General features: G+C 37.2%; 1 protein-coding gene across 1 annotated transcript; it reads left to right on the forward strand.

Moving 5' to 3' along the window:
• Window positions 1-24,775: 24,775 nt before the first annotated feature.
• Window positions 24,776-183,232, forward strand: TAFA2 (TAFA chemokine like family member 2). The gene is made up of 4 exons (XM_054506954.2): window positions 24,776-24,881; window positions 132,635-132,787; window positions 133,884-134,008; window positions 180,980-183,232. The coding sequence occupies exons 1-4, from the start codon at window positions 24,776-24,778 to the stop codon at window positions 180,989-180,991; spliced, it is 396 nt and encodes a 131-aa protein (XP_054362929.1). The 3' UTR covers window positions 180,992-183,232.
• The last annotated feature ends 105,126 nt before the right edge of the window (window positions 183,233-288,358 follow it).

The raw sequence follows: 288,358 nt of genomic DNA on the forward strand, positions 1-288,358 counted from the left end.
TTGCTTTCACTTTGTATTAGCAAAACTTTTCTATTTAATGATGTATGGTATGGTGCAGTTGTTATGGGAAATGTTATTTGGGAATTTCTGGTTTCCATTTAGAAAAACTTCAGTTTTGATGTTACAACAGTTTAGAGGCTATTTTATACTTCCCAGATTCATGAAAAATAAAGGCAACCATGGGAAAGTAAAAGTGAACGCTTTTTTCCCCTAAACCAACTATCTAAAAGTAATTCATTTAGTTATCAAAACATCTTGAAACATGCAACTAATTTTACGTATGTCTCTGTTTATATGAATACATAATATCTGGGTAATTTTGGACAAACTAAAATGTAGGAAATTTATATGAGATATATTTGTGTACATGTTTGTAAATGGAGTGATTTTATAAAATTTGAAACCAACAGAACCCACACACAAATATGCAGTCTTTTTTCCATTAAAATGGAAGAATTGTTTCTACTACTCTTAAAAGTTAGCCTATCCATCACGGTTTGGATCTCGTCTCCTGTCAAGGGCTTTGGTCCCACCATTTCCCCGTCTCACCTCTGAATCATTCACTTCTCCCTACCACCAGATCATTCCCATCAACATACACACATCATCCTGTATCTCCCCCACCCTGTGTCACCCCATCGCTACCACCCTATTTCTGTATTTACTATTTCCATTTCTTCATCTCTTCATCCCACTGCAATGGGTCTCTTGTTCCTCTACTTCACTGTAGATGCAATTTGCAGGGTCATCCAGGCTTGCTTCCATGCTGCCAAATGTCATGGTTACTAGTTGGGTCCATGTTATTCAATCCCTGAGCAACAGCCAAAACTTTAGACTCAGTCAAGCTCTCCTTCTTCTTGGGCCATCTTTTTTCTCTTAGTGCCTGTGACCCCATACTCTCCTTATTGACCCCTCCTTCTAAGGCCCTTTACAGACACTTCATAATCTTCTTCCTCTGATCCACCTCTGAAGTTCAGAGTATACCAGGTCTTTGTCTTCTATATGTACACTCTTATCCTGAGTTAGGGGTGCCACATTTAGCAACTATTTAGTTGCATATTTAGCAAATAAAAATATAGTGGGCCCAGTTAAAATTGAATTTCAGGTAACTTTTTTTAGTGTAAGTTTTTCCGATGTAATATACACACACATCTATCTATCTATCTATCTATCTATCTATCTATCTATCTATCATCTATCTATCTATCTATCTATCTATCTATCTATCTATCTATCTATCTATCCATCCATCCATCCATCCATCCCATAAACTATAGGGATATAATTTAGTATAACTGTGTTCCATGCAATGTTTGAGAGATGCTTATACTAATAAATTATTATACTAATAAATTATTCATTGTATCTGAAACTCAAATTTAACTAGTGTTCTATATTTTATCTCTAATGCTATGCTGGGTGAGCTTATCTGGTTACTTGGTGTTAAATAGGATCTGTATGCCCCAGAATTTACCTTTCCCTAAGCTCCAGTTTTGTGCTCTCAATTTCATCAATAACATCTTGGATATCTGTCATCTCAATATGTCCAAAAGAGAATTATTCATTTCTACCCCCTCTCCATCTTACTAATGACACTGATATCCTTTTTAACATCCTCTCATCAAACCTTTGAATAATTCCCAAGATTTATATATCCAAAACAGCTATATGTACTTTTGTTTATCTTCACTGATACTTTCTTAGGTCAAGCCATCATGATAACTTGCCTAGACCATGCCCTAGGTTCCTAACTCTTTCTTCTGCTTCTACTACATCTACTGCCTACAACTCTTATCTTTTTCTTTTTTTTTAAGAGAGGGAGAGAGAGAAAGAGAGAGAGATAGAGGGAGGGAGGGGAGGGAGAGAGGGAGACAGAGAATCTTAAGTGGAGCCCAACATGGGACTCAGTCTCACGACCCTGAGATCATGACCTGAGTCAAAATCAAGAGTCGGATGTTTAACTGACTGAGCAACCTAGGTACCCCTACCTCTGACAGCTCTTTATCCATGCAAAATGCTTTTTATTTTTTATTTTTTTATTTTTTTATTTTATTATGTTAATCACCATACATTACATCATTAGTTTTTGATGTAGTGTTCCATGATTCATTGTTTGCGTATAACACCCAGTGCTCCATTCAGTATGTGCCCTCTTTAATACCCATCACCAGGCTAACCCATCCCCCCACCCCCTCCCCTCTAGAACCCTCAGCTTGTTTCTCAGAGTCCATAGTCTCTCATGGTTCATCTCCCCCTCCAATTTCCCCCCCTTCATTTTTCCCTTCCTACTATCTTCTTCTTTTTTTTAACATATAATGTATTATTTGTTTCAGAGGTACAGGTCTGTGATTCATCAGTCTTACACAATTCACAGCACTCATCATAGCACATACCCTCCCCAATGTCTATCACCCAGCCACCCCATGCCTCCCAACCCCCCACCACTCCAGCAACCCTGTTTGTTTCCTGAGATTAAGAATTCCTCATATCAGTGAGATCATATGATACATGTCTTTCTCTGATTGACTTATTTCGCTCAACATAATACTCTCCAGTTCCATCCACGTTGCTGCAAATGGCAAGATTTCATTCCTTTTGATGGCTGCATAATATTCCATTGTGTACACACACACACACACACACACATATACATATACCACATCTTCTTTATCCATTCATCTGTTGATGGACATCTTGACTCTTTCCATAGAGTTTATAGCAGTAATGTCCACAATAGCCAAACATGCAAAAATGCTTTTTGAAGTGATCCCTAAAAAATGTCAATCAGATCATGTCACTTGCCCTGTTGTTTAAAAGCACCTACTTCCACTTGACAATGACTTCTTACTTCACTTTGAATAAACCCAAATTCTTTATCATAGCCAGCAAGGCCTCCATGATCTGATGGTTGCTGGTGCCATTTTTTTTGACTCATGCTAACCTCCTCCAGCCACACTGCCTTTGCTCTACTTCACTATTTGTGTTTCTTTATTTTTCCCAGAATATACTTCCTCCTCTTTTTTTCTCATGGCTGGTTCCTTTGGCTAATATCATCACTAATATCTTTGTCACTATCTTACCTAATATTGCTTTATAACCTCCACCCCTCCATCACTAATTATCACATGACTCTGTCTTCTTTTTTCCATTGATCAATACTTGAAACTGTCATGTTGGTTTATTTAGGTATTCATTCATTTTCTCTCTCCTGGAACATAAATTCCATGAGGAGAAGGACCTTGGGGTTTTTTTGTTGTTGTTGATTATTTTATCTACAGTTTCCATGGTAGAACATAATAGGTACTCAATAAGTATTCATTGACATTTTAATTAGTGGTTTTCTGCACTAAATGTGAGCCACAATATATCATGAAAATTCCAGCATATTCCCCTTCCATGGGTTTGAAGATAGGTGTAGAATAAAAATATTTCCCCTGTATTTTTCCCCTCACTGGCACTTATACTATGATGTTGAATTGGATATGCTGGTGAAAAAAAACAGCAATCAGCACCAGTGAAAACACTGAAAATGGTTTCATCTGCTGGTATGAGCTGGTTCTGTCCCTGGGGAGAAGCCTGACATATTACAGCCAGTCAGGATCTTGCAATGTATTGTCTTTCAAAGTCAAATTTCAGCCTGTCAAGAGGTGGAGAAAATGATTTGTGACCTGAAGAGATGGTAGATTAATATTTTTGAAAAGCTGTGCACTAAACCCCCCGGAGCTACCTGTTTGTTCCACTATTAAGACCTTCCTCCCTCTGGTATAGGAAATGCTGTGCACGGAACAGCATCTTTGTTTTGTATATAAACACTTCCCCTGCCCCAAGATGGGGTTTCCCAGTGAGGTGTAACATTCATTAGCCCCTTTTGGACAATGCGGTTGCTGAAACAGACTCATGTCTGTCTCACAGCTTCATTTCAGAGTCAGACTGCACTGGATGTCTGGGAGGAAGCTGTGATGTATGAAGCAGAAAGAAGATTGATTTTCTACAAGGTACCTTGTACCTGGAGTAATGAGAATGGCAAATTACTTGCTCACTGAGCAAACATGACAGGAATGTCATAGAGCGAATTTATATTTATGCAAACACATTAGGGTCACATAGGTGGGAATTCCACAAAGTGACCTTATCTCTGGAAGATATCCCTCAAAATCACCACCTTACACGGGGAAGTCTCTGCTCAGCAAAATCTGAGTAATGGCTGCTTAAAAAACAAATACTTCTAATGAATAATGTAATGCTCATGGTACAGTAAGAAATAGGATAAATTGTGGTGCCATTTTAAAATGAGAGTCTTCAACTCACAGGCTATTTCTGGTGTTCATCTTGGATTTTGTGGCAGTGGGACATAAAATATCTACTTTAATAAAGTCAAAGAAATGGAGTGATTTATCCTCATCATTGTGGGCCTTTAGAACCTCTCCTTTGGTAATGGAAAAAAATCATTCGTTGATGGGGAAGCAGATAATTTTTCTATGTTTAGGCACTCCAATGCATAGAGAGCACAGAGCTTCTGAGAACATTGGAGGCAGACAAAAAAAATTTAAAAAGTCTTTAAGTGACAGAAGGAAATGGTGGTAATTCTCATTTTTAAACATTTCAAGATTTCCAACCTATGGGTTTACACAATCCACTTTAAGAAGCATTGCTAATGCTTTTAGCTGTAAATTATTAAAAGACCATTAAAATGACAATAATTTTGTTAGTGAATTTAAAAGTCTGCTGATTTTAGCAAGTAGTCCTGGGTTTGTAATAATTTTTTCTTGTTTGATATTCATTTGTTGATCATTATTTTCTGAGACCCTGGTTTGTGTCTGGGGCTAGGTTAAACGTAAGGCACAGAAAGATCAAAGGCATCATCTGGCTTATCAAGCAGCATGTTTCCAGGATCTCAGGTTGTAATATAAAATAAATCTAGAGAAAATGAACATTGGTAAGCCTAATTGTGCCTACTGCATCCCGGGGAACAGGGTGGAACACAACATTCTAAGAGAAGTGTTACTTATCTGCTTTTGCCCCCTCTGGTCTCCAGAGTAGTGACTGGAATATTCCATGGGGTCCAGTTGGTCTAAGTGTTCAGAAACAACAAATGGTGACATCCTTTAACTTGGTACCTTATGGCACAACAGAATGCGTGTGTTTTTTATGTGCCACGTACCATCCTAAATGTTTCATTTGTGTGAGCCGTTGATGCTGCTCCTACTAGGTTGCCAATGAGGCCAGGAGAGCATGAGATGAAGTAACTTTGCCAAGGTCACAGAGGCAGTTAGCGGTCAAGGCCGACCTGCTGTAAACACCTGTGCTGTACAGCATCCCATGACCCCAGGGAAGTGTAACCTCCTGAATCTACATTTTGGAATAAGAAATATATTCTAAAATTTACCACATGACTAAGACATGTTTACATCCATAACTGAATCTACATTTTAGAATAAGAAATATACTCTGAAATTTACCATATGGCTAAGATATGTTTATGTGCAACTCCACGTGGTACAGACTGGAACTTGGTGTTCATTTCTAGGACATAGTCACTAAGAATCTGGTAATACACCTTGGCCCACTGCGAAATTCTTTTCCTTTCAGTTCTTTTGATCCTCCTTTGTGTTCAGGCTATTCTTGCCTCATGCCACTGTGCATTGGATTGCTGCATTCTTGCTTAGGGCCCCTCATTTTTATTCTAAGAGTCCTTTTATCCACTTGATCTTTTAAAGTACAGTCTCTCACTGAATTTCTAAAAAGATTGCATCCTTTAAAAGCCTTGAAAAATGCGAGTTGTTATATATACTTGTTATGCTAACTTTGCCTGCTTTGTTTGTAGGAGGATGTGGCAGTGATTGCTTCCTTCTGATTTGGGTGATCTTTTCCATGGGGTGTGTTCTTTAGGCTGCAATTAATATTGCAGTTTACTTTTGGTGGGAAGAGTCCTGATTAGAGCCAGAGCTCATGGCATACTGCCCGTTTGTTAGAAACATGGATACCTCCTGGCTTTAATGGCTTAGGGACATTCTGGTTCCATCATTTCTTCTCCCTGCCTATTGTGTGGGCTACACTAATAATGAAGAGCAGCTAACACTTCAGTGTTTTCTGTATGTCAGGTGCCAGTCTAAGTGCTTTATGTGTCTTAACTAATTTAATAATAAGACTAACCCTATTAAGTGACAAGAATTATGTTCCACATTTAACAGATAAAGGGCTTTCACACAGGTAGGAAGCTGCCAAGCTAGACCTAGTACTCCAAACCTCCCTGCTGAACAGTGACTGATATAGGAGGCAAATCCAGCTTGTCCTGGAGAGGGTCAGAGATGCCTTCTTGGAAGAGTTAATAGCTGATTTCAACATGGCACTGATCTTTTCATTTGGTCTTCTCTGTACCTCTTCTAATTGTTATCTGGGGGGGGGCTGCCATATCTAACAAATATTTACTTGTTGAGCCTGTATTGTGAGTGAGGCCCTACTGTAAACACCCTATATGTGTTAACACATCCAATCCTCACAAGTTTTTAAGAAAGACATCATTATTTCCTCCCATTTCATAGTTGAAGAAATGAAAGCTCTTGCTAATTCTGTCCACTGACCCAGTTGGTCAATCGAACTCTGGTTCGATTCCAGGAAGTGGCTCCTCAGTTACAAACCCACTATTCAGTATAGCCATTATAATGTCGATGTCAAATAAGGTAGTCATCATTATAGCTGAATAATGCCCCAAAGCTTACCAGTTCATGAGTCATACTATTTTATTCTTTGATATTTTTAATGTCTTATGAGAGCTAACAAAGTTAAGAACCAACCTTTTCTTCTTATGTACATCTCTCTCAATTAGATTATAAACCCTGAGTGATAAATATCAGCAAGTTGACACAGATGAGGACAGTTGGAGTCCAGAACTAGATCTTGCCACTATGAGAACCTGATAATGGAATCTGGTCTAGCTTGGGTCTCAAGGGATGGTCCATTCTGGTAAGCAAAGCATGGTATCTAAGTGATAAGGCAAGGGCAATGAAGCCCAAGAAATCTTAGGGAGGGCTGGAGGGTATAAGCAGACAAATCAGTGTCAGGGAAGACTATCAGGAGGGAGCAAAGACTAGGGCTGAATTTCAGGGATAGCACTCCAGGTAGTTAGCAAGAGTAAAGTGAGATCTTATATGGGTAACTGAGAGAAGAAGTCAGGCCTGGGAAAATGGTAGAAGTTCAGTTTCTAGAGCTGCAGCACTATGAGATAGCTAGAATGACCAATGTGATATGAATCCCATGGTGTTGGGTCATATCTTCTTAAATTTCTTATTCCAGATGCCAGGGCTGATCCTAATTACTGGAGGAAGGTCTGAGCCTAAAGGAGAGGGGAGACAGGTTCTGGCTTTGGAAAAATGCTTTCTCGTATATCAAAGGAAGGCCTTATCCATATCCTCTCTCAAATGTTAACCAATTATTTGTCATAACTATAAGGGTTATTTCTAGATTTAGGTGCATTCCATTGGTTGTACTTACTAGGTTCCTTCCTGATTGGTTCTTGAGAAAGAGTGAAAACAGTATTTATAGACATATTGTCTTCCTTCCAGAGGAATAAACATTCTGAAAGAAGAGAAGTATCCTTTATATCAATATGTTATCCTTTGGCAGAAGGTGGGAATTAATCCTGTTTAGGCATGGCATAACGTCAGTGGTCAACTCACTGGCCAAGTCACTGGCATGGATGGAGGACAAGAGTGATGTCTATAAACCCAAATAGCAGAGATTGAAAATTGTTGCTCTTTATTATTAGAGACCATTGTGTAGTTGTCAGCATATAATCTCCTTAAATACATTTTAATATAGTGATCAGTTTTTATTCTTCATAACTTAAAATGGAAATAGTTAATCCAGAATAAGGTGAACAGTGAGGGTGAAGTGGGTGGAGGACACATGCTCCCCACATAATCCACAAATTGGGACATGTTCCCCAGTAGGTGAACACTTAATTGTTTTATCTTCATTTGATGTTTGTACAGTGTGGTGTCAGCAGATGGTATCAGGGGTTATGTGAATGTGATTATTGTTATACAGATCTTGGTACAGACTTAAAGAAGAGGAGGAAAGGAGCGGTACTGCCCTTCACTCTGGCATCATGTCATTGTTCCTCCTTTGTGCAAACTGGCACTAAGGTGAAAGCCAGGAACTCTTTCTAAACTCTTCATCCGGTGCGTAATATGTCCACTACCATTGCTTTAGGGACAAGGACCTTGCAGTCTGAAGACCTGGATATGGGTCCTAAAGCTATCCCTTCTGGGTATGTCACGATTGAGAGAGTCACTCCACCTTTCTTGGTTTTCTTATTTTTGAAATAGATTGTTTGAGATTTAGCTCTTATTACTGCTCCATTCCATAGACTCTGGGGTGAAGCCAAATGAGACTGCTTGCCTTACCTACTCCTTACATGTTTCCAGTTCCATGTCTTTCTCCAGACTGTTCCCTTGACTTGACATGCCGTTCTTATCTCTGCTTATTAAACTCTTACCCATCCTTCAAGGTTTAGTCCAATTATTTCCTACTTCAGAGCCAGGTTTAACACATATTGAGGATGTTCTAGTGTCAGAAGGAGGGAGGGTATCGTCTAATGTAATTACCAAAATCGTGGAGTAACTGATATTCAGATAAATCTATTCTATCCTGAGTTTTTTTCAAAAGGATTTGAGAAGGCCAGAAAGTTAGTAATGTTTTATCATTTTATTTTATTTTTTTAGATAGGAAAACTCGGTTGAAATAATTGGCTTCAGTTCATATACCAGACTTGGATGAAGACAATCAGGATCCAACTCAGAATTTTGGCTACTGGTCTGGCACTTTGTCCTATTTGTCAACATTTTCTGAAGGTATCTTTGACCCCTAAGTTGGGTGTACCTCTCTAAACCATTATAATCCTTCATTTAAAACTCCATGCATCATTCTCTACTTACACGACCTTACAAATTATTTCTCCTCTATTATGAGTCTTTGAAGGATGGAAGGCACTGGGGCTTGCTGATCTTGGTATCACTTACAATGCCCCCTATAGGGCCTTGCATAAAATAAACATTTAATAATAGCTATTTTAGATGAATACAGGGTATTTCCCCAAGCCAAATTTTGAGTAAGCAGCTGCATTTCCCTTAAGTTTGCCTGATAGCAAGTGTGTCTGTGCTGACTGCTTAATAATTACTATGTACTGATGACGCATGCATAGTAAACAGTACTTTGACTATGTGATTTTAGGCTGTGTCTGTTTGAATTTAATTAAGATACACTATTATATTCTTTTCTTTATGAAAATAAATGGAAAACAAGCAATGCTTTATCGTAAACTTATTTATAATCCTTTATTAGCTGAAGGATGAATTATTGTGTTTACTATGTTATTGTCAAACCTTAAATTAAGAATTTACAACTTTAGTCAGAATGTAGGCTCCGTGTGTGCAAAGATCTTGCCTATCATTTTCACAGCTGTATCGCCAGTAGATGTTTTAAAATATTTGTTGAATGGTGGGTGAGGTTGTAGTTTTCAGTGGATGATGAACCTTTTACTCTATGGATAACATGTTTTAGGTTATAAGGCACTTCCACATAGGTTCTTTTTTTTGATCTTCACAGCAACTGAACGAGGTAGTTAAGGCAAATATAATTACCTTCATTTGACAAAAAAGGTCAACTGAGGCTCAAAGAGATTAAATGACTCCAGAAATCATCTACCTAACAGTAGCTGGGGACCAGCACTTGAATCCAAGTACTCTTACTGCAAATACTGCATTCTTTCTATGTTTTCATGTAGAATAGAATGTTGGCAAGGGTAACCACATTAGATAGCCTTTTAAGGTGTTTTCTGGAAAGTTATATGTAATACATTGAAGTGGCTTTGGCATCTGAAAGATGGTATCACCAAGGACGTAATGTTACTGATTTCGGTGAAAGAGTCTGAATTTGAGGTAGTTCTGAATTGTCCTTTGAGCCTTAGCCTAGAAAGGAAACTAAGTACAGACACTTTATTTTCCATTTACTTCCTTGGCCTCTATTTTCCAGCTTGTGTGAACTATAAGCTATTTAAAGCTTCACATTTTTACCAAAATCTTCTAAATATCCTTTTGTACTCAGTAGTTTTTGTTCCTACCAGCTGAAAAGAACCAGCTGACTTCTTTGGTATTTTTATACCTTGTGCTTTATTGTTTTCCTCCAGTGTTTTCTACCCGTTGCCAAAGTGCAGATGCTGTGATTGCTACTTCTAGCTCAAGACATCTGCTTTTCAGTAGGTCCTTTTCTTTCTTTCATTCCCAATTACAATCTTTATGTGCCACTGCTAAAGTATAGAGTCAGATCTTGTCCTTGCTTGAATGAATACTCTGTTCTTAGCCTCTGGATTCTTGCATGGAAAGAAAACTGAGTTTTAAGATGTGTTCCAAATGAAACATCTTCAAATCCAAGGACTTTAAAATATTCCTATAAGCTCAGTTGTTTGATAAAAAAGCATTCATTTGAAATCTGTAAGTCTAGGCACAATTTTAAATTGGGGATAAATAAGAAGTACAGGGAAAGTAACTAATTGGTTTAAGGTTATTTTTGTCTTTATATGCTCCCTTCCTGTTTTGTTTTTTCTGATCCAAGTCAAACAAAATTTATATAGCATATGACTAGAAAGTGCTTTCTGTTCTATAACCTACCCAGAAAAATAATGGCTTAGATCAGAAGCTACATGCGGGCTGCTCAAGGGCTGTATTTGGCATGTAGAGTGTTCTTAAAGTGGAATTAATTGAGATCATTTAAAAATTGAGGGATTTCATATATGGTTCTGGATTTCTGGATCTTCATAAGAAATGGGAGGGTATGACAGAACAAAGCTTACATTTCCATGTATCACCAATGGACAGGAGATGGTTTCTGGAGGTGAATTAGATGGTGAGATTTATCCATCATTTCACTTCTTTACTGCTCCTACTGGCCCCATCATAGATCTATATACAGCTTTCTTTTTCCTTCCTTCCTTCCTTCCTTCCTTCCTTCCTTCCTTCCTTCCTTCCTTCCTTCCTCCCTCCCTCCCTCCCTCCCTTCCTTCCTTCCTTTTCTCTCACCCTCCCTCCCTCCCTCCCTCCCTCCCTCCCTTCCTTCCTTCCTTTTCTCTCACCCTCCCTCCCTTCCTCCCTTCCTTCTTCCCTCCCTCCCTCCCTCCCTCCCTCCCTTCCTTCCTTTTCTCTCACCCTTCCTCCCCTCCACCCCCACAGGCCCTCTCTCCTTCCACCCAGTATTATTTTGGCAAATAGTTCACTAAATATTTCCAGACATGGATAATTTGCATCTTTTTGAGGATTAAAAAAAAAATTTATGGTCAGGGTACCTTTTTTAGAAGCCTAAAAAAGAAATATAGTGGGACTTAGTTTAAAGTGTTCTATTTTAAAGCATGGAAAATATGACATTAATATCATTGTTTTCATTGTCATTCTTTTAATGGAAACAATTTTGGACCTGGAAGACCTGGTTTTGAGTTTTGGCTCGGCTACCTACTAACTTTGACCTTGAACAAGTCATTTAACTTCTCTGAGTTTGTTTCCTCATCTCTGCCAGGTAATTATTTCTGCCATGCTCATGGTCATGTGTATCAAATGTGATCATGGATGTGAAAGTTCTTAGTACACCATATAGCACTATGCAAAGGTGAGATATTTTATGGGGAAGCAGAGCTAGCATATGGTTTCTCAAAACTTGGAATCTAGTGTTAGAGACAGGACTTACATACAGGATAAAATAACAATTGAAAGTATCCTAGTGACTACAAGAGATGGAGGTATTTAATGTTATCAGACATGAGAAAAAGTGCATGATCATGTCGGCTAACCAAACTCAAAATTAAAAGGATATGTATAGTATTTCTTCCATTTATTAATTTATTTATGCCATAAATACTTATTCTGTACCAACTCTGTGACCAGAAGCATCATAAATGCTGGGGATAAAATAGTGAAATAGAAAGCCTAGATTCCTGCTCTAGAATTTGTGTTCTAGTAGGGGGAGAGAGGAAAAATAAAAAGGAAATAGATAAGCATTATGATTTCAAATACTGTTAAGTGCCATGAAGAAAATAAATGTAGATATATACTAGAGCTGATGAGGAGAATTATTCCCATTATGACTCTTGCTATATTATCATTTCTCTTTATTTTTACTGTGATTAGACAAACATAACTTGATTTTTATTTTAATCATTTTAACTGTACAATTAAGTAGAATTAAGTACATTCACAACGGTGTACAACTATGACCATTATCCATTTCTAGAACTTTTTCATCATCCCAAACAGAAACTCTATACCCATTAAACAATAACTCTCTATTTCTCCCTCCACCTCTGATCCTGGAAACCTCTCTTCTACTCTCTGTCTTTTTGATTTGGCCTATTCTAGATATCTCACATTAGTGGAATAATATTTGTACCTCAGCATCTGGCTTATTCTACTTAGCATGTTTTTAAGGTTCATCCATGTTGTAGTATGTATCAGAATTCCATTCCTTTTTAAGGATGGATAATAGTCCACTGAATATACACACCACAATGTTCATCCTTTGACAAAAGTACCTATTTTAACATGATTTGATTATGGGTCTAATTTGCAGAATACTTTACAAAGCACTTTAATGTCCACTGTACATGGCAAGAAGAGTGTTACTTTAGGGATTACTGGTTAAATTGTTGTAAAATCATAGTGGTTTCTGGCACATTTGGTTTGTGTAATATTCTATCTGATGTGTCTTGAATTCTGGTTCCCAAAAATGAAGTGAGGGTATGTACATTGGGAGAAAGTTAGGTCAGTAGTTTTCAGCAGGTATGAAATGACAATGGCTGTAGTTCAGACCAGTCTTACTCCCCTAATGTAGGACTTTACTTGGTGTTTTTGGAGCATTTTTTCAAAATAGATTTGGGTAATAGGCTTCTACCACCACCTTGGGACATAATTTGACAATCTAATAAGTCTCACTGTTGGGAGAATTTCTCAAGATGAACATATAACCCCCTACTTCTGCTTTGCAGTGTGATTGCATCCTGCTGGAAACATACTGCTCTGCGACTGAGAAAACCAAATTCATCCAAAAGGAAAATGTTAGGGATAGATAGAAACAGTTGTTGTCGGATAAAGTAGAGTTAGGGCATGTTAAATGATTGATGTTATTCAGAAAAGGAAGTCCCAGATATTGGGAAGGGTAAAAACATATGACTTAAGAAGGGGCTGAAAGCTTGTTGCAAAGGGAACAAACCAGAAAGCAATACATTATAGAGCTTATTGTGTAGACAGAAGTTTATAGAACACAGTGGTTGCTGCTTTGATTCTTAATCAGTTGAGTTCACAGCTATTTAAGCTATTAACTGAAAGCTGGGCATAGTACTTTGCTATATTAAAATCTGATAATGTTCCACTCTTCCCTCAGAAGGAGCTCATTAAGATATATGAAGTTATATACAAATATTGAACACAAACAAGGGGTGTATATAAAATGCAGTTAGAAAAATGCATGCATCCCAGTGTCACCATCTTTTTTATCATACATTGTGAAGTTGATGTGCTTGGAGTTTATATAAATCCTTGTCCAAAAATCTTGGCTAAAGAATTATTCTTAGAACAAAGTGTGGATTCTGGTGAACTCTTGATTAAACAGACTTTTCTTGGACCTCCTGCTGTTGATTTCTTTTGAGGACGTAGAGGGGCATGCCTTTCAACACATAGCTGTTACTATCTCTTTCATGTTTTGTTTGCTTTTATAATTTTTGATGATAAGGTTGAAATGCGTTAATATTGGTGTTCTTGAGGGGATGGTTATATGAGGGGAGGCCTTCACGGATACAACTTTAGCCTTTCAGTTCACTTACTTCACAGAAGGTTTTATGTTGAGGGGAAGGTCTGTGTTGTAATGGCTTTTTGGTAAAGGTGTGTTATTCTTCTGAATGTGAGAATATGTGTCCTTCTTGGACCACAAACTTCATCCTAACAAGAAACCCTTGGGATGCCTTAGTCGCTCAGTCGGTTAAGTGTCTGCATTCTGCTCAGGTCATGATCCCAGCATCCTGTGATGGAGACCAGCATTGGGCTCCTTGCTCAGGGGGAGTCTGCTTCTCCCTCTGCCTCTGCTGCTCCCCCTGCTTGTGCTTGTGTTCTCTCTCTCTCTTTCTGTCTCTCTGACAAATAAATAAATAAAATCTTAAAAAAAATCCTTTAAAGATTAATTTTTTTCATTATTCTCGTTCTTTCACTCTTTTGCTAGCATAAGGGAGAAGGAGCTGAAGCGGAGTAGATTTCTTCTGTGACCTAATTTCCCAAGAGAACAAGTCCACTAGAGTAAAAGGAAAAAAGTTCTTAAGTAGTCCCAGGGCTAATAGAGTAGACAAAAAGTTAGAACTGATTTCATGACTGTAAATTATTTGCTTTCTTACTTATACAAGTTTTATTAAATAAGGAAAGGAAATATTTTATTATGAAACCTGTATGTGGACCTTAGATGTATGTGCAGAGCTGGCTCTGTTTTTACCATACATACCCACAAAGTTAAATGGTAGGCCTGTGATTTAGCCACGTATGATTGGAAGGTTTCTTTGTTATTCTATTTAGTGATACTCTACCCAACAATTATGAAATGTAGCCATCTCTATATCATTCAGGAGGGGATGCTTTGTGAGTTGTCTAAATACTGCCTGTCTCCCACAACCTGTTCCTAGCCATCATGTAACATAGTCATTGCACTAAGATGGCGGGAAGAGGCAAATCCAAATTGTCCTTGTTGTTGACATTTTCGCCTGAAGTTTTTATAGGAGAAGAGATTGAATATGAAATGAAGCTTTGTGTTTTCTAGATTTCAATTATCCAGCCTTCTTCTTTATAAACATCATCAATGCACCATCATTTGGTGGTACACATACATTTTAAATTAAATGGTATAAGCTAGGTTTATTTACAATTAAATGGCTTTATTACATTTTAAGTTTCAGCTCAATTACACTCACATTTGCTTATGACTTATTGTTTGACATCGTATATTGCTTGTTACAGGTGGTTCAGTATGAAATCTCACTTATATATAAGTGAGTATATAGTATATAACCATACTGCCTTTTGTTTATTTTTAATTTAGGAAGAACAGATTTGGATCCCAGAAGCAATAGTCCATAATTAAAAAAAATCAATAAACAATGGGTAAGGATAGGGCCACTGAATACAAAACAGAAATTCAGAGAAAGGATGTAGCTTAAGGTTAATATGGTGAAATGCAAAGACCTATGAAATTTAAGTTTGATGGACACACAACCCTCTAACTGTCTAAAGCCACTGAAAAAGGAATAAATGCCTCAACAGGACATGTAAAAATGAAGGACACATCTTTAGTACTGGCCTCTTCATGCCTTGTGGTGCTCATCAGCCAGATATGGAGATCAGTCAACTGGCTTTTTCTTATTTAATGAGTCAATCAAGAAGACTGCTATATTACAGCAAGCATTTACAGATTGCTTACTATGTATCAGGATCTGTGCTTAATGCTTTACATAATGAACTCATTTACCTTCCCAACAGCTCTTTGAGGGAGTTATTATTATTATCTGCATATTTTAGAAGAGGAAATGGAGGCTTTGTGAAATTAAATAGCATGTCTCTAACAGTTGGTAGGTGGCCAAGTCTTGACATCCATGTCTGACTTCAAACATGCTCTTAATTGCCATACTATACTAAATATGCTACATTTTTAACCATATAAACAATTCAGAATTTTCAAAATTGGATAGCAGAACTGCAGCCAAATTGAAGAAATAGTTTTTAGTAATCTCTTCTTAAGTCTGCATGCAGAAAATAGTCAAAAAACAAAGTTCCATTATTTTAGTGTCTACCATCCTCTCTAAAATTCTAAGCTTGTTTTTTCTTTAGACAAGCATGTTTCCACTTAGAAGTCAATGTTAGTTTCTTGCTTAAAATAATATAGTTGAAAACTAGGGTAGAGTCAGCAAATTTGACAACTAACATTATAGGACACCTAGTTAAATGTGAATTTCAGATAAAACTGATTGGGGTTAATTTCCAAAATATACAGAACTTCTGCAGCCATTAGCAGAAAAAAAAAGATTAAAAAATGAGTAGAGGATCTCAGATATTTTTCCAAAGAAGACCTACAAAGGGCCAATAGATATATGAAATGATACTCAACATCAGTCATCATCTGGGAAATGCAAATCAAAACCACAATGAGATACCACCTCCCATATGTTAGAATGGCTATTATAAACAACAACAACAACTAATAATAATAATATGTCTCGGGGAGGATGTGGAGAAATTGGAACACTTGTATATGGTTGGTGGGAATGTAAAATAGTGCAACCACAAAAGAAAACAGTATGGAGGTCCCTCAAAAAGTAAAAAATAGAACTACCAAGAGATTCAGCACTTCTGGAAATATATCCAAAAGAATTGAGATCAGGATCAAAGGAGGTATCTGTACTCCCATGTTCATTACAGAATTATTCACAATAGCCACAATATGAAAACTACCCAGATATCCACTGACAGGTGAATGGATAAAGCAAATGGGGTATACACATACAATGGAATATTATTCAACCATAGGAAGGAAGGAAATCCTACCATTTGCAACAACATGGATGGGCCTGAAAGACATTCTGCTAAGTCAAATAAGTCACACAAAGACAAATATTGCATTATATTTTTATGAGGTATCTAAAATAGTCAGGGGGAGGAGGAAATGGGGGAGTTGTTCAGTGATTATAAAGTTACAGTTAGAGAAGACAAATAAATTCTCGAGATCCGCTGTACAACACAGTGCACATAGTTAACAGTGTGGTGTTGTGCACTTCGAAATTTGTCAAGAGGGTAGATCTCATGTTAACTATTCTTAACACAGACACACACCAGCAAAGGGACACAAAGAAACTTTTGGGGGTGACAGATATGTGTATACCTTGATTATGGTGATGGTATCTTGGGTATTTGCTTGTCCAAATGCATCAAATTGTATACATTAAATATGTGCAGTATTTTTGTATATCATTAGTATTTCAACCTGTAAAAAAAGATAAATTCTAATTTAAATTGGCATTCTATATTTTATCTGACAACTGTAACTAAGGGTCCCAGTCCTGATGTAGCAATTCCATTAGGTCTAATCTCAATAGGCTGGTGTCTGGTAGACGTTGGACACTTAGTTCTGGAAGTGTTAACTCAGCTTTCATCAGACTATGCAGTGTGTATAAATGATAAAAGGTGTACCATGTAAAGACTGGTCGTTTTATTTATAGCTCACAGTAATGAGATACAATAGTATTTCCTTTATCTGGTATCATGGCACTTAGGTGATTAAAAAAAAATTTCCAGATAACCAAGAGCTAACACTTCATTTTAGCCTTTTTCAGTGCACACCTGCCTAAAATGCACCATGTGCTTTTGGGACCCATTACAGAGAGTGTGGAACATTGTTCAACCACTGTCTCACTGAGGACTGAACCAGTGGGCAGATCTGGATTCAAGACTCCATTGCCACTTAGATCTTGTCTTCACATTATTCTTTCAGATTCTAATGTGTAATCTGGGGATATTAATGCATGCAGAGCTTAGTTGAAAAAGTAATCATGAGGATTTAATGATACATTAAAGAAGCCAATATATTCTAAGCCAGTGCATTTAAAACTGTAAAAATATATATAGTAGTATTAGTAACTTCACTTAGCATGCTGTGCTCTACTTATCCCTACGGGCATTTGAAGAGTATTTGTCTTTACCCCTAATGATCCGAGAATGCTGTATATTTATAGATTCGATATCTATTGTCTATTATCCCTGTATCACTGTTCATTTTGCAGAACCATCCGAAATCTCTGTTCATTAGCCCTGCCTCCATATTTAGTCTGTTGCTTAATATTCTCACCTTTTAATTCTGTAGACTTAGGATAAATTCCTAAAAGTAGGTTCACTTCTCACCTATGTTTAAAACATGTGAGCTCTTTTTTTTTGTTGCTCAAGGACTTTTTTATTTCCCACTCATTCCTAGTCAGGAAGCTATGTTCCAAATATTAATGATATAATAGCTACAGTTTCCCTGTCTATTCTGGTTTGTGGAAGATGCTTTATGTACATTGTTTTTATTTCTTACAACAGTCCCACCAATATGTAATCGTACCCATGCATTCCATATGTGGGCATTGAGACTCAGAGTTGTTAATAGATAAATGGATTTATTAAGTTTAGTTGTGTGTTAGAGCCAGTATGGCATGCGGGCAGGCATTTCTGACTTCTAAGCCCATGCTCTAAGAGAAGGACCCTAGAAGAAAGAGTAACACCTCTGATTTATCATATACCTTTTATTAAGTTCAAACTCACATGATTTCTTGTTTATTATAGTGATGTTGCTGCTTGGGGAAAAAAAGTGACATCCCTGTTTTATAGATAGAAAAGGAGAGTAAGTGATTCTGTTGTAGTAACAGATGCAAAGCAGTGCAGGTGTCTCAGGGGTTGATTTATTTTGTCTTATAGCATTTTTGTCTGTTTGGGTTATTAGAGCTTGGAGCCTAATCATTTAAATGATAATACATTTCTGTTTTTCTATCATTATGGTCTATAGGTGGCAAAGGCATTTTTTAAAAAAATAAACACTTTGGCTCTACATTGCTAGGCATAAAGCAGAAGTACCTCCTGGGTTTTTATACCCACCAAAATTGCAGTATTATGGCAAAAGGAATGTAAATATAAAATTGGGTGGAGGAAGAAGGCAGTTGTGGTTCTTAAATGAAGCTTGTATTTACTATCAGGCAAGCCTTAGTAAGAAACCACTGGAGCTTTTTTTGGCTAAATCTCCAGGGTTGACTTAACTGGATAAAATTCCAAATGTAGATTCATCGTGAAACACTGATGTATCCAATAAAATGAAAAATTTAAAGCAATTCTTTTAATTCAGAAAGAGTTGAGAGACTGATTAAGATTCCAAAATCTTTGTTTTGAAGTTACCTAAGGACATAGAAGCTAACCATATGACTGGCATATGAAAATGCAATTCTCTAAACTTGTGATCATAATTTACAAGATTGGAAGTCCAGATTCTAGTTGGTCAGCAGGGAGATTTTAATTTAAACATACTTGGTAAGTGTGGCATAAGTACTGTATTGTGATGATGCTGGATATAAGACAGAACATGAAAACAAAGTGGGAATAATGAAAATGTCTAGAATCAACCACCGCAGTTTCTGGATGATATAACTCATAGTGTAGGATTATTGATAGAGATACATGATTGTCTCTTAAATTTGTTACTATACATTCTTATATATGCAAAATACTTTAATCTTTAATCTCAGTGTTGATATTACTGTCTACCCTAAATATAATTTGCTATTTCAGTAAATAACTTGGATATACTAGATAGAGTCATAGTATTTGTCATAAAATGCTAGTCAGGTTTGACATGATTTTTGGATAAAACCAACAATGTTGTGAAAATTGTGGCTCTAGATGTCCTATGTAGTAGGGTTTTTCTAATCACCGGTCAGGAAAAAAAGGCTGTTCCAGATTGGCAGGTGGCAGATTTAATAAACAAGAGAACTTACATATGAAGCTTGTCTTGGGTGGCCACAAGCAGAGTAGATCTCTGCACCCACCTGCCAGACTCTTAAAAGTATATAGAGAGTCCTTAATGGGGTTCAGTCATGTATACCATTCCAGATGACCTCAACAATACCTTACACTCTCAAGAATATGTCCTTGAAACAGCTCCCACTATATAAATGATGGACAGAATGTATATTCCAAGGACAGGGGAGGGGTGAGGGGTCTCCGATTGTCTGGATTCAGCTCATGGGTCATTGATCAGTCACGTCCTCTCAATGACCTCCCCCAACAAAGGAACAGAGGGAAGGCCAGTGTGGCTGCAGTGTAGGGAAGGAAGGGAAGAGGAATGTGAAGTGAGGTCAGAGAGGCCAAGGAGGGAGATGATGTTGAGCTTTCTTTCAAGTAAGAAATTAAGATTTTACTCTTGTTTCAATAGGTAAGTAAATTCTGTGATTCAAAGCAAGGCGTGGGGTGCAGTAATAAAATCTGATTTAATTTTTTTAAAACATTCTGGTCCCTGTGAGGAGAAAATTGTGTTAACAAATTGTAGCATTCCTCCTCAAGGGTAAATTCCCATACTAGATGGGGCTGTTAGTCCATGCCAACACTGGGTTGTTGTAAATATTAGATCAATGTAGAGAAGACTCCTAAAGAGACCTTTATATATATTGTCTGATGTGGCCTTTATTTCCACAGAAGTGTCTTATGCTCAAGGGCTTTGCTCAAGGGTGGTTGGATTCTAGGTTCCAGCTTTTATCTCCATATTTGTATATAAGGCTTCCCCCCAACACCTCCCTTTCCCTCCCATCTTCTCCTCTTTAGATCAGCTAAACTTCATTTCTGTTTTTATGGGGAAATGATTTATCTAGTAGCATAATAGTTTTTCAGTCCTTGTTTATTTACAACTAAATGCACTTTCACATGGGTGGGGAGGCAAAGGGTTTCACAGTCATTCAAAAGACCGAATCTCAGAGAATATGACTGAAACACTGAAAGGGGTGGGAGAAAGTCTGAAGGTTTAATTGTCAGTCTTCTACTTTGACAACTTCTCAACATCCTTCACTGCCAAGGTTACCATTGCTCAATTATCCTGTTTGCCTTTTGCTCCTTGCAAGCTGCGGCTGCTTGAGGAGCAATTTCAAAGTTTCGTCCTCTGTGTGTATTTATCCTTCAGATTCCTGTTTCTTCTTTCCTCAGATTTTGCTGTTAAAAAACTCACATTTTGTCATTTTTACAGATAAATGGGACAATTCCGATAGTGCGTTTGGTCCTTGACTGTGGTAGACATGTTTAAACTGGGGTCTGGTGGTTACACACTGAATGAGAAGGGAATGCCCCCTCCTCTGTGCTCTCATAGGAAGTCAAGAAGAAATGGACATTCAGCTCTTCTCCTTTTTGATAATGTGCTTTTGTTGAAAGCCCTCCTTCACTCCATTACACTTCAGTTTGCTCAAACTTTATCGTTATTTAAAAATTGGTTAGAGTAAAACACATTCCAGATTGGATTCCTCCCTTTTTCTTCTTTTCTAGTGTGCCCTTTCTTGTCTCCCCCTACCCTACCTCTTTCTCACATTCTTCTTTTTGTTTGTCTTTTCCTAATTTTATCCTAAAGAAATGAAACATACTTGCTTCCTCCTCGTGTTGACAACTGTACAATATATTTGGCTCTAAGGTACCACCAACATTTAGGAAAGAATCATTTTCCAGTTACTAAGCTGACCCTTGGGTCAGACCCTAGGTATTCACAAATGTATGGAGCACAGTCCCTCTTCAGGAATCTTAGAGGACAGTGAAGGATGGAGATAAGTAAATGGAAATTATAGTAGTGTGGCTGGTGTGCATAAAGAAGGGTGCTCAACCTGGTCCTGAACAAATGTTATGGAAGGACTTCTAACCTGCACCCTGAACAATGAATAGAAGTTAGCATTAATGAGAGTGGACTGGGGGATGGAGTGGATAGCTGATATGTTTCAGGTGACATGGAGGTAAAATTTAGAGAGAGGACATTGAGGAAATGTAGTGAAGTTAAAATACAGACCATGAGTATGTGTGGAGAGGGAGATGGGGAAGAAAGGCAGAAAATAAGATTAGAGACAGTCCAAAAAAAAAAAACAAAAAAAACGTTTAACTTTGATTTAGGTTTCTTAAAATATCTTTCTGAGGGTTAAGGGTCTTTTCTTTTGAACATAGGGGGGAATCTTGTGAAGGTTTTAATCCTATAAAGGGTGTCTTATAATCATAGTTACATATTTGGCTACACTGTATCCCATTCAGTCAATAGTACTAGGCACTTACTGAGTACTCAATAGCACAAAGGTAGTCATGAGAAAAGGCAGACACAGACCTTGTCTTCAGTTCCAGAGGCTGACAATATTGGCTGTAAGAAGTCCAGCTAAGAGGCTGTGGCCCATGAGAAATTTTGGTGGTCTGAACTGCAGTACTGCAGTAGGGATGAAAATAAGTGTGTATGTTTAAGAGATATTCAGGAAATAGTGCTGACGGAAGATGGTAATTGACTGGAGGGAGTGGGAGAGGGGTGAGAGGGAGAAGGCAGGGGTCTCCACACATTTCCACATGTTGAACTGTATTCCCTTTCCTTTTTTAGTTTGACAGCTTGGTGACTTTGTGGGTGTTTCCATTTCCAGATGTCTAGTTATCAGTTTGACCAGCTGTCAGTTCTGTCATCCCATTTGGTGGGTGCACAGTGGTATGGAAAATACAGTGGGTTGTTGACCTTGTAGCAGAGACCATTTGCTATGGCAAAGCTATTATCAAGAATTATGCTAAGCAGCTCTTCTTGTCAGATGAGTTTTGCTAAATTGTTCATTCTGCTATATGATATGCAGTACAATAAGTTTGCAGGTATCAAATGTAGAGGGGGAGGCAAGATGGCTAAAAAAATGTTAGAAAAAGTAGACTCTCAGAACAAAACTAGTAGTAAGAGTGCTGAGAGTTAACAAAGGCTACATAACGGGTGATGTAAAATGGGTATTTGATTTTCTGAGAGAGAATACAAAACCAGATTATTTCCCTCAGAGGCTTCCCGAGAACACTAGTATCTGTGTTACTCTGTGGAGAAAGTTTTCTGGAAAATAGGTACACTCAAATATGCCTCTTGTTAGAAGGGGATCTGGTTACGTTTGTTGAAACTAGAGTTATACAAATATATTTGCCCCTCCCCCCCAGGTTGTTCACTAATACTGTATTAACATGCTGTGGAATTGATGCCTCACAGAATGCTCCGAGGAAAATGCTGGACTAACCAAGTAATGACTGTAGTAATGGTTAACGTTCACTGAGTGCTTATCATCCTCTGTGCATAGTGTTAAACTCCTTAAATTGACTATCTCAGTCTTCACACTGACAACACTATCAGGTGTAGATATTATTATCCTCATTTTAGTGACAACAAAAATACTCTAAGTTATGAAGTAATTTGTCAAAGTAATATAGTCGGGAGGCAGGAAACTGGATTTTAAACCAAATAGTCTAATCTAAAAGGTCCAACACTTACCCTTTGTGCAATATCTCAACATGTCATAAGACCAAAGTCCATGGAGGACTTGGTTGCTGTTGGTGTGACTGAAACTCCCTTCAATCATCTCATGAATGGGACTGACCTCTCATGCCCCTCAGGGACCAAAGGAACATCCAAATGACTGGAATGTTCTCTAATGTCATAGTCATTGAGCCCTTATTCATGGCAACCAATAGATCAGGCATTTCACATGCATTATCCCATATTATAGTAGAGGAAACTGAAGTAGAAGATCCAGAAGTCAGTGGAGCCTGGACTCAAATCCAAACAGTCAGACTCAGGAGTTAGTCATGTTCTTAATCATGCAACAATGTCTCCTCAGCACCTGAATTGGTGCACACAGTTTCTCCAGGCCAAGAAATGTTTGCATATATCTGTATTAAAATATATAATTCATTTTTAATACATTTATTCATATGAAAGCCTCCTCTTCAGAACTGTACAAATTATAGCCATCATTGTTACCACTGAATCATATTTTTAGAGATGGAATTTTGGAAGTAACGGTGTGAGGAGAAAGGTAATTTAGAGAATTCAAGAGGAAGAGGAATCAGACTAGGTCAGAAAGCGACCTCGTAAACCTGCCCTAGAGCTAAGGCAAGAGTCTCCAGGTGAAACAAGAATAGAGTTCCGTATAGGATTGGAATCTGAGAAGGCACTAAGTGATGGACATATATTTTATATACCTCAGAAATAAATACAGATGAATTATATTTTATATTAGTTTCACTTACCCCTTAACAAAGTAGTAGTTAATATAAGGAATTTAGAATTAGAGTAAAAATTCAAACCCAGAATTGCCTATCATTAAAGATGACCTTAGGCAAATTTCCAAATTTCATCTTTGAAATGGGGATGGACATATCCCACATTTGTTGTGAAGAACAATATAAACATTGTCACGTAAAGTGCTAGAGAAAGTAGATGCTGAGCTTTTATTATAGGTAGCTATTATTATATTAGAACATTGCTTTCTTGAGTTTTGTGAGTTCAACTTGAAAATGTTCACTTGGTATTTTTCATTCTGTTTTTCCATTTTTCTCCCACTTCTGATAAAGTACAGAGCAGTGGATTCCAATAATATTAAAATACCTGTGTGTCTCCAGTAGTGGAATTGTAAGAAGCAGTTGTACCAGGTGACTTTTTTTTTTTTTAAAGCACATTAGGAATAATAGATTTGAAATGAGTTTATTCTGGACAGGAATTCATTTAACACATTTTATCTAAACTGTTTACTCTGACCATTTGACTTGGCATTGAAGAAGAAATCTTTTAGAAAAAAAAGAGTAAGATAAGTCACTTATTTAAAGATTATTCAAACAACTATGCCTTGGATTTTGTGAATAAGTTAAATCTGTATTTATATGGAGAAAAATGGTAATGTTTCCCAGTTGATTTAGGCTATTGTTGAGTGAATGAAGACTGACTGAGGTAGGGCCTCTCTTATCTCTTGCATCATATCAAGGCACTTTGTTTGGAATACTTTTATTTTTTCTCTTCGGAATTTATACAGTAAACAGCATTTCAAATACAATAAATTCCATTTTCAGGTGTTCAGGTGTCATGAAAGCTCTAAATGTAGCACAATTATAATGGAAAAGCAGTGATTTCATATACTTAGGATTTTTACTATTTTTATTTTATTTGCAGGATGAGTAAGAGATACTTACAGAAAGCAACAAAAGGAAAGCTGCTAATAATAATATTTATTGTAACCTTGTGGGGGAAAGTTGTATCCAGTGCAAACCATCATAAAGGTAAGCTCTTCTGTTTTTTTTTTTCCCTCAGCTCTCTGTGGAAAGTGACTTCCTTTAACACAGACTCTCATGTTCTATCTTCACTGGTCCGTTAGTTTTACTAGGTATGGGTTCTCCCCTGGTAATTCTCTTTAGGTAAAAATGCAGAGAGTTATCCTTAATATGGCTTTGATGGGGGAAGCATGATTGTTTCCAGGATTACTGCCATTTCTGCAAATAGTGTTCAAAGAGTATAGAATCGTGACTCTGCCTTTCCCCGTCACTTCCATTTTTAAGATATTGATGCTAAAATGTTTGGTTACCATGTAATAAACATGAGTTTCAAATTGCAGTCATCCTGGGAATGAAAGCGTCTTTAATGATCTGTGTCTTAATAATATGTATCTATATAAATTTCTCCTCTGTGCTTTTTGTGGATTGGATTTCTTCATGCCAGAGTATCTCGTTGACCACCTTTTGGACTCTATCCCTAATGTGATATTCAGCAGGCTCAGTTCAGAACAAAGTGAGAATATTTGGTTTATACATATGTGTTAAGCCTGACAGTTCAGCCCTTTCTGTTCTCTTTCCTGAGCCGAAGACTCAGTATGATGAATAATCCAAATGAATTAAAATGGGGCTATTTCTGACTGGCCATGTCTGACACTCTGTTCTTACCATAATCAAGTATTCATAACCTGAATAGTCAATTTAGATTTTTCTGTGAAATATGATTTTACAATTCAATTTTCAGTCCTCTGTAAAGTCTAGAGATGAGCAACTTTTAAATTTTATTTTTGGGGGAAGAGGGAGTTAAGAGCGCCTTGAATTTTGTAACACTTAAATTAGTTACACATGTGCATTTAATTAGCATTACATAGAACATTAACACCAGGGAGAGGGAAGACATGGTGTGAGGGAGTGATACCTCTGAGGCAAAATCTTTTCCCCTGTGTTTAAAACCAAAAAGAGACATTTTTCAAAATAAGACAATTTTATGAAGAGGCCCTTCGTATTTCATAATCCTATTTTCACCCCACAGTGTGTGTGTGTGCCTGTGTATACATATTATATTAATTATATCATAGGTCTATTTTAGAATGTTCTTCTTTAATACAGCATACTGATCCACAAATCCTCTTTGATAATTGTTATTTGTTCAAAAATAAAAAGATGTCGAGGAGGACATTATTCCCCATGCCTCCAAATTGGCAACAATGGACCAAATCTAAGGACAAAGTAGTGTTAAATACTCACCTTTTAGTAAGACTTGCAAACTACTTGGGCTCAACAAGAGAAGACACACCATCCCTTCTGTGATGGGTGGCCACCCCCATGCCTTTTCCCAGCCTATAAAAGAATTGAGAGAAATGCGGAGTTTTATAGGAATGGTGGGTGTCACTCTGGTGAAGCAAGGGTTCATGGTAAAGATGCTTTCTCAGCTCCAAAGCCAAGTGATATGATCCATGCAAAATGCCCCTTTTGTTTTAAACTATTTTACCTTTAAAATAATAAGTATAATGTATATGTAAGTCATGTCCATAAAATGAATATGTGGTTCATACTCTCACCACCCAATTTAGAAATGTAACATTTCTAATACTCTGGTAACTGGCCATGTCTGACACTCTGATTTCATTCCTTTGCCTCTTTCCCCAGACAATCACTACTCTTAAATTTTGTGATTATAATTCTTTGGCATTTATTTCTAATTTCACCATGTATTTATATATATGTAAATACACATATTTATGTATATATTTATATATAAATATGTATATATTTTATATATATAAGGCATATTCCTTAATTATGACTGTTACTGAATTTTCATAATAGTATTACACTGTATTTTTCTGTAATTTGCTACTGTGCCCAACAGGTACTTGGGGTGTTCATTGGGGTTGATGGCATATAGCTAGAGTTTATTCTTTTTTACTGTTACTCCACATTTTATTGTATGAAGTCACCACAATTAATATATTTATATTCTTGTACATGAACACTTAGTATTTTATATTCCTGCCATTATGAATGGTGCTTCATAAATATTCTTGCACTTCCCCCCCAGTGCACATGTGCAAGAGTTTCTTGAGAACACAGTCCGAGGAGCAAAATTGCTGGGTCTCGGGGCATGCATATCTTCAGTCTTACCAGATAATGCCAAATGGTTTTCCAAAGTGGTAGTACTAATAAGGTAGTTCAGGGTATTTTCTTACTGTATTTGTAATCTTGCTGTATGTGTAGATCTCTCTCCTTTCTGGGTGATTAGTGCTCAGCATGTCTTATCTCTTTTCTTGATTAGTCTCACCAGAATTGGTCAATTTTATTAGTTTTCTAAGAATCAGCTTTTGCCTTTGTTGATCCTCTCCCTTGTGTCTCTTGTATGTCATTACTTTTGCTCTTATCTTTGTGATTTCATCAGTTGTGTTTGTTTTTGTTTATATAACCAGCACTTAAACTCAGGGTATGCCAGGTATTTGTGGGGAAGTGAAACTTCTTGGATTTCTCAGTGCTCCAAAAAGCCCTAGCCTCCTGAGTCTTTTCACACCTCTAGTTATTTGTGTAGTTAATTGCTTTGATTGAAAGGATGATAAAACTCCTCCTATCTCCTCAAGTGAGCTAAATGTTATAGCTTGGATTAGGTCCCTAGATTAAGTTCTCAAGTGCCAGAAAGATTGGGGCACCACCTGTCCGGGTGTGAAACTCCTGATCTTGGAGACACCTGGGGTTTACTTGGCCCTTAGAAAGATGTATTTACATTCTGAAAGATTCAAGTGAGAACCTAGGATCCTTTCTAACCTATCTCAAAGCAGCAAAAGCTTTTTTTTCCTTTCAGGATGGGAGGAGATGACTGTCTCTCCTATACATAAGTGGAAAAAAACCCATTCTACTCTGTTACTCACCTGTAGAGTTTTCAGCTACTTATGTAGGACATATGACCTGGCCTTCATCATGAGTAAGGCATAGGGCAAAGCAGGCCGATTTACTTATTTCTTACGAGATAATCACAAAAAATCTCTGATTCAGAGCACCTTGTATAAGCATTCAAGATAAAAGTAATAAAGATGAATATTAAAAACTCAACAGCACTATTCTAAGAGCTTTACAGATTTCAGCTCATTTAATCTTCATAACAGTCTCTAAAGTATGTACTATCGTTAAACCCACTTTGCAGATCAGAAACTACAGCAAGGAAAGGTTAAATAATTTGTCCTTGATTGGCTAGTTAGTAACGAGGAGGCAGGATTCAAATTTAGGCAGTCTTGCTTCATACAACCATGATATACAGCTAGTAGTGAATTTCTCTATTTATTTATTTATTTATTTATTCATTCATTCATTCATTCATTCATTTGACAGAGAAAGACAGCGAGAGAGGGAACACAAGCAGGGGGAGTGGGAGAGGGAGAAGCAGGCTTCCTGCCAAGGAGGGAGCCCCATGCGGGGCTCGATCCCAGGACCCTGGGATCATGACCTGAGCCGAAGGCAGACGCTTAACGACTGAGCCACCCAGGCGCCCCAGAATTTCTCTTTATACTATTTGTGGTTTAGTTGACTTCCTAAATCTATGGATTGGTGTCTTTCATGAACTTTGAAAAAATTTCAGGTATTATCTCATCAAATATTTCTTCTACACCTTTATCTCTACTATCTAGAACTCTGGTTATGTGGATGTCAGCTTTCTCACAGTGTCCTCTGTGTGTTTCAACCATTGTATTTTCTACCTTCAAGTCTCTCAGTGAATTCTGGGATATTTATTCACATCTTCCTACCACACTCGTTCTGTGTTCTCTTCAGTCTAATCTGCCCTTTCATCCATATATTGTGTTTTAATTTCATCTATTATAGGCTATTCACAATTTTTTTTTTTTTTTTTGGTGAATTGGCTTTTGATACTGATATATTTTTGTTCTAATTTATGTTTGTATTTCCTCTTTATACACTTGATATATGATATATATGTTTTGTATATGTTATATAGGTCTTTAAATATTATGTATAATTACTATATAATGTATATTAAAATTATGTATATTTTGTATATATTACATATGCAATATATAATATATACAAAACATATATAATATATATGTCATATATATTTTATACATTTAAAAGCATATATAATTATGATATATACTATATTAAAATTACATATTGTATGTACATTTTGTATACATGTTTCATATATATTATATATACATTTTATATTTGAGTTGATGATTCTATTTTATGAAATTTTTCTGTTCTCTTCCTGGTGAGTCTCACTCATGATTTTTTTTTTTTTAAAGATTTTATTTATTTATTTAAGAGAGAATGAGATAGAGAGCATGAGAGGGGGGAGGGTCAGAGGGAGAAGCAGACCCCCCGCCGAGCAGGGAGCCCGATGCGGGACTCGATCCCAGGACTCCAGGATCATGACCTGAGCTGAAGGCAGTCGCTTAACCAACTGAGCCACCCAGGCGCCCCGACTCATGATATTTATTTTAAAGTTTTGTGATTTAAAAAAAATTGTGAGCTAATAATGTTCATTGGAATCATGTATGTGATAATTTTTTTTAAATTTTTTTTTATTCTTATGTTAATCCCCATACATTACATCATTAGTTTTAGATGAAGTGTTCCATGATTCATTGTTTGTGCATAACACCCAGTGCTCCATGCAGAATGTGCCCTCCTCAATACCCATCACCAGGCTAACCCATCCTCCCACCCCCCTCCCCTCTAGAACCGTCAGTTTGTTTTTCAGAGTCCATTGTCTCTCATGGTTCGTCTACCCCTCCGATTTCCCCCACTTCATTCTTCCCCTCCTGCTATCTTCTTCTTCTTCTTCTTCTTCTTTTTTTTTTTTTCTTAACATATATTGCATTATTTGTTTCAGAGGTACAGATCTGAGATTCAACAGTCTTGCACAATTCACAGCACTTACCAGAGCACATACCCTCCCCAGTGTCTATCACCCAGTCGTATGTGAGAATTTTTAAGGCTGTGTTTAGGATGCATTCTTTCAGATGATTTGCATATTATCATATGTCTTAGGTAAGGTTCTTCAAAAGTGGAGCCAAGTCAGGAATTCTTGTTTATGTGATTTATTGAAAGTGCTCTCAGGAGAAGAGCAAGGGCAGCAAGATAGAGCAGAAAAAAAATCTAAACACAAATAGAGTCTCAGCTGGAGGACAGCCTAGTCAGATCCTATGGAGGGGCTCTGAAACATGAATTGCTCCATAGAGTTAGCCTCTCCTTGAGATTAGATAGACGGCATCTTCTACCCTTGTGTTCACTAGTCATTGGCTGTTGATCTATTCCCTCTGGCAGGAAATAGCCTTCCTGGGGAAGTGGCTCTTCTTTTGCAGAGGGTAAACCTCTAAGGAAAGAAAGAGCTATGAACTGTGGTCTGCTAACATTCACAGCAAATGGAGGAAAGGCGCATAGCTGATGAAAAAAGAATCTTGGTAATGTATCAGCATCTATATTCTACTACTCCATTTCTCATAGCCCTCACATCCATTTGCTGCTTAGATAAGTTCACTTCATCCAGGCAAAGCTTATCAAATTGGTCACAATTGGTTGCAATTTCCAAGAAAATGTACTTGAGGAGGGATGGTTCCCCCCCCGGCCCCGACTTAATAATGTAGTTGGTACCAAGGCCATTAATGATACTCATATCTGCCCACTCCCATAGCCATTTTAGATTTCCCTTTCCTTCAGCCAGCACTTCTGCTCATCTGGGAGGCTTGCTTGATGTTTTACCCAGACCTCATACCTGAGAGTTCTGAGCCATGGATGTTCTTAATGCTATGGTTGTACTTAAAAATTTATAGTTATACTGGGTATTTACCCCAAAGATACAAATGTAGTGATCCAAAGGGGCACATGCACCCCAATGTTTATAGCAGCAATGTCCACAATAGCCAAACTATGGAAAGAGCCTAGATGTCCATCAATAGATGAATGAATAAAGATGTGGTATATATATATGAATAAAGAAGATGTGGTGTATACACACACACACACACACACACAATGGAATATTATGCAGCCATCAAAAAAATGAAATCTTGCCATTTGCAATGATGTGGATGGAACTAGAGGGTATTATGCTAAGCGAAATAAGTCAATCAGAGAAAGATAGGTATCATATGATCCCACTGATATGAGGAATTTGAGAAACAAGACAGAGGATCATATGGGAAGAGAGGGAAAAATGAAACAAGATGAAACCAGAGAGGGAGACAAACCACAAACTGAGGATTGCTGGAGTGGCAGGGGGTGGGAGGGATGGGGTGGCTGGGTGATGGACACTGGGGAGGGTATGTGTTATGAGCACTGTGAATTGTGTAAGACTGATGAATCACAGACCTGTACCCCTGAAACAAATAATACATTATATGTTAATAAAAATTTTTTAAAAAATTTATAGTCATAACTGGGTATGGGGATGCCCAAAAATGGCCCAGTGAATCATCTGAGAGCCTAACATACTCTTCTCTGCACTCCCCCTCCCACACACAGCAGCCACTCTCTTCCTCAGGGTTATCAGTGTCATTTACCACATCAATATTAACTCCTTTCTTTCTTGTTGGCCTTTGGGGTTGACCAGGAAGCAGCTGTAGCTTTATGTTTAACAGGACTCTTACTGTTTCGCCTGGTAAAGGCATCCCCTTCCCGGGAATCAGTACCCCTAGACTCTTAGAGTCTCTTGGTAGTTTTCATAGGAATATTAAGATTAGTAATTCTGATGGAAAATTTGTTTTACTTGGTAATTTTCAAGTACCTGCAATAAGGCCCAAGAATATAGCAGCACATAAAAGAGGCAAAAATCTTTGTCTTTATGGAGTTTTTGTCCTGGAGGTAGGAAAACAGATAATAAAAAGAAAAAATAGTTTTATCATATAAATGCTATGAAAAAAATAGAAGAGGAGGTCTAAGAAGTGTTCAAGAGGGATTGTAATTTTAAATAAGGCCTTTGGGTAAGACCTAAAGTTTCCAGTGGAGCCAGCCACAGAAATATCTAGGGGAAAGATGTTCCAGGCAAAGCAGCAATAAGTATGAATGCTTTCAAGTAGGAGCATGCTTGGAGACAGTGAGTTATAGCAAGAAGGATGATATTCATAGAGTAGATTATCTAAGAAAGAGAGTGGTAGGAGATTAGGTCATTACAGAACAGGTAAACGTAGAAGATAAAAGAATGGAATAAATAACTCTCGAAAATATCAGTTGCTATAGCATTGTGCTCTCAAGAGCAACTAAATGGAGAATTGTGTTACTCTGTTTTCTGAACACGACATAGAAACACTAGAAATCCAGAGCATTTGGATTTGAAAAATGAGGTATCGAAAAATCAGAAAATGTTACCAGCTTAATAAAATATTCTGAACTTTGGGAACTAAAAGTCCCTCACACACAGATAAATAAGTTTATTGCTCAAACTGCCACGGAGGTTCAGTTCAGAATTCTTATGATTGTACTGAGCTGGACATTTTGGGAGGGGGTGGTGATTAACTCAGAGCATTGTGATAGCCAGTCAGAAAGCATAAGCTGTATATCCCCCTTGGAAACAATTACATTAGGTCCAGCTTCAGATATTAGGGATCAGAGAGGAAACATTTCAGTTGAGGACTCCAAGTTCCTAAAAGAAAAATATAGTCATTAATCTTAGAAGGCTAATATGTTTTCTTGCCTTTTCTTCCTCTACCCATCACGTCCAAGCTAAATTTAAAGAAAATGAGTCATCATTGGATATTTGGGTTGGTAAAGGATCTGTATTTAGTGTAAAAGAAATACACATGGGTGAGTTATATATAAAAAAGAAAATCAAAATTCATTAGCTAAGATTGAGTACATCATATCCTCATTGTCATATGAAGTAATTACTCATCTGATTTGGGACTTTTGATTACATGGAATTTTTTCAAAGGAAAAAACAATTCAGATGATTTTTAGTTCAAAGCCTGGATGGTAGAGCAGTCATTTAATTTTTTTAACCAAAAAAAAAAAGGTTTTTTTTTTGTCTGTTGGTTTGATAGTTTATTCAATTATCCAACCAAACTACCCGATAAACAAAATCTATTTTGAGGGTCTGTCAATCTATATTGAGATTGCTAATCTATTTTGAGGGTTGAGTTTTAGATCAAGTTCTGGAGATATGGTACAGCATAGGGGATATAGCCCATGGTATTGTAATAGCGTTATATAATGACAGATGGAAGCTACACTTGCGGTGAGCACAGCAAAAGGTATAAACTTATCAAATCACTGTGTTGTACACCTGAAACTAATGTAACATTGTGTTTTGACTATACTTCAGTAAAAATCAAAGTGAACAAAACAAGCATGCCCCATGTGCTATGAATCTTACAGTATAGTCAAGGAAAAAATTAATCTGATAATCAAATATTTAATTAAAATTGTATTAAAGTATTGTAAAAAAATTTCAGGATAAGAGTATCTAAACTGTAAAATGGCTGGAGGGTGGTCAGGAAAGTCTTTTCTAGAGAATAGATACTTGAACTGAGTTTTGAATGGGGAGTGGGAGTTAAGTAGGCAGAGGATGGGGCATCCAGGCAGGAGGAGCTGCATGTGCAAGATGCTGAGACATGAAGGCACAGAATGCTCTGGATCTTGAAGATTGCTGTGTCTGTAGGGAAAAAAAGAGGAAGTGGGTGGTGCTCATTCAGCTTGGAGAGGTGGCTGGGGTAGCTCACTGGGGCTATATTCAGAATGCTAGTTTACTTACAGTTAAAATTGATCCAATTTAGTTATGCTATTACTAGATTCTCTTGGGCTGGTTTGCACCTGATTATGATGTACACCAAAGTTTAAGAACCCTAATTTATAATTCAACATCCATTCATGATAAAAACTCTCAACAAAGTGGGCTTAGAGGGAACATACTTCAACCATTATAAAGGCCATATGAAAAGCCCTCAGCTAACATCGTACTCAATGGTGAAAAACTGAGAGCTTTTTTCCTAAGAACAAGACAAGGATGTCCACTCTCACCACTTTTATTCAACACAGTACTAGAAGTCCTAGTCACAGCAATCAGATAAGAAAAAGAAATAGATATTCCTATTGGTAAGAAAGCAGTTAAGCTGTCACTGTTTGCAGATGACATAATATTACACACAGAAAACCCTAAAGACGCCACCAAAAAACTATGAGAAGTAATAAATAAATTCAATAAAGTTGCAGGATACAAAATCAATACCCAGGAATTGGTAGAGTTTCTACACACTAATAATGAAGTAGCAGGAAGAGAAATAAAGAAAACATTTCCATCTACAACTGCACCAAAAAGAATAAAACACCTAGGAATAAGCTTAACAAAGGAGATGAAAGACCTGTACTCTGAAAACTATAAAACAATGATAAAATTCATGGTGTTGCAAGGATCTTGTTTGTGAAAACAACTGGATTAATGTTTCTAGAGAAAGAAAAATGGCCAGAACATAAGCTGACCTTATTCTGGACTTTTAACAACACATTTAATTATTTAGTTTTCAGAGAAATGTTTATTTGAGAAATTTTCATAACAAGAGAAGTACCAAGAAGACAAATAGGGACACCCATAATTTTTCCACATAGTAATTACTAGATGGCATTTGCATGTATTTTTTCTGATTTACTTTATGAACATATTAAAATGTCTGAGAGCTTGATGTTCATTCATTTACATATTATGTAAACACATTTATTGACGTGGACTTAGGTGTATGAGAGAATGAGCTGGTGATTCTGTTTTAAACCATGCAGATAGGGGTATTGTTTTCCTGGAATTTACCCTTTTATATCCTGATATTTTTTTTCTTTTTATTTTAAGATATCTCATGCTTGCAGAATAGTGCATAAAACATATATGTACCCATGAAAGAATAATTATAAAGCAAACAACTGGGCAACTACCAACCAGGACAAGAAATAGAATGTCAGCCCCTCACCATCCCTCATGCCTCACCCTGATTACAACCCCTCCTCCCACAGACATACTGTACTCTTTTCCTGACTTTCTACCCCTAAACAATAGAATATAATTTTATTTGGTTTTTAATTTTGTAAAAATGGAATCCTAGTGTGATTTTCTGCTTACCCTGAAGATTTTCTCTTGAGGTTCATCTATGCTGTGACATAGGACCCCACTCTATGAAAATATTGTGATGTGTTTATTTCTTTTACTGTTGACAGACATATGGGTCTTTCAAGTTGTTGGTTGTTTTTGACAATGCTGCTGTGGACATTATTGTACATGTATTTTGGTTTACAAGTACAAAATTTCCCTAGGATATATTTCTAAGATTGGAGATTTATGAGTCATATGATAACCACATATTTAACTTTTTTTCCCACTTTGTATAGTTAACAGTAAATGATGTGTATTTACTTATATATCTAAAAACTATTAAGAAGCACATAATTGGGGCATAAGAAAACATAATAATGTACTCTAAATTACTTTGGTAAATTACTTACCTCTAGTGTCAGATTTCTTTTTTTTTTTTTAAGATTTTATTTATTTATTTGAGAGAGAGAGAATGAGAGACAGAGAGCACGAGAGGGAAGAGGGCAGAGGGAGAAGCAGACCCCCTGCTGAGCAGGGAGCCCGATGCACGACTTGATCCCGGGACTCCAGGATCATGACCTGAGCCGAAGGCAGTCGCTTAACCAACTGAGCTACCCAGACGCCCTAGTGTCAGATTTCTTTGGGACTTTTTTGTTAGTACTAACATAAAATTTTTGTGCAATAACTATTTACATTTAATATTTAATAATTGTTCATTGGGTTTATTAATAAATTTTGTTCATATGAATTTCTTTATAGAGTTAACACTAATGAGAATTTCTGGAGTCAAAAAGAATGAAACAGATTTGTATCATTACACATTTACTCAGGAATGAGGAAATCATACTAAGGTGGTTTAAAATAGGGAATTGGTTACAAAAGTGTTGAAAGAGGAGGAGAAAGAAACAAGGAATGATGATAGTACTACTCAGACAGTGGTAACCGCAGAAAGCCATTCCTCCCCCTAGAGGTGGAGGAGCATAAAGAAGCAGAATTACCCAGAGCTCCTGGATGGATTTGCTGTTGAGGTCGCTGAAGCACTGCTGCTGCTATAGGAATCACTTCCATTGCCACTGAGCAGGAAGCCTGTTCCAGTTCCCTCATGACATTGCAGGGCCTGGGAGGCTGAATGCTGCCAATGCTACTAGACTTTGCTAATGCTGTGAACCGCCCCCCAGACATTTACATTATCCTCCCTTAGTACTTCTGAAACCAGAAGCAGGAAAAGATAATAGATGACTCTTACTCCCTTCAGTCTCCCCCCTCCTTTTTTTAAATTGTTATGTTAGTCACCGTACAGTACTTCATTAGTTTTTGGTGTAGTGTTCCATGATTCATTGTTTGCGTATAACACCAAGTGCTCATTGCAATACGTGCCCTCCTTAAAGACCCATCACCAGGCTAACCCATCCCCATTGCCCACTGAAACCCTTAGTTTGTTTCCCGGAATCCATAGTTTCTCATGGTTCGTCTCCCCCTCTGATTTCCCCCTTCCGTTTCCCCCCTTTTACTAATGTCTTCCATGTTATTCTTTATGTTCCACACATGAGTGAAACCATATGATAATTGTCTTTCTCTGCTTGACTTATTTCACTTAGCATAATCTCCTCCAATTCCATCACGTGGATGCAAAAGTTGGGTATTCGTCCTTTCTGATGGCTGAGTAATATTCCATTGTATATATGGACCACATCTTCTTTATCCATTCATCTGTTGAAGGGCATCTCAGCTCCTTCCACAGTTTGGCTATTGTGGACATTGCTGCCATGAACATTGGGGCATACGTGCCCCTTCTTTTCACTACATCTGTATCTTTGGGATAAATACCCAGGAGTGCAATTGCTGGGTCATAGGGTGGGTAGCTCTATTTTTAACTTTTTGAGGAACCTCTACACTCTTTTCCAAAGTCGCTGTACCAACTTGTATTCCCACCAACAGTGTAAGAAGGTTTCCCTTTCTCCACAACCTCTCCAACATTTGTTGTTTCTTGCCTTGTCAATTTTTGCCATTCTAACTGGTGTAAGGTGGTATCTTAATGTGGTTTTGATTTGAATTTCCCTGATGGCTAATGATGTTGAACATTTTTTCATGTGTCTATTAGCCATTTGTATGTCTTCTTTGGAGAAGTGTCTGTTCATGTCTTGTGCACATTTTTTGACTTGATTATTTGGTTTTTGGGTGTTGGGTTTGAGAAATTCCTTATAGATCTTGGATATCAGCCCTTTGTCTGTAGTGTTATTTGCAAATATCTTCTCCCATTCCATGGGTTGCCTGTTTGTTTTGTTGTCAGTCTCCCTTTCTTATGAGAGCCTTCCTCCTAGAAACAGGCTCCAAGATGGAATTCAGTATGTAAGAAATTTACTGGAGGAAACATTTTTGAAGTACAAAGGGGGCAGGAGCAGGAGTAGATGGGGGTGAGCCTTCAGACCATGAGGAAGGTCTGATCCCTGTGAAAGAAGAGAAGGAAGGAAGGAAGGTTGAGTAGGAAGAGCCTCAAAACTTGAGCCCAGTTTTGAAAACGTCTTATCCAAGCCAATTTGGAATCCTTGAGCAAAGATTACCCTTTGTCCCATAATGGGCTGTAGTATTCCTGTCATGCTCAGTCATTGACTGGTAGCAGCTCAGGGAATGTGTGGCCTTTGTTGGGGCCTATAATGGATCTACAGGTGGGGCAGATGGAGGTCACAGGTCAACTATGTTCTTTGCGATGTGTTCTTTTGAGGGAGATGGAAGCACACCTCTTATGGTTGTCATACCTTGATGGGCAAAATCTAAGCCACAAGGCAATCTGAGAAATCTAGTATCTAAGCTGCTAGCCCCCTTGAGTACAGAGAGGAATGAAAACAGAAAACTGTTGGAGAAGGGGTACCTGGGTGGATCAGTTGCTTAAGCACCTGCCTTCAGCTCAAGTCATGATCCCAGGATCCTGGGATGGAGCCTAAAAGCTGAGCAGGGAGCCCCCTTCTCCCTCCCTCTACCTCTGCCCCTTCCCCTGCTCATGCTCTCTCTCAAGTAAATAAATAAAATCTTTAAAAAAAATGTTGAAGAGGGGCGCCTGGGTGGCTCAGTCATTAAGCATCTGCCTTCGGCTCAGGTCATAATCCCAGGGTCCTGGGGTCGAGCCCCACATCAGGCTCCCTGCTCGGCAGGAAGCCTGTTTCTCCCTCTTCTACTCCCCCTGCTTATGTTCCTGCTCTCTCTCTCTCTGTCAAATAAATAAATAAAATCTTAAAAAAAAAAGTTGAAGAAAATGACAAATATCTACCACCGGAATATTTATACAGGAATTTATATTATTTATATAGGAATATTTAGATTGTCAAATTACTCTTTATTCCCTCACAAAGGTATATAAAACTTTGCATCTCACCAGTCTGAAAATATTGGCTACTAATTTTAAAAAATCTTTGTTAAATCAAAAGTTCCTGACATAGTCTTTTATTCAAGTTTTAATTAATATTTTTGAGTACTAATGAATGAATAAATTTTTGAACTCTTCATTTTCTATTATTTGAATTATTCATCAATTCCTTTGCCAATTCGATGTTTCTTTCTTTTGATCTGTTTGAAACCTTACATAACTCTTACAGCTTGATCATATTCATTGTGTATCTTCAGTATATACACTGAATTTCAAATTTAATGTTTTAAAATAATGTTTGTATTTCTCAGAACACAAAGCATTCCTACACTGTTGTTGGAGAAAATTTAGAAAATGTATAAAAATATAAAGAAACTTTAAAACACCTGTAATCCTATACATAAATCACTAATTACTTATTATATTATTCATATAATAATATCAAGAATATATTATATCCATAGGTTTTTCTCCTTTCTTTTTATATTGCCAGCATATCTTCATGTTTCCTGTGAAAATATTTAACCATACTATAGTACTGGGTATCTGAGCTGTTTATTTTTCTCTAGTAAGAATAATCCTGCAATAAACATTTGTATGTGCAATTGTTTTTCCCCATATCTGTTCAATTAGGCTAGATTTTTAGTGATAGAATTACTAGGGCAAACGGCTTAAATATTAAAATATTACTGTGTTTTGACAGTGGTATTTTTAACTATAAAAATAATTTGTGTTCATTTTAGAATATTTGGAAAATATAAAAGAAGCACTGACAAAAACAATCTAATATACTCACAGGATGTTCATTTATTAATATTTATATATGTTAAATGTATGCATTTTGATATATATTGTCATGTTGCAAACATCCCAATTTACATTCCCATCAGCACGGAATTTATACATTCTTGTCAACACTGAGATTTACTATTCTATTTGATCTTTGTCAACTTCATCCTGTTTTAATTTGCAATTTTTAATTACTAAAATGATACACATCATCATTGATTTATTGACCATTAGTATTTTTATTATCTTTGCATGTGTTTTGTCTGTTGTTTTTATTAGATGACCCTGTTTTTATTTATGGCTTTATGAAAGCACTTTATAAGGAGCTAATGTTTGGTGTTATGTTACCAGTGGTTTATATTTTGCCTAGTCACTGGATTAGCATGTATTGTGTATGAGCACAACTCAGAGTCCCAGTCTGTTTTAATCCAGGCTTCTTTTACTAACTGTAGGTAATGTTGCTTTCTTTTTTGGTTGGGGGGTAGAGTATCTGGATACTTCCAAGAGAGTTTCCTTTACCTTAAATTAAAAAAAGTATATTGCCAATATATATCTAGGTTTGATTTCTTTTAATTATGGAGTGAGTCTTTTCAAGCTTAGATTTCAGTTTTCAAAAAAAACCTTACTTTTACTCTGTATTTAATAATACTTTTGTCTTTTTGTTCTGTTTTGTTTTTTCCCTCCTCTGTTTCTGGATCCCCTATTGTTTGGATGTTTGGCCTCGACTTGTCTTCTTATAGTCTTAGATTTTCTGTCTTTCTGCTTTATGGTTTTTTGGGGTGTGTATGTGTGGATATCTTTACGTTTATTGTCTAAACCTGTGTAAAATTTTATATCTTCTTTTATCCTTTTGATTTCTCTGTGCTCTCCATTTTGTATACTGAATGTGCTCCTGCACCCCATTTATAAGTATTTTTTCTTGCATGGTCTTGCTTCTAATATTTTTTCCCTCCTTGTTCTTTTAGTTTCTGTCTTCCATGCTATAAGCTTTTCTCAGATAGCTGATAGCAAACTGTCTCCTCTGGAAGTTCTGAGCATGTCACTGGAGCTTGTAGAGTTTGAGAGTCAATTTAAGATGATGTGTCAGAACTTTTATTGGAGGACCAATGATGTCAGTACGTTTGAGTTTTCTTATTTGGACTGGCCAGATTTCTTTTCTTTTCTTTTCTTTTTAAAGATTTTATTTATTTATTTGACAGAGAGAGAGACACAGCGAGAGAGGGAACACAAGCAGGGGGAGAGGGAGAGGGAGAAGCAGACTCCCGGCTGATCAGGGAGCCAGATGCGGGGCTCCATCCCAGGACCCTGGGACCATGACCTAAGCCGAAGGCAGACGCTTAAACATCTGAGCCATCCAGGCGCCCCTGGACTGGCCAGATTTCTTAGAGAAGAATCCTTTAATCTCTTGGCTGGGAATGTCAGAGAGTTGAAAGACAAAAGCGGGTGGGGTGAGGAATTATGTCTCACTTCAATTCTATAGTTCATTCAGTATGGTGCCTACAACCTCTACTCTCTCTTGTGTTCCCCAGTCCTGAGATTACCTCTGTGTCTCTCCTCAAATAATAAACCAGGTTGGCAGGTGGACAGCTGCCTGGTGACAAAGAATGATGGAGAATAACCGAAGATTTAATTGCTTCTCAGACAGCTTTCACCAATGCTCCTAATTATTGCCCTCAATCCTATACCCTTTCCAGGCCTATCTGCTGCTTCCAGTCCCCCATTTTCTGATAATTCTGCACTGCCAGCCTAGAGATTCTCTTTTTTTGAGGCCAGTAAGTTAATTCTAAAATTTTGTTGCTGTTGCCTCCTACTTAAATGCGTTTTTCAACCAACATTTAAATCAGAACACTAATCATGTTTTATATTTTCTTTTCTGTTTTCTTCTACTTTTTCTTGTTAGGCTTTGTTTTACTTCCACATATCTCTTTTCCAATTCCACACTTTTGCTCCACATTCTGTTGTTGTAGCTCATTTTTCATCCTTGCTTTGATCAAGTGCATTTTTCTTGAATTATATGGGAGTACAAAGCAGGAGTTTTATAAACTTTTTAAAATGTCTCATATATTCTTATATGATGCTATGATATTGCTTTTAGAGTAACTATAATATCTTCCTTTCATTAAAAAATACCATTCTGCAGGCCTTGTTTTTTCTTCCTATTTTCTCATCCATTCCTATTATTTGTTCCAAAAGGGGGGGTGGGTCTTGAATTTTCTCTCCTCATGTGTATTCTCTTGGAATTCTATTCTCAGAATGTAGAATTCTGAAGCTATGGCTAGTTCTATTAGTTCCTGCTTGGTTTCTTAGTATTTGTGGAAGCTGTTGTGATAGGCACCAGATATATGCGTCTAACTGGGGGCTTGGTATTGGTAAAGCTGCCTTGCTAGATACACACGACATTCCCACCTTCTTCTGAAGGCTGCTACTGGTGAAGTCAAGGGAGGGTACCGTTATCCTTCTGGTTTTCTGTTTGGCCTCTCAGGACATCTGTTTAACCCTGAAAGTTTAGAAAGCATTCTCAACAGCATGCTGTCCACTCCACGGCTTACTCTTGCTATCTTCACAGTGGTTCAGGCCAGAGTCTTCGGCATTATCTTTGACCGCTTTCTTGCCATCTCCACTCACATCCAATCAATAGTAAAATCCTATTAGTTTTAATTCCTAACTGCCTTTCAAATCTGAATGTTCCCCATCTCCATGGTCTTTATCTTCTTTGAGCTACTGCAATTCACTTCTCATCCAGTATTTCCTGACTCTGATCCGTTATCTACACAGCTACGGAAGTGAGCTTTTAAAAGTAAATATTTGGCAATTTTACTTCTTTACTTAGAACCCTTAAGATAAAGTTCAAAATTTCTAACATGATTGACAAAGCCCTGTGTGATTTGTCTCTTGTCTTCTTCTTTAGGTACCTTCCCTCTTTGTATGGTCCAGACACATTCTCTTTTGCAGTTTCTTGAAGGCACTGGGTTCCTTTATGTGACCTTTGCCTCTGTGAGCTTTTTGCATTTTATTACTTTATTTGTCTAGCTAACTGTAAGCCATTATTCATGTTTATTATCTCCCCCAGAAAGCTTTTCATATTCTTGTAGGTTAGTTTCTCTGTCATATGGCCAAATAGTACCTTGCACACTTTATATCTCTTATCCTAATTGTAATTGATTATTTGTACCATTATTTGTTAATGCTTACTTTTCCACTTAGCTATAAGCTCTATGAATATAGATCCAAGTATATTTCTTAGATCAGCATTGCCTGTTCCTAACAGTATCTAACATAACTAAAATTACAACGTGATCTCTTCTTTTAAATATGCTCTTTAGATTTCATATTTTAAAACATTGAACAGAAATTTACAAATTTACAAAATTGCAAAAGAGTTTAAGAAATTAATAGCAATAGCAGATACCTTTGGTGTTTTTTTTTTTTCTTTTATTTTAGTGGTGGTAGGTCTAGTGTTCCAGCATTAAGTATAATGTTGACTTTAAAAAAATAGTTTAAAAATTACATTTAAGAAATCTTTTTTGCTATATTTTCTCTTATTATTTTAAGGTATTGGGTTTTGCTTTCTTTTTTTTTTTTTTTAAAGATTTTATTTATTTGACAGAGAGAGATACAGCGAGAGAGGGAACACAAGCAGGGGGAGTGGGAGAGGGAGAAGCAGGTTTCCCGCTGAGCGGGGAGCCCAATGCAGGGCTCGATCCCAGGACCCTGGGACCATGACCTGAGCGGAAGGCAGATGCTTAATGACTGAGCCACCCAGGCGCCCCTGGGTTTTGCTTTCAATTTAGGATGTATTTGGAAGTATAGAATTAGAGAAATTCTGAATATTTAAAGTTAAAAATTGATAATCATTATTTTTAGTATGACTTCAATACATTATTTACTTGGGCTTTCACTATCTCATGCATTCAAGAATTTTTTGGTAATAAACCTAAAGCAGAACAGGTCTACTATGAGGAGAATGAATCTTACTATTTCAAGAAATACAATGTAGTTTTTCTGATATTGGTGGGTTTAATAGTCACTGAATGAATTTATATATCATTATTGCATAGTTGCATGCTTAAAAACAGATGAAAATCATAAAGCATTCATTCTCTTTTGATTGTGAATAATTCATTAATTAAAAAATATGTAGTTATTTTCAGGCCTACACTGGACATTGTATAGCTATCAAAAAACATTCTATAACTTACTTATTTGGGGGAATTTATTTAATGTATTCCAATGACTGACCCTCATCATGTAGTAATAATCAAAGGAAGTCAAAGATATCTTGAATTAATTTAATTTAGAATTTGCTAATCCTTGTTTACTTAGAGGAGTGTTTCTCAACCATTTTCTCATTTTTGCCCTCTAAGGAGCTTTTTAGATTTTTTTTTCCTAGTTGACCCCCACTCTTTTGAGATTTTAATATCACAGATATACTGTATATCTGTTTATTATGTGCTGTATCTATAGCTATGATTTATAGTTAGTAAGATTTTTTCTCATGAATCAGTTTTCACCCCTATTGAAAATGCATGACCCAAAGTTAGTCAATTTTTCTTACTATGATACCTGTTTCATAGTATTATTCTCCTGTCATTAATCATCATTTTGAAAAGTCCCAAATACCATATTGACATAACAGACTTCAAGGACTTGGGGGAGCTAATATAACCTAGTAGATCAATCATCAACATTTTAATGAGTTCATATGGCAATGTATTTGAGGGAAAAAGTTGTTTCATATATCATATGATTTATTTCACATTTTTTTTTCATGAGTGTGGTAAGAAAAAACTCTGGCCTACTAATTTCTAGAATATTTGTTTAATCACACCAGCCTCCTGACCTTAGTCCTGTGAACACCTTTCTTATCAAGTTACCAAACCATACTGTTCTATAATTTTTATAATAATATAAGTTATCAGGCCACTGGGAAATATTATTAGTATCTTCTCTAGTTTCTACTTTTTCATATTGTGAGTTCCATGTCTGTATCACTAACATAGTGGATGTCCATATAATAGGAAGTCATTTACTTAGTAATTTAAGTCTAGTCATGATATTTGGATGTTAATAAAATAAAATAATTAGGACACAAAACTAGATATTAAATTACCAAACAAGATGACTACTTAGCTCATCACTCATGGTGAACATTTCTACTTTTCCAAATAAATCATTTATAAATTCACAATGACTATGGGAGACTGCATGTTTGGGTAACAGATCGAAAGACTAATTTGAAATGGTGCTTAATATACTTATCTGATCAGAGTGGTGAAAAGAAAAAAAAAAATGAGTCAGAAGAATTTAGGGTTTGAGCTGAATGCCCTTGGGTGAAACATATTATCTCTGAAATTTTAGTTTCTTTATCCATAAAGTAGGAATAATAGGTTCATATTTTCCTATACTGGATTGGTAGAGAGATAAAAAATGATAATGTGTATGAAATTTCTTTTAAAGTGCCATAAAATATGTTATTACAGTTTTTACTGTATATAAAATTTAAATTTTACTGATAATACTTTTATAAATATTGATTGTTTTGAAAGGTATTTCTTGGGAAATAAAATTAAAGTGTGAATCATAGAGGGAACATTTTCTTTCCCTTTTGAAATATGACTCACAAAATGATCAGTCCCTTAATTCTTTGCCCATACATTAAATTAATATGCTTTTGCAAATATATATCTGTGGGAGTATTTTGAGGAAACTCTTACCTGTCAGTAGAGTGTTACATGTTGTTTTGTAATGTATTTTCAAGTTATAACTAGTCACTGGAAGATTAATGATGAGAAAATCTTTTCTTGATTTAAAACAAACTGCATTTAAAAAGAAATGAAAATCAACAATAGATAAATATGGCAGCTTCACTAATAGAGGATTCAGGGAGAAAATATACTAATAAGTTATTAGGTTATTTATGTAGTATTTTTTGCTTATGTGTTATGTTCTAATTTTGCAAATGTCTTATCTCAAAATAGATGTTACTTCAGTAAAATCACCCTGTTGTATTTGTTTCCTGACAAAGATATGCTACTCTGACATCAATACAAAACACTGTAGGAAATACTCCTCCAGACTGCTGGTGCTGGCTAGACATTTAGATCAAAGACAGATGAAGCACTTTGTTTCTTTTGCCACTTATATATTCCTAAAATTTGTTAAATGAACTTTGTAAACAAGGTCATTTAAATAAACAGTGAAGAAATTTCATTCTTTCTAGGTCAATCATGTTGACATGTAATTATATCCCAACATATTTCTCTTACATATTTTATACATAATGGATTTTTTCCTAAGTAATATATACATATCAAATAGTGAAGACAATTAAGTTTCAAAAATAATATCAAATTCTGATTTTTTTCTTCCAAACATTTTGTTTCTCAGTAAATTATTTATCATTCATTCATCCAACAAACATGTGTTGAGCATTTATTATATGCCAGATACTACTTAGGCACCAGGAGATCATCACAATGAATTAGATCATTGTGCTCTTAAGTAACTCATCAACTAAAAGGAAAACACATTGGTGTAAGGAAAGTAGGAACACCATGAGTATTTAATAAAATCTTACCTATTCACAGTTAAGGACAAAGCACGTGCACATGTATATAATAACAACAGCAGAAGAAATGATAGAGACAGGTTCATATTAATGTTAACAAAAAGCACAATTACTAGAAAGTGCATAAATCTGTCAGCCTGAGGGTATCCATGTAAGTAGGAGATGGCTGATGTGTTCATGGATGAGTAAAGGACTTGTACGGGAGGCAAAGTGTAAGTGGTGAGACTGCAGCTAAGGGAAGGATGAGAAATCTGTGTGGGAAGTAAGAAGGAAGGGATGGCTGAAAGCTTTGATCACAAAACAACTTATTTGATGAAACACCCCTGGGAGATGAACTGGAGTCTTGTTTTTCCGAAGTAACAGCCTTGGAATTTGAAATTGTAGAACTTTTACCACTTTCACTGAACAGTTGTTGGAATCTCTTTGTATTTTTATGGAGGACATTAAATATCTCTATCAAAATGTGACTGCCATTCTCAGAGCTGTTTCTGGTCAGGTGGTCGTTTTAGGTTGCAATTAGAGTTCTCATTTAACAAAAAATCAAGTTTTTAACTGAAATAATATTCAGGTTATATAAGCAAAGACTATACCTCTGACAAAGTCAACCTTTATATCATAGAAACATTTAAAAACAGTTATCCTTTATGGTTTTCTTACTTCAATTTGTTTTGGGGTTATGATTTTCTTTTATCAGAGTACAGAGTCCTCAAGTAAGTCATAAACTTCTTTGAAATTGTCTTATATCACTTTGGTAGAAGTATTAGAATGATTCCCACTCATCTTTCAGAAGTATTTTTGAACTTGGATCTAATAATTTAGAAAATGCTCTTGGAAGTGAATATGTATATTTGATCAAAAGAAAAATTGAGCCCCAGATCTTAATAACTTGAAGAAAGTATGCTAAGGAATATGAGATGTCAAGCCACAATAATATTTACAATATATTAATAAGTACAGAAAAAAGTCTATCCATCTGGTATATCAGACGAGCAATGACAGCACCTATAAAGATACTCTTAATTACTATTGATCAGTCCTAGAATTGCTATTTTTCAAGATTCCCTTTGTTGTTCTTTAGCTAAAGTTTCATATTTCAAAAAGAGTCTGGACTCCCAATCTGAGCTCTAAATGTATTATTTTTAATTCTTTTTTAAAAGATTTTATTTATTTGAGAGAGAGACAGAGAGAATGAGCAGGGCAGAGGGAGAGGGACAAGCAGATTCCTGGGAGAGCACAGAGCCTGATGTGGGGCTCGATCCCAGGACCCCATGATCATGACCTGAGCCAAAGGCAGATGCGTAACCAACTGAGCCACCCAGACACCCCTATTATTTTTATTTCAAAACATAGATTGATAGTACTTTCAATAACATCATGAAAGTGAACAAAAGCTTATTTTATATAATGAATTGCCTGGTTAGTTCAACACAAACATTGCACTGAACTGTTAATGAAGGAATTATGGTCCTATAAAATGGGATCAGGCAACCATATATTCTGCCAATAGAAACATCCTGGACTCTATCCATATGGTATGTTGTGTTTTTTGTATTTTTATAGAATCATGTTTTGTGGATCATTTACATGAGTGCTAGGGGCAAAGGGCTTTAGACTTTAGAGTTATCAAATGATTGCTTATGCTTCTCAGACACACTGGGGAACTTTAAAATATGAAGTTGTAATTCCAAATGCTGAGATACTCTCTTTGGAAAATGGGTAATCTTTCAGAGGGATACTGACCTATCTCAATTCTCTAGGGGATTTTCTTTAATGTTTCAAATCTGGCTTCTCTCAAAGCCCTAATAACAACTCCTCATAGAGAAAATTTCTGTGCTAAAGAAATTCTTAATAAATCAGAGGTTGACTGTGGAGCCACAGTGTCTCATATGCTGTGATGTTTCAAGGTCTCTGTGTCATTTGTTCTGGCCCTATAAGGCAATGAGAAGTTTTGGGCTTGGATATTAGGATCTAGAATCTGGAGGTGACCAAGCTCTTGGGCGTATTTGGTGTCTCCATATGCTTTTCCTTTTATTGAGAGACAGTATCTCTGACTGAGTAAACAAAGGAATATAGGGAAAAACAATTAATAATGTAAATTCAAATTTATACTAAAAATTTATTTATAGTCTCACTGAATGATGTCACAGTGAAGAATCTCCTCTATTTTTGTTAGTGCTACAACTGCTGTGGACATGACCAGGCTGGAGCTCTTTCAGACACCAGAAATTTAAAATACCAACTCAACTAATTGCCTTGCAAATCTCTCAGCTTATTATTTGATTTTCATCTCTTCATGAAATATCTTTGCTCTCTGCTCCCTGTTTATCCAGGAACCCATAGCTGCCATGTCAAACAGACCATTTAATTATGCTTAATTCCTTACGACTTTGACTCATTTCTGTAGCTGGTCCTGAGCTCAACATGATAGTAACTTTCTTTGACTTTTAGTTGTCTATATGTATATTAACATATAAAAGTACACTGTATATATATTTCTAAGTTTTGTGATACTGCCGGATGAGTTGACTTTGTGGATTGTTTTTAAGGAAGGCAAAAATATACCATCTAGGGATGAGAAACTAGCTAGTTATTCCTCATAGACAGAGTTGATTTTCTGTAAACTAATAATAGATTTTCACATGGCTAATAATTGTTGATGAATCATGCTTTTTAGTCAATTTGTTACTTCTCTGTAATTGTGATTTGTGATATTTTGTTAAAGCACAATGACTTCTTTTAGCAGAACAAAATTATTTCTGTTTACTTTCATTTCAAATTAGATCATAATGAAAATCTTTGGGTGTAATGAGCTTTAAAACTTAGTTCCTATAAAAATGATCCATTTTAACCCAAATAATAAAGACTTAAATTTCTGTATCTCAAAGAAATAAAAATCATTTGAAAATATGCAGAAAATGCTGGGGTTTTTTGGTACTCTTGTAACAAGAAAGCAAACTTTTCTTTCTGTTTTTACAAAGGACTCCACATTCAGTTCTGAATACTGAAACATTGAAACTATACTTGACCAGTTTTCAGTCTTGCTGCAAATTCTTTGAAATATTTTCCAGAAAACCACTTAGATAAAAGTCTTTTTCAAACTGGAGATGCTTGCTACTCAGTATCAGTCTTAAGCTCAAGGCTAAAGTATTTCTTTATTGGCTAAAATGTAGAAGCAGTTTAAAGTGAAATTCTCATGGAGTCTCATTTGGCTGTTCCATGGAAGAAATTATTAAATGAATAATGAGAAATTTATAAAACTCTCACCTTGTAAAGCACCACCTGTCTCAATGATCTCCATTTCTGCATAAATTACTGAATATTTTTATTTTATTTATTTAATTTTTAAAAAAGATTTTATTTATTTATTTGACAGAGAGAGAGACAGCCAGAGAGGGAACACAAGCAGGGGGAGTGGGAGAGAGAGAAGCAGGCTTCCCACTGAGCAGGGAGCCTGATGTGGGGCTTGATCCGAGGACTCTGGGGACCTGAACCGACGTCAGGCACTTAGTGACTGAGCCACCCAGGTGCCCCCTAAATATTTTTAGCATTACCTCTTATAAGCCATGTATATATTGTTATTCACATTAAATATTTTCTTCTCCCAGGTAACCAATTGACCCAGAATTCCAGGATCGAAAACACAGAGGTCATATATTCTAGCCACTAATTCAGTGCGTGAATCCCTTCTGTAACACTCCTGACTAGTCTTCAGCTCTTTCTGTGTATTATCACAGCTTGCTTCACAACTTCACAAAGTCCACCTACATTATTTTTTGAACCATCAAATTGTTTGAACTTCTTTGGAAGTTCTGTCTCATGTCTTTATATATTTATATATTTGCTTACCTATTTACATGATATGTCCATATCTACTTTGGAAATTAGAAGTAATAACATCTGCATAACTGCAATTGAAAATAGATAATGAGGCATCACATGACTGTTCCTTCTATGTAATGGTCCTTTAAATATCTCAGACATCTATCTTCTCTTCTTTAGAATTAACATCCTCCAACTTTTTCAACTAATCTTCAAAACAGACTCTTTTCCTTATGATGCTTTGAGGACTTAGCTCTATGTATTACAGAATGCATTAATTATGGGCTGAGAACTGTTCAAAGCAGAGTAAATGGGAAATACAGTGCTCTGAATATTGTTCTATTGCTTTTCCTGTGATTGTTTGGTCAACCTCACTTTTCCAGCTTCCCTCAAATATAATTTTCCCATTTTCTTGAGTTCCAGTGCTTCCTAAATAGTATACCAACTTTGTTTTAAGAACAGAGCGTAGTAGAGTAATTCAGCAAACAAAGAAATAATTTCCTTATCTGACTCCGGTATCTCAGACCTGTAGTTATAGAGAGAAAAGACTTCACTGAAATAACCTTTCATGATTGCCCCCTTTTTCCTCATGTGAAGTAAATTTTGTTCTAAAGTTAGTCTCATTCTCCTGCAAGGTCTGACGATACAAAGGCAGCCATTCCCTTACTCTCCTCACATGGGGAGTAGTCTCAGCCCTCCTCTTGTTCCTTCTTCCTTTCAGGAACCTGTTGTTCTTCTCCAGGCATATATGGCCACCCATGAGCTCTCAAGTTTATACAACATCTGATGCAGCCACACATTGAATCTGAGACTAGTGCATGTCAATATCAAGTGAAAATTCCTCAGAGAGTTGCCATAAGTAACTGTGGCTGAAGTTTAAGTTTAATTTGTGTAGGACATTTCAAAGAGAAAGAGTATCTGCTTTAATGTTGACTAGCTCTTTGATTTGCTCCAATATTCAGCCTGTGGCTGCTATTATTTTATATTTTTCATTTTTGATGAAATTAAAATATTATTTAATGAGGGCTTCTCATACACTAGAGGTGTTTGAAAAATTTAGTATCATCCAAATTTTCCTGACCTAGAGTGTATGTTTTAGTTTGACTTCTAGAAAGTATTTCACTTGAGTCCATTGGGCCTTGGCATGAGCATCCTTTAAATGGGCTCATTATAAAAACCTCACAAACCTGAATAAACTCAGGTTCTTGCCCTCTTATTCTTCATACAGATTTATGCGATCCATTGTTTGGAAATTGAAAAGGTCAGGCATTTCAGAGGATTTGTACCTGACATTTTCAAGAACAACAGAGTTCAACTTAAAAAAAAAAAGTCAAGAACACACTGTGCTGAAATAGCATCTGCCTTTAGAATGAAGGCATTTAGTTGCACTCAATATTTTGATTCCCCCAAAATAAAGAGCAAGTTGCCCCATGTTGGAGGAGCCCTTTGATAGAACAAAACAGACCATATTTTCTTTTCTTTCTTTCTCTCCTATTTTTTGTCCCTGTGTACTTAGTAAATCCATGGAGGTGGTTGAGAAGATTCATGATCTACTGTTAAGTGTAATTATTTTCTATACACCTTTGAACTATGAACAAAAAGGAAAAAAATATTCCCAATGAAGACTGTGCCATTAAAATCTCCTGGTAGTTTTCTTAAAGCTTAAACTTTATCTGGCACTGACCGAGGAACTCAAATCATGACTTGGCTTATCTGGGCTCTATTTGGCCTTCCACCCCTCTGTATCATTTTTTTTTTTGACCAATTTGGATATCCTAATTGAATCAGCCATTGACATTTACCTTTCTATCTTTCTACTCTTCTAAACAGCCTCATCCTTAAGAAGTGTACTGGTTTGAGACAAGCTCTTCTAAAATACCCTTCTTTTGAGAAAAGAAGGCTGATGTTGACTCTTCTGATTTTGAATAAAGGGAGAGCACTCTGATGGAGTGCAATGCTGCTCTTTTGACAGCAGCTGTTTTCGATATGGTCGTGCACTATCCATGGCAGATGGCTTATGGGCCATGTTTATCCTGGGGCTCACCTACTGGTACAAGCCAACTGTGGGCTGACCTCTCACTAGTGTTGATCCTTGTTCCAGCAGGAAACATGGATATGCATGTGTGAATTAAGGACTCCATCAGTCTCCTGAATTAAATGGAAAGAGGCTTTGTGCCAGTATAAGATATTTTTTATATCTAGCATCTTGACTCTGATGTTGATGGTTGACCATGCTTAGCATTGGTTTCAGGTACCTCTATAATTTTGGCTTCTGACTGCTGGGCTTGCCCTTACCTAAATTCTAAATTTCCCTCATGACTCTAGCTCCTGATCCCTCAAGTGTCTGTCTGCCACCATCCTTACTTTCCCACTGTCTCGATATGAGATTCTCAGAAGAGATACAGAAATAAAACCCTGTAGGAAAGAAACATCATTGTTTTACTTTGCTCCTTTACTAGGAGGCTGGTCATGAAAGTAGTAAATGTTTTGTTTAACGAAAGATCTTGAATATTTAAAAGAGTAAAAGATCTTTAAGAAAAAGAAACAAGCCTGAAAATTTTCCCCAGGATAATAGATACCGAAGACAACAAGCTGTGTTGGGAGTTACCTTAGAAACATAGATAATTCCCTGGCAACTGATAGCAAATTGTTTTGCTCTCTACCTGAGATTTTTCAGCTGGCTCATTCGTTCTGTCATCTCTCAACCAATCCCTTTAGTAAGGCTCTGAGAATGTGAGCAGCTTATTGTCTACTCTTCGGTTGAATGGTGTATATTATAAATTAACATGTATATAAAATTAAAGGAAGGTTTGTCAAGGAACAATGGAGGTGGATGTTTAATATATACAACCTTATAACCAAAGTAAATTTAAGAAGTTTTAAAATATGCAAGGTTGATTCCCTGTGTCAGTCAAACTGACTGGTTGTGAAACATGCCAAATAACATTATCACTGATTTATCACACTCCCGATATAAATACCCAGGCACAGTGAAATACAGAACTGAGGAACTTCAGGCACATATATAAAAATAGACTTGAGGCATATTAAGTCAGAATTAACCTCAAAATGCCACTGCTTCCCACTTAACAATATACCAAATCACAACTCTGTGCTTTGTCAACTCGACTAGTGCAGCACTGCATTCGGTTTTGAATTACTTGCTGCTCTGAGTACAGCCAAGGACATACCCCTCCAGCATGATCTCTATTAGCCTTGCCACTTCTGGGGCTCTCTGCTTCAGAGATCCTGAGAACCTGAGCCCCATGGGCATTTCGTATGCTTTAACAGCTCCAGATCTTTGAATCATGACTCCCGATCTTTGCATATAAGGCTCTTTCTGTTTGGGAAATCTTTTTCCCATGTCTATGCCAACTTTGCCTGGCTAATTCCACCTCATTAGCCTGATAATGACTCTGATTCTTCTCTTACCTTCTTAGGCAGCATCTAAGATCTCTCTCCTCTACAAGAGTGTTCCTGGATCTCCCCAGACTGGGTTAGATATTCACTTCTTTGTTGTATAAGACTATGTGCTCCTCCGTATCTTAGTATTGACAGAATTGCTCTCTTCCTGTCTTTCTGGCCTGTGTTCCCCCACTAGACTGTAAGTTTCTTTCTTTTTTTTAGAGAGAGAGCACACATGCATGGTGGGGGGAGGGGCAGAGGGAGAGAGAGACTCTTTTTTTAAACTATTTTGTTTATTTTTTTTTAGAGAGGGGGATTGGGAGGGGTAGAAGGAGAGGGCGAATCCTAAGTAGGCTCCACCGCCCAGCATGGAGCCCAACTCAGGGTTCCATCATGACCTGAGCCGAAATCAAGAGTCAGTTGCTCAATGCACTGAGCCACCCAGGTGCCCCTAGACTGTAAGTTTCTAGAGGGCAAACAATTGTCTGTGTCAGGGCCCTAATGGCGGAGACGAGTTTTAACATCTGGCACAAGAAGCCTAAGTGAAGTCTCTACTCTTCGACTACTTTGTCTTCATATTTAATAGCTTTGATATCACCTGTTTCTTCCAAGGCAGGGTTTCTTAACCTCGGCCCTACTGACATTTGAGGGTAGATGATTCTTTGTTGTGGGGGCCTGTGCTGTGCACTGTAGGATTTTAGCAATATTCCTGAACTCCATCCCTCAAATACAAGCAGTCCCCTGCCCCAGCTGTGACAACCAAGAATGTATTCACGCATTGTCTAGTGTCCCTGGGGGGTGAGAGGTCTCCACCTCCACTGGCTCTCTCAGTCAAGAATCATTGCTCTAAGGTTATTCATCTTAATCTGTACAAACTTTCTATTTCTTCAAAACTATTGGAAAACGTACTTTTTAAATACTGTTTTCTGGGAAATCCAATGCGTGTCCTTCTCCCTGTTGCCCCACTCCCTGATACACTTTTGCACCAACTGCTCTATAATAGATGCTCAAAAATGTTTGCTGGAAGTATTAAAAATGCCTGGGAAGAACAGATTTTTCAATCATTGAATTCCTTTTTTTGTTCGTTTGCTTCTCTTTCTGCTTCAGTAGGAACAATGTGAAAATTGCTTGTAGGTTACATCCCAGATACTGTGCATGGCCCATAAGGCCCCAAATGATTCCGGTTCTTCCTACCTGACTACTCTCATCTCAGATGGTTTTTATTTCCATCTTGAAGGATTTTTTTCTATGTGTCAATCATTTGTCTGCCTTGAGCCTTGGCATATGTTGTCTTCTCTGTCTGGAATATACTGACCCCTTTTACCTGCTTATGTGAATTAGTATGCTTTGGGTTGAAAGTTACAGAAATTTATACTCAACAAGCTTTGGAAAAAGGATTCATTGGAGGCATGCTACAGTATCTCACAAGACTGTATGAAGAGCAGGATCATTGGGCCTTGGGAACAACTGACATAAGAAACTTAATTGCTGCCTGCATTCACCTGTCTGACCCCTCTGCTATCCTATCTTTCCCTCTCTGATACAAACTTCCCTCTCCCACACCTTTCTTCCTCTATATGCGAAGAACAGAGAGCCACAGTGGTATGCTGAGTCTCCTGCACATGTTGACTATTCTACCACCTATGAGGCATTGATTTTCTTCTCTTAGGTTTAGTCCTCAGAATTGGCTTACCTTAGATCAAATGTCCATGCCTACTTTAGTCAGCTCAGGCTGTGAGCTAAACTCATGTAAAACAGACGTGGCAGCACAGGGTTCTTTTCCAGATTTTGTGAGCTACCCAGCCAATCCCAATGTAGTCTACTCCACTGGCTAATTATTTCCAATCCTTCGGTGCTTGTCTCTGATATCATTTTCTCAAAGAACCCTAATTACAAGCTCATGGAGCATTTTTCACTTCTTCATAACGCTTATTAAAATTATAATTACTTTTTTATTGGTATGATTTGTTTGCCATCTCTCCTCCCCACTAAAATGCAAGCTTCAGGAACAAAGCAACCATGTCTATTTGTTCCATGTTATTTTCAGCAATTAGCACAAAGTCTTGCTAAAAGTACATGTCTGATTAGTAGTTACTGAATACAGGAATGAATTCCTGGACTGAGTCACAAAATTTCAAACCTAGCAAATCAGACATAGAAGTGATGTATTAAGGGGCACCTGGGTGGCTCAGTCGTTAAGCGTCTGCCTTCGGCTCAGGTCATGATCCCAGGGTCCTGGGATCGAGCCCTGCATCGGGCTCCCTGCTCTGCGGGAAGCCTGCTTCTCCCTCTCCCACTCCCGCTGCTTGTGTTCCCTCTCTCGTTGTATCTCTCTCTGTCAAATAAATAAAATCTTTAAAAAAAAAAAAGTGATGTATTAAAAAGGACGTGCCCAAAGATTCCAAATTAGTCACTTACAGGAATATTAGTGGATTCTATATAATATATACATTGTCTACATCAAGAGTATGACTCATATTTAAATACTATTCCTAAGATGATTATATACCAGAAGTGTTTTGCAATTTATGCAACTGTTAAGGTAGCACCCATAGGTTAAAGTTAGAATGTGAATAAAGAACAACATTCATTTTATCCTTGCAAGGAGGATGCTAAAGATTGGAGAAGGAATCTCATATGGACATAATAAGGTGTACCACATAATCTTTGATTGTTAAAAACTCAAATAGTAATAAAAGAAAAAATTTAAATGACTCTGAGATATTGGTTGCCATCCCTGGGCACCTGGGTAGCTCAGTTGGCTAAGTGTGACTCCAGATTTCAGCTCAGTGTCATGATCTCAGGGTTGTGATATCAAGCCTCACATCAGGCTTGGTGCTGGGCATGGAGCCTGCTTAAGATTCTCTCTCTCCCTCTCCCTCTTCCCCCCTAAAAAAAAAGAATATTGCTTGCTGTCCCAATGAAATCTGTTGGTTGTTGTATTACTCACAAGATACAGATAAGGTAGAGGGAAGTTTAGAGATGAAAGATATAGAACGATGGATTTGACTACATGAACAGTGAAAACTTTGATCGTTAAAAAAACACAACAAATAAAATTAAAATACATGAAACAGATTTCAACAATATTTATGACATAAAGGGGTAATAGCTTAATATATTAAGAATCTTTTACAAATCAAAAGGAAAAAAACCCCTGCAAATACTTGTACAGATTACCAGGAAGTTCACAAAGGAAGGAATACAAATTCCCAATAAACATATAAGTATACAGAAATTGGTTCCATTTCATGATTAATTTGCTAAAAGAATAACAGTGATATATATAATATAATATAACATAATATAATAATTATAATTATATTAGATATATATATATAGTTAGCAAATAATCTGAATACTTAGTGCTAGCTAATTTATGGTAAAAAGACACTTAAAAACTAGTTTTGAGGAATATAATTAGAATAACTTTCAAAGAAGCTTTTTGACACTATTTTGTAAGAACTTTGCTTTTGTTAAGGAATAGTTTTTTATTCAATGTCACTGAACCCAGCAGTAGTTAGCTAGCCAAACAGCTGGCTTAAGGAGGAAATTATAAAATTTAAAACTGGCAAAAATACATATTAATTCACCCAACTGTTATAGAGGGCTAAGGTCTTTTCTTTGAGATGGGTCCTCTAAATAGAGTTTTCCCTTATCTTCCCTGTGTAAACAGCATTCATAATGCATCCTCTAAGTTTCCAGGTTGGGATTCAAGAATCTAAAGTATTTGCAGAATAATCTGTCTGTAGAATCTTTCCAGACATCTTCACTAATCTTTTTTTTTTTTTTTTAACTTTTTTTATTAACATATATTGTATTATTTGTTTCAGGGATACAGGTCTGTGATTCATCAGTCTTACACAATTCACAGCGCTCACCATAGCACATACCCTCCCCAGCGTCTATCACCCAGCCACCCCATCCCTCCCACCCCCCACCACCCCAGCAACCCTGTTTGTTTCCTGAGATTAAGAGTCTCTTATGGTTTGTCTCCCTCTCTGGTTTCATCTTGTTTCATTTTTCCTTCCCTTCCCATATGATCCTTTGTCTTGTTTCTCAAATTCCTCATATCAGTGAGATCATATGATACTTGTCTTACTCTCATTGACTTATTTCACTTAGCATAATACCCTCTAGTTCTATCCACGTCATTGCAAATGGCAAGATTTCTTTTCTGATGGCTGTGTAATATTCCATTGTATATATATATATACCACATCTTCTGTATCCATTCATCTGTCAGTGGACATCTAGGCTCTTTCCATAGTTTGCCTATTGTGGACATTGCTGCTGTAAACATTGGGGTGCATGTGCCCCTTTGGATCACTACATTTGTATCTTTGGGGTAAATACCCAGTAGTGCAATTGCTGGGTCATATGGTAGCTCTATTTTCAACTTTTTGAGGAACCTCCATACTGTTTTCCAGAGTGGCTGCACCAGCTTGCATTCCCACCAACAGTGTAGGAGGGTTCCCCTTTCTCCGCATCCCCACCAACATCTGTCATTTCCTGACTTGTTAATTTTAGCTATTCTGACTGGTGTGAGGTGGTATCTCATTGTGGTTTTGATTTGTGTTTCCCTGATGCTGAGTGATGTTGAGCACTTTTCATGTGTCTCTTGGCCATTTGGATGTCTTCTTTGGAAAAATGTCTGTTCATGTCTTCTGCCCATTTCTTGATTGGATTAGTTGTTCTTTGGGTGTTGAGTTTGATAAGTTCTTTATAGATTTTGGATACTAGCCCTTTATCTGATACGTCATTCACAAATATCTTTTCCCATTCTGTCAGTTGTCTTTTGGTTTTGTTGACTGTATCCTTTGCTGTGCAAAAGCTTTTTATCTTGATGATGTCCCAATAGTTCATTTTTGCCCTTGCTTCCCTTGCCTTTGGCGATGTGTCTAGGAAGAAGTTTCTGCAGCTGAGGTCGGAGAGGTTGCTGCCTGTGTTCTCCTCTAGGATTTTTATGGATTCCTGTCTCACATTTAGGTCTTTCATCCATTTTGAGTCTCTTTTTGTGTGTGGTGTAAGGAAATGGTCCAGTTTCATTCTTCTGCATGTGGCTGTTCTATTTTCCCAGCACCATTTGTTGAAAAGACTGTCTTTTTTCCATTGGACATTCTTTCCTGCTTTGTCAAAGATTGTTGACCATAGAGTTGAGGGTCCATTTCTGGGCTCTCTATTCTATTCCATTGATCTCTGTGTCTGTTTTTGTGCCAGTACCATACTGTCTTGATGATGACAGCTTTGTAATAGAGCTTGAAGTCTAGAATTGTGATGCCACCAACTTTGCTTTTCTTTTTCAACATTCCCCTGGCTATTCAGGGTCTTTTCTGGTTCCATACAAATTTTAGGATTATTTGTTCCATTTCTTTGAAAACAGTTGATGGTATTTTGATAGGGATTGCAATAAATGTGTAGATTGCTCTAGGTAGCATAGACATTTTCACAATATTTGTTCTTCCAATCCATGAGCATGGAACATTTTTCCATGTCTTTGTGTTTTCCTCAGTTTCTTTCATGAGTATTCTATAGTTTTCTGAGTATAGATCCTTTGCCTCTTTCATTAGATTTATTCCTAGGTATCTTATGGTTTTGGGTGCCATTGTAAATGGGATCGACTCCTTAATTTGTCTTTCTTCTGTCTTGTTGTTTGTGTATAGGAATGCCACTGATTTCTGTGCATTGATTTTATATCCTGGCACTTTACTGAATTCCTGTATGAGTTCTAGGAGTTTTGGGGTGGAGTCTTTTGGGTTTTCCACATAAAGTATCATATCATCTGCAAAAAGTGAGAGTTTCACTTCTTCTTTGCCGATTAGGAAGACTTTTATTTCTTTTTGTTGTCTGATCGCTGAGGCTAGGAATTCTAGTACTGTGTTGAATAGCAGTGGTGATAGTGGACATCCCTGCCGTGTTCCTGACCTTAGGGGAAAAGCTTTTCAGTTTTTCCCCATTGAGAATGATATTTGCTGTGGGTTTTTCATACACAGCTTTTATGATATTGAGGTATGTACCCTCTATCCCTACACTGTGAAGAGTTTTAATCAAGAAAGGATGCTGTACTTTGTCAAATGCTTTTCTGCATCTATTGAGAGGATCATATGGTTCTTGTCCTTTCGTTTATCAATGTATTGTATCACATTGATTGATTTGCAGATGTTGAACCAAACTTGCAGCCCAGGGATAAATCCCACTTGGTCATGGTAAATAATCCTTTTAATGTACTGTTGGATCCTATTGGCTACTATTTTGGTGAGAATTTTTGCATCCATGTTCGTCAGGGATATTGGTCTGTAGTTCTCCTTTTTGATGGGGTCTTTGTCTGGTTTTGGGATCAAGGTAATGATGGCCTCGTAAAATGAGTTTGGAAGTTTTCCTTCCATTTCTATTCTTTGAAACAGCTTCAGAAGAATAGGTATTAATTCTTGAAATGTTTGGTAGAATTCCCCTCGGAAGCCATCTGGCCCTGGGCTCTTGTTTGTTGAGAGATTTTTGATTACTGCTTCAATTTCCCTTGTGGTTATGGGTCTGTTCAGGTTTTCTATTTCTTCCTGGTTCAGTTTTGGTAGTTTATGTGTCTCTGGGAATGCATTCATGTCTTTCAGATTATCTTATTTTTTGGCATATGGTTGCGCATAATATGTTCTTATAATTGTATTTCTTTGGTGTTGGTTGTGCTCTCTCCTCTTTCATTCATAATTTTTTTATTTGGGTCCTTTCTCTTTTCTTTTTTATAAGTCTGGCCAGGGGTTTATCAATCTTATTTATTCTTTCAAAGAACCAGCTCCTAGTTTCGTGGATCTGTTCTACTGTTCTTTTGGTTTCTATTTCATTGATTTCTGCTCTGATCTCTATTATTTCTCTTCTCCTGCTGGGGTTAGCCTTTATTTGCTGTTCTTTCTCCAGCTCCTTTAGGTGTAGGGTTAGGTTGTATATTTGAGACCTTTCTTGTTTCTTGAGAAAGGCTCGTATTGCTCTATACTTTCCTCTTAGGACCGCCTTTGCTGCATCCCAAAGATTTTGAACAGTTGTGTTTTCATATTCATTTGTTTCCATGAATTTTTAAAATTCTTCTTTAATTTCCTGGTTGACCCATTCATTCTTTAGTAGGATGCTCTTTAGCCTCCACGTATTTGAGTTCTTTGTGACTTTCCTCTTGTGATTGAGTTCTAGTTTCAAAGCATGTGGTCCAAAAATATGCAGGGAATGATCCCAGTCTTTTGGTACCAGTTGAGACCTGATTTGTGACCTGGGACGTGATCTATTCTGGAGAATGTTCCATGTACACTAGAGAAGAATGTGTATTCTGTTGCTTTGGGATGGAATGTTCTGAATATATCTGTGAAGTCCATCTGGTCCAGTATGTCATTTAAAGCCTTTATTTCCCTGTTGATCTTTTGCTTAGATGATCTGTCCATTTCAGTGAGGGGGTGTTAAAGTCCCCTACTATTATTGTATTATTGTCAATGCGTTTCTCTGATTTTGTTATTAATTGGCTTATATAATTGGCTGCTCCCACATTAGGGGCAAAGATACTTAAAATTGTTAGAGCTTCTTGTTGGATAGACCCTTTAAGTATGATGTAGTGTCCTTCCTCATCTCTTATTATAGTCTTTGGTTTAAAATCTAATTTGTCTGATATAAGGATTGCCACCCCAGCTTTCTTTTGATGTCCATTAGCATGGTAAATGGTTTTCCACCCCCTCACTTTAAACCTGGAGGTGTCTTTGGGTCTAAAATGATTCTCTTGCAGACAGCATATCAACAGGTCTTGTTTTTTTATCCAGTCTGATAGCCTGTGTCTTTTGATTGGGGCATTTAGCCCATTTACATTCAGGGTAACTATTGAAAGATAGGAATTTAGTGCCATTGTATTGCCTGTAAGGTGACTGTTACTGTGTATTGTCTCTGTTCCTTTCTGGTCTATGTTACTTTTAGGTTCTTTCTTTGCTTAGAGGACCCCTTTCAATATTTCTTGTAGGGCTGGTTTTGTGTTTGCAAATTCTTTTAGTTTTTGTTTGTCCTGGAAGCTTTTTATCTCTCCTTCTATTTTCAGTGACAGCCTAGCTGGATAAAGTAATCATGGCTGCATATTTTTCTCATTGAGCACCCTGAATATATCATGCCAGTCCTTTCTGGCCTGCCAGGTCTCTGTGGATAGGTCTGCTGCCAATCTAATGTTTCTACCATTGTAGGTTGCAGACCTCTTGTCCCGAGTTGCTTTCAGGTTTTCTCTTTGTCTCTGAGCCTTGTGAGTTTTACTATTACATGTTGGGCTGTTGACCTATTTATAGATTTTGAGGGGAGTTTTCTGTGCGTCCTGGATTTTGATGCCTGTTTCCTTCCCCAAATTAGGGAAGTTCTCTGCTATAATTTGCTCCAATATACCTTCTGCCCCTCTCTCTCTTTCTTCTTCTTCTGGGATCCCAATTATCCTAATGTTGTTTTGCTTTATGGTATCACTTATCTCTCAAATTCTCTACTTGTGATCCAGTAGTTTATCTCTCTTTTTCAGCTTCTTTATTCTCCATCATTTGGTCTTCTATATCACTAATTCTCTTTTCTGCCTCATTTATCCTAGGAGTTAGAGCCTCCATTTTTGTTTGCACCTCATTAATAACCTTTTTGATTTCAACTTGGTTAGATTTTAGTTCTTTTATTTCTCCAGAAAGGGATTCTCTAGTATCTTCTATGCTTTTTCAAGCCCAGCTAGTATCTTTATAATCATCATTCTGAACTCTAGTTCCGACATCTTACTAATGTCCTTATTGATTAGGTTCCTGCAGTCGGTACTGCCTCTTGTTCTTTTTTTTTTTTTTTTTTTTGTGGTTAGTTTTTCCATCCTGTCATTTTGGCCAGAGGAGAATAGATGAATGAGAAAACAAAATGCTAAAAAAAAAAAAAAAAGCTAAATGGTAACAACGACCCCAGAAAAATATACACTAAACAAATCAGAAGAGACCCAAAACCAGTGGGAAAACAAAGGGGGAAAAAAAAAAGAATATGATCAGGCTGGTGAAAATAACAGAACCACACACTAGATTTTGGGTGTATTTTGGTCTGTTAGAAGAAATTGCCTCCCAAATTTTTAAAGAAAGAAAAATTTATATATATACAAAAATAAGGGTAAATACGATGAAGGGCTGCATTATGACTGTAAAGATGAAAATTAAATAAGATTTTAAAAAAGGAATTGATAAGATAAGAGGTTGGTTGAAGAAAAGAATGAAAAAAAAAGAGAATGTGATAAGGCGGGAGACTAGCACAACGTCATACATTAGATTTGGGGTATATTTTGGTTTATTAGAAGAAACTCTGTCCCAAAATTTTAAAGAAAGAAAAACTTATATATATACAAAAAATAAGGTTAAATACAATGAAGAGATAGAATATGACTGTAAAAATGAAAAATTAAAAAAGATTTTAAAAAAGGTATTGTTGGTTGAAAAAGGAAAGAAAAATTCAACTAAAAAAATAGAAATAGAAAAAAAAGAATTTAAAAATTAACTTTGAAAGACTAAAGCGTCATGGGAAAAAAGCCATGCATTCTATGTGCTGTATTCCCCAAGCACTGGAGTTATGCCATTCTCATTGATCGGTAAACTTGGTCTTGGCTGGCTGTTCTTGATGATCTTCTGGGGGAGGGGCCTTGGGTCTCAAGTGTCTTTGCTGGAGGTGGAATTGCCCTGCCCTTGCCAGGTCTGGCTAAGTAATCTGCTCGGGTTTGCTCTCTGGAGCTTCTGTTCCCTGCAAGCTCTCCCTACAGCTTTGGAGGACCAGTGTGAAAATGGCGGCCTCCCAATCTCTGCCCCAGAGGAGCTGAGAACTCGGGGCCCCACTCCTCAGCGAGCCCCCAGAGAAAAGCAGTCAGTCACTCCCATCTCCCCGGTCTCCAGCTGCACTCTGTGCTCACCCGGCCTGTGACCGAGCATTTCTATCTCTGGCACACAACCCCGTGTGGAGTCTCCAAACCCAGCAGATCCCTGCGGTGTGCTCCCATGCTGCTCCTCCCGGGGGAGGAAGGGGAGTCTCCCTGGATCTGCCGCTCATTGGGTCCCTGCTGGAGGAGCAGTGGCCCGACTGTGCCATGGATCACGGTTTATGGCAACCCTGAGCTGAGAGCCCACACCTCTGCTCCGTTTCTGCAGCCAGCTTCCTCGCTCTGATGCCTGGGAGCTCTGCTGCACTCAGGCACCCCTGGTCTTCCTGTGACCCTGAGGGTCCTGAGACAACACTGTCCCAGCGAGGGTTCCACCCCCCACTTAGCCACTGGAGTGATGTCCCTCAGCGGAGCAGACTTCTGCAAGTTCCGATTTTGTGCTCTGCTGCTCTATCACTTGCCGGTAGCGGCTGACGGAGGCCCCCTCCCCCGCCGTCTATCCTCCCGAATATCGCCTCAGATTCATTTCTCCTCACGTCCCACCTTCCAGAAAGTGGTTGCTTTTCTGTTCAGAGAGTTGCTGCTATTCTTTTCAATGATCTCCTGTGAGTTTGTAGGTGTTCAGAATGGTTTGATCCCTATCTAGCTGAATTCCTGGGACCAGACGAAATTTAGGTCTCCTACTCCTCCACCATCTTGCTCCTCCCCTCTTCACTAATCTTTGAAAAAAAATTTTTTCACTCACACCTCACTCCTCAGAAATACATTTTTAGTAACTTGTGTTTCTTGAATCTTACCACAGCTTTTCACATTCATAGAGCATCAGTTTTTATAATAATGAAATGACCTAAGTGCGGTGGCATGTACAACTGATATAAACGTGTTTGGGGACACATGCAAGTGATTTTTGATAGGTACTCAACTTAACCAGTAGGAGCAAGTAGCCATTAACTAAGAGTATGCAGTCTTGATGTTGAGGAATCCATTAATCAGAGGCTAGGAATGGATGATGCCAGATCATCCAGAGTTGTCTATGTGGATGTGAGTTAAGGGAACATCCACTGTACTTACCATTATTTCAGTACTGAAGATGCTAAGTGCACTGTTACAGTTGACTCTGTCTCCTGCCGAACTGTGGACCCCTTCAGGATGGATGCCCCATTTTGTCCATAGCTATATTTCTTGAGCCTATTACAGTGTCTGGCACATAATAGGTGTTTACGTATTTTTTAAGTTGAATGAAGGAAAGAAACAGAATGTCTTTGCTCTTTCATTCAGTAATATTTCACTTCTGTAAATCTGTCTTAGGAAAAATTTAGACCTGTGGCAAAGATCTATGTTTAAAAATGTTTATTGAAAGTTTGTTTTTGACAGTTTAAAAATAGCTATAGGCTTACTCACTGAAGCACTGTTTGTAAGACTAAAAGATAGAAAATATCCTAAATATTCAATGGTATTAACATAAATTAATTGTGATAGTATCTGGTAAAATATTATACCATCATTAAAAATAATTTGTTTTTTAAAATATTAAAGTCTTTTTTTTCAAAGTACATGGAGAATGCTCAAACTTGGATATATATTTTTTAAATTACAGTGAAAACTGTATATAGCACTATCCTAATTCTAATAAACATTTATATCTACATATATCAAAGCCTAGAATGAAAAACATATTACTGTTAACAGTGGCTCAGTCTGGGTTGTGTGTAATTTTAGTTTTCATTTCGAGACCTGCCCACAGGTTTTATGTACTATTTTATAGTCAGAAGAAGAAAATAGTTTGGGGGTAGAACTGATTTTTTTTTCCTCAGGCAAAGAGAGGATATGGATTAGCCTTTAGTTAGAAATGCAGAAAACAGTCAAGACAGAGCAGCTGAGACAACAAAAGCAATTATGGAGGATCATAGTCACAGAGAAAGAAAAATTAACAAAGTGAGAGGGAAAAAAAAAAGATCGTGTTCCAAAAATTAAGTTTGGAGTGACTAGAACCATGACAGAAATAAATTACATGATTTGATGTAAGGAATAATTGCTGTGGCTTCAATAAGTTACACAGTATTATTGATTTTATTGAACAGAAAATGATAATAAAGAGAAATGGCTGTCATTTCATACAGAAAGAACAAGACTCTAGTCAAATGATAAAATCAACTGTTGGTAGGATTTCAAAGCTGGATATTTCTTGCAGTTTTTCCCACTTACTTTTATCTGCAAGGTTTGTGCACAGTTTGAAATGATCTAATTAGGATACTCCCCCATGAGTTGATGTCTTCCCAGGAAGGGATGTGGGAAAACATGTATTGACCTCTTAGCAAAACATTGTACAAAGCTCCGTATACTAGGTCAGTATACAACCGTAAAGAGACTTACCACCTGTGGGTGTGCTCTGTTGCAAATGGAGCTGCAGACTGGCCTGAGGCCCTGTCAGTCGTCCAGATTTCCCTCTGCAGAAGCCAATGTCACTGGGTCAGACTGAGGTCAACATTTGTGAATCAGAGGGGTTATTCATAGCAGAAACAAGAGCTAATGTGCAGGTAAGGAATCCAGTGGCAAGCCACAGCACCAGACAGCCTGATGCTATTGATCTTACTGACTTCCTGCTCACGCTGCCAAATTTTCATTTCTCTTGAGTAGCAAGAAGCAGCAGATCTCTGGAAACGAGACACATGTCCACAGCTGGACCCAGGAGCAAAATGATGAAATAGGGCAGAAGCCATAGCTAAACTATGTTGATTCATGGTGCTTGTGAGAATCAAGTGAGATCATATGTATGAAAGTGTTTAGATCAGTGTTTGACATATGAAATAAACCGTGTGAGAAAAGGGAGCAATAAATTTTAGTGAGAAAGGATCATGGTAAAGGGATATTCCCTGGGTTTGAAGGATTAGCAGAAGTTTAATGGATTCCGTAGGTGCAGTGATTTCCATCTTGGTGTATAGACCAACCTTGGCTGTATAAGAATCACATGGGAAATTTACTAATAATGGAGAATCTCTAGGCTCTACCCTAGACCTTGCAACAAGGCTATATCCTGTGCATTTTAGACCTCCCCCAATTATTCTGATGCACAGCCCAGTTTGAGATCATTGAAGTTGGAGCTGTGGGTGGAGAACAACAGCATAATGAAATGCAAGGAAGTGTGGAGGTTTGTGTGATGTTTGTACTGAGTCACTCCAGTTTATTTGAGGAAGAGAGTTCTGGAACACTATAGAGGAAGACAAATTCAAAAAGGTAGTTTGGGTTATTATATAAAGGATCTTGGGTGCTATGCCAGAGGGATGTGACTCTACTGGCTAGGTGATATTCACTGAAGATTATTGAGGAGAGATTAAGAGTGATGTTCTTGGTCCTGAGAATCAGGAATATAAATTTGAACTCTTCTCGAGGATGGGTAGGAAGAACAATGCTGCCGTTAAAGTCATGGTTATCAAATTAATTAAGACTTAGTTGCAATTAATAATAATCCCATTGGTGGCTCATAAGCAATAACTATGCCCTGGTCCCAGTCCCAGAAGATCTGATATAATTGTTACGGTCATGGAGTGTTGGTGTTGAAGCAAGTGAGGATTTCCCAGGTGATTCTACTATGCAACCAGGCTTGAGAACCTCTGCCATAGTCAGTTCACCTGTATACTGGTACAAGTATTTCACAATTTCTCTTTCTTTCTGAATGCTCTTCGTCTTCTTACCACATGACTTTTGGGTGTTGGCTTTGTTCTTTTTTTAAGAAAATAGAAACAATCCTTTCTCTTCTGCTAGAGCAGATGAACTAGCCATGGCCCTGGTCCCTCTTTAAGCTGACTCTCTGCATATAAACACTAGATAAATCCTCTCTTACCAACTCAAGGACTTCTTCAGTTTTTTATTTTTCTCCCTGCATCATCAACTATTTCCTCTCTATTGGATCATTCTTATTAACACAAAAACACACTTATTTCTCCACATCCCATATTCACTTGCTGCTTCATTTATTTGCTCCAAATTAGAGCAAAATTCCTTGAAGGGGTTGTTTGAATGTGCTGGCTCTACCTTTTATCTTTCTGTTTTCTCTTTTAACCACTTCAGTCAGGCCTTGGTTCCCATCAGTCTTTTGAATTTGCTCTCATCAAGGTCACCAAGGATCTTCATGTTGCTAAAACCAATAGTATATTTCCAGCAATCACTTTACTGGACATAACAGCAGATATTGACACAGAACACACTTTCTATTAAGATATTTTCTTTACTTATTTTTCTTGGAGACCCTTTCTTTCTTGGTTCTCTTCTAACTTCTTTTGCCATCTTTCCTCCATTTCCTTGAAGAATCCTCTTCATCTTTCTCACTCAGTCCTTGGATCTCCTCTTTTCTTTGTTTAGACTCCTACAGTGTGGTCAGCCAGTCCCATGGCTTTGAATACTATACACTCATGACTTCCAAAAAATTTTTTATCTTTAGCCCCAACTTTTCCCCTTATTTACATAGTCATACATCCAACTCTTTAAGTGACATCTCCCATTTATATCTAACATGCATCTCAAACCTAACTTTTCTAATATCATATTTTGACTCCCCAACTCTTGCCCTAAATCTACTCTTTTCTGTCTTCCCCATCTCCATTCTCCAGTTGCTAAGAAAAAGCCTTGGAATCATCCTTGACACTTCTCTTTCTTTCACATTCAACTTTCAATTCATCAGCATATCCTGTTGACATCTTCAAAATATATTCTTATATTCTTGTTTTCACCACCTGTACAGCTGCCATTGATTTCCAAGGTATTCTTAGTTCATGATGGTTAATAGCATTCCCTTTTAGTCTCAAAGGTGACCTAATTTGGATAATGGTCATCTTAGTTATCACCTTAACCCACATCACTATCATCTCTCTTCTGGACTATTGCAATTGACTCTCACTAGTCTCTCTGATTTTATTCTTTTGCCCTATAATCTGTTCTCCATACAGTAGCCAATATGAGCTTTTTAGAATATAAACAATCAAGTCACCCCTCAAGCCCTACAGTGCCTTTCATCCTTAGGGTAGGCCAGATTATACTACAGAAATACATCCCAGTGATGAGCCCCTTCCCCCTGCCAAACATTGTCACTCATACCATGTCCATTATGTGTCTGTCTGGGGAATGCAGTGGTGATCTCTGTTCCCAATACTCTGACCCAAGCTAATAGAGACTTTACCTTGTAGTTCAACCACCTGGAACTTGCAGCCATCTTGGTGGCTCAGGCAGATGAAAAGAGAGGCTGAAGAATCCTGCATGACATTTTTACTTTCTCAGCTGAAAAGTAACCTGTTGCTCCTACTCATATTCAGTTGGCCACATCTAGTCAAAAGGTCTTGCCCAACTGAGAAATATATTTTCTGTGACCCAAAAAGGAGAGAAAAACTGGAGATTCATGAATATATTTAACATTTCACACATCATCTTACTCAGAATAAAATCTAAAGCCTTTGTGATAGCCAAAAGATCTCATATAGTCTGCTTTCTGGATAACTCTAGCTACATCTTCTGCCACTGTCCTATTTCCTAACTCTACTCCAGCTATTCCTGCCTTCTTGTTATTTTTGAATGCTCTGATCACAGACCTCTTCCTGGAATGATCTCTCTATATGTATAGGACTGGATCCCTCATTTTATCTAGGTCTCTGATTAAATACATCCTATTAAAAAATGTCTTCCATTACCACTCTATATAAAAATAGTACCTCTCTGTCCTTTTCAACATGCTTTATATTTCTTCATATCACTTATTTCTACTTGGGCTCTTATATTATTGTATGCCAATTTATTTTCTAATATTCTATTTATTTATGCACCATCAGAGAAAGGATGTTATCTGTTTGGTATATAGCTATAAATATCCAGTCCTAGAATAGTGTCTGACACACATTGTAGGTGCTCAATAAATATTTATTGAATGAATTAATCAATAAATGAAGTGATAATTTAAATCCTAGCAGTGGATGAGCTAATGAAGAGGAGATAGCAGGGAAGAGGGCTAAAGAAATGACCTTTAGGAATGCCTTCTTTTAAGAGTTTGTTAAGGAAATGCACCACTGAAAAAGATTGAGGTAGGGAGAGAATCAGAATGTAGTATGTCATGAATATAAAGGTAGGACAGAGATTTATTTTTTTTAAAGATTTTATTTATTTATTTGAGAGAGAGACACACAGCAAGAGAGGGAACACAAGCATGGGGAGTGGGAGAGGGAGAAGCAGGCTTCCTGCTGAGCAGGGAGCCCGATGCGGGGCTTGATCCCAGGACCCTGGGACCATGACCTGAGCCGAAGGCAGACGCTTAACCGACTGAGCCACCCAGGCATCCCAAAGACAGAGATTTAAAGACTGGGTGCTTGCAAGGTTTAAGGGGATGAAAAATGTGTAGGAGACATTGGGCTTAGTAAGTAATAAAACTATGTATGTTCTGGTTATCTATTGCTGCATAATCAGCCATCTCAAACTTAGTGGCAGAAAGATAATTTTGATATGCTTGTCAATTCTTTGGATTAGGAATTTGGACATGGCATAATGGGGATAGCTTATTTGGGGTTTCAGTTGGGAACACTCGACTGGCTTAGAGTGACTTAAGGATTGGGGCTGGAATCATCTGGAGGTTTCGTTCACATGTCTGGTGCCTGGTCTAGCATAGCTTGAAGATGGGACTTAGCTAGTACTATTGACCAGGGCACCTATAGGCTTATCACAGCTTGGTGCCAGGGTTGTCTCTGAGAGGACGTGTCCAGAATGGGAACATCTGGTAGGTGAGCTTTCCAAGAGAAGCAGATGTAAGTTGCATGGCCTTTCTGATCTTAGGAAATCACAGAGTGTCATTGTGCTGCTGCATGATGTTGGGTATTATCAAGTAACTATGACCAGTGCAGATGAGGGAGGATAGTTAGACTCAAAATTGAGGGGTTGGGGTTGGAGATTCCATCTCTTGATTGGCAAGTAGCAAGACCACAGTGCAAAAGGGCATGTGGGGAGGGAGATTTTATTGCTACCATCTTTGAAAATACAATTTGCCACAACTGACAACTTTTGATAAAACTATTTATGTATATAGATTTCTCTAAGTTTGGTGTAGAAGAAAGAAAAGAGATGGACTGGATTAGACTTAAATGGAATATTTTAAACTTCTTATTTTCAAATAACAATAATAATGGTAATAAAAACCAACGAGTTGAACCAAAGAGATTAAGTGACCTGAGCGAGGGCACACAATTTGGAGGAAAGCCAGTTTCCAGAAAGCAGTACTCCGAACTCCTCCTGCTTTTTGATTTCCCATTCCTTTGCAATACCCTGGAATTCTGTAGGAGTTGTATGATCCAGAATCTGCTCTGGTCAGTGTAGAGGTGGACTAAGGGCCTTCCATCTTTGCTTCAACCAGAGCAGCTCTGAGTTGATCAGTTTTATATTGGGGTTTCATTTGGGATTGTATTTTGTTGCTAAAAAAAAAAAAGAAAACAACAAAGTAGATGTTCTCAAAATTCCCTTCATTTCCAACTTTCTATGTTCCTGTTTTTCTATATGGTTCATAAACTGACATTGACAGCAATTCCAAACATTGAGGACAGGCCAGGGAAGAAGAAAGTGAAAAGTACCAGTTGTTGCAGATCCGTACACACCAAGCACTGAGTTAGGGTCTTTACAGATGTGATCCCTTTAAGTCCTTTCACTCCTGCAAAATAGGTGTTGTTATCCAAAGGGTTCAAATAATTCAGATCACTTGTCTAGTGTCATTCAATGATTCAAAACTAAATCAGTTAGTCTACAAAGACAGTGTTCTTTTTTTTTCTCCTTCCTTGTTCACAAAAGACTTCATTATCTTGTGCTGCATACAGAGACCATACAGAAATCTGCATGGTCCACTTCACACTCAGTAGAATAATCTTCACTTTACTATATAAGTGAGTGTCAACTGTTTTATGCAACATAAAACTTTAGATTTATGATCACACCTCAGAATTTAATTTAATTCTATGATTGTGAAATATGACTTTTGCCTTGGCTTCAGTGGGCCAAATATGTATCCAGTGCACTTCTACCAGACATATAAGAATTTTTACACCTAAACAAGTATTTTATTCATAGCAATCAGTTGCAATAAATACATGGTCGGGTTGTATTGTGTTTTGTTTTGATGTTTTTTTCTAAATTGTGCTACGAAAAGTTTTTGAATTCTATTTTTGTTAGAACATGAACTGAAGTAGGTGGGGGAGCAAGATATTTTAGAGTACTACATTTTTCTCTCAGACTTTCTTCTTTTTTGTACTTTGTGTTATTTATGTTTGGATGGAAGATGACTTTAAGTAATTACAGTTTTTTTAGTGGTATCAATGCTTACACACTAAATAATTCTAGAGAGATTGGAATGATGATATCAGCTGTACTATTCTACCTTATTATTTATATTATTATTATTTACATTTCATAAAAACTTTTGGATCAAGAAAATATGTTCTTCCTAAAATTATCTAGCTAATGTGTTTTTCCCTGATTTTTATTAATCACATGTATTTCCCTGTTTAACTCTTTGGATGTTTTTTAATCATTTTCAACATAAAATTAGCCACTTTCATTATGCAATATAAATTGTTACAGCATTTTACTTTTAGAAAATATTTTAAATAAAAAGCACAAAAGAAGATTTCCTCCAAGTTACATATTCACATAGTAACAGTGGATTGAAATGATTTGTCTTTACTTAATTTATATTAATATTGTGATTAGAAATGATGGTTATCTACCCACTACATGATCATTGATCACATACAAGTTCAATGAGGCCAGAAATGGCATTGAAGTAGGCTTTTGACCCCTTGGCACTTGCAAGGTCATGTCTCAAGCCAAACCTAATAGCAGATTTGGGTGTAATACTGAGGCTGATGCTAAACTTTTGTCCACCCTTTTAAATGCCCATCTCCTTGTAAAAACATTAAGTATCAAACAAACAGCTCAGGAACCAAATGTATCATGAGACCATTTTTTCTTTTAAATAGAATTAATTAATATCCACAAATATCTTACCAATGTGACAAGACATTTGAATAAGTTTAATTTGAAATTATAATTGGGAAAAGAAATAAGAACACTATTAATTTATTCAAGAATATATTCATATTCAGAATCATACTGTCCATGTGGAGTCATTAGATAGCTATTCAAAAGTTTACATATTACTCAGAGCTCAGAGGAATCACTATTAACTCTCTTTAATTAAACTTCTGACATTTAACGTTGAGAGCTACCATTAGTGAGGTCCAAGAGATTTGATTGAAATCAATTTGATTACTTACACTTAGTGAATGCAGTTAAAAAAAATTTTTTTTGAGAACTGTATATTTGGTTAATTCATGAAAGGGTAGCACATGATTTGACTGAAAGCAACTTGGTCACACATAAACTAGCCAAGACAATAATACTATTGGAAAATTGGTCACAAAAAATAATTTACATACTTGTTTTTCAAAGTTGGTTATTTTGGTAAAGCAATTTTTAATTGTATAGTTAGTCACTGCTGCCACACATATTACTCTGTAGACTTACATAAATAAAGTTAGTTATACTGTAAATCCTATCATTTTGGTAGATCTATGTTGTTTTAAAATTTCTAAGAGACTATACTTTATTGACATGACTAATGAAATATATTTTTTTTTAAGATTTTTTTTTTTAAATCTATTTATTTGACAGAGAGAGAGACATCCAGAGAGGGAACACAAGCAGGGGGAGTGAGAGAGGGAGGAGCAGGCTCCCCGCTGAGCAGGAAGCCCGACGTGGGGCTTGATCCCAGGACTCTGGGATCGTGACCTGAGCCGAAGGCAGATGCTTAACAACTGAGCCACCCAGGCGCCTGTGACTAATGAAATATTAACGTGGCCCATACACATATGAATTTATGAGTGTATATTGAGGCAATAATTATTGATTAGGAGAATGGATATAGAAGACTAAATGTATTTTAGTTATATAATTCTTTGGTTTTGCAATTCTTGAGTTTTTAGTCAAATGGCAAGTAATAAAACTGATCGTGTTGGTTATCAGAAAATAATGACTTTCTTTCAATGATATTTGCTACGTTATTAGATGATTGAGTGAAAGCAAAATTTCCTCAATTTACTCCTTTCTGTCTGGCCTGTAGGATGCCCATGAAACTGACATCAATTGATTAAACACTGCAGCAGGGGGATGGGAACATTAGAGTGATTAGGTGCTAGTTGCTTCAAGCGCGTTCATTGAACTTTCAGATGCCATCACTGAACTAGCAAATAATCCTTGCTACATTGTGGCCAAAAAAAAGGTAAACATGGACACATTTAACAGAACCAATTAATATCTGTTTTAATTCATGTCTTCACTTTGAGAAGTGAAAAGTGGGTGAAATGGACAATCCTGTGAAGTAGCGAGCCTTCTGTTATTGGAATGTTATCTTAGCAAGAGTTGAAGAACTATTTCTTGAACATGTAGGAACTTATGCATTATCCAGTGATTAAAAATTCCCTGAAGAATGTAAGCAGAATAGCAGTTATAAAATGTTAATATATTTTGTGTTTAAAATGTTTCTATGTTCCATTGCTAGGGGAAAAAAGTTAAACATGTTCCTTTATTTCAGGAATGCTCATATTTTTGATATGCTAATATGCCTTGTGAATCTTAAAGAAGGGAATTAATTTTAAGTGTTTTCCAAACTTTTTTTGACTTTGATGCCCCTTATTCGTATCTCATGAGGCTACTGCCTATCCAATTAAATACACATCAGGAAACACCAGACTGCGTGTTACATAAAGCTCCTTACAGCTCTAAGATTTTTTGAATAGAATAGTTTTTTTTTTCAAAGTGGAACTGTGAATTTGGAAGGAAAATAAAATGAGCATGATGTCTAAGAACAAATAATGATGGAGAACCTCCTAATTTCCTCAGTAATATTCATGAGCTTTTTAGAGTTAAAAGGATAGACATTCAGCAACATGACAAGATCCAAAATAATGCTGCTTTAAATGAGAGAGAAGGTTATTTCATAAAATTCTGAAATGGTATTGGAGATCTGCTGCAGGAATTTATTGAGCCTGAGGATTCTTCTGCCTTGCTACTCCAGCCTCCTAGAGCAATCCCTTCATCTCTGTGGTCTAAGCTAGCAGAAAAGGGGAAGGAGAGGATAGCCACTATGTTTTATGGGCACAGCTTATAAATTGCACGTAATACTTCTACTGGCATCCCTTTGGCTACAACTGATTCTTATAGCTACCTGCAACTGCAATGGACTGGACCTGGTTTATTCTGGGGGATTATATGCCCAGCTAAGGATTGAGAACGTTCTCTTACTATAAAAGTAGGAGAACATGGATGTTGGAGAACAACCTGCAGTCTCTGCTGAACGAGCCATATTGTCAGTGCAGTTCCTTTTGATGATGTAACGTTTATTATTTTTAAATTAAAACAATTTTTTTTCATCATGATAAGTATACTCTTTAATTCCCGTCACCTATTTCACCATCCTTCCACACTCCTCCACTCTGGTAACCATCAGTTTGTTCTCTATAGTTAAGAGTCTGTTTCTTAGTTTTTTTTTCTCTCTCTCTTTGTCCTTTGCCCATTTGCTTAAATTCCCCTATGAGTGAGATCATATGGTATTTATCTTTTCTGACTAACTTATTTCACTTAGCATTATACTTCTAGCTCCATCCATGTTGTTGCAAGTGGCAAGACTTCATTCTTTTTTTTTTTTTAAGATTTTATTTATTTATTTGAGAGAGAGAATGAGAGACAGAGAGCATGACAGGGAAGAGGGTCAGAGGGAGAAGCAGACCCCCCGCTGAGCAGGGAGCCCGATGTGGGACTCGATTCCGGGACTCCAGGATCATGACCTGAGCCGAAGGCAGTCGCTTAACCAACTGAGCCACCCAGGCGCCCAAGACTTCATTCTTTTTGATGGCTGAATCATATTCCATTGTATCCATACACCACATCTTCTTTATATCCATTCATTTATCGATGGGCATTTGGGCTGCTTCCACAGTTTGGCTATTATAAATAATGCTGCAATAAACATAGTGGTGCATGTATCCCTTTGAATTAGTGTTTTTGTATTTTTTTGGTAAATACCCAGTAGTGCAATTACTGGATTGTAGGGCAGTTCTATTTTTAATTTTTTGAGCAACCTCTGTACTGTTTTTCACAGTGACTGCCCCAGTTTGCATTCCCACCAAAAACAGTGCAGGAGAGTTCCTTTTTCTCCCCATCCTTGCCAACACTTGTTATTTCTTGTGTTTTTGATTTTAGTCATTCTGACAGGTGTGTGGTGATTCTCACTGTAGTTTTGATTTGCATTTCCCTGATGATGAGTGATGTTGCGCATCTTCTCATGTGTCTTTTGGCCATCTTGATAACATAATATTTGTAAGGAAACATTGCCGCTAGAAATTAAAACTATATTTCTTTACTGATCTTCTATTATTCCCTTAAGTATACATCTAAAATCCAAGAAAATCTAGCAAAATATAAAATGTTAGTAATAGATCTCAGAGAGAGAGAGAGAGAGAATGTGCAAACACACAAGAGAGAAAATGAACAAATGAAATTATGAATGAATAAGGGGAGCACGGGCTAGAACATGCAAAATGCATCTCGCTGTGAGTCAACGCTGAGAGTAACATGTTGCATATAAGATGAGATTCCCTGGCCACTGGAAAATTCATATGTTCTGTTTCCAAAGGCCACATGTGCTGTCTGACTCCTAGCCACTCAAGTATTCATAAATTATTTTATTTATGATGGTGTTAATAATTTGTATTATACATAGCATTGATTCTAAACTTAGGACCGTTCCCTAATTTTTTTGTAAATGTCAAAACTTTTTGTCATTCAGTATTTTTAAGATAGCAGGTTTCTTCTAAGTATTTAATGAACAATTACTTTGCCTGTTATTTGACATCCATTTCCTCACTGAACACACAATTTCAAATTTACCAATACATACACATTTGTATATATATGCACATTATATATTATACAGATATAAACTAGTAAGTGGTTATAAGCACCTTATAACTATGTATACACTAATATATATAAACCATCAAGTAATATACATATAAACAGATATATAAGCTATAAAAAACTATGCATGTTTATATACAAACTAATGTATATATACACACACACACACACACACATATATATATATATATATAAACTAATAAGTAGTTGTAAGCACCTTCTCCGTATAGATTTGTGCTAAATGCTATGGAATATGTGAAAAAAGGTAGCACTTGGTCACTGTTAGGTTGTGTGCCACACATACTCTAAAAATAACATAGGAAACAAAATTTTCTAAAACAAAATTCAAATTATAGGACTAGTAGGCATGGTGTTATCTGCTTGTCAGGACCTAACACTCATCATCAAGAAATAACTTGCTTTTCATAACTGAAAACGTAGGTGTTATAATCTTACATCTAACTGTCATTGCTTCAATTCTGGGTGCTGTATTAAGAAATGGAAAGCATGTCAGAAAATTGCCCAAAGAAGATATATATAAAATAACTCCATATTTTTCTGAAATTTCACCAATCCTTTTACACTCATAATGGCTATGCGTATATTCCATTTTTATAGATGTGTCTGTCTTATATTACATTCAAAATCAGGACAGAACGTCTATTTTTTCCTTTAATTTTCCCTAACAGACAAGAGAGCTGCTATGTACCAAAGGGCATGTGCGTCAAAAATAACCAAATTATATTTAAGATTTTTGCTGTGTGTATTTCAATGGACTCTTCCAGATACAATACTTCTCATTTTTTGAAAATACTCAGACCAGAACTCTCCTTTGACTTGTAGGAAGACGTACCCTGAAAAGCATTTAAGTAACTCCAAACTCCTTTTATTTTTTCCATGTCCTTATTCAAGATCCTTGTTGCTCTGCTGCCTTAAAAGTGTCTTGTATGTAGCCAGTGAGTGTCCACATTCTCTCTGAACTTGTGTCTTTATTCACTTTACACCCAATACTCAAGAGAGATTGCGTTTTATCAGGCTTCCTCATTGCCAGACCTCCTTGACCTCCTTCTCCTCACCTCTCTTCTCACTCACTTCTCCCTTTAAGTCCAGCACGTACCAGATCCACCTGCTCCCTCTGCAGAAACCCGTATTGCCTCTTATCTCCCCCACATCTTCTAATGATGCTTCTGTTCCCTCTCATGCAGGTTTGAAACTTCAAAGTCATTTTCAGTTTGTCTCTATCATCTGTCTCATGCAGTCAGTTGTCCTGCTTCTTGCAGGGTCCAGGTCCACAATGTCCTTCTCTTCTGTCGGGATCTCCTCTTCCATTTCCGCCTGGTTCAAGCTTTCATGATTTTTTAATTGATGCTATATCCTGTGCTCTTGCTTTTTCCAATAAACCATGATGCCTTTCTAGCCAAAATCACTTATTCTCTGAACATGCCCCCCCCCTTTTTTTTTTACCTCTAAGTGCCTTCATACACTGTTTTCTATGGGAAATAGAATGTTCTCTTCCATATATCCAGTTGTTGAAATATTACCCATCCCTTCATAAGCCTTATGGTCATTTAACTGAAGCCAGTTTTTTTTCCCACAAAGATGGTATAGGTCAGTTCATACAAGCAATTTTGCTTTTCTATAATGAATTTATTTTCTGCTGTTCTGAAGCTATGATCCTTTAAGATACATGGTATTACAAACAACTTAAACCTTTTAACATTGACAACATATTCTCAAGACTTAGTGCAACAGGGGCACCTGGGTGGCTCAGTCGTTAAGCGTCTGCCTTCGGCTCAAGTCATGATCCCAGGGTCCTGGGATCGAGTCCCACATCCAGCTCCCTGCTCCGCGGGAAGCCTGCTTCTCCCTCTCCCACCCCCCCTGCTTGTGTTCCCTCTCTTGCTGTCTCTCTCTCTGTCAAATAAATAAATAAAATCTTAAAAAAAAAAGCGCAACAACTTGTAATTTCTCTTAGGGCACGAGCCATGTCTTGTTCATATCTGTATTCCCCAGAGCACTTTTTACAATTTCCACAAAATAGAAGTGCATTAAATATTTGATAAATGAATGAGTGAATGCATTTAAGACTTGTTACTATCGGTACTTTTGGACCCTAAATGCAAAGAATGGCCAGAGACCTCACTGTTACTTTGAGAATAAGTTCTTCATTCATTTTCTAAGGTGTGTTTTATTTCGGTTTTCTGAGAGAATAAAATGTAATGACTTTTTAAGAAATAAAATAGCTATATGTATCATTTTTCTAGAGGAGATAAAATGGATCAGTATGCTTTTTACTTCCTAAGTGTGTGGCACTAATGAGCTCCCTACACAAAATGCAAGCATGAAAAGACCAAGGTTACCTTCATAATTGTATGAGTTACCTATTGCACCATGAAAAATTAACACAAACTTAGCAGCTTAAAACAACACACATTTATTATCTCATGGTTTTTATGGGTCAGGAGTCCAGACAAGATATAACTGGCTTCAGTGCTTCAGGATCTCATCAGGCTTTAGTCCAGATATTGACTGGGTCTTAGTCTTATCAGAGGCTCAATTGGGTAAGAACTTATTTCCAAGCTCACTCAGGTTATTGGCAATTCATTTCCTTGCAGCCTAGGGCTGAAGCTACCATCTGCTCCTAGAGACTACTAGCAGTTCCTTGCAGCATGAGCTTCTACTTTATGGCAGCTTGCTTCTTCATAGCTGGCAAGGAGGAGAGATTGTACAGCTACCTTGCTAACAAGACAGTCTTACATAACATAGTCATGCACTGACATCCCATTACTTCTGCCATCTTCTTCTGGTTATAAGCAAATCACAGGTCTCACCCACATTCAAAGGGAGAGGAATCTATAAGGTTGGAGCACCAATAGTTGGCTATCTTCAGGGCCAACTTCAAGTCTTTCACCACAATGATGGCTTTAGCATGTGGCTCCTGTTTGTTCATGCATGTCTTGCTTCAAGTTCTGTTGTAGGTTTATTCTAAAAACTCTCCCCTACCTCTGTGTTTTTTTAAATTTTATGCATGGATTTACAATGAAAGGATATAAAAATTGAAGGACCTGATAGGTTTGCAGGGGGCAGGAAGACAATCTTTATTTACTGGTAGCTTAAGAACTGAAACTACTGCAAAGTCACACTAAGATTCCTGAAAAGGATATGTCAATACAGAATGCTGTGAGCAGGACAGAACCTGTGAGGTCGTCTGATACAACTACTCACTTTACTGACTTGCAAACAGAAGTACTCAGAGGTTGAGTGATTTGTCTAAGATTGAAGTTGAGAATGTGACCTACCTGGGGACCCTGAGCTGAGCTCTTAGATAGCAAAGTTAATGAGTACCTGCACTGAAATTAATTCAGTTAAATATAGTTTATGGAGACAGGCTTTGATCCAAAGAAACAGGTTCTGGAACATTTTTGATAAACATTTTTTAAAATGGTGTAATAGAGTAAAAATTATACACATACTATGCTTATTTTGATACATAAAGAATAAAATTAAAAGATTCTTTGACATCAATTTTAAATATTTTATGCAGATGATAGCTGTTAGCTTATTTGTAGAGTAAAAATATAACTATCATGGTATTTCCTAAAAATTAGCTATAATTCTATAAAGAAATATATGGAATGAATGGTCAAAATTATCAATCATAAATACATGAAATACCTTGATCTGAATCTTGATTATACTCCTGGTTCTTTTTCTGATCCTGGCTAGGCTCTACTCCCTAGAGAACGTATTTGTGATTCCCACAATGTAAATCATCAACTCATTTACTTAATTACATATTAATGCAGCTTAGTATATACTACATCCTAGACATTATGCCAGCCCTAGGAATACAAAGGTCAAGACTCAGTCCTTTTAAGTATTTCATAGTCTAGTGGGGAAGAAGGAAGCATAAACAAAATTATTATACAGTATGCTCAGAGTATGGTGATATGAACTAACCCTGGTACAAATCCATAGGCAAATCTTCTGTGTCTGAAGAATTAGAGACCTTCAGAGAAGTGACATTTAACATCAGGAAGGTGCACAGTGAACAAGTATCTTGTTTTCCCTACTGGTTTCTTAGTTTTCTAGCAGTTTTACCTTAACTACATTTTGCCTCTTCACGGTTGCATGTTTATCCTGATTTGGAATATTTAGGTGGCATTGAAGTTGTGACAGATTAGAGTTGGGAGACAGGGAGGAAAGCACCACTTAATTCCCCTTACAACTTGATATTGCTTCCAACTTAATGCTATTCATGACCTCATAGCAAATGGGTATATACACTGATGTGCCTAATAAATAGGTGATTTATTTTAGATCTATGGTGTTCAAGTAATGAGATTTAGAGGTGAGAGAACCATTTCTCAGTATCTTGAATTCATGTTTTTCTCATCATCAGTGAAGGATAAGATGAATGTTTTTACATATAGTAGCCACAGACTGAATTCGTACACAAATTATATCTTTTAGTGCAAATGACTCCCTAAGAATAAATAAGAAATTAAATTTGCAAAATATTTTCAAAAGAGAGATTATTCATAAAAATATATAAAATTTCTTGCATTTGTGGCTTTATAACTGATATTCAATTATAAAAGTATAGCTAATTTTTAAATTCATTTAATCACTTGTAACTGTGATTATCTATAAAATGGGGCTAACAATTCTGATTTACCCTGTAGGTGGATTGTGAAACTCAAAGATCATGGTTAGGAAAATTCCCTACAAATTAAAAGCTCTACAGAAAGGAATACCATTCAAAATTTAGAAATATGAGTTCAGAATTTTTCATTTCTTAAGTTTTGAGAACAAGTTTTAAGCATGGCAGAAAATGAGTTAATTTAAAAAAAATTTCTCTGAATTTAAATCCCATAAAGTCAGTTATACATTGTTATAATTAACATTCTCTTGGAGAGGTGCTGGTGGAATTTTAAGGATGGAGGATAAATATGTTCTTATTAGAGTTCTTACTTGCAAATTTATGTTAATATGAGTCACAGTCCAAATGACACACAGTTTCCTAGAACAGCTCTGAAATAACACTTGTTTCTAAGGGTCTCTCTTCCCCCCTCCCTGTCTTTCTTCTTCCCTTTCTTTCTTGCAATCCACTTTATTAAAAGATAACCCCCAGTAAGCTATCTCAGAGTGAAAACTCCAATTTCGGTTCTGAAAGGGTACTCTTACTTAACTGTAGATGTATTTTGATTTTCTTTTTATTTCCTAACTACTTCCTAAATTGGATATTAAAAAGAACTAATAAAAAAAAGATTCCATCTAATAAAAATTTGAGAATCTTCAAGCCATTCACTTGTATTATAAATACTTAGTCATCAATATGACTATGTCAACATTTTACCCTTTAGCTAAAGAAAGTAAGGTAGGATATATGTTCATTTAACATACAGCAATTAGTTCAAATTGCAATGAGATGTTTTAGTGAACTCATTTGTGTGATGTGTGTGTGTGTGTGTGTGTAAAGCTCTATCAAATAGGTAGTAATTCTTGAGGAAATAAAAGGAACTAACCAATCATTGAATGAATGCCTAATGTGTGCAGGCAATAAGAAAAGCTGTCTCTCCCACCAACAAATTAGCAAAGGTACAGACATCTTCCCAAGGTTTAGTATATAGATATAACTGGTGATTGCATAATATTTCTAAACAAAGAACAGGAGTTTCCATATATGCATATATCCCCATATATATACACCCTCATAGAATTACAAGTTAATGTTAGAATTACAAGTCATGTAGTCTCAGTCCTTCATGTTGTGTATGAAATCCAGAGAGGCCAATGAGTTTCTGAATATTCTTGCTAAAGAAAGCACCCTGGATTAAAATCCATCTCCTTTCCCAAGTAGAATTCTTTTCACTGTATTTTCATATTCATTTATTCACGGAGTCATCAAATAATCAGTATCTTGTTTAGTAGGACAGAAAAGGTGGTATAATAAAGCTTGATATCTCTCCCTCCTTGTCTCCCTCCCTCCACTTCTCTTCCTCTTTTTGAATTACTTACTCTAACTGACATTATTCTGGGTATTGGGAGTTCCTAAAACTCACAGTTAGGTAGAGTTCAAGAAAGCCAGGTAGGCAGGTAGGAAGGTAGATAGATAGAATATTATTATTCTTACATTACTTTTATTAGTACTTATTAGAGTTTAGTGAAAATCAGTGAGGGAATAAATGTAGATGTTATAGTCAACAAAAGCTGTTTCCCATATTATTTAGATATACTGAAACAGATTTGAGGAGAGAACACAATATAATATTACTGTTAGTGTCCAGTTATTTCAACTATCCATGCCCACACCACTGTTTTATAAATTTTTCATATTAAAGTAAATTATATAGATGCTCTATCACTATGTCATCACTGATCCACAGAGTAATGTCATCCTTGACACTATGAAGGGTGTTAGCAACTATTGGAGTAGGAGAAACTAATACAAATGCACTTTTCTTTAAAAAATTCAACAATCACCAGTAAGACTTATGCAAACATTTTTTTTCATGTTTTCAGGGTAGGGTAGAGTGGCTCTTTTCAAGATCAGCTGAACTTTTAACAAAACTCGGATACTTGGTAAAATTTTATCATTATTCCACAAATTTGTCCATGGATTTTTGAAAAGAAAAATGTACAATGATTTTGAAACTTAAAACTTTTGGGGAGGAAGTTTTTCTATCCCAGATGTTGGTGCATTTATGAAATTTAATAAAATTTCATGGAAATGTGCAGTGAAAAATGCCTTCCGGGACATTTGTCAGATTCTCTGTATCGATTCATGAAATGGAAACCAGAAGCTGTTCTGAGCTGTCGTCATTACGTAATAGACAGTAAACATGTGTTTTTGACAAGTGAATAGTTAGCAAATTAGGCATCTGGATGGAGTGGAATTTTGGATTCTAAATTGCATAATTCACCCTGAACATCTGCCAGAGGAAAAAAGAGCAAAGATAACATAGAATCTGAGGAAAGATATAAACTGATAAACAGGGAATGATAATGCAGTATCTAACAAGTTTTTGAGTTCAGATCCCTAGTATGTTTTCCACAACTATGTTATTTCTGTAATTATCCAGAGGTATTTGGATTTGCAGAAGAGGTGTTCTAAGGACATGGAATTCAGCTGATTATGAGAAGAAATCTGATTATTTTTATATTTTATTACTGGAAATATTTTACAAGTGCTAGTATTCCAATCTGTGCTATGGACTCGATGGTATTGGATGGGTTAATATGAATTAAAAATATATTCTTTGAAGTAATATGTTCAGGTAATCAAAATTTTTCTAGTCCATTTAAAAGCCTTCGTTTTTTTTTTTTTAAAGCAATGTTAGGTTTGAAAACTTTTAACTATAAATTTATCAATACACTCCTCCCCATTTCTCTCTTTATTCAAAACAATGGTTTCTTAGTGATCTCTGCAAACCTACTCATTGCTGCTGTTCTATTTTTTACTAGGATAAGTAAATATAAACATCCACCATGGATCAGATATGTTGAACACCTTCACAACACGATATGTAGGAGAAATAACTAGTGATAATTGTTGGATGAGTCCTAGGTTAGGAAGAGGTGATTGGGTGTAGAGGTAATGTACAATAGTGGAAGAAGAAAAGGTTTAATCCCATCCCAGACTTCTTACAAAATAGGTAAACTTAAGGTACAGTCCTTAATCTGTCTTTCCATTGGTTAAAATGAGTATGATACTATTACTGGGGGGAGTTAAATGAAATACTGCTTATGGAACATTTCAATAAAGCAAAAGTTAGTGCTCAACAATATTATGGTTTCTTTCCCACTCAATTTTTCTTCCTATGTAACTATGTTGAATAGAATTTTTGGATAGTTGAGCTAGAAAGTGACTTATTGATCCCTTAGTTCAAAGATGACCATGTGCTCCTTGGAGTCTTCTGGGTTGGAAGTATCTCAGGGACCACCATAAGAAAGGGTGATGATACACCAAGGGGGCAGGGCTCTGGAATCCCATTCCAACCTGTATCAGGTGGTGCTCTATTTGAGTGATTTTTTTTATATACATAGGCATACAATAGCATTTAAAGAAAGAATCTCACTATTTAATGTAATTGTGAAATCCAGTAATTTTAGTCCACTCCACCCCAATTTTACTGATGAGAAGGACCCAGGGATGTTATATTACTTATCCAAATTGAATAACTGTTTTAGCACAGTTATTTCCTATTAAACACAGGAAAAGAACATGAGCACGGAAATGTACATTTTTATGTACATGGAATGGGCTTTGGCAGATTCTGTTTGGTAAAGGAAAAGAGAGATGTGACAATATAGAACACAGAGAATGAGTTGAAGATTTAATGACAGGTAAGAAGGAGAGAGAAAGTTGGCGCTTCATAAAAAATGATCAGAGTCAACTGGCTGAAAGTGTCAATGGAGGAAGATGTGCATTCCATTTTTGTGGTGAGGATCGCAGGCATCCTGCTGCTGACTTAGGAGGAGGAATGATGTAGCTGATGTTGGATGCTCGGGAGAGCCTGTTTTGGCTACTTGGCAGCCTTGGGTGTTGCTGAAGAATGATGGAAGCAAGAAGTGAAGGTAACTGAATAGCAGAGGCTCCCCAGAGCCTTAGCAGTAAACCTATCCTCCTGTCCTACCTGCATGTGACAGGGCCAAGTCAATCACAAAGTGAAAATAGTAATTATTATCACAGTAAAAATAATTCCTTTTAGGATAATCATTAGGATAACCCCATTAAGAACCTAAAGAGCCAAAAAATGCCCTAGAGATACAGACTATATGATGAAGAATTTATATTATATGGTTTTGATTTACTAGAAATCTTAAACATACACAGTCAATTCCTAGACACGATTTTTTCCCCCAAGAGAGAGCTTAAGCCTCAAAAGTTAAGTTCCTTGTCAAGGTCCCCAGTCCTTTTATGTGCAAGGTCAGGTTTGAGAATCTTGTCTTCTTAATACAAGTACACTTTTCATTCACTTTATCAGGATGTCTTCATTTAGCACACACTGTAGTAGGTACACATCATGCTCCTTGATGTCTTGCCATCTGGATCACTGTGTTTATGTATAGTCTCTCCAAATAGATTGTGAGCTATTGGAAATGGCAACAAAGTCTTTTTCTTTCTTTTGGTCTCCCAAACCTTGTAGACAGTAAATACTTATTATTTGCTCATAATTTTTCAAAGGCATACATAATAATATATATCATAATAATAGCTACCTTGGTGCCAGACTGCATACAAGAAAAGAAAAGGCGGTATGTTTGTTCTCCAAGTGGTCAGCGTCATGGGAGAAGATAATAAGTATGGCTGCTTACTGTCATTCAAGTCTCAGTTTAAATGCTTTTTCAATAAAGAAGTCTCTGGTCTTCTAAGGATGCTCTGCTCTTCCATATGCTAATATATTTTGCCAATTCCTGAGAATGACCTTTTCCAACTGCTTTATTTAAAACGTCTCAAGACCCCCACCATCTTGCTTTATTTTCATTATAACACTTATTCCTACTTATACACTTATTTATTAAGTGGCTTATTTATTATATGACTCATTTTACTGGAATAAAAGCTTCATGAGAGTAGGGACAGTTTTGTCTTGCTCACTACTGTATGTCCTGATCTTTGACAAGCGGTTGCTTAATAAATATTTAGTGCTTGAAGGAGTAATTTTAGCTAGCCTCATAGCTTTAAATACCACCTAAATAGTGATGACTCCCAAATTCTAAGTAAAATTCACTTATTTTTACTTTTTTATTTTTTAAGTAGGCTCCATGCCCCACATGGAGCCCAACACGGGGCTTAAACTCATAACCCTGAGATCAAGACCTGAGCTGAAATCAAGAGTCGGAGGCTTAACTGACTGAGCCACCCAGGTGCCCCCTAAAGAAAATTTAAATCTCCACCCCCTGCCTCTGCACTGAGCCCCAAATGAATTTAACCAACTGCCTACTCCTTATCCTCTCTTGAATATCTAATAGGCATCAAAAACTTAGCACTTGCAAAATAAAACTGTATTTTCCCTTTCTCCTTCTTTGCCCAACCTGTTTCTTCTACAATTTTCCCAACTTAACACATATCTTCATTATTTGGCTACTTGTTTGAGTCAAAACTCTTAGATCTAATCCACTGCCTATCCTATCAGATCTGCCTAGAAAAAAATATATCTCAGGCTTATTTACTTCTCTACTATTTCTGCCACCACCACTCCACTTCAGGACACTGTCATCTCCCATATTAATTACTTAATATAAAAGTCTTGTGTATTATTTTTCTTATTGTTGCTCTAACAAATAACCACACATTTAGTGACTTGCAACAACACAAATTGATAATCTTGTAATTCTGGAGATCAGAAGACTAAAATGGGTCTCGTTGGGCTAAAATCAAGGTGTTGGCAGGGCTTTGTTTCTTCAGGAGGCTCTAGGGGAAAGTCCATTTCCTTGCCTTTCCTAGCTTCTAGAAGTCATCTGCATTCCTTGGCTGGCGGTTCCATTCTGTATCTTTATTTTATTTTATTTTTTTTAAAGATTTTATTTATTTATTTGACAGAGAGAGAGACAGTGAGAGAGGGAACACAAGCAGGGGGAGTGGGAGAGGGAGAAGCAGGCTTCCCGCTGAGCAGGGAGCCTGATGTAGGGCTCGATTCCAGGACCCTGGGACCATGACCTGAGCCGAAGGCAGACGCTTAACCGACTGAGCCACCCAGGCACCCCCATGTGCTACTTTTTAAAAAAAATTAAAAAGCATAGTTTTATTACGTCATATGCTCTGAGACCCAATCAACTATACCTGAAGTGCATCTGAAAGAACAATCTTCACATGAATATAGCTCTTTGAAAAAAGAAAAAAAATGTCAAGAATAGTAACTAATGTTTATTGATGCTTACAATGTGTAAGACAATTTGACAAATACTTTTATTATTCCAACTGATCTTCTAAGTACTATTTTAATGCCATTTCAAAGATAAGGAGGTTACTATCATTATCAGTATTTTAAATATGATAAAACTGAAGCTCACAGTGGTTAGAGAACTTGCTCAATATTAGCTAACATGTATGTATCAGGGCTCCAATATGATAAACAGGAAGGCTGACTTTGGAGTTGCTCACTGAACTCTGCTCTCTGCCTTTCTATAGGTGTGGTCTTGTGCACACATGCTTTCAAACTCAAGTGTCTGTGATTCATCAGTTTCCTGTAACCACCATTTCTAGATGTCTTTACCAGACTTTCCATCTTGATATCATAGTTCATTCATTTATGCCTTCATTCAGTATATACTTACTGATTGCATATTGTGCTGCAGGCACGCTGTAGGGATGTGAGGTTGCTGTGAAAAACACTGATTCATTGATTCCAATCTTTCCCTCCTAGAACCCATCTAGCATTACTCCTTCCAGATCAACAATCTTTCAATGTTGCTTTCATTCTGGAAATTTAAGCTTTTCTGCTTAAACTTAATGGTTTTTTTAAAATTTAATTTATTTATTTGTCAGAGAGAGAGAGAGCGAGTACAAGCAGAGGGAGTGGCAGGCAGAGGGAGAAGCAGGCTCCCCACTGAGCAAGGAGCCCGATGCAGGACTCGATCCCAGGATCCTGGGATCACGACCTGAGCCGAAGGCAGACACTTAACTGACTGAGCCACCCAGGCGCCCCAAACTTAATGGGTTTTTAAAGTAGTGATCCAATCTTAATTAGGGGCTAAACGACATGTCCTTTCCTCTCTTTTCCACCTCCATGCCTTCATACATTGCTTTACTCTTCAGTTTATCTAAATTCTAATCATCTTTTAAGGTTTTCCCATGGGGTTGCTATTCCCTAAGAAATAGGCAATGCACACATATATAATTATATACTATTTTCTAATCGGTGTATATTTGTATAAAAAAGTATAAAATAGAACAATAAAAACCATACATGTTCCCTGCAAAAATATAACACCATGTGGGAGAAACCAGCTGTCTTCTTCACCCTCTCCATCCTTCACACCCAAGTAACCAATGTTAATAGTTTGTTACTCCCTTCTTTCTTTTTCTCCATGTGTTTCGATTATAGGGACTATATCTTAAGGATGCTTGTTTTAGCACTGTAGTACATAATAGCAAACAATTTAATCTGTTAATTTGTTAACTCCACTAAGATGAAACCATCAGCAATTTAGGGTAAAATCCCATCCCAGCTTTAGGGTCTATAAGTAGATTATTTTCCTATTAAAAACATACTAATGAGTTCTGCTTATTAGTATCTCTGTACTTTTAAGAGGTAAAATTAAATAAGTTGCTATTTCCACATTCTAGTGGATATGGTTTCTTATTTCTGCAGGTATGAATTCACTCTGGAAATTAAAAAAAGTTTTGCCTAGGGCATCTTGATGGACAGATCCTGCACAAAAGAATTACTTAACATAGTCATGAAGTCGCCATAATATCTATCACAATATTTAACAGTGTTTAACATTTGAGCAATAAGCTTTAAAAAACTGTTGGCAAAAATAAAAATGCACTGTAGAGCATTTTTTAAAAATAATAAATATATTATTCTAAGTCTTGCAATATGAAATCTTAATATTCATTGAAGTTTTAGCTTTTGAATTAAAATTAGATGTTTTCACGTACAATCGTGAATGAAGGAAGGAATAGAATCTCTTCTAGCACTGCTATTGTGCTATAGGTCTCTGTAGGTAATAATCCTTAGAAATGCCAACTGCTGGTGTGTTTTGACAAATGACTATTTAGTGGTTAAATGCTGTGGCCAAATCTTATATATTAGAAAGAATTTTCCCTTTATTCTATCCATTTTACTTCTTTAGACACTATTTTAAATTAAATTACTAAATCATCCTTAAAATAAAATTTTGGTCACAGTATGTGTTATCACCTATAAATTCAGGATATATACCCTTTATAGATAATACAATTATTAATTTTGTGCAAGGAATAATCAGCATTCATGCTATATGCTAATTTTGTTTTTAGGTGTAATTGGTCACATGTGAAAGTGCATTGTCAAGCTTGTCCTACTACCTGGTTTACAATGTCAAGTAAGAGTTGTAGAAATAAGAATGGTATAGGTAACTTTCTAAATACCATTGGAATTTTGAAATTTTGTTAATTTGGGTCTTGGTTCTTCCAAATATGAACTGTATAATCTTAGGTAAGTTACTTAATTTCTGTGTGTCTCCATTTCCTGATTTGAAAGGTGAGAATAATGGGGCACTTGGGTGGCTCAGTTTGTGGAGTGTCCAACTCTTGATTTTGGCTCAGGTCATGATTTCAGGGTCGTAGGATTGAGCTCTACATTGGGCTCTGCGCTTAGTGCGGGGTCTACTTGAGGTTCTCTCTCTCCCTCTCCCTTTGCCCCTCCCCCTGTTCTCACACACACACTCTCTAAATAAATAAACAAAACCTTTTTTAAAAAAAGTAGGAATAATAATAGGTATAGATGTGAAAGTTTACTGTAGGTTTAAATGAGATAATAGGTATAAAACACTTAGAAGAATGGGACCTAGGAAGTGCTTCAAAGATATTAGAGTTTATTAATTTTTAAAAGACTTCCAGGAATAATGATTCTATGGAGCACTTATTGTAGAATCTTGTTTCATAGGAACTTAACTTGGCTAAAGAATCTTGGCCCACATATATTCTATAAATGGCACTCCGAATCATTGTAATATAAAATGCAATCTCTGACTTGATTCCCTGCTCCAAACTTGACCTAATCCATTTCCTGGATGGTATTAGCACAAGTTTATAAGTAGGAACTATTTGCAGATGGCATGGTAATATATATAGAAAACTCTAAAAACACCACCCAAAACTCAAGAAATAATAAATGAATTCAGTAAAGTTGCAGAATATAAAGCCAATATACAGAAATCTGTTGTTTCTGCACACTAATAATGAAGTAGCAGAAAGAGAAAATAAGAAAATGATCCTATTTACAGTTACAACTAGGAATAAATTTAACAAAGGAGGTGAGAGACCTGTAGTCTGAAACTGTAAGACATTGATGAAAGAAATTAAAGAAAACACAAATGCAAAGATCTAATATGCTCATGGATTTAAAGAACCAGCATTGTTAAAATGTTCATACTTCCCAAAGCAATCTATAAATTCAATGCAATCCTTATCAAAATACCAGTATTTTTTTCACAGCACTAGAATAAATAATCTTAAAATCTATTTGGAACTACAAAAGACCCTGAATAGTCAAAGGAGTCTTGGGGAAGAACAAAGCTGGAGGTATCACGATCCAGATTTCAAGAAATAATACAAAGCTATAGTTATCAAAACAGTGTAGTATTGGCACAAAAATAAACACACAGATCAATGAAATTGAATAGAGAGCCCAGAAATCCATGCTTATAATGGTTATTAGTCTACAACAAAGGAGGCAAAAATATACCATGGGGAAGACATTTTCTTCAATAAATAGTGTTTGGAAAACTGAAAAACTACATGCAAGAAAATGAAACTGGACCACTTTCTTTCACTATTACACAAAAATAAACTCAAATTTGATTAAAGACCTAAATGTGAGCCCCCAAACCATAAAACTCCTAAAATAAAACATAGGACATCAGCCTTAGCAACATTTTTCTGGATATGTCTCATCAGGCAAGGGAAACAAAAACACAAACTAATGGGACTACATCAAACTAAAAAGCTTTGCACAGTGAAGGAAACCATCAATAAAATGAAAAAGCAACTTAACGAATGGGTGAAGAGATTTGCAAGTGATGTATCCAACAAGGGGTTAATATCCAAACTATATAAAGAACTACAACTCAATGCCAAAAAAACAAATAATTTGATTAGAAAATGGGCAGGGGGATGGGGTGATGGGTTAGCCCGGTGATGGATATTAAGGAGTGCATATATTGCATGGAGCACTGGGTGTTATAGGCAAACAATGAAACATGGAACACTACATAAAAAAAATTAATTTTAAAAAAGAAAATGGGCAAAGGACTTGACTAGACATTTTCCCAAAGAAGACATATAGATGGCCAACAGATACATGAAAATATGCTCATCAACACTTACCATCAGGGAAACCACAATAAAATATCACTTCACACCAGTCAGAATGAGTAGTATCAAGAAGACGAGAAATAACAAGTGTTGGCAAGGTTGTGAAGCAAAGAGAACCCTCATGCACTGTTGGTGGGAATGTAAATTGGTGAAGCCACTTTGGAAAACAGTATGGAGATTCCTCAAAAAATTAAAAATAAAAAAAATCATACCCTCCAGTAATCCCTCTACTGGGTATTCACCCAAAGAGACAAAAATACTAATTCAAAAAGATAAACGCACCCCTATGTTTACTGCAGCATAATTTACAAAACTGAAGATATGAAAGCAACCTAAGCATCCATGAATAGACAAATGGATAGGGAAGATGTGAGACACACACACACACACACACACACACAAATATTACTCAGCCATAAAAAAGAATGAAATCTTGCCATTCATGACAACATGGGTGAACCTAGAGGGTATTAGGCTAAGTGAAGTAAGTCAGAAAGAGAAAGACAGATACCATATGATTTCACTTATATGTGGAATTTAGAAAAACAAAACAAATGAACAAATAAACAGAAAAAGACTCATAAATACAGAGAACAAACTGGTGGTTGCGGGGGGTCGGGGGGTAGGGGGATGTATAAAACAGGTGAAGGGGATTTAGAGGTACAAATTTCCAGTTACAAAATAATGAAAAAGGGGACAAAAAGCAGAGCATAGGGCATATAGTTAATTATATTGCAATAACTTTGTATTGTGAAAGATGGTAACTACACTTGTCATGGTGAGCATTGCAGAATGTATAGAATTGTCAAATCACTGTACTGCACACCTGAAACTAATGTTGTATGTCAACTCTACTTCAGTAATTTAAAAAAGTAGGAAGTAGTTGAAGTACTATTCTTGTCTGTCTCTCTCTCTCAGAGAGGACCAAGGAGAATGTGCCTGCTGAGCTAATTTGAGTCTCTCTGAATTTGACATGGTGAGAAGGGGGCAGCATAAACCATATGGCTTTGTTTATAGCAAATTCTTGGCAGATATGCTTGTAAATGTTTGGAATTAGTGACAAATGTTTTTGAAGATGGACATAATATCCGATATGTTAGCAACATTAATAGTGAATGGAACATTTGTGTCTGTTGTTAAATTATTGAAGGCTCATGAAAGAGAAACATGAGTTACACGTTTTTAAATTTGAAGTATGCAAGGCTATTATATTCTAGTCTTGACTTGGATGGAAAACTGTGGAATGGTGCCCAGGTCTCAGAAGTCTTCACATTGTCACTTGAAGATGTTGAGTATTTTGAGTAGGAAACTTTGAACAAATGCACTGAGTTCAGTACTATCTTTCTTCCTCAGGTTTACTGAGTGAATAATAATGTATTTAATAATAATACTTTTCTTGTAGGCTTATTATAAGTATTGAAACAGTTAATATATATAGGATGCATAATATTACACTTGGCATTTAGGGAGTGATAGATAAATCTTAGCTATTGTTTTTCTCATTATTCTTGAGTGTGTGCTCTTTGTTATATCTGTGGTTTCTAATAGCAAATCTCTTGAGAACTCATTTAGCTAGCCATAAAGGAAGAAGTTATGCTTCATATCTTAAAAATTAATAAAAATATTAATTTGAATAAGTCAATGAATGATAGTTATGCATTAGAAAGTTGAGTAAGATCTTAGGAAAAAAACAATTCTTTTTATGTTCTATTCAAGTATTTATGCCAGTATAGAGGTGACTGATATAACATGCGTAAGGGAATTTAGACTAATTTTGTTATCCATAAGATGTATAATAACTGACACAGTTTGTTGCTTTTAATAATAGAAAATTCTTATTTAGTGCATATAGATGGAAAGGACCATCATTGCTTAAAGCTGGGCACAAAGTTCGTTGCAGAATCTGAATGAAATCCACCTATATGAAATCAGACATTGTTTTGTGTTATTGGACAATTAATTTTATTAGTTTTCCACTAATGATTTCTCTTTTATACTTTCAATTCTACTGCATGATAGACTTACAACTCCAAGGTAGCTTCTCTCTAGTCAGAGATTCTGAACTAACAGAAATTTGGGCCTTAGAGATGAAATAGTAGGCATCCTCAATAGCAAGTCTTGCCAGCCATTTAATATGTCTTTTATTCTTATCAATTTGTTCGTCTTACTTATCATTTGTAATCCATAGATAAAAATATTGGTCATATCTATATTCCATAGGAAGAAAAATACTATTTTATTCATGCTATCTATTTTTTGGTTAACTTTTTTTATTACTATCACTGGACTTGTGAAAAAGAAAAGTTTCAAAAAAATTTTTTGAATGTAGTTGACACACAAAGTTACATTAGTTTGAGGTGTACAACATAATGCTTTGTTAAGTTTATACATTATGCTATGCTCACAAGTGTAGCTACCATCAGTCACCATCAATGCTATTATAATACCATTGACTTTATTTCTCATGCTGTACCTTTTATTCCCATGACTTACTCATTCTGTAACCAAAAGCCTGTATCTCCTCCTTTACTTTATCCATTTCGCCTATACCCATGGTCCCCTCCCCTTGGCAACCATCAGTTTGTTCTCTGTATTTACATATCGGATTTGGCTTTTTGTTGTTTTTGTTTATTCATTTGTTTTTGTTTTTAGATTTCATATGCTATCCATCATTAAAAAATGGAATATATATATTTTTAAAGTTCAAAAACTGCTGTTAAGGAATTTAAGTTTCAAGGTTCAAGTTATAATTGCTTGCAGTATAGAACACACACAGGAGGTCTCTTTCACTGAAAATATCCAGCCCAGTGGACTCCTGTGAGGCATTCTTCATAATTGACATGTATTACAGTGACCCTTGCTATCTTACAGTAAGAGGGTGATAAATGGCATCTCATTAACTTTTATCTTTTTGCTCCATGTGGAGTCTAGTTCTGATCCTATAACTTGTAAGTGTTCTCTTGTGGGTCAGCAGAGGACTCTTTCCATAGCGTCCTCCTTAGCCTTTCTGAAGCATTTGACATTCTGTGCCAACAACCTCCTTCTCAAAATCTGTCTTCCATTTCTTTCTCTACCTGGCATTATCCTGTTTCTCCTATATCTCTAAACATTCCTTCCCTTTTGCTGCTCCTTCTCTTCCCTTTCTGAAATTCTGCCTTCTGAACCCTTATCATTGCTCATGCCTTCTGTACTCTTAAAATGTCATAGATTGCACCTTTGTAACAAATGTCTTCCCATCTCATTTCTCAGGCCAATCAAGTTCCTGAAAATTTGCCCCCCTGCTTCCAAGTGTTTGATGAATTTCTCCTCCAGTATTGGCTGGTACCACTAATTCAATATATTTAGATAAAGCCCTCTCATGTTTTCCTGATTTCAGTTATTGAATCAAAGGTTCTCACCTGCAGCTTCCTCCTAATAAATATAAATTGCATAAATCTGTCAAATTTATCCTCCTAAAGAAGGTTTCAGTTATGCACTTTCTTTCTTCAGCAAATTTTAAATTTGAATACAGAGTACCTGGCCAAGAATATTACCAACTTCTTAGGGTTGGAGTGAAGATGGACAAAGACATCAGAGGTACAGGTGGCCAACAGTGTATCTGGCATACAGAATAGCCAATGTATTATTCATGATGATGGTTGATTACATCTGATCATTAATTTTATTAATTCAAGTACACTTTGCTTCTTTTTAAAAAAAATTATTAGAGAGAGAGAGAGCACAAGCAGGGGGAGGGGCAAAGGAAGGGGCAGAGGGAGAAGCAGACTTATTCCCCACTGAGCAGGGAGCCCGATGTGAGGCTCAATCCCTGCACCTTGGGATCATGACTGGAGCTGAAGGCAGATGCCCAAGTGACTGAGCCACCCAGGAGCCCCAAGTACATTTGCTTCTTAACATTTAAATCAATTTTATTTCTTCTCAGTTCTCGTTTATGTAAGAATATCCATTACTTGCTTACAATTCCAAACGGTAGTATTTATTTATGAGCAATGTAATTTCCTTGGTTTTATGCAGTGCTAATCTAGAAGGAATAGAAAGATTCTTTTCCAGAGGGAAAGAGAACTGTACTAGAACCCCCAAACCTCTGCATTTGTTCAGATTCCAACACTTGGGTGAATCACTCTATCTTCTGGATTTTTAATTTTTCACCACTAAATTGGAGATAGAAAATATTTTTTGATTGTTTGCCTCATAGAGGTCTGATGAGCTTCAGACAGGGGTCCTACCCCAAAAGAGCCTTGGTTCTGGGCCCTCGGAGGGCTTTCTCCTTTGCCTCAGTTCTCATGCAAGCCCCTCTCATCACACATACCAAAACATGATCCCAAAGTAGGACCAATGTCTTTAATGACAAAGATGACAGAGTCTAAATGCTTGATAACACCTATTATGTGACTTCTTCCCGAAACAGTGAACTAAAAACAAAATATTAATTTGTTACAAGAAAAAAGGGGAACAAACACATGCTGTTCGAATCACAAATGGACTCTATAATACTGTTCTCTGTCCACAAAATATTATCTGTCACATGAGTTTAAAAGTGAAAAGTGCATCTTACACATTTGGTAATAAAGCATATGTGCAAATTTGGTGCCAGTTGTATAGAGACCCAGTGGAGTTGAAACGAAGGGAGCTGTGTTTTCTGTCTGCTTTTGTTTCTTGGCTGAAGGCTGTCCTAGAATATGCTGCTGCTAGTTGGGTTCAAACTCTTGGCACTTGGCCCTGTAAGGAAAAATGGAGAATAAACACTGTTGGTGTTGGGCATTTCTCCTGAAAGATCACTGAGTCAGTTACCTTGGACAGCATTCTCTAGAACATTTTAAATATCTCATGTATCCTAGTAGATCTCTGTATCACTGATCTTTAATATCTTTTTATAAGACATTTAACTATACAATATGTAAATATGATAGAACTTTGCATTTTGATGGTGGTTCTATTATATGTTGTTCACTCCTTGTCCAGTTTCACTTTTTCCTCACTGCACATATATTCTGATTGTCCTATTTCATAGAACCATTATGCCTTAAAAATGTGTCACAGGTCCCTGAAGTAGTCAAATTCAAAAAGACAGAAAGTAGAATGGTGTTAGCCAGGGGTGGGGGGAGAGAGGGGTGGTATTTAATGGGTACAGAGTTTTAGTTTGGGAAGATGAAGTTCCAGAGATGGATGGTGGTGCTGGTTGCACACTCAATGCCACTGAACTGTACACATTAAAACAGCAAATTTTACATGTATTTTACCACAATAATAATAAAAAAAAGAAACCCATTGTCGAGAGCATTATTTTTTGAACCTCAAGCCACAATTCATTAGTTGATTCTGACAGCAATTTAGTAGGTCATGATCAGCATTTGAACAAACAAAAGGAAGAGTAGAATGGAAACAAGAAACAAATAACCTATAAACGCATTGCTCATAGTAAGAATAAGTACTGCTCAAACTTCATTTCATGATAATTTACCCAGTTGACACTGGTATGATGATAACAGCCTGTGTACGGCTGATGTTTTGGTCTCTAGTTAATGCACCATTCTAATAGATTGATGCCTATAACACACTGTTAAATAGTTGGAAAATCACCTCTCTATGTACTGTGTACTGGATCATGATATAAAATATATTCCTTATTGTGGTTGAGAGTCAAAAAGTTGAAAGACAGAAGTTCCAGACTGGAGAAAGTCTAATTGGCAGCAGACTCTTGTATCGACAGGTATAGGGAATTGGTGTCAGCCCGTGCCTGTACCTTTAATTACAGCATTGGCAATAAAGCTTTATCTGTCCCTGTGGCCATGGAGGGGTCCTGATTTTGTGGAGTGAGATCACCTATTCAGAGAAACATGCTTTCCCCAGTGCTGAAGGACTGATTGAATAAAATGAGTCCTTGTAAAGCCAGGAGGCTGAAGTCAGAGGGCTGAAAACTGGCCAGGTCCTAGAGTGTCTACATGGAGTACTCCATCTGTGGCTTTATGTTTTTTACTTTTTTGGGGGGCGGTTAAAATGGACTTTTGTGCCCAGCTGAGTCTAGGCCAATTTGCCATTGTAATTTGTATGAACCTTTGCCTGACTCAGCAGCTATAAATCCATCCCACTTGCATTGCAGCTCGTGGGCAGGGTCCCAGGACTAGTTGGGGCTTAATTTCACTAGGTCATTAGTGTGTAAACTCCTTAGAGAATTGCTTACATCTGAGTTTTCCTGGATTTTTTTCCAAAGAGAAAAAGTCTTCCTTGACAGATGGCTGTTACTGGTGGCTGGCAGGCAAGCTGATGGATGAGAATTTTTTCCTTTGGCAATGTGCAGTGGAGAGCGCTTGGCAATGTGGATCAGGCAAACCATTTGTTAGCTTCGCTTTTAAAGGCTACTAGAGATGCTGCTGGTGTGTGATTCTGTGTGAATTCTGCTCAACATTCTATATCCAACTGTACTAAATGGGTTAAGTGCTTGGTGGAATCAGCTCTTCTGATGTAAATGGCCTAATGTCTATATAGTAAACACTTACCAAGAATTAATTCTTTGAATTCATAACTGTCTCCCTGGAATTAGAAGTCTGATTGAGAGAGTTCTGTAACAGCTAATTAAAAAAGGTATGATAAAGCATATCCTCTTTACCTGTTATTTCTTGCTAGTTGTTAGATACGTTTCTGCATTTTTATTTTTGTCAAACTGTGAGGTCAGTAAATTTCAGATTCACAAAGACTCACTGCCACTTCCCATAATTTGGGAACAAGAAGGTGTTTGACAGAATTATTCACTAAAGTTAAGACAAGATGAATGAAGCCACCATTTTCTCATCTATTCATCATGAACACAAATAACTGGATTTAAAACTACTAAACACTCAGGACTTTTTTTTTTTTTAAAGATTTTATTTATTTATTTGAGAGAGAGAGAATGAGGGAGAGCACATGAGAGGGGGGAGGGTCAGAGGGAGAAGCAGACTCCCCGCCGAGCAGGGAGCCCGATGCGGGACTCGATCCCGGGACTCCAGGATCATGACCTGAGCCGAAGGCAGTCGCTTAACCAACTGAGCCACCCAGGCGCCCCAACACTCATGATTTTTCTCAAGTCAAAGCATGCTTGTAATAATAACTTTCAAATCTCATTTCTTGATTTTCTTTTTTTTCCATTTAAGAAATTCCTTTCTCAGATTATTAGAATAATGTTATAATTCTTTCTTTGTTTTCTTTTTAAAAATCTCTCCTTTCTGCCCCTCCCCATCTTGCTGTAGCTCCCGGTTCCAAGGAACCAGTGATCTGCTTTCTGTCATTATAAATTAGTTAGAATTTTTCTATAACTTTTTATAAATCTGGCTTCTTTTTTTTCAACATAATTATTTGAGAAGCATCCATATTGCTGTTTGTATCAATAGTTCATTTCTTTTTCATTACTCAGTAGTATTATACTACATGGTTACACCACGATTTATTTATTCACCTGCTGATGGCCATTTGTGATTAATGTATGTGTGGATCTGCTATAGACATTTTATTTACAAGTCTTTATACAGACACGTGCTTTTATTTCTTTCAGGAAAATACTCCAAGTAGAATGACTGGGTCATATTGTATGTATAGCATTCTAAGAAATTGTCAAACTACTTTTCAAAGCGGTTGTTCTATTTTAACATCCTTACTGGGGGTATGTGAGACATCAGCGTCTTCCATTTTGTTCACATTATCACCAATACTTGGTCTAAAGCAATAGTTTTAGCAGTTCTAATAGTGGGTAATGATATTTCCTGGTGGTTTAGTTTGCATTTCCACAATGACTACTGATGTTGAACATCGTTTCATATACACATCCACCACTCATATTTTTTTTGTTATTGAAGTGTCCATGTTGTGTATGGATGGCCATATTTTCCAATACCATTTGTTAAAAGACTGTCTTTTCCCACTGAATTGCCTTTGCATTTTTGTCAAAAATCAATTGATCATATATATGGGGATCTATTTGTGGACTCTTTATTTTGTTTCACTCACCTATTTGTCTTAACAGTCAGTACTATACAGTCTTGATTAATGTAGCTCTGTAAGAAATGTTGAGATCAGGAAATACTAGTTCTCCAACTTTGCTTTTCTTTTTCAAAGTCGTTTTGAATATTCTAGGTCCTTTTCATTTCTGTAGTAATTTTAGAAGCTGCTTGTAAATTTCTACAAAATCTCCTGCTAGGATTTTAGTATTAACTAGGATTGCAATGAATCTAATGATCACTGTGGGGAAAACTGGCATCTTAACAATATTAAGTGTTTTGACACTTGAACAAGATCTATCTCTCCATTGATTTAGATCTTATCTTCTTGCAGAAATGTGTTATAATTTTCAGGGTATAGGTCTTGCAATTTTTTCCCTCAGTTTTATCCCTAAAGTATTTCATAGTTTTTGATGCTATTTTAAATGCTGTTAAAAACATTTTGAGTTTTTAATTGTTTATTGCTCATAAATAGAAACACAGTTTATTTTTATATATTAATGTTGAATTCTTTAACCTGGCTAAATTCACTCAGTTCTAGAATCTTCTTTGTAGATTCCATAGGGTTTTTTACATAGCTGATCATGTTGTCAGCAAATACAGTTTTACTTACTTCTTTCATTCTGGATGCCTTTTATGTCTTTATCTTGTGTGATTGAACTATCCAGAACTTCTAGTAAAATGTTCAGTAGAAGTGGTGAAAATGGGACATCTTTGTCTTGCTACTGATTTTAGGGAGAAAATACTTAGTTTCTCACAGTTGCATATGGTAGTTGTAGGTTTTCTATAAATATCCTTTATCAAGGTTAGGAAGTTGTCTTCTATTACTAATTTGCTGTAAGATTTTGTCATGAATAGGTTAAATGCTTGTTCTATATTTATTGAAATCATTTTTCAGTTTATTAATATGGCAGATTACATTGATTTTTCAAATGCTAAACCCTGAATTCCCAAAATAAACCCCACTTGGTCATTCTATATTATCATTTTTATATATTGTTAGATTTGTTTTACTAAATTTTTGTTTAGAATTCTTGTATCTATGTTCATGAAGAACAGTTTTTTATAGTTTTCTTTTTTTAATTAATTTATTTTGATGTAGTGTTCCATGATTCATTGTTTGCATATAACACCCAGTGCTCCATTCAATATGTGCCCTCTTTAATACCCATCACCAGGCTAACCCATCCCCCACCTCCTTCCCCTTTAGAACCCTCAGTTTGTTTCTCAGACTCCATAGTCTCTCATGGTTTGTCTCCCCCTCCAATTTCCCCCCCTTCATTCTTCCCCTCCTGCTATCTTCTTCTTCTTCTTTTTTTTTTTTTTTTAACCTATAATGTATTATTTGTTTCAGAGGTACAGGTCTGTGATTCAACGGTCTTACACAATTCACAGCACTCACCATAGCACATACCCTCCCCAGTGTCTATCACCCAGCCATTCCATCCCTCCCACCCCCCAGCACTCCAGCAACATATGATCTCACTGATATAGTTTTCTTTTTTATAATGTGTTTGCCAGCCTTGTTACCAGGATAATGAGGGCAGGGCCTCATAGAATGAGTTGAGAAGTGGTCTCCCCCCTTCATTTTTCTAAAAGAGTTTTGGCAGAATTGGTATTATTTCTTCCCTAAATGTTTTGTAGAATTAATAAGTGAAATCATCTAGGCCTAGAGCTCTCATTGTGGGAAGGTTGTTCACTAAAAATTCTATTTCTCTGATAGATATGGGCTATTTGGGTTATTCAATTTTTCTTCAGTGAGGTTTGGCGGTTTATATTTTTCAAGGAATTTTTCCATTTCATGTACATTGTTAAAATTATTGGCACGAAGTTATTTACTTTTCCCTTTTTAATATCTATAAAAACAATAGTGATATCACATTTCTCATTTTGTTTTGGGTAATTTTTCCCCTCATATTTGTTTCTGATAACCCGGGGTAGAAGTTTATAAATCTTACTGAACTGCCAAAGAATTAGCTCTTGGTTTTGTTGATATTTTCTAGTTTTATATTTTCTGGCTCACTAAATTTAATTCTAATCTTTATTATTTCCTCTCTTCTGCTTACTTTGGACTTAATTTCCCTTTCTTTTTATAATTCCTTCAGATGGAATCTGAGGTCATTGATTTGAGATCCTTATTCTTTTATAATTTTGGTGCTTTTTGTTATAAGTTTCCCAGCATCCCATAAATTTTGATAGATTATATTTTCATTTTAAGATTCAGTTAAAAACAAGTTTTATTTGTTTTTCTGATGTTTTCTTTGACCTATGAGTTATTTAGAAATGTATTTTTTTTCAAATATTTGGGCAATTTCTAAATAGTTCTCTATTATTGACTTCTAATTTAATTCAGTTGTGGCCAGAAAATATGCTTTGTATGACTTGATTTTTTTTAACTGAAAAGAATTTTTTACTGAGATATAATTGTCATATAACATTATATTAGTTGCAGCTATACAACATAATGATCTGATATTTATATGTTGTGCAGTGATCACTACAAAGAGTCCAGTCAACTTCCATCTCTATATAGTTACAGTTGTTTTTTTGTGATGAGAACTTTAAGATTTACTTTCTTAGTACTTTCAGATATGCAATACAGTATTACTAACTAGAGTCAAACAATCTGATTAAAAAGTGAGCAGAGGATCCAAATAGACATTTTTCCAAAGAAGATGTACACAAGGCTAACAGGTACCTAAAAAGATGCTCAACATCACTAATCATCAGGGGAATGCACCTCAAGACCACAATGAGATATCACGTCACATATGTTAAGAGTGGCAATTATCAAAAAGACAAAACATAACAAATATTGGAGAGGATGTAGAGAGAAGGGGGGAACCCTTGTGTACTCTTGGTGGGAATGTAAATTGGTACAGCCACTCTGGAGTCTCCTCAAAAAATTTAAAAAATAGAGCTATCATATCCAGCAATTCTACTTCTGGGTATTTACATGAAGAAAATGAAAACAATAACTCAAAAATATATGCACCCCACGTTTATTGCAGCATTATTTACAATAGCCAAGATATGGAAATAACCTAAGTTTTCATGAATGGGTAAATAGATAAAATGTGGTATATATGTAGAAAAGTGCAATATTTAGCCATTAAGGAAAAGGGAATGAAATCTTGGCATTTGTGACAATGTGGATGGATCTTGAGGGTATTCTTTTTTTTTTTTTTAAATTAAATTTATTTATTTGACATAGACAGGAGAGGGAGAGAGAGCCTGCACAAGCAGGGAGAGCCACAGGCAAAGGGAGAAGCAGGCTCCCCGCTGAGCAAGGAGCCCGACGTGGGGCTTGATCCCAGGATTCTGGGATCATGACCTGAGTCGAAGGCAGATGCTTAACCTACTGAGCCACCCAGGCATCCTGAGCGTATTATTCTAAGTGACTTAATTAAGTCAGATAGAGAAAGGCAGAAAATAGTTGTATCTTGTGGTTTTAACTAATCTCATCATCTCTGCCTTTCAATTAGAGCACTTAGACTATTTTATTTAATGTTATTATTTATATGGTTAAATTTAAATCACTGATCTTGCTCTTTGTTTTCTTCTGTTCTTCATTTTTTTTTTTCTGACTTCTCTTGGATTAATTTTTATGACTCCCTCATATCTTATTTGGCTTGTTAACTGTAACTTTTTGTTGTTGCTGTTATTTTAGTGGATGCTTTAGAGTATACAGTACACATCTTTAACACTCTACCTTCCAGTGATATGATGCTTTATGTACAGGTTAAAATCTTACAATAATGTACTTCTGTTTCTCCTTCTTGGTCTCTGTCCTATTGCTGTCACATTTTACCTCTTCATTTGTTATATATACCTCAAACCTCACTGTTATTATTTTTGTTTAAGAAGTCAACTATCTTTTGAAGAGAATTTAATTACCAGAAAAACTTACATATTTTTCACATAAGACCACATCCAGGATTCTTGTTCCTTTGTATAGATCCATATTTCCATTGGGTATCATTTTTCTTATGTCTAAAGGACTTCCTTTAAGATTTCTTGTGGTAAAGCTCTGCTGGTGATGAATTATTTCAACAGCTTTATGTCTAAAGATGTCTTTATTTTGCTTTCGGTTTTAAAAGCTATTTTTGCTGGGTATAGAATTATGGGTTACAGTCTTTATCTTTCAGCCTTGAAAAGATGTTGTGCCACTACTCACTTGCATTGTTTCCAGTGTATAATCTGCTATCATCCTCATCTTTGTTCCTTTGTACCTAACAAGTATTTTTTCTCTGGCAATTTTTAAGATTTTCTGTTTATAAGGATAATATATTTATAATATTCCTAAATGAAGTTCTTTCATATTTTTTGTGTTTGGAATTCGGTGAACTTTTTTGGATCTGTGAGTTTATATATATTTTTATCAACTTTGGGGGATTTTTGTCCATTAGCTCTTATAAATATTATAAATATAATATTTTTTCTATCCCCCAATAACTCTCCTTTCTTTCAGAAATCCCAATTACACATACTTTACACCCACAAGTCACTGACCTTCTATTTGTTTTTTTAGTCCTTTTTTTCTCTGTTTTATTTTGGATATCTTCAGTTACTATGTCTTCATAATTACTGATATTTTTTTCTACAATGTGTAAATCACTGTTAATCCTATCCAGTGTATTGTTTCATCCTCAGACTTTGTAGTTTTCCTATCTCAGAGTTCAATTTAGATTTTGTTTATATTTTCTTTTTTTCTATGTAACATGTTCAATTTCTTTTCCTAACCTCTTGAACATATGGAATGAGGGTAATAACAGCTGATTTACAGTTTATCTGCTTATTCTAATATTTGTGTCAATTCTGGATCAGTTTCAGTTTTAATTTTTTTATTATAGATTGTATTTTCCTGTTTCTTGGAATGTCTGGTAAGTTTTGACTGGATGGAAATCTTGTGAATTTTACCTCTTTTCAGAGCTGGATTTTTAAATTATTATCATAAATACTATTCTGGGACACAGTTAAATTGCTTGGAAATAGTTTTGTTCTTTCTGGGTCTTGCTTTTAAGATTAGGAAGGCAGGACCAGAACAGTATTTAATCTAGAACTAATCAGCCCCTACTACTGAGGCAAGACCTTGTACTCTATTCTGTGCTTCAAGAATTACAATGTTTTCTAGTCTTGCAATTGAAACCAGACACTATTCCCAGTCCTGTGTGATCTCTGGCTACTGTTTCCTTTAATCCTTTCATTTTTTTTTAAAAATAGATTTTATTTTTTAAAGAAGTTTTAGGTTCACAGCAAAATTGAGTGGAAAGCAAAAAGTTCCCATATACCCACTCTCCCCACACATGCACAGCCTCTCCCACCACAGTCAATGAACCTACAATGACACATCATCACCACCCAAGTCCATAGTTTACATGAGGATTCACTCATTGTGTTATGCATTCTATGGGTTTTAACACATGTACCTACCATTATAAAAATTCTCATTGCTCCACCTATTTTTCTCTCCCTCCCTACGAATCCCTGGCAACCACTGGTCTTTGTACTGTCTGCATAGTTTTGCCTTTTCTAGAATATCATATAGTTGGATTGGGTGTTTCTTTCCCTTGCCTCAGAGAGTTTCCTCAGAAGCATGTGGTGATCAGTACTGTGCTGAATACTCAAGTTCTCTCTCTGTACAGCTTGTGCTCCTGGCTAAACTACTCTGTGAATTCTAGCTGCTTTTTTCTCACAACTCCATCTCCTCAATTCAGGGTGTCAGCCAGTCCCCATCTGGGTTTCTCCTCCCTAGTTTGGTTTTTTTGTTTTTTAAGTTTAAGATTTCATTCTGAATGCTATTCTCCTAGGGATTAAACTGTCCTTAGAATGGGAATTAGTTTCCTTTGAAGAAAGAGTGAAACTAGTTCTTTGGTCACCTAAAAATTTTTAAGTAACTTTAAATATGCCACAGTTAGCATCAGGCTTATAACAAATATTTGGCCATTTTAGTAAGTGAATCAATCCTTTTCAATTGTGTAAAACTAGGATTTGGCACCTGAAGACCTCAGTTTCCATCCTGGCTCTATGACTTATAAGCAATAGGACTTTGAATAAATTGCTAAACCTCTCTGAGCCTCAGTTTCTAAAAGTGTAAAGTGTGCCAGGCTTTCCTTGCCTATGCCTCTATGTAGTTAGGAAGTTTATACGAGATAACAGAAATAAGAGAAGAAATGTATTTTGCTATTCTGGACTCTTTGTAAAGTTAATACTTGGGTTTTTTAGGGTATCAGTTGAGGAAAAGGATCTCATTTAGGTCACAATATGAAAAAGTACTCAATCATTACAAATCAATTACATATGAGTGACTGTTATAGAGGCTTAGAGATGAAAGTTACCCTTATGTGTGCTTTTTATTTCTGTGCTAGAAGAGCAAGTCTTGATAATATGACCTTTATTTCTTGTAACTTGAAAAAGTATCTTTAAGACTTCAATCCTCTTTTAAACAATATATTTTGGTAAAACACTTATTTCTTCTTTTGTACCCAATTTTTAATTCTCTCACATGTCCAATATCTCCTCTTTTTAATTGATAATTATATCCTATTTCCAATATTTCTTACATAGGATTTTGAGAGAAATCATGTATGTATATATAAGGCATTCATTTCTCACCTGTATCTGAGTCAATAAACAATATAATGCAAATTTGCTCATATACTAAAAGTGCAGAGATATTATACTCCAAATTCTTATAGAAAGTTCAAGGCATGATTGGTAACTTTTATAGTTACAGTTTTTTTTTTTTTTTTTTATGCCAACAAGTAGAAATAATCTGGGCTTTGGTATCATAGAAAAGCTACACTATAGTAAAATGTTCATTTCCTTTGATTCTTTCCTTAAGAGTCACAAAAGGAAATTTAAAAAGGAAAGAGAAAATCAAATAATTAAAAATGACAGAATTTAAGACTAAATATGTAAAGCTTCCCTTTTATTACTTAAATTTGAAATACAATTTTTTGAAAAATGGGAGGAGATATTACAAGACATACTGAACCCCCCATTTAGTTTAATTAGAGTTAATGACACACTCACACATAACTTTGTTGTCTTTTGATGACAAAAAATTCTTGAACACTCCAAACTTTCATCTCTAGCATCTTCTCTTTCCCTGTACTGGACTGTGAGAAATTCTCCCCATAAATTCTCTTCCCAAACTGTAGTTTGGAACCACTTCCATGAAGATAGCATTGTGGCAGTGAAACTCAGCAGTTAAAACCTGAAGCTAGAAAGGGTTCTTCTTACTTCTGATCTGAGACTCTATGAGGACCAGGGATGAGTCATGCCTCACCCCTTTCTAAGGAGGCTTCTTTTATAGCTCTTAATATACTTGGCAGTTCTTTTGTTATGCTGATCACTCTTTGAGCAAGAAAAATAACTTCTGAGACCTTCCCCAGTCACCTAAGCTTCATGACTTAAAGTGGGAGGGAGTTTCTGCTAAGCACTGAATGCTTGTGTCCTCCCTCTCTCCTCCCACAAGTTCATATATTGAAGCTCCTAGTCCCCAGTGTGATGGTATTAGGAGATGGTATTAGAAGGCCTTTGGGAGGTATTAGGTCATGAACACAGGGCCCTGATGAATGGGATCAGTGCTCATTTTATAAGAGACATGAGACCGAGGACTTCTCTCAGCCACGTGAGGATACAGTGAGAAGTCAGCTGTCTACAAACAGGGAAGCAAGCTCTCACCAGATACCAGACCTGCCTCTGGAAGTGTGAGAAGTATTTGTTGCTTAGCTGGTCTATTATCTTCTTGCTATAGCAGACCAAAGTGAGACATCCTCCTGAGTCTCTTACTCAATATCATCTTCCCTCTTCGCTTTCATATCTCTCTATTGCATGTGCTTATTTCCAAACTATCTAAAAGAATTAGATTATGACCTTTCCTTTTCCTATTTTCCCTCTCTTTTCCAGAGAAGGACTCAGTCTCACAGGAGAAAGCATGACCACCCAAACAAACCTGGTTTCATAAAGGAGCCATCCTGTTTGTATGCCTCTGGCTTCCATTTAGTTTTCCACTTCTACATGATCTGAAGTTGATTGTCTTGGGTTATTTTAGTAAATATACCAGTATATAAATCTCCTCTGACTAAATGAACTGTTAATACAAGCCTTGAAATGGAACATTAAGCTATATAAATATATAAAAGACATGCTTCTTTCCCTCCTTAATGGCACTGAATTTTCTTTAGAAAATATAAATATAGGGTGTTGAATTCTGCAGTTTTAATGAGGTCTTGTTCATTTTGTCTTAGGACTGAAGTCCCAGTGAGTTAGATTTTAAAAGAATTTAAAATACTAGCCACCTATTGCTTTACTAGTTTAAAGAGCAGATCCTCCTGACCCCTTCCCTTTTTGGAAGTCGTTTTCTGTTACTGAAGTACGTAATATCATGTCTGGGATAAGGAAGTGAAGAACAATGTTGTTGACTTCCTGTCTGGCATATGCTTAGTGTTCATTAATTTTAATTCAGTAGATATTTATTGAACACTTACTCTGTGCCCAATTCAAGAAATCTCAGTCTTAGAGGAAGCGAGTTCTTACAATACAGTTTGCTATCTGCCTGAGCACATGGGTCAGGACAAAAGAGGAGTTGTCACAAGTTCTTAATTTTATTACCAGAAATAAACTTGATTCTGTCATGTATAATTAGACATGTGAAATCAAAGCCTATTCATATGAACTTGTCTTCATCAAAATAGGGAGGCGTTATTCAACAATTCTCTGTACAGTGAATACTAATTTCTGTATTCCTTACAATATCCCTTTCTGGCTTTGTTTTCACATTTCTGATTGATCTTTTGTGGGCTCCAAGCACTTCAGACTGCCTTGCCTGGGGCTGTCCATCAGGTAGTTAATGATCTGTAAGCAGTATTTTATGTAAGTAGTTTTCAAACAACTTACTGACCCTTTGATGTAAAAGTATATCGAAAACTAAATATGTAAAGTATTTTAACATAGATTCTCCAAAAATAAATGTTTTCCTCAAGCTTTAAGATTAAGTTCTTAAACTTCCTAGACAAAAATAATATGTCAGCTGTGCTCTTCATTATGAGAAAATGAAAGCGCTCTTTGGAATGTTCCTAGTGGAAGCAGGTTTCAAGACTTTGCTAAATATCTTAAATAAATAGGAAATAAATACCTTTACTTCATCTAAGCTCATAAATACTGCATCACATACAATGGCAGCTTTAGTTGAAACCTCTTCTAAAGAGTTTCTGAATTACAGAGGAGCTTGAAACCTGATTAAATAAAAAAAGGATGAAGAAATCTTTGCAAGCTTATTTTTTTAGGCCTAGAATTTAAGCTTACACCTTTGGGCTCAAATATTTACATGCAAATGTAGACACTTTTAATAGTCATTTACACCACTATGTATAACACACAATTCCTCTTGGTCTCAAATTCCCTATTTCCTAAGGGATATCCCAGTTCAAGAGGTATGAGAAAAAATCCAAACACACAGAAGAACTGTATGAGCTTCACACATACATGAATGGTGAATGGCATGAAATCTCAAATTTCCACTTTTACTTCTTTTATTAGCAACTATACCTATGCAAAAGTAAAAATTGCTGGTCTTCTTGACTTTTAATTATAATTACTGTTAGCTCAATTATTTTGTTGGTTGTAGGTTATTTAGTAAAATCTATTGGTTTTTTTGGAATCAATATAATTGTGTTACAACATTTTTCCTAAAAGCTTTATTAGTGACTTTAAAATACATATTTGTGGTTTCTTTCTTTTTTTTTTTTTTAAAGATTTTATTTATTCATTTTGACAGAGAGAGAGAGAGAGACAGCAAGAGAGGGAACACAAGCGGGGGGAGTGGGAGAGGGAGAAGCAAACTCCCCGCAGAGCAGGGAGCCCAATGTGGGGCTCGATCCCAGGACCCAGGATCATAACCTGAGCCGAAGGCAGACGCTTAACGACTGAGAGCCCTTGTGCTTTATTTCTAACATTCTTCTTTTTTTTTTTAATTTAATTTTATTATGTTAGTCACCATACAATACATCATTAGTTTTTGATGTGGTGATCCACGCTTCATTGTTTTCATGTAACACCCAGTGCTCCATGCAGTCTAACGTTCTTATCCCTGAGGGCTTTTTATTTATTTTTTCAAAATAGCAATATATGGAATGGAGGGGGATTGGTAATTCTTGCCTTGACTAAGGCTAGGATGTGTGTGTATGTATGCACACATGCACACACATGCACACACATGTACATGCACACACACACAAATTTGCGCATGCCCTAGAAAGAAAAGCAGAAAAACAATGTCAGATTTCAAGTACAGTGATATTCTAAAATCTAAGCTACTTTACAAGAAGTCAGAAGCGTTTAATAAAACAAACCCCAAACATCTTCATTAATCAAGCCAAGTGTGGCTGCCTGTGTTCGCAGCTGCATGACAAAAATACCTAGCCCCCAACTTCTTTTTATCCTAACCCAGTTGGAGGTAGATGAGGCAGACTCTAGGCAAAGCTGTAAATCCTGTGAAATTTCTTTGCCCTCATTTTCTGCCTTTTTTCCTCCTCTGCACTGCCTCCCCCAACCCCCTTGTCTTTCATTCTTCTCAGGCTTCCTGCTCCTCAATCCAAACAGGAAAGACTTTTGTAATGACCCATTTATACCTGTTGATTGGCTGATTACACCACCACTAAAATGCCTTCACACTGAAGCATTACCTCAACCAGACTTTTATCTTTGATTGTAGGAGAGGCTGATTCCTTGTTAGAAAAATTTTGTTTTCCTTTGCGAACTGGTGAAGAGATTGTTTTTGGAGAGTAAGGTAGGAGGAGGCTCTTTGGAGTTCCTGAAATCACAGTTGTTGTAGTCAAGCAAATTTAATTTACAGTTTATGATGTTTTCAGCTGTCCAAGCAGATGCTCTACAGTAAGCCCCCACAGAAGAAAAACTGCACTGGACACTTGGTGAAAATGGCAAGGAAGACTTTATTCAAGACTGTGGCAAAAGGGTGGAAAGACTGAACTCTACTGAAATAAAAAGGCAGGAGGATTTTTAAACACTGGGTGAATGAGTGGGAAAGTATTAGAGGACATGGAGGGGAGATTGGTCAATGTGATTATCTGTGGTCACCTGTGTTTGCTAATTGGTGAATATCAAAGTTAGGCTCCTACCCTCTCATGGAGACTGGGAGACAGTGGCTCTGTCTTCCTTGATGATTACATTTCAAAGGGGGATGGCTCCAGGGTCCTTGAGGAAAATGTTCTTCGGTTGTTAAACGGGCAAGAGTCTGGGAGAAGATTTATATCTTAAAGGGGCAGAGAAAGGATCTACAATTGTGTGTTTTCTAAAATAAGTGCTATAAGAAAAGGGAGGTCAGAGGCATATAGTCTGGGCAAAGCCTGTCTCAAGTTTAGTCAAGCTGAAGAGAACCTTGTCTGTCTTGGTCATCCACTTTCCACACTCTTTCCCTCTGTAACTCCACCTCCAAGATCTCCAGCCCCCTGAAGAACATTGTGAAGTGTCTGGTTCTTACTGAACTGGACTGAAGTTGACCTGATATCCCCGCATTATTAACTTCTTCCCTTTGTGATACAGGTCCTGCCCTAGCAGAGGTATGCCTGTTGGCATTTATCCTACCTCAGAACCTTGTGTGCCTTCTCTCCTGATTTTAATCTAATCTCTGCCATCTGTTCCATATGCCCTCTGGCTTGGAACACATACATTATGTTCTGGGATACTTGACATTGTTTTCATTTGCATTTAATGATTTGACATATTGTAACTTTCTGTATTTGATATCCTCAAACACACCTCTTAGCATAATGTTATTTATACCTCTGGTTATAAGGTTTTATCTCAAATCAACATAATATTGGGCTGCATTCCCTTCATTAATAGAGATGTTATCATATTGGGGATTAGTATCTATAGTCACAAAATAAAGGAAAAGGGGACCTCAGAGATGCAGACCAAGAGGAAACCATTTGTGTTGTATCTGGGAAGCATCAAGCCCAGCAGATATAATCTAGGCTTTTCAGAGAAAGCATGTGGCTGATTTTTCAGAGTGCAAGACCCCTGTGTCCATGTAGGAAAACCTGTTCCATACCAATTGATTTTAGTCTCTCCTAGGATTTTAGTCTCCCCCTATCCCCAGTGGGAAAGTTCATAGGACATAATGACGCACAGTAGCACACTTTCAAAAGCCTGGATTTGTAGCCTAGAATAAGACCATAGTTAGCAAGGGCAAGTTTTAGCAGAACAGTTCAGGGGGAACATTGGCAGTGATTTTATGTTCCAGTTTGCATCCAGACAGCTTCGGTTAACAGCTATTATTCCAACATAATCATTAATAGCAAATCCATTTACTTTCAAAAGGGTCCTGATTTGGATAATAAATTATATGGTCACTTGAGCTTGGTCACTCTGAGCACTGACCCCTTCTGAGGGTCCTCTCCCAGTGTGTAGTGAAGGTGTACCTCCTTATTCAATCTAGCTTTCAGATGTGCTATTGGATTAAATTACCTCATTCTCTGTGTGTCTGTCTCTCACTCACGCACATACACACACCCCCCCACACGTGCACACCACTACTCAAGGGAAAAATGTGCTTTTTAGACTGACTACATTTTAAGCTTAATTTAAGAAGAAAAATGTTGTCTTAAATACAACTTGATATGTAAACGTCCCTGTTCACCGTGAACACAGAGCTTTACATTACGATGCAAGGCACAGTTCATTCTCCAATGGAGCTCACTGCTTTGTGTTCTCCAAAAACAAAGATGTGGTGGTGACCTTTTATTAAACAGAAAAATTGGCCAAAGCTTTGAAAAGATAACTTTCCTTTTTTTTTCCCCTCCTTTTTAACTGATCACATTTTAAAGCCAGTTATCCTCTCCCATCAGTCTCTGTAAGCAAAGGGTAACCCGTAAGATGATTTATTTTCCTTTCTTGGTCAGCAGCAAATTCCCAGAGGCAGATAGGGCATGGATGGTGATACAGGAGGGTTATTCTTCTAGTTACAAGTGGACTTTGGTATTCACATTTCCCAAAAGTAGGAACTGAAGCTTAGAGCAATTACCTAATTTGTTCAACAGACAGCTAAGAAGCAAGAGGACTGGAGCTCAAATCCACCTTGATCTAATTCCACAGCCTGTGTCCTGAACCAGTCCCCTCCCTATACCACCATCCACCATCATGGCTTGTTTAATGTTTATCTTCTCTAGGAGGGCCGGAACCTTGGCTTCCCTGTGTTTAGCATACCACAGGTATTTGATAAGTATATGAATGATTGAATCATACATGAGAAGGAAAGGGAATAAGAATGAAAGCTGGAGTTGGTGGGAGGCACGGATGTGAAAGACAAGGTCAAGGATGGTGGCAAGTGTCAGTGTATGTTCACAAGGCATCAGGAGGACACTCACTAAGAGCCCTGGATGAGAACCGTCCAGCACTGGAGGATGGATATAATGAGGTAATAAGGTTCATGAATGGGGGGTTTGGTGGTAGAACAGTTTGACAATTTTTCTGAATAGTTTCCTTGCCCCTTAGAGACAGTGCAGGGCAGTGGTCAAGGTATGAGTTTCAAATTGAATTAACCCTAAGGTTGAGCCCTTTAAAAATCTCTCCTGAAGTCCAGTAGAGAGGTAACCATTTTACATTCAGGATCTCATTTCATCCTAACAACAGTTTTATGAAGTAGATACTGCTATTCCTTTTTTATGACTAAATCACCTGAGACTTTGGAGTAAAATAACTTGAGCAAAATTCATGCATAATAGGTCAGTTTTCCAGTTTGGGTCTGTCTGACCCTAGAGGATGAGCTCTCTCAGTTGTCTTTTTTCCTCAGGGGTACTTCATGAAAATGTTGTAACCCCCGAGGTAAGAAGTTACCACCAGTGCCAGTGTCCCCCTCACTCCTACTTCTCCAAATGCTGTTAAGCACAATGTCACTTCTATCAGTAGCAACCATTTATAGAATACTTACTGTGGCCAGATGCCGTTGCAAGTGCTTTAGATATATTAATTAAGTCCTTAAAACAGTGCTATGAGGCAGGCACTATGATTTGGCCTTACTTTACAGACGACAAAACCGAGATGAGATCACAGAACTTGTCAAAAGTTATGCGAAGTAAATGGCAGAGCCAGAATTTGAATCTAAATAGTCTAGAATTTGCGTTTTCAACTACTATACAACTATTTGTTATCTACCGATCCTTATAAAAAGGTAACTTGCTGAGGACTAAATCCTTAAGTTAGCTACACTTAAACAAAACCATTGCCCCCTATTGTACCTCTCATCCTAATGAATGTTCTCACAAGGATAATAGGAGTCTCTGGATTAGTAATAACAATGATAATAAGAACAGCCCATAATCACTGAGCACTATCTACACATGCTGCTCTTACTTATTTAATCTTCCCCACAATAATGTGAAGCAGGATGATTATTCTTGGTTTGCAGATGAGGAAACTGAAGCTTGAATGTTAATTTGCTCAGTCACACAGCCAGTAACAGCTGTGTAAAAGCTGGCATCTGTCGGATTTTCCCCTGGAAACCACCAGACGTTCTGCAGCCTCCCACAGAGGGCTGCTTTAGCTTTTGATTCATTAATTAGTTTTGCTGGGGGGCGTCCATTTTTTGCTGCCCAGGAGGGCATGCTACTGTTCATGCTCACTTTACCCTCAGGAGAAAAAGGCAAATTACCAAAAGAACAAAAGAATACAAGAGACGCTTTCAAGAAAATAAATTCCTGGGAGGCCACTTGGTCAGTTTCCACTTAGTGCTACATTTCACAACACACCTTGTAGGCTTTTTTTTTTTTTTTAATCTGTATAAAGCTACACTTAACACACGTGAGGACTGGATGCTTATAATCATGACCGAGATTAATATTGAAAAGTTAAATGATATTTAGGAGATGTTGTTTAAAAAAGCAAGATAAGTGTTTTAGAAAGTTTTATATTAGAAATATTTCAATATACGGTTCTGGATAGTATATGTAAGATGGTTAAATATACACATATGTAAACAAAACAATCGCTTTTGGGATGGTATATGTTCTATGGTTAAATGTACACATATATAAACAAAACACATATACCTTTCTGTATTGTTATTAAGGATGTACATAAAATTATATACATTTACAACCAGAGGTAACTTGGAGATCATGTAGTCTAGATCAGAAAACTGAGTGAGGCCAATATTGCTGACTTCACTTGGCAATATTCAGGCATCTTGCAAAACTCAAATTAAGCATCATCATCTTTAAAAAATATTTCTTACTCTTCTTTATAAATTATTTCCTATCTCCTTTCTCATGCTGCCCCTCACTGGGTGGAACTGACTTTTTAAAAAAAATCTTAGTACATTCCGTGGCTCTTTGCATCATGGCCCCTTTATCACTTTACTTTTTGTGTACATGGTGCCCTCCCTCTACAGCTTTCTAAGCTCCTTGAAAGCAGGAAGGGTTTTTCCTTTGGTTTTATATTCTGGGGAGACAGTACGGCACGTGGCACCGAGTCAGTGCTGGATGATACTTCAGTGTGTGAATGAGTTGGCGGAGCTCTCTAGGTTAGTTAGTAATGGAGCACAAATGAAGGTGTAGATTTTCCAACTCATCGACCAGTGATCCTCTCATTACACTTCGTGACTTCTCTATTCTAATTTGTATTTCACATCATTAATGAATTCTAAAGTCATTTTTTAAGAGGACATTTTCAGACGCTATCAACAACAACAGAAAGCTTAATTGATACGACAATGTAAAATCCTTATCCAGTGAATGGGTAGTATGGCATGTAATTTCTCAAAGAGTTACTAGCATCTTCTAAAAACTAAAAGAAAGCCTCATCTAGTCTTCCTTAATAGTTTCACTTAAGATTTATATCCTTTTGATCTAGAGTGACAGTCAGAACCTGGATGTTCCATATGGAAATTGCTGAAGTGTAGAGGAAAGATAATCTAAACTTGTTTTTCATGTCAATCACTGGGAACAAAGCAAATCTTCCATGTGTGAGAAAGATTTTGTTGGAAGGCAAAGATTTTGTTCATTCTTGAATGATACTGATTTCTTCTGTTTATAGGTGTCTCGCTGGCTTCAACGTAGATGTAGAAAACCTCTTAGTATACAGTAGGTTATAGAATTATGAATCTGCAAAATTAGATATAGGAAACAGTACAGGTTGTCCTTGTCTTAGGGGATAATCATCTCCTAAAATTAAATGACTTTAGTGTCTTTATCCCTCTAGATTTCTACATAGCGCACAAGAGAACACATTTTTAGAGAGGATAAGGTATTTAGAGATCCTTTGAATTTTGTAGTTGAGGAAACTAAAGTCCAAATAAGTCAAGTGGTTTTTCGAAGAACTGTCCTGGCCAATTCGGGACTAAAACCAAGGGCTTCTGGGGGCAGAGGACAACGTCATGCCACTCAGATGAATAAGCTTTCATTGACTATGTTGGAAGCTTCTTCTATTATATACAATGCTACTGGTTGAGATACTTTTAGCTGACATCACACTTTTTTTCTTTACTACACGATACTAAATCTTCTGTTATATATGGCTAACTTCCTTACTTTACAGATGATAAATTGTGATGTAGGGAGATTAACCGATTTACCGAAGATTTAATAGTCAGTTCATGGTAGTACTATAAATAGAAGCTAGGGCTTTCCACCTCCCCATCCGGGGCTCACTGAGTGTATCTCTCCTCCTGAGACCTGACTTGGCTCTCCAGTAGAACAAATTAAGCACATAAACACACACAGCCACAAAATAGCAAGGTCAAATGGTTTTACAATTTCTAATAAGTTCACCTAAGCCTGGACTTGGAGAAATGATTAAATTTACTGTTTTGGTTTTTTTTCCCCTTTTGAGAACCCTTGTAGTAAACCATTCATTTATTCATTTATTCATCAAGCATATTGATTTTTCTATTATGGATCTCAAACTGTGCCTCAAGCTGGGGATTCAGAGATGAATAATCATGAATTTGGGTCTCACAATTTAGTAGAGGGAAACAGATGTAAAAAGTAAATATAGAAAACTGTTACAGGTATTGCAAAATAAGTAAGAAAGTGTTAATCAGAGGACAGAGTGGTTCAGTCTACCTGAGGGGTTGATTAACAGATTCATAGAGTAAGTATTATGATGTTCTGAATTTGAAAGATGGGGTGGATGTTTCCTGGAGGTAATAAGTGGGCCAGGATTGAAGAGTGGTAGGTAGCCTGAGCAGAGATATAATAAGATTCTAAAGATAGTTTATAGGATCTTTGTGGGGTGTGCAACAAGAGTGCCTAGGAAATTGAGGCCGGAAATGTCAGAAATGGGCCAATGGAAGGATGCTTGTGCTGTGCCCAAAGTGTGAATTTATCTTACAAAAAAATGAAGAGCCAGGAATGGTTTATACTCTGGGCTTAACTCTAGGAAGATCTACATAGTAGAATGCATATGTTTATGTGTGTGTAAGGGAACATGCTAGCAAATAGAGAGACCAGTCTGGACCCCTCGTGGTTGTGCAAGGGAAAAGATGCTAAAGATACTTAAGCTAAGTCAATATAAATGAAGATGTGGAGGGCATGGAAATTGAGGAGGAGTATGGCGGTAGAATGAGAGGAATGTGGTGAACAGAGATGTGGGGGTTAGGTAATCAAAGTGACATGGAGCTGGAAATTAAGAGAGCTGAGTTCTTTTGTTCTAATTATGGATCTTCCACTCTCTAGCTCTGTGATCTTGAATTAGTGAAAATTGTAGATGTTTTTTTCTTTTTAAAGATTTTATTTATTTGACGGTTAGAGACATAGTGAGAGAGGGAACACAAGCAGGGGGAGTGGCAGAGGGAGAAGCAGGCTTGCCGCTGAGCAGGGAGCCGGACGTGGGGCTCGATCCCAGGACCCTGGGATCATGACCTGAGCCGAAGGCTGAGGCACCCAGGCGCCCCTGTAGATGTTTTCTAACTATCAATTTCCTTTTTGTAAAATGGCAAGGTAGGATTTTATCTCTATTATTCTTTAAGTCTCTACAAATTGATGATTCTCTCTTAGATACCTGTATTACATAAATAGATTCAAGGGTCTAAGCAGGGTTGTCTTAGCCTCCATAATAATTATACCTAACATTTATTCTTCATCAAATATAAGCATTGTTATGAATGTTGATTCAGTTGATCCTCATCGCAACCCTTTATGGTAGATGATATTATAATTATCATTTTACAGATGGGGAGCTGAAGCGTAGAGAGTTGAAATAATTTTTTCAGATCCTATCTTTTTGTTCTCTATTAGTCCATTCGGGCTCTATAACAAAATACCAGACACTGGGTGGCCTACAACAAGAGAACCTTATATCTCACAGTTCCAGAGGCTGGAAGTCCAAGGGCAGGGTGCCAGCATGGTACAGTGAGGACCCTCCTTTAGGCAGGCGACTTCACGTTGTATCCTCACATTGCAGAAAGGGTGAGCAAACTCTCAGGGGCCCCTTTTGTATCAGCAATAAACTCAATCACCTTTCAAAGGTGCTACCTCTTAATACCATCACCTTGGGCATTAGGTTTTTAATATTTATCTGAAGTTTGTGGGGTCATACACATTCAGACCGTAGCACTGCTCTTTTTATTCACTGTATAAATTCCCTTAAGAAGCATTTGGATATACCTGACTCCTTCCTAGTCCATTAATAGGAATATTATTGCATATTCATTAATACTTGCTATTGTAACAGATACACCTGTAAATCTCATTGACTTAACACAGCTGATTTCTTGTGCATGTGAAACCAGTTAGCGTCAGAGGCTGGATCTCTCCTTGATACAGTCATTCAGGGATCCAGGCTGATGGTGGCTCTTCAGGGCCACCTTTGGCACTGACATCTGTCTGAAAGAGGAAGAGGGAGAGTGGCTGACACAGTAGGAGGTCTTTATAGGCCTCCTCCTAAAGAAATATAACTCACTTCTGCCTACCTTCCATGTGTCACATGCAAGAAAGAGTAAAAAATGTAGTCCAGTTGTATGCCCAGAAGAAAAGAAAAGGAGGCTTGGTGAATAGTTAGGCACTCTGGGAGCTGGGATTTGAGCCTAGACCATCTGGCATCAGAATCCTCACCCAAACCACTGTGCTCTGTTACACTTTGGACTTGATTGCTCTCATGGAATCGACAGTAATCAAATGGTTTTGTACATAAAGCAATATAAGGATGCAGGATGACTTTATAGTGCATATTATTTCTGTGTAGTTAAGATTTGTGACTTCATACAGATAGGAAGTAGATTCAAAATATAAATTTTAGAAACTCCCTTCTCTGTTTCTCATTAAGCTCAGTGACTTAATGAAGTTAATTTATGTTACTTTGAAGCAGTTCAAAAATCTCTTACTTTCACTCTCATTTTCTGATAGGTCTAATATACTCTACCCATTATAATGAAACTTAATCATTTCATAAACTCACAGAATTTTAGAAGTGGAAGAAACTGATTTCTTCATTTTGCAGAAGAGGAAAAATACCCAGAGACCTTAATGACCTACTCCATAGTACACTCTTCAGGGACAGAGAACTATGCAGGAGAGCCCAAATATCCCATCTTTCTTTTTACTGCTTCTTCCACGCACCATGTCATTTTCCTCAAGAAGCGCTTGGGCTGCACTGCCCTCCCTCCAAGGGACACTTACAGGAATCTGATTATCATAAAAGAACAGCATGACTCTTACAGTTTATAGGAATTGGGGATGTTCTGATTTTCCACATTTTTTCTGTGTATGTAATTTGGGATTAAGCAGAAAATCTGCTTTTAAAACTTTGACATTAGAAACATTTTAAAAAGCACAATGGGCATTTTCCTGTCTGAGTAATTTGAGATGGCCTTGGGGGTCATCATTGGAAATGTCACTTTTCACTCCGAGGGAAATGTAGAAAGTGCAACTGTTGGATCGTGCATTTCCTGGATCCTACTTTGAAGGTAGAAACTTGTCTCCTGCTCTTAAAAGTGGTGACTGAGATGCTTCTGCCTGATAATTAGCTTTTGTTAATAATAACTTTAATTTAAAAAAGGAGAAATAACCTAGTCAGCACATTTTTGGGTCAAGGTACAGAGACAACATCGAATTACCTCAGGAAAAAAGAGGTTCATTGAAGTCTTGTATAAAATACTTCAGGAATTCTGGAAAACCTCAGGAAGACCTTGAGGAAAGGCAAACACCAGGGCAGCTTGTGAGACTCCCTACTCTCCTATCTCTGACATCTCTTTGTATCTGGGCTTAGTTCCCTCTTCTGTCTGCTTCCTCGGAGTCCCATCACCATGAGACATAGACCCATCTCACCACGAGTCACCTAACTTCTAATGCCACGTGCCCATTTCCTTGTGGCAATTCTGTGACTTTTGGTTCAGATTTCCAGACAGATGGATTTGATTTGTCCAGTTCTTGTTTTTCAGAGCAGGAATTACAAGCAGAAGTTCTGGTAGTTTATAAAGGGCCCTCTATTCCATGAGATTTGCCTTCTTCAACATCAATTCTCATTTAGAATGAGGAAGTAGAAGATGTTCATGATTAAGCTGAAGGGCAATGAGTCTAAAATTCTCTCAAGAGTGAATCTTCTGTAATGCCTCTTTCTCTTAGACTGGGGGACATCCTGTGATTGAGAGCTTGCTTTTGTTAATAGAGACTGTACCATCATTATTAGGGTTATTATCCTTTAGTGACAATCTTTTTTTCCTCCAATGACTATTTTTTTTTCATATAAAAATGGAGCAGTTTTAGAAAACAGGCTCTGTAAAAATGTCATCGGCACTTGGCTATTTCCTCTCTGATCATTTTGACTTCATAAATTATGTGAACTTTTGAAATTTCATTGAGCTCTTTAAATAACCATTTATTTTAATTAGATTGCTTCATCATGAAAGTCTAAAAATGTGCCCTATTTTCTCATTGTAATGAATTAAAGTGAGAAATTAGCTGTCTCAAAAAGTTTTGTTTCAGCACATTTTTTCCATTCAAAGTGATTTACAGCAACCCAAATCCACTAACTAGCCTGCATTTCAGATGTCTATTGGTGCATGTAGGTGATGCTTTATTTCTGCTTGGAAGGTGTAATGCAGACTCTCTGGGGAGCTAGTCAAGCTGGGTAAAACTATTAAATAGGAGTGTATGGAGACAAACAAAATTTTAGAATCAATGAGACAAATCAGAATACAAATAAGAACTGAAATCTAATGAAAAGGAAACCAAGTAAGAACAAATTCACAACTTGATGTTGAATTTACTCTCTTCTGTAGTTTGTGTCAAATTAAATATTTTTTTACATGCATCTCATGTCAACATAATTAAGTATATATAGAGATTTTTTTAAAAGATTTTATTTATTTATTTGACAGAGAGAGACACAGTGAGAGAGGGAACACAAGCAGGGGGAGTGGGAGAGGGAGAAGCAGGCCTCCCGTGGAGCAGGGAGCCCGATGTGGGGCTCGATCCCAGGACCCTGGGATCATGACCTGAGGTGAAGGCAGACGCTTAATGACTGAGGCGCCCCTAGAGATTTTTTGAAATATGAAATTAGAACTTTTAGAAAATGTAGATAATTTTCCCTAGCAGCTATGTCTTTGTAACTTATATGTTCCATCATTTTGTATTCACTAATTACAATAGTAAAAACAAGGAGAATTAATATTTAAGTAACGTTATACAATTTAAAAGCAGTTTCATATGTTTGGCATACAGTGAATATTCAATAAATGGTAGCAATTGTCATTATTTTATACATCATTTACAGAGTGAATGAATGATTCATTTGTACAGAATGTGATATGCATAGTTTTGTGCTCTTATTAACCTAAGGCCAGCAACCACTACTCACGGTGAAATGATTTGCATAAATATTATTCTATTGTGTACTAATTTTTCATACCTATGTATTTATAGTTCACAGGTGATGAATAAAATGTGATCATATTAACACATGTATAAACAAGTGTGTGTGTGTATATATATATAAAATTACAATTATGTATGTGGGCATATAGTTTTTAAAAATCTATGCAAGCATACGAACCAAATGTTACTTAATTCAGATTTTTCCCTTTGGAGAAGTTCCTTTCAGTCAGTGAAAAAGCAGTTGAAAACAACAAACGTTTTGCTAAAATGCCTTATAGGACTTCATATCAGAATATACCAGTCACAGTAGCTTTAGAAAATGCTCAGAAAAAAAAGAAAAAGAAAACTTTCAGAGATCTTGAGACAGGGTTTAAGAGGCAGTATCTTTTTTTTATTATTATTATGTTATGTTAATCACCATACATTACATCATTAGTTTTTGATGTAGTGTTCCATGATTCATTGTTTGCATATAACACCCAGTGCTCCATGCAGAACGTGCCCTCTTTAGTACCTGTCACCAGGCTAACCCATCCCCCCACCCCCCTCCCCTCTAGAACCCTCAGTTTGTTTCTGAGTCCATAGTCTCTCATGGTTCATCTAAGAGGCAGTATCTTAGGCCTCATTTCTGGGGGCACTCAAAGGCTAATGATCCTATTGTTGAAATGAGACATAGGGTAATAATCCCAGAAGGCCGCAAGTAGAGCTGGGTAAAACTTGGTATCCCCATTTTCATAAGAATGAAAACTCCGTGTCTCTAGCAACCTTTCATAAAAATGTAGGGGGCAATATTGGCGTTTATGCATCACATCCAGGGAGGACGGAATAGAAGAAAGGTGGTTTTGTTGGTTGGTTTGTGACTTGGGAATTGTGACATGAAGAATATTGTTTATTTGTTCTTTTTTCATTTAAATCTTCTCCAGGGAGTCTTGCATCATTTTAATATGATGCTAACTGTCTGTGAAGCTTATTTTGTTAATTTGGAAAGCCCTAATATTTGATTAGGTTAGTTTATCAAGAGCTCTGTCTGAATCCGTATAGAGAATTGTAGTAACTGCTGGAATTTCCTACAGTCTCATTAACCTTTTAAAGGAAAACCATGGGAATTAGTTTTACCTTCTTAAATTGCTTGTTTACCATTTATTAAATACATACCACATGCTGAACAGTTTACATGAAAAATTAGTCTTTGTTTACAAGAATCTGGTTATCCTAAGAAGATACACAGACAAATAAGAAAACTATACATATGTCTACGTATGCCATGCTTAGGTGAACGAAACTCTGCTAGAAGATTCATTTCTCTGTTTTGAGGTATCTGGTTTCACTTGGCATATATCAAAACATACTGAAGTCAATATTCTTCCTGCCCATGTCTTCAAACTCTTTGAGGATAATATTACCCATCCATCTACTTGCCTATCATCTGTTCTATTTTAAAAAGGTTAATTATCCCTCTCTCATTCCTCCACAAAAAAGCTTTACAACTTCAGTTTTAATAAGAACAGAGGCTGAGGTTTTTTTTTTTTTTTTTTTTTTTTTTTTTTTTTTTTTTTTACTAAGTCCCATTTTTCACCAGGAAACTCAACCTGTATGTCTTTACATTTTCTTTTCTTTCTTCAATGAAGAGAAAGGTCAAGGCAGCAAAACCTGTGTCTATCAGGCTTGCTCTTCCTGGTCAGCTTTATTATTAATCTCTTCACATTTAGTACCATGTGCTCTGAAGGGGAGGACATGTCTGTCAGTCTTCCCAGGGCAGCTCCTACTTTACCCTCCTCTTCATTATACCATACAGGCATCATTCTTACCTCCTTTTTCCTCAAACAAGAAAACATACTTTCTTCACCAGAGTCCTCACATACCAAACTTAACCAAAGTAATTATCCAATTGTGGAATAACTCTTTGTAATCCTTTAAATTATATAATATATAAACATTTTCCTTTATTTAATTTTTAAAAAAGATTTTAGTTATTTATTTGTCAGAGAGAAAGGGAGAGCACAAGCAGGCGGAGCGGCAGACACAGGGAGAAGCAGGCTTTCTGCTGAGCAAGGAGCCCGATGTGGGGCTTGATCCCAGAACCCTGCGATCATGACCTGAGCTGAAGGCAGACACTTAACCGACAGCCACCCAGACATCCCAAACATTTTTCCTTTAAATATTCATTTTGCATTGACTCACACAAGCTAGAATGATATATTTTGAGAAACCATGCTTCACTGGCTTATCCTCCAATTAATGCATTTGGAAAAAATAAATTATACTAAACAATCTAGGAAGCAGTAGAAAGTACTACTATGTCCTCAGAGTGGGATAAGTTTTGAAGCAGTAACAAAAACCATCTCAAACTTTTAGAGGCTTATAACAGCTTAAGGCTTATTTCTCACTCCTAAGTCCATCCCAGTTGGTGGAACTCTGCTTCATGTCTCTTCACTTGAAGACTCAGGTCGATATAGTTTCCACTATCAGAAACATACTTGGTTGCTTGGGCTGGTAGGGAAAAATGTGGTGAATTACACACCACCTTTAAAGCAGCCACACAAACTGATCTCCTTTGCTTTTGCTCGTAAGTGATTGCTAATATTTTAGCTTTCATTTCATTGGCCAAAGTAAGTCACATGATCTTGTCGAAGGTTAATGATCGGGGTGAAGAGGTACAATATTACCATGTGTCCAGAAGGCAGAGAGCCAGAAATATTTGGCAAACAGCACTAATGTTTACCAATGACTACCACAACTGCTTTATCCTTTTATATTTCTTGTCAGGAAAAGTAGAAATGAATTTTGATACTGACATTGGGAAGGGGAAACCAGATGCCGAGTTTTCACCTATTCCTTTCCAATGTACGATAAAATCTCCTTAGAACAAATAGTAAAATGGCCTTCGTGGATGCTAAAATAGTGCCTCTCCTCCCAGGGGAGAGGTCAATGGAATGTCACTGTGTGCTCCTGGCACTGGGAGAAAACAGAACCCTATGGAATAGAGCAGAACCCTCACCACCTCAGGCTGTCCCCGGAGCTGTCTCAGCTCAGTGCTGGGCTGAACAGCGTCAGTATCTGAAGAAGCCCTAATAATCTCTTGTCTCCAGCCTGGTTTCCATCCAAAGACTCGTACGACTGACCTCATGATCTACATCTTTCTCTCCCCAAATCACTATCAGAGGTCCAAGCATCCCCAATCATCATCACAGAGATGTTCATCTCCATTCTGCTCTGAAATTCCTCATCTTCTTCCATCCTCTGGAGTTTACAGTGTGTACCAGCCAACTCCCTGCAGGCATCCTACTACTCCTTCCCAGGAAATTTACTTTGCCTCTTTCTGAGAGACCTATTTTATATCCTCATTTTTCTTTTCAAACATCTCTCATATTTCATAGCAAAATTAGGTGAAGTCAAATAAGAAACTGCCTCATCTCCTCACCACCTAATCCATTCACACCTACCTGCCTCTGTAGCTACACATCCCACTCACTCTTGTTAAAATGGATTATTTCTACATCAATTTATTGTCAACGCCCCCCCCCCCCAGTGCCCTGAATCTCAATTCCCTTTTCCTTCTCAAGAACATTCTTTTGTAATTACCCATTTTCTTTCCTATATTGTGCATTTCTCTACCAGATCATTCCAGCAAACAAGCATGCCTTTATGGCATTCATTAAAAAAGATTCCCTTGACACCATGCTTCATTCTGGTTATTGCTCACTTCCTTCTTCCCTTAATAGAAAAGCTTCTTGGAAGAAATTTGTATAATTGCAGTTTTACATCCCATTCTCCAATAAACTTACTTTAATCATGCTTCTATTTTCATCATGCCACTGAAATGATTTTTACTGGATCAAATGCTAATAACAGCTAACACAGAGGGCCTACTATGAGGCAGGCAGTGCTCTAAATACTTTATACCCATTAACTCATTTCATCCTCAAACCAACCCTATAAAGATGGTACTATTAATATCCCCCTTTTAGAAAGGAAAAAAATGCTACTCAGAGATACTAAATAATTTGCCCAAGGTCACACAGCTATTAGGAGGAGCTCAGATTTGAATCCAGCTACTCTGGCTTTAAAGGCTATGCTCTTAATTAGTACATGATATTACTTTTTTAATGGACAGTGATTTCTCTTTGTTTATTGAACCTTTCAGCAGCACTCACCACAGTTCATCAATCCCTTTTTTTTTTTAAATTTTATTATGTTATGTTAGTCACCATACAATACATCATTAGTTTTTGATGTGGTGATCCACGATCCATTCTTTTAGTATAACATCCAGTGCTCCATGCAGTACGTGCCCTCCTTAATACCCATCACTGGGCTAACCAATCCCCCTCCCCCCTCCCCTCTAAAACCCTCTTTGTTTCTCAGAGTCCATAGTCTCTCATGGTTCATCTCTCCCTCCAATTTCCTTCCTTTCATTTTCCCTTTCTTCTCCTAGTGTCCTTCATGCTATTCCTTATGTTCCACACATAAGTGAAACCATATGATAATTGACTTTCTCTGCTTGACTTATTTCACTTAGCATAATCTCCTCCAGTCCCATCCATGTTGATGTAAAAGTTGGGTATTCATCTTTTCTGATGGCTGAGTAATATTCCATTCTATATATGGACCACATCTTCTTTATCCATTCATCTGTTGAAGGGCATCTCAGCTCTTTCCACAGTTTGGCTATTGTGAACATTGCTACTATGAACATTGGGGTGCCAATGGCCCTTCTTTTCACTACATCTGTGTCTTTGGGGTAAATACCCAGGAGTGCAATTGCTGGGTCATAGGGTAGCTCTATTTTTAAATTTTTGAGGCACCTCCACACTGTTTTCCAAAGTGGCTGTACCAACTTGCCTTCCCACCAACAGTGTAAGAGGATTCCCCTTTCTCCACAACCTCTCCAACATTTGTTGTTTCTTTCCCTGTCCATTTTGGCCATTCTAACTGGTGTAAGGTGGTAATCTCAATGTGGTTTTGATTTGAATTTCCCTGATGGCTAATGATGATGAACATTTTTTCATATGTCTGTTAGCCATTTGTATGTCTTCTTCAGAGAAGTGTCTTTTCATATCTTCTGCCCACTTTTTGACTTGATTGTTTGTTTTTTGGGTGTTGAGTTTGAGAAGTTCTTTATAGATCTTGGATACCAGCCCTTTATCTGAAGGGTCATTTGCAAATATCTTCTCCCATTCTGTGGGTTGCCTCTTTGTTTTGTTGACTGTTTCCTTTGCTGTGCAGAAGCTTTTTATCTTGATGAAGTCCCAAAAGTTCATTTTTGCTTTTGTTTCACTAGCTTTTGGAGATGTATCTTGAAAGAAGTTGCTGTGGGCGATGTCAAAGAGGTTACTGCCTATGTTCTCCTCTAGGATTTGGATGGATTCCTGTCTCACATTGAGGTCTTTCATCCACTTTGAGTTTATCTTTGTGAATGGTGTTAGAGAATGGCCGAGTTTCATTCTCCTGCATGTGGCTGTCCCATTTTCCCAGCACCATTTATTGAAGAGACTGTCTTTTTTCCATTGCATGTTTTTTCCTGCTTTGTCAAAGATTATTTGTCCACAGAGTTGAGGGTCCATCTCTGTTCTCTATTCTGTTCCATTGGTCTATATGTCTGTTTTTGTGCCAGTACCATGCTGTCTTGGTGATCACAGCTTTGTAATATAGCTTGAAATCGGGCAACGTGATGCCCCCAGCTTTGCTTTTCTTTTTCAACATTTCCTTGGCGATTTGGGGTCTTTTCTGATTCCATACAAATTTTAGGATTGTTTGTTCCAGCACTTTGAAAAATGTCATTGGAATTTTGACCGGGATGGCATTGAAGGTATAGATTGCTCTGGGTAGCATAGACATTTTAACAATGTTTATTCTTCCGATCCATGAGCATGGAATATTTTTCCATCTTTTTGTGTCTTCTTCAATTTCTTTCATGAGTGTTCTGTAGTTCCTAGAGTATAGATCCTTTACCTCTTTGGTTAGGTTTATTCCGAGGTATCTTATGGTTTTTGGTGCTATTGTAAATAGAATCGTTTCTCTAATTTCTCTTTCTACAGTTGCGTTGTTAGTGTATAAGAAAGCAACTGATTTCTGTGCATTGATTTTGTATCCTGCCACATTACTGAATTGCTGTATGAGTTCTAGTAATTTGGGGGTGGAGTCTTTTGGGTATTCCACATAAAGTATCTTGTCGTCTGTGAAAAGAGAGAGTTTGACTTCTTCTTTGCCAATTTGAATACCTTTTATTTCTTTTTGTTGTCTGACTGCTGTTGCTAGGACTTCTAGTACTATGTTGAACAACAGTGGTGAGACTGGGAATCCTTGACGTGTTCCTGATCTTAAGGGGAAGGCTCTCAGCTTTTCCCATTGAGGATGATATTTGCTGTGGGTTTTTCATAGATGGATTTTATGAACTTGAGGAATGTTCCCTCTATCCCTATACTCTGAAGAGTTTTAATCAGGAAAGGATGTTGTGTTTTGTCAAATGCTTTTTCTGCATCAATTGATAGGACCATATGGTTCTTCTCCGTCCTCTTATTAATGTGTTCTATCACATTGATTGATTTGCGAATATTGAACCACCCTTGCATCCCAGGGATAAATGCCACTTGGTCATGGTGGATGATCCTTTTAATGTATTGTTGGATCCTATTAGCTAGGATTTTGTTGAGGATTTTGGAATCCATATTCATCAGGGATATCAGTCTGAAATTCTTTTTGATGGGGTCTTTGCCTTGTTTGGGGATTAAGGTAATGCTGGCCTCATAGAATGAGTTTGGAAGTTTTCCTTCTGTTTCTATTTTTCGAAACAGCTTCAGTAGAATAGGTATTATTTCTTCTTTGAATGTTGGGTAGAATTCCCCAGGGAATCCATCAGGCCCTGGACTCTTGTTTTTTGGGAGGTTTTTGATCACTGCTTCAATCTCGTTACTGGTTATTGGCCTATTCAGGTTGTCAATTTCTTCCTGTTTCAGTCTTGGCAGCTTATAGGTTTCCAGGAAGGCCTCCATTTCATCCAGATTGCCTAGTTTATTGGCATATAGTTGCTGATAATAATTTCTAATAATTGTTACTATTTCCTTGGTGTTAGTCATGATCTCTCCCCTTTCATTCATAATTTTATTAATTTGGGTCCTTTCTCTTTTCTTTTGGATAAGTCTAGCCAGTGGTTTATCGATCTTATTAATTCTTTCAAAGAACCAACTTTTAGTTTCGTTGATCTGATCTACTGTGTTTCTGGTTTCTAATTCATTGATTTCTGCTCTAATTTTAATTATTTCTCTTCTAATGCATGGCTTAGGCATCGTTTGTTGCTTTTTCTCTAGTTCTTTAAGATGTAGAGTTAGTTGGTGAATTCAGGATTTTTCTATTTTTTTGAGTGAGGCTTGGATGGCTATGTATTTCCCCCTTAGGACCGCCTTTGCAGTATCCCACAGGTTTTGGACTTATGTGTTTTCGTTCTCATTGATTTCCATGAATTGTTTAAGTTCTTCTTTGATTTCCTGGTTGACCCAAACATTCTTGAGCAGAGTGGTCTTTAGCTTCCAAGTGTTTGAATTTCTGCCAAATTTTTTCTTGTGATTGAGTTCCAGTTTTAAAGCATTGTGGTCTGAGAATATGCAGGGAATAATCTCAATCTTTTTGTATCAGTTGAGACCTGATTTGTGACCCAGTATGTGGTCTATTCTGGAGAAAGTTCCATGTGCGCTCAAGAAGAACGAGTATTCTGTTGTTTTAGGATGGAATGTTCTATAAATATCTATGAGGTCAATCTGGTCCAGTGTATCATTCAAAGCTCTGTTTCCTTGTTGATTTTCTGCTTAGATGATCTGTGCATTGCTGAGAGTGGAGTATTGAGGTCTCCTGCAATTAATGTATTGTTATCAATATGACTCTTTATTTTGGTTAACAGTTGGCTTATGTAGATGGCTGCTCCCATGTTGGGGGCATAGATATTTACAATTGTTAGATCCTCTTGTTGGATAGACCCTTTAAGAATGATATAGTGTCCTTCTGTGTCTCTAATTACAGACTTTAGTTTAAAATCTAATTTGTCTGATATAAGAATTTGCTACTCCAGCTTTCTTTTGAGGTCTGCTGCCATGGAAGATGGATCTCCATCCCTTCACTTTCAGTCTGGATGTATCTTTAGGTTCAAAATGAGTCTCTTGTAGGCAGCATATGGATGGGTCCTGTCTTTTCATCCAATCTGCAACCCTGTGCCGTTTTATGGGAGCATTTAGGCCATTCACATTGAGAGTGATTATTGGAAGATATGAATTAATTGTCATCATGTTGCCTGTGAAGACGTTGTTTTTATAGATTGTCCCTGTAAATTTCTGTTGTGTATCACTCTTGGGTTCTTTCTCCTTTTATAGAACTCCCCTTAATATTTCTTGCAGGGCCGGCTTAGTGGTCACATATTCTTTCAGTTTCTGCTGGTCGTGGAAGCTCTGCATCTCTCCATCCATTCTAAATGACAGCCTTGTCGGATAAAGTATTCTTAGCTGCGTGTTCTTCTCATTTAGTACCCTGAATATGTATTACCAGGCCGTTCTGGCTTGCCAGGTCTCTGTAGATAAGTCTGACATTATTCTGATGTTCCTCCATCTATATGCAAAGAATCTCTTCCCCCTAACTGCCCTTAAGATGGTTTCCTTGGTTCTAAGATTTGCAAGTTTTACTATTACATGCCAGGGTGTTGGCCTGTTTTCCTTGATCTTGGGAGGGGTCCTCTCTGCCTCTAGGACGTGAATGTTTGTTCCATTCCCCAGATTAGGGAAGTTCTCAGCTACAATTTGCTCAAATACATCTTCTAGTCCTCTCTCTCTCTCCACTCCCTCCGGGATTCCAATTATTCTGACACTGGAACGCTTCATGGTGTCACTTAGTTCTCTGATTCTATTTTCATGGATTCTGAGTTGTTTTTCCCTGGCCTCCTCTTTTCCCTTTTTATCTATTATATTGTCTTCCAGGTCGCTTATTCATTCTTCTGCCTCATTTACCCTAGCTGTTAGATTATCTAGATTGGATTGGATCTCATTGATAGCATTTTTAAGTTCTGCCAATTCAACTTTCATTTCTGCCCTTAGAGACTCTATGTTGCCATTAATTGATATCTCCATTCTAGCCATTGTCTCCACGATTGCTAGCCTGAATTCCATCTCCGACATCTTGGTTATATCTGCATCCATTTGTAAATCTGCAGCATAAGTCATAATCTCTGAGTCTTTTCTATTTTGGGGGCTCTTCTTCCTCCTAGTCATTCTGTTGATGGGTATTTGAGGGAATGTATAGAGTCCAAATTATTGACCAGAACCCAAGCAAGATGCACCTGTTTTATTGGGACCTTAGGGTTGCTGGCCTCTTGTTTTCCCAGCCTGTCTTCTGAGGGAGGGGCCTGCCGCACTGTTACTCAGGCAACCCTGTTTGGGCGGAGTTGCCCTGCCCCCCGTGGTGGGCGATGGGCTCAGTGGGAATCAATGTTTGGGGCTTTTATTCTCTGGCGGCTTTCCCTGGCGTCTTTCCGTGTCTCTTCCGTGAGTCAGAGCAGAAGAGATTGTTTCCAACCCTCTGCCTCAGAGTGGAGAGACTGCAGTCTGTTCTTCAGTGAGCTCTCCAGGCCACACTCTCTCCGTTTCTGTCCGTGCTGCTATAAACTGCAGCATCCTGGGTTGTGCGCCCCTCCGCAGCGCTCCCAGTCATGCCTCCAGGTCGGGGCACGTCTCTGCCCTTTGTGCTTCTAAAACCGCCAGCTGCCCCCAGTTCACCTATGCGACCCCACCGCTCCAGGTTTCCACCCTGGGAGCTGCCCTAGAGTCCTTCCCCGCTGCTACAAGTCTGCAAGTCTGTGCCCTGTCTGCAGCACGCGAGGCTGTCGCTCACCAGGGGTGTAGGATTCCCACGGCCAGGCACCCTCTGCTGCCATTTATCCTCCGATATCTGCCCGTGGAATCACTGCTCCCCGCTTCATACCTCGAAACCAACCACCTGCGATATTTTGTTTGTAGAGATCCAGATCTTCTTACATCTCAGGCTGGTTTCGTGGGTGCTCAGAGTGGTCTGGTAGATATCCAGCTCAATTCTGGGGACCGGTTGAAATAGGGTCCCCTACTCCTCTGCCATCTTTCCTAGTCCCCTGCTCTCCCCACATTTCTGACACAGTTCACTAGATCTCCCAATTGTTCAACCGCACTATTGCCACACTAGTCATATTGCTGTCCTGGGAACACATCACACATTTTCCCATTTCAGCTCCCCACCATTTGCTGCTGCTCTCTTTGGAATGCCCTTTCTTTCTTAGATCCTCATAACAGATGCTTCCCTCTCAGCACTCAGGTCATCATTCTGATTATTTCACAGGGGTCCTCTCTGACACAAAAATACACTTTCCCTCCCTGATTACTTTCCCCTTACTCTACTGCAGTTCCTTCAAGAGCTTAAAAATCTAGTATTGTCTTAATCATTAACAGGTATTTATAATTTGTTTTCTACACAGGAATATGAGCTGAGGGCAGGCTCTATGTCCCTCCTTTTCATCATTATATCCCCAATACTTAGAACTATACCTGAGGTGTGGTATTGACTCAATCAAAATGTGCTTAAGTGAAGTGCAGTACAAAAAGTTAGCATATTGACTTGTATGATATAATGCAAAGTATTCAATAAATTAAACCAAACTGAAACATCCTTAGCTAAGAAAATATTTTCTAGAGCAGAAGAAGTAAGAAGTCTGGCTCTCAAGTTTTTAAGCTTTCCACAGAGATAGCCTTATGTTTGAGTTAAACATAGAGAAATCCCCATTTGTATCTACAGTGGCAGGAAAATCTTTGTGGCAATGGAAATGGTATCTGTTTCTTGAAAGTTCTTTTGAGGATCACATGTCAAAGCCATATGTCACACCCAAGTTTCTTGGTCTTGCATGGAGGGATGGACGATGTGTGATTTGTTTTCTCTTGCAAGAAAAATCTAAGCAAGCTGTCTAACCTGAGTTCTGCACAGTGATACTCATCCCCAAGGGGAAGATTAATACATGATATACTGTCTCATTTACAAAATGGGTCTTGATATGTTTATAACGTTAAACAGTTTCAGATCTGGTTTTTATAAGACATTTTTTAAATTTCTGAAAGCAGTGTTTCAACTAATGTTTGATTTTAAACTTTTTATTTTTAGTAGATGAAACTTCTGCTTTATTGTTTCAAAGTAGGGTTAATACTCTGAAGATGAAATGGTTCCAAAAAAAAAAAAAAAAAAGTAAAGGCAAACTAGAACCCTATCATAATGTGATAAGTGAGGTCCACAAATCTCAAGCACCCAAAGCATTCAGGCGCCTTTCTGCCAGGTTAATGGGCTGGGTGGGGGGAGCCCCACAGCTTATTGGATGGGGCTCCCAGGCTAGATATAAATCTATCCACATTCTGGCTACAGTTGTTGGCTATTGGTGGCAGTTGTTCCCTCAAGGCAACATGGGAAAAAAAGATTTTTAGGACTGACACTGGCTGGGACTTTCAGGAAAATGACAGCAATTTCAAGAATTCCCAATTAGCTCATTCCCAGGGAAACTGGGCAGAGGAATACTGAGGAGATGGGTTCCACCCTTTACCTCCTTGCTTTCTGAAAAGAGGTTCCCTGTCTGGCCTTTGCACTCACCCCTAGAGGAACAATGTAACCTTAGCCCTCCCGCACTTTGAGAAGAGGTCTGTTCTTAGCCCCATTGCAGGGCGCCTTGTCAAGGGGTTAGCTTTTCTTTGATTAACATGTTGGACAAAAAAGTCATATGCAAATAAGTATGTTTTTGATGGAGCCACATATTGTCTCTATATTTCAGACCGTTCTAACAGCTCATTCTAATCTGGTCACTAATTGTTCCTGCTTCACCAAGCATTTACTGACAGAAATGGTCCTTGCACATTTAGAAAAGAAATCAAATCTGCATATGGAGTCAGCATCGTTGTGTTTCTAGTTTCATGCATGGTGGATCCCTTATAGAGCTATATTTAATGTACTTCTAATTAAAAAGAGGGGGGAGAATCCAAAACTTTCTCAATGTTGTCTTATCTCTTTTGTTTGTGCAGCTCACCATGTTAAAACGGGCACTTGCGAGGTGGTGGCACTCCACAGATGCTGTAATAAGAACAAGATAGAAGAGCGATCACAGACAGTCAAGTGCTCCTGCTTCCCTGGGCAGGTGGCAGGCACCACGCGAGCTGCTCCATCTTGTGTGGATGGTGCGACTTCTTCCATTGCTCATGGTGGTCATGTACCTGGGGACTGGTTAGAACTGGAACTCCACTATAATGCTGTTGACTGTGGTCAGTCCTGAGGGACCATTCCATAAATCATGTGGTTGATGAGAGATTATTTAGGGGGGCATTCTGAAATCTAAAATCCTCTGGAAGAAGGTCTAAGACCTTATGCAGTTTTGTAACAAAAGGCATTCTAGTGAGGTTCCAACAAGTCCATGTGCTTCTTACTTTGATACCATGAAATACTGATTTACCTGTGGAGGGCATGTGTGTGTAAATTAATTGGGAAAGGAGAGATGAAAATAGAGGATTAAACAGTATGGTGACCTAAACCCATGGATGATTCTTAAGAATGAAAAAATAATAAGCACCATACAAATGAGTGAATTTGTAATTGTACCTTGAATTCACATGAAATATTGATTTTTATGGAGATCCATCAAAATATTAATTTCTTCATTGGAGGGTTCACCTAATTACAATAGGACATACATCTTTGTATGGATCTATTTAGTTACTGTTACCATAAATAATAATTTAAGTATTCCTGTTAGCATGGCTCATTCCTTGATGATGGTTACTGCCCACAGTTAAAAAAAATTGCATTAACTCTAGTATCCTCCTAATTTTAGCCTACTTGTGGGAAGTATTACATTGACTCTAAACTGGTCATAGGTTGATTTTCTTATATGTTTAGGTAAATCAGTGCATGCGTATGTCTACATAAGTTTCTTTCCAATATATTAGTTTTCATGAACCCTGTACATTCACATGAAAAAAAAAATCCTTCCATAATGTGCATTTAATTAATTAACAATACTATTTGTTATGAGGGTAGAGCTCATGTTAGGTGTTCTTACCACAATAAACTAAAATAGAAAATACAAATTCTTTTAGTCAGAATATCTAGAAAGATTTAGCCTCTGTGGACAAAAAGAGAAGCATGCTTCAAAGCCCAATCTACCTAATAGTGGGAAAGATCGGTGCCCTTTGTTCCTCTTTAAATGTGCACCCGGAGAATTAACTAGCCCAAACAGAAAACACTGAATTGATTTTTTTTTTTTTAAATCTCCTGTAGCTTCAATAGTGGAACAGAAATGGTGGTGCCATATGCAGCCATGTCTTGAGGGAGAGGAATGTAAAGTTCTTCCGGATCGGAAAGGATGGAGCTGTTCCTCTGGGAATAAAGTGAAAACAACTAGGGTAAGTGGACTGCCAGCTTGGGATTGCAAAAATGTCTCTGAATTTATAGAGCATGGACATGTGCAGTAACATCGTTAAGTGATGGTTGTAGAATGAAGAGTATAGTTTTCCATACTACATTCCCCCCCCCATTTTCTTCCTAATTCATTTTTTCATAGCACATTTTTTTTGCCCAGAATACCATCTTCTATGGATTGCCATCAACTGTCATGTTATTTAATAAATCAATGTTGTGTGTTCTTTCATGAGATACTGATAGTAATGTGAAACCTCCCAAGGATGCATGGTAAATGCTGAGAAGGTGACCTCAATCCCTTATTCTTCTAATGGACAATAATTTGAATATATTCTGGGAAAAAAGAATTTATTTTACATATGACTCAATACAATTTCACAACTAAGAGTCTTTCATTTTTATGAAAGTAATTATTTTGATCTTCCTGATTTCTGGGTCAATAAATGGTTTTCTAATGGTTAACTTTGTAAGGAGTTACTGAGAGCAGTTTCTAAATCTCAGAGTCAGTATGAAAAGAATACTCTTCAGACAATGATGTCTTTCAGCTTGCACTGATTGACTTCTGGGACATGGGAGAGAAGTGAAAAATGGTTAGCTTTATTCTTTGCTTTCCTAATTAGCTCCATGGATATTCTGGATTGGCAGAATTTAAATTTTCTGTAGAATCAGCAAACAAAAGTTCTGTCTTGTTTTGCTATTTGCTTTTAGGGGAAAGCAGACTATTGATCAGAATTGGATAATTGGGGACTAGAACAGAATAATGATATAAGATGATATTTTATAAAAAGTAACGTAAAACCAGAGACTGGTTAATTTACCACATTGTTTAATAATAGTTCTGTTTTTTTTTTTTAAACCTCTCTGGACATATTCAAGAGGATTATTTTTAAATCCTATCAGATATATAATTCAGTCTCTTGAATAATATGTTTAGTGCACAGTCTGTTCAGACACACAAAAGTAAGTTTCTAATAGCATAAATAATAAGTTCATATTTTTCAAATTATTCATGACTCTTTTTGTTGGCTAAATGCTGACATACTTTTCCCAAACCCACAGAGTGCATGATCAGTTAATTAGAATAATTGTATTATTCAGTTAGCACATGATATAAACCATATTGATTTGTTAAAAACATCCTGGCAATATGAAATTTACTTATGTTTTTTATAGCATGAAAATATTTCCTTCCCTAACACTATAAATTCTTAGTCCAAAATAGCACTCAGGGAAATTCATTGAAGATTTGAGATTCTGAAGCAAATTAAAAAAAAAAATAGCACTCTACGACTAAACTCTGTTTTTTATTACTTCAGTGGACACGAGGAAGCTAACATTTATTGGATACTTAAAACATATGCCATAAACCGAACAAAGTACTTCATGTGAATGAGCACATTTAATCCTCTTAACAGCCCAGTGAGGAAGATAATATTATTATCTCCTTTTTACAGATGAGTAAACCAAAGTTTCAAAACCTTCAGTGACTTCCCAAGGTCACACAGCTAATGGACAGGGAAGCCAGGGTTCAAACCGAGCAGTCTCATTCCAGAACCTAATCTCTTAACCTGTAGTTTAAACTAGATAATTTAACTTATTCTTAAGTAATAGTGAGGAAAGCTTCCTACCGTTCTATTCATATTAGGGAGACCTTTAAAATTATCTTTAACTTTCTGGATCGTTGAAATGAAAAGGTCAGGACCATGCGATCTAAATTCCCACAGTAAATTGTGTTAGAAGTGCTGCTTCCCTCTGGGCTGTGCCACATTCTCAGCGGTCCAAACTTAAAATTCAGTCTCCGCAATTCTTCACATTTAGCTGGTTTTCATCTTGTAATTAAACAAGATGGATGAGAGGCGTGAGGAAGACCATATCTAGATCCTCCTGAAAGATGGAGTTTCTTGAATACAATTAAAGTAAATGATTATCTTTTGTTTTTCTTCACAAGAAAAAGACTGCTGGTGAGTAGGAAGCTATGTAGACATTTCCAACTCAAGGGACATCATGGTATTCCAAATGGCTAGGCAAAATTATGTGCAATTTTGAGTGTTTTTTTGGTTTACCAAAACAATTTGGCTACATTTCCCTGAGGCCTCAAAAAACAAAGTTTCCGAGGTCATCAGGTTATTACTGTTCTGCTGTCTCCACTGAAATAGTACAAAAAGTACAGGAGATACCAATTTTTGAAATAGCTCTGGTCCAGTATTACTTTGTACACCGTGGAAGTGTTGGGCAGAGGTAGCTCCTGCCATACATAAATAGCAGCAGTGGAATCGAGAAGAATTCTGATCGTTTTTTGATTCATTGGCATTATTGTTCATTTGCCAGGCTTAAATAAGTTAGCCATGGCTGTGGGAAGCCAAGCAGCCACTGCAGTCCTGATTTGGCAGGTTCCAGCCACAAATGGGGAAAGTCCAGAAGTTAAGCATGAATAGGTTAAGTAACCGAAGAGTTGCTTGCAGTCAAAAGTCATCTGAGTTTCTTATGCAAGAAATGTTGGTCTTGTGGGATTATGACTGCAAGCAAAATGGCTCGAGAAATGATTAAAATTTGCAATAATGTACACCCTTCCTTTTAATTGCCCATATTCAATCTGGAGTGCTCCGGTAGGCCGAATGTTAGAAAAAAAGCAGTCAGCTAAAAACAGCAATGAGACTTGCTTAGCCTCAGCAGAGATGTGGTGGTTCTTTCCAGAATTGGCTACAGATTATGGGCTGGGTGAATTCCTCATTTAAGACTAATTTGGAATTTACATTCCTACTATAGGTGTGAATTATACCCCCCTCTGTCTTTGTACCAGATTCAGGAAGCTTATTGTTCTGATCCATTTTCTATTTGTCCCAACAAGGGAGAAAAGGCAAAGAATGGACAACCCCTGTTGGAATATCAGTATTTTGCAGTCATGTTCTTCAGTACCCCAAACACTTAATCTGGAGGAAAAGGAGGATGCAACCTTTGTTTCCTGAACCCTATTTCTTACCTTAAAGGTGGAAACTTATGACTGCCTATGACCTCTGTAACCACCTATTGTATTACTTTTAAGAACTCCAAAGTTAAAAAGAAAGAAAGGAAAAGTCATGAGAGCCCTTCGATTTCAAACTCACTTTCAAAGATAAATAATAAAGAACTTTTCAAAGAGTCATTAATAAAAGAATACTCTTTCCAGTGTGAAAGAGCACATAATTATACTCTATATAATACAAAAGTAGCAGGGGGAAAGGTGCTGTAGAGCTTGTAAGATTTGAGAAAAAAAATCTTTGATAACATTGTTGGATCCTCAGAAAAAATAGACTGTGATTCATTTCTTTGAGTGTTGTGATATTCCTTCTCTGTGGAACATCTCCTAAAGGAAGTCACATTTTGATCTTAGAATTCACAGTCCGAGGCCATGGTTATGGGTTCTAAACACCAATGGTCATGCAGCTCTTAAGTCTGGTTCTTACCTAAAGAAAGATGACCTTCAGAGTATACAAGATTCTGTATTTTCATTAGAAATATTATCTTTATGAATCACAAATCCTAGGTCTATTTACTTTTCAGATACTTGACACATTTTCTGGGTAATTTTTAACTAATTGGAATTCTTTCATCTTTACTAATTTACTTAAAGTGCCTCAAGCAGATAAGAACTCTTTTTCTAAAGTCTCTTCAAATATAAGTGGATTTTAAGTGTGTAAAATATGATTTCATTTTGGCAAATAATGCAAAGAAAATCAGCAGGTATGAAGAATTTCCCATGCATAAACATCCTGTAATAATAACAATGCTCTTATTACAATCAAAGCAACAAAAGCATATATGAAGGCATTCACTTAGCTCTTAGAGTGTACGAGGCACTCTAAGTGTATTGCAGGTATTATCTTAATTTCCCAAACCACAGTAGGCACTAATGAGAGTACAAAGATGTATGGTATGGTCCCTGCCAACCAGGCGTATGCCCTAGAGTGGGGGAATGAATAGTGTACAGTTGCATTATTCTAGTCATCCATATACAGTCCACTGACAAACACTGGAATCATGGATAAATATAAGAGTAACATTTTTATAATAATGGGGATAGTATAAGCCTTTAGTTCAGCATCCTCATCTGCAAAATAAATGAGGATATTGAGTTAGATTCAATTTCGAGTTCCTTTAACCAGGATTTATTTTTTGGTTCCACGTGCCAAGGACATTTCTAACTTCCTCTCCAGCTAAATTTATATGACACTAATAACTGGCTAATCTCAGAAGATGGATAAGTATTTGGGTTTTTAATCCTTTCCCTGTAAGGGAGAAAAGAAACAGCATTTTAGGATGCTTTGCTGATTAAAGCCTCAAGTCATCCTCTTCCAGATGTTGCTGGATTTTATACCAAGACTCAGTGACTATTCTGTGATGGGGGGTGGGGGTGGGGTTCTGAACACTGTCCAGGGGCACTATTCCAGCCCCAAGGCCAAAAAAAAAAAAAGAAAAGAAAAGAAAAGAAAGCAAGCAAGAGGAAAAAGGTTCATTTCCTCACCTTAAGATGGTGCGATTTGTGTGAATTCTTCAACCATAGTGCTCTCTCTTGCCTTGCAAATTTAATCACAGATGCGGGATAGTGTAGTTCTTTCCTGATCAGCCCTTTCTTAACAGACACATTCACCATTCATTTGTCTTCATCTCACCTCTGGTCAGGCCCTAAATTGCATCCTGGTCCACAGCATAGAGTACGGTGACCTTTAGGGCCCTTGTTTTCCAATTATTTTGATGGTACTTAGAGTAAGAAATACATCTTACAGTGTGATCCAGTGTACACACACACTCATATACCCCACACTAAAATTAAAATTCTAAGGGTTTTTTTGTTTTATTTCCTTCCTTCTTACCTATCTCAACCCCATAAATTGTCTTTATGACCTGCCAATATGTTACAACATGCATTTTGAAAACCAGTACATTAGGAGGTGGTAGCCAACCACCACTAACTTCAAAGATACAAACTACTGATTAGACCGTTTTCAAATCAACTCACCTTTTACATTTTTAATATTTTTTCTTCAATGTTTTGGGGCAAAAAAATTCTATCATCTCGTAAAATACAGATTTCATGGGAAAGAATGCATATGCCGTGTATATTCATTCATTCAACAAGTATTTATTGTCTGTTGTTGTGAGGTGTTATTCTAGGTTCTGCAACACAGCATGAAGAAAACTCTGAGGTGGGGATCCATGCCCTCATAGAGCATATACTGGTTTTCGTTTGCTGCCTTTGCAAATTCTGGGACTTACCATAACATTCATTTATTCTCTGTAGGTAAGACTGGGCCCCAGCCCGGCTCCATGGTCTCTCGGCTCCAGGTTTCACAAGGCCGAAAACATGGGCTGTTTCATCTTTTCACAGCAGGGCTGTGTTTCTTGCTGGAGGTTGTACGGGGAGAATCTGCTTCTAAGCTCATTCAGTGTGTTGACAGAATTCCGTTCCTTGTAAGGGCACGACTGAGGTTTCTATTTCTTTAGTAGCTGGCATCAGGGAGCCTCTCTCACCTCCGTCAAAATGCCTGCTCTCCTGGTCACATTCATTTTCAAACCAGCCATGACACGTGGAGTCTTTCCCACACCTTGAACCTCTCTGACCACCGTTCCCCCATCTCTCTTCTGCCTTACTCTTCTGCTTCTGAGGGTCAGGTAATTACATTGGCTCCACCCAGAGAACCCAGATGATCTTCTTATGTTAAGGTCAGCTGTTGAGTAACTTTAATGACCTTGCAAAGTCCCTTCACAACAGTATTTAGATTAGTGTTTATTTTAATAATGAGGGGACAGAAATCTCTAGAATTCTACGTATCACATAGAGGGAAACAAAAATAAGTAGGTGAAGTAGATAGTATGGTATATGGTGATAGGTGCTATGGAAGAAAGGAAAGCTGGAGGGCAATGGAGAGCGCTGAGCAAGGGAGCTTGCGTATTTGCCTGAGGTCTTGCAGGGGATGAGGGGATGAGGCACATGGCTACCTAGAGGACAGGCTCTCCAGGTAAAGGGAAGAACTGGTACAAAGGACCTACCCTGGGCACTGCTGTGGGAATATCACAGTCAAGGGTCAGCAATGATGCTGGTGTCGCTAGAGTGGAGTGAGCATGGGCAACTGGTTGAATTTCGGATCGGAAGGGTAACAGGAGGCATATCACAACTGACTTAAATTTTTGTCCTGAGCACAGAGAATGATGAAGTTGCCAGCAGGTGAAATGGAGATAACCATGGGAAGAGTATGTTTTATGTATTGCATTAATATCCACTAAGTCTAGGTCCTTTAATGGAAAATTAAATACAGTAGAACATCTTGAACTTTATATTCATTAAGAAGAATAGGTAAAAAGTTTTTACTATAGTTAACAATGCAGATATTGAGTGACACTGATATTACAAAAGGTTTAAAATCTCCAATGGTGGGGACTTTGGAAAAGTATTTAAGGCCCTATATTATTACTATGATAACATCAAGGTTTTTTTTTTAAAGAGAAGTGGACAGAAATGGATTAATATACAGAAGCGTTTTTATTTTTTTCTCAATTAGATAATGAGTCCATAGGTAGGTAGGTAGAACAAGTTAGTTAGGTGTCCATGTAGTAGCACTAGTAAAAGTAACATTTAAACCTGGTGTTTTAAATTTAAGAGCTGCTTAATTAATGATTTAATAGGGCCAGGAGTGTCTCCCTGAGAGTGTTTCCAATAACTTCTTTAGAGAGTTATTGGAAATTAAAGCAAAGACTTAAACAAATATATCATCATGGCTAGGTTTTTCCAAAACCTGGCCTATAGTTTTACAATTAAAATGAAAAATGGGCAACATACGAGTACTTTGAAGTTCTTTTAAGATTTAAATGCTTCTATAGTTTTTGAGCCAGGTGTTTATTTCTAGGTGTTACTCTGAATATTGTGATTAGAATGTTCACACATGGTAATAGAATCTAGTTTGGGGATGACAGAACTTCATTAGCAACTATGAGGTACATCTTTAGGCTCTTGCTTATGTCCTGGGAATTAAGTGGTGAGGACAGCATCTCTCTCTCTTATCTGAGGGCTGAGGATTAAAATTCTGTCAGGGATTTATTTTTAACACTGCAGAGCTTGGTATTTGTTCAGAGGTAACTACTCTTGGGAGAAGCAACACTGTCATCTGTTTTTGGTCATCTGGAGTGCCTTAATACCAGGTACCTCATGGGACTTGGAGAGGATAACGGAAAGTTCAAGGAACACCAGCTGGTGGGGGTTGTACGCCTTCTCCTTTTCATATGGTGGGTGACAGCCCTATGAAGAACTATCGATAACCTTCCCTGTATACATTCCCGCATGGCTCTTTCTCTCCTCTACTCTTCATACATTTTCTATGGAATCTAAAACTCATAATGATTTCAGATCCAATTTGATTTTCTTACTTTAGGCAACAGGGTGAAAGTACAGTGGAGAAATAAAAAGGTAATTTTCCCACAAACTCAGAATTCCAAATGCTTTTTGAATGGTGCTGAGATTGTATAGGAAAACAAAGCTGGGGCCTAATTCCCCAACTCTCTCTACAATGAGAGTGAATCCCAGCTCCTTGCTGTGCAATCCACCTCTGAATAATGGAGAGCTGGTTAGGAGGTGTGTGTAATACAAAGGGCAGAGTCAAGCTTCACTCTATCATGGTCAGACCTCATCTGGGGTACCCAGGAAAGTTCTTGATGCCAACTTTTAGCAGGCTAGGATAAAGAGAGTCCTTATCTAAAGGACTTTGTGGATATTTACCTTAGAGAATAGAAGCACTAGGAGTATCATGTTTTAAATTATTGGAAGATCTATCATATAAAAGAAAAAAATTAGACTTGTTCTGTTTGGCCACAAGGAATACAATTAAGGGCAAGGAATAACTCTTGTGGTGTCAGTTCTAGATGATGTTAAATGGGCTGCCTTGGGAGATAGTACATTCCTCATTTCTGGAAGTCTTCAGAGTTGGCTAGTCCACTTTACCATAACAAACAACAGCTTGTGCAAAGGCATGGAGGTATAGAAGATCATGTCTTTGCTCACAGAAATCAGTTCATGGGGTAACCATGTGTGTGAGGGGAGTCATGGCCGACTGAGTTTAACAGTCTTTTAAATGCCATGCTAAAAGACCTGGATGTTATTCTCTAAGAAATTATAAACTACAAAAGAACCTCGCGGAGAGAGAAGGGTCTGGCTAACACTTTAGAAAACCTATTTGTCTGCAATGTCTCAACTGCAAGGAATTGAGAGGAATGTGGGAAAACAGGCCTGAACTAAGATAGGAAAGTGACACCCTGGAAGTGGAATCAATAGGGCTTGGTAATTAATTAAATATAATAATTTTGTTAAAGGAAAATTTCACAAAGACTCCTACTTTTGGCCTAGCCTATATGGTGATATTGATAAAGACACAATGAGATGAAAACTGAAGTTTGAGAACAGTTACCCCCTAGATGATGGGGAAATGATTAAGAAGGCTGTCTCAAAAGGAATGTGCTGAAAGAGAAGAGGATCAAAGACATTTTAGCAGGTAATGTAGAAGAAGGTGCTGGCTGAGGAACAAGAAATGTGGGCAGAGCGATTGGAAAACCAACAGAACCTAGAGTCTGAGAAAACGCAGAGAGTTCCAGGGAGCCAGGGCTGTCAATTGATACAACAAACACATAGAACCTACCAGATAATGTGGACTTTAAACTTTCCGAACATGACATTTATAAGAAATATTAAAGTTCACAATCCGTTAGTTGAATAATCTTAAAACTTGCCTCCTCATTGGATGGTGTCATTGGCAACACATTGAAAATACTGTAGAATGTGCATCTCTTTAAAGTAAAATGAAGTATAAGAAATATTTTTAAAATAAGAATAGCACACCTGGGTGGCTCAGTCATTTAAGCTTCTGACTCTTGGTTTTGGCTCAGGTGGTGATTTTAGGGCCCTGAGATCAAGCCCTTTATTGGGCTCTATGCTCAGCAGGGAGTTTGCTTCAGATTCTCTCTCCCTCAAATAATAAATCTTTAAATAAAATAAGAATCTGGTAGAATTAAACTCCATTCAAGGGGAGCTTGTCCATTCATTTGTTCATTTACTCTGTAAAGATAAATTGCATGTCTGATATGTAGCCATGTGCTTGATATTGTGGTCGGCTCTGGGGAGGCAAATTTTGAAAAATCATGGCTCTTTGATGTCCAAGAGTTCACAGTCAGTTGGAGACAAAGTCAGTAAATGACTGTCATGTACAGAAGCGGTAGAACAGAGATTTGTCCTGGTGTCAAGAATACACTGGCAGTTTAATCCTGCATGGTCCCTAGCCCTCGCCAAACTCAAAATAACAGATTTTGATGCTATTCAAAGGCAATTTACTCAATTGATCTCCTTAATATATAGTGTCTAAGCACAATCAAAATATGATGTTCCATGATGTCAAGACTAAACTTGAATTGTATCTGATGGTATACTATCATAAGAAAACAAAGCTTTTTGGATTAGACTTTTAAATCATTTTAAAGTTTTCTACCAGTTACAAAATATGAGAGAGAGGAGAGGGAAAGAAGGGGCCATAGTAATAACTAATTAAATGAAAAATACTTATTTTTCATTTAATTCACGTTATTTTGTGTACAGGGCCACAGTAATAACTAATTAAATGAAAAATACTTTAAAATTGTGGCCACCAAATAAGAATACTGGAACCTTATAACACTGGCAAATTTATTAATGCTTTAAGCTTATAGGATACTTTCAAAATCATTGAAATATATTAAAAATCAGGCATTCATTTGAAAAGGTATAAAACTCAAATTACCAAATTAAAACAAAGACGAATTTTTATTGTTTATACTAAACCAGGGAATTCCATTTCTTACGATGTTTAATACTGAACTTTAATATTAAACATCAGAGTTACTTAGCTCTTGTATGTACCCTCAGTTCTTGTGGTTTAGTATTATTGGGTTTTGCTCTTATATCAAGTAGCAATATTGGCTTTCCATGATTTATGGTGGGATTAGCCTACAGTCAATAAAGGGCTATTCTGTTGAGGTTCTGCTTACTGTTGACTACTCTATCTTACTGCTTATTCTATTCTGGTGGCAAACATATTTTACCTTCCCCTTGAATCTCCTAGTTTTCTTTTAACAGGACTGGGAAGAGAATAGGAATGAGAGAGAGACAGACTTGATAATACCAGACAGTGTAAATTCATTTTCAAAGGATGTTTGAAAATAACTGAATACAATCTCTACTTTGCAACTTTAAAATAACTATTCTTGAAAGGGATGCTGGAATAATTGTGGGGAGAGTTGATTTGGTCAGACTGTTTCTAGGATTTGTATACTGAGATGCTTTTATTCTATCTTGAAAAAAATAAAATTGAATATTCTCCACAGACACTTTGGCTGACAGAAAAATTTAAACAGGTATCATGATTAGAAATCTCAACCTCCAACTTCAATTACAACATATGATCGACTCATGAGATTACTGAAGGCAAATGTCTGGCAGATAGTCAACCACTGTTTGATATTAAATTTCACAAGTGAAATCAACTTGTTGAGAGCACCCTTGCATATATAACATAGATTTGAATTAACTGCCTCCACATTTTAACTTTGAGGATTTCTTATAGGACCTGTAAGGGAATTCCTTATGAACAGGTTTAGGATAAAAGCTGTTAATGTTAACTTTTGACAAGTTGACATTTCACCTATATAGTGGTTTAAGGAGACCCTATTCAGTGAAACTATATCATATTGCTATTTGATACCAAAGGTATCATGACATGGAAGTGTTCCTATCAGTGGACTAAAAAAATCTAGGGTAGAATCATTTTTGGTAGTACCAGTAACCTCTCACTAAGGGTTCAGCCTTACTGAAGTTACTGAGATTACAGAAAGATGAAGACAATCTCATGCTGGATCAGGTGATTTTTAATTCACCATAGCCACTCATGGTTGCTTTGTGATGATGTTGTCAAGGTCCCACAGGCCTCATAAACCTAATATCCTCCTTCAGTTTTTTCTTCACTGTGATTCTCTCAGCCTCATCCTCACAAATGTATACCAACTCTGTCTCATGATGAATGCTTTACAGAGCATGCTGTGCTCTTCCAGAGTGCTCCTGGGTGAGTTCTGCTAAAATGAGGATAGGGTATTAGTGATGCATCCAGTGTTTATGCATAATTAGATATATGTCATTCCTATTAAGTCTTGTTAATGATTTCACATATCTCTTGGTTTGGAATAGGAATACCAGATTCTCCAAAGCATTTCCCTTCTTTTCTCTTTTTATCTAGTGTAAAATAGGAGTTCTATAAACCAATCATGAAAATAGACTAATCCCTGTTCAAAATGCAGATGTCAACTACCTCTTAAAAGGTTTTATAAGAGGAATGGTCATCTTAGGAGTCTCTTTCAAGTTCCACCAGAGAGCAGTTCAACAAGTATAGCTGTTGCTTAGTCATCAGATAATCTTGTTTCTTCACAAGGTGGTAGAGTATAGGAATTGGATGTTCAGAAAGTCAAGGGCAAGAATTAGTTGGTGTGATAGGAAATCTTGTGTGTCAACTTGTCTGGGCCACAGTGCCCAGATACTTGGTCAAACATTATTTTAGACATTTCTGTGAGGGTGTTTTTAGATGTGATTTACATGTAAATTGGTGAAATTTTAGTAAATTTCACTAAATTTGCCCTTCATGATGTGGGTAGACCTTGTCCAATCAAAGCCCTGAATAGAAAAAAAAGGCTGACCACCTATGTCCCGACTAATACACTTGGGTATTTTATTTGCAACAGTATTCAGAAATGGATAGAAGATATAAGATAGCAATTACACTGATAATACCTGTCTTTGGATGAGTGACAACTTTTGCCAGGTACTGTGCTATATCATCTCAACAAAATATTTCTAATAATTACCACCCTGGCATTATAAGTCTTATTATTCCTTAGTACAGATGAGAAAAAGAGGCTCAAGGAAATTAACTTTCTTAAAGTTAATTAAACTTTCTTAAAGAAATTTAAGAAATTTAAAGTTAATTAAACTTTCTTAAAGAAATTAACTTTCTTAAAGCTACATAATTAGTAAGTGACAAAGGTCAAACACAAATCTGATTCCAAAGAGTATACGCTTTCCAATTAAATATATTGTTTCATAAGAAGTGGAAAAACTCTAGGTGCCATGTAACCATTACAATGTAAATATATCTTCGGTAATATTTTCTCAGAAAGTTCTGCCTAATATTGACATGACTATCATCTGTTCTACAAATGTTATGACTGCATAGTTGATGTTCTTAGAAGAAATACTGTGAATGTTCAACATTATGTGCATGTATAATCATCCATGTATAGTTATAAGGGCTAAAGAACTAGGGTCACCAATAAAAGGTCAGATATTTCTATAGTTAGAAGCCAAATAAACTGATGATAGTAGTTTTCACAAGGTATTATTGTGAGGAATTGGCAGCTTTCATGAGGGAAACAATACCATTCGTCAAGATCCATCTGTTATACACATTTACAGGGAAGAACTTTTGTACTAAGATGAAAACAAGGAAAAAAGTCTTATGTATCTGATGAAGCAAAGACCTCTTGAACAAGACAGGCATGCAAAATTATAACCATTGCACCAATATTAAAGTGAGAATCTCTGGATACCAGAAATGCATTGTAAATCACTTAAGTAACCTTTTCTCTAGCACTTTCAATTGCCAACTGCTGTATTTGCTTAATGGATGGTCTATACAAAATTTGTAATTGTAATTCATTGAATCTGTTTTAGGCACCCATATAATAACCCCTTTTGATCAGGTTTCTAAGTTAAACATCTGACTCAATTTCTATGAATTACAGAATTTTCCAGTGCTGTTTATAAACTGTTTCTTAAAATTTTAGGTATTGTACTTCATTTTGATGTTGCTTTGATAAAGATTTTTTTTTCGGTTATTAAAATAATATTGAATACCTACTATATGTCAGGGTCCATACTAAACCCTAGGGATACATATATGAGTAAGACATAGTCTTTGCCCAGGAGATGTTCCCACTCATGATCTGATGGGATAGACTCTATGTTAAACTAGCCTAAAAAGGAAAAAAAAAAAGCTTCAGTAATTTAAAACAACAAAGATTTATGTCTTACTCAGGCTGTATCCTCATCATAGGTGGCCTAAGGTGTCAATTCTGGGTCTTCCTCTTTCCATAACCAAGACTGAAGTGCAGACATGGTCTGATATATTGTTGGTTGCCATGGTGAAAGATAATTCTAGAGGGGTTTGCACTAGCAATTATATAATCAGCCCCAAAGCAACAAATCTGACCACAATTCTTGGTCAAAACTATTATGGATACATCCAACTGCAGTGGGTTCAAAAGTGGACTCTTTCTTTAGGGGTTCTGGGCTCAAGATGGTAACACAGGAAGATCCTTCCATGGACACATCAAGTCTGTAGCTATATATGGTACAGTTTCTTTTTTAAATGTTTTATTTAAATTCAATTTAACATATACTGATTTATCAGTTGCATTCAGCACCCAGTGCTCATTACTTCAAGTGTCCTCCTTAATGCCCATCACCCAATTACCCTATCCCCCATCCAGCAACCCTCAGTTTGTTTCCTACAGTTAAGAGTCTCTCATGATTTGCCTCCCTCTCTGTTTTCATCTTATTTTTTATGGAGCAGTTTTTAAAACAAAATCTCAAGGCTGGCTAAGCAACTCCAACACATTAAAGTGGATAGGAGAGACTGGGACACAATCTCACTATAAACCCCATCCCTGGCCCAGCAACCCACAATTGGGAGAGAACTCAAAGCCTGGAGCTTCTCCCTGAGGAGCAAATGGTTTGAACCTCACATTGGACATAATCCCATCAGAGCAGCAACAAGAAAAAAAAATTTTAAAAAGAGACTGATGGAACAACATCAAGTGGACTACCATTCACATTATAGGGGTACCCAAGGAGAAGTGAAAAGAGAAGAAAGCCTCTTTGAAGAAATAATGGCTGAAAACTTTCCTAACCTGAGGAAGGAAACATACATCTAGAAAGCCCAGAAAGTTTCTAATAAGATGAACTCAAAAGGACACAACCCAACACATTCTAATTAAAATGTAAAAAGTTAAATGCAAGGAGAGAATCTTAAAAGGAACAAGAGAAAAATAACTTCTTATGTACAGGGAACCCCCATAAAACTATCAAATTTTCAGCAGAAACTGAAGCCAGAGGGAGTGGCATAACATAATCAAAGTGCCAAAAGGAAAAAACAACAAAAAAACCCTGCTAACCAAGAATACTCTACCCAGCAAGCATTCAGAATTGAAGGAGTGATAAAGTTTTCCAGACATGCAAAAACTAAAGGAGTTCATCATCACTAAGCTGGCTCTTCAAAAAAATGTTAAAGGGACTTCTTTAAGTTGAAAAGAAAGGGCACTAATTAGGAACAAGAAAACATATGAAAGTATAAATCTCACTGGTAAAGATAAATATAAAGAAAAGGTAGTGCATTAATCACTTATAAAGCCAGTATGAAGGGTAAAAGACAAAGTAGTAAAAATAAGTACAATAATTAGTTAAGGAACACACAAGATGTAAAATGTGACATCAAAAACATGGAACAGATGGAAGAGTAAAAATGTAGAGCTTTAGATAAGCTTATAATAGACTGTTACAAGTATGTAAGTCTCATGGTAACCACAAAATAGAAGAAGGTATAAACATACCACTCAATAAACTCACCAAATCACAAAGGAAGAGAGCAATAGAAGAAAGGAACTAAAAAGCAGCCATAAAGCAAATAACAAAATGGCAAAAAGTCCATACCTATCAATAACTAATTATAAATGAGCTAAATTCTAAAATCAGAAGACAGAGTGGCTGAATGAAATAAAAAAAACAAGACCTATCTATACATGGCCTAAAACAGACTCACTTGAGATGTAAGGGGAGACAAAGACTTAAATTGGATGGGAACCAACAAAAAGCTGAGGTAGCTATGCTTATTACAGTCTTTGTTTGAAGGTCTATTTTGTCTGATATTAGAGACAAAGATGGGCATCACATAGTGATAAAGGGTCAATCAAATGAAAGGATATAACATTTGGAAATATTTATGCACCCAACATAGAGTACCTAAAAATATAAAGCAAAAATTAATAGACCTAAAAGGAGAAATCAACAGTGACACAGTAAGTAGGAGATTTTAATACCCCACTTTTACCAATAGATCACCCATAGAAAATAAACATTAAACTTAACTGACACGTTAGACCAGATGGTCATAACACATATTTACAGAACATTCTATTCAAAACCAACAGAATACACATTTTTCTCAAACACATAAACATTCTCTAGGATAGATGATTTGTTAGACCACAAAACAAATCTTAATGAATTTAAGACTGAAATTCTATCAAGAATCTTTTCTGACCACAATGGAATACAACTGAAAATTATAAAAATAAAACTGGAAATTCACCAGTATGTGGAGATTAAACAACATGCTCCTGAACAACCAATGGGTCAAAGAAGAAGTCAAAGGAAAAATACTTCGAGATGAATGAAAATGGAAATACAACATACCAAACCTTATGGAACACAGTAAAAGCAGTTCCTAGAGGGAAGGTCATAGCAATTAATGCCTACATTAACAAGCAAGATATCAAGTAAGCAACCTAACTGTACACCTCAAGAACTAGAGGAAAAAATATCAAATGAAGCCCAAAGTTAGAATAAAATAAAAAGACAATAGAAAAGATCAATGAAACTAAGAGATGTTTCTTTGAAAAGATAAAATTAACAAACCGTTAGCTAGTATTACCAAGAATAAAGAGAGGACCCAAATAAAATCAGAAATGAAAGAGAAGTTACAAATGAAACCACAGAAATACAAAGGATAATAAGAGACTACTATGAACAATTATATACCAATAAATTGGACAACTTAGAAGAGATGAATTTTTAAAAACATATAACCTACCAAGACTGAATCATGAAAAAATGAAAAACCTGAACAGTCTGATTATTGGTAAGAAGACTGAATCAGTAATCAAAAATTCCCTGTGAACAAAAGTTCAGGACCAGACAGCTTCACTGGTCCACAAGAAAAGAAAATTACAGGCCAACATCCCTGATGAACATAGCTGGAATAAAATGTCAGGCAACATAATTCAACTGTACATTAAAGGATCATATGCTATGATTAAGAAGGATTTATTCTAAGGAGGCAAGGATAATTCAACATCTGCAAATCAATCAACGTGATACACCATATTAACAAAATGATGAATAAAAATTATATGATTGTCTCAACAGAGGCAGAAAAAGCTTTTGATAAAATCAACCATTTATGATAGAAACTCTCAGCCTAGTAAAGACCATATATGACAAACCCACAGCTAACATCAAACTCAATGATGAAAAGCTGAATGTTTTTCCCCTAAGATTAGAAACAAGACAAGGGGGGCGCCTGGGTGGCTCAGTTGGTTAAGTGGCTGCCTTCGGCTCAGGTCATGATCCTGGAGTCCCCGGGATCGAGTCCCACATTGGGCTCCCTGCTCAGCAGGGGTTCTGCTTCTCCCTCTGCCCTCTTCCCTCTCATGCTCTCTGTCTCTCATTCTCTCTCAAATAAATAAATAAAATCTTAAAAAAAAAAAAAAGAAACAAGACAAGGATGCCCACTCTTGCCACTTATATTCAACATAATATTGGAAGTCCTTGGCAGAGCAATTAGGCAAAAAAAAAAAAAAATGGAAAGGAGTAAAACTGTCACTATTTACACATGACATATTTAGAAACTCTAAAGACTCCACCAAAACTCTTAGAACTAATACAGTAAAGTTGCAGAATACAAAATCAATGTACAAAAATCTGTTGTTTCTATACACTAATAAATTTTCAGGAAGAAATTTTAAGAAAAAAATCCCATTTATAAAAGAATAAGATACATGGGAATAAATTTAACCAAGGAGGTGAGAGATCTGCACACTCAAAGCTGTAAGACATCGATGAAAGAAAAACAATTAGGGCTACTACAACCTAAAAAGCTTCTGCACAGCAAAAGAAACTGTCAACAAAATGAAAAGGCCACCTACAGAATGGGAGAAGATATTTGCAAATGATAAGTGGATAATACCCAAAATATATTAAGAACACAAACAATAGCCAAAAAAATCTGATTGAAACATTTTTCCAAAGATGACATACAGATGGCCAACAGACACGTGAAAAGAGCTCATCATTAATCATCAGGAAAATGCATGTCATAAGCACAATGAGATATCATTTCACACACATTAGAATGGCTATTATATAAAAAAAAAAAGTGTTGGTAAGAATGTGGAGAAATGGGAACCCTTGTGCACTGTTGGTAGAAATGTACACTGGTACATCCACTATGGGAAACAGTATGGAAGTTCATCAAAAAATTAAAGTAAAACTACCATATGATCCAGCAATCTACTTCTAGGTATTTATCTGAACAAAAATACTAACTTTAAAAGATATATGTATCCCTATGTTGACTGCAGCATTATTTATGGTACCCAAGACTTGGAAACAACCGAAGTGAGCATCAATGGGTGAATGAATAAAGAAAATGTGTTAAGGTATAGGGATACGGTGGCAGAGTAAGAGGACCCTAGGCTTGCCTCATCCCACAAATACAACTAGATAACTATCAAATCATCCTAAATACCCCAGAAGTTGACCTGAAGTCTGGCAGAACAAACTCCACAACTAAAAGTAAAGAAGGGGCCACATGAAAGAGTGGAGATGTGGTTTAGGAGAGAAACAGACTGTGGCTGCTGCAGTGGGCAAGGACCCACAGTTGCAGAAAAGGGTGAGAGACAGACTGACACACAGGAGGGTGCACAGGGTTAATGAATCTCTATTAATGAATCTCCAGCTTGGAAAGTAAGGGGCTGGATTTTGTGACTTCAGGCAACCAGTGGGGCTTAAAGCCTAGAGTTTTAAAGGTCAGCAGGCTTGGCTAGGATAGAGCCTAGAAGGCATTGTGCTGATCCTAGAGAGGAGGCAGGCAAAGAACCCATAGACATACGGGGCAGACATAACAATCTGAAGAGTACCTGGGGCAAACAGAGGGGAGATGATTTGCTCTTCTCAGAGCATGTCCTAGAGAAGCACCATTCACAGAGAGACCCTTCTGGGAACAAATAACTATATGGCACCATTTCCTTCTCTCACCCTTTAGCATAACCACAGGGACACCTGTGATAACAAGTACAGAGCAGATGCTTGCTAACTAATTTGCTTAAACCAAGCCCCACCCCCCAACTCCACTGGAACTACCCTTCACAGTCATGCTTGCCTCAGTCCCAGCTTCATAGGCCCCCTTCCACTGAAGACTGGCCCCAAACCCCTGCTCACACTGCCATCTCTCAACATGGGAGTTTTGCAGAGCCTCAGTTTGAGTGGTGGTGGCAACAGGTCTCATTTCACAAGCAGACCAGAACACACCTAGTTAAAGCACCACCTTCAGGCCAGGGACCAAACACTGCTCACAACAGGCAAAGGGAGCCTCTGCAGATGGCTGATTTGAAGGATATAGTAGCCAGGACAAAACAGCAGAACACAGCACACATCAGAGATACTCCCAGAAGCACCAGGCCCTGGACAACAGGGGACACTACACTGCAGGGCACTACAGGACCCCTTCTTCATAAGGCCATCACTCTCAAGAACAGGAGACTTTGCTGAGTTTCCTAACACAGATAAACATGCACAGAAACTTAGACAAAAAGGAGAAGGTGGAGAAATTTATCCCAAATTAAAGAACAGGACAAGGCCATGGCCAGAGATCTAAGTGAAGCAGATATAAGTGACATGCCTGAGGGAGTATTTAAAGCAATGATCATAAGGATACTCACTGGACTTGAGAAAAGAGTGGAACACATAAATGAGATCCTTAACAAAGAGATAAGGAGTAACATAGCAGAGATAAAGGGCTTAATAAACAAGATGAGAAACAAGCTTGATGTAATTGGCAAACTATAGTGATAAAGAAAAAGTTTTAAAAGCAGCAATATAAAAGAAGATGGTTACATAGAAGGGAAGCCTCATGGGGCCAGCAAGGGATTTTTTTAGCAGAAACTTTCCAAGACAGAAGTAAGTGGCATGATATATTCAAAGTGCTGAATGGGAAAAACCTGCAGCCAAGAATACTCTATTGAGCAAGACTATTATTCAGAATAGAAGGAGAGATAAAGAGTTTCCCAGACAAACAAAAACTAAAGGAGTTTGTGAGCAGTAAACCAGTTCTCTAAGAAATATTAAAAAGGACTCTTTGAGCGGAATTGAGAGACCAAAAGTGACAGCATAAAGATGGGAAACAAAAGCAATAAAAATGAATATTTTTGTAAAAATCAGTTAAGGAACTCAAAAAAAGGATATAAAATAACATATACCTACAACATGGGGAGAAGAGGAGTAAAGGATAGGTTCCACTTAAAATATGATACAGACTGCTATATGCAGAGGAGATTATATACAAACCTAATGGTAACCATATGTCAAAAAAACTAAGTGTGCAAAGTGTAAATAGAAAGAAATCCAAATACATCCCTAAAGAAAATCAGCAAAACATTAGAGAAAGACAAGAAAGGATCAGAGAAAAGCTCTAGAAACAACTATAAGACAAGTAATAAAATGTCAGTAAATATGTATCTATCGGTAATTACTTTGAATGCAAAAGAACTAAATGCTCCAATCAAAAGACAAAAGGGTGACAGAAGGATAAAAACAAAGACCCATCTATATGCTCTAGAAAAAAACCAAAAACTATAAAGAATACTGCAGGTCAGAGTGCAGTACCTCACACACTGACTGGTGCATCTTGTCTGGCAGTGGGTCTGGGGGCTCAGCCTGAGCTGTCTAAAAAAAAAAAAAAGGAATACTCTGCAAGGTTATCAATCAGAATTGAAAGAGTTTTCTAGACAAGCAAAAGCTAAAGGAGTTCACCAACACTAAACCAGCTTTTTAAGAAATGTTAAAGATAATTCTTTAAGCTAAAAAGATACTAATAACAAGAAAACATACAAGAGTAAAAATCTTGGGAGAAGGAAAGATGATGGAGGAGTAGGGGACCCTATTGCAATTGGTGCCCAGAATTGAGCTGGGTATCTACCAGACCACTCTGAGCACCCTCGAAACCAGCCTGAGATGTAAGAAGATCTGGATCTCTACAAACAGAATATTGCAGGTGGTTGGTTTCGAGGTACGAAGCAGGGAGCCATGATTCTGCGGGCAGATATCAGAGGATAAACGGCAGCGGGAGGGTGCCTGGCCGTGGGGATCCTACACCGCTGGTGAGCGACAGCCTTGCACGCTGGGGACGGGGCACAGACTCGCAGACCTGGTAGCAGCAGGGAAAGGACTTTAGGGCACCCCCCGGGGCAGAAACCCGCGCAGGGTCACGCGAGAGAACTGCAGCCCCCAGGGCGGAAACCCCGAGCGCCTGAGAACTGCAGCCCCCGGGACAGAAACCCAGAGATGTGGGGTCGCGCGTGCAAAATGGGAGTGGCTGGCAGTTTTAGAAGCACAAAGGGCAGCGATGTGCCCTGACCTGGAGGCAGGACTGGGGGCCCTGTGGAGGGGTGCACAACCCAGGATGCTGCAGTTTATAGCACCACAGAGAGAAACGGAGATGGTATGGCCTGGAGAGCTCACTGAAGAACAGACTGCAGTCTCTCCACTCTGAGGCAGAGGGTTGGAAACGGTCTCTTCTGCTCTGACTCACAAAAGAGACGCGGGAAGATGCCAGGGAAAGCCACCAGAGAACAAAAGCCCCCCAAACTGATTCCCGCTGAGCCCATCCCCCGCCACAGGGGGGCAGGGCAACTCCGCCCAAACAGGGTTGCCTGAGTAACAGTGCGGCAGGCCCCTCCCTCAGAAGACAGGCTGGGAAAACAAGAGGCCAGCAACCCTAAGGTCCCAATAAAACAGGTGCATCTTGCTTGGGTTCTGGTCAATAATTTGGACTCTATACATTCCCTCAAATACCCATCAACAGAATGACTAGGAGGAAGAAGAGCCCCCAAAATAGAAATGACTCAGAGATTATGACTTATGCTGCAGATTTACAAATGGATGCAAATATAACCAAGATGTCGGAGATGGAATTCAGGCTAGCAATCGTGAAGACAATGGCTAGAATGGAGATATCAATTAATGGCAACATAGAGTCTCTAAGGGCAGAAATGAAAGTTGAATTGGCAGAACTTAAAAATGCTATCAATGAGATCCAATCCAATCTAGATAATCTAACAGCTAGGGTAAATGAGGCAGAAGAACGAATAAGCGACCTGGAAGACAATATAATAGATAAAAAGGGAAAAGAGGCCAGAGAAAAACAACTCAGAGAAATAAGTGACACCATGAAGCATTCCAGTGTCAGAATAATTGGAATGCCGGAGGGAGTGGAGAGAGAGAGAGGACTAGAAGATGTATTTGAGCAAATTGTAGCTGAGAACTTCCCTAATCTGGGGAATGGAACAAACATTCACGTCCTAGAGGCAGAGAGGACCCCTCCCAAGATCAAGGAAAACAGGCCAACACCCTGGCATGTAATAGTAAAACTTGCAAATCTTAGAACCAAGAAAACCATCTTAAGGGCACTTAGGGGGAAGAGATTCCTTACGTACAGATGGAGGAACATCAGAATAACGTCAGACCTATCCACAGAGACCTGGCAAGCCAGAACGGCCTGGCAAGACATATTCAGGGTACTAAATGAGAAGAACATGCAGCCAAGAATACTTTATCCAGCAAGGCTGTCATTTAGAATGGATGGAGAGATGCAGAGCTTCCACGACCGGCAGAAACTGAAAGAATATGTGACCACTAAGCCGGCCCTGCAAGAAATATTAAGGGGGGGTTCTATAAAAGAAGAAAGACCCCAACCATGATCTACAACAGAAATTTACAGGGACAATCTATAAAAACGTCTTCACAGGCAACATGATGACAATTCATATCTTCCAATAATCACTCTCAACGTGAATGGCCTAAATGCTCCCATAAAACGGCACAGGGTTGCAGATTGGATGAAAAGACAGGACCCATCCATATGCTGCCTACAAGAGAGTCATTTCGAACCTAAAGATACATCCAGACTGAAAGTGAAGGGATGGAGATCCATCTTCCATGCCAGCGGACCTCAAAAGAAAGCTGGAGTAGCAATTCTTATATCAGACAAATTAGATTTTAAACTAAAGTCTGTAATTAGAGACACAGAAGGACACTATATCATTCTTAAAGGGTCTATCCAACAAGAGGATCTAACAATTGTAAATATCTATGCCCCCAACATGGGAGCAGCCATCTACATAAGCCAACTGTTAACCAAAATAAAGAGTCATATTGATAACAATACATTAATTGCAGGAGACCTCAATACTCCACTCTCAGCAATGCACAGATCATCTAAGCAGAAAATCAACAAGGAAACAAGAGCTTTGATGATACACTGGACCAGATGGACCTCAAAAATATTTATAGAACATTCCACCCTAAAACAACAGAATACTCATTCTTCTTGAGCGCACATGGAACTTTCTCCAGAATAGACCACATACTGGGTCACAAATCAGGTCTCAACTGATACAAAAAGATTGAGATTATTCCCTGCATATTCTCAGACCACAGTGCTTTAAAACTGGAACTCAATCACAAGAAAAATTTGGCAGAAATTCAAACACTTGGAAGCTAAAGACCACTCTGCTCAAGAATGTTTGGGTCAACCAGGAAATCAAAGAAGAACTTAAACAATTCATGGAAATCAATGAGAACGAAAACACATAAGTCCAAAACCTGTGGGATACTGCAAAAGCGGTCGTAAGGGGGAAATACATAGCCATCCAAGCCTCACTCAAAAAACAGAAAAATCCCGAATTCACCAACTAACTCTACACCTTAAAGAACTAGAGAAAAAGCAACAAACGATGTCTAAGCCATGCATTAGAAGAGAATTAATTAAAATTAGAGCAGCAATCAATGAATTAGAAACCAGAAACACAGTAGATCAGATCAACGAAACTAGAAGTTGGTTCTTTGAAAGAATTAATAAGATCGATAAACCACTGGCTAGACTTATCCAAAAGAAAAGAGAAAGGACCCAAATTAATAAAATTATGAATGAAAGGGGAGAGATCATGACTAACACCAAGGAAATAGAAACAATTATTAGAAATTTTATCAACAACTATATGCCAATAAACTGAGCAATCTGGATGAAATGGAGGCCTTCCTGGAAAACCTGTAAGCTGCCAAGACTGAAATAGGAAGAAATTGACAACCTGAATAGGCCAGTAACCAGTAACGAGATTGAAGCAGTGATCAAAAACCTCCCAAAGAGTGTCCAGGGCCTGATGGATTCCCTGGGGAATTCTACCAAACATTCAAAGAAGAGCTAATACCTATTCTACTGAAGCTGTTTCAAAAATAGAAACAGAAGGAAAACTTCCACACTCATTCTATGAGGCCAGCATTACTTTAATCCCCAAACCAGGCAAAGACCCCATCAAAAAGGAGAATTTCAGACCGATATCCCTGATGAATATGGATTCCAAAATCCTCAACAAAATCCTAGCTAATAGGATCCAACAATACATTAAAAGGATCATCCACCACGACCAAGTGGCATTTATCCCTGGGATGCAAGGGTGGTTCAACATTTTGCAAATCAATCAATGTGATAGAACACATTAATAAGAGGACGGAGAAGAACCATATGGTCCTATCAACTGATGCAGAAAAAGCATTTGACAAAACACAACATCCTTTCCTGATTAAAACTCTTCAGAGTATAGGGATAGAGGGAACATTCCTCAAGTTCATAAAATCCATCTATGAAAAACCCACAGCAAATATCATCCTCAATGGGGAAAAGCTGAGAGCCTTCCCCTTAAGATCAGGAACACGTCAAGGATTCCCAGTCTCGCCACTATTGTTCAACATAGTACTAGAAGTCCTAGCAACAGCAATCAGACAACAAAAAGAAATAAAAGGTATTCAAATTGGCAAAGAAGAAGTCAAACTCTCTCTTTTCGCAGACGACATGATACTGTATGTGGAAGACCCAAAAGACTCCACCCCCAAATTACTAGAACTCATACAGCAATTCAGTAATGTGGCAGGATACAAAATCAATGCACAGAAATCAGTTGCTTTCTTATACACTAACAATGCAACTGTGGAAAGAGAAATTAGAGAAACGATTCCATTTACAATAGCACCAAAAACCATAAGATACCTCGGAATAAACCTAACCAAAGAGGTAAAGGATCTATACTCTAGGAACTACAGAACACTCATGAAGGAAATTGAAGAAGACACAAAAAGATGGAAAAATATTCCATGCTCATGGATCGGAAGAATAAACATTGTTAAAATGTCTATGCTACCCAGAGCAATCTATACCTTCAATGCCATCCCGATCAAAATTCCAATGACATTTTTCAAAGTGCTGGAACAAACAATCCTAAAATTTGTATGGAATCAGAGAAGACCCCAAATCGCCAAGGAGATGTTGAAAAAGAAAAACAAAGCTGGGGGCATCACGTTGCCCGATTTCAAGCTATATTACAAAGCTGTGATCACCAAGACAGCATGGTACTGGCACAAAAACAGACATATAGACCAATGGAACAGAATAGAGAACCCAGAGATGGACCCTCAACTCCCTGGACAAATAATCTTTGACAATGCAGGTAAAAACATGCAATGGAAAAAAAGACAGTCTCTTCAATAAATGGTGCTGGGAAAATGGGACAGCCACATGCAGGAGAATGAAACTCGGCGGTTCTCTAACACCATTCACAAAGATAAACTCAAAGTGGATGAAAGACCTCAATGTGAGACAGGAATCCATCCAAATCCTAGAGCAGAACATAGACAGTAACCTCTTTGACATCGCCCACAGCAACTTCTTTCAAGATACATCTCCAAAAGCTAGTGAAACAAAAGCAAAAATGAACTTTTGGGACTTCATCAAGATAAAAAGCTTCTGCACAGCAAAGGAAACAGTCAACAGAACAACGAGGCAACCCACAGAATGGGAGAAGATATTTGCAAATGACCCTACAGATAAAGGGCTGGTATCCAAAATCTATAAAGACCTTCTCAAACTCAACACCCAAAAAACAAACAATCAAGTCAAAAAGTGGGCAGAAGAGATGAACAGACACTTCTCTGAAGAAGACATACAAATGGCTAATAGACACATGAAAAAATGTTCATCATCATTAGCCATCAGGGAAATCCAAATCAAAACCACATTGAGATACCACCTTACACCAGTTAGAGTAGCCAAAATGGACAGGGAAAGAAACAACAAATGTTGGAGAGGTTGTGGAGAAAGGGGAATCCTCTTACACTGTTGGTGGGAAGGCAAGTTGGTACAGCCACTTTGGAAAACAGTGTGGAGAGGTGCCTCAAAAATTTAAAAATAGAGCTACCCTCTGACCCAGCAATTGCACTCCTGGGTATTTACCCCAAAGACACAGATGTAGTGAAAAGAAGGGCCATATGCACCCCAATGTTCATAGCAGCAATGTTCGCAATAGCCAAACTGTGGAAAGCGCCGAGATGCCCTTCAACAGATGAATGGATAAAGAAGATGTGGTCCATATATAGAATGGAATATTACTCAGCCATCAGAAAAGATGAATACCCAACTTTTACACCAACATGGATGGGACTGGAGGAGATTATGCTAAGTGAAATAAGTTAAGCAGAGAAAGTCAATTATCATATGGTTTCACTTATGTGTGGAACATAAGGAATAGCATGGAGGACATTAGGAGAAGGAAGGGAAAAATGAAGGGAAGGAAATCGGAGGGAGAGATGAACCATGAGAGACTATGGACTCTGAGGAACAAAGAGGGTTTTAGAGGGGAGGGGGGAGGGGGATTGGTTAGCCCAGTGATGGGTATTAAGGAGGGCACATACTGCATGGAGCAGTGGGTGTTATACTAAAAGAATGGATCGTGGATCACCACATCAAAAACTAATGATGTATTGTATGGTGACTAACATAACATAATAAAATTTAAAAAAAAAGTAAAAATCTCACGGGTGAAGGAAAATATGTAGTAAATGTAGTGGATTAAATACTTACAAAGCTAGTATAAAGGTTAAAAGACAAAAGTAGTAAAATTAACTACAATAATTAGAGGATACACAAAATAAAAAGATGCAAATTATGATATCAAAAACATAAAATGTGTAGTGGGGGCAAAAATATAAAATTTTTATAATTCATTAAAATTTAAGTTTCCATCAATTTAAGGTAGACTTTTTTTAGACCTAAAGATACCTGCAGATTCAAAGTGAGGGAATGGAGAAACATTTATCATGCAAGTGGATGTCAAAAGAAAGCTGGAGTAGCAATACTTATATTGGACAAAATAGACTAAAACAAAGACTGTAACAAGAGACAAAGGCACTATATAATAATAAAGGGGACTATCCAACAAGAAGATAGAACAATTGTAAATATTTATGCACCCAACATAGGATCATCCAAATACATAAAACTGTTAATAACAAACATAAAGGAACTACTGATAAGAACACAGTAATAGTAGGGGACTTTACATCATTGGACAGATCATCTAAACAGAAAATCAACAAGAAAACAATGGCTTTGAGCGACACACTGGACCAGATGGATTAACAGATATATCCAGAACATTCCATCCTAAAACAGAATACATTCTTTTCAAGTGCACATGGGACATTCTCCAGAGTAGATCACACATTAGCCCACCAAATAAGCCTCAAAATTCAAAAAGATCAAAGTCATACCATGTATGTTTTCTGACCACGAGGCTGTGAAACTAGAAGTCAATCATGAGAAAAACCTTGGAAAAACCACAAATAACATAGAGGTTAAATAATGTGCTACTAAACAATGAATGGGTCAATCAGGAAATAAAAGAAGAAATAAAACAGTATATAGAAGAAATGAAAATGAAAACATAATGGTCCAAAACCTTTGGGATACAGCAAAACTGGTTCTAGGAGGGAAGTTTATAGCAATACAGGCCTACCTCAAGAAGAAAAGTCTCAAACAACCTAACCTTACACCTAAAGGAACCAGAAAAAGAATAACAAACAAAACCTAAAATTAGCAGAAGGAAGGAAAAAATAGAAGAGATCAATAAAACCAGGAGCTGTTTCTTTGGGAAGAAAAATCAATAAATTTGATAAACTGCTAGCCAGACTCATCAAGAAAAAAAGAGAAAGGACTCAAAATCACAAATGAGAGAGGAGAAATAACAACTGATACCCACAGAAATACAAGAAATTATAAGAGAATTTTGTGGAAAACTATATGCCAACAAATTGGACAACCTGAAAGAAATGGGTAAATTCATAGAAACATAGAAACTACAAAAACAAACAGGAAGAAGTAGAAAATTTGAATAGACAGATGACCAGCAAAGAAATTGACTCAGTAATCAAAAATCTCCCAACAAACAAATGTCCAGGACCAGATGGTTTCACAGGTGAATTCTACCAAACATCCAAAGAAGAGTTAATACCCATTCTTAAACTGTTCCAAAAAAAAAAAAAAAAAAGAAAGAAAGAAAGAAAAGAAAAAGAAAAGGAAAGAAAACCTCCAAATTCATTCTATGACACCAGCATTTATCCTGCTACCAAATCCAGATAGCACTAAAAAAGAGAACTACAGGCCAATATCCCTGATGAACATGGATGCAAAAATTCTCAACAACATAGTAGCTCATATGGAATTTAAGAAACAAAAAAAATAAGCAAAGGGAAAAAACGAGAGAGAGAGACAAACCAAGAAACAGACTCTTAATTATATTTAGAGAACAAACTGATGGTTACCAGAGAGGAGGTGGGTAGGGAGAAGGGTGAAATAGGTGATGGGGATTAAGGAATTCACTTGCCGTGACAAGCACCAGGTGATGCATGGAAGTGTTGAATCAGTATATTGTACCCCTGAAACTAATATAACATTATGTTAACTGAATTAAAATAAAAACTTAAAAAAAAGACAATGTGTTATGTATATATACAATGGAATATTTTCAGCCAGAGAAAAGAAGGAATTCTTGCCATCTGCAGCAACATGGATGGACCTAGAGAGGGCATTATGTTAATGTTCTATGTTCTAATGTTCTATGTCTCTAAGTCAGACATAGAAAGCCAAATAGCATAGAGTATCTCTTACAGGTGGAATCCAAACAAAAGAAACCAAAAGTACCCCCAGAACACCAAGCTTACAGAGAACAGATTGGTGATTGCCAGAGGTTGGAGGATGGGGGTGGGCCAAATGGGTGAAGGATTCAAAAAGCACAACCTCCCAGTTATAAAATAATTAAGTCATTTGGACATTAAGTACAGCATGGTGACTACAGTTTACAATACTGTATTGCATATTTGAAAGTTGCTAAGAGAGTAAATCTTAAAAATTCTCATCCCATGCAAAAAAATTTTCTAACTATGTGGTGATGGATGTTAACTAGATCCTTGAAATTATTTTGCAATGTATACAAATATTGAATCATGTTGTGCACCTGAAACTGGTATGTTATGTCAATTATATCTCAGTAAGAAAAAAGAATTAAAATTTTATAAAAAAATAATCTTTTTATATGCCTAAGGGATTTTTTTTTTTAATGCATGCAAGTTTGGCACTCTATGTGTAAATCTGGAGGTTTTATTTAACTCTGTGTGTTGTACCTGTCGATGGAGATAGAACAAAATCATACCTGAATCTGAATTTGCTAAGCTTTATTGAACATCTATTCAGTGCCAGTCATTATATTAGGAACTAGATATCCAAAGACAGGTATAGTCACAAATCTTTCTGCTGAATACAGGTGTCACTTCTTATGCACATTGTCTTGTCCCATATAAGTGGAAGTTTGACATATTTTTTCTGACCTACCTCCTCAGGTTACATACCCCTTATTATGAGATACCAGGTTAGTTAGGAAAGAGAGGGCAGTCTTTTGAGAAGATAGGTAAGGCAAGCAAGTAATTTAAAAAACTGTCATTCTAAATCATCCATGCGTAAAGGATGCAATTTTTTAAGAACAACAACAAGAGAAACCATTATTACACCAAAGAAAATAACCTCATTCTTTAGTCATACCACATACAAAAAGCTAAGAAACATAGTAGTCAGAAACATATCTTAGAGCCGGTATGCCTAGTGATTTAGTCTAATATATAAGCAAGAAAATGTTGTTCCTTGGGAAGGGAATAATAATCTGTGTTTAATTTAAGATGACTTTTACATGAAAAAAAAAATTGCTCTAAGACTCCAGAATGTTTCCAAGAGTTGTATTAGCTTTGCCTTTATCACTCACAATGGATGCATTGCCAGGAGCTGTCTGTCTATTTTTACAATGGGTCCTATTTGCCTCAATGAGAAATGGCTGCTGTGATCTCTTGAGAATGTCTTCAAGGATGGTGTAATGATTAAGAAACCAGTCTCTGGAGACAGATTACTTGGGTTCACATCCTGACTCTGTCACTTAGTAGCTGGTAGCCTTGGGCAAGTTACTTTACATCTGTGCTCCTCAGTTTGCACATCTGAGAGATCATGATAATAGTATATCCACCACATAGGTTCCCTATATAGAGTAAATGAGTTAATATTTGTAAAGCACTTAAAACAGTTCCTGTTCAAGGGTAAGGGCTATATGTACTTGTTAAGTAAACTACATTAATCAAGGAAGTTGTTTATAGGCTCATAAAATGGGCCAACTTTTTCAAAACTGAAACATGAACATTATTATTCCAAGTAGTAAGTCTTATTAAATAAGCACTAACGTAGAGATATCTCAAGACTTCCCTTACCACCTCCATTCACATTTTTTTCAACTATCTTTTTTTTTAATTTAAATTCAATTAACATAGTGTACTATTAGTTTCAGAGGTAGAGTTCAGTGATTCATCAGTTGTACATAACACCCAGTGCTCATCCCATCACATGACCTCCTTAATGCCCGTCACCCAGTTACCCCATCCCCCCACCCTCTCTCCTCCACCAACCCTCAGGTTGTTTCCTGTACTTAAGAGTCTCTTATGGTTTGTCTCCCTCTCTGACTACATCTTGTTTTATTTTTCCCTCCCTTCCATTCACATTTAAACATGGACTTTAAAAAGCACAAATTCTTCAAAGTTTGGTCTGTGCGCCTATTCCCTTTTGGATTAGCTACAGAAAGATCATGCCAGAAAGGAACCACAGAGTTGAGTATGTGGATTCTAGTGTCTGTAATGGTAACAGGATCTGGGCCATTCCAGTTACCTACTTCACATGGGTCTGGTGAAAAACTGTAAAGGCAGGTTTATGCTGCAGAAGCAGAAACACTTTCTCCTTTACAGCCACCAGAAAATGGCGAGGACTCTTGAGGACTTATCAGAGCTACCAAGTGAAGGAGACAATTTTTTTTTTCCTGAACATTGCAATTATTGTCATTTACGCAACTGATATTTCTACATCCATTGGTATAATTCAAAGACAGTCTCACAAAAAAGCTTCCTTCTATGGTTAAAAGGTTCCATTCACTTGAGAGAAAGAAATGTTATGCTAGGGTTTATGGGCTAGGTTTGTGGGTTATTTATTTATTTTTTTAAAGTTTTTTTTGTACTTGTTTGCCTATGGCAATTTAAGATGAGGTTAGCTTGGAGTAGTTGGCACGGCAGTAAAGGACTATTTTATTGAATGCTGAGCTGCTCCTACCTATTTTGCTATTACTAATACAACATTAATGTTCTTACTAAATCACAAAAACACCCAGTAGAAACTGATGCTGAAAGTGTTTATAGATATTCAGCAATTAGCAGAGGCTAATAATTCCTATTTATGGAATAACAAATAAAACCTAAGTGATTTTTTAACCTCAGTACATTTCAAACAAAATGTGTTATATATAAGTTTTTGCTCTTAGGGAAGAAAAAAATTGTGTTAGACCTTATGTGCATAATATACCCTCTTTATCACTTACCCTGACTCTAGTATAACATTTGAAAATAAAACAGATTTGGCACAGGAAATGCTTAGCTTTGGAAAGGACAACTATAGTATCAGAGAGTCAGAAATGCATCCATACTTAATGCCTTATTATACAATTAGAGTTCATATTTTATAACAATGGAATAATGAGAATATTAAATATATAAACCTCTGTTTTTGAAAATATTTCAAAGTATTGTTTGTAAGTGTTTAAGAGTTGGCATTTATTGTATTCTCATTATAGGCATTATTGCAGTTAACCTGCATAGCAGTGTGATGAGATAGGGACCACCTCCACGTATAGGAAAGGAAACAGGTTTTTTGTAGTGGAGTAACAGGGCCACACACTTAATAAATACCCAAGTCAGAATAAGCCCATGGCTGGATGATACTCTTAACCCATGCTCTTAACCATTACTTATTAATTACTGCCTGCCTGATTCTCTGAAAATCTTAAATTCATCATTTTCTTTATCATCATCAGTAGATGAACATTCAATATATGTAGGACACACTACCTCTTAGCCAACTTTTAATTATTCATGGTAAAGAGAAGAAAAAAATTAGGGGAAATTGAAATTCACAATGATCATTTTTCAATTTTAGGCAAAAGCAGGAAAATGCCGTTATAACTTTTCATTATGATGTAATAGAAATAAGAAAATATATCAGCAAATGAACACTACACTTGAGAGTATTAGTGTTTTAAAATAGATCTAGATTTTGTAAGAAGCCTATTTTGACCTCTTTGTTACAATGAATCTTCTATCTCAAAGGTAATAGTATGTGCCATGGCTTTAATTGGATTCTGAGTTCATGACCTTGGATTACAATAGTAACTGATAACATTATAGTCAGTCTTTAACATTACAACCTCAATGTCTCATTTTTATGATAGAAAAGTTGAAGAAGTTAGTACAGAGCTATATCTAGGAACCCTTTCTCAATGCCAGCCTTAAAAATTTATTAGCAACTTGATGTGTTTTAATGGGTTTCAGAAATGTTTTATGCTTCAAGAAATGTTCCGGTTTTTTTGCCGATCACAGTGACTGAAATTCCTGTATTAGAGAATCATTCATAGAGTTAAGATTTTAACATTCATAACATAAAATAAAATTAAAAAAAAAGATTTTAACATTCAGGAGTTGTTTACTAAAATTGAAATTTCCACAATAAGGATAATTATTCTATATGGAGGAAGATATAATTTATTGTCCGTAACAGAACATATTTCCAAGATAAACCCAACTGGAAGTCAGGACAATAGATGTAAATCAGGACTATTACTCGAACTGAAAAATACAGTAACCCCAAGTATAAGTAACAACTTATGTTTTGAGCATTAGATGCAAGTCAGTTTGGAAATAAGACTCAAACTAAATATGATTGTTATGCAGAGGTACCTATGCAGGTAGAATACCAAAGGTAAATTTCAAATGTTACCTAATTTAGTGGATGACTGATCAATACCAAGTTCATCAGGAAAACTGAACTCCTGAAACTTGACTTTCACTTTTAGTAATGGTTGTTTAGTAGTATTGTCAAACTACTCCACCTTCCCCTTCTCCAAAAGGAGACCGAAGAGCTTAACAAAATATAAGATGGTAGACTTGGAGGCATTGGAAGCCAACAAGAAAGAGAAGAGTTTCTGGTCCAGGATTTGGGTTGGATGAAGATCAAGAGAGATTTGTCCAGTTTTAGGAGTTACTTGACCCATGAAGGTAATTGTCAATGTTAGAGGGAATACAAAAGGTGGCAAAAGAGGAGATGCGAAAGAGATCAAGAACAAGTAGAACAAATAGAAAGTACTTGGTAGTTTTTTTTTTTTTTAAGATTTTATTTATTTATTTACTTGAGAGAGCGAGAGAGAGAGAAACAGCGTGAGAGGGGAGAGGTTCAGAGGGAGAAGCAGGCTCCCCGCTGAGCCGGGAGCCCGATGTGGGACTCGATCCCAGGACTCCGGTTTCATGACCTGAGCCGAAGGCAGTCGCTTAACCAACTGAGCCACCCAGGCGCCCCCAGTACTTGGTAGATTTTAATGCAAATTTATCAGTGACTATACTGAATGTAAATGGCTTAAATGATCCACTTAAAAGGCAAATAAGTGCAAGGATTGTTACTCTGGATCAAAAGATCAAAACACAAATATATGCTGCTTAGCAGGGACGCATCTAAATTATAATAAAGAAAAACTGAAAATATGAAAATAGAAAACATACATTTATGCAAACACTAACCTAAAGAAAGCTGATATAATGATATTAATAGTAAAGAAGAATGTGGCAAAAATTATTGCTAAGGAGAAGCATTTCCTAATGATGAAGGGTTTAATTCCTCAAGAAGATAAGTGACTTTCTGCTTACATTAGTGCTTGCATGTTACTTCCATTTTTATTAGAATTAGTAAAAATGAGTTTTCACTGTGGTCAAGCAGTATTATAAGCACTGAACACATATTACTTTACTTGATCCTCACAACCACCCCCGGAGATAAACTTATTATTATCTTCATTTTATACATGAGGTATTTTTCCACAGGAGAATGAGAAATAAGGAGGTTGCCCAAAATTACATAGCTAATAAGCAATGGAGTGGGGATTAAACCCAGGCAGTCTAGTCTCCAACCTATAAGGTTAAATATTTGAGTAGGAAAAGTTTAAATGGACCAAATAATTTTTGGCTTCCCATCTGCTACACATTTCAAACCAGTTTGCATTGGATGGAGTGGTGGCTAAGATGCTCTTTTCCTTCTGCTTCAGTTATCCATTTGCATTCTTCTCCATCTCTTCTCTTCAGAACCCCCTCAAAGCAGAGATACGGTATTTTTTCTCATGACTGGCCTCACACTTCTCCTGAATTTCATTATCCCAAGAACAGCTGAAGAGTTTGGGGAGGAGACATCCCTTCAAAGGAAAAGCTAAATGTAAGGGCAGAGTGAAGGAAGAGTGCCCTTCTTTTTCTAGATTGTTTTTCTATACTAGGAGATGTCTCAATCTAGCTAGATTATAAGGGAATTTAAGTCATGCATTGAGGAATTCTTTGCCAATGGTCAGCTGAAAACATGTGCCAGAAAAAAACTTTTGCTTCCTGTACACACACAGACTGCCTTACTCCCCTCTCCTATAAAACTCTGTAAATCTCACTGTCTGAAAAGAAAGAACAGTGGCTTCCACAGGGCTTAAAAAAAAAGTCATCATTGAGGTCTCCTGTGTTCACTCGGGTTCTATCCAGTTCTGACTTCCAGGAATGAGACTTTTGGAAGGAGGAAGGTATGCAGCATGTGTGTTTCTAGTTCCTTTTTTGTGTGCCCACATGAGAACAAGGACCATATCTGCTTTTGCCCCATCCTCAGTAGGTAACATAGAAGCAACAACAACATTTGTTGAACAAAGAAACTGATGAGTGAATAACGTCTGCAACCTCATCTCCTGCTACTCTCTCCTTGTGTACTCCACTGACACCACACCACCCTCCTTTCTTGTCTCAGGTCATTTACACATGTCGTTCCCTCTGTCTGAAACGCTCTTCCCCCAACCATTAGCTTGACTGACCCTCACTGCTGTAGGCTTTTACTGGTCTCATTTCTCAGCAAATCTTCCCTGTCTAAGCTAACTACCACAAAAACCCCTCTCTTCCTCTTGACTCTACTTTTCTCCTGGCATGGCCTAACATATTTGAAAATTTTAATTATTGTGTCTGTTGTTTGTCTGCCTCTCTAGATTGTCGGTTCATAGGGGTAGTGATTCTTTTCACACCTAGGACAGTGTCTGCTACTGAGTATGTGCTCAATCAGTATTGGTCAAGTGAATGAATGGAAGAACCAGACATGCAGGACCTATTTCACTAGGTTTGAAGCCCCAGAATGAGGATCTCAGTCCCCAGGCTATCACTTGCTCCTTAGATGCATCTTTCAGAAGTTTCACTTAATTTATCTGAACTTCAGTTTCTTCAACTATAAGTTGAAGATAATAGTAATTAATAAAAAGGCCTAAGATCTGTAAGTAGTAAATGGGGATAGTCTTGAAGAATAACTCTGAGGATTCCAAGAGAAAACAAATGTGCCCTAAGTTGTCTATTGATACCAGCAATTATGATCTGAGAGGTGGAGGCAAAAGAAAGCGTGAGGAGGGTTCCAGGTTTCCCTGAGGAGAAGGATCAGCTGTCTTTGGCATTCTAGTCTAGACCAGAAAATGGAGTCTGCTACATTTTGCTAAGCAAAAATTAACTTCTCTTTGCCTTTTAAAATACTAGCCTCTGTATTTGGAAAAAAATGGAGGGAGGAGTCAGGGATCCTGAACTAAATATGGAGCATATAATCAGTGTATAAGAGAGAGAGATGGTATGCACAGTATTATTTTGGGGGTGAATCCATCATTGTGGTATTTATTTACTTTGTTCTATTATAAGAAATTTGATGGCATTTCATTTATACCACTACACCTGATGTCAAGTGAGCATGTAATACTTAGGTGTAGGATAATTGTCAAGACAGAATATTTCATGAGAAAATTTTCCTGACAGTGTTAAGCAGCAGTATGGAAATTCCTCAAGAGAGAAGTGCATTAAAAAAAATCAGGATAATTTCTAACTGAAATGTTAACTGTAATGAGTATGCCAGAATCAACCTTGATGTATCTATTTGGACATATTCCACATCCCAAGTGGTTAGTCTAATACCAATTAAAGCATCACACATTGCTATTATCTTCTTGCATTATTATTTTCATGAATTAATTTTGTTTTAAATATCAGACCTTTTCCAAATGAGAATAAATTTAAATATCCAAGCTGCGAATGTGAAACTGATGTCAGGACCCATACATATCTATAATTTCAAATTCTGAAATCAGAGAATCATGGGAATAATTCTAAAAAAATAGAATGGAGGAACTGACCTTTTGGGTTACTTAATCGTTCCCTTAGCTATTCACAGAGAATCCAAATAGTAGCTCTAGGTTTCCTTCTTGTGAAATTACGTATCACTTTCCTCTTATATTCATTCCTTCATTTGTCCTTTTATCTATCCGCCCACCCACTCATCATTTCAGTTTTGCAATTTAATAAATACTAGGCATCACATATGTGCCTGGAAAGCTGCTTAGCAAGGACGAAGCAAAATGTATGCTAATATCTTTTTTCTAATACATCATAGTTTAGTGCGAGAAACAAGGAGATTAATAAATAATCAAAATATGATGAGATATGTCTTAGATGTATGGACAGAGTGCTGACTGGATGAATCACAAAGGTTTATGAATTATGAAGTGGTAACATTTCTTCTGAGACTTGAAAGAAAAGTATTTCAGGCAAAGCTAAAATATATATACAGATAAGGAGCTATGAATGGGCATATCAAGTCCTATGAGTATTAGTTAGTTATGACTAGAGTTGAGCCTGTGTCTCTCTGAAGGGGTTGGGAAGGTGGAGAGAGGAAGGTGGGTATGTTGATATGAAGCTCCTCTAAATTTTCTGCAGCGTCATCCTTTGTCACATGTGTCTTTGGCAAGTCATGACACCGACCTACCGTAGGACTGCACTGGCTCTGACCTGTGTGGATAAAATCAAGTGATCATGGTGACCGGAACTCAAAAGCTTCATTCTTTCTCAGGCCCTATTTTAGTCTTACATTTTCCAGTGAGGTAGGGAGAGATCTAGGCATGACGGGGACAGGGGATTGGTTCTTACTACTCAAAGACTCAATCTGTTTTTTCAAACTTGGGAAATACTTTTTTTATATTATAACATGATTAATTTTTTTCTGCTATTGGTTTTAACTATCCTCAGCTCTCAAATTTATGTAGGAAATGTTTTACTTTGATTCATATTACCAAAACCTTCCATTGTCTAATTCGAAAGTACTAGCCACTCCTTCATATGATTTTATTATTTATTATTGTTATTCATGTTATGCTCTCAAATAGTAAATTATTCAAATATTTGAAAATCAAACAGTACTTGTTTTATATCTCTGGAGTACTTTGGAAAAGAGATGATAAAGAAAAGCTTTGAAAATCTCGATCTAGAAAATGTCATAAATTACAACTGAAAAATGTCATGGATCTCATTCAGGCTGTTAATGAGGATTACATAGTTGATGAGCAGAGACTAACAAAGCTGGCTTGTGGGTGGCTAGACCTATACTATACATTGGTTAAATGACTTGGCCCCATTTACCAGCGTTAAATGTATGTGTAAGTGTATGATTCAGGTTCATGCTGTAGCAAAATCACAAATTACTGTAGACATGGATGTCCAGGAAAGCCTATGAATGGTTAAGGTAGCAAATATTAAATATTTGAATTGTAACTGAATGTTACTACATAATACTATTTGTATAATTCTTTTACCCTTTTATGTCAAAATGGTTGTGTATAGATTTCTATATACTTTCTCCCTTGATTTTAATGAACTTTTTTATTAAGTTTGTGCAGAATGCTTCCCAAAGTATTAACAAGAAATTCTTATGACTTTTGTATCAATTTCTTGCAATAGCTTTTTATTTTAGGTCCCATTTATGAGTATGTGTTTTTCTGAAATTAAAGAAAAAAATGTTCTAAGAGTTTATAATCCTCTAGGGAGAGATGCAATCCTATCTCCATTGTGACTTTTATGGACGTAAAGGAAGTTATTGTCTCTCTGTCCCTTTATGTTTGTTGAAATGTTCCCTTTCTCCCAGGTTTGCTTCTTGTAATCATCTGTTGAACAGTGGAGTACCTGACGTGTGTTTATTCCTTAGGCAAACGTGTAAAACTCTTCAAGTTCAAATGGAGAAGTAGAAAGAGAAGGTTTCTGCTGTGCCTGATGAGAATTTTTGATTTTTCCACACTCAAAAAAATTGTGGCTCCACGTTGGAGCACTAGTGTGGCGAATCCTAGTGTTGGTCGGATTCTAAGGAAGGGACAGAAGTTTCGTTGAGGAGTAAAGATTCAAAACATCTCCCGAAATGAGCTCTCGTCTTGGTTTATTTCTCCCAGAGCAGCAGGTGTGTACATTGTGTTACAGGACTAACTGTAACCTACTCTTTCTTATAGTTACCATTAGCATTCCAGGTGCTCCTGATTTCAGAGGGAAAGATGAACTTGGTACACAGCTTTAGGGATCAGAAGGCAAAGAACTGTCTCAGTGGTCAGTAAAGAAAGGCATTGAACTATCTTTTATAGAACTAAGGGGGCATCACTCTTTGAACTAATGAGAGCCACAAATTAAAACTGCCACAAAGAGGTGAACCTAATAATGTCACCTACAATGGCCCTGCAGTTGATACTGTTTTTCCAAGAATAGGAAATGGATAATACAAAACTGGGTGTATTAGTGGACCTCTGTCAGTGTTCAACCTGCCTATTAATGTGGAAATTAGCATGAAAAGTACTGAGCCATTAGGCTCTCACTGAATCTCCATAAACCAAGTGAAGATTGTGTTCTCATCTAATGGTCCAATCTTCATATATTTACATTGCCCTATAATTGATTCAGCTATGTCAAACTAGCATCTAAACAATGAGAAATAGCTAAAGATTCACATTTTGACCAACTTTAGGAATTTGAAGCTACAGAATTGTGACTGGTATTGTAAAACCAAAACACAAAAACAACCCCAGGGAACTATATAAGTGAGAAATAGAAAGGAAAAAGCAAAGCACCCAGTATATTAAACATCATGCACTATATTACACTGTTTTTCAGAAAATACATTCTAGTTTTGCAACTTACAGAAGATGAATTTTTTTCCAAAGATCTACCACAGATGGAAGGATCATCTCTAAATGTAATATTACGGAAAAGGATAGGGAGGGGAGGAGGACGTATGTGTTACTTCAGGCATGATACTAGCTTGGTACAACAAGTTCCACCAAGTTCTTCTCCAAGTGACAGCAACATATTCTTTATTCAGACAGGTATCTCAAGGAAAGGTTGTTAACTAAGAGCCATTCGTATTTGTAACTCAACCTATCCTGGAAGTTCAGAGAAAATGTTGCTCTTAGTAATCTCCAGGCTACTAAGAAGAATTTCTGCCATGTTTCAGCCCTTCTCCCCAACTCCACTTATCTTAACTTCACCTTTTGAGTACAATTCATACTGCTTATTTCTGCTAGCCCTCATATGCAGTGAGGCTGAAGTTCTTGAGAAGTGCCATACTTGAGCAGATAAATTTAAACTTCTCAAGTAAGGCTTTAAGTCAAGAAAGTGGATAAAAACTATCAATTCAAATTACGCCTTTATAAATTAGAGGGGAGTCTAGAAAAATGAACCTAATATCAAATTTGGCAGGTAAAGTACCTTCCAATTGAGTTCAAAATCTCAACTGTCTCTAAAAATGTGTGAACTATGCTGGTATATGAAATAATATTTTTTTTAAGTCTACTCAGACTACCTCCAAGTATTCAAATATAATGGTTTTCCCCTTTTAAGAACTTTTCAATGTTTTTAAGTGAAACATAACTGGATCCCATTATCTGTTTCTTTCAGAATGATCTTAATTTTGGGGGTCATTTTCCACCTGGAATAAACACAAGGTGTGAACAGGGGCCAGGAGAAGGAAAGTCTTACATTTCCTTAATGTCCCAAAGGAATTTACTAACTACCCAAAGAGAAATCAGGGAATTTTTTTTTTTAAGATTTTTTATTTATTTATTTGACAGAGAGACACAGCGAGAGAGGAAACACAAGCAGGGGGAGTGGGAGAGGGAGAAGCAGGCTCCCCGCAGAGCAGGGAGCCCGATGCGGGACTCGATCCCAGGACCCCGGGATCATGACCTGAGCTGAAGGCAGACGCTTAACCGACTGAGCCACCCAAGCGCCCAGGGAATGTTTTTTTGTGTATGCGCTAGCAGTGAATGTCATCCAGACAGAATCAGTTGATCTGCTTGTGAGTAGATGAATGTGCATAAATGGCAAAGCAAACAGTCATCTGCTTTCATGAGTCGCATAGAAGAGTTCATGGCAGGCGCCCCTTACAGCTTTCAAAGTTCCGAGAAATAGTGCAAGTCCATCTGTTCAAAAGATTCATTTCCAGTCAAGATCTTCATTTGCACAGCATAGGAAGCTGCAAGCCATTGACGGATGTTGTGTTTGTGATAAAAGCTTACTAGTTTTGCATTCTAATATAATGAGTAGGCTTCTTAGAAAAATGAAGTCTACCCAGCGGTTATACCACCACTGAATTTAGGTAATCTGGATAAAGTTTTATCCCATTTGGACTTAGTGCTTCTTAAAAATGTCAGAGTAGTTTGGGGATAGAAGGGAATGAGAAGTTCACTGGGTCCAACAGACTCACTCAGCAGGTAGAAACCCTGGAAATTCAGAGATTTTTAAGTGACTTGTCCAATGTGCTCAGACAAGCAGGTAGTAACAGTAGTATAAAACTCATCAGGGTAAGGCCACCCCTCTTCCGTTACACTTGGTGTTTGGGTTCCCTCCAGCAGTGTAGTTAGATCATATGACATTTTCTGCTTCCACACACTGTGTTATACCAGTTAGCTAGGGCAATGCTCTCTGTTGTTTGAAAGGACTATCCTTCCAATCACCCAAGGCTGTTAAATTTTTAGAGAATTTATAAGATAGATAACCAGGTCATTTAGTAGAAATGCTCACCCTAGCAGAAGTATTATGCAGCTGGCTTTTGGTGCCTCAAATGTTAAAATAAATGTTCAGGCCAAGCCAGCACTGGACATTCTTAAGGAAGGAAAATTAAACTGTGGCATGAAAATCCAACAGTTTTCATGGCTATAGGAATCACCTCCATTGCCAAGAAAATAAAATACAGCCTTAGCTTTTTTATATAGGTGGGTAGATTTATGAAGATGATTCATATGTCATTGCCTTACAGTGTTTCATCTATACGTAAATGCTGTCTGGTCAGCTTACTCTTGAAGGATTATTCTAGACCGACAGGTTCTTTCATTTTGTAATACCTCATTATATAAGGTGCTTTAAGACAGGACGAGTGCATTCACGTACAATTATGACCAGCTCGATGGCAGCTTTTCTCTAGTTTAAATGAGAAAACCTGCTACTGCAGAGTAACGATGTTTTAATTGCACCTTCAGTACACAAAAACTAAGGCAAGAGCTTAATTCATGTACTTGTAAGAGCTACATTAAAAAAATACATCTGCAGCGAAGCAGCAATTATATTCCAAGCAAGGGAAAGTTCATTCAAATCAGCTTTTAGGATTATAAAGGTTTTCTAGCTTTCCTTTTATCAAATAAGTTAAATTTACTTATCAGAATGTTAGTTTGACTTGCTGCCTGTTGTGATGTCATGAAGTAGCTGTGTTATAAAGACTGAACATGCACTGCCTTTAAACCTACCACCTCCTTTTGGAAATATTGCCACATATTTATTCCTTGCCTTCCAACTGTTTAAATATTGCATCAGTCAAAAATAAATGTTTCTCTAATAACTTGGGTATTTACTGTAAATTCAACATGTTTTTATGAAATTGACTTGTAATGTTCGTAATGCATTGTCTTTCTATTATTGTGTGTATATGACCCATTTTATATTCACAGGAATGTAGATACTGTTCAATAGTTTCTCATAACAAGATTTTAACGACCACACTGGAGAAAAGATTATTTTTTTGAATTAAGCTAAAATGATAAGATTCACATCGATGCTGTGGAAATTTGGCAGGATTTCACAACTTTATGTAGACTGGCAAACTGAACAACTGGGATTTAAAAAAATCTGGAGTATGGGTTAGAACTCAGAGTAGAACAATATCAGAGGAATCATCAGTAATAAGAAAATTTACAAATCTGCATTTTGTTTTGGCATAATTTTACCACATTTATTTTTTAAGGCTAGATGGCTAAAATATAGTGCTAATTTCCTAAATATTCTGTATGCAAAGTCTGATGGCAGCTGGTCCATTAAAAAGACAAAAAAAGAATGAAAAAGAATGGATTATGTGTCTATAAACACTAGTAATGAATGATCAGAAATAATCAAGGGCAAAAACTAGGAATTCAGTGCATTCAGAGGGCTAGACGTGTATGTGTGTTTCTATATAATATATAATAATAATTACCATTTACATAGTGTTTATTACATGCCTGGCACTGTTCTAAGCACTTGACCTATTAGCTTGTTTGCTCCTCAGCTCATACAACCCTACAATGTAGGTACTAATATTATCCCTGTTTTACTCAAGGTCACACACTGAGTTATCAGCAGAATTGAGCACTGAACCTAGGAAGCCTGGCTTCAGGTACACTCTTTGTAACCACTACTCCATATTACCTCATCTGAAAAGTTTCTCACTCCCAAAGTAGGCCCAAACAGTGGCGCTTCCCTCTTGATATGACTTTATGACTATTAAGAATACGAAAAGAGTAATTGCAAGGTCAGTTTCTATAAGACACTGAAAATTAAATCAATACTTACAGAGAAAGCAGCAGTAATGCCCCCTCCAGTAATTATCCTATGTATCGCCTTTTGTGTCATGTTTGGGAATTACTGCTACCACCAGTTATTTTTTACCAGGGCGCCTGGGTGGCTCAGATGGTTAAGCATCTGCCTTCGGCTCAGGTCATGATCCCAGGGTCCTGGGATCGAGCCCCACGTCGGGTTCCCTGCTCAGCGGGGAGCCTGTTTCTCCCTCTCCCTCTGCTGCTGCCTCTGCTTGTGTTCTGTCGCTCTGTCAAATAAATAAAATCTTAAAAAAAAAAAAAAGCATTTACCTGGACACTTTGGAAGGATTATGTGATTTAACCACAATAGCAAATGCATGGGGTCTGGTAATACCATTCTCATATTATCCTTGGGGAAGACGAGGCTCAGGGAGTTCAAATAACTTATTCAGCCCCACAGTGTGAGAAAATGCTAAGGAAGAGATCTGAACCCAGGCTGCACTGTCATACCTCTCATCATAGTGTGTTGCCTCCCACTGATAACTCAGGCGGCAGGCCTTGAGTGGGGAAAGGAATTACAGGCTCCATGAATAGGATTATTCTAAGAACTTTATAAAATCATCTCTTACACTTGGGGACAGGATAGATTCTTGAATTTCCTTTTTAGCCTTTCTAATTTATCTTCACTAGAAGATAGGCAGAGGATACTGCATAATGTTCAAAACATAAAATAAGAACAGTATAAAATAGCTGACTTAATTTCATATTTAACTAACGTCATGTATGCCATGACCTGGTTTTGTTTTCTCTGATTAAATTGGCGAACAGACTTAAAGGATGTGATTTTAGCACAAATTTTTGAGATAATCAGAATCCTATAATACATTTGTTAGACTGAGAGAAATAAATGGGATGGGTTTTTTAAAAAGGGGATAATTCTTAAAGAATTAGTGCTTTTTGTTTAATGTTAGCAGGTTAGCTCCATCCTGGTGGGTCATTACCGAGATAGCTTTGTGCTTGTGACTAGAAAAGCTGCCATTCCTATTACTACTACTACTACTACTACTACTACTACTACTACTACTACTACTACTACTAATTATTATCATTACCTTTTGCATGTATTCAGTGGTCAAGTATTTTTACTTGCTGAATTGGCTGGTGTGCAGCACAAACAAATAAGATGTACATAAAAAGGAAGAGCTGTGTGAAACACTGCCTTTGGAAAGGGAAATTCAACTGAGGTGGTGATTAAAACGTACGAAGCTCAAGGCACAAGTGTAATGATGGTAGGACCATTTCTCTCCCTCATGCGGTATTTTATATCTACTGCCCTCAGATCCAAAATACAGTACGTTCATGGTAGCAAATGATATTTCCTACCCTGTAAAGATGGTTTTATTGCAACGTCCTGCTTCTAGTTACTGAAAACTTACTGAAAATCCTCTTTACAAGCTACCACTTTTTACTATTTGGCCTCTTCCAAAAGATATGGCTGGAGTGAGAGCGAGAGAGCTATATTTAAGTTCTAAAAATAAGGCAATGCTTAATGTGGTGTATTAAAAAATTAAAATAAGAGCAACGTTTTTAAATGTTAGATTGTATTAATATTGCTTAAACAACGCTTGCGTATCAGGAAAGGGTCAAATGGCACTTGTTTTCCAACTAGCATGCCAGAATTCTGACTTGAATAACTTGGACTTGTTTAATAAGCATGTAAATTATCAAAGGGTTGTTTTTTTGTGTTATATTTTAGGCAATTTCATTTTAAATATTACTGTGTCTTGTGTATTAGGTGATTAAAATTGTTGATAATGTACCTACATTCAAAATCATCCTTAATGTTTTTAAATCTTTGGTTTTGCCATTTCATTTGGTACAAATCTGGAGGTTGTCAAGGAAGGTGCTGAGGCACGCTCACACATGTTCATATCTGTACTACCTTGAAAAGGACAAGTAATTACTTAGCCTTTGTTTGGATTCCTTAAGAGTTCCTCTGATTTGATGTAAGTGTCTGGTAGTGTGAACCTCTCATTGTACTTTTAGTGGTTCTCTTGTTAAAGATTTGTGCATTACAAAAAACTCTGAACTTTTATTATACTACCAGAATAGACGTTTTCATAAGCATTATTATATTTGATCCTCACAGCAACCTCACAGTGAGGTTAACAGGATTATCCCCTTTCTACATACTGGAAAACTGAGGGTCCGAGAGGTGGCATGATGCATCCACTGTGCCTGCGAGTACTACCACCTGACTGTAACCTTGAACTCCACACACCAAACAACAATTACTTGATCAGAGTAATTTACAAAAAATGAAATCTAAAACAAATAGTCCACTTAGGCCCTATCTTCATCTTATAAAATGTGCTAGCATATTTTTAGGATTAATAAACTAGGAATATTGTGTAAAACTGGAGGAAAAAAGTCATTTTAATCATGTTTTGATCTATGCTTACTTAGATAATTCTTTTAGTCATGTTTACATTTTTATTTTCTAGCAATTATTTTAGCTGATAGAATAAAAATGTAGATTTATGATTTCTTAGAATGTGCATTGTATATATGTGTTTATGTGTATACATGTTATGTTTACTGAGATGGACGAAAAATTTGTTCTACGTCCATAAACCTTTGGTATTGTACTATAAATCTGAGTGTCTATTTTTAAAATTATGTAAAAACAAAGCTTTAACATAGAGTTGAGAGAATCACTCCCCAGCTTTATATAAACTAGCAGGATGACATACTTAGCTTAGAATGAAGATAGAAGAATGCATCTACCATACCCACACAGATTACTAAGAACCAGGGCTTGAAATGACACAGGATAGGCCACTCACTCTTGTGTGGTCACGGCATCATGTCCTTCCAGTTGCCTATGCTGAATCCCTGCTGAGGCGCACCCATTTGTTCTCTCTCAGTCTCTTTCAATTCCTCTTTTTTCCTTGCACTAGTTTTGGAAATACAGTCCCTTATCATGCTACTAAGAGGAGAATCTCCAGAAAAGGCAAGTGGATCTTGCTCAGGCAATGGCCATCAAAGATTGTGTTAAATCAGTATTTATAAGAAAGTTTATCATAAAGAGTTTGTATTTTTCACAATGATCAGCTACCTCCATTGACCACCTGAGACATAATGTGTGTAGAAACATTCATATTTACTTTCCATGGTAAAGTACACTCACACTCAAACGGAGCCATTCACAGAACTTCTATAAAATGACCACTAAGTGGAAGACAAATTGAAAGTGAGATTGCTGCCCTACTTAAGAGAGCCCTTGCTCCCAGCATCTCTGGAGGTGAGCAGGCCCTTTCTGTATTTGTGTCCTTCTATCCCCAGTTCAATTCCTCCCGTAGTTCCTCTGTGCATGGGAGTAAGAAGCTTTAAATATGCAAGCAGAGGCTCCTTCTTGGGCAGGATAGCTGACCAGAGACATAAATAAGATGGCTGCCTCCACACAGAAAATACTTGTTTTTGAATGTATAGCTTCCTTTTGTAGTGTAACTTGAGACCAGAGGTGGTAGAGCCAGAGCTAGGTTATTTTGCTTAATGTTTCTCTTTTTCAGAGTTGATCAAAAAACAACAAAACAAACAAAAAACAGCCTTTCCATAAATATTTTATGAAGGGATAAGTAATTATATAATGGAATAAAACCAAAGTATCCACAGCAAATTTCAAGAATTCACTTTTTGTTATAACCATTGCTTGAAAAGAATAGTTATGCAACTCTAAGTACCTTGGTATTAGAGTATAACTAGGAATTCACTGAGAAGCAGAAATCTGTCTTTCTCTATATCCATCTATCATCTACATGTATGCATATATAGAGAGAGATATATAGGTATCAAGTATTCTAGATGTTTATTATTTTTTCCTGTACACATTCTTTGGACTTAAGTAGGTGTGAAAAGCCAGTGGGGATCTCCCTTAATAATATTTATAATAGCATTAATAATACTGGTCAATTTTTTGAGAATTTTTGGACACTCTTAACACTTGCAATCATTGCAAGTTTTCTCCCCAGTGCAATCATTGTTTTTCTCCCCAGGTATTTCTTTTCTCCTCATGAATAGTTAATTTTTCTGAAACCTAATTGAGTCAAAGAAGCACTCAAGTTTTAAACTATTTCAAGAATGGATTTTATGGAGCCAATGCCCAAGGACTTTCTTGAAGATGTGGTCTGATTGTGTTCCTGTGAACAAAGGTCTTTCTTTACTGAGGCCTGGCATAAAGTGTTTATGATCTGCGGCTTCTATCTTCCAAGGCTGTACCAAGAACAAAGATTCCAGAATCATTCTTTGGATTTGAGACGGGTAGTGTCACCAGTTAAGATCTTCCTGGTCAGAGCTGCAGTCATTTGGATAGTTGTTCAGGTAGCTCTAAAAATCCTGTGAAAGTATAAAGAGAAAAAAAAAAAAAAACTGGTGTATTTTTATAGGTGGCAAAATGTGAATATGGTAGTCCTTTAAAATTCAACAATTTATTTGATATAGCAAATACCACCATTTTGAGTTATTAATTTCTAATACTAAATTGTGTTTGGAGCTTGAAGATCATAGCCTTGTTATAAAATTATTGTTTTCTTCTTCCTTTGTAGGTGACCCATTAACCAAGGATAAATCAAGTGATCCTCAAGCCTGATTACATTGAACATATGCACAGAAACTTAATTCCTGAGGTGATCTTGAAGGGAGATTTTTATATTGCTCACAAGAGGCACTGCAGAGTCTTACGTCCAAGGGATTTCATGGCTCGTCATCAGCCTCTTCTTGAAACCAAGACTTTTAAAAAGTCAGACATGAACTTCTGTGTCATGAAGCTTTTGTCAGATTTGAACTGTGTTCAACTTGTAATACTGCACTTGCTAAGAGAATTTGAAGTTGCCGTCTGAAGAGTTGGTGTTTCCAGGTGATGTCAGAGACACTCACCTTTTGGGTTCTTGGCCTCAAATGGGACTGCTTTTCTTGTTTCTGAAAGTCTGCCAAGTGCACCGGCCTTCTGCCATGGATATGTTCCTGGGTCTGGTCCTGTGTTCATTGGCTGGTGGGACTGCACCCGCCTTTACTGACATTTCCTTTGCGAACTTCTCTGGCATGGTGTAGACTGAGACAATTTTATTTGTATCCTATTCTCGGAGCTCTGAAAGCCTACATGTTTTAACGTCTTAAAGTTGCTTTTGTTAAAGGAATGGAAATATATATCCATTGATAATAATTATTGTTGGCAAGTAATAGTTATCTGACAACATCAATCATATAAGAATGTATAGACAAGCTGACATGTTTCCCCAAGGCTAACATACTACTGCAGCTCTCTATCAGTTAAATAGGTAATAGTTAGAACTGAATTTCCATTTTCATTATATGCTATTTTGTACTTCTAAGGGTACGTTCCCCCCGGTTTTTGTTTTTGTTTTTTTTTCAAGTGGGCTTTTTCTTTCATGTTTACATTTACTTTTTCCCTTCACAGAAATCAGCAGTGAGCAGTCAAGTATGTAGGAAGCCTTCAGTTTCAAAAAATTGACAGGGATGCATGTGGATTTCTGATTTCTTAGCTTGAGAGTTATTCACTTAAGATTTCTTCTAGTAATTTTTTTAACTGTCCTTTCTTTCATTTTAATAGACTGTCCCTTGCTCGCTCCCAATGACTGTTTGAATGCTTATGTATTTGTTTGTTCAGTCCGTTAATAGAATTGTTCATTTTCCTTGGTCTTGAATTTATAAATATTTGCTTATAGTTGTCCCATTCAAACAATTTCTTAGGTCAGTTTCTGTCCACAGTTTTGTAGTCATTTTAACATTTTTGTTCTTCAGTTCTACAGGAAAGTCTTACAAATATTTAAAGGCCTTAAACATGTATGTACTTTTTTTCTAAGTTATTACAGAATGTATAATTTTATACTACATTTATTTTATTTCATTTGTTATGTGAAGGTAGAGAAGAATTGAAAATGCATAGCCAATCTGTAATAATATTGTGTAAATGTATAGTTGAAGGGATGTAACTGGAGAGACTTCTTTGTTACTCATCTTAGCCTAATAGGAAGGTACTTCAGAAATTGTTCTATTAGAAGTTCCATCATGTTAGAAAAGGTATGACCATCTTTCCTATTTTTAAAACTCACTGACATGGTCAATTAAGTCTATGTTGGTTTCCAGGATGGAGGCTGACATACCTTGGAGAGTTTTGGCTTGTTAGTTGGTAACAAATTTCAAAGACTAGTACATTACCCAGAATGTCTTCTGGGCAGAAAATTAAAAGTGTAAAATTTGTTAAAAATTAAATTTGTGAAGTATACCTTGGACACTGAACCAAAGTGTACTGCCCCACAAGTCCATGGGATGAAATGACTTCCTCCCTCCCTGTTAATTATACATAAAACTAATTAGATGGCTCTGAGTGGATTTTGCAATAGTTCGAGATTATGTATGAATTCAGAAAGAAAAAAATAACAGTTATCCTGGAATTTTTGCATCAATTATAACAGCATTTAATTTCTTTGGAACAAAGTAGAAAACTATTATTTTGGAAATTATGAATTTATCCTAGGTTTGTCTGAAATTGTAGATCATGCTTCTCATTTTTTTTTAACTGAGTCCTTTAAAACAACACTGGAAATTCTGTATTATATACAAAAGTGTAACACAAGCATATCAATAGAAAAAAATAAATGGAATTTCAAATATACTAACTAGATTATCCCTAGTAGATTAATGTTGTGACTATTCAGAAAAAGTAAATAAAATTGGGATACAAAATAGACTCTCTTTCATGAGTTACATTTGGAGAATCTGTTTTCTAGTGTTTTATTTTAAAAGCACTTCAGTTACTATCCAGAAAAGCCTCTGAATTCATGGGGAAGCTGACATAAATTTTTCAATCTAACTTTTAATAAAAATCCATGGCAACTCTTGCCATTTACACAAGGTTCCAAACTTGATTTGCTTCTTTCCTAGGAAACAATTGAAAGAGATGCATTTACACTTGTGCTATTTGCCCACATCCTGACTATGAGCACAACTGATGTTTGCTAGCAATATGCAAAATTCTTTTTATTATACAAATTGCTAAATATACTGCTTATCCTTTGAAATTCATTATATATGGAAATGTTAATGAAAATATCAGATACGGTTATAACTCAGCTTTCAAATTTTTTAAAAATAATTTTTTAAAATAGTTTAAAATTCACAAGAAGTTACAAAAAAGAGTGGAGAACTTCTGTGTGCCCTTTCTCCCACTGTCCTCCAATGACAAAATCTTATAAAACCAAGAAACTGACATTGGCACAATACTATTAACTCAAATACAGACCTTACTTGGATTTTACCAGTTTCACATGCAGTGTGTGTGTGTGTGTGTGTGTGTGTGTGTGTGTGAGAAAGAGAGAGAGAGAGAGAGAGATCGATCTTATCCTTTTCAACTAACTTGGTAAAACTTTACTGTGGTGTGGATTAGAGTATAAGAATATGGTCAATGAGTGACTGATTTGTAATAACTTTTTTCAAGTTCTCTATTTTTAGAATAACATCCTTTAGCTTTATTTTTCTTTATTATTTTTTGTACACTCTTGTTGCCTTAACATAATGGAGGCTTCCAGTTTTAACGCCAGACAGTACCACATGTGATTTCAAACTTGGTTTTGACTTTAATGGGTAGGAGGAGAACTGAGAATCTGTATCTAAGGTTGGAATAAAAAGGAATTTGATCCTGTTCTTTATTTCCCTCAGCAAGTCCTGTGCTGTACAATTGGGCTGTGACCTTTGATGATACCCAATAGCTAACAGCACAATGATTAAATGGGACTTGATCTTAATAAAGTTTTATTTTCTCAATTCATAGGTGATACATCCATCTGAAAGAGCCATGTATACAAAGAAATCAAATAGTATTTTTCATCATCCTGCCTTTTCTCCTTTTGACTTACTTAAGTGGGGAGAAATAGAATGATAGCAGACACTCTGCTAGGAGAAACAGAAAAGTCAGAGGAGACATACACACTGGGCAGCCTCCCGGCCCCTTACCCACACAGAGAACATACCCACAGAGTATAGCACATTACTATCTTTATCAAGGTAAGGGTTTGTCTTTTATATATATATATATAGAATGCTTTGAAAAAGAGTAGAGATAGCAGATTTCTTCTTCATTGTTTTTATTTGCACTGTGTGAGACTGGAAAGTAGTGTAGACATTATAATTATCTGGTGTTTAACAGACAGTTACTAAATTCCTACTAGGTTTATCTGGCTAGATTACATTTTGGGGTTAGCTAAAGTTTCACCTTTAACCTTTAAAAAATACTTTTAAAATCAGTTCACAAGGTAATTTTTCAATGCTCTACTTACGCATAGCACTATGCTAACCTATGGGAAAATGGGTACACAAAAGACTTGAGTGTTTCATATTTGTTTTCAATTTTTTCATATCTGTTTTCAATATATTGCAAATTACTAAATAGGATGCATTATGCCCTAAACATTTGTCTGCAAATCCTGTTATTGAAAGTGACTGAACTTTATTTTTGAACTTTATTCTAGAAGTTAGGTAAGCAGGACAGTGCATGTCCATAGTTGTGTTTTACAGATTTTAGCAAAAATGTGATTGAGAATCTTAAAGAAGAGAGATTATGGACTTGAAGAGAAGTGACAAAGGACTAAAATAACCTGGGGGAGAGGGAATGAGGCCTGAGCTTGGACTATTACACTGAGAAGAATGTGAAACAGTTGCAATTTAAATTACTTGAGGATCCTAACAATTACCCATGCTTGACCCTACTCTCTGATATGCTCTTACTTGTGCCTAGGCTTTAATCCTAGACCAATTATTATTATTTTTAAAAGCTCCCCAGGTGATTCTAATGAGCATTCAGGGTTAAGAACCACTAATAAAGGGTTTTGCTCAAGGTGGAAGTGATGAGTTGGGTGAAATGATTGGACGAGTAAAAGGGAGACCTGAAAGAGAACTCCAGAAGATCCTGGGCTTACTAAAATGGGACAAATGAGGCTCAGTTAAATATGGCAGAAAAACTTGAGGAAAAACAAGCCAAGCGGCAGGTAGAGACAATGAGTTCATTTTTTCAAGCCTACGGAGTTTAAAGTACCAATGAAACATTCAGAAATGTCATGTCAGATAGGAACTGAACAGGTTTTATTGGATTTGTAATTAGAGATTATTGTTAGTCTTGGAAAGAGCAGTTTCAATGAAGTGCTTATTGTAGAACTGAGCTTTCATTGGGATGGAGAATGAATAAGAGATTTGAAAGTGGAAAGAGCACGCATAGACTTCTCTTTGAGCGGGAAATGAAAAGGCAAAGTATGGTAGTGTTTATCAAGGGGAGGCAGAATCCAAAAAGTGCATTTTTTTAAATATGGGAGAAATAAGAGTGTGTTTATATATGCTGCAAAAGAGGGAGGGAAGAGGGGGAGCAGTGTGTTAAGAACCTAGAACTGAAAATAAATAGGAAATGAAGGCAGGGGGTATCATATTTACAGGGAAAGAGAGTCAATGTGTAAGGAAGAAATAGAGCCAAATCCCACAGAAAATCTAATGGGGTGAACAGTGAAGAAGCCATCGGTGCTTAGGTCTTTGGTGGCCTCCCACACAACAGTGTCACTACTGTGTCAGACCATGAATCAAAGAGCAATCATCGGGGTTGATAAGCCCATGGGTGAGTTTCAGCTTATACCTGGGCTACTGAGAGTTAGAAAGTTAATGACTCCAAGATCATAAATAGATTAATGAGAAATTAGCTAAGTCGCAATATTCTTATTTATGAAGTGAAAATACTTTTTGTCTCACAGGATGGTTGTGAAGATTCAGTGAGTTGATATATGCAAAGTGCAGTATGTAATGCATAGTATTTACTAAATGGTGGTTCTTCGTTTGTGAAAGAGGTCAGTTCTGTTAACCCTGCAATTGGTGTAAGAACTGTGTTGACAGAAAATAATAAAACCATATCATATATGATATAAAAAGTCTTGGGGCCTGCTGGTATTTGTGCTAAATAGAATGGGAAGATGTAGAGGCATTGCATTTAAACCACCTTTTTTTCAGGAATTGTGTGGCTGCAAAGAAGGTTAAATAACAACCAGTGGCAGACTAAGTGAAAATACATTTTCTTTGACAGAGACCAGAGGGGCTGAGAAGTTGAGCAAAAGAAGAAGTAGAGAAGGAGAAATTGATAAAAGAAGGGATTTATTGGGAATAGTCTGGGAATATCAAAGGGAAGGGTTAGTATGAGAGGAATCTATGTTTTTGCTGTTAGATAAATGAACAACAACAGATGAAGCTAGGGAGAAATTTGAAAGTGAGGTTAAAGGAAATAATGCCTGGGGGCCTCTGGGCTGAGGAAACAGCAGCACATACAGGTTTTAAGTAGATGAGATTTATCTGCTGAGTATACAAGATACAGAGTTTGGTTTGAAATCAAGGCGAACAGAAAATATTTGAAGCAAATTTTGGTGTTTTTAGATACTCAAACCTCAAAAAGCAATAAAGTCATAATATAGGGCACTTAATTTGTAGAGATATGTGACTTTTCCATTAGTGTAATGCAGCCTGGACAAAAAACAAGTAAATGAGTAGTTGGATCATCTTTGGATGAAAACAGGCAAGGTTAAAAGGCTAGCATCTCTTGAGTCCTTACTCTGTGCCAAAAGTTTTAAGAACTCTTTTATGATTTTCATAACATTTATTTTTCTCTAGTTTTATTTATTGTAAGAATATAGTATATAATGCATATAACATATGAAATATGTGTTGATTGACTCTTTATGTTATTGATAAGGCTTCTTGTCAACAATAAGCTATTAGTAGTTAAGTTTTGGGTGAGTCAAAAGTTATACATGAGACTTCAGGTCCAAACTGGTAACACAGGAAGACCCTGAACTCACTTCCTCCATGGACACACCAAATATACACCTATTTATACAGTAATTCCTCCTGAGGAAAAACTGAAAGCTGACTGAACAGCTTCTATACAACAAAAGACAGAGAGACCATGTACAAAATGGGAAGAGAGACAGAGGCACGGTAACAAAGGAAAACCCCACCCCCAATGTTGCAAACTGCAGTGGGGACGGATAGTACTGATAGACATGAGCAGATTCATTTACCCTGTGGCTCACAGAAAGGGCCATGACTTAAAAGGGCAACTTGAATATAAAGGAATGAACCCCAAAACCCTGCCAAATGGCAGGGTAACTGCTAGAACTCACTTCAGGTCTGAGGGGCTGGCAAGTACCATGGTTTACATTCCCACTCCACCTTGATAGCATGGGTCCTTGATAAGAGGGTCCAGGCACCATAGCTGGCCTGCTGCCTTAGTGAGCCCCAGGCCCCTAGTAGATACCAGCCCTGGAGGCCCTGGGGCACAGGGAAAAAAAAAAGCCATGTTTTAAAAGACCAACTACAATATACAAGATGCAGGTCCAGAACTCCACCAAATGGAAGGGGAAAGCTGCTGAAACTCTTGCTGGTGAGCTCAACAGTTTATGTTCTTCCTCCACCTTGATAGTGTGGACAAGAGCAAGATCCAGTGACTGAGGTGGACCACCTCAGTGAGCCCTGGGCCCCTAGCCCACACAAGCCCCAGCCATCTATTTCATCAAGGTGGTGCACAACGAGACATCCATGGGCAGTGCTCACTGCAGCTCCAGGTAATCTTGCCAAGGTGACAAAGGTGCAAAGGACCCTGGAACACTCCAGACCTGCACCCTTTTGGTTCCAAACAACTTGCCAGGGCAACCCCTGCACAAAGTGCCCCAAGATCTCTGGCTCATGCATGTCTCAGCTCCAGCTGCCCCACCAGGGCACCCCATGTACAGCACCTGGGGACTCCCTGGCCCATGTCCCATCTCAGTTCCAGCCACCCTGCCAGGGCACCCCTCCACCCACACACACAGAGCCCTGGGACCCCCTGGCTTACACCCACTCTAGCTTCAGCCATCTCACCAGGGTGCCCTCTGCATGGAGAGCCCCAGGACTGCCCCCAGCCTGCACCCATTTCAACTCTAGCCATCCTACAAGTGTGATTCCAACACAGACTGCTTCAGGAACCACCCCCCCCGTCTGTCAACCAGGCATACACAGTCTACATAGGGGGTGATCATAAGAAGCTTATTCCTTCAAGTTTAGGAGAAGTATCTGTTCTGCTTAATTCATAGAAACAAGCAAAGAAAGTCAATTGAAATGAAGAGACAGAGAATATGCTCCAAATGAAAGAGCAAGACAAAACCTCAAAAAAAAAAAAAAGTAAATGAAACAGAGATAAGCAATATGCCTGATAAAGAGTTCAAAGTCATGGTCATAGTGGGGATCTGGGGTGGCTCAGTCAGTTGAGCATCTGCCTTCGGCTCAGGTCATGATCCCAGAGTCCCGGGATCAAGCCCCGCATCAGGCTCCCTGCTCAGTGGAGAGCTTGATCTCTCTCTGCCCTTTACCCTGCTCATGCTCTCTCTCACTCTCTCTCTCTAATGAATAAATAAAATCTTAAAAAAGAAAGTAATGGTCATAGAGATGCTCACCAGACTGGAGAGAAGAGCAGCTAAACTCAATGAGAACTTCAACAAAGAGACAGAAATATAATAAAGAACCAATGAGTTGAAAAATGCAGTAACTGAAATGAAAAATACACTAGAGGGAATCAACAGTAGATCAGAGGATGAAGAAGAAGAGATCAGCGATCTTCAAGAATGGGTAATGAAAAGCATCCAGGCTGAACAGCAAAAAGAAAACAGAATTTTAAAAAATGATACTAGGTTAAGGGGTATCTTGGACAACATCAAGCAAACAAACATTTGTATTATAGGGGTCCCAGAAGGGGAAGAGAGAGAGAGAAAGGGGCAAAAAAAAATGTATTTGAAGAAATATAGCTGAAAAACTTCCCTAACCTGGGGAAGGAAACAGACATCCAGGTTCAAGAGGCACAGAGAGTTACAATCAAGATGTACCCAAGGAGGTCCAGACTATAACATATAATAATTAAAACATCAAAGATTAAAGATAAAGAGAGAATTTTATAAGTAGAAAGAAAGAAGCAACTACTTACATACAAGGTAAATTCTATAAAGTTATAGCTGAATTTTCAGCAAGAACTTTAAAGACCAGAAGGGAGTGGCATGATATATTCAAAGTGCTGAAATTTAAAAAAAAAAAAATCAGGAAGACTCTACCCAACAATGACATCATTCATAATTGAAGACGAGACAGAGTTTACCAGACAAATAAAAGAGTTTATCACCACTAAATTGGCCTTACAAGAAATTTGTTAAAGGGACTTCTCTCAGTGGAAAAGGTCATAATTAGAAGAAAATGATGAAAGGAAAGGGGACTCACAGAAGATGTAAAATACAACCACATATACATAAAATGTGGAGGGAGGAAAAAAATAAAGTTGTTTTAGAATGCGTTTGAACTTATGTGACCATCAACTTAATACAGATTGCTATACACTTAGGATATTATATATGAACCTCATGGTAACCACAAACCAGGAATGTATAACAGATAAAAAAATAAAGAGTAAGAAAGTCAAGCATAATGTTATTGAAACTCATCAATCACAAGGAAAGAGAACAAGAGAAGGAATAAAGAACTACAAAAACAACCAGAAACAATGGACAAAATGGCAATAAGTACATACCTATCAATAATTACTTTAAATGTAAATGGTCTAAATGTTCCAATCAAAAGACATAGGGTGGCAAAATAGATTTAAAAACAAGACACATCTATATGGTGCCTATAAGAGACTCACTTCAGATCTACAGACTGAAAGTGAAAGGATGGAAAAAGATAATACACGCAAATGAAAGTAAAAAAAAAAAAGGCAGAGTAGCAATACTTATATCAGACAAAATAGATTTTAAAACAAAGACTGTAATAAGAGACAAAGAAGGGCACTACATAATAATAATGGATCAATACAATAAGAGGACACAGCAATTATAAATATGCATCCAACATAGCAGCACCTAAAACATACAGCAAATATTAACATACATGAAGGGAGAAATTGATAGTAATACAATAATAGTAGGGGACTTTAACACCCCACTTATAGCAATAGATACATCATCCAGGCATAAAATCAACAAGAAAACAGTCTTTGAATGACACATTAGACCAGGTATACCTACCAGATATATACAGAACATTCTATTGAAAAACAACAGAATACACATTATTTTCCAGTGCACGTGGAACATTCTCCAGGACAGAGTACACACTAGGCCATAAAACAAATCTCTATACATTTAAGAAGGCTGAAATAATACAAAGTATCTTTCCCAACCACAACTGTATGAAACGAGAATCAATTACATGAAAAAAACTGGATAAAACACAATCAAATAAAGGCTAAACAATATGCTACTAAACAACCAATCGGTCAATGAAAACCTCAAAGAGGAAGTAAAAAAAAAATCTGAGACAAAAATGAAACACAATGGTACAAAATTTTTGAGACAGCAAAAGCAGTTCTAAGAGGGAAATTTATAGCAATGCATGCCTATCTCAAGAAATGAGAAAAATCTCAGATAAACAATTCAACTTCACACCTAAAGGAACTTGAACAAGAACAAATAAAGCTGAAAGTAAGTATAAGGAAGGAAATAATAAAGATCAGAGTGAAAATAAATAAAAATAGAGGAAAAATACAAGAGAAAAGATCAATGAAACTAAGAGCTGGTTCTATGAAAAGATAAAACTGATAAATCTTTAGTCAATCTCATCAAGAACAAAAAGAGGATCCAAATAAGTAAAATCAGAAATGAGAGAGGGAAAATAACAATGGTACCACAGAAACACAAAGAATTATGACACTGCTATGAAAAATTGTATGCCAAATAACTTAAAAACCTAGAAGAAATGGATAGAAACATACAATCTTCCAAAACTAAATCAGAAGAAATAGAAAATTTGAACATACTAATTACTAATAACAAAACTTAATTGGTAATCAATAAAATCCTGACAAAAGACAGACCAGATGGCACCACACATGAATTCTACCGAACATTTTAAAAAGAGTTAATACCTATTCTTCTCAAACTATTCCAAAACATAAAGGAGGAAGGAAATGTTCCAAAGGTAGTCTATGCATCCAGCATTACCCTGATACCAAAACCAGATAAAAACTGTACCAAAAAAAAAAAAAAAAAAAAAAGAAAGAAAGAAAAGAAAAACAAAAAGAACAGAACAGAACAGGCCAATATCCCTAATGACCACAGATGCAAAAATCCTCAACAAAATATTAGCAAACCAAATTTGACAGTGTATTAAAAGGACTGTTCACAACAATCATGTGGGATTTATTCTGGAGATACAAAGATGGTTCATTATTTGCAAATCAATCAATGTGATACACCACATTAACAAAATGAAGGATAAAAATCATATGATCATCTCAAGAGATGCAGAAAAAGCATTTGACAAAATTCAACATCTATTCGTGATAAAAACTCTGAACAAAGTGGGTTTAGAGGAACATACCTCAACATAAGATAGGCCATATATGACAAGCCCACACATAACATCATACTCAATGGTGAAAACCTGATAGGTTTTCCTCTTAGATCAGAAACAAGACAAGAATGTCCACCCTCACCACTTTTATTCAATATAGTATTGGAAGTCCTAGCCATAGTAATCAGACAAGAAAAAGAAATAAAAGACATCCAAATTGGTAAGGTCATTACTTACAGATGACATGATACTGTACAGAGAAAACTCTAAAGACTCTACCAAGAAACTATTAGAATAACAAATTTGGTAAATTTGCAGGATACAAAATTAATATACATAAATTTGTTGCATTTCTGTACACTGATAACCAAGTAGCAGAAAAAGAAATTAAGAAGCCATTCCATTTACAAGTGCACAGAAAAAATAAAATACCTAAAAATCAACCAAGGAGGTAAAATACCCATACTCTAAAAACCATAAAACATTGATGAAAAAAAAACAACTGAAAGCAACACAAATAAATGCAAAGATCTAACATGTTCATGCATTGGATGAATTGATACTGTTAAAATGTCCATACTACCCGAAAAATCTACAGATTCAATGCAATCCCCATCAAAATAACAACAGCATTTTTCATAGAACTGGAACAAATAAATAATAACTAAAATTTGTGTGGAACCACAAGACTTCAAATAGCCAAAGCAATTCTGAGAAAGAAAAACAAAGCTGGAGGTATCACAATCCCAGATTTTAAGATATACTACAAGGCTATAATAATCAAAACAGTATGGTATTTGTATAAAAACAGACACATATATCAATAGAACAGAATAGAGAGCTCAGAAATAAACCCATGCTTATATGGTTAATTAATATATGACAAAGGAGGGAAGAATATACAATGGGGAAAAGACAATCTCTTCAATAAATGGTGCTGGGAAAACCCGAAAGCTATATGCAAAAGAATGAAACTGGAGTACTTTCTTATACCATACACAAAAATAAAAAAAATGGATTAAAGACCTAAATGAAACCATAAAACTCCTAAAAGAAAACATAGTCAGGTACCTGGGTGGCTCAGTCGGTTAAGTGTCTGCCTTCGGCTCAGGTCACAATCTCAAGGTCCTGGGATCAAGCCCCACGTCGGGCTCTCTGCTCAGCGAGGAGTCTGCTTCTCCCTCTCCCTTTGCCCCTCCCCAACTCATGCTCTCTCTATCTGCCTCTCTCTCTCAAATAAATAAATAAAATCCTTAAAAAAGAAAACATAGGCAATAATTTCTTGGACATCAGCCTTACCAATATTTTTCTAGATATGTTTCCTTAGGTAAGAAAAGCAAAAGCAAAACCAAACTATTGGCCTATACTAAAATAACTTGCATAGCAAAGGAAACCACCAATAAAACAAAAAGGCAACCAACTAAATGGGAGAAGATATTTTCAAATCATTTATCAGATAAGGAGTTAAATCCAAAAAATATAAAGAACTTTTATAACTAAACACCAAAACCCACAAACAGTCCAATTAAAAAAATGGGCAGAGGACCTGAATAAACATTTTTCCAAAGGTGACATACAGATGGCCAACAGACACATACAAAGATGCTCAACATCACTAATCATCAGGGAAATGCAAATCAAAACCATGATGAAATGTTACTTTACACCAGTCAGAACAGCTAGTACCCAAAAGACAAGAAATAATAAAGTGTTGGCGAGGATGTAGACAAAAAGAAACCTATGTACCTTGCTGGTATGAATATAAATTGGCACAGCCGCTGAGGAAAACAGTATGGGGGTTCCTCAAAAATTAAAAATAGAAATACCATATTATCCAGCAATTCCACCATTGGCTATTTACCCAAAGGAAACAAAAACACTGATTTGAAAAGATATATGCACCCCTGCGTTTACTGCAGTATTATTTACAATAGCTAAGATATGGAAGCAACTTAAGTGTCCATTAAAAGATGAATGGATGAAGAAGATGTAGTATGTAAATATATATGTAAATACACACACACACACACACAGGAATACTGCTTAGCCATAAGAATGAATGAGATCTTGCCATTTGCAACAACATGGATGACTTAGAGGATATTATGCTAGTGAAATAAGTCAGACAGAAAAAAGATGAATGCCATATGATTTCACTTATATGTGGACTATAAAAAATGAAAAACAAAAGCAGAAAAAGACCCATAAACACAGACAACAACCTAGTGATTGCCGAGGGGAGGGGGGTGGGAGGTACAGGCTTCCATTTCTAGGATGTTTAATTCACAAGTGTGAAAGGTACAGCCTCGGGAAAGAGTCAGTGGTGTTAGAGCAGTGCTGTATGGTGACAGATGGTAGCTACAATTGTGAACATAACATAATGTCCAGAGTTGCTGAATCACTGTTTTTCACCTGACCCTAATGTAACAATATGCCAACTATACTTCAATTAAAAAAAAAAAGTTATACATTGGTTTTTGACTGCACCTGGGGTTGGTGCCTCTAACCTCTGCATTGTTCAAGGGTCAACTGTAGTAAGCTTTACCTTCTTTTTCAAATGATATCCCCTCCCTCCTTGGAGGGATAATAAACAGAATTTGAAGCAACTTAGTTTAAGAATCTTCAGATAGATTCTGTGAGCACTGAGGTTACATAGCAGCACTGGAGAGAGAGAAACAGCTGAAAGCAAAATGGGAAAATGAAGAGCAGAGAGATACAATATTTTAGAAAGAAGCCCATTGTTTTGATGAGGATAGGCATGTCTTAATAATTGGAAACCTCAGCAATGCCTGAGTATTTTACAGAAGACTAACAGTTTGTATTCTATATTAAAGGTTTACCTTTTATTCTTTTTATTAAAGGTTTACCTTTCTTAATTGGAAGTGAGGTTTCCTATTATTGTGTCCAACTGTCATGCATCAAAGGGCGATCTGTTAGAGTGATGTATCAGTTATCCACTGCTGTGTAATATACAACTCCAAAACAGGGCAGCATAAAACAACCCTCAATTATTGCTCCCAATTCTATGGGTCAGCCGCAAGATTCTGCGGGTCTTGGCTGGGCTCACACTTGTGACTGCTGGGAGCTGTGGATGGACAAGCAGTGCTGAGTTTGTCTGGATTCTCACATGTGTTGGGGGAATCTGGCTATATGTACCTAACCTACCATTATCTTAGCTGGAACAACTGGGTTACTTCCAAGTGGTTTCCCACCTTTCACCAGCTTAGCTTGGCCTTTTCTCATGGCAGAGAAAGCAAGGTTTTGAGATAACAGGCAAAGGCTCAGGACTGGGACACTCGCTTTGGTTATATTCTATGTCCAAAGCAAGTCACAAAGGTAGCTCATATTCTGGCGGTGGAGATAAAGACTCCACCTCCTGGTGAAGGTTGCTGCAAAGTCACAATGCAAGGCTAGATACAGGAAAGGATGAAGAATTGGAGCCATTTTTTTTGATCACCATTCGTGGCTTCATGCTAGACTTCAATGCCAACTTTGCTTGCTCATCTGAATAATCATTTCCAGCCTAAAGTGATTTTGGTACACATCAACTTTAAATTCTTCAATGGCTCCCCACTGTCCTGATATGAAATCTGTACTCTATCAAACATAAATGGCATCCCATTATCCGGCCCCTTCCTACTTCTTCTTACCCCCCCATACAACTAATTCTGCCACACCCACGTTCTTGTATGTACTTCTTAGAACACATCTGCTCCTACAAACACTCATTTTGCCCCCACAGCTGGACTCTCCAATCTCCCTCCAGCCATTTCCAGTTAGCTCTTTGTCATATCTGTAAGTTTAAATGATCAAATTCTGTTGATAGGGGTGCCTGGGTGGCTCAGTCATTAAGCGTCTGCCTTTGACTCAGGTCATGATCCCAGGGTCCTGTGATTGAGCCCTGCATTGGGTTCCCTGCTCAGCGGGAAGCCTGCTTCTCCCTCTCCCACTCCCCCTGCTTGTGTTCCCTCTCTCACTGTGTCTGTCTCTGTCAAATAAATAAATAAAATCTTCAAAAAATATTCTGTTGGTAATATTTCCATCATAAAATTAAGTGGACAAAAATTGAGATGTTATCACAAGATTAGTATTGGTAAAATAGTTTTGAAACAAAGTCTTCCTAGAACTAGGCTTTCAATAAGGACTTAATTCAGGATTCTACAAAAGGTAGGTTGTATTAAATAATCTTATTTTTTTGTTTTTTTTTCTATTGATGTTTTATAATTTGTATTGAAAATATTTTACATAAGATTTTTTTCTAGAGTGCTTGTGAGGTAATTATCTGCAACCCATTTTCAAATCCTCTTTTTTTTGGTAAAATGATTTTCATATGAGACAGAAAAAAAATACTGTAGAGCTTTCCTTTACAGTGTGTAACTCCACCAAGACTCTCTCACCCCCAAAAGCAGATGTAAGTGCCTTTTCTGCATGGTCCCATTGCTTTCTGCTGCAGTGTTTCTTTGTCTGTCTGGCTAACTCCTGTGATCCTAGTCTTTTCCTCTTGATAATCTTATTGCGTTAACAGTGCCTGGGATGCAGCAGGCAGACAAGACATTGCTTATTAAGTGAACCATTGCATGATTTAATGTACACTACATAAGCCCATTTAGTAATAACTGAGTTTGCTCCTTGTTGATTGACTAACTTGTTCCTTATTCAAAATGCTGAGTATCAGCTGTTAGGAAAGATTCTGGCAAATGGAGCATGATTGTGATTTGCAGTGCAAATGTCACGTTAATTCTTTTTGTTTTTCTGGCTGATAGTTAAATCTCTTGTACTATGCATCAAAAATGTCACAGCTAAACAATCTGAGGGATTAAATGGTTCCTTATAATTTCCCTGCTGCTAAATGGCAGAAAGATATTACCTAGCCACTGTTGTCAGTCTTCGCTGGTGAGTTCACATAGAAAGCACTTCCTTTTTTTAGTTTGAAGGCATTAAGAAACACACTCAAATTGCAATTTAAGAGTTGTCTGCTCTGGAGTATACAATCTGTTGCTATTTCATTGTCAGTCATCTCAAATGTTTTACTAAAATTGTCACCGGCACTGGTCACTGTTTATTTTCACCTTCAGTGCTCTTTTTGTGAGCTTCTTTTACGCTAAACTTTTATCAAGATGATTCTAGAAATTTCAAAATTTTATATTGTTTTATAATGACCTAATGATGCATGTTGCCAGCATCTCTAAACACTAATGGAAGCTTAAATATTTTTGTTGCCTTAATTATTTCTGGTAGCACTCCTCATGATACTATGTGAAACTCATTGAACCCTTCCTCATTTCACCCCTGGCTTAACAGTAGATCCCTTTCTTGTCTTATGATTCCTAGTTTTAAAAAGTTAAAGTGGTCCATTTTCTCTTTCAAAAGACTCATTATCAGAACTAGTTTGGATGAGAACCTTGTGGCAGTTGTGAAAGGGGAAGTATGTGATATCTCTTAGCATCTCTAACAGGTTTACTGCAAAAGAATACTTGGGAATGGATTATAGTTACTTCACAAGGAGCTTTTTAAAATACAATTACAAGATTTCTTATTTAAGTAGAAAAATTAAAAAAAAAAAAGAAAAATTTCAGGCTCATTTAAATGCAGTGTGGTATTTTGCAGACTATCGAGTCCATCCTGGGAGTTTAACTGTGGGAAGACTTTGTGATAGCACCGTCTTCCTATAACAGGATTACACAGATAGCATTATGATGAATCTCCTGTATGTGTTCATTTAATTTCAGGGGTTGCTGCACTAAACAATAAACCGAATTTGAGAGCCTGAATCCGGATGTATCTTGTCACTTTTTTTCCCAGTCAGTTCAATCAAATGTCATTCTATTCAATTGAATATAGACAGGGTGAATTTCAAGTAAGAGAAAATTCAACCTGAGTGACAGATCTTTCTCTTAAAGTTACTTTTGTTTGATTTTATTATTTTTTTCTTTCTTTGCTGTGAAACCACACAATGAAATGGAAACCAGAATGTCAAGTCTACTGTTGCCTGCTGCTTCTGACTCAGGCTTTTGGATCAGTGAAACTAGTTGCTCTCGTGTGGTCATATAGGTTGGGCACTGACAAATCCAAGGAGCACCATTACATATATCATTATGGGGATGTCAGTCCCTAGGAATTGTGCAGTGTCCACTTTGCATAACTGTAAACAGAATCTCTGCTAAGTTTCTCCATCATAAAAGAGATACTGCCTCCTGTTTTGTTTCAAAGGAATGAAAAGAATAAGAGTGACAGAGATTTTCAATTAGTGATTTAAGCATTTTCTTTAAGGGAATCTGGGCCATAAACTGATAAATTGTGACCCTTGGCAAGCAAATGACTTTACTTCTTCAGGCCTCAATTTTCTTATCCGTGAAAGATAAATAATAATATCTTGTTTTCTCTGCTACCCGGAGCCATTGTGAAGATTGAGAGATTGGTTAATTCTCTTCAAAGTTAAAAGTGCTAGGCAAATGTGTTCTAATATTATTATCATTATGAGAATGTGCCAGAGAAGACACGGGACACTTGATGATCTTGGTGAAATCTGTATAATATTTTCTACCAGTGAGAGCTATTTACAGTACATTGTTAATTAAAACAAGGTTATATGCTGTGGTTCTTACAAGGTTTTCATATTGTGATGATTAGAAGCATGTTATCTTTTAAACATTTATAGATTTAAATAAATATGGTAGGTGTATGGCCTTCTTATGCTATTCTAAGATTGAGTCACATTATATTTTATTTTCTCACTCCTAATTAGAAATGATTATTTTTCTTCCAAAGGCCATCTTTATGTCAGTTAGCAGCCTCAATTTAAAGACAAAATTTAAATAGTAACTTAAGTATGTACAAACATTTATTAGAAGGTGACTACATGTCATATATGGTTTTAAGCCTTCTACAAATTTTCTTCTACAAATTTTCACTCACTCACTGCTTACAATCACTTCATGAAGTAGGTACTATTATTGTCTGCATTTTGCTGATGGGAAATTAAAGCAGCAGAGGTTAAGTAATTTGCATAGATCACATAGCTAGTAAATGGTAGAGCAGGATTCAAATCCTAGATATCTATCTGGCTACAAAGTCTGTGGCTCCTAAGCATGGACTTGTTATCAATCATGGTGTCTCCTTTAGTTGTATACAGGAAAACACTATAAATCATATGGGTAATATGCAGAGATACATATAATTTCAAGGTCAGTTGATTTGAGTGCTGTACAAATAAGGCTAAGGTTAAAGGCCATATTTTCATGGAGAACTTTCCATGTAGATCAACACTATTTGTTTATGCAGGTAATGTCCCCTGTGGATTCTGAAAAGTAAAAGAGATGGGCAATTATCCAACATCCCCAGTGAATCATCATGCGTTCCCCACTGCTGACCAGATGTCATATTTGAATAGTCACAAAACTATGATAGCATATGGGATGCTATTGCAAGCTGAGGTTTTTCCACATCCAGTTTAATATTCCTAAACAAATGTCTTATTATTAGGAGGCAAAATTTCCATCAAATTAGAACAAAGTACCATATGGAGGTTTACGTGTCTTTTTTTTTTTTTTTAATATGTAGCTTAGTCATGTTTCACTGTAGCTATGTTAACACTATTGTCAAAGGAATTCTATATAACTTGAAATTATTTTGTAACTTAGAATAGGGTACACCTACTCTTTGTGCCATTATCCATCCATTATTATTATTTCAATCTTTGGAAATCAAAACTACATTTACTATCCCTGGTCTTCCAGTGCTTCCACATCATCCATGATGAGTCAATGATTACCCTTCCAGGGTTTGGCACTGGAATCTAGGCATTCTTTCAATAATTTTGAGAGACAATCCATGTCAAATGGAGTTATGAATCCATTAAAACAATCTCCACCCTCATATATGTGCCTGATACCTTATTCCTAATGTTAATTCCACCTCTACAATAGAGACTATTCCTTTTGGAAGAGCAGGCAAATGTAAAACAGAAATTAAAGAGATATATGGTATTTGAAAACACACCTACTGCAATATTGGACCTTTGACTTATTTAATTTGATATTTACTGGAGTCATGTGGGAATATATATAATCACTAAGTTTACAGAGGACATTGATTCAGAGATATAAGTAACTATCTGAGGGCTATAAAACCAATAAGTAAATCACTAAATATCAAATCTAAATCTCCCCAAACTCCAAACTTTCTATTTTATTTTGCAATTCTCTCTCAACCACCATTTAACATGTAAACAACTAGCCAAAACACAGGGATTGGGGTTTTTAGAGAAATTAAAGAGACTGTTTAGTTTTACAAGAATTTCCCACATGTCTCAGTTCTTGACTTCCAGTTAATATTTATACAAATCTATCTTTAAAGTGCTCTCATCTTTTGCACATTTGTTTTTTAAGTAATTTGGAGCTCATTATAGAGTTCTCTGTGTAGTTCTGCCAGTATTTTTAGGTAAATTTTCCTACTCCATTTTCAGTTTCTCAGTGACTCTCGAACAAACTTTTCTTTCAGTTTATAGGAATCCATCAATTTCTCTGACTAAGAATTCCTAGAGACAAACTTCAATCCACTCAAAAACAGCCACAAGTATTTTTACTATATAGAACTAATCCATTCATTCAAGATTCCTTTGAATCACATAAAAAGTGAAGATCGATTGTAATTGTGAGGGTTGCCTTCACTTAGAATCATAGTTATTAAGGTTGAAAATTTATAATGTTTGGTCAATGGTAATTTATGCCAGTATATTTTGTTTATTTTATGGAGGCTATCTTCAAAAGATAAACTATCACTCAAGACAGGCTAAGTCCCTTTACATTACTGGATTCTGATTTTGTAGGTGCAATGAAGCACATACAAGATTTTAACCCCAAAACAGCTGTCATTTCATTTAGATCGTATTTCTTACGTAAGTGTATACAATAAAATATATTAAAATATTTATTCAAAGATTAATGCCCAGTATAAATACATAGAATTAGAGATTTTCTAAATTAGATTAGTAGTTATCCCACCTTAATTACTTTTAGGAACTCTATATATGAGTATTTCAGGAGATTTAATTTCTTGATCCATGACAATGATGAAAATTTTTCACTGTTTAGACTTTCTCCCTGAACAATATGATCCATGCTGATGACTCTTCAAATGCGTGTGTTTTTAGCCCAGATAGTGCCCTTGAATTCTAAGATCATTACTCCAATAACCTACTAGACATTCTCACCCAGCTATCTAATTGGTATTTTAAACACAACATGAGCAAAACAGACCATTCTTTCTTCTTCCTTAAGTCTCCTCTAATATTATAATCACCATATATCCAGTTTCTAATGTTAAATACTTACCCACCTTTAATTTTTCTCTCATTTCCTCTCCTATTCCATCAGCAAGTGCTATTCATTCTACAACTCCAAATACCCTGAATCTATTTTTCTTTATCTCTTATGCCATCATACTGGTCCAATTCACCATCATCTCTTACTTAGGTAAATGAAAAATTTCTTAATTGGTCACCCCACTCCTATACAGACCCCTGACTATAATCCATTCTGCACACAACAGCCAGAATAAACTTTTAAAAGAATAGATCTACCTTTCAACAAATTGTGCTGGGGCAATTGTACACTCAAAGACAAACAAACCAACAAAAACAGATAAAACAAACAAAAAAACACCTTAACCTAAACTTCATACCTTATACAAAATTTAAAACAGATTATGCACTTAAGTGTAAAATGTAAAGCAATAGAATTTTTTTTTAAAGTAGGAAAAATATTTGGGATTTTGATTTAGGCAAAGAAATCTTAGATTTGGCCTAAAACATGATCCATGAAAGAAAAAATTCACAACTGGGATCTCATCAAAATTAAACCTTTTGCTTTGTAGAAGGCCATGTGAAAAGGCTGAAGAGAGACTACAGATGTGGAGAAAATATTTACAAACCACGTATCCAACAGATGACTAGTACCTAGAATATACAAAGGACTCTCAAAACTCAACAGTACAAGTTCTGATTCAAGATTGAAAATACAAGGATCCTGAACTCACCTCCTCCCATGGACACATTGAATCTACAGCTACATATGGAACAATTCCCTTTGAAAGAAATCCAAAATCTAGCTGAATGACTCCTACGCAAATGAATGAGAAAAAACCCACATCAAAATGGGTAGGAGAGGTTCAGACACAACCTCACCATAACCCCAACATAGTGACATATAGTCTTGCCATAAACCCCAGCACAGTGACAACTGGGAGAGAATTAAGAAAGAATTCTTCACAGACTCTAGCTTACGTACCTTGACTATTCCCCTAGCACCCAGCACAGGGGCAGGTGACTGAAACAAAGGAATTATAAAACAGCCAGAAAACAATGAATGAAATAGCAATAAGTACATACCTATTGATAATTACTTTAAATGTAAATGGACTAAATTCTACAATCAAAAGGATTGTGATGGATTGTCTACTAGACATTGTAATGTAGAATGGATTAAAAAAAAAGACCCAACTATAAGTGGCCTAGAAGAAACTCAAAGAAAATGAAAGTGATGGGAAGGAAAAAGACTTTATGCAAGCAGACACCAAAAGAGAGCTAAGGTAGCTATATTTATATCAGACAAATGGTACCTTAAGACAAAGACTGTAATAAGAAACAAAGAAGATTTTTATATAATGATAAAAGGGTGAAATTAACAAGAGGATATAACATTTATAAAAATTTATACACCCAGGCTCAGTTGGTTAAGCAACTGCCTTTGGCTCAGGTCATGATCCCAGGTTACTGGGATCGAGTCCCCTGTCAGGCTCCCTGCTAAGCAGGGAGGCTACTTCTCCCTCTGCCTAGGCCACTCCTCTCTGCTCGTGCATGCTCTCTCTCTGACAAATAAATAGAATCTTTAAAAAAAATTTATGCACCCAACATAAGAGCACCTAAATATATAAGGCAAATATTAACTGACATAAAGGGAGAAAAAGACAGCAATCCAATAATACGGGAGGACTTCAATATCTCATTTTTATCAATGGATAGAGTGGCCAGACAGAAAATCAATAAAGAAACACGGGACTTAAATGACATGATAGATTCAGTGGGCCTTAGACTTTTACAGAACATCCCATATACATTCTTCTCATGGGCACATGGAACATTCTCCAGGATAAGAGAAAATGTTAGGCCACAAAACAAGTAATAATAAATTAAAAAGAATGAAATATCAAGCATCTTCTCCAACCATAATGGTATGAAACTAGAAATTACAAGAAGAAACTGGAAAATTCAAAAATATATTGGGATTAAACACATGCTACTGAACAAACAATGGGTTAGCAAAAAAAATCAAAAGAAAAAAAAATCAAGACAAAAGAAAATGGAAATACACCAACATTTATGAGATGTAGCAAATGCAACGCTAAAAGGGAATTTTATAGTGAAAAATGCATACATTAAGAAAAAAGAGGGGGAGGAGCAAGATGGCAGAGGAGTAGGAGACCTAAATTTTGTCTGGTCCCAGGAATTCAGCTGGATAGGAATCAAACCATTCTGAACACCTACGAACTCAACAGGAGATTGAAGAAAAGAACAGCAGCAACTCTCTGAACAGAAAAGCGACCACTTTCTGGAAGGTAGGATGTGTGAAGTGAATCCGAGGCAATATTCAGGAAGATAGACAGTGGGGGAGGGGGCCTCTGTCAGCCACTACCAGCAAGTGATAGAGCAGCGGAGCACAAAATCGGATCTTTTAGAAGTCGGCTCCGCTGAGGGACGTCACTCCAGTGGCTAAGCGGGGGATGGGACCCTCACTGGGACAGTGTGGTCTCAGGACCCTCAGAGTCACAGGAAGACTGGGGGTGCCTGAGTGTGGCAGAGCTCCCAGGCATCGGAGTGGGGAAGCCGGCTGCAGAGACGGAGCCGAGGAGTGGGCTCTCAGCTTGGGGTTGCCATAAACCGTGATCCCTGGCACAGTCAGGCCACTGCTCTTCCAGCAGGGACCTAACAAGTGGCAGAACCGGGGAGACTCCCCCTCCTCCCCAGAGAGGAGTGGCATGGGAGCACACTGCAGGGATCTGCTGGGTTTGGAGACTCCATATGGGGTCATGTGTCAGAGACAGAAATGGTCAGTCACAGGTTGGGTGAGCATGGAATACGGTCGGAGAGCGGGGAGACGGGAGTGATTGACTGCTTTTCTCTGTGGGCGCGCTGAGTGGGGCCCCAAGTTCTCTGCTCCTCCGTGACAGAGATTGGGAGGCCACAATTTTCACTCTCGTCCTTCAAAGCTGTACAGAAAGCTTTCAGGGAACAAAAACTCCCAAAAGCAAACCCGAGCAGATTACTTATCATGGCCCCCAGCAAGGGTGGGGCAATTCCACCTCCAGCAAAGATGTTTGGGAGCCATGGCAACAGGCCCCTCCCCCAGAAGATCAGCAAGAACAGCCAGCCAAGACCAAGTTTACGGATCAATGAGAACAGCAGAACTCCAGGCTAGGGGAATACTGCACATAGAATTCATGGCTTTTTCCCCATGATCCTTTAGTCTTTCGAAGTTAATTTTTTTTTTTAAAGATTTTATTTATTTATTTGACAGAGACAGAGAGACATAGCGAGAGAGGGAACACAAGCAGGGGGAGTGGGAGAGGAAGAAGCAGGCTCCCCGCTGAGCAGGGAGCCTGATGCGGGGCTTGATCCCAGGACCCTGGGATTCTGACCTGAGCTGAAGGCAGACGCTTAACCGACTGAGCCACCCAGGTGCCCCTAAAGTTAATTTTTTTTAACTTATTTTTTTTTTAAATTTTTCTTTTTCCTTTTTTCAATCCCTTTTTAAAAAATCTTTTTTATTTTTCATTCTTAGAGTCATATTCTATCCCTTCATAGTAATTAACCTTATTTTTGATATATATATATATACATATATAAGTTGTTCTGTCTTTAAAATTTTGGGATACAGTTTCTTCTAACAGACCAAAATATACCCTAAATCTCTAGTGTATGGCTTTGTTTTAGTCTCCTGCCTGATCACATTCTCTCCCCCTTTTTTTTTAAATCCTCATCTTTCTTTTTTAAACCAACTTCTTATCAATTCCTTTTATAAAATATTTTATAATTTTCATCTTTACAGTCATATTCCATCCCTTCATCATATTTACCCTTATTTTTGTACATATATAAGTTTTTCTTTCTTTAAAATTTTGGGAGACACTTTCTTCTAACAGACAAAAAAAATACGCCCAAAATCTAGTGTGTGGCACTGATCTATGCACCAGCCTGATCATATTTGATCATATTCTGTTTTTTTGTTTGTTTTTATCTTTTCTTTTTCTTTCTTTTTTTTCTTTTTCTTTCTTTCCCTTCTTTTCCCCCCATTTCAGATCACTTCTGATTTGTTTAGTGTATATTTTTCTGGGGTCGTTGTTACCCTTTTAGCATTTTGTTCTCTCATTCATCTATTCTCCTCTGGACAAAATGACAGAAAAAATCACCTCATAAAAAGAACAAGAGGCAGTACCGACTGCCAGGGACCTAATCAATACAGACATCAGTAAGATGTCAGAAATAGAGTTCAGAATGATGATTCTAAAGATACTAGCTGGGCTTGAAAAAAGCATGGAAGATACTAGAGAAACCCTTTCTGGAGAAATAAAAAAACTAAAATCTAACCAAGTCGAAATCAAAAAGGCTATTAATGAGGTGCAATAGAAAATGGAGGCTCTAACTGCTAGAATAAATGAGGCAGAAGAAAGAATTAGTGATATAGAATACCAAATGATGCAAAATAAAGAAGCTGAGAAAAAGAGAGATAAACAACTATTGGATCACGAGGGCAGAATTTGAGAGATAAGTGATACCATAAGAAAGGAGCAAATTATAGCAGAGAACTTTCCTAATTTGGGGAAGGAAACAGGCATCAAAATCCAGGAGGCACAGAGAACTCCCCACAAAATCAATAAAAATAGGTCAACACCCTGACATCTAATAGTAAAACTTATGAGTCTCAGAGACAAAGAGAAAATCCTGAAAGCAGCTCGGGACAAGAGATCTGTAACCTACAATGGTAGAAACATTAGATTGGCAACAGACCTATCCACAGAGACCTGGGTGGCCAGAAAGGACGGCATAATATATTCAGAACATTAAATGAGAAAAATATGCAGCCAAGAATACTATATCCAGCTAGTCATTGAAAATAGAAGGAGAGAAAAAGCTTCCAGGACAAACAAAAACTAAAAGAATTTGTAAACACGAAACCAGCCCTACAAGAAATATTGAAAGGGGTCCTCTAAGCAAAGAGAGAGCCTAAAACCAACATAGACCAGAAAAGAACAGAGACAATATATAGTAACAGTCACCTTACAGGCAATACAATGGCACTAAATTCCTATCTTTCAATAGTTACCCTGAATGTAAATGGGCTAAATGCCCCAATCAAAAGACACAGGCTATCAGATTGGATTAAAAAACAAGACCCATCAATATGCTGTCTGCAAGAGACTCATTTTAGACCCAAAGATACCTCCAGATTCAAAGTGAGGGGGTGGAAAACCATTTACCATGCTAATGGACATCAAAAGAAAGCTGGGGTGGCAATCCTTATATCAGACAAATTAGATTTTAAACCAAAAACTACAATAAGAGATGAGGAAGGACACTATATCATACTTAGAGGGTCTATCCAACAAGAAGATCTAACAACTGTAAATATCTATGCCCCTAACATGGGAGCAGCCAATTATATAAGGCAATTAATAACAAAAACAGAGAAACACATCGACAACAATACAATAATAGTGGGGGACTTTAACACCCCCCTCACTGAAATGGACAGATCATCTAAGCAAAAGATCAACAAGGAAATAAACGGTTTAAATGACACACTGGACCAGATGGACTTCACAGATAAATTCAGAACATTCCATCCCAAAGCAACGGAATACACATTCTTCTCTAGTGCCCATGGAACATTCTCCAGAATAGATCACGTCCCAGGTCACAAATCAGGTCTCAACTGGTACGAAAAGACTGGGATCATTCCCTGCATATTTTCAGACCACAATGCTTTCCTCAATCACAAGAGGAAAGTCGGGAAGAACTCAAATACATGGAGGCTAAAGAGCATCCTACTAAAGAATGAATGGGTCAAACGGGAAATTAAAGAAGAATTTAAAAAATTCATGGAAACAAATGAATATGAAAACACAACTGTTCAAAATCTTTGGGATGCAGCAAAGGCCGTCCTAAGAGGAAAGTATTTAGCAATACAAGCCTTTCTCAAGAAACAAGAAAGGTCTCAAATACACAACCTAACCCTACACCTAAAGGAGCTGGAGAATCGGCAAAGAAGAAGTCAAACTTTCACTCTTTGCAGATGATATGATACCTTACGTGGAAAACCCAAAAGACTCCACCCCCAAACTGCTAGAACTCATACAAGAATTCAGTAAAGTGGCAGGATATAAAATCAATGCACAGAAATCAGTGGCATTCCTATATACCAACAACAAGACAGAAGAAAGAGAAATTAAGGAGTTGATCCCATTTATAATTGCACCCAAAACCATAAGATACCTAGGAATAAATCTAACCAAAGAGGCAAAGGATCTGTACTCAGAAAACTATAAAATACTCATGAAAGAAATTGAGGAAGACACAAAGAAATGGAAAAATGTTCCATGCTCATGGACTGGAAGAACAAATATTGTGAAGATGTCAATGCTACATAGAGCAATCTACACATTCAATGCAATCCCTAACAAAATACCATCAACTTTTTTCAAAGAAATGGAGCAAATAATCCTAAAATTTGTATGGAACTAGAAAAGACCCCGAATAGCCAGGGGAATGTTGAAAAAGAAAAGCAAAGCTGGTGGCATCCAATTCTGGACTTCCAGCTCTATTACAAAGCTGTCATCATCAAGACAGTATGGTACTGGCACAAAAACAGACACATAGATCAATGGAACAGAATAGAGAGCCCAGAAATGGACCCACAAGTCTATGGTCAACTAATCTTCGACAAAGCAGGAAAGAATGTCCAATGGCAAAAAGACAGTCTCTTCAACAAATGGTGTTGGGAAATTGGACAGCCACATGCAGAAGAATGAAACTGGACCATTTCCTTACACCACACACAAAAAGGGACTCAAAATGGTTGAAAGACCTAAATGTGAGACAGGAATCCCTCAAAATCCTAAAGGAGAACACAGGCAGCAACCTCTTCGACCTCAGCCACAGCAACTTCTTCCTAGACACATCGCCAAAGGCAAGGGAAGCAAGGGCAAAAATGAACTATTGGGACTTCATCAAGATAAAAACCTGAACAGACCAATAACTAGTAAGGAGATTGAATCAGTAATCGAAAACTTCCTAAAAAAACAAATCCAGGACCAGGTGGCTTCACTGTTGAATTCTACCAAACACTTTAAACAGAACACCAATTCTTCTCAAACTCTTCCAAAAAAACAGAAGAGGAAACACTTTCAAACTCATCTTACCAGGCCGTCATTACCCTGATACCAAAACCAGACTAGGATACTATGATAAAAGAAAATTACAGGCCAATATCCCTGGTGACCACAAATGCAAAAACCTTTAAAATAATAGCAAACCAGGGAATGGTTACCTACAAAGGAGAGACATGAGGGAATTTTTTGAGTGATAAAATTTTGTGTATAATGAGTTGTAGTGGAAATATAACTCTATGCATTTGTCAAATCCCATAGAGTTGTCTATCATAAAGTGTAAACTTTCCTACAAAATAACTGGTATTGTTTAAAAATGCTGAACTTAAGAAAGACAGGGAGAGACTGAAGATTTCTCACAGTAATGGAAAGCACTAAGTAGACATGATAACAAAATGCACTGTAGGATCTTATATTGGATCCTAAAACATAAAATTAACATTAGTGGAAAAGCTTATAAAATTGGGAAAAGGTGTGTTTTGTACCAATATATTAATGTATCAATATTAATTTGTCAATTTTGATAACTGTACAATTGTTATGTAAAACACTGGTATTTGAGGATTCTCTAGTATTTTCCAACCATGCTGCAATGCTAAATGTAGTAACCAAAATTAAATCACAGTTGAAAATTTTTAAAATAAAAAAATTAATAGCAAACCAAATTCAACAATAAATTAAAAGGATCATAAATCATAATCAAATGGGACTTATTCCAGAGATGCAAGGAACTTTCCACATCCACAAATGAATCAATGTGCTACATCAATCTCATTAACAAAATGAAGGATAAAAGTAATATCTTAATATAACAGAAAAAGCATCTGATAAAATTCAACATCGATTTATGATAAAAACTCTCAACAGGGTGCCTGGTTGGCTCAGTAGGTTAAGAGTCTGACTTCAGCTCAGGTAATGATCCCAGGGTCCTGGGATTGAGCCCCACATCAGGCTCCCTGCTCAGCAGGGAGTCTGCTTCTCCTTCTCCTATTCCTCCTGCTTATGCTGTCTCTCTTTCTCTCTCTGTCAAATAAATAAATCTTAAAAAAATAACCTCTCAACAAAGTGGCTATAAAAGGAATGAATGTACCTTAATATAAGAAAGGTCTTACATGTATGAAAAGTCCATAGCTAAGATCATTCTCAATGATGAAAAGCTGAAAACTTGTTTTCAAAGGTCAAGAACCAAACAGAGCTGCCCACTCTCACCTCTTTCATTCAACAGAGTACTGAAAGTCTTAGCCAAAGCATTAGGCCAGAAAAAGAAATAAAAATAATCCAAATTGGAAAGGATTAAGTAAAACTGTCTCTTTTTGCAAATGATAGGATATTGTATGTAAAAAACCCTAAAGACTTCACCAAAAACTGTTAGAACTAATTAACAAACATAGTAAAGTTACTGGATACAAAATCCATATGTTTCTATGCACCAATAATGAACCATCATAAGGAGATATTAAGAAAACATCCCATTCACAATTGTATGAGAATAAAATATCTAGGATAATTTAAAGAAAAGAGGTGAAAAAACTATACACTCAAAACTGTAAGACATTGATGGAAGAAACTGAAGACCTAAATGAGAGGTGTTTTGTGCTCATGGATAGGAAACATTAGTATTGTTAAAATGTCCATACCACCCAAAGCTATCTACAGATTCAGTGCAACACCTATCAAAATTCCAATGGTATTTTCCATGGAAATAGAACAATCCTGAAATTTGTATGGAACCAGAAAAGACTGCAAATAGCCAAAGCATCTTTAGAAAGAACAGAGTTGTAGGCATCACACTTTCTGATTTCAAACTATATTACAAAGCTATAGTAATCAAAACAGACACATATATCAATAGAACAGAAGAGAGAACCCAGAAATAAACCCAGGCATATATGCTCAATTAACTTAAGACAAATGAGCCAAAACTCTTTGGGGAAAGAATAGTTTCTCCCATAAATGATGCTGGAAAAACTGGAGAGCCACAAGCAAAAGAATGAAACTGGACCACTATCTTATATCATAAACAAAAATCAACTCAAAATGAATGAAAGACTTCAGTGTAAGATCTGAAATGATAAAACTTCTAGGAGAAAAACATACTTAGTAAGGTTCTCGACATAGCCCTTGGCATTGATCTTTTTTTATTTGGCACCATAATTAAAGGATATAAATGTAAAAATAAGTAAGTGGGACTACATACAACTAAAAAGCCTCTGTACAGCAAAGGAAACCATCCATAAAATGACAATGCAACCTACTAAATGGGAGAAAATATTTGTAAATCATGTCTGATAAGGGGCTAACATCCAAAATATATTTAAAAACAACTCATACAGTTCAATAGCTACAAAAATAAACAATCTGATTAAAAACTGGACAGAAAAACTAAATAGACTTTTTTTCCAAGGAAGACATACAAATCGACAATAGGTACAAGAAAAGGTGCTCAGGATCACTAATCATCAGGAAAATTCAAATCAAAACTGTAATGAGGGGGGGACGAACAATGAGAGACTATGGACTCTGAAAAACAACCTGAGGGTTCTAGAGGGGAGGGGGGTGGGGGGATGGTTTAGCCTGGTGTTGGGTATTAAAGAGGGCACGTATTGAATGGAGCACTGGGTGTTATACGCAAACAATGAATCATGGAACACTACATCAAAAACTAATGATGTAATGTATGGTGATTAACATAACATCATCATAATAAAAAAAAGTTGAAAAACCAACCAAACAACCAACCAACAAAAAAAAACTGCAATGAGATAGTACCTTATACCTGTTAGAATGGTTGTATTCAAAAAGACAACAGAGAACAAGTGTTGTTGAGGATGTGGAATCAATGTACTCTTTGTGCACCATTGGTGGGATGTAAATTATGCATTTATTATGTATGGAGGTTTCTCAGAAAATTAAAAATAGAACTACCATGGAGTGCCTCGGTGGCTCAGTCAGTTGAGCATCTGACTCTTGATCTCAGCTCAGGTCTTGATCTCAGGGTTGTGAATTCAAGCCCCACATTGGGCTCCACACTGGGAGTGGAGCCTACTTAAAAAAAAAAAAAAATAGTACTATGTGATCCAGCAATCCCATTTCTCAATATATATCCAAAGGAAACAAAATGATCTCAAAAAGCTATCTGCAACCCTATGTTCATGGCAGCATTATTTAAAATAGCAAAGACATGGAAACAATGTAAGTATCCACTGATGCAAAGACAAAGAAATTTGGTGTGTGTGTGTGTATATATATATACACACACATAAGAAAATTGGTATATATATATGTATATATACACACATGCACATAGAAATTCTGCCATTTGTGACAACATGGATGCACCTTGAGGGTATTATGCTAAGTGATAAAAGTCTGACAGAGAAAGACAAAAACTGTCTGATTTTACCTTTATATGGAATGTAACAAAAATCGAAATTCATAGATGATAGCCCAAAGTGGGGTTTGGGTGCATGCACTAATGGGTGAAAGTTGCCAAAGGTACAAACTTCCCACTATGAGACATATAAGTCCTGGGGATGTAATACACAACATGTCAATTACAGTTAACAATATCATATCATTTATATTTGAACACTGCTAAGAGATAAGAGTAAATCCTCAATGTTCTCATTGCAAGGAAAAAAACTATCTGGTGATAGATGTTAACTAAACGTATTATGATAATCATTTTGCAACACATACATATATCAAAGCATTTTCTTGTGCATATAAAACCAATACTATCTTACATCAATTACATCAATTATATATAAACAAGCAAACAAAACCTCAACAATAAAAAACAAGCAATTTATAGAAAATGGGCAAAAGACATGAATACTATTTCACTGAAGACAAAATAGGAAACAAAATAGGAAACAAAATATGTTCTAAGTACTAGGTAAATTAAAACCTCAATAAGCTATCATTATGCATATATTAATATGGCTAGCTAAAATGAAAGACAGTGGCAAGTTAAGAGTGGGGTGGATTTTATCATTGTCAGTATTCTGGTTGTAATATTGACTATAGTGTTGCAAGATGTTTGACTGGTAAAACTAGATAAGAGGTCAAGGTATCTTTCTTCATTATTTCTTAAAATTGCATATGAATCTACAATTGTTTCAATAAAAATTTCTATTAAAAATGTATAAATTACTCTTCTGAATAAGTCCCTCCAATGGTCTAGCATACTTAAATAAAATAGAATAAACTCCATTTTCCTTACTCTAGCTGTTCCCTCTCTCTGGAAAGGTATTTCTCCAGATCTCCACTTAGTTGTCTTCTTGTCACTCATGTATCTTCTCAAACGTTTCCTCCTAAACAGACATCTTTCCTAAGTACCCTATCTAGAGTAGGCAACACTTTACTCTGTCCATTCACTCCAGCAGTTAACTTTTTCATTTTCCTTAAAGCTTTCATCAAAATATGATATTATTTAGTTTACTCATATATTGCCTTTATACCTCCCTCCCTCATTTGATTCAAATGTGAATCCCTTAAAGGTAAGATCTTTTTTATTTTCTTCATACCAAAACAGTGTCTGGCAGGTAGCAGACACTCATATTCATTTTTATTTAAATGGTGAAGCAGGCAGCAAGCAGGAGAAAGAGAGGAAAGGGTGGGGGAAGGAAGGCTAGAACAGCCACTTGCTTGAATAGTTGAATCACAATACAGAATCACAATATAGGCCTGAATAAGGACTATGTCAATTCTATGAATGTCAAAACACCAAAGATCAAATTGGGAACTGGCATGTAATCGACAAAGTGTGATGGAAAGTAGTACTGAGTTGCTCAATCCAGGAATGCGCTCAGTAATATTTGCGAATGAGTGAATTGATGAGTGAATATATGCATGTATAACTGAAATGCAGGAGAAATAAGCTGTATAATCACAACCTTTAAGGATCTGGAAGGATAGAGGAGATACAGCGTCACTTTCCACTATGTCTCTCTAGTACCCTGTATCAAAGGTTGTTAGGGTCTTCTCCATTTGAGGAAAAAACAGCTACAGATTAGGAAATGTCTTTACTGAAACAAAACCAGTCAGTTTGGCAAATCCTCAGAAGTATTTGCGGGAGCATCAAGCCACTCAGAAACACGAGAGGGCTTCATAAATGATGCAGAGCTAAATGCACCATGTACTAATGTCCTAACAACTCCTTTCATGGAGCTGTGGAATTGAGGTGAGTGGCAGAGAAGCATTCACAATTGGATGGACAAGGACACAAAGTATATACTCAAAGTCTGACAGAATATTTGCCTTGTTTCCCATTATCACTCTTAGCCTGAAGCCTGTCAGAATAGCCCGAGATCTGCAGCAAAGAACACACAGTAAAACTTGTAAGTGGAGGATGACAATATTTCTAGTTGCTACGACTGGGAAATCTTGCTGCTTTGCCTAGAAATCATGGCAAAGGGACTCAAAAACAATGTCTCCATATGTCACGGTTGCTGGAATTATTCCTCAGATAGATTCCCTTGTCATTTTTCATGTGTGGGAACTCATTAGACACCTACAGGAAGAACATATGGAGAGAAACAATGATTCTATTGGTAGAAAATGCTGTATAATAGCATGTTTATATTCTAAAAGGTCTTGCTGCAAACAGCTTACTAGAAACAGTAATGGCGGGGCGCCTGGGTGGCTCAGTCATTAAGCGTCTGCCTTCAGCTCAGGTCAGGATCCCAGGGCCCTGGGGTCGAGCCCTGCATCAGGCTCCCTGCTCAGCAGGAAGCCTGCTTCTCCCTCTCCCACTCCCCCCGCTTGTGTTCCCTCTCTCGCTGTCTCTCTCTCTGTCAAATAAATAAATAAAAATATTTTTTTAAAAAAGAAACAGTAATGGCTGCTATTTTATGCAGTAGGTAGTAACATAATCCTCATGGTCTTAAACACAAGCAAAACATTCTCAATTGAAATAAAATATTTACTAGCCTTTTGGCCAGAGGAATTGTTTTCTCTAATTTTCTTTTTCAATACTGAAATCTTAATTCTTCTGTGGAAGAGAAGATGCTGTTGAATTTTTTGAAACTGTGATCTCTCTTCCAATGGAAGAATTGTTACATTCAAAAGACAGAGGTGGGTTAGCTTAGTAGTTCAGAGCTTGGAATGTGCAATGAAAAAGACAACAGTGCCAGTTCAGGCTCCACTGCTTGGCACAAGTTATCTATGGTCTCAAAGTCTTTGTTTCCTCATCTATAAAGTAAGGGCAACAGTATCTAACTCTGAAGTTGTAAGAACTTCGTGAAATGATTAATGTCAATCAGGTTCTCCACTTAAGCTGTCATCATCATCATCATCATCATCATCATCATCATCATCATCATCAGGCGGTTTCCTAAATAATTCACTTATTTTAAAAATAGACATTGGGGAGGGTATGTGCTATGGTGAGCGCTGTGATTTGTGTAAGACTGTTGAATCACAGACCTGTACCTCTGAAACAAATAATACATTATATGTTAAAAAAAAGAAGAAGATAATAGGAAGGGGAAAATGAAGGGGGGAAATCGGAGGGGGAGACAAACCATGAGAGACTATGGACTCTGAGAAACAACCTGAGGGTTCTAGAGGGGAGGGGGTTGGGGGACGGGTTAGCCTGGTGATGGGTATTAAAGAGGGCACGTATTGAATGGAGCACTGGGTGTTATACGCAAACAATGAATCATGGAACACTACGTCAAAAACTAATGATGTAATGTATGGTTATTAACATAACATAATAAAATAAAAAAAAAATACTTTTATCCTACTAGGCTAAAGAGTAAAATAAAAGGACATTCAGGTAATGGAAACTTGTAATTACCAGAGTGAGTGAATACACATCCAAATTCAAATCAGTCAAACTAAAAGTTCTGAAACACAATGCATTGTTTTGTTGTGACTCAAGGTTGACTCTAATATTTGTAAGTACGATTTGTTGCATATTATTGGCATCTATTTATATGCTGTGAATCATGATTTCTGCCAATTAGGCTATCAGGAGACTTTTTTGGTATGTTGCTATTTTAGTAGTCAGGGTCTTTGCAGTGGCATAATTGGTAAAGAAGACCTTTTATACAATGTAATACAAGATGCCATCTGATTTTTCTTGCTCATGGGTTCTGTTACTTAAGGCTTTGGCCCTCCCTCTGTCACTGATGCTAATGGAAAAATTTTTTAAGAATAATCATCTTAGTTGAGACATGAGTGACAGGGAAAAACCTAGATTTGAAAACCCAGAATTCATGTAACTTTTTATAACAGATTTGCAAGTGCCATATTCCAGCAACATTATCTTTCTTGACTTACACTGGGCTTCTTCCAGGGTCCCAGTAAATTGCATGGTGAGTTTTGTTTCCTTTTTTGGAACCTATCTTCAGGAAGCTGAGCAAAGTAGAAATCTAGAAATTGTGTATTCAATATCATGAAAGTAAGCTTGGATAAGGGATGGGACAAGTAGGTTATCTTTTATGACTCTATGCTTTGACCAAATTATCCAAGCATTTACCACATTTCTATTTTTTCAAAGCTTCATAGGGATAGACTATAAACAAGTATACTAGGTGACAAAATTCACTCAGTTTTCTTCCCTGTGAAACAGATTGAAAGAATTGTTGTTTCTAGTGACTCACCATAGAGATGAGTCTTGATAAAATGAGCAAACCAGATTCTTCAATTTTTAGGTCTATCCTATGGAAAAGACACATACCACCACAGGCTTAAATATTAACCTGGAATTTTAAATCAATCCAATAGTGAACTGATAATCACTGTATTTGTTACCCAGAGACAAGACAATTGGAAGAAATACTGGGGATACTTCATCAGGGATCTTGAGTCTAAAGAAAGGGTATTATGTAAAGGAGGATGGCTTGTTTACACATGCCAAGTAAAAAATAGAATTGAATTAATTATACAGAGAGTTTAAGCTAAATAGCAGCTTATTGTAACTTTTGTTTTTCAGGTATTGATCAGCCTGGCAAAGACAATGCTGTAAGTGTATAGAATATAAAAAACGCTGAGCACTGCTTGCCTGAGAACAAAGGGGTTTATAACTTGGTAATATTCAGGTCAAATAATGCCAAAAGCTGAATTTTATGCTGAATACCTTCTTTTATAAAAAGGTGGTTATACTTAAAATTTATAGCATTTCTATGGAAGCAGAAAATATAATGCAGAGTTAAAAAATGTCAGATAACCATTGGCTCCACCATATTATAGCAGCATATAACTATTTTGTGGATTTACTGTAATAGTTTTAAAAGGTCATTTAAATATGAAGACAATTGTCAGGCTTGGCCCTTTAAGAATTTGCTTTCAGCAAAGTACATTAAGACTTACAGTAATGGCAATTTCAGGACCAAGCCCAGAGGCCTATAGTTAGGTCCAGACCTATTCGATGTTTTAACCCTTGTACTCATCTCCTGGTTTGGGGTGATGACTCCAGCTCAGTGTGGGATCAGCCCTGCCAATATCCTGCCCAGATGGGTTGCCCCTCCATGGAGCATAATACAACCCAGGAAACAATATACCTAATTTTTAAAAATAATGATTTCAAAAAGTTCTCTTCTGTTTTCTTTGTAAGTTTACTTGTATGTCACACTATGCAGCATTATTTTCAGTTTTGGTAAATAAAAGCACCACTGATATATACTGATAAATAAATATTCAAAGTTTAGAAACCAGGAAAATATAGAGAATACAAACAAACCTAAAAATGTCATCTCTTGATGTTTCTGGACTTCAAGTGCTGCAGCGAGAGCCTTATGGTATTAATTTTTGTTTTCACGGTGGTTTACTTGAAGGAAAATAGTAAGTCCAAGTAAAAGGATGTTTAGAAAAAGAAAAATATTCCTCTAATCCAACATGTGACCATCTGTGAGTGTTGAGTGTGTGTGTTTTTAATTGGACAGAAACTGTAAGCATCCTACATATAGGCAATAAACACTATCAGGGAAGAACTATGTTAGGACAGAGATTCCTAATTGAAAGATCAGGTGGCCCTGGAGAGTCCAATGAGACACGAGCAGTCATTTCTGGGTCACCTGTAACAGTGCTTCCTTGATTTGTGTGTAGAGTCACTGTGCAGGATTTTTATACATTCCCAGTTGGCATGGGGCCTGAATTTACTAAAAGGGTCTCTAGTTGCTTCCATCAAAACAAGTTATTCTGTAACTATTCCAGAAGTGGAATAAGCAACTCACCTTGCCTAGTGGGGTGTCACAAGGCACATTCCTGATGAATTCACCTTAGCATCTTTCCTTATATTTCTATCATTTCCAGAAAAATGTCATGTGGCAACCGAGCAGCTCTTGAGCTTAGACTTCAAGGACTGCTCAAGTTTAATTTAATTTTAAGCAGTAATCACCATGCCATTGGAAGTGTGATGGGAAATGTTAATACATCAAAGTAAGAATGCATTACATTTTATTAAATTTACGGAAAATCTGTTTGGTAGGCAATAAACACTAAGGCTAAGAGTTCTAATATTTATGAAAAGCCCTTATTTTCATTATTGGGTCATGTGGTATTTCCTACATGGAATTTAAGTGTTGATAATATTGAGCTGGCAGTTTAATTTCTGCTCAGATCATTAAAATGGAGTCTTTGCCCAAACTAAGTTATAAAATATTCTACATACTTGTGACTCAAAGCAGTCTTCTAAAAAATAAGGTTTATTATGTGAAATTAAGTGCTGCCATTTTCTTGTGTGCCTGAAAAATAATGACAATGTTTAAGAATGAATCTATATTAGCAATGCCAAAATGGCAATTTGATACAATTATGTATTTAATTCCAGAGAAAAAGAAAAGATCTTACTCTAGTGAGCTATATAGTAAAGTGGCACGCTTATCTTTCTAAATTCCTTGGTTTTTTTTTTTTCTTTTTCCTAATATCTACTTTGGCTAGTACAACTCCAAATCTGCCAGACTGATTGATACACCTGTTTTTCTAATACCTGTTGTGGGGTATTAAATAACAAAACAAAACCCAAACCTTTAATGAATCCTAGAATTAACAGGAAGGGTCAACAGCAAGCACCTCATTTATTTTTTATTTTAGTGAGATTCTTTTGTAAAAGACTCCAAAGTGACATCAATAATTATAGAGAAACTATAGTTTAATTTTATTTTCCAAAGTTATGTATATTTTACTGCAATTTATAGAATATTAAAGATCCAACAAGAATTTTTTGATTTTCTCAAAATTGGAATTTAAATATATTTTGTTTGGTGAATAGATATAAACTCAGCTCACTCACAATAAAAGCTCCGGTGCCCTAAGCTGCTTTCCCAGCTATAGGACTGTCAAGGTGACTTCTCTTTCTGTTTCAATTACTCAGCTTTGCCATAGTTTAACTATTACATTGATGGAAGGCTTGCACTCCACTTATTTATGGAGGGTGACATTTCAGCAGAGAGAAATCTCCCCCACTGAATTGTGGAAGAAAATGTTACATTAATGGATACAAAAAAGATGCCATGAAATAGTGAAATGAGTAGATACTATTTTGAAAGATTTGGAAATCACAAACATCAATTAATTATTCCCAATAAGTGATGAATCATTATCAGCGACTGTTTTTCGCTTCGCTTGCTTTCTGCCATTTTGTCAGAGGGGCACTACAGAAACCCTAATTTTTACTTTGTGAGCTGGTGACATTTTCCTCATGCCCTTGAAAATAAGCAAGTAATGGAGCCTTTTAGATCTGTTTTTGCATGGCGTTTAACATGAAATACAACAGAGTTGGAGATGACATTTGGAATGGGCTAATATATTTTGTTAAATGGCACTTTCAATAAGCTCTATAAGCTTCATTACCAGTTTCCCAAGCATAGTGAGTCTCAGATGTTTTGACCATCAGTCACCACTGAAACATACAGGAAAACATTATCTTAAAATGCTGGGGAAATGTACATATTTACAACCAATTTAAATACTAATGAAAGACACTGCAGATTGCAGACCTGGGAAGAGACCACACAGCATTTTGCTGTACTTTGTAAAAGTGGTCAACATTATTCTTAAACCCAAAGTCAGTCAAAGGATAAACAATAGTAAGTAACCATCATCTGATTCTTGACTGCTTAGCATGTGCCAGGCACGAAGGGCTCACTTAATCCTCAGATTATGCCATGGCATCAACATGTTAGTTCTTCTACAGATGAGGACACGAAGCCCTAGACTGTTTAAATAACTTGGGTGGATTCAAAGCTAGCAAGCATGAGAAACTTGCTAGTTCTTCTAGCAAGCATGAGAGACATGTTAGTTCTTCTACAGATGAGGACACGAAGCCCTAGACTGTTTAAATAACTTGGGTGGATTCAAAGCTAGCAAGCAGTGGGTGCACATCTACTGATCAGCCTGCCTTTATTTTCCTTTCTATGTTCTATTTCACATTTTACAGGGATGAAGGAACAGTTTCTTGTCAGTGAAATGAGCTTAAAGCCCTAAACCCTAAGAAATACTAGGACAGAAGCCTCTTAAAATGGTGATCCTGTTTCTATGCAACTTTCTGCAGATGTTGCCACTTGCTCACAGCTGAACAGAGTTGTAGAAAACTATTTTTGAGAATATCCTTTTCTCTTTATTTGGATGTTGCTGAGATTAGTGTGATGGGAAACTAAAAAGTGGTACTTCGACTCTGACTCTCAAATGATCCAGCTGAAAAGTGTCAGGTTAAATACACTCTGAACTCTCCTGGAGGGACTGCCTTTCTTCTCAGATCAGGAAATCCTCAGATGGTTGTCATAAAACCCCCTCCCAAATTTCTGTTATCTTATTAGTAGGTAAATGATAAAAGTAAACAGATCAGAGACACAAAAGCTTGCCTTTAAGTGAATGGACAACATTGAGCATGGATCCTGATAACTTCCTGACATGCTCTGCTTTGAGGAAAGAGAGTAGTTTTATGGACATAATGATTGGAACTTGTTGAAAACCCTCCCTTCCTCCCCCAAATATTAGGGGTCAGTTAGTATGTCTCCAGGTCAGTATACAGCATATTTAAAAATATATTCTTAAATGAAAATTATATATATTTAAGATTACAACATGATTATTTGATATATGTATACATAGCAAAATAATTACTACAATCAAACTAATTAACATAAACTCTCCTTAGGGTTACCAATTTTTGTGTTGAGGGTACCTGAAATCCATTCTCTTCGTATATTTCTAGTGTTTGATACAGTACTATAAACTATAGTCATCACGCTATACATTAGATCTCTAGACGTATTCATTCTACATAACTGACAACTTTGTACCCTTTGATCAATATTTCCTCAATTCACCCACTCTATAGCCTCTGGTAACCACCATTCTACTTTCTGTTTCTATAATTTTGACTTCTTTTTTTATTCCACCTACAGTACTTGTCTTTCTTGGTCTGGCTTATTTCACTTAGCATAACATCCTCCAGTTTCATCCACATTGTCACAGATGGCAGAATTTCCTTCTTTCTCATGGCTGAATAAGATTCCACTGTGTGTGTGTGTGTTTGTGTGTGTATCACATCTTCTTTAGTCATTCATTTGTCCATGAACATGGGTTATATCCATATCTTGGCTATTGTATGAATAATGCTGCAATGAACATGAGAATACAGATATCTCTTTGAGATACCGATTTCATTTCCTTTGGATATATGCCCAGAAGTGGGATTGCTGGATACCTATTTTTAATTTTTTGAGGAACCCTCATACTGTTTTCTATAATGGCCCTATTAATTTACATTCCCACTGACAGTGCACAAGAGTTCCTTTTTCTCCACACCCTGCAGCACATTTTATTATTGGTATTTGGTGTATTATGATGTGCTACCCTATGTGCATGGGTATATTGTACCTATCTATCATTGCTCACTATACAGAACGGTAGCAAACATTGACACATCAGTAAAGAAAATTGAGGATGTTGCAAAATGGATGTGAATCCTTGGTAACACAGCAAAGGGAAGGTCTAGAGAAGTCTTGATTTAGATACCCTTTGGTCATGTTGCTGCTTACCCACGTCCTTATTCTTAACACCTTAACCTCTGCAATTTGAGTCCATTCAGACCAATGATTTTGTTGTGTTTTGTTTTTAACAACATAAGTGGATCTCTAAACTCAGGGCATTGTAAAATATAAAAAAGTTTAGTTAAGAGTCATTACACCAACTAGATCACATAAATCACAAATTATTTACAAAACCATTAATAAATGGCAATCATCCACCAACCACTTATCTCTCTAAAACTAAAATGTATCCTCATTTATGTGCAGCCTTGCTATTAAGCCCAATCCTGCTAACTGTCTAAATTTTGCTGTCTACTTCCTCCCATGGAATATGAACAGAAGTGAAATGTGTCCCCTTTGGACAGGGCTTTAAGATAGGCTTCTTCATGCTCTCTTTTTCTTTTCCACTGGTTATCCTGGCTGGAAACTCACTTCTATCATGCAGATGACAACAATGCCCATAGGGTGGTAGAGCTGTCCTGCTAGCCTAGGCCCTGGATAGCTTGATGGAGTGGAGCCTGCCTACCAGTCTTGGACTGTTACAAGAGGGAAGCAAACTTCTATCTTATTTCAATCATTAATTTTTGGGTCTCTGGAGATATATTTAGTTTTGGTTGCATGTGTTAAATGTCTCTATCCTCAGCCTTTCCTGTTTATTACTGAGTTTGGTTGTTTTCTAATCCTTTTTCTGTCACAAACCAGCCTGCTCACCACATTAACGGGATTACTTCCATGTGTCAGTCTTGATATCCAAGGTACAGACAATTCTTACAGTTCAGATTTTAAGGTGTGGAGACTTTATCAGCTGTATTAAAGTACCACCAGCTGCATTTCCCTGTTTGCTACTGCACAGATCCATGTGATACTAGAACTAAGAGCTTCATTTTCCTCAAATCGTCAGCCACTCTGCTGCAGCTAAAGGCCTCTTGTCATTTCTCTATGAGCCTTGGTGGGGATAGGCAATGTGAGGATAATAGGGTTTTAGGAGTTACTGGCTACTCTGGCTTGGGGGCAGGTGGGCCTATAATAACTAACTGAGTCCTATGAAGAACACTACTCTGTCATTACTCATAATTCATACTATTTTAACTTCCTTTGTTTTTACTATTACATTTCTTACTTAATAGGGTCATGGTTATATTTTATTGCAGATATTTTGGTTCTCTTTTTCCTTTAAACTTTTTTCCAAAAACTCTAAGTTATTCATACCTCAGGAAAATGTAAGCCTGTATGATACTTGAGAAGAACTGACACGGTTTTATGTGTTATTAATTACTATGTAATTATTTCACCAAAAATGAAAAAAATCAGGCAAATTGTTATTAAATTTCTAAATAAACATGGAACAAATATTCAAATATTTAAATAGATTATCAGAAACTTTTGCTTATTTTAAAATGCAATTTTTTAATTTCACCATTCTAAATTCATGTATCTTTAAAACTCGGGAAAGGAAAATCCACTGAACATCAGACAATTAGGGGAAATACCATTGCACAAGGGGCAGGTAAGGTAGTTGGAGAGAGCAAGGTGGTCAAGGGGCATAACATCTGAATGAAGGGGAGACAAGAAAAAGATAGTGACTGAAAGTAAGGAGATGAGTCAATTCCTTAGATATGTCAGACTGCTCACAATGTGTGCATCATGGCTTTGGCATCAATTGAAAGAGGATGAGTGGGAGGTGTCCTGCAAGCAAGGGAAATAAGCATCCCTTGGCTATCATTATGAGGGATGCATGCCTCAACTGCAGGAAGCTTGGCTGAGAAAACTAATGCATAGGCCATGTTAAACTAGCTCACAGACACTGCAGGAAACTGGTGCAAGTAGAAATAATGGCACTATATGTGTGCCACTGAACTGACATTTTGATTTGCTATAATTAATAAGATTCTATATTATTGTTAGTTTTATTTGTTTGTTTTTATCCCAGATAATCCCCAGAGTTCTTTTTTTTTTAATCGGATTTGAAGATGTTTATTGCATACTGGTTTGATAATCCCCAGAGTTCTTGCAGTTTGGATTACGTAGAGGAAAAGTTTAGGTATACCAGCTGGACAACTCAGCATCAAATAAGGTCATGTTCACATTTTGTTGTAGGTTTTAATGCTCTAATACCCCACCTATTAACTAACAAAAAAATCCAGTTTTTTCCTTGGTTTACTTCCTCAAATATTTTCTCTAAACCCCCAAAGATATTCATTAACCTAGGAATGTGCTTGTTGCCTGCAAATGGCCCTAGAAGTCAGTGATGCACCTGAGAGGGAACACACCAGGCCAAGTTGGCCAGAGGCAGTGCTACTGTGATCAGGTGGACCTTACCTGCCTGAGAAATCAGGCCTGTGGGGAAGCCAAAGGTCTTTGGATTTTGCTGCTAGTTATATGCCCAGGTTTAGCAAATCTAGAGAATGATCCTGCATTCAACCAATCTGTGTCCTATAGCGATCTTTGGAGCTAAAAGTGGTGTTATCTCTCTTGGGGGGTTTTGCCCTTTGGCATTACCCTAAGACATGTGGAAGATGCTAAGGAGACTGGCACAGTGTGGGTTGCACAAGCCTTGCCAGAGCCCTGATATCTCCAAACACTCCTAGGTCTTGGTATCATAGTCAGATCATTACTCCAGGCTGTTCTCCTTTATGTGGATTTCCCTCTCAGGAACCCTGATTATTATTTTGAAGTTTGATCTCAATGGGCTTATTCTAGCCCATCAGAAATATTTTTACATTTACAAACCTCAGAGAGGGTCCTGGTTCTCTTTTTTCTGGAAAATTTTTCAGCCTCCCAAGAGGAGGATACTTGCAAATACTAACTTTCAAAAAAGAAAAGAAAAAAAGTACCACTTAGCTCCATTCACAAGCATCCAGGATCCTAATAAAAACTGTCCAGAGATGAGTGATGAGAATGTTTGAAAACAGCATTTAGGCCCAGAAACGGGAAGCTAAAATGTTCTGCCATTCTAAATAACTGGGGAACGGGGGAGAAAATGCACTAAGAAGGTTTAATAAAACTTGGTACTTTGAGTTCCTTGCTTAGGTATTATTAAAAGTCATGTCTGCATGTCATCATTGGGAGGTATTTATGAAATGCCCATTTGAGTGGGTCATTGCATGGAGTGCCATAGGGAGTGAATGAGAGACGCATCCAAAGTACTCATAACCTTGGAGGAAACATTTTTATGGTCTAAATTTTGCTTAAATCCATATTTCTTATCTTACTCCTCTTATCTTTTTGCCTCATTCCCCAGTGACTATTTAAAGTATTAATTCTTAATCCCCAAAGACCTTTCTGAGGCTTTGCTGCCATTAGGTAGACAAAAGTAACTGAGAAAGAATACATTCAGTTTGAGCATTAACTAAGCATGATATGGGACACAATTTAGAATTGTGGGCAATTTGCAATCTTGTGTGTGAATTAGCATTACCATGGTGTATCTCAAGAGGTTCTAGCTAAAGTCAAGTCACTCGTCCCAGGGAAGTCTAGATATGTCTACCTAGGATAGAAAACAGAGGAGTTTCTAGTTTCAAAACAAAAAAGGTAAGTTAAAGCAATTGTCAGTGATGTCTGAAATGAGATTGGGAACACTGCTGTAATTTCTGTGGCTCATGCAGGTGCAGGGAAATATTGTGGTGACATTTCAGAAGTTTTGAAACTATGCTGAGATTGCTCATTTCCACATTAAAGAGCTAAGAGCTACTGCATGCTGTGGAGACAGACACAGTCCCTTTTACCAAGACCTGCAGAAAAGTGACCTCTCCCACTTTTCTCTGCTTCTTCAGGATGGCAGCATCACTACAGAGAGATTTCTGATAGCCAGGATGTTGTTTTCTGTTAATAAAGTCAGTTTCAGGGACTACAATACATCAGAATTGTATACTGTTCATCACAGCATCATTGGGGAAAAACAAATATTTTACAATAAAGGAGGATTTTTTCCCTCGCAGTGGTTAAAGAAAATGGTAATTTGTTTGTGTCTATAGTTAATTCAGATGAACTAGTGAGCTGACAGGTAACACAAGAAAATAAATTTTTTTAAAAAGTGGCTTTCACATCAAACTTAAACTAAGCAAAATATTTTGTCCAATAGTATACCCTTCATAGTTTTTATCAAAAGGAAAATGACAAAAAGTCTGTGTGAGTTCAAGCTAGGTCTAACTTCGTTGAATTGTGCTGTTTGTAAGTGAAATTTCTCTTTGGTGTTTGATCCCACCAATGCCTTCTCTCTTTAAAGTTAAATGCATGTTGCTCATACCATCAATTCCTCCCTTCTGTCCTTCCAAAATAGTGTTTATGCTCTAGTTCTCTCTTCTGATGCTGTCCTCCTCCCCCATTCAAATCTACTCTTACTCAGCTGTCAGAGCAGAAGTGAGTGGGATACATCGGTGACAAGTCTAGTCCTACCCAACAGCTTTATAGGTTCTTTAGAAGCACTTGGATAAGCTACAGAAATAATCTGTAATGGTGAACAAAAATATCTACACCAGGCTTATTACAAAGAAATTTTAGGAAGATTTAGTCACCCTCAACTCATAGACAGGCTCTGCCTAGTATATGCAGAAATAGGGTGACCAATGTTTATATAGTATTTTTCCTTTAGTTTGCAAAAACCTTTTCTTAATGTGTAAGGCCTTGATTTTAACGCTATACCTTTGAATTAAATATTATTAGGTCCATTTTCCTGATGATGATGCTAAGAAATAGTGAGGTTTGTCTACACGTAGCCAAGGTTGGATTCAAAGCCAGATATTTAGACTTCAGAGTTTACGTTCTTTCCACTATAGCACTGTCTTAATACTGCTGTTATGGTTTGTATTGAGAAAACAAAACAAAACAAAAAACAACTTGACAAGCATACCTACTTTTATTACTAGTGGCTTACAATTAATGAATGGCTGGCCCATGCCAGGCATTTTCCTAAGCATTCTGCACATTTGCTCATTTGACACTCCTAACAACTCCATATTATTACCTCAACTGTTTGGTGAGAGAACTGAGGCCAAAGACCTGCAGGGAATGTCTTTGCCCACTGTCACACAGCTACGCTGACATGAAGGTGTCTTCCCACATCTAGGTACTATTTTCCTGACTCCCTTCCTCTGACCCAACTTTTTTATTCCTCAGTCTCTAATTCAGGACACATTATTACAGAACAAGCCTTTAGTAGAATTTATAGGGGATTTCAAAAATCCTTGGACTTGTTTCTCTGCTGACCAACAATTCTACATCCTTGAAGAGTGAAGTGGGGCGGGACGGAGAGGGGTGGAGGGTGGAACTGAATAATATCAAATACATGGAAAGGCTGATAATGCGTTGGGCTAGTCTTCTTGAGTTTCTACCCCATGTCTTATTCTTTTGCCATACATACTTTTCAACTACAGTATATGTGGATTGTAGCTGTTAGAGCTGTTTGCTTATTATTGCTAACTTGGCTTTTCTCAGATATACAAAGCCCAAAACAAAGGGTTTCAACTTCACTTAACAATGAAAGTTCAATCACTATCTGGACATTTCTATTGTTAAACTAACTTCTGAATAACCTTCAATCACTTGGATGATCCAGGAATTTGAACTAAAATGTGTAAGAACATATTATTGTGACTGTTAATGCAACTGGCCTTTGCAAGAAACACATCTGCATACATTTTGGTAAAATTGTTCCATTTGCACTTTCCAGCCTGTTTCCTTGCTATAATTACGCTCAGACTGTAGCCATCCATATATATCTTGGGAATGCCTGCACATGAGTTGAGTGTCATTACAGGTAATAGAGAAGACAGCAATAGTACTGTAGGGGGGATATCTTTGGTATTTTGTTGTTATTGTTGCTACAATTCAGGTTTGAGTTTCAGGTTAGCCAGTTACTGACTTACAAGCTTTGGAAAATGACTTAATGCTCTAACCTCCTTCTACACATGTATAAAGCAGGAAAAAAGGTTGATGTGAAAATCAAATGCTTTAAATTACATTATAGTCTTTGAAAACTATGAAATATACATTTTTTTCATCATTTGGTCTTGAGGTGGTAAATACGTGTCACTCATGCCAACACTATTCTATTAGTTCACAGCAAATATCGCTAATTGATTATAGCAGTCTTTTCAAGGAGTGTATGTGTATTTACATGCTTATTTACTTACATATTTATATTTAGAGTCCTTCTCAACATAGCTCCCCAGATGGTCACTACCAATCATCCAGAGATGCACATTAGATAAACTTTCTTTCTAGCTTGGTTTAATTCATCAAATTTCATTTGTGTTTGGAGAAATTATGATTTATTCATTGAGTCAGCAAACATTTATTAAGTACCAGGAAAGGTACTGGGTTTGATAGAAATATGAATAGAGCATACTTCTGATCTGGACCTCTCGAGTTGGTGGAGGAGTCAGATATGATTATAGCAGGATGATCAGTATTATAATGAAAGAAGCAGAGGAGGAAATGCTTATTTGTGCCCCTTGAGGTTAAAGATTTGATTAAAGCAGACTTATAGACTGAGTGTTTGATTTTTCAAAAGCTGTAGCAGCATACTCTCCCTTAGGTGGATAGTAATCAGGAGTGTGCCCAGTGCTATGAGGTGATCTGTACTAAGAACAAGAAAGCCAGGCCCTTAAATTCCAAGTTTTCTTGAAACCTATATATGGGACATGTACACTTCAAAGGAATACTTTTTTTTTTAAGATTTTATTTATTTATTCATGAGAGATAGAGAGAGAGAGAGAGAGAGGCAGAGGCAGAGGGAGAAGCAGGCTCCCCGCGGAGCAGGGAGCCCGATGCGGGACTCAATCCCAGGACCCTGGGATCATGACCTGAGCTGAAGGCAGACGCTTAACCGACTGAGCCACCCAGGCGTCCCTCAAAGGAATATTTGATAGTAAAAGGTGTTCATGTAGTGATAGGGAGTTTATTAAAAAAAAATAGAGATTAAAACCCAAAACAACAAACAAAACTACCATAAGGAAAAAGTCAAATTGCAAAAGCAGATTTCAATGACTGTAGTTCTAGTGAACTTAATCACTCTTTCCAAGAAATGATCAGAGAAATAGGGTCATTAAAGACATAAGCGTTCATCTCTATCTGTAAGAAGACCTCTTCTTTTAAGTGGCATCTAGCTAGACTTGTTCTAAAAATAATTTGTAATGGAAGCCTAGTTTGTCAGTTGTTAGTTACAAAAAGAACAAATTAAGCCCAAAGTTAGCAGAAGAAAGGAAATAATAATGTTCAGAGTGGAAATAAATGCAATAGGGACTAGGAAAGATCACTGAAAAGAAAAGCTGTTTTTTCATAGGTAAACAAAACTTTAGCTAGACAAACTAAGAAAAAAAGACTCAAATAAAATCAGAAAATAAGACATTACTACTGATACCACAACAATACATAGAATCATAAAAGACTACCATACACAATTTTATGTCAACAAATTGGGTAACCTAGAAGAAATGATGTCCTAGAAACACAACCTACCAAGACAAAATCATGAAGAGATAGAAAGTCTGAATAGGCCAATTACTAGTAAGGAGATTGAATCAGTAATCAAAAACCTTCCCGCACACAAAAGCCCAGGATCAGATGGCTTCACTGGTGGATTCCAACAAAGATTAAAGAAGAATTAATGCCAATCCTTCTCAAACTTTTCCAAAAAACTCAAGATCAGGGAACACTCCAAACTCATTTTATGAAGTCAGCATTACTTGATCTCAAAACCAGACAAGGACACCATAAGAAAAGAAAACTACAGGCCAATAACCCTGATGAATATGGATGCAAATTTTCAACAAAACATCAGCAAACCAAACTCAACAACACAAGAAATTGATCATGCACCATGCCCATGTGAGATTTATCCCTGGGATGCAAGAATGGTTCAAAATCTCAGTCAAAAAATGTAATCTACCATTAACAGAATGAAAGTTAAAAATGATATGGTCATCTTAATAGATGCAGAAAAAGCATCTGACATAATACAATACTCTTTCATGATAAAAATCCTCAACAAACTGGATATAGAAGAAACATATCTCAACATATAAGTGGCCATTAGGACAAACCCACAGCTAATATTATATTCAATAGTGAAAGAAGCTTTCCCTCAAAGATCAGAAACAAGGCAAGTGTGTCCACGCTCATGACTCTAATTCAACACAGTACTCCTTAGTCCTAGCTAGAGCAATCAAATCAGTGAAGACATAAAATACATCCAAATCAGAAAAGAAAAAATTATATTTGCAGATGATATAATCTTATATATAGAAAATTCTCAAGACTCAACCAAAAAACTTTTGTAACTAATAAACAAATTTTCAGGATATAAATGCAACATGCAGAAATCAGTTACATTTCTATACAGTAACAATGAAATATCTGAAAAAGAACTAAGAATACTATCCCATTCACAATAGCATCAAAAACAATAAAATACTTAGGAATAAATTTAACCTAGGAAATGAAAGATCTGTATAATGAAAACTCCAAGGCTTTGATTAAAGAAATTGAAGATGAGATGAAATCAGAGAGGGATATAAACCATAAGAGACTCTTAACTACAGGAAACAAACTGAGGGTTGCTGGAGGGAAGGTGGGTGGGGGAATGGGTTAACTGGGTGATGGGCATTAGGAGGGCATGATGTAATGAGCCCTGGGTGTTATATGCAACTGAAGAATAACTGAACTCTACATCTGAAACTAATGTAAGCTATATGTTAATTAAGTGAATTTAAATAAGATAAAAAAAAGAAAAATAACTGAAGATGACATAAACAATAGAAAGATATCCCATGTTAGTAATTCAGAAAAATTCATGTTGTTAAAGCACCCATACTACTCAAAACCATCTATAGATTTGATGCAGTCCTACCAAAATTATATGGCATTTTTCAAATAGGAAAAAATCCTAAAACTTGTATGGAACTACAAAAGACCTTGATTAGCCAAAGCAACACTGAGAAAGAAGAACAAAGCTTGAGGTATCATATTTCCTGATTTAAAGCTATACTACAAAGCTATAGTACTCAAAACAGTATGTACTGGCATAAAACCAGACACATAAACCAAGGGAGCAGAACAGAACCCATAAATAAACCCCCATATATACAATAAACTAATATTTGACAACAGAGCCAAGAACATTCAATGGGGAAAGGACAGTCTCTTCAATAAATGGTGCAGGTAAAACTGAATAACCATATATAGAAAAATGAAACTGGACCCCTATCTTATCTCACTAACATAAATTAACTTGAAATGGATTTAACACTCATGCAAAAGTTCTGCTATTGTAATACTCCAAGAAGAAAACATAGGGAAGAAGCTCCTTGACCTTGGTCTTGGCAATAATTCCTTGGAACTGATGCCAAAAGCACAAGCAACAAAAGCAAAACTCAATAAATGGGGTGACATTAAATCTAAAAGCTTCTGTACAACAAAAGAAACAAAATGAAAAGACAAGCTACAAATTGGAAGAAAATATTTGTAAACCATATACATAACCAAATGCAATATATATATATACCAAATCCAATACATATATAAAGAAGTCATACAACTCAAAACAAAACAAAAAACCTGATTAAAAAATGGGCAGAGGAACCAAATAGACATTTTTTTCCAAAGATGACATCTACACGGACAACAGGTATCTGAAAAAAGTGTTGACTATCACTAAACATTAGGAAAATGTAAATCAAAAACCAAAATGAAATATCCCCTCACACCTGTTAGGATGATTATAATAAAAAAGAGAACAGATGTAGTGAAAAGAAGGAACACATGCACCCCAGTGTTCATAGCAGCAATGTCCCCAATAGCCAAGCTGTGGAAGGAGCCAAGATGTACTTCAATGGATGAATCGATAAAGATGTGGTTTACATATACAATGGAACATTACTCAGCCATCAGAAAGGATGAATATCTACCATTTACACTGACATGGATGGAACTGGAGAGTATTATGCTAAGTGAAATAAGTCAATCAGAGATACACAATTATCATATGGTTTCACTCATATGTGGAACATAAGGAATAGTGCAGAGGACGATAGGGGTGGGAGGGTGGGGAAACTGAATGGGAAGAAATCAGAGAGGGAGACAAACCATATGAGACTCCTGAGTCTGGGAAACAAACTGAGGACTGTGGAATGGGAGGTAGGTGGGGGGATGGGGTAGCTGGGTGATGAGCCTTAAAGAGGGCATGTGATATGATGAGTACTGGGTGATACACTCAACTAATGAATCATGGAACATTATATCAAAAACTAATGATGTACTATACCTTGGCTAATTGAATTTAAAGAAAAAAAGAGCAATGCCTTTTAAAAAAAGAGAGAGAGAAAAGACAAGTGTTGGTATGGATGTGGAGAAAAAAGGAACCCTTGTGTGTTGCTGGTGGGAATGTAAACTGGTACAGCCACTATGGGAAACAGTTATGGAGGTTCCTCAAAAAAGCAAAAATAGAACATAATCCAGCAATGCCACTTCTGGGTATATACCCAAAGGAAATGAAAACAGTGTATCAAAAAGATATCTGCACTTCTAAGTTTATTGCAGCATTATTCACAACAGCCAAGAATTAGAAACAAACTGTCTTCTAATGGATAAATGGATAAGGATATGGATATTTATATACAATGGAATATTATCCAGCCATAATAAAGAAGGAAATCCTGCCATTTGCAACAATATGGATGGACCCTGAGGGCATTATGCTTAATGAGATAAGCCAAACAGAGAAAGGCAAATAGTGTATGATATCACTTACATGTGGAATAAAAAAAAGCTAAACTTGCAGAAACACAGAATGATGGTTATCATCAAGGAAGGGGCAAGGGAATTGGGAAGATATTAATTAAGGGTACAAACTAGGAAGCAGTAGGTAAATGAGTTCTGGAGATCTTGCACAGCACAGTGATTATCATTGACGATACATACTATATACCTCAAAATTTCTAAGAGACTACATCTTAACTGTTCTCACCACACAAAAGAAATTATAATTACGTGATAGGATAGAGATGTTAGCTAAAGGTATGGAGATAATCATGCTGCAATACATAGATGTATTTAATGAACACATTGTACACCTTATATTTACACAATGTTACGCCAATTATGTACCTATAAAAATGTGTATTAGACAGTAATATATTCTAGACGTCAAGAATAAAAATATGAGTTCACAATCTAATGTCAGTGTGTTTATAGGAGAGATCAAATAAATGTCAATTTTTATAATTCATTATAATAGACATTGAGTGAGAATTTTCCACTGTGATTTTTACATGTCCTTGTATCACCCTTCCCCACACACAGCTGTTCTTCCTCACCATCTTTTGCCAAAGACATTGATTTCTGATGGTCTAATACACCCTCCTCCCCATTCTCTCTCAGTAAATCCAAATTGTCCAATGATTGCTAATCCCCAAGAAAAATTCCTCCCTTTTGGGAAAACCATCCTTGAACAATTGTTGGTTAACTGTTTGACCAACTGCTGGGGAAATAATCACAAACTAAATCTTCTCCCAATCCAGAAAACCTCTCCACAAGGAGAGTAAAGAAAGTAAACAGTTTTACTATTAATGAATGAGCATTAAACCAGAATGCGGGTACCACAGGCAATGTGCTAAGAGACTGAAGACGGGAAGACAGGAAGAAATTACATCCTCTCATCCAAGCAGATACTTTGCCTACATTTTCTAAAGATAAATGGTAACTGATGCTCAAGTAAGAGTATTTGAAAGCACCATGTGTATTACATAGTTCATCCTAATTGATTGACTAAGTAAATAGGGGTGATTATTTGTATTACCTGTTTTTATATAAAGGGAAAATAAACTTGTTACATTTTTATGATAGGAGGCAGTTTTGCAACTCGGAGCCAGGCACCTGCTCAAGTCAGGCTCCTATCTTGCCCTAGAAACTGGGAAAAGGGATGCAAACTCCTTTGATTCTTATATTTCAATAGGGTTGGTTTCCAGATCCTTGAGAAAGACATTCAGGGTCATAAAGCTGGCAAGAGGCTTAATAACTTCTAAAAAGATTTACATGCATTTCAAAGGGACAGAAAAAGAACTTACAAGTTCTCTAAAATAAATGTTCCAAGGAAAAGGATAGCAGTCTCTTTATTTTCAAAAAGGAGAATTAAGCGTCTTATTTTTAATTTATATTTGCCCTTACACTGTTCTTAAAATAAGCTGAAAATTATGTAAGCCCTCCTGCTGAAGTCCTATAAAATTACTGCCCTTATTTCTCTTGTTAGAAAGATTTTTGGAGTCTTCTCCTGCTAAGCATTTTCAAACAAAGCCTTATGTTAATAGTGCCATGATTGATTTTCTTCCATATTAAGCTATCTGGTGGAATCACACTGTCCTTAAAGTATAGCTCAAATTAACTTAACATGCATTCCATAGACTGTGGTCAATGTCTAGAGCAACATTCTTGCAAATATCAAGGGTTCTTATGTTCTTATGGATATACCTGACTTAGCTCCCAACCTCCACAATTAGCTCAGTTTAGAGATCCTCTTTTAGCAGTGTCCTGCTATGTACCTAGACATCCTTGAGATGGAATTCTGTCTTTTGGTGCAGAATACATATTTGATATTTGGAATGATGGATAGGTCTGTATTAACATCAATGAAATCAGCTTAATATTAATCTTAGGATAATTCTGTTCCTAGGTCCCTCTGCAATATTCAAAATTCCAGCTGAAATCTTCTATATATTATACTCTTTTCTCCCCCTCCTCTCTTCTTCCCTTTTCATTTCCTACTAACAAATTTCTCTTCATCATTATTGCAGAACAATTTGATGATCGCTTTTGTTATCCTGAAGGCTGCCCAAAGGAGCTTACCTTTTCCCCCAATGGCATAAAAATGTGCTTCCTAATAAGGGCAATTTTCTCTAAAAGAATTCTGATGCCAGCTTTTAAATTAAATACAGCTATACTTATTTATTTGTAAATGTGTTCATCCAAGAGCACAAGGTAAAACCAATTAAGTGAAGGAATGAGATTATAAAGGGAAAATAAGTTTAGGTTCATACAGGCATGGAGATTACTATACAACATACACAGTCCAAGGTCCTGTATGTTTCTTGGAGGAAGATCAAACATTTCTGTTCTGGGCAAATTTGTCATGCTCTAACCAAGGGAGAGGTATGTACAAGGTAGCATAAGATGAGCAAGCAGCAAAATAGGGCTATAGGCATGAGGTAAAGCAAGAAGCCTGATTATTCTTATTGAGGAAAAAAAAATATTGGAGCTCATCAGGTGTAGAAGCCTGGGGAAGACATTTCTGGGCAAAGGCATGAAATAACAATGTCCTGGGGTAGAGGTTCATGGAGCATCAACTAGACCAGACATGGATCAGGAGAAATGGTGAGGAAGGGTGAGAGATGAGGTTGGGAAGTAAGCTGAGCTCTGATTATGAAGGTTCCTGGGGGCTTAATAACACTCTTCCTATTTATCTTCCAGTCAGTGGGGGGATTACTGAAGATGTTTTAAGCAGTGGAGAGACCTAAACAGATTTATATTTGAAAAGGTTTTTTCTCATATTCCACCAAGTAGGAGTCACGGTCTGTAAATTATTTTTGAATTAATTTTTTTCTCCATTTGTAAGCAGAATTCTCTATTGGCAGAAGAAGGGAGAAGGAATTTGTATGTTCATCTGTGTGTTTATGTGTGTAACTCCAGTTTTCAGCTTAGACAGAAAAAATTTACTTTGATTAGACCTAAGCTTTTTTGGTTATCAACAGAAAGGTGGATCACAAAGTTTTTTTTTCAGTTTAATTTCTATGCTAAAAACAAAACATACAGGGTATGAATATCAGGTATTTGTTTTGAAAGCACAGGCACATGAGCTTATAATATTTAAATTATTGAGCCCAGATTTTGAACAATTAATTCATAGGTGACTGGCGTTCCAGTTTGTTCTCTGTAATTCCATAAGAATGTATCTTCTCTTCATTAGGAAACTAACTTACTAAATATTATTAACATAGCAAGTTGAAAACACTTAGCCATAAAAAAGCTAATAAACATCTTCTGAGATACCATATTTGAAAAATTTACAATCTCTTCCAATCATAATTAAATTTTGCTAAAAACTCATCAGATAAATTTGTGTATTCAACATATTCTGTTTCTACAAATGGTTACTCTTTTCAGCATCCTTGATGAAGTGAATCGATGTGATCTTACTCATGATAATAAAAATACTGCAAGATGTTAACAATTATCACATTCAAGTAAGAAATAGGATGCATGTGATTATTTGATCTGTTCACATTTTATAGAAATTCTAGATTAGCTAGAGAAAAAGCTTAGCTAAGAGGAAACTGTGAAATTATTTAATTCAGAAGGGTTTAAAACTTATTTATAATGGTGTGATGGGGGTTGGGACATGTTTATCTGAAGAGACCAAGATCCAATAGGGGAAAAACAGCCTCAAAAGTGACACAGAAGGAAATTCACTCATGCTGCCATGTTATTATGTCTGAGATTCATATTTCTAATTCCTCACATATTGTGTTAAATTTGGGCTAATATATCATTAAGAATGTTGTTTTTGTTAGGTAAAGTGAATTATAATAGCATGTAAAGGTAAGGATTAATGGTACACTAAAAAAAAATAGGATTAGATCATAATTCACTTTTCTTACTGATCTCTGTTGATAAGAAAATATATTGGGTGAAAGAACCTTAAGGGGCAACTGTTTCTTTAATCCACCCCAGTAGTAATGTGGATAGTGTCTGAATTGATCTTTCTATAATGTTTAAAATATTAGGAAACATGAAAATATTATATTTATATATAGGTAGGATCTGAGGCAGTAATCATTACAACTTTGATTATAAATTCATACTCTTAGGGCACCTGGGTGGCTCAGATGGTTAAGCATCTGCCTTTGGCTCAGGTCATGATCCCAGGGTCCTGGGATCGAGTCCTGCATCGGGCTCCCTGCTCAGTGGGGAGCCTGCTTCTCCCCCTCCCTCTGCTTCTCCCCCTGCTCATGTTCTCTCTCTCTATCTCTGTGTCTCAAATGAATAAATAAAAAAAAAAATCTTTAAAAAAATAAATAAATAAATTCATACTCTTAGTGACATGTTAATGGCGCTGCCTATAGCATTTTGGAGAGCAATGGAGTCAACTGAGAAATGTCATAGAGCCTAATTGTGAGACTAAATGGATATGCTCAATCAGTACATCCAATGCACTAGTGTAGGTTACTGGTATGCCAAATTGATCCTTTCAGCTCTTGGGGCCTAGAAGGCTTTGAAACAGCCGAAGTCCCAGGATGATAAGCAAATAACACCTCTCTTTGCCCAAAGTGACTGAGCAAATATTATCACTATGTTCAAAAATTTGAGGAGCATTGCAAGAACACTCTGGGTGAACATGAGAAAAGCTAAAGTGAGAATGGCTTTTCTAGCAAAGATTAATGGAAAGAATCAGAAAGATCTTGAGTTTGAGTCTCGGCCTCAAATTTGTGGTGCCTCAGTTTGCTCAACTGAAAAATGGTGTACAAAATTTCATTTACTTTAACATTTGTTTTGAGGATGAGATAATATATGAAAAACAAACTGAGGGTTCTAGAGGGGAGGGAGGTGGGAGGATGGGTTAGCCTGGTGGTGGGTATTGAGGAGGGCACATTCTGCATGGAGCACTGGGTGTTATGCACAAACAATGAATCATGGAACACTACATCTAAAACTAATGATGTAATGTATGGGGATTAACATAAGAATAAAAAAAAAAAAGAAAATCCCTTTCTATAACTGCATAGAGCTACATGTGTATGTGTCCTCATGCAGGCTGCTACTTCCCAGGTCCAGCTACCCTCCAGAGCAAAATAGCAGCTGAGTGAGTGCTCACCAATGCCTCACAGATGAATAAATATGCACTTGTGTTATCAGAACTAGAGTAGTACGATGGAAAGGGGAGGGGTTTGTAGAACAGACTTGGATTTAGATCTTGGCTCTTGAGCTATTGAGCAAAATAGTCCATTTGAACTGTCAAAATATTTTCTGAACACTGACACAAAACAAATCATTAAAATATACTTTGTAAAGTTATTTATAATTCTTTCCATCTGTCTACCCACCTATATACACCCACACAATACCTTCTTCATGTATAAAATGGGGATAATAAGACCTACACACAGGATTGTGATAGTGAAAATAAAAAATGATAAATGTAATAATGTAAGTTCTATGTCACCTAATCTTGGCTTTTTTCACCCCCTACAGTCTTCATCCTGGTCATTTTAGCAGCGAGTTTTTCAAGCTCAGTAGACTGATATATTGAGATGGGTAATTCCTTGTTGTGGAGGGCTGTCCTATGCATTGCAGTATGTAAAATGTTTCTAGGCATCACCAAATGTCCTCTAGTGGAAAAACTGCTTTTTTAGTGTTCCTTTAAAAATGATTTTATTTACAAATATGTTCTCAACACATAACTTCTTTTTTAAAAATTTTTATTATGTTCAGTTAGCCACTGTATAGTACATAGTTTCTGATGTAGTGTTCAACGATTCATCAGTAAAGCATGTCACCCAGTGCTCATCACAGCATGTGCCCTCCTCAATACCCATTACCCTGTTATTCCCTCCCCCGCATGGTCCTCCCTCTGAAACCCTTCAATAGATGAATGAATAAAACTGCCTTCTTTTGAAAGCAATATAGGTTTTTTCCAGGATGAGAAACCATTCCCAAATGGGAGATAATTGATAGACACCATGTACTAGCCTTAATGAGTTACAAAGGATGAAGATCCCAAAAGAGGATCCAAAGGTGATACTCCAAACAAAGAGATGCCATCCTCTGACAGACAATGGTAAAAAACAGTATGGGCTATCTGAATTCTCTCTAGTGGCTAGTTTTGACTAATGCTGGACTCTATCACTATTGTTATATTATTACTATCATTATCATTTTAGCTACATTGGGTAATTGAATTCATGTTGTGATTAACTGATTAATTGATCTCTGGAGTCAACTGCATTTAAGAGTACCATGTGTACTGAGAACAAATCACAATAACCTTAGATCATAGGGAGCTGATGATATAACACAGTAACCCATGTTGCCATTTTGAAGTAGAGCTATCTACCATGACATGGGTTTAGTCCTCCTTGCTGTCTACTTCAAGCACTCTGATGCAGATGGCAGCAATAAAAAACCTGGCAACCAACCCCCTACTGTGTAGCATTGGTTTCTAAGGCAGAATCAAGACCATCCCCTTCCTAGGTCTCATTAGTAAATTTTTGCATCCTTTGGGGCCTACATCTACTAGGTAACAATATTGAAAAGAAAGTTGAAGATGGTACACAGTAGGATATGTGATTCTGATATATATGATTTTCTGCTGTTGATGAGTCACAGTAGATGAGAGGGAAGAATGAAAGATGCTTGTGCAGTACATGCTTGAAGATGTGGTCTTCCAGGCACTAAACCATATAAGAAAGAAATGCAGACTGTGTTTGATGAGACAATTTATATCTATTTCTGACAGAGATTCAAACAGTAAGGGCAGAGATTTACCTTTATTTAGCAAAGTCAGACCTGATGAATTCCTATGCATCAACACAAGTGGGCTATGCATTTCTTTTTATATCTGTTTACTTTAAGCCTGACAGTGCTTACTTAATAGCAGCCTAATAACTAAGAGCAGAAAGGAGGGTAATCTATATTCTCTTTCTACTGACAAATCAGTCAGCTTACTTTTTCCTTATTAAAAAGAAACTACAAGGTGATATCATCAAGATGGCAGAATAGGAGGTTTCTGACTTCAATCCCACTCACAGAAAGACTGACTAGAGGCAATCCATAGACAAGACACCTTGGTGAAAATCCCAGAACCCAAGGGTTGGGCAGAAGCCTCTTCCTTCTAGGACCACAGAGACGGAGAAGAGCCACATTGGAAGGGTAAGAGGAGTGGTTTCACGCTGACTGCTTTGCTCCTTCCCTGGGCCAGCACAGTGACACACAGACAACTCTCCCAGCCTATGGCTTCTCCAGTGAGCAAAAGAGAGCCCAAGGTGGATATCCTTCTCCACAGCATTGTAGGATGCTTCCCAGGAGGGCACTTGGATTTTGCCTCACAGGGACCACTGAAGTAACTGGGGTGCCCGGACCACCAGGGATCAGACAGAGCTGGAGAAGGGGTCATGGATTACAGCAACCAGTGCCTGGATATTGGCAGACCATGTTCCTTATGGCAGTGGTGCCCAAGCTGAGACCCCAGCCACGGTCCCATCTGGCCAGAGAACTCAGTTGGCATTTTTTCCTGGTTTGGGTCCCCAGACAAGGGTCTTATCAGCTGTGGAGTCCATTCTCTGGCCCTACCTGGACAGGAAAGCAAGTCAGCAGCCCCATCCAACTGCTGAGTATAGTCTCCAGGCCTGCCCCACCAGAAAATCTTGCCATGGATGCCAGGAAGCTGCAGAGAACATTCCATGGCATACTACTGCAGGGAAACTAATCAGCAGACCCAACTACTGAGCATAACCCCAGTTCCATTTGACCAGTTATAGCTATTAATAATTACTTTATGTAAGTGGATTAAATTCTTAATCAAAAGAGTTGCTGGACGGATTAAAAAAAAGAAAATTAAGATACCAGTGATATGCTGCTCACAAAGGACTCACTGAAGCCTTAAAAGATACACATAGATTAAAAGTGAATGGATGGAAAAAGAAATTCCAAGCAAATGCTAACCAAAACAGACCAGAAGTAGCTCTACATGGAGAGATAATTTGGAGATACCGCAGGTTTGGTTCCAGACCACTGCAATAAAGTGAAGACTGCAATAAAGTGAACCACATAAATTGTTTTGTTTTCCAGTACAAATATGACAAGTTACCTTTATATTATACTGTAGTCTATTAATTATCCTACAGTATTAGAGCTAAAATAACAAGGTATATACCATAATTAAAAATGCTTCATTGCTGAAAAATGCTAACCAACATCTGAACTTTTAGTTGGCCATAATCACTAATCACAGATCATACACTAAAAAAATAATGAAAAAGTTTGAAATATTGTGAGAATTACCAAAATGTGACACAGAGACACAAAGTAAGCACATGCAATTAGAAAAATGGTACTGTTAGGCTTACTTGATACGAACCTTCAATTTGTAAAAACCACAATATCTGTGAAGTGCAATAAAAAGAACTTCAATAAAACAAGGTATGCTGGTACTTATTTGCAGACAAAATAGACTTTAAGCTAAAAATAGTCACAAGAGACAAAGAAGTTCATTATAGAATAATAAAGGGGTCATTTCACTAATATAACTATTGTAAATACTTGTGTACCCAACATTGGATCACCTAAATATATAAAGCAAACACTAACAGAACTAAAGGAGAAATAAAAACCAATACAATAATAGTCCAGACAGAAAATCAATATGCAAATTGTGACACTGAACAACACTACAGATCAAATCCACTCCATCCCAGAGCAGCAGAATCAGAATTTCAATTGCACATGCAACATTCTCCAGGACAGATCTTATGTTAGGCCACAATACAAGTTTCAACAAATTTGAGAAGACACAAATTATATCAAGTATCTTTTCTGACCACAATGATACGAAAATCAAAGGCAGTAATAGGAGGAAGACTGGAAAATTTACCAAGAGTGGAAATTAAACAACACATTCCTGAACAACCAATGTTTCAAAGAAAAATAAAAAATGAAATAAATATCTTGAGGCAAACAAAAACAGAAGTACAACACACCAAAATTTATGGGATGAAGCAAAAGTAGTTCTACGAAGGAAGTTTATAGTGAAAAATGCCTACATTAAGTAAACAAAACAAAAAAACCCAAAAAACTCTTAATGCCCACATTATGTAAAAACCTTTACATTAAGTAAAAAGATCTCCTATAACAATCTGACATTTAAAGAATTCATGTCAATCCTTTTCAAACTCTTTCAAAAAACTGAAGAGGGGGTGACACTCCCAAACATATTTTACCAGGCCAGCATGAGGACACCTACAAGAAAACCACAGACCAATATCCTTAATGAAATAGATGCAAAAATCTTTAACAAAATATTAACAAACTGAATTCAACACCATGACCAGGCAGGCTTTATCCTCAGATGCAAGGATGGTTAAACATAAACAAATCAATACATGTGATACACCACATGAACAGAATGAAAGATAAAAGTCACATGATCTTCTCAACTGATGCAGAAAAACCATCTGACACAATACAACATCTTTTCATGATAAAAACACACAACAAATAGGATAAAGAAGAAATAGATCTCAACATAATAAAGGCCACATACGACAAACCCATAGTTAACGTTATACTCAACAGTGAAAGATTAAAAGCTTTTCTTGTAAGATCAGGAACTAAACAAGACTCTCACCAGTCTTATTCAACATAGTAATGGATGTACTAGCCAGAGCAATCAGACAAGACAAAGAAATAAAAGGCATCCAAATCAGAAAAGAAGTAAAATCGTTTGTAGAGTTTATAACTTTATATACAGAAAATCACAAAGATTCCACCCCAAAACTGTTGGAATAAACAAACTTAGTAAAATTGCCTAACATTAAGCTTTTGATTGTCAGTGCATGCATTTCAAAAGACATCCATCTTAAATAAACATTACCAGCTATGTGACACAGCTACTAGCAAAACAATCAGACGGGGGATCAGGCCTCCCCTACTCATGAATTTTCTCCTTCAGTAGGTCCTGAATAACCTAGGTAACTTACCAGTTGAGGGAGCCCTCTTCTCCTTTCCCATGCACTAATGCTCACTCTTATGCTTTAAATTAGCCAATAAAGGTTGAACTTGCAAAACTCTAGACACCCCGCCCTTGAACCCTAATAAAGAGAGAACCTCGGGTCTACACTCACTTTCTTCCTTTACCCATGACCTCATTGTGTGGCCCTCAGTTAAGCTGTGTTCCCTTTATGACCTGTGAGTAATAAATCTACTTTCTCAAGTTCCTTGATGGTTTTTGAAGTTTGTCCTGCAATCAAAATAAGAACAAGGGCTGGGCCAGCCACAACACTCGGCCGAAACTGACAACAATTGGGTACGGTACAGGATTGCTTGATTGCATTTGCAATTAACTGAGGGGAAGGCCCTTTAGTGGCAACTGGCTTAGTAACTGGCTAACCCAGGAGGGTAACACCATTTGGGAAGACAGCATCATCCGCTCTGTTCACCATAAAGTTATGCACTGCTGTGTATTGCTTCTGTCATGTGTTGCCGGAGGTATCCATCCTGAAGTGTCACTGCTGCTGTATTAATTCAACAATCTCTCCAGAACAGCATGATCAAAGTCATAGGGTTTAATGAGCTAGTCAGAACAATAGTTATAGAGGCCTTAATTGAGTACTTACATGTGTAAGTGTCCTCCATGCCTTGGGCCAAGCTGAGCTAACGAGTGTGGACTGGATCACAGGGCTATTAGTACCACCCAAGGCGAGCCTTGGGGGTAAAGCCATAAAGAAAGGATATTCTGGTAGGCAAGGAAGAGGGAGACCTCCCCCTGTGACCACTGAGTCAATGGGTCATCCTAGGTCTATGTGTTCTAATGTGACAAGTGAAATAGCCTTGTAACATGAAACTAATGGCACCACAGAAGGGGAAATTCAGCTTTCATGGGGTCTGTGCTATGTGGCTGCCTCACTTGCAGCTATTGCTCTTCATCCCCCAGCTTGATGGAATTTTATAGGTCCCATCCCTAAAGAATTAATGGACTAATATAGATGTCCTGAACACTTTGTGCCTGTGCATCCTAAAACCCCTAAGGAGGTTCACCAAGTCCTTGATAAATGCAAACTCCTCCAGGGAAGCTTCCTGGGCACTGTTTGATTCCTCTGTATGCCAACATATAGAGGCTCTGGTATTATGCTCCAAAGGCCTAGTGACTTTTCCCAAATACACTGTGAGTTCTGAGCAAGTGGAGCTGGACTCCAATCCCAGAGACGTGAATGGGGACACCATAGAAAGGGAGGTGGCTGCTTATGAAGAGGGCTCACAGGGATGTCTTCCAAAAATTTTCCCAGTAACAACATGGAAGATCAAGATAACAGGAGAAGCTGAAGTGGAAAATTATACTGTAACTGAAATTCAAACCTTTAAAGATTTTATGCAGCAGGAAGGACAGAAAGGAGCTGATTGGCAGGTGTTTGGAACAGGCTCTTAATTGTTACGTAGGGCTGCCAAACTGTGCCAACTGGCAGGTATCTCTAAAAACCCTAAATTCCATAACCTTCCACAAGATGCATCAGGGCTATATGCATGTTTCCTCTGTGATACCACAGATCCTAAACCCCCTAGCTTTCCCCTGGAATAGTACAGTACATAGAAACATGCTCCATGAGGCACTACGATATTTTATCGGGACTGCCAAAACCATTCAAAAGGTACTAGTGTTGACATGGTTGATATGGTTGCTAGACATGGAGGAGATTCTCATTCAGAAGTCCAGATACTCCAGACTCAAGTCCCTCTACCCTCTCTGCCCCAAAGGAGTTCCCCTTGAGAAAATTTTCTTCAATGAAAGGGCTCTTTACTTCCTCCTTAGTAAATCCTCTACCTAATTTTGCCACTATGGGAAGCCACAGGCAAACTTTACTGGGAGTTATAAAATCTCGGGGTTCCTGGTCAGTTAGCCAGTTCTAAACCAGGCAGCCAGTTCTAAACTCTAGAGCCTAAAACTAGCATTCTCCAGCTATAGCCCCTTTCTACTATCCACCCTTTTGCCACACAGCTACTTCTAGCCACTCTGTCCCAGACCCAGTCCCCAGTGCTTCTTGTGCATCCTTCCCTTATCTCCAGGACTGGCATTCACTTGAGCCCCTACCCTAGGAAATCAGTGGCTCTGTGGGGCTTGTCACACCTTTTGGGGACAACTGCCCCCTATACTACTCTGGCGTTCTATTGGGACAATAAAAATACATAGCCCTTTTAGTTCTGTTAGACACCAGGGCCCAATCACCGTCATTCCGGGAAATCTCTAAATTCCCAAAGGGGAAGCCCTTCAACATAGAGAACACTGTTGGTAAAAGAAGCAAAGGTGAACAAATCCATTCTAATGTAACTGTTGGAACCATTTGACTCAAACAGCTTCCTCTGGTGGTAGCCTCTTGGCTTTTTTTTTTTTTTTTCCTATTATAGGTATCAATGCACTGAAATTATGCCAAACCACATGCAACAAGCCCAAGTTCTTGGATTTCCTGGTGGGAGTCACCAAATGGAGGCCAGTGACTCCTCCTCCAGTCAAGATGGTAAACATCTCCCCATACCAACTTAAACAGGGCACTGAAGGCCAGTGCCCTGTCATTAAAGATATGCTTGAGGTGGAGTCATTAAGCCCACAATCTCCCTTTTCAATAGCCATAGTTGGTCTGTACTTAAGCTAGTCACTAATGAGTAGTGCCTCACCACAGACTTCTATAGAAACCTCAATGCTTAGATTCCCCTCATTAAGGCTCCAATTCCTAATATTATAGAATTGATTGAGGACTTACAATGGGCCCAAGGAATGTCCTTTGCAGTCACTGACCTAGCTAATATGTTCTAATCTGTTCCCACTGGAATAATCCCTGACCCATTTTGGTTTCATTTTTGAAGAGACAGGATACATTTACTTGGCTCCCAATGGGATATTTAAATAGTCCTGTGATTGCACATAACCTCTGCTGCCAGGATTTAAATACCTTACAATTAGAACATGGCCATTTTTGGTATTATATTGATGGCATGCTGAGGAGTCCCTCTGACAAGGCAGTACAGGCAAATCTACACGTTCTCACATGCCATCTATACCAACATGGCTGGGCAATCATCCATCTGTCAAGTTTCTGGGCATCATCTGGTCCTCTAAGAGCTGAAATATTCTCCCAGGTGTCAAACCTCAATTGCCCACTATTAAACTACCCACTACACTCAGGCACCACACATACCAGGCCTTTTTATGTTCTGGAGGCAACACATCCCTCACCTCTCACTAATCCTTTGACAATCACATGTATGTAAGTCTGCTACCTTCCATCGGAGTGAGGTCCAACAGTGCACTTCAGAAGCCCTTAAACAGGCAGCCTGACAAGACTTATCTTTAGTCGCATCTGGCTTCATCTTTTTTTTTTAAACTATTTCTTGGACCGTGTTCTGAGTCAAGTCATTTGCCACACTTGAGCATGCATCCTGGAGTCTCTGGACCAAATATAAGTCTATTTGGCTTCCTATGAGGCTTTGGACTAATCATTTTGCTGAGCAACAGCCCGATATACTCTCCCTGACCTCCAACTTCTGGCATCTTAATTGGTCTCTTTTAGAAATCAAGGCCCTGGGGGGAGGAGCAAGATGGCAGAGGAGTAGGAGACCTAAATTTTGTCTAGTTCCAGGAATTCAGCTAGATAGGTATCAAACCATTCTGAACACCTACGAACTCAACAGGAGATCGAAGAAAAGAACAGCAGCAACTCTCTGAACAGAAAAGCGACCACTTTCTGGAAGGTAGGACACGCGGAGAAGTGAATCTGAGGCCATAATCGGGAGGACAGACGGCGGGGGAGGGGGCCTCCGTCAGCTGCTCCCAGCAAGTGATAGAGCAGCAGAGCACCAAATCAGAACTTTTAGAAGTTGGCTCTGCTGAGGGATGTCACTCCAGTGGCTAAGTGGGGGGTGGAACCCTCGCTGGGACAGTGTGGTCTCAGGACCCTCGGGGTCACAGAAAGACTGGGGGTGCCTGAGTGTGGCAGAGCTCCCAGGCATCAGAGCGGGGAAGCTGGCTGCAGAGACAGAGCCGAGGAGTGGGCTCTCAGCTCGGGGTTGCCATAAACCATGATCTGTGGCACAGTCGGGCCACGGCTCTTCCAGCAGGAACCCAATAAGCGGCAGATGCGGGGAGACTCCCCTTCCTCCTCTGGGAGGAGTGGTGCGGGAGTGCACCACAGGGATCTGCTGGGTTTGGAGACTCCACACGGGGTTGTGAGTCAGAGATAGAAACGCTGGGTCACAGGCCGGGTGAGCACGGAGTGCGGCTGGAAACCAGGGAGACAGGAGTGATTGACTGCTTTTCTCTGGGGGCTGAGGAGTGGAGCCCCGAGTTCTCAGCTCCTCCGGGGTGGAGATTGGGAGGCTGCCATTTTCACTCTCGTCCTTCAAAGCTGTACAGAAAGCTTGCAGGGAACAAAAGCTCCCGAGAGCAAACCCGAGCAGATTAATTAGCCCGGCCCCCAGCAAGGGTGGGGCAATTCCACCTCTGGCAAAGACATTTGAGAACCACTGCAACAGGCCCCTCCCCCAGAAGATCAGCAAGAACATCCAGCCAAGACCAAGTTTACCGATCAATGAGAATGGCAGAACTCCAGCGCTAGGGGGAATACAACACATAGAATTCATGGCATTTTCCCCCCTGATTCTTTAATCTTTCAAAGTTAATTTTTTTAATTTTCTTTTTTTCTTTTTCTATTTTTTTTGAAGTTTTTCTTTTTCCCTTTTTCAACCATCATCTTATCAATCCCTTTTTAAAAAATCTTTTTATTTTTCATTTCAGAGTCATATTCTATCCCTTCATTGTAGTTAACCTTATTTTTGGTATAACCTCTTCGAAATAAAGGGGGGAAATCAGAGGGGGAGATGAACCATGAGAGACTATAGACTCTGAGAAACAAACTGAGGGTTCTAGAGGGGAGGCTGGTGGGGGGATGGGTTAGCCTGGTGATGGGTATTAAAGAGGGCATGTACTGAATGGAGCACTGGGTGTTATATGCAACTACATCAAAAACTAATGATGTAATGTATGGTGATTAACATAACATAATAAAGTAAAAAAAATTTCAATATCAGTAAAAAAAAAACTATTGATGTAATGTATGGTGACTAACATAACATAAAATAAAATTTTAAAAAATGTATAAAAAATTAGTCAAAATTAAAAAACAAAAAGAAATCAAGGCCTTAATCAGCCTCCACCCAGGACTGGTCTATTCCCAAGTTCCTGTAATGCACTGGGTTAGAGATGCCTCCCAGCAGTAGCTTGATGCCTCCATGGTGAAATGGTACCTTTACAAGAGGGCCAAACCTGATGTCAAAGGTCTTTCCAAATCACAGAAAGATGTGGCTTCCTCCTTCTTCAACCCTTGCCCAAAGACCTTGCTGAACTGATAGTGGCACTCCACATCCTCCTCATCTTGAGGAGCTCCTGAGCACCAACTTTCAGAGATGGACAGGGAGTCAGTGTTCTTCACCAATGGCAGCACCACGTTTTTAGGCGATGCATCTCACTGGAGGGCCATGACATTCCACCTTGCCCCAAAGCACCTCTCTAATTGAGGAGAACACTCCTGGCTCAGCCCAATTAGTGGAACTTGTAGCCCTTCACTTAGCCCTTAAGGAGACCATAAAAAGGGGCCTCTGAATATTAACATTTTCACAAACTTCTGAGCTGTTGCTAACAGCCTTATGGTTTGGTCTGGCCAATGGTTGAGGGACAATTTTCTCACATAAAGCAATACCATTTGTCATCCATATATGAAGGGAAGTAGCAGAACCCCTAACTCCTATCATTACTCACGTTTCCACTCACACTAACTGTTCTATATCAGGAATCATTTTCAACAATATCACAGACTCCCTCATTAAGCCCTCCATACTCTGCCTGATACAGGCTCCTCAAGGTACTGGTCTTTCCTACCAGGTCACTATATGGGCCCACACAACCTTAGGTCACTGGGAAATTCATGCTTTAACAACTTGGGCTCAACTGAGGGAGCTCCCCTTTCTCCTTTGCAGCAAAGTTGTGACAGATGATTGCATTCTTTGCTCCCAAAGTAAACAATGGAGACTATCCAGATGGGGATATATTTCCTGGGGAGACCAACCATATTCCTGCTAGCAGAATAATTTCATTGCTTGACCCTCTACTTCTGCTGGGGCTTCCAGATACAAGGACAATCACTGATAACTAATACCAGACTCCCACCTAGATTTCTGCTTCAAACAGGAGCTCTCTTTCCTCACTAAATTTATTCTTATTCCCTTTGGATTACCAGACATTGATTCTGACCAAGGTACTCACTTCCATCTCCCAGGAAACTCAACAGTGGGCCTTCCAACATATTCTTTGAACTTTCATCTAGCTTACCACCCCCAGGTGACTGGCTTCACTGAGCATAACAACCTTAAAGACATACTCCTTAAATTACTTTCAGACATGTGGTCCCCAGAATGGACTGAACTCTTGTCCCCAGCCCCCTTAATTCTGACACCCTGGGCTTAATTCTCACCCCCTGGGTCTTTATACTGCACATACCAACTACTACACACCTTCTAAAATTCCACTTTTGGTGTCTCTGGAAAACATTAAGTTTTTTTTGTTTTTTTTTTTAAGATTTTATTTATTTACTTGACAGAGAGAAAGAGAGAGCACAAGCAGGGGGAGCAGCAGGCAGAGGGAGAAGCAGGCTCCCCGCTGAACAGAGAGCACGATGTGGAGCTCAATCCCAGCCCTAGAATCATGACCTGAGCTGAAGGCAGACACTTAACTTACTGAGCCACCCAGGCACCCCAGGAAATCCTTAAGCTTTTACCCCCAAGATGATGTCCTTTTTATTTCATCTTCTGACTCTCTGTTTCCCTCTTGCTACGGTTTTTTCATCTCACCATTTGTTTCACGCTGGCAATGTGCTCAAGGGCAAATAGTCTAGTATGACTCTCCAGGTCAAAAGTCCACCAAGTTAGTGTGAGATAATTTCTTTGGAAACCCTGACAATGGTGAGGACTCTCCAAAAGCAGCCACCTACCTGCCAGCCACTCTGCTTGCATAGAGTGTCTATAAAGGCTGGCTAATGGAACTAAATTTCCCTACTAATTCACAGGAGGTGGAAATCATCGCCCCACGATCAAACAGTGACATAGTTTGGGTGTCTGCAAGAAGGAAAGAAACTCTCTGCCATATCTGGAGCCTTATTTATAGATGAGAGCATGGACAGAAAACAAGTCATGGCTTTACCCCACACTAGATGAGGTAAAGCCATGACTTTCTCACAGAAAACCACATTCAGCCACTAGTCAACATGCAAATAGCTCATCCAGAAGGAACCTGACCCAAGCTCATCAAATACTGGTGTTCTATATGACTATTGCTCTTACTGTTTTGTGCAGCCTGAGTGATAGGGTTACTAGAAGATCCCTTGGGCCTATTCATTACCTAGAAGCAACAACACCACTCTAGCCCCCAATTGCACCACAGGGTGGAAAAGAGGGAATATTGGAGAGCCCTGATGCAAGAGCTCAGGACAGCATGCCACTGAGTCTGGGTGGCAAGGGGACTGAATCCCTAGACATGCAATGGACCCTCTGTAGATGATATAATCTGCCAATCACCCTCATGGGTTGGTCATAGGAATGCCTAAACAGCATCTATAAGATCTGCCTTACCCTGGGGTATAGATATTGCCCAGAATCTTTGTACACTTTGAAAGAGTTTCTCAGGGAGTGAAAGGGTAGCATGTGTTCCTATGCTAAATGTGGCCCCTGACAATTCCAGGGACCTCTTAAAAATCTGTTTCACTAGCAGCAGGTACCAGATATGCAGCTCAATCCTCAGGGAAGCCTCCAAGTTATATCAGCCTAGCCTACTCTCAGCCCATCACAAATACCCCACTGGATAGCCACATAATAGGAAGGTCACCCACCCCCTGGGTGACCCCCACTCCAGAGAATCTCAACCCCAAGTGAGACAAACTTATCACTAGAGAGGACATCACCCGAGATGACCTCACCTGAGATGAACTCACCCCAGCCTAAGAGGTCATCGTTGGAGATGACTATACCCACTACATCAGAGATGACACCTGAGGTCATCATGCATCAGAAACCCTGCCATTCACCCATATGGCCCCACTCCCCAGGTCACCACAAAGTCAACAAGACACCACAATGGGGACTGAGACTTTCTGGGAACAACTGGTTAAATGTACTGCTCTGATGGAATCAGAGGACTCAATGGAGTATTATTTTCATGAATTTACCTTGTGTTCGCCTGCTGACCTACCCTCTGAGTACCTACCCTGTCAGCCTCAGGGCAGCATTGCATCATATCTCCCCACTGTGGCAGGCCAAAATGTTCATTTGGAACCAGACAGCTCCCCCTGCCTAGAAATACCACCCATTTAGATTGCTTGTCCTAGCCTATACCCTCTCATCTTCAGCTTCTGTGTGCTTTCATGGAAACACCCAACCAAAGCTTGTGCTAGTCCCCTGCTTTCCCCAGTTATGCCACCAGTTTCCCTTCATTGACCATTGTTGGTCATATATCTGCTGAACCTGCCTCCAGCCCTTCCCCTATGATGCCACAATCTCATACCACAACTACCCCCAATGCTATCACGACCTCTTCCACTACTCTTCCCCCTAGACTTTCTACACTGCCAGTAAAATGTTTCATAAATACCACCAACACTTATATCCAGTGGGCTGAGAGGGCTGCCCATGCATTGAAAATCAGAGATTGCTAGATCTGTGATTTGGCCTCCAACTGACTGTATCCCATCATAAATTCTTACTCTGCTTATATACTCAACTTCAGCCAACTCCACTTACCATCTTTACCCTGACCTTCCCTTCAGTTAGATGCCTCAACTATTTTCAGCCCCACCTGCTCCTTCAGGGGTCATTTTGGGATAGCCTTTGAGGCCACCTTGGTGATGCAAGGCAAAAACAACTCATGGCCCACATATCCCTTTAATTATACCAACAAGAATCATATAGCACAGGTAGCCAACATATATGCTCAAATTCCTGGTTTTATCACAGAAGCTCCAATTAATATTTTTACACTAGGAACGTCCACTTTCAGGTTTTACTGTGGGCCCACGTGGCAAGGCTCTCACCTAGCACACTACACCTTCTCAGTCCTATGATTGGCTTCCCCTGGGCTACACTCCAATGTACCGTTGTCTCACTTAGATTGCCTCTAGAAGTATACCCCTTAGGTTACAGGCCTCCTGAAACTTCTGCCCTGAGTCGCTACAACTGACCCAAAATAATAATTTTCATTCCTTTATTCCTGAACATCAGTATTACTAGGACCGACATAGTGACTAGGGCACAGGTGTAGTGGCCCTAGCCACTCAAAATTGGGTAATTGAGACTAATCAGTAATTATTGGCCACTTTAACCCAACATGTACAGTGACTGTATAGGACCCTGTCCCTTGTGCAACACTCCCTCTTACTCAAATGGTTTTAGAAAACTGTCTGACCCTAGTCTATCTACTGGCCAAAAAAGGGAGGGTTTGTGCTTCCTTGGGTCTGCTTGCATCATGTACTACATCAGCAACTCAAAACAAGTTCAACCTACTTAACTAGATGGCCCAAGATATTAAAATATTCCATATTATCACCCAAATCTTGGAATAGATTCCAGGGCCCCTGAGATCACTGACCTATTTTTCTTGGCTGGACCCTTCTATTTGGTGGTAATGGCTACAGACTGGGGGCCACTACTTGTATAATTACTACGGATTTATTACTATAATCCGAAGCACATGTTCTCTCTCTTGGCCACTACCTGCCCTACCCCTGACTTTTACGTTTTTGCCACGCAAGCTGTTAACGTCCTCACTCTTAAATCTAATGCCTTGCAGGGTGAATGGCAGCATAAGTGACTGACATTAAGCTTTTTATTGTCAAGCCAACCATCTCAAATGACATCCACCTTGAATAAAAATATTGTCAGTTGTGAGACATAGTGACTAGCAAAACAATCAGGTAAAAAATTATAGACTACCCTAACCCATGAAGCTTCTTTCAGAAAGTCCTGGTAACCTGGCTCTTTGAGTGACCCCACTTCTCTTCTGCCCTAATTCCCACTCTTATGCATTAAGTTACAAAATAAAGAGTGAACCTGCAAAACCCTGGACAATCCATCCTTAGACCCTAATAAAGACAGGGTCTCTGGTCTGTGCTTGCTTGCTTACTTGCTCTCTCTTTCTCTTGTGATTTTGCTGTGTGGCTGCTGACATGCTGTGAGAACCTGTGAGTAATAAATCTTGTTCTTTGAAGTTCCCTGATGGTTACTGCTGAAGTGTGTCCTGAAATTATAATAAGAACCACAGGGCTGATCCAGCTACAACATTGGCCCCAGTGTGAAAAATACCTGAGGAGACTCAGTACAAATAATAAGGGCAAGGCAAGTGCCTCAGGCATTTCTAGCTGATAGCAACTCTCTCAAAAGGCTGGGAACAACACAACATCAACACACAGAAATCAGTTGCATTTATATATACTAACAACAGAACATCTGAAAAAAAAATAAAACAATGCCATTCACATTAGCATTAAAAACAAGATATTTAGGAATAAATTTAATAAAAAAGGTAAAAGATCTGTATACTGAAAACTATAAGACTTTGCTAAAAGAAATTGAAGAAGACACAAAAAAATGGTAAGATAGCCCATGTTCATGGATTGGAAGAATTCATATTCTCAAGATGTTCATACTACCCAAAGCTACCTATAGTTTCAATATAATCACTATCAAAATTCCAATGGTATTTTCCACAGAAATGGAAAAAAAAATCCTAAAATTTGTATGGAACCACAAAAGGTCCTTATGGCCAAACCAATCCTAGAAAGAACAAAATCAGAGGCATCACACTTCCTGAAGACCACTTGACTGACCACCAGATGTCTGGAAACCTCACTTCAGGAAATGCTCCTCCACATATTTGAGGAATGGAAGTTGAGGCAACATCTGGGTTAAGATTATACAGATGTGGAATAGTTAAGAGATGCTCCTTATCATACATTTATTTCTATTGGTGGAGAGCCTCAAGGCCATTTCCTGGTACAGAGCCTAGAACTGATACTTTCTTTTCCACATTGGAGAACTTATTACTAAGTATTTGATAGCTTCCATGGAGATGATGATGCTTTAGAAGTCATTGGCGGTGGGAGAGCAGAGCCTCACAGAACTTTCTTTCCCAATAAAATCATCTTTTAAAACTGGAAAAAAAAAAAGTGTCCACTACAAAGCTATCCTAATCAAAATATTGTAGCGCAGGGACAGAAATAGACACATACACCAATGGGACAGAATTGAGGGCCCAGAAATGAAGCCCTACATATAAGGCCAACCAATATTTGACAGGTGATTAAAGAATATTCAATGGGGGAAAAGATAGGTTCTTCAATAAATGGCTCCGGGAAAAGTAGATAACCACATGCAGAAAAATGAAACTGAACCCATATTTTACACCACTCACAAAAATTAACTTGAAATGGATTAAAGGGATTAAAGACTTTAAACATAGACCTGAAACCATAAAACTTCTGGGAGAAAACAGAGAAAAATCTCCTTGAGATTGGTCTTGGCAATGTTTTTGGGTAGGACATCAAAAGCACAAGCAATAAAAGCAAAAGCCAGTAAATGGGACAAAATCAAACTAAAAAGCTTCTGCAGAGCAAAAGAAACAATCAACAAAATGAAAGACAACCTCATTAATGGGAGAAAATATTTGCAAACCATATATTGGATAAGGGTTAATAGGCAAAACATATAATAGTACAAAATAATAAAGTAGTGAAATATTTCTATTTTTAACTTTTTGAGGAATCGCCATACTCTTTTCTCCAGAGGCTATCCCAATTTACATTCCCAACAATACACAAGAGTTTCTTTTTCTCCACATCCTCACCAACATTTGTTATTTCTTTTCTTTTTGATTTTAGCCATTCTGACAGGTGTGAGATGATACCTCATTGTGGTTTTGATCTGAATTTCCCTGATTAGTGATGTTGAGCATCTTTTCATGTGTCTATTAGTCATCTGTAAGATGAAAAATGCTAATTCAAAAAGATATATGCACCCCTATTTTTTATTGCCACATTATTTACAATAGCCAAGATATAGAAGCAACCCAAGCGTTCATCAATAGATGAATGGATAAAGAAGATATGGTGCATGTGCACGTGCATGTGCATGCACACACAGAGACACACACACACACAGGAACATTACACAGCCATAAAAAAGGACAAGATCTTGGGATGCCTGGGTGGCTCAGTTGGTAAAGTGCCCAACTCTTGATTTTGGTTCAGGTCATGATCTCAGGGTTGTGAGATCGAGCCCCGCATTGCGCTTCATGCTCAACAGGAAGTCTGCTTGAGATTCTCTCCCTCTGCCCCTCCCCCTGCTCAGGCTCTCTCCTAAAAATAAGTAAATATTTTTTAAAAAGGATGAGACCTTGTCATTTGCAACAACATAGATGGACCCAGAAGGTATTATGCTAAGTGAAAAAAGAGAGAGAAATACCTTATGATTTCCTTCATTTGTGGAATCTAAAAAGCACCTCAAATGAATAAACAAACAGAAAGCAGAATCAGACCTATAAATACAGAGAATCAATCATTGCCAGAGAGGAGGGGGTAGGGGATGGATAAAATGGGTGAAGAGGAATGGGAGATATATGCTTCCAGTTATGGAATAATTGCCATGGGAATAATAGGCATAGCATAGGGACACTAGTCAGATATTGTCATAGTGTTGTATGGTGAGAGATGTAGCTACACTTGTAAGGTGAGCATAACATAAGGTATAAAGAAGTTGAATCACTATGTTGTACACCTGAAATTAATGTAACATGGTGTGTCAATTATACTCAAAAAAATATAATACAAAAAAAAATCTCATTAGAAAATGGGCAGAGAAACTGAATAGACATTTTTCCAAAGATGATATCCAAATGGCCTACAAGGACATAAAGGTGCTGAACATTACTGATCAACAGGGAAATGTAAGTCAAAATCACTGAACCTATCCCCTCACACATTAGGAGGGTCATCATCAAAAAGAGAAAAGACAAGTGTTGGCATGATGTGGGAACCCTTGTCTGCTGTTGGTGGGAATGTAAATTGGTATAGCCACTAAGGAAAACAGTATGGAGGTTCCTCAAAAAATTAAAAATGGAACTACCATATGATTCAGTAGTTCCACTTCTGGGTATATATCCTAAGGAAATGAAAATAAGACACCAAAGACATGTGCACTCCCATGGGCATTGCAGCATTATTCACAATAGCCAAGAATTGAATACAACCTAAGTGTTATTCAATGGATGAACAGATAAAGAAGATGTGGTGTATATACACAATGGAGTATTATACAGACATAGAAAGAGGAAATCCTGTTATTTGTGCTAACATGAATGGATGTTGAAGGCATTATACTAAGTGAAATCAGAAAGAGAATGAAATTCGGTATGCTATCATGTATATGTGGAATCTAAAAAAAGCCAACTTGTAGAAACAGACTAGTATGGTGGTTATCAGGGGCTGGAAGTTGGGGGAAATGGGGAGATGTTGGTCAAAGAGTACAAACTTCCAGTTAGAAGTTGAATAAGTTTTGGGGATCTCATGAACAGCACTGTGATTATAGTTAACAATAATTTATTATATACCTGAAAGTTGTTAAGAGAATAGATTTTAAATATTCTCACCACAAAAAAGTAATGCTACACTTGTGGTGAACACAGAATAATATATAAACTTGAGTAGTTATGTTGTACACCTGAAACTAATGTCACATTGTGTATCAACTATACTCAACATAAGTAAGTAAAATAAAATGAACAAGCTTGTCCTAATTGGGCGGGGGGGGGGAATGTGATGGTAAGCATATGAAGTGATGAAGTGTTATCTAACACACGATAGTAATCATTTTGCAAAATACACGATTATCAAACACATTGTATTATGAACACATTGTACATCTTAAACTTATACAATGTTATATGTCAATTATATCGCAATAAAGCTGGGAAAAATAAACCCTTCCAATAGAAAAATAGGAAAGAGTCATTAAGAAATATTTTCTCAAGAGTGTGTGGAAATATTTTATCTTTAGTGAAAGCCAAAGGAAGTAACCAAAAACACATACGAAGGTTTATATTCAAAGATGTTTTCGCACATTATTTATAGTTAAACATTGAAAACAATGTTAATATCCAAATAAAATAAAGGTTAAATAAATTATGGAACATCATGATAGGATGGTATACAACATTATAAATGATGTTTTTAAAGGGTATTTAATGGTGTTGAGAATGTCATGATGTGTTTTAAAAGGAAAGTAAAAAGCATAAGAATGTAAAGAAACACATCAAAATGTTAACATTTTGAGTGGTAGGTTATGGGTTATTTTTTTTTTTCTTTTCAGTATTTGTACATAGTTTCCAAATCTTCTAAAGTGAGCATATACTATTTTTACAATCAGGAATAAATACTACTTTTTAGAAGGTGAAAAGGAAATTGAGCACAAGTGCATCCAGCGGGGCCTGTGGAAAGAGACTGAAATTGAGGATGCAGACATTGCGATCTGAAGGTTGGGCCACAAGTGTTTTCATTTGCTTACTGAGTTATATTAACGTTTGCATAATAAAGAATAAAACAAAATGAGTTTTGTAGTTGAAAAGTTTTCATAATCAAATATTGGGGAAAAATAGAAACAAAAACAGTGGTAAGTGAAAGAAAAATCAATGAGTGGAATCTGGTAAGCTTATTAAAACTTAAAAGTCACATGAGGCAACTGAGATGCAGGCTTAGGAAAACAACAGATAAAAAAGAAATCAGTAAATACCAAAAACATTATTGGCAAAAAATGGAAAATGGCCCAGCAGAATATAAAATTAATGGCAGAGAATCAGGCCTGTTGAGAGATTTTAGAGTGTCCTTTATGCAGACTAGAAAAAGGTGCTTTATCTGGGCTGATGAATTAGGAAAAAAAGTTCTGAACTAAATGACAGAGTAAGAACAAGGTACACCTCTGAGTAGCTTCAGCTTCTCTCAAGGCACATGGTTTGATAAATGGAGCATGGGCTAATATTTGGTCACAACTGCACAACTGTGTGCAATTCTATGTGGAGAGGAATAAAGATACTTTCTAAATACAGAAGAAAAAAATTAACAATGTCATGAGAAAATATGATAGCTATGCATGGCTTAAAAAGACAACATGAACTATCTCTAAATTGAGAAAATAATAAAGTGAAACAAATGGAACTGAAGCAGAAATCAAAGATTAAAAAAAAGGAGAAATCTTTCCTGAACTAATAAAAAGAAATGAGCTTTTGCAAAGATTAAAAGAATTTACCATGTTCCAAGAAAAATAAAAGACATCCTGAAGAAAAGTGGACATGTAAGAAAGGAATCATCTAAGTGCAATGCAGGAAGAAAAAAAGCAAAAACAAACAAAAACCCAACTACCAACAGAAAAAAATCATGCTGGTCTCAGAATTTTTCTCTATAACAGTTTGTGTTTGATGATGGCAGAGAAATATCTATATATATTTGAGGGGAAAAGGCAGCAATATAAAGACTATATATTTCGTCAAATAGGCATCAATAGAAATATAATGGCAATTCTTCTAGGACACAAGAACTATATCACTTTTATTCAAATGTTATACCAGAAGACTAGGGAAAAAGTAAACTAAGGCCTTATGAAAGGTGAATAATAGCAAGAAGGTAGAAATTATGTTTGATTTTTCTCATCATTTTAACTTTTCTTCCCAATACAATGTGGCAAATATTAGACCCTCAATAACTATTTGTTGATTAAAAGAAGGAATAAATGAGTGGCTTTGAAAAACAAAACCAATTATCAAAATTATTGCTATTAATAATTATTGATAAAATTAATGCAATATATAAATTATTTCTGTAAGTTAAAAAGACTATTAAAAGTATACAAATTTCTATTAAAGAAGGCTAGTAGTGAATACAGGAAGACTGGTAAGCGACACCTCAATTTACAAAGGGAGGAAGGATTGGAAGGGTGCATTTAAAATTTTTTTACTTTGAAATTCATTCTTTAAGACACTTATTAAACACATACAAATTCTTTCTACGTATCAAGCAGATTTGTGTTAGAACATGGTTCCTGCTTTGGAAGAGCCTACAATCCAGGGCACCACTTTCCAGAATAGTCACATGTGGCTATAAAGCCTTTGTGATGTGCTCTAACTTAGTGGGTATCATGCTAAATGAACTAAGTCAGAGAGAGAAAGACAAATCCCACATGATTTCACTTATATGTGGAATCTAAAACACACAAAAAAATGAACACAAACAAAAAGCATAAACAGATCCGTAAACAGAGCAAATTAATAGTTCCCAAAGGAGAAGCAGTTGGGCGGATGGGAAAAATGGGTGAAGGAGAGAGGGAGGTATAGACTTTCAATTATGAAATGAATAAGTCATAGGGATAAAAGGTACAGCGTAGAATCTTAAGCAGGCTCCATTCCCAGCGCAGAGCCCAAAATGGGGCTTGATCAAAAGACCCTGAGATCATGACCTGAGCTGAAATCAAGAGTTGTATGCTTAACTAACTGAGCAGGCCAAGTGTCCAAGAGATTTTTAAATTTTAAAATGATAAAATACTATCTACAGCTATTGTTTAAATATTAAAAATTTTACTAATTAATTTTCTATAAACATAAATAGATTGGCATATTTTTTTATATTTTAGAGAATATATATAAGAAAATGGGAACAGAAGTCTATATATGGAATTTTCATTCATCATTTTTTATAAAATATAAAAGTAAATATAGAATATAAAAGCAAATGCCGTAAGAGTAGTTTTCCTAGCAGTCTCCCTCATGACCACAGCTTGGTTACATGCCTACCATGAAAGAATTTGTGAAATTGAGTAAATAGCTTGTTCAGCTTTTATTTATAATGACACGTGGGCAAAGAGGAGGAAGGGAATAGCCATTTGAGTAGCTACCAAAAGTGTCTGCTATAATGTCCCACATATAAACAAAAAAAGAAAGGTTAGCCAGACTTCCCAAGAAAAAAGAGAACTCAAATAAAATCAGAAATTAAAGAGGAAAAATTACAACTCATACCCCAGAAATAGGAAGGATCAGAAGAGAATACTACAAACAATTACACACCAAGAAATTATATAGCCTAGAAGAAATGGATAAATTCCTAGAAATATACAACCTACCAAGACTGAATCATGAAGAAACAGAAAATCTGAACAGATTGATAACTAGTAAGAACACTGAATCAGGAATAAAAAATCTCCCATTAAAAACAAAAGAGCTTCACTGGTGAATTCTACCAAACATTTAAAGAAGAATTAGTACCAATCCCTTTCAGACTCTTCCAAAAAACAGAAAAGGAGAGACTTCCAAATTCATTTAAAAGGCTATCATTACCCTAGCAAAAACAGAAAAAGACAGTACAAGAAAATTACAGACTACTCTCCTTGATAAATATGGTGGCAAAAATCCTCAACAAAATGCTAGCAAACCAAATTCAGCAATACCTTCATGACAACCTGATTGGACCTAGAGGGAATTATGCTAAGTGAAATTAATCAGACAAAGAAAGACAAACACCCTATGATTTCACTTATAAAGTGGAATCTAAGAACCAAAACTAATGAACAAACAAACAAAAGCCAGAACAGACTCATAAATACAGAGAACAAACTGGTGGTTGCCAGAGGAGAAGGAGATTATGGTATGGGCAAAATAGGTGAAGAGGATTCTTAAGAGGTACAAACTTCAAGTTATCATATAAGTCATGAGGATGGAAAATATAGCATAGGGCATACAGTCAATCATACTGCAATAATGTGATATGATGACAGAGGGTGATTATTCTTATAGTGTGAGCAGTGCAATATGTATAGACTTATCAAATTGCTATGTTGTACACCTAAAACTAATATAACATTATATGTTACCTATACTTCAGTTAAAAAAATTCTCCCCACAAAGGATCATACACTATGATCAAGTGGGATTCATCCCAGTGAGCAAAGAATGGTTCAACATATACAAATCAATAAGATACACCACATTAATAAAATAAAGGATCAAAACCATATAATCATCTCAGGAGATGCAGCAAAAGCATCTGACAAAATTCAACATCGCTTCATGATAAAAAGACTCAACAAAGTAGCTATAGAGGAAATACACTTCAACATGATAACGGCCATATATAGCAAGCCCACAGCTAACTTCATACTCAACAGTGAAAAGCTGAAAGCTTTTACTCAAAGATCAAGAACAAGATAAGAATGCCCACTCTTGCCACTTTTGTTCAACATAGTACTAAAAGTCCTAGCCAGAACAATTAGGCAAGGAAAAAAAAAAAAGATGACATTCAAATTGGAAAAGTAAAACTGTTTCTACGTGCAAATGACATATTATATATAAAAAAATCTTAACAATACCACCAAAAAACGTTAGAATAAACAAATTCAGTAAAGTTGTAGGATACAAAATCAGTATGTAAAGTCAGTTGCATTTTTATACTCTAACAATGAACTATCAGAAAGAGAAGTTTAGAAATCAGTCTCATATACAATAGCATCCAAAAAATAAAATACCTTGGAATAAATTTAACCAAGGAGGTGAAAGTTCTGTGCATTGAAAACTGTAAGATATTGATGAAAGAAACTGAGGAAGACACAAATAAATGGAGGGCCATCCCATGTTCATGAATTGGAAGAATTCATATTGTTAAGATGTCCATACTACCCAAAGCCATCTATAGATTTGATGTAATCTTTGTCAAAATTCTGAAGGCATTTCTCACAGAAATAGAGAAATAATCCTAAAATTCACATGGAACCAAAAAGACCCCAAGTAGCCAAAGCAATCTTGAGAAAGAATAAAGCTGGAGGCATCACACTTATTTCAAATGATATTACAAAATTATAGTAATCAAAGCAGTATGGTATTGGTATAAAAACAGACACATAGATCAATAGAACAGAATAGAGTGCCCAGAAATAAACTCATGTATATATGTCAATTTATGACAAAGGAGCCAAGGTTATACTATGGGGAAAGTAGTTTCTTCAATAAATGATGCTAGGAAAGCTGAGCAGCCACATGCAAAAGAATGAAACTGGACCCTTATCTTACACCATGCACAAAAACCTACTCAAAATGGATTAAATAATTGAGTGTAAAACCTAAAACCACAGAACTCAGAGAAGAAAACAAGGGGTAAACTTCTTTCATTAGTCCTGGCCATAATTTAGTTTTTTATTGCTGTTTTTTGTTTGTTGGATTTGACACCAAAAGCAAAGGTGACAAAATGAAAAACAAAAAAGTGGGACTACACCAAACAAAAAAGTAACCAAAAACATGAAAATGCTACCTAAGAAATGCTACCTAAGAAATGCTACACAGCATTTATGAGCCACACCTCTGATAAGGGGTTAATGTCTCATAAGGGGTTAAGAAACTCATAGAACTCAACAACACAAAACAAACCAGTTAAAAAATGGGCAGAGGAACCATATAGACATTTTTCTGAAGAAGACATACAAACACCCAGCAGATACATGAAAAGTACGTTATCATTATGTTGTACAACTTAACTACAGAATGTTATATGTCAATTAAAACTGGAAACAAAAATTAAAAAGAAACACAGTAAGGGTGCCTGGGTGGCTCAGTCGTTAAGTGTCTGCCTTTGGCTCAGGTCATGATCCTGGGGTCCCGGGGTCGAGTCCCACATCGGGCTCCCTGCTCGGCGGGAAGCCTGCTTCTCCCTCTCCCACTCCCCCTGCTTGTGTTCTTGCTCTCGCTATCTCTCTCTCTGTCAAATAAATAAAATCTTTAAAAAAAAAAAACACAGTAAAAAATAATCATTGTTTAAATATTATGAAACCATTAGAGTAATTTCCATGAAGACTTTTTAATTACATAGCAAATAAGATACGTTAAATAAAATATAGACCATTTAAAAATAAACTGTTAGTCATATATACATACGTACATGAACACACTCATGAATTTACAGAAAAATGTGAAAAATATTCTAAATATTAATGATGGTTCTACCCAGGTGGTGATATAATGGTCATTTTTATTTTTCCTTTGTTCTGAGTTTCCTGTATTTTAAAAAAATAATCACATGTGATATTTAAAATCAGAGTTTCTTTCCAGGGGCAATTAAGTCTTCCTATGTATAAATTGAATGGAATTCGTTTTTTGCTCTGTATATACTTTGTGATACTTGGAAAACTATGGCCACATTTTCATTTCTTTGGTATAATTTTAGGGAAGCATCAAAAGTTGAAGTTCATCCAGAGCATCAGAGTGCATGTTCTTGGCATGGTGTGATGACATTTGCTTTGAATGTGCTTTGTGTTAATGCCAACCTGGGGAATCTAAACACTAAGCTGCCATTTTGGTAATCTTGGCTTGAAACAGAACCATAAACAGAAGAATTGTACCAAAAGAGGGAAAAATAAACAAAAACACCCTTCTTACACTGTGGACTGAAATTAATCCATAATGTGGGAAGGAGTGCTTATGATGACCACTTCTCTATTATTGCCCGGTTACTCTCTCTAAACACTAAAAATGGTTGTGGTGGTGATGAGGGATGACCAAAGACTAAAGTGCACTAGAATTTTGGTGACTATTTCCACCTGGATTCTCTTAATTTTTCCCAATAGGGCTGTTTATGATGGATGTGTGAACCCATATGTTTACCACCTTGTGACTCAGCTTTGGGTTTTATACTAACTCCCTAAATTTTATAGTCAAATTTGGACTGCAATTCAATAGTTCCAAAGCTGTATTTTCTGCATTAAATTTTTTTTTTCATTTTAATGCTAAGAGTTATTTCAACTCAAGGGAGAGATAATGTGTAGGTGGCAGGATGCTGCCTCAGGAAAAATCAAATTGAATTATTCTCAGGATCAACTGAAGATTCTATTCCTCACCTCCTTGAAGTTTGAGAGTGAATTGGGCATTTTTTTTTGTAGGGGCATACACTCGATCTGAACGTATATGAATTATGGGACAGCAGTTGGGATTATAGTTGGCTTTGAGATTTATTCTCACTTTATTATCGATGCATTCCATGCAGTTGTTCTTGTAACAATGTTGCCTTTGAGAATCAATTCCAGTTTACTTGAGAGGTTGATTCCTAAGGGGATTTCACTTCCTACCTAAGAGTCTTTTTTGGTTTATACGTATAGCCACATACATATATACATGTATGTACAGAAATAGATATATATTACCTATACGGGATGGCCTTTCTTCTCTTACTCATCTCATTTTCTGTGATAAATTTTCATTTTGGTTGCCTATTAGTCATGTCTTTTTTGACAAAAACTTGAAATGTCTGATATATTTGTTATTACTGTTATTCTCTAGTATTTTCCAATGTGTTTCATTTTTTTTTAATTTAAATTCAATTAGCCAACAAACAGTACATCATAGTTTCAGATGTAGGGTTCAACAATTCATCAGTTGTGTATAACACCCAGTGCTCATTACATCATGTGCCCTCCCTAATACCTATCACCCAGTTACCCCACGCCCCCACCCATCTCCCCTTCGGCAACCCTCAGTTTGTTTCCCATAGTTAACAGTCTCTCATGGTTTGTTTCCCTCTCTGGTTTCTTCCCATTCAGTTTTCCCTCCCTTCCCTTATGATCCTCTGCACTGTTTCTCATATTCCACGTATGAGTAGATATACTCATCCACATATAATTGTCTTTCTCTGCTTGACTTATATCACTTAGCATAATACCCTCCAGTTGCATCCATATCAATGTAAATGGTAAGTATTCATCCTTTCTGGTGCCTGAGTAATACTCCATTGTATATATATACACCACATCTTCTTTATCCATTCATCTGTCGAAGGATATCTTGGCTCCTTCCACAGTTTGGCTACTGTGGACATTGCTGCTATGAACGTTGGGGTGCAGGTGCCCCTTTGTTTCACTACATCTGTATCTTTGGAGTAAATACCAAGTAGTGTAGTTGCTGGGTCATAGGGTAGCTTTAACTTTTTGAGGAACCTCCATACGGTTTTCCAGACTGGCTGCACCAGCTTGCATTCCCACCAACAGTGTAGGAGGGTTCCCCTTTCTCCGCATCCCTGCCAACATCTGTCGTTTCCTGACTTGTTCATTTTAGCCATTCTGACTGGTGTGAGGTGATATCTCATTGAGGTTTTGATTTGGACTTCCCTGATGCCGAGTGATGTTGAGCACTTTATCATGTGTCTGTTGGCCATTTGGATGTCTTCTTTGGAAAAATGTCTGTTCATGTCTTCTGCCCATTTCTTGATTGCATCATTTGTTCTTTGGGTGTTGAGTTTAAGAGGTTCCTTATAGATCTTGGATACAAGCCCTTTATCTGTAATGTCATCTGCAAATATCTTCTCCCATTCTGTCAGTTGTCTTTTGGTTTTGTTGACTGTTTCCTTTGATGTGCAGAACTTTTTATCTTGATGAAGTCCCAGTAGTTCATTTTTTGTTTTGTTTCTTGTGCCTTTGGAGACGTGTCTAGCAAGAAGTTGCTGCGGCTGAGGTCAAAGAGGTTGCTGCCTATGTTCTCCTCTAGGATTTTTATGGATTCCTGTCTCACATTTAGGTCTTTAATCCATTTTGAGTTTATCTTTGTGTATGGTGTAATAAAATGGTCCAGTTTCATTCTTCTGCATGTGGCTGCCCAATTTTCCCAACACCATTTGTTGAAAAGACTGTCTTTTTTCCATTGGACATTCTTTCCTGCTTTGTCGAAGATTAGTTGACCACAGAGTTGAGAGTCCATCTCTGGGTTCTCTATTCTGTTCCATTGATCTATGTATCTGTTTTCGTACCAATACCACGCTGTCTTGATGATTACAGGTTTGTAATATAGCTTTAAGTCCGAAATTGTGATGCCCTCAGCTTTGGTTTTCTTTTTCAACATTCCTCTGGCTATTCAGGGTTTTTCTGTTTCCATACAAATTTTAGGATTAGTTTGTTACAGCTCTATGAAAAATGTCGATGGTATTTTGATAGGGATTATATTGAATGTGTAGATTGCTCTGGGTAGCATACACATTTTAACAGTATTTATTCTTCCAATCCATGAGCACAGAATGTTTTTCCATCTCTTTGTGCCTTCCTCAGTTTTGAATATTGTATCATTTCCTCTTTTAAATGGCACGAATCCCTCCATTCCTTGAACAATCTTATAAATACCACAATATAACTGAATAAGCATGCCTTGGATTTTAATTTTTGTGGGAAGCCATATAGAATAGTTGAGTGAATCTTTATTTGAAAGTCAGTATCTGCCTTTTATTTTTTGTTTATCTTCAATTATGACAATGCCAAGTAACTTGATGGTATAACCTATTCTTATTTCCAAAAGTTTGCAAAAAATAAAAAAAAGATAAAATAATCTGATTTAATTTTTGGAATTCATTTAAGTTGGTTGTTTTTCAGGAATGTAGAGGTCTTATTATGTTTGTCTTATTGTAAGCTGATTATAGTAAAACCTTTAAGGGGCATAAGGAATGAAAGCCTCTTTTTTTTCTGATAGGACTATCACCTAAACTACTTAGTATAATTTTATAGGCTAACAAAAATATAGCTATCTCCAATTATACCAGAAGGTGATTATATATATGTATATATATAATTTTTAAAATGTATAAATGTTATATATATGTATATATATAAATAATTGTAACTTTCTTGTATATATGTGCTTTGTAAGCATTTGATGGTAATTTGGAACTTCTCTTCATGGAGCCACAAAATAAAGATGTAAATAAAATCAAATGCTTACTTTACAAAATGCATGTTTTCTGAAGAATCTGTACATAAGCAGTTTAAGATCCTTAATGACAAAATTTTAATTAAGCTTTTGGAAAGAGTTGCTATTGATACAGGAATGAATTTTCAGGTCAGTGGCCCAGATTTTCTGATAACTACACTCAGTTTTCTTGTTAGAATTTGATATTTTGAATTTTCCCCTAATATTTTCATATCGTATGTGGAGTAAGAAGTTTCTGTCATTGAAATTACTCTGATTTTTACAACTCTGCCACCTGTCTCCTGCACACTCACTCACCTTATTATGGATTTCCCAAAGATTTTACTCCTCTCCTTACTTTCTAGAGAATGATTGACGAATATACTCTCACAGTTCCTTCTCTTGAAATAAGGGCAAGCATGTAAACTTGCCCTCCTGTTTTTTTCAGTGTGAGTAGGTGCGTATACCCAGAAATACTTTCCATAAGATAGAAATGTGATGGAGATGTTGGCAACAGTGTGAGAAAGAGATGTGACTCTGAACTGAAAACAGGTTTAATGAAGCGATTTCTCTAGGGCTGACTGAGCCCTTTTCACCATCAGTAAGGCACATTTCTATGATTTTCATGTGACTAGAAGGTAACAGGAGACCACAACCATTGTTGATGCCATCAGCAATATCACCCAGACACACTGGTCACGGAACTGTTGAGAAAAATCACTTAAATATTTGTTGAAGGTTTCCCATGTGCCAGGTATTGTGCTCGGCAACAGAAATAATGATTTAGGGGCATCTGGGTGATTCAGTCAGTTAAGTGTCTGCCTCTGGTTCAGGTCATGATCCCAGGGTCTTGAGACAGAGACCCGCAGCGGGCTTCCTGCTCAGCGGGGAGCCTGCTTCTCTTTCTGCCTGCCACTCCCCCTGCTTGTGATCTCTCTCCCTCTGTGTCAAAGAAATAAATAAGATCTTTTAAAAAGATAAATAATGATTTATAGGGGCACCTCTGTGGCTCAGTCTGTTAAGCATCTACCTTCGGCTCAGGTCGTGATCTCAGGGTCCTGGGATGGAGTCCCACATCTGGCTCTCTGCTCATCAAGGAGTCTGCTTCTTCCTCTCATTCTCCCTCTGTGTTATCTCTCTGTCAAAAAAATAAAGTCTTAAAAAAAAGATAATTTATAAAATATGGTTCTTGTGCTAAACAATGCAAACTTGCTTTTTTTAAAAGGATTTTATTTTATTTATTTGAGAGAGAGAGAAAGAGAGAGAGTATATGAGTGGGGGGGGCGGCAGGGTAAGGGGAGAGGGAGAAGCAGACTCTTGGCTGAGCAGGGAGCCCCACACAGAGCTCCATCCCAGGACCATAAGATCATGACCTGAGCTGAAGGCAGATGCTTAACCAACTGAGCCACCCAGGCACCCCACAAACTTGTTTTGAAAATGCAGGTGAAGACATAACACAATTGTTGTGACTCCCAGGATATGGAATGTGAGTATTTTAAATATGTTCTTTAGCTCCTTCAAACTACTAATGATGTTAAACAGGAAGGTATTTTCAGTTGAAGTAATCATCAGAAAAGTATAATTCCTAGCAACAAGAACAGAACACACCTTCCCTTCCAACATACTTGACTAAACTTAAAGCTCCAACAAGGGCAGGAGCCAGTATTTTGGCTATAGCCAAACCCAGGGACTTGCAAGAGCAGATGTTTAATAAGTATTTGTTGAGTAGTATTACTGAGGAAAAGAGGTTAGAGATCTAATTCCCAATTTAAAAAGCTTTTCCTTTACTATTTACAAGATTTTGTAAGGACTCTATTTCTGGGTCAGGAGTGTTGCGACACTATTGCATTATGAGAATGGGTATTTGTGTGATAAGATGGAATAAGAGTTATTTATCCTTGACAGAATATATAAGCTAACCTGTATAAACTTCCCAACATAATAAGAGGGTGTTAGTAAAAAATGCAAAGCACTTCTTAAATTCTAAGCACTGAGACAGAGCCCAAAGCAAAAATATCTACCATCAGTCAAGGGAGGGACCCCAGAGAATGGAGAAGATAAGTGCATCTCTTCATGGGCAGATGGAGGGGATAGAAACCTACATGGTAGGGGATCTGACAGCTAAGACCAGTTTCTAGTCACCACTTCCCATGTCATGACTTTATCCAACTAGGTAGACAGTCTTCAGGTAAGCTAGTGGAAGACAAAGCAGCTTCCCAGTTCACTTTCCAAACTGGAATTTGGTTTTAAGAGTCTTTTTTTGCTGCTCATCTACCTACACATCCACAGATACTTTGGACCTTAATTATCACCACTAAGGCTTTCTTGTTTTCCTTCACTGATGCAGAATGAGCTGGGTTGAGAAGCTGTATGCCTTTCCTTTTCCTGTTTTCTTTCTCCTTTATGCTATAGAAACAGGAGTAGGAAGAGAAGAGATGCATAAATTTTAACTAGACTTAGGGTATAACTGTTTACTACTAAGGAAAAGAGTAAAGAGAACTTAGAGCTTTAAAATTCAAATCCAAGACATAAATACATAAAATACTTATCAGATGAGTAGCCAAGCACAAAATATCCAATTCTAAAGGCAATGAGCAGAAATGTAGCACTTCAACCATCTCCAGTTTTAATAATATAGTGCATTATTAATTAAGATAATACTAGCTTCTATAATAGGTAAAATCTTCAAATTTCAGTAGATTATCAATATTTTTCTCTACCATGATATTCAAACAGGTATTCCCAATTGGTGGGTGGTTATTCTTTCAGTGATTTAAAACATCATCTTTTGTCTTATGATTTTAACATTTTTAACCCATGGTTCCGAAGGTGGCCCTCACAGTCATCTCCCTTCTAGCTAGTTGGAAGAGAAACAGAGCACAGAGAACCATGTGTGGAAAGGTTTCCACAGGTGTGGTTCCCTGCCCATATTCCATTGGTCAGAGCTTAGTCACATGGTCACACTTCAGTGCAAGGACATGTAATCTAGAGAACGAGGATATGGGTGAACAACCAACTTGTCTCGGCCACAGTTTGGATACCTGTATAAAACTTCAGCAACTTTAAAAGGCAACACTGACGATAAGAGCCCAGTGATAAGAAAGTAACACCTGTGAACAGACTTTCAGAAGACAAGAATTGTGTGGAGTCCACAGGAGAAGATAAGCATAACTTTGACAACACAGGAGGAATCATAGCTGGAATGGTGCCCTATTACCCTGAAGGTTTTCAGTGTCCCTTAATCAAGATTTACAGGATTAGTATCACAGCCCCACTGTATGGATAGCTTTTTAAAAAGTGTTTTCATATTGTTATGAAATGCTAAGTAATAGGTATCCAATTCTTATTCCACAGTGGGGAATGTCACTCTCAACTACATATTTTGCTGTCCTTATAAGGTTCAGAGTTAAACGACTTTTTCAGTTGCTCAGGTATTCTGTTAGGCTGGCATTTAGATGGATAAGATCCACAAGACAATTTCTTTTAAGATTATGGAGCCCAGAATAGGAAAATTGGGACAAGTAGCCTCTTTGTAATTAATGCTTTTTTCAAGCCTCCACAGAGGCAAGATTGATTTACTCTCCAAAGAAACAAAACCAAAGATTGTTGACAATAAACTGTGCCAGAGCTTAGTAATGAAAAAGAAGTTGGCATTTATCATGTGAACTAAGATTGAAAGAGTAGGTGAATAGGGATCAGTATGGGGGTTGGAAACCAGGTACCAGATGAAAGAATATAAGAAATGGCATGACGTTCGTGAAACTGCATGCACAGCGAGCTCATACAGGAACCTGCAAAAGGTGTATGTTATGCAGAAGGCATTACATAATTTAAATTTGCTTAGGGAAATACACACACACACACACACATTTTTTTCCTATTCTGGGTCCATAATCTTAGAGTAGAGTGGAATTCTTAGAAGGGTTAGGCTTGATTCAGGCAGGTAAATGTAGTTTTGTAATATAAGAACCAACCTGGAATGTATTAGATGCTCAATAGGTATTGAATTAAAGAATGACTGAATCTGATGAAAAAAATCATAGTAATATGAGTTCAGGTGACAAGATACGCTTGAAGCATATTTATGGCCAGGACAGGCCATATACAAAATTTATCCCCAAGGAAAACATCTAACAAGACTTAGATTGGCAGTCAAAATAGTAAAGCCCAGAGTAGAAGGACTCTGCAGAGAAACTGAGGCAAAAGTCCAGCCACTGTATGCAGAGCAAAGGCAAGGTTATATTTTAATTTAGTGGGTTTCCAAGTTACTGAGGTTCGTAACAGACACTGGCTTTTCAAAGAAACATGAATTTCTAACTTTTACTATCAAGCCTGCTTTGGCCAGGAATAACTCAAGGATCAGGGGTGCCTGGGTGGCTCAGTTGTTAAGTGTCTGCCTTTGGCTCAGGTCATGATCCCAGGGTCCTGGGACTGAGCCCCATATTGAGCTCCCTGCTCAGCGGGAAGCCTGCTTATTCCCCTCCTTCTCCCCCTGCTTGTGTTCCCTCTCTGGCAAATAAATAAAATCTTAAAAAAAAAAAAAACCTCAAGGATCAGATACAACCGATTTTGAAATTAAAAAGTGTCATTTATAGCACCTGGGAAGGACCGTGGACTTGCCCTTTAGTTTCTAGATTGTGAACACCATATGAACACGTAAAGAATCTTTGATTCTCTATTTTGCACCCCATCATATTTATAACAAGTGCTAAGTATCCAATAAATGATGTTACTTAATTTTAAAAATACAAGTTGATTCAGGCTGTTTAAGAGATATATTTTTTAAATAAATAGGCTAGAGCATCAGAAAGATACAGTTTGGAGAGTTAAAAAAAATGCCAGATATAATATTGTTGGTAAATAACAGGTGAACTTCCTGAGATTATCACTTACAACAGTGAAGACTTTTTCCCCTATCCAGAAAGTTAAGGGCTAAAGTCAACTAGAAAAGTTGACTTTTCTAGATAATAAACTATCTAGTTCCTCCCAAAATTTATGTGGTTCCACTACAGGAACTTGGTTAGAATCCAAACTGCAGAGTCTAACCACTGTTTCCAAATTCATATCCAACATAAAATAATGTATGACACTGACATCCCTTTTTACTTATTCTGTTACTGTGCCACCATTCATTTTCCTTATCTCAATTTTATTCATCTTACCTTTTTGCCATCATCCTGTCCCTATCTGCTGAAGTTCTAGTCAGTATTCCATTAAGATGTCTTTTGGGTCTTCCCCTTCTTCCTCATTTTATGTGTCACTGTCAGGCTTCAACACCTCTCCCCTAAATTTCTATAGCTATCTCCTAGCTTAGTCATCTTGATTGTGGTCTATCACCACGGCCTGCTGAATACTGTGTGTGTTTAAAATTTATTTTGTAATGAGCACTGGGTATTATATAAGATTGATGAGTCACAGACCTGAACCCCTGAAACAAATAATATATGTTAATTAATTTAATTTAAATAAAAAAATTTTTTTTAAATCAAGCCCAGAGTTAATATATCCAATGGTGAAAGTTTGAATGCATTTGCTCTAATTTTAGGAACAAGTCAAGGGTGCCCATTCTTACCACTCCTATCCAACACAGTGCTGGAAGTTCTGGCCACAGCAACCAGGCAAGAAAGAAACAGAAGGCACCAGAATTTGAAAGGAAGAAGTAAAACAATCTCTATTTGCAGATGACGTGGTTTTATATATAGAAAATCCTAAAGACTCCACCAAAAACTGTTAGAACTAAACAACAAATTTAGTAAGGCTGAAGGATACAAAAATCAACATACAAAAATTAGTAGTGTTTCTAATGCAAACATTAGTAGTGTTTCAAAGCAACCCCTATCAAAATTCCAATGGCATTTTGTTTTTACAGAATCAGAAAAAAAAAATCTAAAATTCATATAGGAACACAAAAGGACCTAAATAGTCAAAACAACTCTAAAAAGAAGAAGCATCATACTTCCTGATTTCAATTATATTACAAAGCTACAGTAATCAAAACAGTATGGTACTGGCATAAATGCAGACATAAGACCAATGGAACAGAATCAAGAGTCCCCCAAATAAACCCATTCATATATGGTCAACTAGTATTTGAGAAGGAAGCCAAGGATACTCATTGGAGAAGACAATCCCTTCAATAAACGGTGCTGGGAAAACTGGATATTCATATGCAAAAGAATGAAACCAAACCCCTCTCTTACACCACTCATAAAAGTTAACTCAAAATGGATTACAGACTCAAATGTAAGACCTAAAACCATAAAAATCCTACAGGAAAACAGAGGGAAAAAACTCTTCGACATGGATCTTAGCAACAATTTTTTAGATATGACACCAAAAGCAAAGGCAACAAAATAAAAAAACAAGCAAGACTACATCAAACTAAAAAGCTTCTGTGCAGCAAAGGAAACAACAAAATAGAAAGGCAACCTATGGAATGGGAGAAAATATTTGCAAACCATACATCTCATAAGGGATTAATATCCAAAATATATAAGAAAGTCATACAACTCATTAACAAAACTACAAATAATCCAATTAAAAGTGGGCAAAGGACCCCAAGAGACAATTTTCCAAAGAAGATATTCAAATGCCTACGTACATGTAAAGGTGCTCAAAATCACTAATTTTACTAGGGACATGCAAGTCAAAACCACAATATCACCTCACTCCTAGTAGAATGGCTATCATCAAAAAGACAAGAGATAACAAATGCTATCAAGAATGTGGAGAAAAGGTAATCCTTGTGCTCTGTTAGCAGGAATGTAAACTAATTCAACCACTATGGAAAATAGTAGGGAGGTTCCTCAAAAAAATTAAAAACAGAACTACCATATGATCCAGTAATTTCACTTCAGGGTGCACATCCAAAGGAAATGAAATCATCATCCTGGAGGAATATCCGCACCCCCATGTTCACTGCAGTGAACTTGGCTATTATTCACAATAGCCAAATATGGAAAGAACCTAAGTGTCCATCGACAGATGAATGGATAAAGAAAATGTGATATATAAATAACAAAACTGGGAAAATGCAAAAAAAACCCTACAAAATAATTCTCCCAAATATGACATATTGTCCAAGAATTCTGACTTGGAACTATTGCAGATCATTTTAAAAATTTTATCCATGAGAGTTGGAGAGTAAGGCGTTTGGAAGAACCTATGGATTATGAGAAATGCAGAATCTCAGATGCAACCCAGACACACTGCCTCAAAATATGCATATTGACAATGTCTTCAAGTAAAATTTATGCATATTAAAGTATGATAATCATTGCATGTAGTCTGATTCTCAGTTTGACTCACAGGAATCAGTTGGCGTTTTTTAAAAATACTAAACTCTGGGTCCTACCTCACACGTACAAATTTACTGCATCTTCTCCCCACCCCAGTTGTACTAGACATCACTGACATACAACATTGTATAAGTTTAAGGCATACAATATGATGATTTGATCACATCTGTTGGGAAATGATTACTGCTATAAGGTTAGTTAACACCTTCATTACCTCACATGATTAACATTTTCTTTTGTGGTGAGAGGATTTAAGATCTACTCTCTTAATGATACTGTTTATATATATTTGAAAATGGCTATCTATATATAGCCATGCTGTACATTAGAGTCTCAGAACGTATTCATCTTACAACTAGAAATCTGTACCCTTTGACCAACATCTCCCCATCCCTCCTCTTGCCCCTGACAACCCCCATTCTACTCTATTTTCAAGAGTTTAACTTTTTTTGGATTCTACATATAGGTAAGAACATACAGTATTTGTCTTCCTCTATCAGTCCTAACTTCAATTCCACAAGATAGTTCTTGATTATCCAACTTAAAACTACTTTTATAATGTCATTCTCCACATTAAAGATATATGCACATCTACTTTCTACTTCATCAAATCCAAGCTGCTCTGTTTGACTTTGAGTTTTCAATGCGACCTTACCTTCCTATCCATCTTCATTTCATTTTATTCCTGAACCCACAGCCTGTGTGTTTAAAAACACCTTATATTTGCATAGCATCTTGGAGTTTAGAGAAAAGTTCAGAAATCTTGCTCTTCTCACAACAAATAAAGTAGGCATGATTGTGTCCATTTTATAGCGACCTGAAAAGGCAACGCAATTTTCCCAAGGTCCCATGAAATAGCAAATGGCAGAGCTCATTCTTCTGTACAACAGTATAGCTCCTGATGTTTGTCTTTCACAGATTTTGCTTTTTTTTACTCTACCTTTCAAAACATTATCTGTTTCTCTATGCAGATATCTATAAATATATTAGCCTATACTTGTCCCTGTGATGAATTAGTTGGATTAGGTAAATTCCATGTATTTCAATTTTATTTTTTAAGGCCAGAATGTTTTACAAGAAGGGATTGTCATTTATTTTTTGATAAGTTAAGATATTCTTTATAGTATTGAGCCATATTTTGTGATCAATAATTTTGGTTAAGTTGCATGTACAACACCATGTACATGGCTACATTCTGAACTGATGAAAAGATGAGCCCTGTCCTTGAGGAAATTTTAGTCTATCATGGGTTTGGGAAAATAAAAAGATTACAAAAAATAGCTCTGAATTAAAGGGGATAAGCAGGGTTCTGGAAGAGAAATACTTTCAAGTGCTATGGATATTCAAAAGAGGAAGAGATCACAGCAGTAGGAGGAATTAAGAAAGGCTCCATGGTTGAAGTTATATTTGAAATAGTCTTTGAAAGATCATTAGCAAAATAAAATGAGATGGTAGATTTGAAATTTTAAATATCTGCAAACCTAAAATAGTACTAAAATTAAACACATAAGTTGAAATTGAAGGGCTTAAGTCATTTGGGGGAAAAATGGAAATGTCTAGAATTCATTCATTCATTCATTCATTCATTCAAAAAGCATGTGTTAAAACCAAAAATATGTTCCTCCCTACATTCAGGGGATGCAAGATCATTAAGGGGCAAAATTCATCCAAAGAAGTAAGTTCAATCCATTGATGAAAAGGCTTAAACAGCAGCGTGTACAAAGCATTATAGGAGCACTGAGTGAGAGCCACAACCTCTGTGTTCTACTCAGTGAAAATTGACGCTATAGGGATGCCTGGGTGTCTCAGTCAGTTAAACGACTACCTTCAGCTCAGGTCATGATCCTGGGATTGAGTCCCACATGGGGCTCCCTGCCCAGCGGGGAGCCTGCTTCTCCCCCAGCCTGCCACTCCCCCTGCTTGTGTGGGCTCTGACAAATAAATAAAATCTTAAAAAAAAACCCTAACGCTATGGTGAAAACTAGATGGCATTGGTGGTGCAGCCATGTTGGCTCATTTGCATTTCCAATCTCCAGACCTGTGGCTGAAATTAATTTATTCTGAGCAAGTTGAATTCTCTAGGCAGACAGGTTGATGTATTGCATTTCATTATTTTGCTAGTATCGCATGTTCTCCCTCAAAGTGGAGGAGGAATTGAGTTCATAGCTCGGCAGAGCTGTTATCTTAGGCTTGTTAACTTCTTGGATGTAGCCCATGAACATTTATGCTCATGTGAGAGAGGTTATGAAAATATCTGTAAGCGAATTAAGTCAGTGGGGGTTTTCACTCAGTGAAGACTCTGGAAGTAGTCGTTCACTAAAAGGGCCCCCAAGAAAAACACTGTTTGTAAGAGATGACTGATTTTATTTGAAAGCATCAACAGTGGGTATAATAAAAGAATACAATTACTGAAAAATTTTGTCATTTTATATTATTTAACTGGGGTAATGGAATTCAAATTAAGCTCTGGTCTGTTTTTTTTTTTTTTTTTTTCCTGGCAGGTATGCAGTATCTATTCTATATAAATGTATGGTAAACTCAGCAAGAGACTCCACTAAATTCTTCTTGGTTCTACTGTTAACTGAATTCTATTTTCTTATTGAATATATAGACAATTGCAGGCATATTTCTCTCTTACCTGTAAGTAGTTTATTAAACAGTCTGTACTAGTGAAAACACATTTCATTCCAACCTAACCTCCAAATAATCAAACACAACCACAAGGACTACCGGGAAGAGAAAGATCCTGTGTTTTATAGTTAGTAACTATGTTAGCAACCATCATCCCATGAGGATTCCTGCAGACTCAAGCCGTCCTTGATGTTATTTTGCCAAGTGACAGCAACTCGTTGTTCTTTTTATGTGCTGTTAGAGACAGGTCTGGACTGAAACTAGTGATATTAGTGTGGCAGTGTGCCTTGACACGAGTTTCATTGCTCAGTATGACCTCGGCATGTTCCTCATTCAGCCAGCTAACTGCACCAGTAAGACTTTGAAATGACACAAGACAGGAACCAGAAGATTAGAACAACATCTGAAAGAAAGCTTGAGAAATACCACCCCAATATTTTTTTTTAATTTTTTTTAATACCACCCCAATATTAACTGTCCCTTGTAGAAGCAGCTCCAGGAGATATTCTGTCCCCATATCCTACTTCCTGGTATTATGGAGGTGGTGCGGCAAGATCATCACAAGAAAAAGCTACGCTTTGGTTTCACACTGCTGGCTTGTTAAAAGAAGGGGCCTTAGCCAGTATTCCTTCACAGTGTTTAATGAGCTGGTATGTCTACAATAGGTGGAGAGAAAGGTACAAAATGTACCTGTAAAGTTATATTAGCAAGTTATTAGCTATTTGAAATGACTGTAAGGAGTGCATTGAGGTAAGATCAATGGGATGACATAGTTAGTGCAAGGCTTTTTATATGAAAAGCAATTCTGAAACATAATTGCTAATAAAAGATCTATTAATACTATAAAATACACTAACAGGTCCATTCTAGGAGTAGTGAGTAGGTGATAATTAGGAAATTGAAGGTTCAAATGGTATTAGGAACCCTAGCAATGTTCCCTGCCTACACGGTGGGATGCCTCATGTTACGTGTTTGGTGATACAGTTTGAGATAAAAATATATTTTAAAGGAAATTTAAAATCAACTTTTTTTTTTCTTTTTCAAATGTACTAGATACAGTATGATTTCAGAACCTCTACTCGGTGGCCAGCCAAGCAAAACACTGGGGACAGAGAGATGACGAGGGTATGTAAGGGTACGTGTGTGTCTATGTGCAGAAGTGAATGTGCGCACTACAGTGTGTGCTTCTGGGAAAAGGGAAGGTGGGTGTTGGCAACAGCATGATTTTTGTCACACCTCACACGGCTTGTTTCTGGATTGGTTTCCATATCTGGTTTCTTTGAAGACACTGTAGGAGATTTCTCCATTTGCCTCATGGCTTGGCAGGCAGGCCTCGTATTCTACCGGTATTCTAGGAACGTGACTTTAACCTCACAACTTCTCTATGGGTTCCACCTTTTATGTCTCTCATCTTCTTCTGCCCTATGGAATAAACCTCTGGCTAAGAAAAAGAAACAAAGCAAAAAACGAAATAAAGGGAAAACCTACAAAACGACTGATTATGCTAACTTTAAACACTTGAGGATTTAACACAAAAATTTAAAAAAAATCTGCTAATTGGCAACTAAAAGATGCCCCTTCAAACATTTCCTCCCCTGGCTTTTCATTTTTCTCTTTGAGATTTCTGACCTGTCAATTTCTTCACTAGTCTCTGGCTGTTATACACCAGGTCCTTCCACAGCCAAAGATCTGAAGATGAAGTAAATTCTCCTCAGCACTGTTTCTTATACCTCCTGTTGTAGTTACCTTGATCGGTATTTCACATATAACATAAGGATGATTAAATACATTTTATTCTTCAATAGGATGGCTAGTTTTTCCTAGAGATGATCAGAACCACTGAATATATAAATAGTATTTGTGTATGTGTAATTCTGTATACAAGTTATCTCATTTAATCTACCTAACAACTATGGGATGTATATACAACCCCCATTGTTCAGATGGTATAACAGCCTTGGAAAGTTTAGGCAACTTGCTTAAGGTCATCTAGCCAGTAAACAGCAGAATCAGGGCTTCGACTTGACTTTTATTTAATGTCATTATTATTGTTATTATTATTTTTAATGTCATTATTATTTATTAGCTTTGTGACTTGTGGACAAATTACCTTACTTCTCATTGTCTTGTTTCCTCATGTGTTGAGAAAAAGTGCTGGTAATAATATAAATTGCTCAACTGTACTGGACATATAGTGCTGTTCTCCACGCAAGGGCTTCTCAAACTTTAATAAGCATTGGAATCACCGGGGAGACTTGTTACACTGCAGGTCAAAATCTAGTCAGTCGAGGTAGGACCTGAGATTCTGTGTCTCTGAAAGCTCCTGGGTAATGCCAGGGCTGCTAATCTGTAGGTTGCCTATCACTTTGTCTCATGTCAAGGGGAGTTACATTTGACTTGTTCACAGAAAAATGATGGAGGTCAAAGTCTCATTTTTCCTTGAGGAGAATGATTTGGTCATGCTATTTTAGTAGTATATTTTGTTGAGATATCAGGTTTATTTTTGTTTTCTGTGTCTTTTCTGTCTCCACTCTCTCCCCTGGCCCTTTAGCTTTCCTTGTCTCAATGGCTTCTTCAGGGTAGGAAGCAGAACCATGCTGGTGATTTTCTTCATATTAGAATGAAATCAATTTCATTCTATTTCTTCTGAAAGCTGGAGCTCATTAGAAAGATTAAGTGTCCTTCAGGAATAGAAGTAACTGTTGCTAAAGAGAGAGAGGGGGAGGAAGTAGAAGAGGAAGAAAGGGGGAAAGAAGGGAGAAAAAGGAAGGGAGGAGGAAAAGGGGGAAGGAAAGAGAAAGAAGGGGGAGGAAGGAAAAAGAAGGGGAAAGGAGGAAAAAGAAGGGGAAAGGAGGAAAAAGAAGGGGAAAGGAGGAGCAAGGAGAAGGAAGAAGAGAAGAAAAAGACTGTGTCTTTGAGTAGGAGGGTATACAGCTTGGTTAATGTCCAAATGAAGGGTCCTGTGCCCCATTCCTTGGCAGAGCTGAAGCATGTGGCAGACCTACAAAGGCCTATACACCAGTCAAGTCCAGAGGCAGTAGGACCCTAAACCTAAACTCTGTTCCTTTTCTTGGAGCAGCAGAGTGTTAAAGAAAAAGAAACCTCAGTGGATAAGATGGACAAATAAATTGGTTTTATCGTGATACTACTGTCAGCAATAGAGGAGTGAGCACACAACTATGGATACCCAACTAGGAGGAAATGAGTGGGAGGGTTTTTAAGAGTAGGTTTGTGGAGTGGGACTCTTAGGCCACCTGTGTTTGTTAACTGTCCTTACCCAAAAGAAAACTAACCTGTTATACACCAGGTGGTTTTATAACTTGGAGGAAGGCACCCAGTGGAAGTTAGGCTCCTACCACCCTCCCCCAAAGACTGGGAGATAAGGGTTCTATCTTCCTTACTGATTACATTTCAAAAGAGATGGTACTTAGGTCCTTGCAAAGACATTGCTGGGTTGTGAAACTGGTAAGAGAAAGATTTACATTGTGTGGAAACCAGTGTGAGCACTCTCCACATAGCTTGCTGACACCATGTGCCCTGCCTTCTAGTTCTCCTGATGACTTGCCCCATCCAAACCCCACTTTGCTTGGCAGGAGTCCCTCTCAAGTGTCTCATGCCAATGGAAGCGAAAAGAAATCTGGGGTAGCAATACTTATATTGGACAAAACAGACTTAAAACAAAGACTATAACAAGAGACAAAGAAGGGTACTAAATAATGATAAAGGGAATAATCCAACAAGAGGATATAAAAATTGTAAATATGTATGTACCCAATGGGAGCACCCAAATACACCAAGTATTAATAGACATAAAGGAGGAAATCTATAGTAATATAATAATAGTAAGGGATTTTTACACCCCACTTACATCAATGGATATATCATCCAGACAGAAAATCAACAAATAAACAGTGGCTCTGAATGACACGTTGGACCAGAAGGACCTAATAGATAAATTCAGAATATTCCATTGAAAAACAACAGAATACACATTCTTTTCAAGTGGATATGGAACATTCTTCAGAACAGATCACTTGTTAGGCCACAGAACAAGTCTCAATAAATTCAAAAAGATTAAAATCGTATCATGCATCCTTTCCAACCACAACAGTATGAAACTAGAAATCATTAACAAGAAAAAATCTGGAAAGAACACAAATACTAAGGCTAAATAACATGCTACTAAACAATGATTGGGTCAATGAAGAAATTAAAAGGGAAATTTAAAAAAATACATGGAGACAAATGAAAACGAAGACACAGCAGTTCAAAATCTTTGGGATGCAGCAAAAGCTGTCCTGAAAAGGGAAGATTACAGCAATACAGGCCTACCTCAAGAAGCAAGAAAAACTTCAAATAAGTAATCTAACTTCACACATAAAGGAGCTAGAAAAAGAACAAACAAAGCTCAAAGCCAGTAGAAAGAAGAAAATAAAATTAGAGCAGAAATAAGTAGAGACTAAAAAAATACCATAGAAAAGATCAACGAAACCAGGAACTGGTTCTTTGAAAAAACATCAACAAAATTAATAAAACTTTAGCCAGATTTGCCAAAACAAAGTGAGAAAGAGAGAGAGAACTCAAAATCAGAAATGAAGGAGGAGAAATAACAACCAACACCACAGAAATACAAAGGATTATAAGAGATTATGAGAAATTATATTCCAACAAATTGGGCAACCTAGAAAAAAATGGATAAATTCCTAGAAACACATAACCTTCCAAAACTAAATCAGGAAGAAATAGAAAACCTGAACAGAGTAATTACTAGCAATGAAATTGGATCAGTAATTAAAAAAAAATTCCCAACAAACAGAAGTCCAGGAACAGATGGCTTCACAGATGAATTCTACCAAACATTTGAATAGTTAATACCCTCAAACTATTCTAAAACATAGAAGATAAAGGAAGGATTCCAAGTTCATTCTATACCAAAACCATTGATACCAAAACCAGTTAAAGACATCACAAAAAAAGGAAAACACAAGCCAATATCTTGAAGAATAGAGATGCAACAATCCTCAACAAAATATTAGCAAACTGAACCCAAGAATACATTTAAAAAATCATTCACCATGATAAGTGAGATTTATTCCAGGGATGCAAGGGTGGTTCAATATTTGCAAATCAATCGGTTTGATATATCACTTTAACAAGAGAAAGGATACAAACCAGATGATTATCTCAACAGTTGCAGAAAAAAGCATTTCACAAAGTACAACACCCACTCATGAAAAAGAAAAAAAACAAAAACAAAAACACAACTCTCCATAAAGTAGGTTTAGAGGGAACATGCCTCAACACAATAAAGTCCATATGTGAAAAACCCCACAGCCAACATCATACTCAATGGTGAAAACCTGGGAGCTTTCCCTCTAAGATCAGGAACAAAACAAGGATGTCTACTCTCACCACTTTTATTCAACATAGTACTGGAAGTCTTACCCAGAGCAATCAGACAAGAAATAAATGGCCTCCAAATTGGTAAAGAAGAAGTAAAACTGTCACTATTTGCAGATGACATGATACTACACACAGGAAATCCTAAAGACTCCAACAAAAACTATTACAACTGATAAATGAATTCAGTAAAGTCACAGGATACTATATTAATGTACAGAAATCTGTCACATTTCCATACACTAATAACAAAGTAGATGAGAAATTAAGAAAACAATCTCATTTACAATGGCACCAGAAAATTAAATACCTAGAATAAACTTAACCAAAGAGGTAAAGGACCTGTACTCTGATCAAAGAAATTGAAGACAACACAAACAAATGCAAAAATATTCCATGCTCATTGGGAAAATATTGTTTAAATGTCCATACTACCTGAAGCAATCTATAGATTTAATGCAATCCCTATCAAAATACCATCATCATTCTTCACAGAACTAGAACAAATACTCCTAAAATTTGTATGGAACCACAAAGGACCCCCACATAGCCAAAGTGATCTTGAAAAGGAAGAACAAAACTGGAGGTATTGCAATCCCAGATTTCAAGATATACTGCAAAGCTACAGTAATCAAAACAGTATCATACTGGCACAAAAATGGACACATAAATCAGTGGAATAGACAAGAGAGCCCATAAATAAATTCATGCTTTAAAGGTCAGTTAATCTATGCCAAAGGAGGCAAGAATACACAATAGGAAAAAGACTCTTTAACAAATGCTGTTGGGAAAACTGGATGCAAAAGAATGAAACTGGACCACTTTCTTCCACTATACACAAAAATAAACTCAAAATGGATTAAAGATTTAATGTGAGACCTGAAACCATGAAATTCCTAGAAGAAAACATAGGCAGTAATCTCTTTGTCATTGGCATTAGCAACATTTTTTCTAGATATGTCTCCTATGGCAAGAGAAACAAAAACACAAACTAATGGGACTATAGCAAACTAAAAAACTTTCCAATAGTGAAGGAAGTCATCAACAAAACAAAAAGGCAAATACTGAATGGGAAAAGATATTTGCAAGTGATATATCTGATAAGGGATTAATTTCCAAAATATGGAAAGAACTTATACAACTCACTACTAAAACAAGCAAGCCAATTAAAACATGGGCAGAGGACACACACATTTTTCCAAAGAAAACATATAGATGGCCAACATATGAAAAGAAGCTCAACATCATCAACCACTAGAGGGAATGCAAACCATAATAAGACATCACCTCACACCAGTCAGAATGGCTAGTATCAAAAAGACAAGAATTAACAAGTGTCAACGAGGACATGGAGAAAAAGGAACGTTTATACACTGTTGTTTTGAACATAAATTGGTGCATCCACTGAGGAAAACAGTATGAGGTTCCTCAAAAATTTAAAAATAGGATTACCACATGATCCAGTAATTCCACTACTGGGTGGAATTTCCAAAGAAAATGAAAACACTAATTTGAAAAGATATATGCACCTGAATGTTTACTGAAGCATTATTTACAACAGCTAAGATATAGAAGCAACCCAAGTGTCCATCCACAGCTGAATGGATCAAGTGGTGTGTGTACACACACACACACACACACACACACACTCACAAAGTGGACTATTACTCAGCCATAAAAAAGAATGAAATTTTGCCATTTGCAACAACACTGATGGATCCAGAGGGTATAATGCTAAGTGAAACAAGGTACTCTGAGAAGGACAAATGTCATATGATTTCACCTACATACGGAATTTAAGAAACAAATGAACAAAGAAAAGAGAAACAAGCAAAAACCAGGCTCTTAAATGTAGAGAATAAACTGGTGGTTTCCAGAGGGGAGGTGGGCAGGGGATGGGTGAAATAGGTAATGGGGATGAAGAGTACGCTTATCTTGATGAGCACCGAGTAATGTACAGAAGTGCTGATTCATTATATTGTACACTGGAAACTAATATTACACTGTATGTTAATTATACTTGAATAAAAAAAAAGATTTACGTCTTAAAAAGGCAGAGAAAAAAATTAGTTACAAGTTTTCTAAGGTACATGTTGTAAGAAAAGGAAAGGAAGCGGTCTATAGTGAAGACAAAATCTGTCTAAGGTTTAGGCAAGCCAAGGGAACATTAAGGTAGTCTCATCCAAAGGTTGTTGGGCTTGCTGAGGTGAGATCCCTTTGTTTCCCGTCTGAAGTACAATCTAAGACTCTACCACCTCTTTTCTCCTTCAAAGTCCTGTTACAAGAATCTCTAAATAGCTCTCCCAAACATGACCCAATTCACCAGATCCAATTCACTCACCAAATATTTAAGTGGCTATTCCAGGCTATTTGAAGGATTTTTAAGAGGTACATGTTAAAATCTCCATGGAGACAACTCCACATGCCAAGAATATTTTAAGAAGTCAAGGCAATATATGATTGCATGTCAAGTTGCTGTGGGACACATAGGCAGTGCAGGCATTAGGATGTGTTAGTGGGGTCCCTGAAGGAGGCAGTGACAAAGTTGGGTCTTGTTAAAGGGTCCTCTCAGAGCCCACTTTTCTGTAGTTTTTTTTTAATCATTTTATTACATAAGTGAAAGTTACCGTACTCTAAGTTCTAGAATCCCTTTTCTTTTTGTTACTTAACCTCTTTGTTCAGGTGTCTCACCATCTTATTTAAAACAAAACAAAACAAAACAAAAACCCAAATAATTCCTTTGGCTGCCTTTTCTTAAACTAGTCTCTCTCTTACTCTCTTCTAGGGTGTCTATAATGTCTTAGATGGGTTTTCTCCAAATACAGCAACACTGTGAACACAGAGCAAATGATTGCTTTAAACACACAGAGTAACAGTAGGAAGGAGAAAAACGGATGCACTGTGCTTAAATTTCTTTATTTAAAACAGTGTCTTTTACCTGAAGATTCCAAATCACTAATAAATCATAGCTTAATGAACGTCACAAATAGAAGGACACAGTCCGTTTATATAATGATCCTAATCATTTAAGTAGTTTTGGTCAGCAGAATTTGATTCCAGGAGTAGGAAATAGTTAAGTGCTTTATATTTTAAGGGAAAAGTGATTTCTCGACATTTAAAAAAAAAATAAATGTGGGGCTGACGGAGACGTCTCCCCCCAAATCATGTAACATGTAGGTTCAGACCTTAAAATTTTAATCCATGCACTGTCGATCGTGATGATATGTGAGGATATCGAGTCGGGGGTGATCACCAGCAAGGCCTCTGCTCCCCTCTTCTTCAATCCTGTCCAGATATTTAGCCTTCATCTCCCTAGCAATCCCCCCAACACCCTACTTCACCTTAAAACTTTTCAAAGGTAGAAATAGGTCCTCCTAAATGTGGTATTATTAGAATTAACTTGCTAATCTAGCTAACACTTATTCACCTCCTACTTTCTTCTAGTGTTAGGTATTAACTTTTGAAATCATTCAATATGGAGAGGATTAAAACAATAAAATATGACATACTAACAGAAGCAGCAGTCCAATCCCGCAGAAGGAGCCCTACACAGAGTGGTCAGCCAGGATGGTCCAGAGAGTAGTCTGAGCGAAAAAGAAGGAATAGAATGATCTGAAGTATTGTCTGCCCTGCAGGGTGGAGTTACTCAATGGTTTGTGAGAACCTGCATTTCAAAACTTTTTATTTGGGGGAAGATGTGAAATATCCCAATAAAGCCAGCAAGGTTTAAGTATACTCAAACTCAGCCTGCTGATGAGAAGGGTGACTTGGAATAAATGTCAATAGAAAAGACTCAAGCATCAATTTTGTTGGGTATGTGCACCTCACAAAGCATAGGAGTTGCCTAAGCTTGCAATTCTTCAAAATTTGGCTTTGTGTTCTTAAGTAGCAGAATGATTCACCTGTTGGCTCTGTGGAGCTTGCCCAATCGTGCTACCACACCTCTTAATGATGTTCTTTTTTTTTTTTAATTTAATTTTATTATGTTAGTCACCATACATTACATCATTAGTTTTTGATGTTGTGTTCTAGGATTCATTGTTTGCGTATAACACCCAGTGCTCCATTCAATACGTGCCCTCCTTAATACCCATCACCGTGCTAACCCATCCCCCTACTACCCTCTCCTTTAAAACTCTCAGTTTGTTTCTCGGAGTCCATAGTCTCTCATGGTTCCGCTTCCCCTCCGATTTCCCCCCCTTCATTTTTCTCTTAATGATGTTCTGAGCTAACCTTAGATAATGCTGAAAGGAGGTAGGTTGGTTCTAGCCCTACAGTTCCCAGGATTCTAGATACTGTTTTTAAGATGTAAGGTTAAGATCCATTACCATACAGCTATCATTAGTTTCAATAATGTGCTGATAAGAGATCAAACCCCACACCTAATAAAGCAATTTCTATTCAAAAGGGGGTGGCACTAATGGAAAGCAAAAATCTGAGAAGCCGTTAATATTGGGAACTTGAGACAGGGACCACAGTGCAAATAGTGGTCTTGCTATGTTTTCTTTTAAGACTCATGCTGATACTATTCATTTTATTGCAATTTGAAGTTAATATAATCAATGTCTATGACTTACAAATTGTTTTGCAACCAAACTCCAGCAATCAAAGCCAGAGGTTACATTAGAAGAGCTACCCTTCTCCCCATTTTCCCTTTTGCTTGAAAAATAGGGAATAAGAAATACTAAAAGGCATTGAGAGATAATGACTCTGAGCTGGAGAATTTTAAATGGGCTTTCAATTTATCAAAGCTGATTTTTTCCATTCCTGAAGGTAGGCAGCTTTGTGACACAGAATGAAATGTTCTGTCATAAGCATTCACTAAAGAAAACTTGTACCCATGAAAGGATTTTTTTTCCATAGGGAAATTCAAAACTTCTGAGTAATAAATTGCTCTGGGAGAATACATCAGTAGCATGTAACAGCATGCTGGCTGCTGGTCCACCCCACAGAAGATCATTACCTTCCAAGGCTGCCATCACTTTCCATGTGGGCAAGACACCTAGACTGCTACACTCTTTTAGGTTTGAGGATAAGACATGATGAATTCACAGACATACTGTGCTTTACTTGTCTGAGGGCTTTAAGCAACTGAGACATTAATATACTATGAAAGCAAGTCTCCAGGAGAGTGTAGTAAAGTGATAATACAATGACTATGCAACGTAAAGTCCACCAGTGATGTGAGAATATTTCCTGGTCTGTAACAGCAGAACTATTCTATTACAAAATCAAATAATGTGCCATGGTCAGTGCTGTGAATTGTGTAAGACTGTTGAATCACAGACCTGTACCTCTGAAACAAATAATACATTATATGTTAAAAAAAAAAAAAGAAGATAGTAGGGAGAAATGAAGGGGGTGAAATCAGTGGGAGAGATGAACCATGAGAGACTATGGACTCTGAGAAACAAACTGAGGGTTCTAGAGGGGAGGGGGGTGGGAGGATGGGTTAGCCTGGTGGTGGGTATTAAAGAGGGCACATACTGAAAGGAGCACTGGGTGTTATATGCAAACAATGAATCATGGAACACTACATCAAAAACTAATGATGTAATGTATGGTGATTAACATAATAAAATAAATCAAATAATTGAATTTTTAAGAAATTTTAATTTCTATCAATTGTTGCTTTTAAAGTCTCATTTCAGACTTCTGCCTTCATCTTTCAATTATTCTCAATTTCTTGCTTTTACTTTCTATTTTTGCATTAAATGAGAACATCTCTCCTACATTTGGTTCAATTCTGTATCTCATTTTTCCTGTTTCCCACCATATCTACACCTCTCTTTTAATAGTTCCCAGTTTGGTAAACGGCATAATCTCTTAACCCAGTTGCCAAAACCCCAAACTTTGGTGCCATTATGAACTCTCAATTCACTTATCCTATCCATTAGCAAATTCTGCCAGAGCTTTTTCAAAAATTGTATTCTGAATCTAATCACTTTTGACCACCTCCACTGTTTCCACATATTCATGTCCTGAATCTCTTACCTAGATTATTGCCTTTTACGTATTTTTCCTGTTTCTATCATGTCCTACAGTTTATTCTCAAAATAGGAACAAGATCCTTTTAAGACACAAATCAGATCATGTTCCTCTTGTGCTTAAAAAAGGTTTTACTATGCCCTACAAAGCCTTACGTGATGACCTCCCTGTCCTTCTCTCCTTCCACTTTTATCTTTGCTCACAGCCCCACTGTTCTCCTGGCTGTTTCTCAAACACATCAAGTTCCCTCCTTCGAGCATTTACACTCACTGTTCCCTTTTTCTGGAAGCGCCCTCCTTTGCCCTCCCACACCCAGATCCCCATAACACTCATTCCTCATTTTCTTCAGGTCTTGATTCAAATGTCCCTCCCTCTGACAGACCTACCTGCTCACCGTATCCATAACATCCACACTGCCCACCATCCTTTCCATACTCCTTATACCTGTTCTACTTTTCCTCAGGGCAGAGATCTCCACCTGTCATTACATTATACAGTAATTTGTTTATTCTCTTATCTCTTTCACTTTAATGCACATTTCTTCAAAGTGGAGAAATTTTCTTTTCGGTTCTCCAACTTACGTATGAGATATAGAAGCAGCGTCGGAAACACGTGAACAGTCAAAGGAAAAGTACTGATCAAGTGAATGAATGTTACTTTTTCCATAATGCTTTTGTGTTTTTGGAATTTATTTCTCCTGATGAGCTGATAAATTACATCTTTCAAATTCCTCTTTCAAAACACGTTTACAAAAACCAACCAACCAACCAAAAACAAACAAACAAAAAACCCCAAAAACCTACGACATCTGCTTTTTGAAATACTGCATTCCAAATGTCCAAAAGAACAAAACAGACTATCACACCGTGGAACACAACCTGATTAGGTTAAATAATGCTAATACATGGACTTATGGTTTGAGGAAACTCATTGAACAGCTACATCTGTCTATAATTTCACTGAGTTCACATTTTATACCTAAAATTCAATTTTCTGTTTTATTCAACAACATTAATCCTCATGTTTTCGCCATCCCTGTTCCCTTCCTCATCAACTCTCAAACCTCTGATCTCACTGCCTTCTAATGATATCTTCCATTAGGTCAAGCCTCTCCCCTCTCCTTTCTTCTGTTTCCCTAAAAGGGCTTGCTAAGGTAAGCTTTTAATTGTTCCCTATCTGGAATAT

This window comes from Mirounga angustirostris, unplaced genomic scaffold, assembly GCF_029215605.1.
Source record: "Mirounga angustirostris isolate CCGP_5_RB_7025 unplaced genomic scaffold, mMirAng1.0.hap1 SCAF_5, whole genome shotgun sequence".
NCBI lineage: Eukaryota > Metazoa > Chordata > Mammalia > Carnivora > Phocidae > Mirounga > Mirounga angustirostris.

Coding starts and splice junctions, on each gene's coding strand:
- TAFA2 (XM_054506954.2), top strand. CDS start 24,776: ATGAGTAAGAGATACTTACAGAAAGCAACAAAAGGAAAGCTGCTAATA. Junction 24,882..132,634: donor CAGTGCAAACCATCATAAAG/GTAAGCTCTTCT, acceptor TTGTTTGTGCAG/CTCACCATGTTAAAACGGGC. Junction 132,788..133,883: donor TGCTCCATCTTGTGTGGATG/GTGCGACTTCTT, acceptor AATCTCCTGTAG/CTTCAATAGTGGAACAGAAA.